Below are 213,164 nucleotides of genomic sequence, written 5' to 3' on the forward strand. Positions count from 1 at the left end.
AGTGGATTTAGTATTAATGTAAATGGCGTGCTGTTTATATTTCTATGTTTTATAATTATGACATTGTTGTTTTTGTTGTTGTTGTTGTTGTTGTTGTTGTTTTCAATTTGTTTCATTGGTCAAATCTAATTAATGGATTCACCGGCTTTTTGGAGTGATGTATTTAGACTCAAATAGTTAAATTTTTTGGAGCCTAATTTCTTAGTGAGAAAAAGTTGATTATACTGTGTCCCCAGATAACGCATACATTTTCAAGAATTAATTGACTCATGAACTTTGGATATCGGCATTTAATATTATAAGTCATAATGAGGAAAGAAACTTTTGTTTTCTTGTTATTTTGAGAAACAGCTTTGTTCTCTCGAGATCACAGGAAGTATAACTCGTAATCAGGAGATACAAAAATAACCGCAAATAAGGCAGTTCTCGGCTTTTGTTCTTAAATTGCATTTGCAGTTTTTAATCTTAGTTTTTTTTTTGTCTTTTTGTTAATCAATGTGAACCTTGTATAAAAAGAAATTCCACACAAACACAATTTTCATCAATGGTATTAACAGAATCATGCACAGGGACTGTGTAATGTGTCATTTTTCTCTGTACGTGCAGTACAGAGAAAAATTACACCCTGTGCATGATTTAGCTCTATTTCCCACCTGGGTGATAAGCAGGCGGACAGACTCAGATCTGTACAGTTTGTACAATCTAAATCTGGGACTTAAACGTACTCGCCAAGCTGTCACCTTATGCAGCAGGGACATCGACACACACATAGACATATCTCAGTATATAATAAGGCTTATTTTTCACATCCTATAGATATACTGTAAGTTCCCATTCATTTATTCCTTTATATATCATTTGTATCACGTTTTCATTCTTTACTGCAATTCTTGGTACAACCATTAATGATATGTTTCTGATGAAAATCTAATAGAGTAGAGCCTGATGTGCCGATCTTACACAGATCTATTTCTCTGTTAGCTTCATGGAAAATTTTGAAAAAACTACAAGATCCTGTTGATTATATATAATCATATACAAATGATGTTCTTTTCAAATAAATGTAGGTTTTGCTGTCGTATAAGTCCATGTGGATCCTTATGCGCAGGACATAATAAATGTAATAACTAATAAGTCAACTACAGAAACTTTTAACTTCTCACTAATGTTTTTCATTATTTTATTGCCTCTTAACTCAAAATGCTGCTTTGCATAATTGAGCCTCAGTGAATTTGTTCACTTTCCATAAGTCCTCCAGAGCTAAAGTTTTGTTGCAGTAAGCTAAGTTCAGAAACCCATTTGCATTAATCTTATTTAGATTATTCTGTATTATCTCTTGTTACAAGAAAGTCGCTGCATCCAAAACATTAATTAAAGATTATGTCTATTTTATCTGCATGTCAGCTGTGAAAAATTTGATTTTAATGTGTATGTGGGTGGCAAATACAATCTGCCGACATCAATCATGTCAGTACATGGTGGTGATGCAAAGTGAATATTAATGACAGCTGTGAAAATTAGCCTTTATGTCACTAAAGTCCAATACATTTCATCACCGCAGAGTACTCTTGCTCTAAAATGTCGATTTTAAAGCAATAGTTTGACATTTTGGGAAATACACCTACTGGCTTTCTTGCAGAGAAAATTGGTACCACTCACATGTTTGTCCATAAATAGCCTGCAACTGGTTAGGTTAGCTTAGCTTAGCACATAGAATGTAAATGGGGGAGTCCAATTTATGCATTTGTTTCTTAATTATGGAGTATTGTACATATATTTATTGTGAATAAACTCAATTAAATAAATTAACTAAATGAATAAACCTTACACCAACATGAAACAAACAAACAAACAGACAGAAGAAATGTCTTGTTCCAAATTTTGTGGAACGATACCACACCTCAGCTTGCCTCACTGAGATATTTTCCTCTTAGTTACATAACATTGCATGTACTGCAAACCATTTTCATAAGTTATCATTTTCAGATAGCGTTATAATACAAGAAATAATGACAAAGTTATTATTTTTCAGCTTCAGAATCCAACCATTTGGCCCAAGAATCCGTATTGTGACCTGATGGCCACGCTGTAGGTATATTTTCATGTTTAAACAAAGCTATGCATAATGCAGCACCTGTTATTGACTGAAGATCTCGGCCTGTGTTAAAGCCAAGGTTGTCCCTGTGGACCGATGCTGGACAGTGTGGTGTGAATGACTGCAGCCCCTGCAGTGCTCACACTTCATGTGGGGATAAGCCACAGGCCCACGATACAGCAACACCATGACTCAAAAAAGGGACTCTGTTGCTATGACGCCCAAGCTTATAGCCTTGGGTTCAACAGCAGATGTTCTACTTTTTTGCACATATTTTTTTTGCTTTTGTTCTTCGTCTCCCCACCTTTTCCTAAAGGAGAAGTGATGCACTATTTGTACTCTGCTCAGTAACACTTGTCGGATCAGGATGTGCTGACATACACCCAGCTCAGCAGAGAGAGAGAGAGAGAGGCATCATTGCTCCCGCTGGATGTCCCTGTGATAATTAGCACAGGACATCTTGTTATTGGCCCCTCTTCTCTTTTCTTTGTTTGTTTCTGGGGTGTAATGCTGTTGCTGTTGGTAAAGTATTTCCCTTATGGAAAAAATGGTTATGTTCTCTTGCTTTGTCTGAGCACAACCTTGGATGTGTCATGTGACTAGTCGTTTCGATCCTCACTGGTTGTCATGCCAACAGTATATCTTATGTGCCAGTTCAGTGGAGAGATGGGATGTTTGCACTTCACAGATGGGCAGGTTGGTGGGTTAGAGTGAACCCTTTTGGTTTGTCTTTTTGGTTCCACAAAAACACAATGGGCCGGTTTCACAGACAAGGTTTAAGCCTAGTCCGAGACTAAAATGCCTGTTTGAGCTGGATTAATTCAAAGCTACTTGCACATACTCAGTTTAAAATAGTCCTAGATTAAAGATATTCTGGATTAAACAAAGCCAATTGCAAGACGGACGACTAGAGCTACTCTAGGTCTAAATTTGATCTTAAATTAATCCTCCAAAGAGGCAGGTTTAACTTCAGTTTAGTGGTGTTTCTGAGGGAGCATGGACAATTTGGAATATCCAAATGAAGACCAACTCCCACTGCAGAGGCCAGCCAGAAGAGTACTTGTGGATAGGTCTAATCCAAAACATTTATTTGATGCACTTACATTTCGAGACCGCTTTCAATATGGAAAACGCACTGAAAATAACAACTTTGCTTGAGTTTATTAGATGGATGCATTTAAATTGAAGATGTATTCAGCATAATAAAATGAGTGTCTAAAACAATTCTGTTTTCAAATGTGGTTGTTGTGATTTAAAATAATGACACACATGAATAACAAAATGACAAAACACAACATGAACACATTTTATTTCCTACTTATATCTTCACTGTGATTAGTAATCACAATTGTCTCAGTACTGTATCTTGTTTGAATCATAGCTCTCTCTTCCAACTTCATGTACAATTCCACCTGTAGAATTTTCATTTTCATGTCATACTTCCTTCAGATATTGCATTTTCTGTTCATGGAATTCTCGGGCTAACTTTCATGCGACGTCATCTTTTTTGTCCTTTGTTGAAAGGTTGTGGCAAGCTCTTCTTTAAAGCGAGATTCAGGTTTTTCTACAGTCTATCAGTGCAGATATAATTAAATATAATGTCAAAATTATAAATGAGAAAGATGTGAAATACCGATAATAATGAAGATAACCTGAAGTTGGTGTATTGTTCTCTTAGTAACATTTTCATTAGTATTGAATTTGTTGCAAATTGTGGCCCAACTGTTTATTTGCTCAGTCCCAGCAGTATGGCTTTTAGATTCAATAACTGGATGGTTTCAAACTATTTTTTTACAAGATTTTTTTCTAATTCATTAAAGTTTATTGATTGGATTTTTTTAGCCTCTGCCATTGTTTTTTCTCACAAGCAATGGTGTTTCTGCTCCACTCCGGGTTTTTATGATAACCGTTGGACCAGCAGCATGTGCTCATGGGCAGGTGTTCACAATCAGGCTTACTTACCTTACTCCAGGACTTCATAGGTTGCGTTCCGAATCGCATACTTTCTACTATATAGTATGTAGAAAAAAGATTTAGGATGTCCCGATTCTTGTGGCCAGATTTAGGATGGTTAGAAGTACCCGGATGTCCTACTTCATGCGGCCAAGATTGTTAGTGTTGAAAAGTGCATCCTATTTGGGCGATTCTGACCCACAATCCAGTGCGCACGTGAAGTGACGTAACATCGACGAAGCCTCCATATGAAAACAAACGGGGATGCGACGGATATAAAAGCAAGAGGCAAGATCAAGGCGCAATGTTATGATGAAATAAGAGAGTAAAGTATGTCCCAATTGTATGCTTACTGCATCCTAACTAGATTATTTTTATTGTCGGATGTAGTATGTAGAATAGAAAAAAGAAAGAGTATGCGATTCGGAACGCAACCATAGTCTCATACTAACTAAGCCAAACTTAAGCCATATCCATGAAAGTGACTTAAACGTCCCAGTTTAACTAGTCCACATTAAGGCCCACTCCTGGCTTAATCTAGGCCCTGTCTGTGAAACCGGCCCAATATGTTCCAGAGTAAATGTATAGACCCATTAATGACTGTATTTGATATGATACGGAAACATTTAGTTTCTTTTGAAACTGTCAAAGACACAGAGCTAAACATGAATACATCAACAACAACAAAATGGTCATGCACCAATTGGTACCAAAAGTTTATTGTTTTGATGAATCTTAAAAAAAGTTAAATTCGGTTTCATTTTGATAATTCAATCTTATTTGGTTGCCCCTTTGTGGTGATTTTGAACAGCTACAAACAATTCAAATGATCTACGTATGCTCGCTTCTGTCTGGTACACTCCTGCTGTAAAACGTCTCATAGAGGTGATATAACTTCATATTGCGGCCATCAATACAGTTTGCACTGTGTGAAAAGTGGACGAGCTGCAGATATTTGGCCATTATTTCTTGTAGATGCCTTTTTGTTTTGTCTGGTATTAAAAGTTTGTTGTGACCCAAGATGTATCTCAGAAGTAATTCATCATCGCCACAACTCAGTAAAACTGGTAAATGAACTGCTCTCTGTTGGATCAAGATATCATCAATTGCAGTAGGCTGTATTGTTTTTTTGACAGAGACAGAGAACCCGAGATGTCTCACAGTGTTTTGAAGAAAAATCACTGATGTATCACTGATTTCTAATTAAGTGTGTCCTGTTCCCATGGACTCAGTACTTAAATGTGATACTTAAAAAAATATAATAATATAATATAACAAAAAAAATCTAATTATAATAAACATGCATCTGCTTGTTTTGGATGGCCAACATGAAAAGCTTGTTTTGTAGTGAACCTGTCAAAATAAAAAAAAGCTTCTGTGTCCTGTAGCGTGCCCTTATTTTTCTTTTCAAATAATTTCTATGAGATTGCACAAGAAGCCATGAATTATAATGTGTATGTTTTTTTGCCGAACTATGACGTTGTACACTCAACAAAAATATAAACGCAACACTTTTGTTTTTGCTCCCATTTTTCATGAGATGGACTTAAAGATCTAAAATTCATTCCAGATACACAATTGTACCATTTCTCTCAAACATTGTTCACAAATCTGTCTAAATGTGTGATAGTGAGCACTTCTGCTTTGCTGAGATAATCCATCCCACCTCACAGGTGTGCCACATCAAGATGCTGATCTGACATCATGATTAGTGCACAGGTGTACCTTAGACTGTCCACAATAAAAGGACTCTGAAATGTGCATTTTTTGCTTTATTGGGGGTCTGGGGACTCAGAACCAGTCAGTATCTGGTGTGACCACCATTTGCCTCATGCAGTGCAACACATCTTCTTCGCATAGAGTTTATCAGATTGTCAATTGTGGCCTGTGGAATGTTGGTCCACTCCTCTTCAATGGCTGTGCGAAGTTGCTTGAGACGGCTTATGGTGGAGAAATGAACATTCAATGCACGAGCAACAGATCTGGTTGACATTCCTGCTGTCAGCATGCCAATTGCACGCTCCCTCAATGCTTGTGGCATCTGTGGCATTTTGCTGTGAGACAAAACTGCACATTTCAGGGTGGCATTTTATTGTGGACAGTCTAAGGCACACCTGTGCACTAATCATGATTTCAGATCAGCATCTTGATGTGGCACATCTGTGAGGTGGGATGGATTATCTCAGCAAAGTAGAAGTGCTCACTATCACACATTTAGACAGATTTGTGAACAATGTTTGAGAGAAATGGTACAATTGTGTATCTGGAATGAATTTTAGATCTTTAAGTCCATCTCATGGAAAATGGGAGCAAAAACAAAAGTGTTGCATTTATATTTTTGTTGAGTGTAGTTTGTTGGCAAAGCTATTGTGTGATTTAAATGTACAAGTAGGAATAAACACTTTGTTAATATATAAATAAATAAATGCAGCTTTTCTCGTAAATTGCTAGATTTAATGAGCTGGAGCCTCCGGCTTAACCAGTCCAGATGGGATATGTAGTCCTCCCTGGTCTGCCCCGAGGTCTCCTCCCGGTCACTTTTACCCGGGGTGCCTCCAGACATGAGGCAGCTAGCGGGCGTCCTCACCAGCTGTTCAGAGTGTCGGTCTGACACACAAAAAAAACACAGTGAGACTGACTGACTGACTGTGTTTTCTTTTACTTTCTAAAGTACACGAAAAGATAGCCGCCTCCTCCCTCCCCTGGATGGGACCCAAGCCTCTTTGTTCTGGGAGGATTGTGAGCGCCGACTCAGTGGTGGGGGTGGTGGTGGTGGTGGTCGTTCCTCATTTGAACTGTGTCGAGTGGAAATGCAAACTGCTTCAGGGCACTTTGATGATAACGGTCCAATGAAGCCTGGAGCATAAAATATCTGTAAACAGCAGACAGGCCATTTAAACCTTCATGTCTGCACTTAATGTCATATCATGTATGGGCTATCAGTGATGTCTCATATAACAAATAAATGATGGAAAGAAAGTTGTGCATAAAACACACCCACTAATGAATGAGATACTTAACAGAACTAGAATCGGAACAATAAGCTCTGCACTCGAATTTCCCAATGGTATTCAAGTTCTATTATTACTGTGGTCATTCGTGGTCATAATGCACACTTTCAGTGCACACACTTTATTGTGTTGATGGAAAAATTATATACTTAGTTTCAAAGTTCGGTCTGTTTCTAGGAAATAGCTCCAGGTCGAAAAAACAATCTCACCTTGGTATGATCTAAAATTGCAGGCCAGCTAATAAATGAATTTTGAAATGAGATTGCTTTCCAACTATTCACACATATACTTTAATAATAATAATAATAATAATAATAATAATAATTGATAGGTTTAGCGCTTTATTGCCTAGGCACTCAAAGACGCTTTACAGGGTTCCTGGTTCAATTCGTTCACACACAGTCATACCGGTGGTGGTAAACTACGAGAGTAGCCACAGCTGCCCTGGGGCAGACTGACGGAAGCGTGGCTGCCATTCAGCGCCAACGGCCCCTCCGACCACCACCTCAAACATACAGCAATCATACACACTCACACAAGGCAAGGTGGGTGAAGTGTCTTGCCCAAGGACACAACAACCATGACACAGGTGGCAGAGCGGGGATCGAACCGCCAACCCGCTTAACCACCTGAACCACAGTCGCCCCAACTTTATGTTGTCAAATAAAAACACTGAGCTTAGACAGTAAAAAATTCAAGTTTAAGGCAGAGACATTTTGGGAGCTGTGCTTATTCTAGAAGAGGACATCTGTATGGTAAATATGAAAGAACAGCCAGCAACTGGTTAGCTTAGCGTTTACAGATACTAGCACATCCTAGGCTCATTGATAAACAGAGAAACCGAGAAAAAAAACTGTAAACAGCAAGTTTCAGGAAGTCCCTTCTCCCAGTCATGACACACGATTTCATACACATCTAGTAAACTGTATTTATTTGCATACTGCACTTATTTCCACAGAGTAGTGTTGTCTCAAATCAAACTGCAGTTGGATTGATACCAGAAATCTAAAAAATTACAAACATGATCGTGAACATTTGACAAACTCACTTGAGTACAGGTGTTTATACTGTCCTTGACTTTCACTGTGTATATTCATTTATTATACTGTCCTTGACTTTCACTGTGTATATTCATTTATTGTGTTAAAATGAATGTACTTTCACAGCTTTCACACTACAATCTGCACTCACCAGGTGTAAAGACGTGAAGTGTTGCGTGCTTGTTTTAAACAAGTGGTAGCTGAGAATCACACATGTTCAGCTTAGTTTACTACGGCGCCATTTCAAATAAATTGGATGATGGTTCCACCTCTTCCAGGCAAGATTTCGACAGTTGAGGTCCATCATCATTCCATACTCAACTTTTGTGTTGAATGCGCCATCTACATTACTGTGTGTGTACTGCATTTTGCAATACTTTTCAGTGTGAACGCAATTTAGCAAGTAGAGGAATACACGATTTTAAAAAACAACAGTTTTTTTAAACAGTTTTAACTGTTGAAACCTTTGAAACTGAAAGTCAATTGACCATTAAGACTTAATTTCATTCTGACAAGTCATCTCACAAGATATAAATGGTTATTCTAAAACTTTCAATAAACGTTTCAGTCCAGTTGGATTTTTCATAATCTTCTTTCATTAGGATAACAGGAGGTACAAACAGTGGACGGAGGCCTGCATGTGATAAGGAGAAGTGGGTATGGGCCTTTCCTGTGTCTCTAGAGTTTCAAATTAGAGTGTCAGCGTGTTCACCAACATTAAGTCATTTTGAATTTTGATAAAATGTGTTTGAGGATGCATGCAAAAGGCAGTATCATCAGTCCACACACAGCAGCAGAGAGCTGCTCATCCATGTGAGACATCCCGACTTTAATGCATTTAATATAAGTTTAGCAGGAAGAGGGAGATAAACAAATGCTGATTTGCCCTTTTTCTCAGCTTACAGTTTCCTATTTGAGTACCAAAACACCTCTCTGCCATCAGCCACTATCACTTATAACTGTGTGACAAATTAAACCACATACAGTTTATTCATTAACATAGAATGTATACAGTTAGATGTAACATATAAATGCATGTACCCTCACTTGTATGTGTACGTACTGTATGTTGCTGTAAAAACAAAGACAACAGAGAGGATGACAGTGTGTTTGGCTGATATGTAATTTTTGTTCTTTTGTTTTTTGGGTGATGACCGAGTCTTATCAATGCATTTTAATTAGCTTTATTGTCAATATACTTTCATACAACAAAACATACGCTTACCATTCCAAGAAAGACAAAAACAAACTTAGAGAGAGAAGAAAAGGACATAATTGAAACAAGACAGAGCGGCTCTGTGAGGCTTGACCAATAGACACAGAGATGCTGAGCTGAATGCCAACATGAGCATGCTAACGTACCCACAGTTCACATGCTGATGTTTCAAAGGCTAAAGGGTTGATCATGTTTACCGTCTCAGTGTAGTTTGTTAGCATGCTGACATTTGCTAATAAGCGATAGGATATGGTCAGTTTTGCAGGTTTTTGTTAATAAACACAAGAATCGGACATATTAGGAATGGGGCCAAATGTATATATCAGGGCTTAATCCAAGTCATAAGGATAACATTTCTGGCAACCATGGATGTCTTTTAAACCTTTTCTGCCAAATAGTCTTGTATAATTTGTGATGTTTTGCAGCCAGGGGGAATCATTAACGGGAGTAGGACTCATTGTTTTGGGACCATGAATACTTGATCTGATCCCTCCTCTGTTGCTCTCACTAAGGTTTCTTCCATGTTCTCCCTGCTAAAGGGATTTTTGGGAGTTTTTCCGCAGCTAAGTCGAGGGTCTTAGGACAAAGGTTGTCGCAAAGCTATACGGATTGTGAATGAAGGAATTTTTGTAGGTATTTTTTTTCAGAATGAAGTCCTTTCCGGGCATTTTACGGAGTTCATATGGTTTGCATGTTCAACATTTTATCAAAAGTCTTTCATGCAGTGTGTGGAAATCGCACTGGTCTGGTCTTGGTCTTGATTCAGTCTCGATACACCCTGGGCTATAGGTGGTGGTGACTACAATAATGCAATGCTACAGAATAGAGACAGTCTATTACCAGATCTTTCTTTAAAGTGTGTTAATTTCTACGTATAGTCTTTTAAATCTTTATTTGAATCATTCGATTCTACTCTTTTTCCGCCATTGTCAACCTTTCTGTTACGTTCTCTCTGTCTGTTTTTTTTTAGTAAAGCAAGGCTGTTTTTATTTGTACTCAAAATATCAAATCAATCAGAGCATAAAGTGGCCTTCTAAAATTACAGAGGCTTTCAAGAAGCTAACAATGGCAAAGGCTTTTAATGGAAACATCCAGCCCACAATAATCCATCCAACAGTCACAATAGATACAGATGAGATGTGTTCCCCACTACTGCTTTGGAACTAATGAAATCTATTCATCATAATGGTTGGTAATAATTCAGTTTGTAATTAAGCAAAAGTTCATGTTCGTCGCGGAACTCTTGTAAAACAGTAATTTTTCATGAACCGATGGCGCAGCTGCAGCTCTGTGACATTAACACAAAGTCTTTAAAGCTGGATTGTGCGTCTATTTATGGAGGCACCAAACAGCAGCTCATGTGTCTCTATAGTTTTTTTCACACATAACAAGTGGCACATGTGAAAAATGAGCTCCGAGTTAGCTGAACCGCTGACTGGCAAAAACACTAAAACATCTGCTTATATTGCAGGTGGCCTATTTTCAGGAGAGAGTTGACTCAAGCATAGGCCATGTGATGTGATAACCTACATCGCTGCAACTGAACTCTCATGTTTCTCAAAGAGAGCAGCGATTTCAAGTTTCAGATCAGAGGAATTACCGGTGGGAAACAAGCCTCTGAAAAACGCATCCAAGACAGATTTAGTTTATTATTCAACTCTAATATTGATGAATTTGATGCTGGATGCATTAAGGGACATTTCTGGAAAATTCTGGCTCAGATTCTCTCACCCATCCTTTTATTATTGTGGAACAACCTACAGGGAGGGTGAGGCAGGAAACAAGTCAGGTGCAAAATGCATTACGATGCCATACTTAACTCCTGTCAACCTCTTGTCCAGCAGCATCACTGTAATATGAACCATGTTAGGAAAATAAGCACTTAGCATTGCATTGGTTTCACCTGTTGCACTCCTCGTCTGGGACCCACTAGCTATTTGTATATCTGCCACAAAGTTCATGCGTAAAGTTCTTCATAGTTAATTGCTAAGAATAATAGATGGAGTGATGGACTCTGTAAACAGCTAGTCACACAACTTAATGGACTACTTTGTAACTGTTGTGAAAAAATTACATAATACTACTGTATATGTTGCATATTGGTTAAAGCGTAGCAGTGTAAAGGAGATTTTCCCTGACTTTATCCATTGGCTTAAGACTTGTTGTAAACTTTTTTCTATGAAGTCAGATTTTTTCTGAGGGGTCTGAATTTCTCATCTGAAATCCAAAGGATATGCCATTCTGAGTAATTGAGTGTTCCACATATAAACAGGAGAAGAAGGGGCTCAACTGGCTGGCCACCACAACTAAAATAAACTAAATGGTGCAACAAAACCTACCCCATGCATCATAATAACCAATCAAAAACAATCCTTTCGTGTTAAAATGTGTTTGCCAGTGCTCAGTTATGCTGAGTAGTCACTGTAGCTCACTTTACTACCACTGGCGCCGCTAATGCAAAGGAATTTATGAACGTTACGTATTCAGCCTTTAATTGTCAATTGTTGTATTCACAGAAGAATCTGTTTGTCTGATTGTGTTGAAGTTTATGTTGCAACCTGTTTCAATGTAATGATACATTAACCTTATTAATAGAGAAAATGCCATAGCTAAGTTTTAACCAAGCCCCAACCTCAGCGATTTTTACCAGCATCCAATAAGGAAGTGACCACAACTGTAGTAACCTGAAGTGCCACTAGGGCGTGGTACCAAGACTGACCAATTTTTCTTTGACTCACTTGTTAGACAGGCCGTTTTCAAAGTCTTATTACACCTATTTACAGACTGGTCCACAAAACCATTTTAGTCTGTATGTTTAGGTCATATCTCCATGACAACACTGAGGGGGGTGAATTTTTTTGGACCACGCTAGTTTTTATTCTTTTGGAGGTTAAAATGTATTGCTGCGATCTTTTGAGTGACAGCTCTCCACCCGTTGTCCCTCACTTTGCCTCGGAGGTATACGTCAGCTATCTCCCTCCCCCCGACGTGAGGCGGAGTAAAAATCTCACAAAATGGCGACGCGCACAAACCAGGATTATTGGATGCCGTGTGAATAACTGAGGTCAGCCCGGATGCTACATCCATATTATTTACTATCTATGGTTTTAACATACGAATAGCTATAGTGTATTGGCTCCTGCACCTTAATAATGATATATTTTAACACAATGATATCTGTGTCGTGTTCAGAAATTAATTTTGTTTGATTATTATGGGAGTCATTTTCTATTCATGCATATTAATATGATCAAATGGCAATAAAGTGTAACAAAAAAAACAAGACTGGGGAGTCTGACATTTAGCACTGAATACCAATCAGTATGTCAAATTATAACTGGAATTTAAATCATGTCAGACATGCCTCCTCTGAGTGCAGTTTACTTCACCTCACTCTGAGCACCTTTCTGTGATCCATGGACACAAAGTGAGTCACTGGAGGACAAAATGTTGTGTACCGCCACAACTGAAACACAGATGGCCGTGAGCTTTCACTGGAGCCATCACTCATGGCTCACTCACACAGGTTAGCTTGCCAACCAAGTCAGAGAAAACTGTCACTGTACACCAGTCAGTTTGGCAAACCACCCTGCTGCCTAAAGTCTAACTGTTCCATGTGGTGGATATTAAAAAATGTCTCGGTTCCTGGTTCAAAAGAATGAGCTGATGAAATTCAACTTTTCTTTGCTGCAACATTTAGTGTTTGCTTTATTGGCTTTTTTATGTTCAGAGTAAGACTAAGGCTTGCAGCTGTTTTATGGTAGATGAAATGGTAGGTGCTGCAGATCTGAGAAGACATTAAAACAATGAAGCACTTCGCACATGTGTGGCAAGGAGGATTCATAGGGGTGTAGGCATAGTCCATGCTTCACAGATATCGGTATCTCAGACATATTTAGCTGCTGACATTTGTCAATCAAATGAATGTGAGTGCTTCTTTGTGCATTCTGTACAAATGACATTTAGGATACGAAAAGTACTGCATACATATAGCTGTTATAAGAACTGCTGCTGTTGGTGTTACTTACATATCTTGATGCAAGTAAGAGAGAGCAACATTGGTTCGTCCGCCCCATTTTATAGACTCATTACAAGCAATGTGAGATATTTCAACCCTTTATTTGTTTTCATTTTGATTATTATGGTTTACAGCTTATGAAAACTCCGAATTCAAAATCTCTGAAAATGTTTAATATTACATGAAATGTCAGCCCTCTATAAAGTATAATCATCCATATGTACTCAGTACTTGGTTTGGGCCCCTTTTGCATGACTTCTTGCCTCAATTCCAATTAATTTAACATGATATTCTAATAATATGAGTATCACCTGTACTGTACTGTGCACACCAGGTGGTCAAAATGTTCTCCTATCTAGTGAAATATCCCAACATCTACTGGTGAATCGGCACCATTTTTTTTTCTCTAACATCTATAATCAGATCAACATTTAAATTTGTCTAGAACTTTTTCAATTTAGGTAAACACTAATGACATTCCCATCCGCCTCCGCTGTATTCTGTGTGGTGCTAATTAGTAAATATGATTGTGAAGGTGATAAAAATGATACCTGCTAAATATTGACATGTTAGCATTGTCACTGTGACCAAGTTAGCATGTCTATGTTAGAATTTAGATCAAGGCAAGTCTTGTTTGTTCATTACACCCAATAGCCCAACATCACATATAGGAATTACTCCCTTAGTCATCAATGATAAAACTTCAGGGGTGATAACAACTCATTTTGGTGTATTTTTCACCGAGAAATCCATCCTAGAGGTGACAGCAATGTGGATTTCTTCACATTAAAAAATCCTGGTTTTAGCACATGGCAGCACACCATTTTAATATTGACTACTATCACACCTGTAACGCAAATTACATGGAACAAATTCATGACCTTTCCATGCACTCCCAGAGATGAAGAAAAACAAAAAACGCAGAAGTTGATGCATGATCAAAACATCATTCCTATGAGCTGAAACATCACACACGGATGCACTCCAACAGAGAAGGTGTATCTCAGGGTGAGGTATTCCTCGTGGTGTTAAACTGGATACTGGAGGATCATTACTTCAAGCCTCTGTACAAACCCCGCAAGCAGAGGAAGTGAACCACAGTTTCTCTCCTTTTTGGTCTTTTGATGTTTCCAGAGAACAAGGCATTTATCTGCCAGTTACTCAGGCGGAGCTAATCAGTTATCAGCTATTTTGGGCTCACTCTCTCTCTTTCTCTTAGGTTTGGTTCAGTGTGTGAGGGGCTCAGCTTTTATCGGTTTCTTGTGCAGCCTAGCATAGCCATAACAAATGTGTTTCTCTCTCAGTTTGCGAAAAGATGGAGGAGAATCCGCTTGGAGAAGATTTGCAAGTAGTTGCAGAAAAAAAGAGAGAAATAAATGCACAAAAGATAAGCCCATAAAGGTCATCAAGTGAATAGGTTATTAATGAATTATTGTCATTTTCTGACAATGAACATGTTGTAAAGGGGAGAACATTTAGTTGAGTTCAGATATGACACTGCAGCCATGGATGAGCGATTTTGAATAATTACAGCGGTGATGATCATAGAGCCATAGCTTCATTTCAGTTCCGAAGTGGCAAATGGATTTCATATTCTGTCTGCAGAGGCTATTTGTGTCTGCACCACTGTCACAATAATGCATCTACTCCAATTTTTACCTGCGACGTCGACTAAAGACACTCCACTCTCAAGCCACTGATTCTGCCATTGTGAGAAGAAATCAGTAGATCAGACCGAATGAATTCTTTGAAATAAGATTGTTCATAATCAGTAAATCTGTTTTTTATTGAGGCCAAACAAAAGGTTCTGATTATTCACAGGCATGATCTGATGAATCCTTCATTTGTTGCTGTGTGTGTGTGTGTGTGTGTGTGTAATCTGATTGGATGTGCTCAGAGCTGCAACGATTAATCAAATAATCGATTATATTATTATTAATCGTTTATGAAATTAATCACCAACCATTTTGATTATCAATTAATAGTTGAGTAATTTTTTAATAAAGAATGTCCAAATTCTCTGTCTTCAGCTTCTGTGCATGTGAATATTTTCTGGTTTCTTTAATCCTCTAATGACAGTTAACTAAAATATCTTTGTGTTTTGGACATACCAATACATTTGAGGACGTCAACATGGGCTTTGGAAAACTGATCAACATTTTTCACCATTTTCTGACATTTTAGGTCTAAACCAGAGAAAATAATCGACAGATTAATCGATTATCAAAATAATTAGCCCTACGTGCTGGTTAATCCAGAGGAGAATTGGTGACAGTGAATTTAAAAAAGCCAAATAACATCTTAAGATTCTTTATTTGTCAAGTTACATCTACATTCATTCTTTGCATGTCCCCTCTCAAGTTACCACACTTCGGAGGAGATCAGATTGCAGGGTCAGCCATTTTGGCGCCCCTGGAGCATTTTAGGTGCCTTGCTCAAGGACAAAATTGCACTGAACCAAAGACCTCATGGTTGGCCCTCTCTTTCCTCTAGGCCATCCTACCACCCCTCCAGTCATGTGGATGAACAATCTTGTATTTTCACACAGCATATATATATGTTTTTTAAGTATAAATAAATAGTTTGATGGATGAGAAAATATCATGGAAACAAACAACTTGATAAACTGTAGCTACACACACAAGCTGTCATTAAAAGGGAAGAAAAGACATGTTGGCAGGTTCCTAATTTTGGTTAAATCTTTACACAATACACATGCATGCACTATCTACCAATGGAGTCTGCAACCTCTATATACCCTTGAATACTACAAATGTGCCTTCGTGTGGACATTTTATCGCAGACATGCAGCTTTTTCTTGCTTCAAAATTTAGAAATCGTATTCACAATAACCTTTTAAATTAGGAAGATAAGATCGTTTTTTTCTTGACTTCCTTTCATCTTTTTTTGGGGGTATTCTATTCTTTTGTCCAAGCGCATAGTCTGCTCATAGGAGCTTAGGGAATTCAAATCAGACCCTTTTTTATAAGCCCCCACCACCACAGCCACTGTCGTCTAGCCCTTGTTCCTATGCACTTGACTAGCAGTCTTCATGGGTTGGGCAGATGAACCTATATGGTAACACGTGACAGGGCTTGTAGGGAGCGACGCTTCATAAGTGTGAAGACACAGAGAAAAAGACCGGAGAGACGCGGGAGCCAGCAGCAGCAGCAGTCAGCATCCAAAAACAAGGAGCGCACTCCAAGAGACTTCTCCAGACCTTTTAAAAAACTTATGTTACGCATAGAATTTGAAGTAAGAAACTAAAACTTATGATTGAAACGGAGGTTTCAACCTAACACGTGTGCGCTGGTTGCCTCTCCTTTTATATACTATTTGTTTTGGTTGGATGAGGCGCTTCTGACTTGGATTAACGCGCGGAGATAAAAGGGCAATTCTGCGCCCTTGGAGAAATATGTAAGGTAAAACAAAATTATATTATATTGATATTGTGTTCCCCGCTTACAGAAGTAGGCTATACTTCAAATTAATTGTGTTGAACGTATTACTGTTTTATATCCTTAATGTTTTTTTTTATTGTGCGGATTTCTGAATGTTTCCCTGCACCGGAATACCGATTAATCAACGCTCCTGAACAGGTTATTTAGACTTTCTTAATATACTAATATCAAAATACCTTATTTTTTCCCCAAATTATGTATTTGAAATAATATTATACTTTATTATTATTATATTACTATTGTAGGACATTACACCCAAATATGTTTATGCACTGCATAGTGTTTTACATAGCCTAGAGGTAAATTGCTTGTTTATCTGTTCTGCAATTGTGTCCCACCCAATCTACATAGGTACAAAGGAATTGCAGGAATTATATATATATATATATATATATATATATATATATATATATATATATATATATATTATATCATATTTGCTTCTGGCGTTTCTATTCTCAGCCTCTTGTGTTTCTTGTTTATATAAGTAGGTTTTATACTTCAAAAGTAAGCACTTGGGCATTAATTACTGCATACTATTTCAAGGAGTACAGGGTGAATGATGCAGTATTATTTATATGAACACTAGCTGTCAATGACCAAATGCAGTTTATCTCCTGGAACTCTATAAAAATGTTTTGGGGCAGTCAAGCATTGCACTGCTGCAAATCTGTCATAATATGTACGTTTTTTGGTTGTTTTTTAATTAATTTTTTTGAAAAACGTGTCTGAAATGTCTTTCATCAATTTGGTAGGTTGTCCAGGCGTCTTAGACTGCAGTGTTTCCCTCAGACACAGCCATGAAGTCTGTGCTGGACGGTGTGGCGGATACCACCTTCCGGACTATTACCTCTGGCTTACAGTATCTGGGCTCCAACGACGCTAACTACGACGACCCAATCAATGATGTAGACTTCAAGGCGGGTTTGTCTCTGCAGAAGCCCTTGTCTGCTTTCCGCAGTGATGCCTTCCCAAACAAAGTACCCTCCGACGAGGAGCTCATCCTCAAGGGCATCCCCTTCTTCCCGACCAATGCCACGGACTTGTTTGGCAACCGGAGCAGAGATGAGACTAACACCATACAATGTGGAGAGAACTTCATGGACATGGAGTGTTTCATGATCCTGACTCCCAGCCAGCAGCTTGCTGTGGCAGTGATGTCACTGACTCTGGGAACCTTCACGGTGCTGGAAAACCTGGTGGTGCTCTGCGTCATCCTCCGCTCCCGCACCCTGCGCTGCCGTCCGTCCTACCACTTCATTGGCAGCCTGGCTGTGGCTGACCTCCTTGGAAGTGTCATATTCGTCTACAGCTTTCTGGACTTCCACGTATTCCACAAGAAGGACACCCCCAACGTTTTCCTCTTCAAGCTGGGCGGAGTCATCGCGTCGTTCACCGCGTCCGTGGGGAGCCTTTTCCTCACTGCCATCGACCGCTACATCTCCATACACCGGCCTCTCTCCTACAGGCGCATCGTAACGCGCACCAAAGCGGTCATAGCCTTCTGTGTGATGTGGACCATCTCCATCGTCATTGCTGTGCTGCCTCTGCTGGGCTGGAACTGTAAACGCCTCAACTCTGTTTGCTCGGACATATTCCCTCTGATCGACGAGAACTACCTGCTGTTCTGGATCGGTGTCACTAGTTTGCTGGTGCTTTTCATCATCTACGCCTACATTTACATACTGTGGAAGGCGCACCACCACGCAGTGCGAATGATGAGCCGCTGCTCCCAGAAGAGCCTGGTGGTTTACTCAGCAGATGGGACTAAGGTTCAGACCACGCGGCCCGAGCAGACGCGCATGGACATCCGTCTGGCCAAGACCCTGGTGCTAATTCTAGTGGTGCTGGTCCTCTGCTGGGGTCCACTGCTGGGAATCATGGTTTATGATCTTTTCTGGAAGATGGGTGATGACATCAAGACTGTGTTTGCGTTCTGCAGCATGCTCTGTCTGCTCAACTCCACCGTCAACCCCATCATCTACGCCCTGAGGAGCAAGGATCTCAGGCACGCCTTCCTCAGCTCCTGCCACGCCTGCAGGGGCAGTGGCCTGCAGTTGGATAATAGCCTTGAGTCGGACTGCCAGAACAGACACGCCCACATTACTGCCAACAGGGCCGCAGAGAGCTGTGTGAAGACCACTGTGAAAATCGCCAAAGTAACGATGTCCGTGTCAACTGAAACGTCTGCAGAGGCTGTCTAATTAGCCAGCGGAAACTGTGTAAATGTCATCCTCCCCCAAAACAATGCCATTCCACACGATATGGCAGAAGCTAGGTATTCCAGAGAAAGATAAATCCTCTCTTGATTGTTGACTCACACCCTCGCATAGACGCTTCAGTGGTCGCATTATTTTATGTCAGTGTGTATGTGAGTACATTGTGTGCCAAAGTGCCAAATGGTATCACAGGTTCATAGAAAGGACTCACACTTTTTAAAGGAGTATCAAAGACTATCATAAGTCTGCTGTTTTACCATAGACTTCATGATATCCAGTTAGTGAAGGCATATTATATTTTTGTACTGTGAATTCAGGTTTGAAAACAAGATATCTTCATTTATGGGATAAGGGGCTACTGACATTTTTTGGAATGGAGATGTTTTACTGTGTCATTTAGACAATATCATGCATCTTGCAACATAAATATTACAAACATTTCTACAGGCTTCGTGTACATGTTGCAAATGTGCATTTCTATGAGAAAAAAAATAAGATGAAATGACTCTGATTGTTTTATTTCCAAAAAAAAAAAACAGAACGTGTCTGTTTTGTACTTCTTCTGACAACACTCAGTGAGTGGCAAATGTGTGAAATGAGAAATGAGAGGTGAGTCATGCTCGAGATATAAAAAATAATCTCTAAACGATACAATTGAGTTAAATGGATTCCCAGTTTTTGAGTTTGTTCAATCTGGAAATGGCATAATCTGTGACAGTGATGATCGTCCCCCTGTCGTCCATTTCTTTACTCGCTAGCTGTTAGACCTTTAGTGCAAGGTGTCTTTGTTCAAATGTATACCTGACAACTGTAAAGTGTTTTTGTGTGCAAAATAAAGTGTTCAAATCCACTCGTTCAGCTAAACAGCCAATAACTACGAAAAGCTTTTGGATGAAGCTTGAAAACATACAAACTGAGATTGGACGCAGTGTGCTGGTCACTACTGTAACAAACTGAAGTGGTTTCTGACTATGGCTGCTTTAATCAAATGTGCTATTTTACTGGATTCAGCCTTATATGTGTGTGATCCCTTGTGACTTTGTGATATATTTCCAATCCCGAACCTTTTGACCATTGCAGTGAGTTGTTTTCGTGCTACTGTTGCAGCGGGGCCATCGCATTTGGAAAAATAAAAGCAACCCATGCACAGGCCTAGTGAAGTACTTTTGGCGTAACTCTTAATAATAATGATAATAATAAAATATGTCTGCTGTTACTTTTACTTATCTAAACAAAGAAACAAGGGTGTTTTCCTCAGCTGGTAGCTTGAATGGAAGTGTGTGTGTGTGTGTGTGTGTGTGTGTGTGTGTGGGGGGGGGGGGGTGTATGTGTGTGTGTGTGTGTGTGTGTGTGTGTGTGTGTGTGTGTGTGTGTGTGTGTGTGTGTGTGTGTGAGTGAAAATAGACAGCTGACCTTACAAAAGAATCTGAGACGATGTGATTTTTCTAATAGGTGATGTAGTACTTTTAATCTAGAAAATTCTCACAGCACAATTGTTCAGTAGACATTTATCTTGGTGTGAACTTATCCAGCTGTTTATCCGTATGCTTTGCTGCCTCTTGTATTATTGAGTATTGAAGATCAAAATGTCAACTGTCAAGTGGCTTCTGTACGGTGGTGGCATAATGAAGAAATCTATGACTTTAAACATTCACAATCAGTCAAGTGTTTTTAGTATTGCTGTTTTCAAACTATTGAATAAAGTTGCAGCTGGTTGTCACTCTCGTCTGCACTTATTTGATTGGCCGTTTGACGATGGGAAACATAAACACACACAGCACAATTTGTTTCCAACAATGTACTGATTCACATGCTGAGAGAAGAAGCCAAACTTTGAGCAGATAGCAGTGCCCCCTGGTGTACGATCTGATATTCACAGTCAGTAGTCGCAGCATATTTCTTTGAAAACAGTACATTTCGATACATTGATTTTTCTTCTAGTATTACTGTGGCTACTTCTTGTAGAGTTGGTTGATGGCAAATGGAATTAAATGTCTACAACAGCATCATTTGACAGCAAACATCTGCTTTTTTCATCTCGTCTCTTGGCTTAGCGTCAGAGGAGAATTTCATCATCTGCTCAGTGCTCCCACAGATGTCAACAGGATTTAGTGAATATATACCAAATACTCCATTCTACGAAAAAGTCACGTGTTTAATCTATAGCCTACCATTTGGGAAAGGGCTGCCTTCAGGGGTTGAATACAACACTTGGCTGAATACATTAACATGCGTTGGGACAAGAGAAAATACGGTCAGTCAATCAATGAGTAAAATAAATGAGACAACACATTTTTGGAATTGTTAAATTTATTTCTGAAGAAACGTTACCTAGTGTAGTTTCTCAATAGTCTCATCATATGGTAAACTGAAAGTAATTTTGTTTTGTACTGTTGGTCAATCTAAACAAGTGGTTCTCAAAGTGCGGCCCGCGGCCCGTGGTTCTTTTTTTATTTATTGAAACGCACAGAGGGGATGCGTCTCCGTAACAGTTAAAACAGTACATGGGTCGAAACACTTAAATATCCCTCCTAATTGTATTCATTTCCCAATTATTAATAAAACACCCCTACAGCTGACCGTATCATCTTAAACTTGCTGACGTTCGGCTGTCCTCTGCCTCTCGTTGCAGCCTCCCGCAGTGCTGCAGGCAGTGCAGTGGTCCCCCAATGTAAGTTGTTAGATAGTGAGCTTGTCAAGCCCAATACGATGCACTTTAATTAGATTAGGTCAAGTGTTTAATTAGATTAGGTCAAGTGTCTAAGGATGGATGCTAACATTATCTGGTTTCTAACTCTTTTGCCTAAAGTTTGGCTAACAAGCTAACGTTAGCTAGCTGCTGATAGCCATGGAACTATCTGCCTAGTTGACTGCTGATAGCCCACCCTGTTTATTTCCAATGTATAGTGTCATAATAGTTAACACTGCTGCTGCATCATGAGTAGTGAATCCTACAAAAAAAAAACACTCCAACAGGTGGTACGTTTTCAATGTGCAGAAAGTTTTGAACAATAAAGTAGACAATACAGAATGCCTCAGTGCCTTATTGATTTATATTCCATTAGATTTGCGTCAATGGGAGCTAGTTGTCTTTTCCTTAACATGTCCACCATAAATAAATAGCCTACAGAAGACACAATTTACTGCATAAAAATTAACCAGAATGAACAAAATGAAGTGTTTGAACCTCAAATTTTTCTGGGGTACAACCCCCAGACCCCTGCTTTCAATGTGTCCCCCCCAATGTTGAAATGAAACATAGCCCTTCATTAATTAATTTAAACGTGTTAATTACACATTACTGGATGCAGACAAATACATGTAAACTGTAAAGACGCAACCTGGCCATTGAAATTATTTCAGTTTTTTTCCTTCGGCGGCCCTCGGTCCAATGTTGGGTTTCTAAATTGGCCCTCAGCTATCAAAAGTTTGAGAACCCCTGATCTAAACAAACAATTGTGATACTTGATACAACATTTTCTCAATTTTCAGACATTTTTGAAGAAATGATTTACAAATCAATTAGCAGAATACAGAACATTTGTAAAAACAATATTTAACAACCCTGTGGGGGTTCCTCCAGCGAAGTGCAAACTTGAGACTTTTTAATACTTTTTTATTGTCACTTATTAAGAAATTTAAGACCGATAATTCTGAGATTTTAGATTTCAAAGTTATACAATTTTTTTATAATATCCTAACCTTTTTTTCCTCTGACTATATCAATTTAAAGACTTTGACAAATTGATGTAAGGCATTTTAACAGGCTTCCACTTTAAGGCCTTAGATTAAGATGAATGAATGCAATGCAATGAAGACTTTTTAAGGTTCAGCAAGAACCCTGTGTTCGGGACCGAGTTTCAAGAGTTTTGTTTGTATCTCAAATAACACCATTTCCTTATGGCTTAATCGTCCAATATATAGGCTATGGTAAAGTTTTTGGAGGATAATAACACAACACATGTAACCTATTTTATCAGAAGGAAATTAACTTAGCCTATTGGAAATCACTTTAAATAAAGGTCACAAAATGGTCTATGTAATACGATTTATTGACATAAAATCTCACACTCTCCTCAATTTGTTTTAGGTATCATATAGCCTACAAAACACGCTGAGTTCACATGTATTTAATCAGGTAGGCAAAACATAGCTATATCACTTTATTATTTGCAGTTGCAGGCGCATGGCTAATTATAGGCATAATGCAATTTTGCGGACTCAACTGCAAAGTTTGTTAAATCTCAAATCCTAACGAGTAAATCGTTAGTAGCCTATGCCTAACCTACCAATACATTTAAAAGCGCTTTTTTTTCTTCTTCTTTTTTTACTGTAGCCTATCTTCGTAAAAGTTTTAAGTGAAACTGAAACTTCGCCAGGGCTTGCTTGGGCATGGGTTTGGGGGATGTGTTCAGCAAACAAAACAAATTTGAAAAAATAACAGTTTCAAGGTTTTCGGGAATTGTAGTCTTGAAGCTAATACCAATAATGGACACCATAGGGATTTAAAACTACAACTGCCGGCATAAAACACTTTCCTGCGCATGCTCATAGCCGATTAACTAGAACAGAGTATACAATAAGCTAGTGTGAGCGAGCCGTTGTGGTAGTACTCGGAGATAGTGCCACAAAATCTGTGATCATCTGATTTTGTCCTGAGGCTACACTCAGTTTATTCATCCAGAATATTTGAGGATATAGTCAGTAACTCAAACTATATGAGATTTATCAGCAGAAGGCAACGAGAGGCGAGAAAAGTGCGTATTTGTCCGCACCCGGAATTACCTCTGCTACTGTCGTCTTACCTAGCTACCGTGAGCTAGCATTAGAAGCGCAGACCGGGGCCCAGGCTAGAGACTAACCCCGCAAACCAGCGACATTTAGGTGTTTTGTTTAAGGTTCCTGAAGACACATTTAAGCGTGATGGCTTGTGGGGCTACTCTGAAACGGACTATGGACTTCGATCCACTTATGAGCCAGGCTTCCCCTAAAAGGAGGAGATGCGCACCAATCATGACTCCGGTGTCTTCGCCGCAGAAATACCTGCGCATGGAGCCGTCGCCTTTCGGGGAAGTGTCGTCCAGGCTGACCACGGGTAAATATCACATCCACGTTTTATTGCGATAAAACTGTCAAAACTATGATCATGTTAAATGGTACACGTTAGCATTTTCTCTACTGTGTACCGGTGTTTTGTCAACTGTAATGCGTATTGTTATTGTGAATGCTGCACATGTGTAGCCCACATCCATAATGTAGACGATACAATGTAAAGTCTGTAAATTCATATTGATTGACTAGTTTTACAGTATAACAATTCATAATCTGAAATTCTGAATACCAGGCCTAAAAACGTATTCAATACGACTTTGATAGGTCTTGAATTTTTTTTCTCATAAAGTTACTGTTCTAAAGTTGCTTCCGATTAATCGTGGCTTGTAAGTATGTTTTGGGTAATGTAAATTGATCACACCATAGTAAAACTCCAAACTAACACACAACCGTAGAATACATGTTGAATACATAGATTTATTTTGCAGAATAAATCATGAACTCCTCCTTACACATTTGTTTACCCAGTAAGGACAGGAAACAGGCCTTGCATTATTTGCATTTTTAATAGTCCTATACAAGTTTTAAAAAGTCTTGAATTGATGATGCAGACGTGGAGACGCCCACCATGTAGCAGTATATTATGAAGATATAAAGGTTATTTTTTTATATTAGTTCATAGGGAAGTGACCTGCAAGACTTTTTTTTTCAAGATATTTTTTTGGCATTTTTATGCTTTATTGATGGTGTAGAGACAGAGTTGAAATGGGGAGAGAGGGGGGAGTGACATGCAGAGTACGACCGCGGGCTGGAATCGAACCCAGGTCCGCTGCTGGCCGAGGCCCATGGGGGGGACGCCCTACCAACTGAGCTAAGGGCGCCCCTGTGACCTGCAAGACTAACACGAAACATTTCTTTAATGTTTCTGTTGCTGCTGTGAAGTTAATGGATGGCTGTTGGGTTGCTTGCAGTATTCAATGCTCCATAGATTGGAGAATGATTTATGCTGTCTGTTTAAATGGTGTTCCTATGGATTCCTAAAAAGTCTGAAGTCTGTTATGATGGAGTACACACCAGCAAGGCCAATACTTTTCCCACATTTGTGAATTCTAAGGCTTTGTCTCCATTCAAATTAAACGTCTCAGTTTGAAGAGGCCACTTTTTATATTTATTGAAGACTATTTTTATTTATTTATTTTTTTCAGAGCAAATTCTAACCAACATCAAACAAGAGTACAAGCGGCTGCAGAAACGGCGGCACCTGGACAGTGCCTTCCAGCAGGCCGAGGGCTGCTTTCCCCTGGACCATCAGAACCTTCCCAGTGGATCGGCCGTACCAGGTAGCTAGCTGAGGCAAGACCTCATGTGGATATTAACTTGTTTCACAAATCCATCGTCCTCCAAATTATCTTCAGCATTTAAAGGCCAATATATTAACTGCATTCTACCATTATTTATAACAAACAGTCTGCTGCCAAGAGAGTCAATAACGTAGTTTATATTTACCAGTCGTTTTACCGATCCGATAGCATGTTTATTGTGACTGTTAGACTTAGATGGCTGGTGTGATATCAGACTGAAGGGCCATTTTGTCACCACTTTAAAGTTCAGTCTGACATTTCCTTCTTGTTAACCATTTTTTTTCAGAGTGTGATTTGATTTGGCACACTCCGTGACTAGTGACTCACATAACCATCCACCTTGATATTAACAGCTTAGGATGTTGTTTCTTTTTTCAATTGCCAACACATTCCATGGTGTTAGTCAACTCCCGGAGAGGAAAGACAGTTATTCTAGAAAGCCTCCCTTATCCTTTTATTTTCTTTTTTTATCAACCCCACTCTGTGGAAAAAGTAAAAGCTTCTATGGGGTGTGTACTTTAGTTTTTGGAGATATATGATGGAAATATAATGTCACTAATGCCTCGTTTCCACTGAGCAGTTCAGGTTGACACGTCACGGTACAAGTCCGCTTGGTTACGCTAGACCTGGCTTGTGTTTCCACTGCCGACTGCACCCCAACTTGGTAGGCGTGTTTAATGCTGGACGGCGAAGGCCGCAGATGGTGATACTATACAGTCTCGGTAGCCCTGGTGGCGGCAGCTACATAACTATTGTGACATCGTAGGATGGTGGGACACAGTGTAGCCCGCTGATAAATTAATTGAGAAGGAAAAACGCCACACAATAAACAAAGAGCTGCGCGCCACCATTTTTCTCAAAACACAGGACTCTTCCTCTTGCCGAGGTGACTTCACAGGGCAGTTTAATGCGGAAATGATTCTGAGGACCTATAAACGGACTGCAGTGTGTAGCTCCACCCTTTTGGTACCCTTTGAGATGGCTTGGTATCCCAACAAAAGGGCCCAAAAAGTAGGTGCAGCTCGGCTTGCTTATTTTGGGACCCTTCCCAACTTTTGACAGTGGAATAAAAGCATGTTGAGCCGCAGCGAATGTCACCTCTCAGTGGAAACAAGGCTTAATGCACTCCCTTATACATTTGTTGTCCATAAATAATCTGTTATACATGTGTATGTTAAAACTGGACACTTTCAATCTTTAATGCTATCGACTGGCATATGAGACCGAGCTGCAGTGCTGTTGCATTATTTAACGTAATCGTTTTGTAATAAATGTGTGGTATCATCTCCCACTCACAGGTACGTCCGCAGGTCCCTTGTCCCCCGCCAGGAAGGAGCAGCCTTTATTTTCCCTCCGACAGGTTGGGATGATTTGTGAGAGACTACTGAAGGAGAGAGAGGACAAAATCCGCGAGGAGTACGACGAGATTCTCACGACAAAGCTTGCAGGTATGATTTTTTTTTGGGGAGAAATGGTAGAGAAAACGATTTTCTAGTGAGTAATCGGCGGCAAGTCCCAATAATCCTCAATTCATTTTTCCAACAGAGCAATATGATGCATTTGTCAAGTTCACGCATGATCAACTGATGCGAAGGTTTGGAGAACAACCTGCCAGCTGTGAGTATATTTATTGTTGCCAAACACTTATAGCTCACTAAGGAAAACAAGTTGAGTTTCCAATCTGATTCCAAAAGTGTAAAAACTTTATGTTTTTGTTCATTGACAAAATGTGGTCCTGCGGTTCCCGGTCAATGCACATTTAGCATCTACATTTTCACATTGCACTGTCAAAGGTGAAGCCAGTTTCACTGATGACGGCAATGGTTCAAAGAGACTTGACTGTCTAACATGACAGTAATTCCTCCATCTTAAGAACGTAGTGTGTTCTATATCCCCAGTCATTGTCGTAATTCCCCACAATCAGCTTATGCTAGCATATCCAACTCAAGTTAAGCCTCTGAGTCAGTGTAACCGTAATGAAAATCTTTGTGGATTGTGAAAGTCTTGGTTGTAAGTAGAATTAAACCTTCATCTAGTCTAGGGATGAGGGCAATATTGTTGCAATCTACTTATAAGATATTGGACTCCAGCGATTCACGTCCTGATCCAAATTAATTTTCTTTAATATTTTAATATCTTAAATTCTGTAATTATTTTAACAATGCAAGAAAATTCAATGGCTTCTAAGTTCTGCTCTACTTCTATATTGAAACCGTTCAAATCAGGTCGAATAAATGGGTTCGGGGGGGGGGGGCATTTTCAAGCTTTATTTGATAGTACAGAGTTGAAATGGGTAGACGGCGAGAGAGGGGCGATGACATGCAGCCTTTACTGCATGTCATCCACGGGTCGGATTTGAACCCACGATCACTGCAATGGGGCCTGAGCCAATATGGTACGCGCTCTATTCACTACACCACCGGAGCGCCCTGTTCAGATACTTTTAAACTTTTTTTGTATTTTTTAAATTTTAATCCAGACCCATATCTAGAACAATAGAGGGTCTGGCCACGATCAATAGTAATTCCCAACTCAAGGGGCGGCTCCTACTCGTGCATTTCAAATGCCACTGCACGCAATTGGATAGCACTACAACCAATCAGAGCAATGAACAATGTGACGTATTAAGCCCGGTTCGTTTAGCGAACAGCGGGAATAACTGTACAATAAAAATGTTGCCGTGGTCGGTCGGCAAAACAGAACATTCCTCGTACTTGCTAATGAAAGATTTGAGTGCTGTTTACTATCACGGCTTCGACGCCGCATGCACGTCACTGTCGTCATCTGTTTGCGTCCGCCCCAGAGCACCATACGTAGGGCTCTGGCCCGCCCATATCAGATAAAACCAATTGAAACGTAGCTCAGGATTTCTTGACATCATTAATGAGCTTCAATGGAGAGTGTCCTGACCAACAGACGCAGCAAATTCAATTTGCCAGCGCCTAGCGGCAGGTCTGGATTTCCAGGCTAACTAAACCCTAAATTGCTCCCGATAGTTGGCCTGCTATCGCTGTATGAATGTGTGTGTCAATGGTAATGTGGAAATGTGAAAGGTCTCCCTTGAAAAAGAGTCTCCAGTCTCAATGGGATTTACATGTATAAATAAAGGTTAAAAAAAAGTCAATTGCTGACCCAAAATTGTACAATCTGACAAAGAAACCATGTGATCCAATTTGACTTGTTGCTTTGTGGAAATGTTAACTTCTCCTAATGTTGATGCTCTTGTCCTCCACAGATGTTTCCTGAGTGAACACTCCTGACCTAGACGACTACCATTTGCTGCAAGTAACTCCAGGGACTCCGTGGGTCTGGTTGGACTTTTCTCTCCTAGCTGTGCCATATCGCCTCTATGTGGACTCACTGCCTCGGGCCTCAGTTTGCTGTGTCTGCCAGAGTTAGAAGGGCTTCCTGCTCCCCACCTGTTGGCGCTCTCTACCAGTGGCCTCTTAGATGCTGTCAATATTTATTTGGCTTTGTTCTGATGCCTTTGTAAAAAGCTGACTGCCACCACACACTATGCCTTTTGATTTGATTTTTTTGTCCAACTTAGTTATTTCACAGAGAGGTTAGTTGTGCAGCTCCTCTACATGTACATTAAAAAAAAAAAAAAAGGGATTGAACTTTTGACGAATGGACAAACCAAGGTCGCCTTCTGGACTCCAGGAACGGGCAACTTGGCTTTTTTTCAGCATTGTTTCAAACTGTTCTGGCGAGTACTGTTATTAAATTTGTATACACTGTATTTTAATTTTATTTTTTTGGTCATTGTATCAAAATGTCATGATTTTATTTGCTGTAGGTATAAGAGGAGATTTGATTCAAGAAAATAAAACAAATAAAGTGTTAACACAAGTGTTTGTTTTGCCGTGGTTTCTCTAATTGCGACTGATGTTTTGAGTCAACTCAGTTTACGGCATCTTTTACCCCTGATCTGTAATATGACATGTTGCCAGGCCAGTGCTATGAAGGTGTGTTGAATTGAGTTTGCCATGAATATACCCCAGTGTTTGAGGTAGTTTATATAGTTTAGATTGGCAATGAAGTTACTTGGTGAACATTTTTAGAAAAATAATGAAACGTGAAAAAATTATTATTTTGGATGCATCCAAGAACTTCCAGTCAACAATTAACACTGGGACTTTAAGTTATAAAACAATGTGTCAATATTAAATTAGAACAGGTGAGCTTTAACTGCCTCCCAGTTGTGTGTTTTGAATGACCTTAAATATAACTTAAAAGAATCAAACTTTTCAGTGCACAACAAAACAAATCCTGTGTTCGAATCGTATAGTAAATAATAGGTTCGAATAAGCAAATGTGTCCCTAAACCTGGTAAATTTGTTTTTAAAACACAAGTTATGGTGAAACAAGTCTCAAATCTAACTAGCCTTAGGCTGTAGGAACCCATTTGTCCAACTATTCTGACAGCAGGCTACAAAGTTATAGTAGCGTGCACATTAACACACCATTGATATACTGTCGTATTTACAGCGCTATCGGGAGCAGTTGTGGATAGAATCGAACAAACCTTTTCTAGTTGCTGACGTTCGCGAGCTAAGCCTGTGATTGGACGAGCAGAGAGGAAGTGGTGTGTCTGAGGAGGAAGTACAGTGTCAATGTGAACAAATCATGCTGCATTTGACTCAAGCTAATTTTACAATAAGTATATCATTATTTATGTGTCAGGTCGTGTAAAGAAAACATGGCTTGTTTCTTCAGGAGGAGTATAGCTGCGCAGGTAATGTAGCTGACTATTGAAAGATGACATTGGATGCTAATGCTGCTAACTCTGCTGCATGTCTTGACCCTGGAGCTTCAGCTTTTGTGTTAATTGAAATGTTCTCCCTCTTCTTATATTTGTTGTGTAGCTTGGGAGGACGCTGCAGCAGTCCGAGGACGCCTTCATACCGGCTCTGTCAGCAGTTGCTGTTTTTAAGAAACAGTTAAGTCTGGTACATTAATACAAACTGTTAGTTCTCTGTTTGAATCTGTTTTTTTAAGCTCCCTGTATCTTGTATCATCAGGCAGAATGCTGACTTCAAACTGTCAATCAGCGCGTTACGAACCAATGGGATTTTACCTTCAAATGGTGATATTCAGATGCAGACAGAAGACCTGGCTGCTCAGGTAAGAATCATTATTATTGTCATTTGGGATGAAACTGTGCCATTGCAGTGCATGAGGTAGGGGAGAACGGGGTAATATGTCACACGGGTTGGTTGTCACAATCATTATATCTCGGAAACCAAAAGGCTCTGTCTGTGAAATTTTGGTAGGTAAATATCCAGAATTGGGATCAGAGGTCCCCTACATATAGTCTTCCTTGGAGTTAGACTGCTGAATTTGAGGTGAGAGGACCGTTTGTGTTTTTCATGTCAAATTGAAAATATTTAGCTCCTCAGTATTTTTCTTCTAAGCTTTTACACAATGGGTTTATAACAAAACATTTGTTACCCATAAAAAGTGTGAACGGTAAACTATAGTTTAGATTGTGGTTAGAAAGCTAATTAGTTGTCAGATGGTTGTTGGCCTTGATGCTAGCAAGAAATTCAAGTTGGGGTTGGTCGTCACATTTTTTGGGGGGTTGGTTGTCACATGCTATCCAAAGGCTGCACCCAGAAAAGGAACCCAATAACGAAAGAAATTGTCAAGCTGTATCCTCACTGACACCCCAGAGAAGGAAAGAATAGAGCAGGAAAAGGCAGCTAGCATGCAAAAGAAAAAAGGGCAACAAAATCAAAACAACCCAATGCATCCCAAACTAGACCAGCTGCCAAGGCTACAGTAAGTAATGTAGGCCTATTTGTCAACTTGACAATGCATTTAAACTTTTTTCAAATGTAGTTCTACTTTCTTGCCTTCTTTTTCAGATTATTCCCATTAAGATAACATTGTGACAAACAACCCCATAGTGTGTGACAACCGACCCCTTGATGGGGTTGGTTGTCACAATGTGTAAGGGTGTCTTTGATGATTAATTTCTTCTTTATTACAATAAGATAGAAAAAGTGAGGGGTACACATGTCAAGCCAACACCTTATGCTTCAATTTAATGTAGGAATGACTATTGAAAGATGTTTATGTGATGAGCAATTCTTACTAGTGTAAAAAGTGTGCCTACTTACCCCGTTCTCCCCTATACTTTTCTACTTTTAAGTAAGGACCAAATGAACTTTCTTTTGTGTGCCAAGTCAAAGAAACAACATATTTAGGCTCATCTTTCAGTACATTAATAGGGATTGTCTAGAATTAAAAAAAACTCATACTTCTAAAGCAGACTTGTACACGTGTGTGTAACCTATAAAGTAAACGTCTGTAAAAACTCATTCTGATGTTTTTCAGTGAAGTATAGGGTGATTGCAGCTCAGTCCGGGAAGGCATTAAGGAAAGAAGGCATATAACTGTACAACCTTGCTCAAATCACTGCACTACACATACTCCTTAAAGTTTGCCAGTTAATTTCACTTGAAACCAAAACCACACACAGGCATACTTTATGTAGATGCTCTCTGAAATATGCTTAATATAAACATAGAGGGCTTTGTGTTTTTCAGCTGAAGCAGGACAGTGTGGTGGAAGACATCTCTGCCGGAAGCGCAGTGGTCAACTTTAAAGTTAATCGCAAACTGCTCGTGCAGGTTAACATTTTTTCTTTTTCCTCTCATTGTGGTTAAATAGTCTACACTGTTTCTGCTTTGATCCTCATCTGTTTTTACATCTGCTTTAGAAAATGCTGGAGCCATTTGGAAAGGACGAAGATGAAAAATATGGGTTGAACAGTGAACTTTTCCATACTCTAAAGAGAGGAACAACGTTAGTCGAGTATAGGTATGTTTGATTAGAGTTGTTATATATTTTATTAAGGTTACATGCAACAGAAATAATGTTTTTTTTTTTTTCACATGTTGCAGCTCTCCAAATATTGCCAAAAAATTCCATGCTGGACACTTGCGATCTACAATTATTGGTACGTTTTTGCTTTTGGATATCACCATCTGTGTATATATGTAAGCTGATGAATGACAAGAAGTGTACGTGAAATGCCAAATACAGTATATGTTATAAAACAGTGTCACTTTTCATAGTTTGTCCAAAACAGAGTAGTATCCTTTTTCAATTGTTATGTTGTTATTGTATGTTATGGGCTGTGTAAAGAAACTCAATGTATGCCAATCTGATCTTTATAGTATTTTTAAAACTTATATATATATATATAATATCAACATTGGTATTGGCCTCAGAAATACTGTATTGGCCAGGTTGTACTATAGACTTTTTAACATTTTGGATTGAGACTGAGAGTAAAGTCTTGATTAAAAAGAATAATCTCCTTCTCCAGGTAACTTTATTGCCAACCTAAAGCAGTCCCTTGGATACAATGTAATTCGAATGAACTACCTCGGAGACTGGGGTATGCAGTTTGGTGAGTGAATAATGTGTTTTGTTGGTCTCATTAAGTCCCAGAAGCCTAACTTTTACCCTGTGTCATTGACAATAACCAGTGTTCCCTCTTGGGTGTCAGGTTTGCTAGGTGCTGGATTCGGCCTATTTGGAAGTCAGGAGAAGCTGAAACAGAATCCCCTACAGCATTTGTTTGAGGTGAGTTGAGTAAAGACGGATAGCCACAAAGGTTATAAGATTTTATTGTAATGCTCAGCTTGTTCATACTAGCATCCCTCACAACATATTGTAATTAAGATTTAGATTTTTAGTTTTTCACTGAATAAAGGCATTTTTGCAATATTCTGTGTTTTTTGTCTCTTAGGTTTATGTCCAAGTGAACAAGGAGGCCGAGAACAATGAGGATATGAAGCAGGCCGCCCAAGACTTCTTTAGACGGCTGGAGCAGCGTGAGAGCCAGGCTGTGTCGTTATGGCAACAGTTCAGAGAGATAACAGTGGACGAGTATCAACACATTTATAAGGTACAACCAACAAGCATGACACTGTGGTCAAAACCTGAATGCGGAATTTCAACATGTGATGGGAGGAGGAAGGATAAATATAATCAGCTTTTATAATCAAAGATGTCATTTCTTTCCAAATCTTCTTAGCGGTTAGGAGTCCACTTTGACATTTACTCGGGGGAGTCCTTTCACCAGGATCAAGCCCAGGAGGTGGTGCAGCAGCTGCAGAGCCGAGGCCTGTTGAAAACCTCAGAGTATGTAACTGTAACAGGCATGACTCACACACCAAGTGAACAGATACCAGCTTTAAGAATAACCAAGTGTCCAGACAGTTTTAAATACTTCATTAATATTATTTTCATCAATTCAGAGGTAGAATGGAGACAACTTTCAGTACTTTTTTATGATCTGGTTGCAGTGTTTTGTGTGCTTAATATTAATGTATGCAATTTTACAGGAAAGGAACTGGTGTAGTTGATCTCTCCCCCTCTGCAGACATGAGCAGTGTCTGTACGGTGTTGCGCAGCGATGGCACGACTCTCTACATCACCAGGTCAGCACCAGTATAAAATGGGGGAATAAAAATCCAAAAATAAATGTTTAAATTGTGAATTTTATAACTGAGCTGTCCTGACAAATGAGGAAAATACTGATGCTGTCAAGAGTTTTGGAGTTTACCTAATGCCCTTTCTGAAGAGAAAAATTACTCAAACTTACAAATCCAACAAATATGTTGAAAAGGAATATTTAAATCTAAAAATGTATGAATTTCACTTGTTTATTCAAATGGCTGACCAGCCTGTGATTGTCTAAAGTAGGTGCAGATGCAAAATTAGGAATTTTGTAAACAACAGATCAAAGCAAAGCTGATGTATCACATCAGTAATGCATGTCACAACTTTTGAAAGTGGCAGTAATGGCTTGTTTTCCATTGTCTGCCTTTCAGAGATCTTGCTGCAGCTATTGATCGACAAGAAAAGTACAACTTTGATGAAATGATTTATGTGGTAAGGACACTGGTGCATTCAAACTCTCTACATTTACCTGTTAAATTGTTACATTTCTGTCCTTTGAAGACTTGATGGGGTAACTTTATGCTGAGAAATACATTTTTCTACAGCATGATGGGAATAAGCACTGCAGTCACTAAGTGATGAGAACATACTAGCATTTCAACAATGGAGCTTCATTCATCTTCAACATTGTAGATTTTTTACTTTATATAGCGGAAAGAACTTGTTGCTTAGTCAGTCGATGGAAGATGTATCAACTGTTTCGGTAAGTCATCAGTAAAAACAAACAAATAATTTCCTCATCTGAATCTGCATTTGTGCTTCTTTTTTTAAAGACGGATAAGAGTCAAGCAGGTCACTTCCAGCAGTTGTTCCAGATCCTGCTCTCTATGGGACAATCATGGGCCGACAGGTGACAAGCTGTTTTTTAGATAATAGTTCTCGTGTACTGTAGATCGAAATGTGTATTGGGAAATTACAAGAAGTTTGTAAGAAAATCAAGTTGGATTTCATTAGAAAAACATGTCTTGGAAGAACTTTCTTGTCCCATGTGAAGTGTTTTGAATTGTAACCAAGTACATTAGTCATTTACTTACATGCAATTTTGAGTATTTTATATAAAATCTACTGTATGTATGTTCTGGAGAAATATTTTGCCACTGCCAAAACATTTCAGATGAGAAATATCAGACTTTTATTTCCCTACTTTATTCTGACGGCTATAGTTACTAGTTACTGTACAGATAAACATTTGCTTTCTAAACGTATAATACATTTGCAAAATATGATAAATTAGTATACTTCAAAACTACAGTCTATAGAGTGCAAATCGTCTCCACCTCCTATTAATATTTTATATCAGTCTGCATAAATAAGTTTGAGAGGGAACGTAAGTTTTTGCTGATAATGGTATTCTATTTTACTTGGGTCACACAGGACCCTAACTAACCTTAATTATATAGCCCAGTATAACAAATAGCAATTGTCCTCAGGGGGCTTTACAATCTGTACAGTATAGGACACCTTCTGTCCTTACACCCTTCTCTATGATAAGGAACAAAAACAACAACAAACTTGAACCATTTATTTTTCAGTAAAAAACTAATTCACAACCCATCTATGCCTGTCACAGCTGTTATTTCTCGGTAAACAGGCTATTCACTCATTCCTGCAGGTGTGAGCATGTGCCCTTCGGCCTGGTGCGGGGCATGAAGACCCGGAGCGGTGAGGTGGTGTTTCTGGAGGACGTTTTGGACGAGGCGCGGGCCCGGATGCTTCACAACATGAGCCAGACAAAGAGTAAAGCCTAACACACATCACACTGTTATTTGGTTGCAGGGAAAGCAACACAAGTTTATTTGCATATTTGTGCACCTGGTGTATGTAAATAGTGTGGTATTGAAATTGATCTATATACTACAAAGGGGCTGCATGGTATTTCATACCATTTAGTAAGTTCATTAGTTAGCTAGATAGGTACTTTCTACTATTCATCTCAAATGGGAAACTGTATCATTGCAGCAGTATAAGTAAAATTACAATCAAATGTGTTCTGTATGCTTCATTAGATCAGGATATATTAAGTAATGGCACACTATAAATGATTTCAGCCAGGATTTAGATCGACAAAGACAAAACTATGGTGGTTGGGAAAACCGAGGTTAATAGTCCTAAGAAAACTATCCATATCCATAATGGAAATAATGAACCTGTTGTTTATGAGCAGAAGTGACCACCGCTCTCCCTCTTTCTACAGCAACAAAGGAGATGGACGACCCGGAGGACACAGCAGAGAAAGTGGGAATCAGTGCACTGATAGTCCAGGTGAAGTGGTTATAAACCTTTACCTCCAGGCTCTACTATTCAGTCAAATGTTTTACTGCCACCCGTCTGCATAACGTCATGAGACAGATTGTAAATGTAATTTCTTGTTTTCCATTGACTTAAAAAAAAAAAGGATTTTAAAGGTCCGCTGCAGTCGGACTATACGTTTGACTGGGACAGGATGCTGCAGACTCAGGGAGACACGGGCGTCTTCCTCCAGTACACACATGCTCGACTCTGCAGGTCTGTGCTCATATGTTTATAGAAACAATAGTTTTGCCAATGATTATTTACAGACACTTGGATTAAAGGTTGAGCAAGCAATTCTGTAGTTGTTTGTTTTCAAAATCACTTTCTCTCAAAATCAGCAAATACTATTTCCTCATAACAACCTGTTTGTGTGTGTGCTGGAAAAAAAATAAACATTGGCTGCTCGTTGATACTTTTACTGCAGTTTAGTACGGAGGAATGAAGGTGTGGAGGCAGCTACGTTTGATCCATCCCTTCTACTTGAGCAGACGAGTATCACCATCCTGCAGCACCTACTGCGGTTAGTGAACTGCTTTTTTTTTTTTTGTAACATTCCATCTTCATAATTCTCTTAATCTTGTAAAATAAGCGACCATGTTAGAAGCTCTCGTAATCTGCAATATTTGCTTCACATGAAATAAAAATTCACCTTTCTCTGTTCCGTTTGCAGCTATGATGAAGTGTTGTACCTGTCGGCTCAGGATTTGCAACCAAAGCATCTGGTGAACTTTTTATTGAAGCTGTGGTAAGGAACAGGATGCTAAAGTCCTGGAAGTCAATGTGTTGGCAACTGTTCAGTATTTACATTGTTCATACACACGTGGTGATTCAACTGTCTGCTCAGGTGTGGTTTTATGTTTCTTATCTGATCTCTTGCAGCCACCTGATCGCCTCGGCTCACAGGGAACTGCCGGTGAAAGGAAGCTCTCAGGATGTTGCACAGGTAAAGGGTCACTTCAAGTACTTATCTGTTATTTTCTTTCTCTTTAAATGCAACGTCATTAATAAATACACTCTGAGAATTGGGTTTCTATGACAGAGTATTATGGCCAAGTCGAGGGGGGAAAATAATTAATAAAATTTACGAGAATAAAAGTCGTTATTCAGGAAAACATATCACCGGTAACCTACAAAATGATGGCCAGAGCGGTCGAAGGGCAGCATCCTTGTCATGCACACAATCAGTCAAAAGCAATTTAACTTGGTTCTAATTTGCCAAAAGATAAAGCATTTCCTTATTTGAGAAAGTAGTCTATAACTTCAAAAGATGCTCCTCGTTCCTCTTTTTAAGACAATGGAAGAGTAGATATTTCTTCTCTAAAATAACACACAGCCAAATAAGACTTTATTCTTGCAATATAACAGCTTTTCTTCACGTAATATTAGGAATTTTATTTGTTTCATCAATGTGGTGGATTTTATTACTGTCATAGTTTTCCATTGCTGTTAATTCAACTTTCTAGGTTCTAAAAAGGAATATGTATTTAAACAACTAAACGTTATCCTATTTGCTTAATGTCCGACAGGCAAGGTTACGACTGTTCAGCGGCGCCTGCTCAGTCTTGGCCAACGGAATGCGGATCCTGGGCATCACACCGGTTAATAAAATGTGAAACTCGACAATTTGTTTTAACTTTCTCAGTGTTAGTTTGTACTGTAAATAAAAAGCCTTATATTTTCTAAATAAAATTACACTTCCTTAATTTAACTCACACAGAATGAGTTTCTTTTTACCTGATACTGTCTGCGGTTTTTCTACTTATATTGTACAACAGCTGTACAGCGCAGGTGTTACGCAAACCATCCACTGAAAGTAAATTGGTGGGATTGGGTGTGTTTTGAACAAAAACAGCAACTTTAGCTTTACCCATGATTCCATTCTTTTTATTAAAATATGACGAAGGCGACACAAATGTGAAAACAAGACACTGGAGATATGATATGAACATATAATCACACATGCAATTCTGCCAACATCTTTCTTTCAAGTACTTTTTCCTGTAAGTTGGGCACATTCAGAATCAGCACTATGTGATATGGACATAAGAAGACACTCGCATTGCACATTTTATGTTGAAAAAAAACTGCACTCCATGACAAGGAGTTTTGATAGTGATGCGTTCACTGTAAGAGATATATGGAAGCACCGAAATGAAAGTAAGAGCTTCCTCTACCTACTTAGATCTCCAGCATGGCTCAAGATGATTTACAAGATTTACAACAGATTGTTTCAGATTATTCACAAACTTTGAAAACTGCTGGCTTTAAAGGTCAGTTTAGAAAAAGTCTAAATTCCTTTTTTTAAAGAAAGATTGATCAAATCTGGCGTTAAAAAAACAAAGATTCTTTTTTTATTTCATATTATGTGGCAATTCATAGTACTATCACCAGTCCCGTGTGGATGGAAGTGGGCTGGATTGAGGCATCAGTAATATTTTAAAGTGTATGAGATGAAGTGAACACTGAGCCAAGTGTTCATTTGGGATGTAACAGTAGAGAGCTCTTCTAGGTTCCTAGAAAAAAGTTGTAACCCCGACACAGACCTGGTCCAATAGCCAGAGAGTCTCACACAGTGATGAGTTTCTGTTTGGATTCCTGGTCCGTGTGCTGCCGGCTAAGCTTGGATGTGTCTTGTTTTGGAAGTCCGTAAAGGTAGATTGAAACGCAGACCAGGAGGGCCCCAGAGGCAAACGACAAAGCTGCATGACAGGGGAAAGAAAATCAAGATTTGACATGAGAATAACTGAACATAAGTAGAATGCTAAAACAAATTATTTTACAGGTCTTGAAATGTCCTGATAATTGCCCCTCCATATCTACCTACCTACCTACCTACCTACCTATCTATCTATCTATCTATCCCTCCATCCTTGTTGAATTGTATGCATATGTGAGTGTTGGATCAGCAATTAATAGGAATCAATTTACTGAAAGTGAATAAATTGAATGCTGTTTATACTTTCCAACTTGTCCTTTATAAAAACATTAGTAACATTTTAAAGTTAGATTTAAGTTAGTTTCGAGAAGGTTTTAAGAAACCCGTAACATAAAATGTTACCGAAGGTTGCATGTGTCTTAGCTAGCTAGTTTCCAACCGGAAAAAGCAAAAATGTGATCAATACTGAAATTCTTTTATTTCTTCTGTGCTTTTTATTATTATTATTATTATTATTATTATTATTATTATTATTATTATTATTATTACATTTCTGCATGACACTAACCCTGGATTGGCTATACACAGTAACAGTAAATACGACTTGAGGTCCTTACTCAGTCATTAATATTGATGTGGTTATGACAAACTATGACTTACTTATCTGTAGTCCAAACAAGAGGACAGACGCTACAGTTGAGAGTACAATGGCGGCTGCAGCAGAGAAGCCCTTCATGATGTTGTCAGTGTACTTCACCACCACTGACGTGTACAGGCCACCTACGCTGGCCAAGACTGGAGAAAAGGCAATGTCAGCTGAAAAACTGTACAGAAAAGTGAAAGTTAAATAGAAAAACATCCAAAAGGTTTAGTGGTACTTACACACTACGAAGCACACCCAGGGCGTGTAACCGAAGAAGAAGCCTTTCTCCAGGACATTCTCTCCGTCGTTCATGAAGACACCGATCAGTGTGACCAGAATGCCGGACATGTACATCTGGATGTTTCTCACCCACAGAGACGTGTCTGAGCTCTTCAGCACCTTCTCAAAGTACACACCTTAAATCAGAGAGTAGACACACAACCATGTGAGGGGCGAGTTAATATTCACAAATATATTAGGATGAGTATCTCAAATAATTGTACATTAAAAAAAACAAGGTGACAGATTGAACTTCTCCACGAATGAAATAAGAAATGTAAGCAAATGCAAGGAGTAGAGCCATCAGTCAGTATCAGTTTAATGTTTGAGTGCACGTTGTATAGTAAATGAACATATGTTTCTAGTTAAATTAATAATGGACAAAAAGGTGAAATGAGACCACTAGCAGTATTTTTCCACAGAATCCTGAGACATTTTTTTTTACCTGCAAAACCAGAGCAAACCACGGCAACAGCGATGGCCATGAACCCAAGGACAGGGTTTTGTTCAATCTGGGGAAAGATGAAAGAAAAAATTATGATACAATACCACCTGCATTTTGAGGAGAATTTGGGTAATAAAAAGTCAAAACCCTTGATAGTCTGAATTACAGGAGGACGCATAGATTTTAATTTAGTGTGTTACCATTTAAAAATGTAACTTGTTCCACCCCCTTACCTGAACTTTAGTGGCCTCAGCAGGCTTCCATTGGACCAGTGATACGCCCCCGCACAGCATGAAGACAGAGAACCACTGCAGCCGGCTGAGAGAGCGGTTCAACATGAGGACTGTACACAAGGCCGTGCACGGGATCTTCAGCTGATAGGTCACCTACACACACAAACACTAGTCAGGTCTAATATCTATTGATTTAAAAAAAAAAATCATTGGTAGAGGGAAGGTGGACTGGGCATTCCCTTTCTGCTTTACACTGATACAGCTACACATACACGTTGCGAGAGTGTGAAATGGAGCTTCCCTAAATGTGTTCTGTACTGTTAGCATACTACCAGAGGGCCAACATCCAAATTGGGCTGAAAGTTTGTGTTGAGTGATGCTGAAAAAAGATGAGTTGAATGTCATTTTGATTACTGATCAATTGTTCATGAGTCATTTATCCAAGCAAATGTGATGCACACAAGAGTCACATGCATTCCAACTATACCTGTTTGCCCGGTCCCATTCCTGGGACCTGCAACACAAACAAGCCAAACCTTCACTAGCTTTTCAAATGGATTTGGTATGGATTTTTATGTTTTAATTCTGTTTTCCACAATTGTTTTTGGCATTTGTTGCACTAAATTAGTAAGTTATTGATATAAAATGAAAGAATCCACAGATAAGTCAATAATGATAATGTTAGTTGCCACCTAGAGCACAATTTGCATCGATGACTGACACTGTACCAGAGCGGTGGGTGTAACGCGGACCAAACAGGTCCTTAAATGATCCACACCCAGCCATTGTGTTTTTGGCAATTGACTTCATCTTCATAATGATCAGCAGCAGAACACAGGATTCATACCTGATAAACTGCTGCATCCAGGTTACTCAAGGCAAGAAAGGCCATGTTGTTCTGAACGGCATAAACCAGCGAGGGCACGCTCAGCTTCAGGAGTTCTCTGGGGCTGCACAGAACATGTTCCACTAGGACGTTCTTTAGTCTAGTGGGACTTCCTGTTTCTCTGGCAGACGAGACATAAACACAGAATGATGAGGAAGACGGTGACATACTGAAGATTATTCACTTAAATAGAAATTTGCATCAACAAAAAAATCTGTCTGTTTAAGCACAGAAGAAATGCAGGCAGCACACATCCTTAGACTCAAATGTTTGATGTTGTTCTGAAGTGGAAAAAAACAGTCAAACAATTTAGGTCAAACGATTAATAGATTAACGAAGAACACAACTGCCAAACTGATTGAAATTGAAAATATTAAAGTTGCTGCCCTCACACAACATCCCTCCAATGGTAGGCTGGGATGTTTTCGAGAGTGACATTGTTTAATGGGCACTTTATGACGGCACATATAATATTGTGATGAACATTGTAAAAGAGTGTAAAAGAGCCTGTAGCTGTAACAAACACGTACTTTGTCAGCATCCCCATGCTCAGTATTAACTTTATGACCTCAGTGATGCATACTGCAGTAGTGGAGAAGTACAGGTCTCCCGATGAAATGGTCCTGGTGTATCGCAGTGCCACTGTGTATGCAGCTGCAATCATGGTCATCACTGTCAGGCAGTACAGCTTGAAGAGCACACTCGCATTTTCTGTGGAGAGACAGAGGAGGAAATGGTATCAGGGTTCCTACAGCTTAAGGCAATCTATATTTAGAGCCTTACATATAGATTGCCTTAAGGTGTAGGTTAAGTTTGGATTCTTTAATAATGCCAGTCGGATTGGAATAAGGTAAAAAAAATAAAACTTGAAAATAACCAAAAGTGTAGAGAAAAACCACCTCCAATTGCTATTACGAACATTTTTTCATAAAAGAAGACTTCTTTGGTCCATTCAATAACAGGTCATTGTAAATACATTGCAAATTCTGCAGGTTTCAACAAGTTACATTTCCGACTTTTGAATATGGCCCTGAATAAGTCCCCGGAATGGGCCAAAATGGATATATCCATATTCAACATTAATTAATGGTTCTGTTTTGGTTTTGTCACAGCGTAATAGGCCTAAACACATTTTTAAGACTTTTGATTGATTGATTGATTTATTGAATAACTTAAATTATATGCCTTTTAGACTTTTTATGAATCTGTAGAAACCAAGTATGAGTTTGTAATCTTTCTTTATGTTGTTGTGTTTACTGTTTTACTTAATGTGACTCAATACAGCTTACATGTCACATGTCTGGCGTTAGGTACACTCTAACTAAACAACTTAAATACAGAGTATACCACTACAAGTCACTGTTGACTATCTGATACATAACTAGAGGCTGGCTACTTTAATTTTGATTTAGCTTTATTTTGTTTAAAACGTTAATTCTCTAACGGCTAACAGTAGCTTTTAATGCTAGCAGATAGTCACTGGTTCAACTCACCGGCTGCCATCGTTACTCTGTTTTGTGTCCGTCCGAGAGGCAAAGAGATAAACTACCTTGCTCACGTTACATGCCATTAATACTAAAAGACGTGTCCCATGCAGATATAAAGAGCGCAGCACAAACACATCAAATGATGAGTTGTAAAAGCATCGTAGTGCAGGGTGTGTTCGTTTTGATGTCTGCAAGCTCCGTCGGGCGATTGTCAAACGTCGTGACATCACCGCTCTGTGCTTCAACGTCATTACGTAAATCCTTTCACAGAACAGCGTCCCAGGTAACAGCGTTGATTTATAATTATAACGGCATAATTATTTTTTTTAATTAACATTTGATTTATTATTTAATGGACATTTGATTTGAGTAGCTATCTATATTTCTTCTGACTGGTGTGTAAGAGAGGTGTTTATAATAATAATAAATCATGTGCACTGAAAAATCAACAAGTTAGGCTTAATGCATACAAATAATGTTTTGTGATAATTCAGATAGAACACACACAATACTAAAATCTTAATGTTGACAGACGTGTATGAAAAACAAAGAGTCAATGAATAAACGTCTATTTATTTTAGACAAAAACAACAACAAATAAACATGTTCTACGTGTCATTCCAGTCATTTGCCAATGCCCAGCAGCCAATTAAAATATTTTAGTCATTGAGAAGAAAGCATTTCAATAAAATGGCTAAAAAAAGAAGAGCACGTGGAGTTAAGATCAGGAATATGAAATATTAAAGTTAAAAAAAACTGTAAACTTTATCATCATTACAAAATAAAGTGCAAAACTGATATCTGGCTTCAGTGATGACATCCTCGATATGATCAAGATGATAAACATAAAAGGTTTTTCTTGCATTTAATTTAAAAGTAATTCTTCATACTTTGAGATTGTTCCTTTACTCTAGCAATACTTTGATACAGCTGATATTAATAATACTTATTTGAAATAAAGAACTTCTGGTATACTGTCACAGGAAAATAATGGATCTGCACACTTGCTTTGTGACTAAATGTATTTGCAAACAGATTTCACAGCACAAAATACAAATCGACAGCCTTAAACCAATAGTCTAGTTAAGAGTCAATTCACCAGTGGCGTCAATGGCTATTCAAACCACCACATAACAATCTGTCTGTCTGTCTATCTGAGCTTCTTGTAGGGTCGCACAAGCGGGTCCTCTGCCTTTGACAGTAGCCAAATTCCCCACCACACCAACAATATTTCAACATCACAGCTTGAACTGGGGCACACTTTGAAACTGCAGGCGATTTGAAATGGGTAGAGAAGCAATGGCATTATTACCCATCACCGGAGAAATTCTTAGATGTTTGAATTTTTACGGGAAAAATTTCCACCACTACTTCTTCCCCACAAATACCCAGCCTGTGATATAACGTTGGTATAGCTCTACTACTCACAAATGGCACACTGTCCCATGCACACCATGCATAGGCTGCTGATGGAAAAGCTATAGCACGCATGGGGTGAGCATCGTAGAAGCGCCAACATTTGAACTCAGGAGGTGTCGGAGGGAACGTGCTCAAAGCCCTCGCTCTCCCTCACCAGCGCCCTCTCCAGGATGACGCGGCCCTCCTTGTAGCGCTGGCTCTCCTCCGTGGCAAACTCGTACATCCAGCCCACCTTGCTGTTGCAGTTCTTGCAGCTGACGTCGCGCACCATGTGTCTACCCGTCAGCATGACGCGGTCCTGGACCTCGCTGGGCTGGAGGTTCACCACCTAGAGATAAAGTGACATGTCTGTTACTTTAACAGTAAGCTCCTTTTAAATGATCAGTCAGCAAATCAGCAGTGGAAAAATCCTAAATTTGATCGTACAATTGAATGGATATTTCCTTTTTTAGGTAGTCATTTACATACAGTATTTGGCAAAAAAAAAAATAATAATTCAGCTGGATCCCTATACAAGAGTGCAGGTCTGACTTCCGCTACAGCAACATATCCCTCAAACTCCTTAAAATGACTGTGCTGACCGCCATCTTCATAAGGTAACATACTAACTATGCATAAGTTCCTCATACAACATACTTCAGAAATACTGAAATATCCCTTTAACACAAAGAACTACGGTGCAAATGAGTCTTGGTGATTCATAATTTCTTTCACCCAGAAACTGTGCTGCTATCCATGACCGCCGGTGTCCAGGTAAAGACACTGATGGGCAGGCCAGGTACCTTGTTGAAGAGGAATGCTCGGCCGGTGGCTCCAGTGAAGCGTGTGGAGATGAGTTCAGCTCGGTTGGTCAGAATTGTGTCACAGTTGGCACAGGAGAACAGACGAGTCCCCCCAATGTGATCGAGGAAGATACGCCCCATTTCGTCTACAACATCAATAAAAAAAAAAAAAAGATTATGTAACACACATTTTTGTAACTGAAGGTACTGTATGACACAACCAAGTAAATATGACAAGAGAACATTGTATTGCCTTTATATGGGTGAAAATTAAGTGCAATATGATTATTTCTGATGTTTATACTGTGTAAGTAAAGTTAACGTCAGAATCCAAACAATTTGAAGACCTGTCAAAGTCATATTTAAGAGATTTTTAGAAATTTGAAGGCCTAAAATTCAGATTACATGTTGGATTTATAAAGGACCTAAAAAAACCCTGTCAAAAAAACAGATGTTGGTAAGGCGTCCCCCCCATGGGCCTCGGCCAGCAGCGGACCCGGGTTCGATTCCAGCCCGCGGTCGTTCTCTGCATGTCACTCCCCTCTCGGCCCCATTTCAACTCTGTCTCTACACTATCAATAAAGACAGATAAAATAAATAAAGATAAAAAAAACAGATGTTACCAGTAACTACCTTTTTTAAGTTTATAAATTGCATTGGAAATGTGTGCAAAAAATGTCGAAAATTATAAAATCCTAATTTCTTTCCATTAGAGTCTTTCCATTTTAAGAATCGAACGACGTCAATGCCTTCTTCATGTAAGGACACTGAACCATACCGCTTGATTTCTTACTAATAACATGAACATGACTTTTCTTACCCACTGTAAATAAAACAGCACTATCTACGACTTTAACTCTCAAATCACAGGATTTATAGGTGGCATTTGAATGCATCATCATCATTAGGCAAAGACTACCAAGATGAACATGGTTAGGGGCAAAAGACAAGAAAAATAAGCCGCTGTTAATGATTAATTACCAAAAGCAGTATGTTTAATGATATATTTAAATACAAAATATATAGTTTACCAAGGAAAAAATGTCAATAGCATCGAAATGCTAACGTCAATAGGCCAAACAACAGTTAAGACAAATGTCTCACCTTGTAACGTAAGCTAGACGAAAAGCAGTGGAAGAGAACGGACCTTTTTTCTTACTCGAAGACGTTTTAATCTCAAGTCACTATGTTTTGATTCTCTGCTGATTAAACTGTTTCTAGTTTCCTCTGGTATTGTTGTCAAACACTACCCAGAGCAGAGAGCAGTTGATGGCGTTTGTATGAAACAAAGCAAGCGATTAGCAGAGCAACGTCTTCCGGTCAGAGCCTTCAAAATAAACCCCCCGCTTACATAATTTATTAAGGCAATGCCTTTTTGAAATATAAAAACGTATCAATAATGATCATAATCACATTATTCATAATTTTAAACTTGGATATCGACATCCCTAGTCGTGTAACTAGCTTGTCTGTATTATAAAGTATATGCGTTTTATTTTGAAATCTAATACTCCCAAGTGTTTTCCGTGTTTCCGTGCATGGGATCTTATGCAGCTCGGAGTAATGACCACAAGGGAGCAGCAGAGAACCCACGTACACTGAATGCTGCAATAAATCTTTTTTGCTACTTTTTATAGAACATTGGTGTAGCCGGCCTACTAACAATAAATGGTGGGTTGTTAATTCCAAGAATTGCTACACATATCCATCTGTATTGTTGCATTCACAACATCCTCAATATCCTCATTGTGTTATATTAGGACATATTTTATTCCTTTGAAAAATTGATTATTTTCATAATTTTTTTACATGATCACAATGGCATATCCCTTTTTTTATGGAAAACTGCACGTATTTGTCTTTGTATAATATTTTATACTTTTTGACATGTAATGACTTATGTTCTCTGTATTTACGTTCATTTTTATTGTATGTTTATTGTGTGGACCGTCAAAGGTCCCTGTATGAACATTCATGGAAATAAACCTGATTCCGATTCCTTTCAACATAAATGCTCACAAGACTCTTTTAAAAACATATTATTGTTTGCTGATATTGATTAAAATTAGTAAAATTTGTCAATTTGTAATTTAAATAAATTCAACTTACTTGTTGACATTTGGGGGGGGGGGGGGTCCGAAAGCAATCAAGGAAGTACTAATACTTTGTTGGTTTTGTTCTTTTTTATGGATCACCAGGATTAAGCTACCATCCATGGATGACCTCTACACAGCAGTGAATGAAGCAAGCCAACACGATCACCAGAGAGCCCAATCGCCCCGGCTACAAACTGTTGTGCCTGCTGCCATCTGGCAGATGGTACTGCACCACCAGACTCAGGGTGAGCCTCATCCCACAAGTATAACCCCCCTGTCCTCCTGCGCAGTGCACAGCAGAGAGCCAGCCTTCCATACCACTTTGTTCAGTTTCTTAGAGTCACTGGCTCTAATGCTGCTGCCTCAACAGATGGCTGTGAAGAAAATTGCACTTTCCACAACAGACAGAATATATATATATATATATATATATATATATATATATATATATATATATATATATATATATATATATATATATATATGCAACACATTGTTGCACACATTGAAGGATCTAAGCTGCCCCGCAAAGTAGATTCTGCTCTCTCTCGTCCTTAAGACAGCCTCCATGTTATATTTCCAGTCCAGTCTTGTTTTCCAGGAACAAATTTAAACTTGAGTTTGTCAATAGGACAACATCAGCTTTGTACTTTAAGTTGAAAATGTATTTGATTCATTTGCTGCGAAAAGTGAAATGTTTTAAAGCCATGGCGATTTCTCCATAATACAGCCTGATGGGAGGAAGGAAGTTGATAGCCATATTATTTATCGTTATCAAAGATTGTGGCCCAGTTGATCAAGATAACATTGATCAACTGGGCCACACCTGCCTCCCAGACTTCAATATACAGCCAAGTGATTATTATCAAGTAGTATAAAACATGATACAATCAAGCAACAGATTAACTGTACATTTTAGATTAAGAAAACCAACACTCTCTGATTAACCTTGGATATGGCACAATCAAAAAAACAAAAACAGGTAATATAAGGATTATAACAGGCTTGACTGCAACACCTTTTGATATAAACTCACACACTGTCCTGCTCCACCTCTTGGAGCTCACTAAAAGTGTTGTGCTTGTACACCGTTTGCCTCATGCACTGAACCCTCCTGTGACATTCCATACCAAATTGTTCAGAAAGCTCAAATTCTACCACCTTAGATTCTGTGACAGTGAGCCAAAAGGCATTAGCAAATGACCCAAATTACCACACTGTCTCCTCACAACTGCATCAGCTGCCAAATCTTCTTCGTGTGCTCTGAGCGGCCAGAGAGGCAGCGATCAGTTACATCCATCTGCTGATCTAATGCTCCAGTAGGTGGGATATGAAGGCAAACCCTGTCTCCCTACCTACACCATTCCCTCCTTTGAAACTTTCCTCTAATTAACAGGGACTCTAAAGACTGGGGACTGAATCTCTGTAAATCCTTGAACAACATCATCATCATCATCTTTAACCGCTTATCCGTAATCGGGTCGTGGGGGCAGCAGCTTGAGCAGGGAACCCCAAACTTCTCTTTCCCGGGCCACATCAACCAGCTCTGACTGGGGTATCCCGAGGCGTTCCCAGTCCAGTGTGGAGATATAATCTCTCCACCTAGTCCTGGGTCTTCCCTGAGGCCTCCTTCCAGCTGGACGCTCCTGAAACACCTCCCTAGGGACGCGCCCTGGGGGCATCCTTACCAGTTACCCGAACCACCTCAACTGGCTCCTTTCGATGGAAAGGAGAAGCGGCTCTGCCCCGAGTTCCTCACAAATGACCTAGCTTCTCACCCTATCCCTAAGGAAGACGCCAGCCACCCTCCTGAGAAAGCCCATTTCGGCTGCTTGTACCCGCGATCTCGTTCTTTCGGTCATTACCCAGCCTTCATGACCATAGGTGAGGGTAGGAACGAAGATCGACCGGTAGATCGAAAGCTTTGCCTTCCGACTCAGCTCTCTTTTCGTCACAACAGTGCGGTAAAAAGCGAGTGCAACACCGCCCCTGCTGCTCCGATTCTCCGGCCAATCTCACGCTCCATTGTTCCCTCACTCGCAAACAAGACCCTGAGGGACTTGAACTCCTTCACTTGGGGTAAGGACTCATTCCCTATCTATAGTAGACAATCCATCGGTTTCCTGCTGAGCACCATGGCCTCAGATTTAGAGGTGCTGATCCTCATCCCAACCGCTTCACACTCGGCTGGGAACCGATCCGATGAGAGCTGAAGGTCACAGACCGATGATGCCATCAGAACCACATCTTCCGCAAACAGCAGAGATGAGATCCTCAACCCACTGAACTGCAACCCCTCCCCATCACGACTACGCCTTGATATCCTGTCCATGAATATCACAAACAGGATTGGTGATAAACCGCAGCCTTGTCGGAGGCCAACCCTCACCGAAAACGAGTCCGACTTACTACTGAGAACGCGGACACAGCTCTCGCTTTGAGCGTACAGAGATTGGATGGCCCAGAGAAGGGACCCCCTCACCCCATACTCCCGCAGCACCCCCCACAGTATCTCACGGGGAACCCGGTCATACGCCTTCTCCAGATCCACAAAAAACATGTAGACTGGATGAGCATACTCCCAAGCTCCCTCTAGGATCCTTGCGAGAGTGAAAAGCTGGTCCGTTGTTCCACGGCCAGGACGGAATCCGCATTTCCAGAAGTACGGTTCCAGAGCCAAGACTGTGCGTGGAGGTTAGCCCCACCAGATCTAATTCGTAGCGCTCCACCTCCCGCACCAGTTCCGGCTCCTTCCCCCACAGCGAGGTGACGTTCCACGTCCCCAAAGCCTGCAGCCACTGCCGCCCGGGTCTGGTCCGTCGTGGTCCGTCGTGGTCCTCGCCCTTCACTGCCACCCATAAGGCAGCGCACTCGACCCCAACGGTTCCTCTGTAGAGGGGGTTGCCATGTAGCTTCTTCGGGCTGTGCCCGGCCGGGCCCCGTGGCAGACCCGGCCACCAGACGCTCGCAGGCGGGCCCCTTTTCTGGGCCTGGCTCCAGACAGGAGCCCGGGGCTTCCTCTGGGCAGGGTCACTCTTCCTCTTTCATCTTTTCACTTTTCTCATGCATCCTCAGTTCACATGCACCCCAGCTTCAATAGCTCACCTGAAATATCCTTTCATCTGCCTCAGAATCTTTTAAATTAGTGCCAGTGTTGTTTGTGGTCAGATGTTTTCAGATCATTAGCAAATTCCTGTCTGTTGCACCTTTTCCTGAGACAAAGCAGGAAGTTGATGCTTTATTTCCAGGTCAAGTCAAAGGTGGAATCACAAATTCTGGAGAATTCTTGTTGTCAAAATGAGTTCTTGTCAAAATCAGTGAGTATCTCCTTATGATACTCTACCTGTCCGTTCTGTGTGTGTGTGTGTGTGTGTGTGTGTGTGTGTGTGTGTGTGTGTGTGTGTGTGTACACTGGATTTCTTTTTTAACAAACACAAAGTACATATAGGTAATGAATAATGATTTTTACAAAAACCAAAACAATCACTTACTCCACCTTTAAACCAGCCATTTTTTTTTAGCATTTGTACAGTCTGAGGTGTGAGGATGACTGAGTGTAACTAAAGGACAAACTGTTCAGACTGTTCCAAGAAATCAATAGATCTGGGAGATAAAAGCCATGCCTGCAGACTTAAAATATTCTCTCTTAATGGCTCAAGGGCAAAGGATGTATATGGGATGGACACAGTATTTATTAAAACTCATAAGGAGACACTCATCCCTTCCATCTCAAATATTGTAAATTAATCCATAAATGAAGGAGTATTTCCCAGCTCCTGGAAGACTAAATTGGATAAGGGTGGAGTAGTGGGGGCTGTTTTTCTTGATTTAAAGAAAGCGTTTGATTTGGTTAATCATGAGGTCTTAATTACAAAGCTATCAAAGTTTAATGTTTCACCTGATGTCATCAAATGGATAAAATCATACCTTACAGAGAGGAAACAATGTGTTCGAGTGGATCATAACATTTCACAAATAGCTGAAGTTTGTGTGGGTGTACCCCAAGGTTCCATTTTGGGTCCCTTGTTATTCAGTCTATTTATTAATGACCTACCTGAAGTCTGCCCACCTACTGTCACCTGTCAGATGTACGCTGATGATACCGTCATATATTTACATGCTAAAAACAAGAAGCAAGCTGCAGAAAAACTATCAGCTGCAATGGTCAATATTTCAAATTGGTTAGCAAACTCCTGTCTGCATCTAAATGTTGAAAAAACTGTATGTATGTTCCTTTCAAAATCTGCAAACAGCGATCCAGATCCAGACGTGACAGTAGAAGGGAGAAGACTCTCAGTGGTCCAAGAAATCAAGTACCTGGGAATAATGATAGATTCTAAGCTCACTTTAAAAACACAAGTTAAAAAAGTCCTAAACAGAATCAAATTCAACTTATCAAATTTCAGACACATCAGGAATAATTCAACTACAGAGGCCTCAAGGTTGTACCTTCATGCTATGATTTTCTCACATATCAATTACTGTCTTACCAGCTGGTCACAGGCAGGATGGACCACATTACGCTCATTTGAAACACGTTTCAAACAGGCCTTGAAAACGCTAGATAAAAAATCTAATTCATATCACCATTGTACAATTTTGATAAAATATGATTTGTTAAACTGGGAAACCATGATTAAGTTTGCAGACATTCTACCTGTATATACAATCTTTCATGGTATGGCTCCCCCTCCGTTCAAGGAATTTTTAAAACAAAATATAAACTCTTCCACAAGAGCATCCACAAGAGGGAATTGTAAAATACCAGAAAAAGTTATTTTGGGCAGTTAGCCTTTTCCTAACAAGTAGCACATACTTGGAATACCATACCCACAGAACTAAGGAACATTACATCACTCAAATCCCTCTCAAAATCTATAAAAAACTGGTTACTGACTAATCAAATATGCGTCCATAATAATCTGGGATAGTGTGTTTGTCTTTGTGTTTACTAAATGTGTTTGTGTCTGAGTTTATGCTCCTTGTCTCTATGCCCTTGTCTGTGCTTATGTGTTTTTGTCTGCATTCATGCCACTTGTATGCTCCTTGTCTGTGCTTTTTGTCTTTCTTTAAATGCTTATGTGTTTTAATCGTGCTATATGTTCATGCACTTTTATCTGTGTCTGTATGCTACTTGCTTCATGTTTTTCACACATCACCAACCTGTTATGGGCTGGAAAAATGATTGTGTCATTTTACTTGTCTGTGCTTGTGTCATTTTGTTTTTGTGCTTATGTGTTGTATTTTTGTAGTTTTCTTTTTTTAATGTTTCTTTTAAGCTATCTACCTGCCAGGGACGACAGGTGAAAATGAGCCTTCATGGCTAAATCTGGCACATTTACATGTTGAACTTTGGTGCTCATGTTTATCAATGTGCCTTCTAAATAAATAAGTAAAAAAAAATAAAAAAATGTCCTTGAGGGAAGATAGCATAATCTGAAGGCAATGTGACTTCTTATCTGGATTATTGTAATCATGATTGGAGTGATGGCGTTTATAGTTCTGCTGCATTCAAGATCTGCTAATGGAGTGATTGCGACTGTACGTTTGTTGGGACAGACTGCCCCTTTAATGCCCCTGAAAATCTGTTCTAAAATACTAAAAATCAATATTAAAGTTGGGTGATTCAATTTGTTTGTTTACATACCAGTTTACAGAGTATATGCTGTGTTTTAACCTGCATATCTTCTCCAGAATTGCTGAATCCACCTTTAAATGATAATACCTTTCATTTGGATTGACGAAAATGCCTAACTCTTTTCAGAAGCTTTCTATTTGGCAACTACTTCCCCAAATTACATGGTTAAAAGTATTTTGTGGATTTAGGTTTACAGGGGTTTACCGTGTGTATTTCTATGGGTGTGTGTTTAATAGAGTATGGCTTTATATAGGACTAGAGGCAGTATTCATGGCTGCAGTTCATTACATGAGGACAGTAGTAGCAAAGAAAAAAAATCTGGTTAGTTGTTTTCTTAACTTCTTTGCCCTTTCTCCTGGCAATCCATCACACCTGTAATCAGAGGAGAGATAAGAGATAGCTTTACAGCCCCACAGCTTCACTATTATGTACATTTTTTTGTCAGGATGGTGATGTTAAGTAAACACATTGTGCACAGTAAAGACAAAAGAGAAGGAATTACTTTTAGCATGGTTTTCAGCTCGTCTCAATGGTTTCCAAACGATTTTGTGCCTGTTAATACAAATGTTTCAATGAATTATGGGACCAAAAGCTCCCATATAGGCTTCGGTAGGGAGTTGAAATGGTGGACATCCATGTCCTGTTATAGTAGGCCTATGCCTATATGTTATATTCTGAAAATGTTTGTCCTCATAACTACTTGTATAAAAACTCCAACTTTTTTTTTTCCAAATCCTGTAACTAGCCCATTTCTTCCAAACAAAGCTAATACAGTAACAAGATAATATTTTTCCTCTTTGAACCCTGTGTACAGCTTTGACTTGTTTTGCCAGTCATTCAGTAAGGTGGCGTGATGCCTGACCTCATATCCTTGTAGTGGAGAGGTGAAGTCATCATGTCAAGGACTTATAGATTGGGTATTCAAGGAAGAGCATGCCATTTTGGGAGATGCACTCAGGATTCATGCAGATGGAAGAAGTCCACTGCATAACCCCATGTGAAGAGACTTGTTTTTACGCTGCAGTTTTTGATCAGATGATATCCAAATATTTTTTTTGTTTTTATGCTAAGACAAGCAAATCGATGCTGAAATTTGCATTCCTTTTTAATAATTTTTAAGACTGTTTTGAGTCTAATGTAAAACCAATAATATATATCTTCATTAGCAATCTTTTAAGCCTAAACTAATATTAATTTATTTACTCAAGGTGGTGAGCTGTTGATCGTTCAAATAAAAAAATCAGTGCATCGATAGAATAAACTAGAAGCAAAACATATTGAGGAAAAGAAAACTTGGAAGACAACTAACTTTTGTCATGCCATGTGCCGATTTTTATCATAACTATCAGATTAATAGTGTTACTGTGTTTTATGCAGGTTGCTAAACCAATAAAGAACTGATTGTCTTCGCTTATCTAACTGCAGAACTGATAATAAATTGATCTGTTAACTTCCTTTTGCGGCTGTCTTCATCGGGGCTATCGTTCTTTTAGCTCCCAAAAAACAGGACTTTGATTATGTGAAAAAGTCATGAGAACATGTGAACAATGACCAATTAAGAAAATATTGCTTTTAAAATTGTTCCAGAAAAAGAATCTGGACGTAACAATAACGTTCACTTTCACTGATTATTACACTGAAAGTTTCCTCATCAGAGTCATTGTTTTTCTTTATGAAACCTTTATGGCCATGTCCTTTGGACAATCGGCCAGTCCCACCCCTCAGCTCATATTTATGATATGTAGAGTTTATCTGTGTGCCAGGTGAGACACAGAGGGAGCAGAGAGGAAGGAAGGCTGCAGGAACAAATCCACAAGGACAAAATACCTGAGAGAATGAGAGAGATGATGCTTCCACAGCTGGTTGTGTTCACGGTCCTGGGGCTTACATCATGGACAACAGGTTAACATAACACTGTTTGCTTGACTTAATGTTCATGTCACTCTTGTTAATGCTGCAGGTTTTAAAAAATCTGACAAAGGAGAGGCTGATTTTGTTTGGTGGAGGATAAAAAATTGTATTGTGTAGACGTGAAAATGGACTTGATGGTACAGCAGAGGTAAGATGAGTATATTAAAATACATACTGTAGAGAAAAGTACGTTTTCAGCTTGGAACCACATTATTATTTGGTACTTAAAGTCATCATATACATAAAAAATACATTAATTTAGTTATGATGATTCAAATTTGTCAGGAACAAGTATTGAATGTAAATATCTTTTTTCTGCTGTGTTCCTTTGCTGTTGAACAAAATCAATATATAATGAAATGATGAGGGAAAAGATGTAAATTAAACCCCTTCACACGTTTTGCCTGTCAAACATGTCAGGCAAAAAGTCAGGTTTTACGAAGAACAAGAAAAACATGTGTATGGAATAGAAGCATGTGCACATACTAATAGTGTGATCTTTATTGTCTATCCCTGTTTTTAGTGACTGGACTTCCTTGCGCACAGATGTTTCCCTCTCGGTCGCCCCCTTCAAATGGTATGACCAAGTTTATTGAAGCCTGATTTCCCTTTAGTTAACTGTGGATGGATTGTCTAAACACGATGTTTATATTTGATTTACTAAAACGTCATTGGTTTAACATGCAGCATATCAAGTAGGAAATATTATATTTACAGTATAATAAATAATTCTGCAAAACGCTGTTCTGCAAAATGAATACGTGAAGTACGATGCTGATGAAGCTTTTGTACTTTTACTTGAAATTTTATTTTTTATAGAGCTGCAATGCAATGAGTAACCACTTTTTACTAATGTAAATGAAGGATGTGAATACTACTCCTGTATCTCAGTGCCGAGATTAAAATGAAATATTATTTCTTTCTCTGAAGTTAACAGTGTTAGGCCGTCAGATGTGGCCGTGCTATCCTCCATAGGACTTCACATGCACAGGTGAGCACAGGTCACCAGTTTGTTTCAACCATGAAGTGATACACCACTATGGCTCAATTTCAAAAGTGAAGAGACATAATATTGCTGTGGTCTTTTCTTTTTCCTGCAGCACTGAGCTGTCAATGGCACTATCAAAACTCAGAGGTAATAATCAAAGTTTTATCATAAAGATCAAAGCCAAATCTTTCTTAAATAATTAACTCCATGGGATGTCCATGCACACCCTCAGTGTCCTCTTCAGTATCTCTGCTGGTGCTGAATCAAAAACTTTCCCTATATGGCCTGCATTCTAAAGACACGTGTGTAATTCATCTAGTGGTTATGAGCTTATATCACCCTACTGTGTGCTATCTTTACTACACTGATAACTTTACAAACCATTCTTATTTGAAGCAGTGAACCCCAATTCACACGCAAGAAACATGGGCTGTTATCTTTTTGTCAATGTCGCTAGTTGCTGTGATAGAGATAAACAACGCTGACTAGAGAAAACCGGCAATGGCATTTTTACTTTAGAAATGCTTACAATATTCAATGATTAATTTTATGATAAATAGTTGCAGATTTAAGATTTTGTCATTTTGATTCACCTAATTACATTATACTATGATTGAAAGATGCTCTGGTTATAAACTTGTGTTGATCTCTTTCCAATCAGAGCTGATGACCCTGTTCAGTCCAGCTCTGGTCAGCCCTCTCTCAGATGAAACCAACCTGTACTCCCAGGAGATCAGTCCACACAGGTACAGACAGCTACTCCTGACCACGCACAGTCTATGCTCAATCGGACACACGATAAACAAGCCACACATCTACACTGCCTGCTTCCAATGGACTGACGTTGATTTCTAATTGTTTTTCTATTTTGGTTTGTAGCAACCTAGTCGAGCAGGCAAAGGAATTGTCGCTCTACCTCCAAAACAATCAGGTTGGTGGATGTCTATCATTCGACTTTTAAGTAGGAATCTGTTTTACATCTTACCTCAATTGCAGAAGTTCTCAGATCCTTGATATGACAGTGGAAGTGACAGCACAACAACAAAACAAACGTACTGCATTTCCAATCCTACTTGACTATTAGAAACTCCTGCACACTGTCTAGTTTCTTGCTGATTATTATTTCAGTGACGTCATCATCAGACCTTCATCTTGCCTGTCTGTTGACCCAAACGTTGCCTTTTCTTTGTGCTGGAGTTTTTTCTATAGTTTTACTGCACCTGTCGTCCACTCAGGTGTGCAGAGATCTTTTTGAACATTTAAAAAATCCTTCTTAACTAAAAGTACATACTGTAAGTATGAATGATGGGTACTTGTTCTGAAGAAGCAGTCCCCTGTGACTATACTGATTGATTGTCTTCTTTTCTCCTGCAGGTCATGGATGTGGACAGAGATTGGAAGCTGGTCCTACTCTTTGTTCAGATGGATCAGCTCTGTGGATGTGAGCCACAGCAGCACCAGGTAAATACAGTAAAACATCTGATCAGAAAGATGATTATTATCAAGGAAAAAATGTACTTTGTCTGTCCATAGAGTTCAAGCCATGAGGCAGAATAACTTGTTCCTATGCGTTTCTTTAGACTTTGTCGCCTCTAATACTGAAGTTACAGAGTCCAATTTCCATTATTCTTATCAGACTGATACACTCTGAGGAAGTGTGTCAGTCTCTGGATATCTTTTATATATGGACTTTAATGGACAAATAGCTTCTGAAAAGGACAACGAAAGCCAACACAACAGAAGCAGGGAAACAAAAAAAATGTATGAGTTCAAGAGATTGTTTGTATTTGTGTGCAGGTTCAGTCCATCATCAAATCAGTGGTTAAAGAGGTGGATGATGCTCTGCAGCTGCTGCACTCTCAGGTATATTTCATGGTGTCAAATGTAAAAAAAAAAAAAAAAAAAAGTATTCATCCACTGTGACTGAATTGCTGATATTACCACATAATTTTTAAAATTTCCTTTAAACCTCACTGTTGCAGCTGAAGCGAACCATCGTCAGTGTTGCATTGTGGGATGGAGAGCATGAAGGTTTAAACCAGAGGTGAGTTCATATATAAAATAATACTTTTTTCCATAAATCTCTGCCTTGATTTATATGTATCAGTTATAAGCATTGTGAGATTGTGCAAAATAATGAGTGAGTGTTTTACCTGGTACAGTCTGTAAAATGGTTGTAGTTTACTAACTGTAGATGCTGATGTAAGCTCTTTTAGTGAGTCCTGTGTATTGCAGTGGTGGAAGAAGTACTCACAGGAGCATAGCATCAATTTATACTTAAATCACCAAAAGTAAGACAGAGTGACCCATCAAACTCCTTTACTGCATATCATACCTTAATAGTTTCATATTTTGTATTAGAAATCAAAATCTGCAGAGCAACTAGTAACTTATATTGTCAAAAAAAAATGTGTTGGAGTAAGGCATAAAATGGTAATGCTCAGGTGTACAGTATACCTCAAAATTGTACCTAAGTAAAGAACTTGCATACTGTAGTTGCAAAATGTACATTTGGTGCTTGCTTCCGAAGCTTTTATAGCTGAGCCTCATCAATATCATAGGATTAAACATTTTTTTTTGTTAATGGAGTAAATCTGTTTTGCTGATAGGATGTGTCCGTGCATGGAGACGTACAGCGAAGGAGAAGTCAGAATTCTGAGGGCCACGTTGAGTCACACTGTGCAGGTTTGCCAATCAGTCATATCAATGTATCTGTGAGCTATACGTTCATTCCTTTTGGTTAAACCTTTTGACCATATGTTTGATTGTGTCAAGGTTAACTTTTGTCTTCAACTTCTTCCTTCTTACTAGGAATCCTTGGATGAGCTCCTGGTAAAGAGGCGTTGGTATGGTGAGAGAGATGACTTCACTGTCATTTTGCAGGCTGTACCTTTCCTCACGGACCCTTCCTCTGTGAGTCACAGGCTGACACAACCCTCAAACCCCTGAATCTTATACTCTCCATCACTTGCACCATCATTTTTCTTCTGATATTCATCCTTACTTCAAACAAAACACAAAGGAGGCAGCCACTCCTTTACCTGCAGTAGTGTTTGCTGGCACCCAGTTCTAACCCCGGATTTCCACTGGCTGCGGGTGCGGTGTCCAACGGTTTTGCTCCGTGCGCTCACGTCCGGCAATACCCACCGGCTCCGTTTTCAAACCAGCACGGCCAGCTCCGCTGAACTGCTGGGGTCGCGAGACCGAGGAGTTCCCGCGGTAATAAAAGTGACGGGCGATCGCTCTCGATAATATGATTCTCCTATATGGTATTTACACAACAACGAACGCACGGAAGGTTATTGTTCCCATCCGAACGAGTAAAAGAACAGTGGACATGCTTGTATGTGTCTCTGTTTTGAGAATGTCACCTGCAGTGAACACCGAGTGTCTTATTTTGAAAATTAACCGGAGGTTTTATTGTTTTGTCGACGCTTGTGTTCCTGTCTATCTCGATGTGTTCTGTGCTAAATTGATGCGGTGAGCTCAGGCATCCGGCAGAAATAGAAGCAGTGCGTATTTCACCGGAGAGCTGGAGCAGCAGCGGAGCAGAGAGACGGCGCAGCGGCCGTGGTGGAAACTCACCCACTGACTGCTCTTAATTGTATTTTTGTTTCTGCCGTGCTGGAGCGGAGAAGGACCGGAGACGCAGCCGGTGGAAATCGGCCTTTAGTGTGTAAAATGAAACAAAAACAAAGAATCCTGATTAGTCCCAGAGCCAAGAACAAGCATCTGTGTCGGCAAAATGTTCTAGATATGTTATGCAGAATCAACACTTTTACTTATTCATACAAACACAATCACACAACCAAATCTTCTCCTCATGATACAACGTTAGAAAGTATTGACCCTTTTCTTTCAAATCAAGAAATGCAATTATGATCAAATAAATAAATAGAGTATAATTGAAATGCCCAACAATGAGAGAGATAATGTCACAAAATGATCCATGTCTGTTTAGTTTTTTCCTACTGCAGATGTCTCCTCCCGTCCCCACTAAATGCTAGTTGTCCTCTCTCTTCACAAAACAGAGTGGGAAGCGTCTCTCTGAGTCACAAGCAGCAAAACAAACTGATGAAGTGATGGTGCAGCTGTGGACCAACCTGGTGAGGCCTGAAGCCATCTCTCCCTCCCTCGCTCCCTCACACAGACACACAGACACACAGACACACACACACACACACACACACACACACACACACACACACACACACACACACACACACACACACACACACACACACACACACACACACACACACACACACACACACACACACACACACACACAGACACACACACTTTGTTCTCCAACACGGAGACAATGACTTTTCTGTCTTTTTTTCTTTCAGCTGCAGCCCACAAGTGGCCAACATAACACAGATGATGGTGGGCAGATCATCGCGTTGCCATGTCCAACTGAGGTGAATAACTGTGCTCAAAACTCTGCTTGAAAAAAGTGCTTCTAAATCAACATGCCCTTCTCTTCAAATCCACCTCTTATTTTCTTATTCCTCCTCCTCCTGAAGGACTTGCCCTTCCTGAGGACGGAGGGGAACTCTCCTTCGTATCACCATAGCGACGCCTCTCCACTCCTACACCCAGTGAGTATTGTCTGGAACTGAGCCCATAGTGGCAGGGATGTGTTAGTACGAAATCTCCTGTTTAAGTCTTGACTGTGTGTGTCCGCTCAGGTGACAGGAACAGAGATGCCCTGTAAGGACTTCAGCCCCTCACCCGCCACACCCACCTCAGGTATACAGATGGTTTCACACTGACAATTAAGGAAATCTAGGCACCAGGCAGACCTACTGTACAGTATGAAAACGTTAAAATGCTGCATCTTTTTGAGTTTATTATTTATATTCATGCGTAATTTTTTAACGCAAAGGCTTCTTATGTTGCGAGATCGGCATATTAAAGTTGTGGATTAAATATTTCCATTCTTTTTGACACATAAAAACACAAAACTAATCAAATTGACATACGAAACAATTTATCCAACAAATGACCGACTCCAGCTCATTAACTAACATACTCTTTTTAGTGTGTTGATACTAAACTGTATATATAGTTTTCATCATATGTTATTGTAAAGTCTGATTGATTGTAGTCAGAAAAGAAAAAAAAATCTAAGTACTTTCAAAATGTACCTTAGGCCTATAGTACTGTTTTACAGTATTTCTCACTTGTTTTTTTTCTATTCTATTATTAATGACATGTATTATGAGTATTTCATGACTGTACATTCTTTCTGACAGTTGTCTAATAAATCTAGTGTTGTGGCTTCTGTATCTTTCCTAGTCCATGAACTCAGGCCTGGAGATATCAAAGTGGTGGCTGCTGTGGGCGACTCTCTGACAGTGAGTCATTTTGTCGTCCTTTTAAGAACAAAATACAGGCTGTATAATGTAAAATCCCACGTAGAATTAGATATGATGGATACAAAATATGAAAATATGGTCCATGATCTTTAACTCTAATAATGCACTGTGCAGTGATGGTGGCCAATAAAATAGTGCCCAATGGCTTGAATTTGTGGATAATGATATATTTTGTACAGAGTATGTATGTAATGATCTGAATAACCTGATTTTTATTCAGCAGGTGATATTTGAATTTCTGTTCGATAAAATGTATATGATTATATCAAGAAAGACTTGTAATTGATTAATTAAAAACATAAACAGCAGATGAATCAATAATTAAAGTAGTCAGACTTAATTATGTAACTGTTGTGTTAAGTCTGTGAAAAGTCCTAAGATCTTAAGGACGACCATGTTGAACTATTGACTTTTGTTAAAAAATTAATTGTATTCATAGAGTTCATAGGTGAAACAGTATCTGAATAAACAGTAAATGAAAAGGGTTAATATATACTGGTGTATATTCATACAGGCAGGGAACGGTATCCCAACAGGCCCAAGCCCAACCCTTCTCCTGGACGTTCTGACTCAGTACAGAGGTTTGTCTTGGTGGTAAGTCAAAGAGTTTACAGCACCACTGTCACCTAACATTAGCAGCACAATGTTCAGGTTGTATCACTGGCAATAAAGTGGTTCTATGACTATTTATGTCTTCAGTTGGAAATTAATTATGATTGATTGATTGATTGATGTATTCTTTTAAAGACAACACAGCCAGGCTGGTGGAATTTGTTATCAGTACATATTGGTACAGGTTCCAGAATTACATTAAACATTAAACATAAATATACATACAGACAGACACATTACACAAATTATACATAAGTGCCATGCTTTATCCTCAGCATTCAGAGTTCAGAATTGTCCTGTAACGCCTCCCAGAGGTGATCACTTTAACATGGTACTATGTGTTTTTCCTTGCAGTATTGGTGGAGATAGAAACCTCACCAGTGTCACCACTCTACCCAGTGAGTCCTTCATAATGTCTGTTTTGCTCTGCGGTGTGTTTGCCAATGTTCACACCAAAATCTTTTATATCTCCTAATTTTGTTTCCTTTGTTATAACAGACATCTTAAAATACTTTAACCAAAACCTGACGGGCTACTCACTCGGCAAGGGCAGGGAGCCGACTCCCCAAGCTTTCCTCAACCAGGCCGTGGCAGGAGCAAAGGCCTAGTGAGTCCAATCCGATAGCCTTTTTTCGTCAGCCTCGTAGCAGATTTTTAATCACAAAATACCCGCAAGAGTTCAGCTGGTTTAGGCTCAGAAACTTGGACGTATTCATCAAAGCTGTTATTAAAGTTTGTATAAAGGTGCCTTGCATGAAAAACATATCTTCATTGTTCAATTGAATGCAGCTAAAAACTTTGCAAACTAATAGAAATGTAGTATTAACTGAATGAATATATCTTTAAATAATACTGATTTTGACAGTCTGAGTAAAAATGATGGCATTTTAATGTGGTATTTTATTTTGTTTGTATTTTCAGTGACATACCAAAGCAGGTGCGAGCCCTGGTGGCCAGGATGAAAAATGACTCTGTAAGTTTAAAATCTAGTACTCGCTTTTGACAACATTTAAGTAAAAAATACAGATCAGCTTTTTAAAACTCCCGTGTCAACAATTTGATACTTCCAACAAGTACTGTAGGCCTACAGTGTAATTGCATTACTCGCCCATGTTTTATCCAACACACCACTACATTACTACTCACTCTTCCCTTGATCTTCCTTGTACAGAGAATCGATTTTAAATCCGATTGGAAAGTGATCACCCTTTTTATCGGTGGGAATGACGTCTGCGACCACTGCCGCAACTCTGTGAGTACTAATATGGAAAAGAATATAATTCACAAGTCATTTCTCAGAGGCAAGACACAATCTGGAAACTTTTTTTTTTCTTAACAGCTGCTCCACTCTGTTGAGAATTATGCTCGTCACATCCGCGACAGCCTGGATTATCTACACAAACAGGTAAAAAAGAATCTACAGTTTAAGACATGCTGCTGCCTTCTACATCTTCAGATATACCATGGTCTGGATGATTGTAAGCATATTCAATGAGCTTGTGTCTGTCAGGTGCCCCGGGCTCTGGTGAACTTAGTAGAGCCTCTCCATATTCTCCCACTGAGAGAAGTGCACATGGACAAGTCTTCTAAATGCCCAACTTGGCTGGTAAAGTGAGTACGCAATCACCTTTTGTTCCTGTCATTTACAATTCTCTAGTCTACGCCATGTGATGTGATAGGGATTCGATTCCCGCTCATCATGACTCAATTATCAACATCTCATAAAGTTTAACAGTGGCACAGTGTACAACCTTGTTATCTCTCCTCCTGCCAGTATTCTGTGTCCTTGCGTTATCTTGCCGAAGGCCAACTCTAAAGCTCTTCAAATGGTAGAGGACATCAATAGAGGCTATCAGGTAGGCTATGCCAATAAAGTTCTGCTACTACTACTACTACTACTACTACTACTATGCCAAAGAAACTTGCACAATCATCCTAACAGTGACAGAGCAGGTCATCTCAGACAATGACTCTTCCTTTCTGTCAAAGCGTTCACTGCAGGACATGGTGGAGTCAGGCCGTTACGACACACGCTCAGACTTCACCGTGGTCATCCAGCCTTTCTTCAGAGATCTGGTCTTCCCCAGGCTGGAGGTCAGAACCAAAGCTGTGTCTCTCACATGTGGACCACACAGACCTTCTGGGATGTTTAGTCCATTAGTAATAGCCTATATAAATATACTATAGGCTATAACCACAGGTTTAGAACACTGTGTTGCAGTCCAAATAGTTGCCAGAGCCATGTTTTCCGTTTCCAGTATTCGTACTAAGTTTAAGTTCTAGCTGCTTTTGATAGCTTAATATTTACATTCAGACGTAAGAGCGGTAGCGGCTCTCAAATCTACAGTTACTGTTATATGTGATTTTTTTTTTTTTTTTGCATTTCCCAAGATGTTGAACTATTCCTTTTTTTGCTTAACTTCAGAAAAGGCTTTGGGATCATCTGCATAGAAGCTATTATAAAGAATATCAGGCACAAGCCGAACACATGGTTTAGTGTTTGTTTGCCCATGTGGCCATCCAGGATCAATTAAAGTGTTTTTCTCTTCTCTCTTTAATTTATTTTTATATATAGTATAGGTTAGTTACTTATACTGTATTGTGAACCGTAATGAGTTGACAAAACTCCTATGGTTTATATTCTTAGACTATAATATACTGCTCTGGTTGCTTGAAAAACAGTCAGTAGTAATTAAGGTTCATACAAGTACCATACCTTTTCCACAGGATGGCCGTCCTGATCGCTCCTTCTTCAGTGCTGACTGCTTCCATCTCGGCCAGAAGGCCCAGTCGCAGATGGCTCGCAACCTCTGGAACAACATGGTGAGTTTCTGACAGACAAGAAGACGTTTTTAAAGTATTTAGTGAATTAATATTAACATGATACTGCCTTTTCTTATGATATGATCACCATGTTTACACTAAAATATTTCATATTAAAAGTAGTGAACAATACTCAGCTGTCTCTATGACTCTTGTTTTCCAAGCTGGAACCTCTGGGCAGCAAGAATACCATACAGAATTTTACTAGACAAGTTAGTCTGAAGTGTCCAACAAAGGTAAGAAATCGTGTTAAAAATGCTAGTAAATGTGTTCTGCATGTCACGTTTTTCCATTTTGAGGATGCAATGGCATATGTAAATAATTTAACGTAAGATCTTTCCTTTGTTTACAGACGTCACCGTACATCCGTACATATAACAACAGCGATTACATATATGCTGGTCCTTCTCCAACACCTGGACCCATCACAGTAAGCATCTCATCTCTGTCTGAGAGGCTGAAAGGTGTCTGTTACTAAAACTAAAATATAATATTCAGTTTATGCCTTTTAAGGCATGGATAAGGAACAATGCCAAACATACCTTGGTTTCCCCTTTGCTGTTTGTCTTATATGATTACGACTAAAAATCTTTGGGTTTCGTGTTCTTGGTTGCTCAAAATAAGACTTATAAAGGCGTCAGTGTGGCTATGGGAACATTTAATGGCCAATTTTATCTCTATCATGTGACATTTTATAGTCTAAAAAATTAATCGATTAGAAATTAAAATAATCAGTAGATTAACTGAAACATATGTAACAACCTTATTTACAGTATTTGGCCACAACACTAAACACAGTATTTTTACAAACAGAATTACAGTGCAAAAACACCACAGCAGTGTGCACTAAATAAGGAAACTAAATAAACAGATGGAATAAATGTTCCTTTTGTCTAAAAAAATTCTGTAAACTATTACTGCTTATATTTTGTGGTTAGAGCCTGTCTCAGCATACCTTGCTTGACACATAACAAATGCATGACTGTTTTGTGAATGGACAGAAATGCATTGTAAACTTAATCAAGCAATATTTTATAGGATGAAGTCATTTTACACATTGACAATTATCATCTGATGTTTCTTTGCAAATAGAACTGGGGAAGTGACCTCTCCTGCGAGGACTTTGCCCCATCTGACACTGTACCAACTTCAGGTGAGCCGGACAGGAAAGACATCTCTCAGCGGACGTTTGATATGAGATTAGATCCTCTTTTATCTACACTTAATTGAAGCTGAAACACATTCCAATGCAACTACGCTGTGCATGCCAACGTGACACGATTGAAAAGGGTTGATATCAACTGCATCTATTGTCACCAGGCCTTGACAAAAACTTTACCCCTTCAAGATAATATAACAGAAGCTTTAATCACATACAAATAACACAACTTGTGGCTTTAAAAAAAAGAGGAAAAATGGCAGATGGAAGGAAAGACATAAGAAAAAAAAAATATGGAAATGCCGAAAGAGGAGCTGGGTCTGTTCTTAATGTGACAATGTATAAGAATGATGTTTGTGTATTTATCTTGATGTCAGTAACTTGAATGTCTTTTATGACTTGTATCTGTAGTTCACTCGCTGAAACCAGCAGACATCAAGGTAGTTGCAGCACTGGGAGACTCTGTGACGGTAAGTGTGTCCAATGTGAGATTCAGTATTCTACATGATGTGCAAAACACCTGGACACGTATTAGAAAATCACACATCAATACACAATAATTACCTTAAAGGGATTCTTTTAGAAAAAAATGTATGTGCGTGTTAAAGCGAAACATTAAGTTGCCATTTGTCCCCAACTGTTACCTTGTTGGTGTCAGCTACTTGGTAACATTGAACTATGAACTTTTTAATCAGTTTGTTATCAGCCAGATAACTTGCACCGTGGATGATCTTCTCCTTTACGTTCTGGTATTTTTTTCTTTGATGATGTAATAACTAGGGCTGTCAAGCGATTAAAAAAATTAATCTAATTAATTACAGGCTCTGTGATTAATTAATCTAAATTAATCGCACACTTAAATGACACTTTTATGCCTGTTTATAAACAACTGTAGGCCTATAGGCTACCGTTCGTCTCTCTCTCTCCGTCTCTCGTAACTTCTGTCTCCTCCCCTCAGCCAGTCTTCTACATTAAATATATTTAGGAACTACTAGCGCCGAAAGAAAAAAAACACAAAAAAACAAGCAGGCTAAATGACGCACACACACACACACACACACACACACAAAGGAGGAAAAAAGACAGGCATATGCTAGGAAGAGTGAGAGGGGGCGGGTGTCCGTTGAGACGATCGCAACTAGCAAACAAAAGTGAGACACGAGGAAGATTGAGAGATGGGCCTACTGTTTTGAACCTACATTGTTAATTAGGCACCCACTAAATCAATAATGCACAGACACTGCGAGAATAACATAAGACGTATTCCTACCTTCATGTTTATTTGCCCGGAGCAGCCCATAACATAGAGCCCTCGGCCCCTTTCCCCTGCTTCTTTCTTTACTCTTTAATCCCGTGCGGGCCGTGTCCGCAAGATATAGGTGCAGCTCTGCTATCATCTCACCTCTTTTGCACCGGGTCAAAGGGCAATATAGAAGTGCGATTAATCTGCGTTAATTTTTTTAATCGCGTTAATTTTTCTGTGATTAATTCATCGAAATTAACGCGTTAATTTGACAGCCCTAGTAATAACTTATCACTCTCATTTATTTTCGTGGCTTATTTGTTTTCTGTCCACAGACAGGAACTGGTGCCAAAGCAAAGAACATGCTAGACCTCAATAAAGACTATAAAGGAGTATCATGGAGGTATGACACACCTGCAGGGTTAATAAGGTTTACATTTACTGTCACCTTTAATGAACTGAACTAATGATTGTTGGCTTTATCTTTTTATTGTAGCATTGGAGGCGATAACACTCTGGAGACTGTCACAACACTACCAAGTGAGTCTATGCCACATGTCCCACATTTTCTACCTTAATATATGGAAGTAAATGAGTGTCATCGGATTTTGAAAATAAAAAGCCATTGAATTTTAAGCACTGAATATTTATGCATTGAAATAATGTATCTGATTTTTTTGCCGCATTGAAATAATGTATCTGAATTTTTTGCCTCTGAATTTAACTCATAACATTTTAAACAACAAATTTTCACCTTTATTTTACAATGTTCTCAAATTCAAAATCAAATATTCAACGTTAAAAAATTCAACGTGCCAAATTCAACTGCAAAATCCCATGTATGAAATTCAGAGTAAAACTTTGGGGACCCAAGGAAGAGCAATCGATCATAGATGCTCGATCGCGTTCAAACAAAGAGTGCCAGTGGGAATATTAGCTTGTTGCCTTGGATACCCCTGACTGATGCAGGAAGGCAAATCAGGTTTTAGCCATGTCAAACGGCAACGCAAGTAACGATGGTGCTTGGGTGAGTACAAACATGATTCTATATAGGGAAGAATATAATAGCTAGCATATCTAGCGATCTAGCATCTATGATCGATTGCTCTTCCTTGGTTGCCCAAAGTTTTACTCTGAATTTCATACATGGGATTTTGCAGTTGAATTTGGCACGTTGAATTTTTTAACGTTGAATATTTGATTTTGAATTTTAAAGCATTGTAAAATAAAGGTGAAAATTAGTTGTTTAAAATTTAATGAGTTAAATTCAGAGGCAAAAAATTCAGATACATTATTTCAATGCGGCAAAAAATTCAGATACGTTATTTCAATGCATAAATATTCAGTGCTTAAAATTCAATGGCTTTTTATTTTCAAAATCCGATGACACTCATTTACTTCCATATTAATACACCAAACATTGGGTTTTGTGAAACAACCTCTTGCGCGAAACTATTTTTATTTTAGTGGTGTGTGGTTGGTCTCATTCACAAATTTGCAGGGCCGTCCTAAGGCATAAGCAAACTAAGCAGTTGCTAAACATTTTTATTTTTTTAAAGTTTGTGTGTTTGATATTAACATCATATTATGCAAATGCAACTGCAAATGGGCTTGGTGAATCCAACTGGGAGCACTAGTACAAGCAGAAGTTTATCATAAGAATAATTAAATGTTCTAGAGAGGCCCAATGTGTGTGCTGCTGCTGCTACATAATGACATACCAAACTTGAAGCTTCTATAACCACATTAGGAGACAAATCTTTAACATCTCGAGAGACAGAAACCAGCCGATAACTACTTTTCAGCTGTTCCCTTAAATCCGTTTTCCTCTGTATCTCCCCAGACATCTTGAGGAAGTTCAACCCCACCTTAAAAGGCTTCTCCAAAGGCCAGGGCTCGTGGCAGAAAAGCTTCAACATGGCCGTACCTGAGGCTAAGACCTCGTATGTGCATATTATTTTAGATCCACTCTAAGGAAAGTTTTTATACAGCCCATCTTCATCTTTCTAACACCTACTGTCTGTATGTGGTCTGTTGCAGAGAGATCCCAGCACAAGTCCAAGCACTCATCAAAGCCATGCAAGCAAATAAGGTTGGACTTTCCCATTAGTCATTTATAAAATGGCTATAATACTGTCTACCTTTATAATGCTCATGTTCTATACACTTGCTACACAGGAGGTGGATTTCGAAAAGGACTGGAAACTTGTGACAATATTTGTTGGAGGAAATGATCTTTGCAATTACTGCATAGAGCAGGTAAGTGCTCCTTAAAGTCCATGCATTGTACAGAAATGAACCACACATTTTTGTATGCTATAAAACTGCAGTAAAAAAACAATCATTCTTTGCATATCTCTACAGAATAATCTGTCACCCAAGAACTATAGCAACAATCTTATGCTCAGTTTGGACATGCTTTACAAAGAGGTAAGATATTAAAAGCTTGGGGTTATTTTCTTCTGCTGAGAACATGTGAGTCATGGTCCTTCTCTCTCTCCCTGTATCATCAGGTGCCAAGGCTGTTTGTAAACGTCGTGGAGCTCATGGAGATTGATATATTAAGGACAGTTAAGAAGAACACACTTGGCTGTGGCCTCTTGCAGCGGTTTGTTTTGTTGTTTCTAGTCTATTTTTCTGTTATATCATCGTCCTATGTTTCATACAGAGCATTAGAAGCCACACGATTCTTAAATGATCAGCAGATTACTGCTTGACTGTTTGGTTAACTCTCTCAGCTCTCATTGGTATAACTATAGTATTTTTTAGTGAACAAGCAAAAACCCACTTCTCAGTATCAAACAGCAGACAAGCTACTAGCTGGTGAACATAGTGCAGCATTTAGACTAGTTTCCACTCAAATATTCTAATCTGTAAAAGCCTAAGGTTAATGTATAAAGCATGTACTCTTTATCTCATGCAGATGTAAGCGTTTAAAGAAATAAGCTTTTCCAAATTGGAATAAAGCGCTAAAAATGAAATTATTCAGCAATATATTGTTGATATCTTAATACAGCATCTTCACATCTCTCACTCAGAAATTGTTTTTTGGTTGTTGCAATTAACACTTGTTTGTTTCATTTCCACTCAACACTCACACAACAGCTGGACATAAAGTAGATATTTCTGGGAACAAAAACCCCTGGTAAAGTTTTTTTAGGCAGAGACTATTACAGTATTCACTTCTGTAAACCTCTAACACCAACTGTTTTCACTTTAAGTCAAGGATTTAATTTGTAATTTAATGATTTTCATCATTGTAATGTATTTGCAATGATTCTTTGAATTGAGAATAGCTCCTTTATCTTAACAAAAGGAGAATCAAATCAGTTTTATTTGTATAGCCCAAAATCACAAATACATTTGTCTCAGTGGGCTTTACATTTCATACAATATGATATGTGATACAATATGATACAATATGACACCCTGCCCTTACACCCTTAGCTCGGCTGAGAAAAAACTCCCAGTAAAAACCCTTTACCGGGAATAAAAAAAAAAAATTGAAGAAATCTCAGGGAGAGTCGACAGAGTAAGGGATCCCTCTCCCGGGACGGACATACTGCAATAGATGTCATAAGTAGAGAAAATCACGAAGGAATTTGATCATTGACCAGGTGATTAATACTAAGTAAAGTGCGAATAGTGTGGATGCAGGAAGACTTCAGATGCTGCCAGAGGATCCACACCGTCTCGTCTCCACCAGGGAAAACTAAGGTTTCCATCGCAGGAATAACCGGGATCTGTTTTTTTTTTCATAGGCTCGGCTGTCCCTGTGTTATCAATCCAGCTGAAACCTCCCCAGAGCTTGAAGAGATCAAGAGAATCAATCACGAGTATCAGGCTGAAAGCCAGCATCTGGTTTCTGGAAATCGCTATGAAGGAAGGGAAGATTTTGCTGTTGTCCTTCAACCCTTTTTACAAAATTCCTTCATCCCTCAAATTGGGGTAAGTTACTAAGGCATTCAATTGTTTCCAGACAAGCATCAACATGCCCTAATAATGAAATGTCTGCTGATTTTTAAAATATTTTCACCAGGACGGTGAGGCTGACACAAGTTTCTTCTCTCTGGACTGTTTCAAAATCAGTGAGCGAGCCCACGCTGAGATGGCCATTGCACTTTGGAATAACATGGTGAGCATGGGGCGGTAATGGGCCAAACTGCAACACAATGATCAAGGTGTTTAACAAGAGGTTTTTTGGATTTGTGTGACTTTCTCTTTCCGTCTTAACAGTTGGAGCCCGTTGGCAGAAAACAGGCCTACAACAACTTCACGTATGACCGCTCCAAGATTCACTGTCCCGCTGTGGTATGCGTGTTATTATTGTATCATCAAATGGTTATCTGTCAGAGACCAAAAGTGTTAATTTAAAATAAATAAATTAGAAATTATGAAATTAATAATCACATGACAAAAGAATGGGATTTTTTTTAAACTCCGTGCAAATCGCATACAGTATAATAATTACATATATATTTTCTATGTGCTATTTATAGTTTGTTTTATTTTTATTGTTTTGAATTGCTGCATGTTAGTGTTTCCGATGGATTAAAGCTATATGCTTTTTAATGTTAGTGAATATAGAAAAGTTTGTCAAGTTTGTCTTGTTTTATAACAGAGTAGAAGCAAATCCAACCAAGACATTTTGTTTACTTTAATCGTGCTTCTTTCACAATGAAAACTTTGTGACTTTTTTTTGTGAAAAAAGGTGATTTTTTTTATTTTATTGCAGTTTTGACGATAAAAATGTGGACATATAAAGTAGGGAAAGAAACTTACTCTTAAACATAGTTTGGAAAAACGGCCTTTTTAATTAATCAATGTTTCCTTCAGGACAATCCCTTCATCTTCACTAAGATCAACAGCCTACCAAGTCGGCCTGTTCCTCCCACCACGACTGTTTCTCCTGACCCTGCTTCCACAGTCACACACAGCACCACCAGCTTAAGTCCTGCTCCTCTGCCCAAGTGTCCAACCGATATCCCTGTGTGGCTGCCAGTGACGGTGGGAGTCGTCAGTTTACTCGCTGGCATAACTGCTGCCTGGCTAGTTCTCTCCTTCTGTCAGCGGCGAAAAAACAAAATGGAAAAACCCGTGGAGATGAAAGGAACTGGTTTTTAACGCAATTGCTTTCTTATCAAGCTGTATTTATTGGCAGCAGTAGACATATTCAAGCCTTAAAGCTGCATCAAGCAATGTTTGGCCTGTAGGGGGCAGACAATAGACTCAGACGCAAGAAACATTACAACCCTCTTTTCTTGCCACTAGTCCAATATTCAGTTAATTTTTAAGGTTTATTACACCAATTCCTGAGAGAATGATCTGGGTCTCCTTATTTTGAGAGATGTGTTGACTTCCTTCACAGCTGCTTGTTTACTTGAGCGCTCCGCCATGTCAAGCGTGGCATCTGGTGAAGAGTCAGCTTGTCTGATGTTGTGCTGTGGGAGCAGCCTTTCACAGTTTTGTCTGGGAGGTGGCGGTGTGAGATTTTGAATCTCAATTCTTGACAAAATCATCTTGGGTAAGGTTTTTTTTTACTTACAAAACCAAAACAAAGAGCTGAAAGCTGCACAGAGCTTCAGACTGGGGTGTAGATTCTGAGTTGGAGGGAAGAACTTGCAGCCTGTTAATGTTATGGAGATGTGATTAGTAAGTATCAAATCAAATGTAATACCACATTTTTGTACTGCACGAACAATTGTGAAATATTCTAAACATAGATATTTAATTTCTGAACTTTTTGATCCAGTTTTCTACATTTATCTTTACTCTTTTTATTTATTGCTACAATAAAATTGCTACAATATTCGAGTCATGATTGATGTACTTCCCCCTGACATAAGAAGTATTCCTTTGCTAGATGTTTCCTGAACTGTGATGTCTCCCCCTCCCCCATCGTCATACTAACAAGGACTAACCAGCACTTTATGGGATATTCAGCTGTAGGCGTAGTAGTTTTTTAAGCAATGTTCCAAAATGAAACAGCTGAAACTATTGTAAAGTAATCTTGAGTCAGAATATTAAACACAGTCAATGAGTCATCAGCAAATTAGCAGGAGCCAATCTGCCAGCGACATTTGTCATTTTCTTTGGCAAAATTAACCGCTGTCCAACTAGAATGCAGAAGCCTGCTTGTGTCTACATCTGTCCCAAATAAAAGGCTACACATTGTCTCAAAACATTTCTGTGAACTTCAAGTGTTTGTAGCCTGCTTGTAGTGTGCTATAAATACAGCTCATATTATTGTTGTTATCTTTTCTAGCCTGTGTCAAATCTTAATAAGCAATTTGTCAAAAATCAAATCAAAGGGCCACTGAAGCAAAATGGGAATGTGGTTTACACAGGCAGGTTAGTTAGAGCCGAGTTTCGTCTTTTTATATAATTTATTAAAACCAAATCTCGCTCTGGTGAAAAAAACATGGGGACACGCAGGTGCATGCTGGTCATAGCCTACCTGCCTATATCTAGGCTACATATAACCTCAGGTTTACAGCTAAGTCTTACCCTTTACCCAATAAACAACTAAATCAAACAATTCAAATATATATTCAATAGGCCTACAAAATATGCTAAATATAAACAAACAACTGTAATAATGAACTAAAAAAACAATTAACAAAATAAATACCATAAAAAACTAATCTAGATAAAGAAAACATCTGAAATCAATAATCAAGAGTTATCCTACTTCAATTTACAACTGTAAGGCTACATTGCATAAACTGTAGGCCTATAGGCAACATGTGGCTGTAGCCTAAACAATCTTGTATTTTGAACAATTACATTTTGCAAACAAACAAAGTAACTAACTATATATATAAAAAAAAGTTTAAAGTAAAATGACTTTACTATATATTTCGGTACTGCTGATAACTGTTCCACAATAACACCGTCTAATCTACATGCCTGGAAAGGCTCGTCCTCCTCTCAGCCTACAAGTCATTACTCAGGGCCAATTTCGCCCAGTAGCCTGCCTGTGTGAGTATCACAAACATGGCGGAAAGCGAATTGAACGTTGATAGCATCATCTCTCGACTACTGGAAGGTAGCGTTGTGATATATTTTGTCTTCCTATGTCCTTTATCGAGGAAATTATTTGGTTGTAGGTTTTTATTTGTAACTAGCGACTTCTAGATATGTTTCCAAATAATTTTAGCACAAGGCTATCCGTGTTGTTCATCAGCAGCCCGTAAGCTAACCGATGCGTTCGAAGAAGCAGAAGGGAGCAATGTAACCGTTATTGGATGTTACTATGATGTCACCGTTGTGAGTAGCCAACTATTCGCAAATGTTGGATTGTTAGTTAACGTTAGTCTGCGTAGAAAGGGATAGTACCCCGTAAAAAATATATATTAGCTACTGCCAGATAGAGCTAACTATGTGAACTATTACTATAACTCAACGTTACAACAGCTGAACTGGCAGAGTAGCATTGTGCGGCCAGGTTTAGTGTTTTCTCACATGAAATGGAATGGAACGTAAAATAACCGTGGAATGCTGTGGTTTCTAAGTAACGTTAACCTATTCTGGTTGTCGAGGAAGGTAGCTTAGCGAGTCCGCTACCTCCCCGGACACACCCCCTTCGCGCAGGAAATCTCCCAAAACTGCATAACTTAGCTGTTACAGATTCATTTTAAATATGTACTCTTATTTATTTGCCTACGATTCAGTTTTTGCACTACAGTTTGTTCCTGACGGTGTTTTTACAACCTCGCAACGTGTCCTTATTATTGGGGTCACATATGTGTTGTTGCAGTCAGTTGTAAAGAAATCAACCGAAACAAAGTATTGATTCAAATTGTAAGATTACAAAGGTACACATAGTCAATTTCTCCTGAATGTAGGAGTCTCCTCTTGGCACAGAGTCTTTGTAGATGATTACTACCTTTTGCAGGAATTAACTCCTGTACTGATCCTTATTACAGCAAAGCTGAAGGAGCCTTCCATTGGAAACACCCTGGTTTTAATACGCCTATTTATTATTGTAGTTAGGATATGTATGTATGTTTTTTAGCTCTTTGAATGTTCATGCTTATGTTTTGTTTTGATTTTTTGCTACCCAGATACATGCCAAAGGTGTGCCATGGGAAAACTGCATTGCTGTGTGTATTAAAACAAAAAAAACAACTGAAAATACTTCAGCCTCTAACATGTAGTTAAAGCCAACGCCAAGATTACTAAACACGCACATTGTTGATTCTGTATACACAGAGTTGCCCTCTAGACTTTTTGTCTTGTTTTGGACCACATTGCCCTCATTCACTCGCACACTTCCAACTGAGCCGACAAGCTGCTCATTCCTGCACTTGCCAGTTCATAACAACCCGTGTTGACTGGAGTAAATGGCATGTCTGGCCAGTAGCAAAGCAAATGCAATGGTCAGCTCTCTTTTAATGGCACACCGTGATGCAAATGTAAACAAAAGGGTGGCACAACCCCGCTGCCGTAGAAGAACACCTGATATAAACGTGCTATTGCTCTCGGGGAAATTTGTAGGCGTGTTAATATACAAGGGCTAAAAGTACACAACAACTTAAATCTAAGTCATTACTTAATCTAATCTTTAGTCTTCATGAATCATGATCAAAATGCACAGTCTTTAATTATGTATTTGATGAACTGACACTTTTCTATGATTTGAATAGGACTGAATATCTGATATATAAAGTATATAAGGTGAAATTGGACTACCTGGCGCATTGTCTTTTATGTTTAATTTGAGGCACAAATCGATATGTTTCTGGTGGCATGTTACTTGATGCTTCATTTTCCTAATGTCTTGTGTCTAATACTCATGGCTGTTTCTGGATCAGCCTAACGTTCTTGTTTACCTCTCTCTCTCTTGCAGTGCGAGGATGTCGTCCAGGGAAGGTGGTCCAGATGACGGAGGCTGAGGTGCGGGGGCTCTGCATCAAGTCCAGAGAGATTTTCCTAAGCCAGCCCATCCTCCTAGAACTGGAGGCTCCGCTCAAAATCTGCGGTGAGAACAGCACCTACAGACACCCCCGGCCACTTTACACATATAGTACTGTGCAAAAGTTTTAGGCAGATGTGAAACGATTTCTTTTAACTAAGAATGCTTCCAAACATGGAAGTTCTAATAGTTTAATTTCATATATGAACTAAATGCAGTAAATGAACAGAAGATCAATCTAAATCCAGGAATGCCGTCAGCTCAGAATTGGCTGAAACCAGTGGGACCCAGGTACACCCATCTACTGTTCTCAGCATTGAGGACTCCATTAATCCTGACCAAATATTCAACTCCATTTGCAGAAACTTGTAAGGAACCTCCACCGTCAGAACCGGCCCGAGGCATAAGCGAACTAAGCGGTCGCTTAGGGCCCCCGACCGCCAGGGGGGCCCCCTCCAAAAAAAAAAGTAGTTTGTGTGTTTGATATTAACATCATATTATGCAAATGTGAGTTATCATACAAAAAAAGGAATAAAATGTTTTGGTCTAGATAATTAATAGCCTAAAAATAATATTTTATTTTATATTAATATTTTTATGGAAAATCCATGTGTCCTTCTTCAATAGCTTCTAATTCATCTGACCCAGTGTCTCCAAATTATTTGTTCACACAAAATTTCTCAGATTTAGCCTCTTAATTTTTCCTCTCAAAGTGCACCAGATTCATAGCCTGGAAATCCAGACCCTGATATCTTGAACGATAGAGGGTCTGGCGACGATCAATAGTAATTTCCAACTCAAGGGGCGGCTCCTACTCGTGCATTTCAAATGCCACTGCACGCAGTTGGATAGCACTACAACCAATCAGAGCGATGCACAAGGTGACGTAAGCCCCTTTCGTTTAGCGAACAGCTGTTAAACTGTTAAATAAAACGTTTGCCGTTGTCGGTCGGCAAAATAGAACATTCCACTTACTTGCTAATGAAAGATTTGAGTGCCGTCTTCCAAATCGTTAAGGGTCGAGGCCAAAGCAGTCTCAAACTCACACAACATATCCGCAGCCATCTCTGATGTTTACTATCACGGCTTCGACGTCGCATGCACGTCACTGTCGTCATCCGGTTACGTCCTCCCCAGAGTACCATATAAGGGGCTCTGGCGCGCCCATATTAGATAGAACCAATTGAAACGTGAGACCCAGATTTCTGGTCTTCTTGATAAGCTTCAACGGAGCGTGTCCAGACCAACATGCGCAGCAAATTTAATTTGCCAGCGCCTAGTGGCAGGTCTGGGAATGCCAGGCTACCAGATTCATGCATTTCACTTTAAAAAGGTTAAGAAAATCTCCCGGGGGGGGGCATATCCCCGGACCCTCCTAGGAGGGTGTGAATCTCGGCTGTCTAATATTTTCGCACAGCTGCACAGTGGAGGCACTAGCGGAAAACACTGGGTGTGTGAATGATATTTAACAAAGATCTATCATTTCAGCAGCGCTAATATTGGAGAGGGGCCCCCTAATCATATTTCGCTTGGGGCCCCATGAAGGCTTGGGCCGGCTCTGTCCACCATGCTTCACTGTTGCCTGAAGACACCCATTATTGTACAGCTATTCAGCCCTTCATCATACAACCTGACTTCTGCTACAGCCAAATATTTTAGCACATCTTGAAACCGCAGTCTGCTTTGAAATCTTTGTTTTGGAGAGACCTTGCTTATCCAGTATAACTACCCTGTTCGCTCACTTAGCACTTTTTAAAATGTATAGAAATAAACAATTATTATTTATATTTTTGAAAGCACTCTTAGTTTACAGCATTTTTCATACCTGCCTAAAAATTTTGCACCGTACTGTATATATAACTATTGCTACTCATAGTGGAAGGTGTTGAGAAATACACAATGTAAATCGATAGAAGCAGCCTTGAGGTATCAAGTATACATGCTTTATGTGACTCTTTATTGGGGTTCATCATACTCTACATAAAAAAAAACACACACACAATCACTTGACTGTTAGTTGCTTATATGTTTCCACCAAATAGATAAAGCTATAGAGTGTTTAAGCCTTTCGGCTCCACAAAACTCTCTCTGTATTTCTCAGTATGTACAGAATTTACAAACTGGTGTGGCCCCCAAGACACTGCTGCAGAAGCTCAGAAAAATCCAAAGTAGCACTCACGGAATGTTTCAGTTGTTGATTCTACTGCTACGGGGAAAAAAACGGACGTGGGGGGGGGCGCTCATGCAGTAGTAGTTAGTGTTCCCCCATAGAGGCTAAGTCCTTGCAGCAGACCCTGTTCAAATCCGAACCGTGGTCAGTTCTCTGCATGTCATTCCCATCCCTGCCTCTCTGCTCTATAAATAAAGCCTTGAAAATGCCAAAAAAGCATCTTTAAAAAAAAAACGTACGTATGGCAGAATCTATAAATTCGAGGCGCGAGCAGTACCGAAGGCTTACCTCATGTAGATGCGCCAGCAATGCTGTTGTTATTATTTGACCAAAGTAACACACTATAGCTTTAAAGTCATGCATGCTTGTGCGAAATGGGATGAGCCTATTGTATCATTCCAGGTGATATCCATGGACAGTACACAGATTTGCTGAGGCTATTCGAGTATGGCGGCTTTCCCCCAGAGGCCAACTATCTGTTCCTTGGTGATTACGTGGACAGAGGGAAGCAGTCTCTGGAGACCATCTGCCTGCTGCTCGCCTACAAGATCAAATACCCAGAAAACTTTTTCCTGCTCAGAGGCAACCACGAGTGTGCCTCCATCAATCGCATCTACGGCTTCTACGATGAGTGTAAGTTGGAAAACACTTCTGTTTGTTTAATTTCTCCTGTCCTGATGTCAATGGGGAGCTCGTTCCACCATTTGGAAGCCAGGACAACAAGAAATTGTGAAATGTTCTACAGAGAATTTTCAAGTCTGAATGTAGAAATCTATTATTATTTAGTTAAAAAAGCCTAATTTGCTTTTGCTCTCGGTTTGCCACATTTCTTTTTTTTACTCAGGCAAGCGCAGGTTCAACATTAAGCTCTGGAAGACCTTCACAGACTGTTTTAATTGTCTGCCCATTGCCGCGATTATTGATGAGAAGATTTTCTGCTGCCATGGAGGTTTGTGAAGCATCTCTGTAATGAAGCAGCCAGAAATGTACCTACCTCTGAGTTTTGTCTCTGTGTAATTATTACATGGGTTTGAATAGCTGATTATGTTACATTACAGTGACTCATTTATCACTATAAGTATTTAACAAGGGGTGTAATACTCTATGTATTAACAATATTGGTAAATATTTTAATGGAATAACTTTTATCGTTTTTCCGTATGATATCACATTACCAAATAAGTTCAAATGTACATGTAAACTGTAGGTGTAAATTGCCATGCAAAGTCATCTTTTACAATTAGTTGGTTTTGAAAGTGTTCTTTTCATTCTAGTCAGGATCTTTTTTTTATCACATCTGTCTGTTGTAAGACAAGCAATTTTGCTTTAGGATGAATAGAAGTCAACTTTATTGTTTCGTATATACACAGTGATTTACATATGATTTGCTTTAGTGTGTTTCACTTTCAATACGATGATCTGTTCATCACAGGGCTCTCACCTGATCTACAGTCCATGGAACAAATTCGGCGCATTATGAGACCCACTGATGTCCCGGACACAGGTATGTCGTCCCGCACTTTGTCACTGAATTCTGTTCCGTTAGCTGGTTATAATTACAACTGATGGTAAAAAATGTAATGCGCTTATAATGGGATAACAATATAGGTTATGTGTTTCTGATTGCTTAATGCTTTTTTGTGTGTGTGCCAGGCTTACTGTGTGACCTGCTGTGGTCCGACCCAGACAAAGATGTCCAGGGCTGGGGGGAGAACGATCGGGGAGTTTCCTTCACTTTTGGGGCCGACGTGGTCAGCAAGTTTCTCAACCGTCACGACCTGGACCTCATCTGCCGAGCACACCAGGTATCACTCCTGCTGCTTTTGTGATTTACACTCAATATTGGTGCGGAGAATTATGTTTGACTTTAAGGCAAATACATTGGAACTACTTTGAGTTATTATTAAATAAAGACTCACTTACTTTAGAAACAACAGTCCAAAACTCCTAAGAATTTACTATAATAGATTAAAGGTGAAGTAAGCGATTTATTTATGTTAATATAAGTGTTAAATCGCTCTTTATTCATACAGTGATCACTTACATAATATGCGCGTTTCATAAAGCCGATCTCTCAGTCAGCTGCTCTGCATGTAATCGGCAAATAAACTTTTTGTCGGATCCCGAAATTAATATCCAATCACAAGAGAGAACGCTACAAACCGACACCCGTCTCACTCATGGTCTCACTTCCGGTGCACGCCAGAGCGACACATGGGTGAATGTTTATGCGCCTACGATGGCGGAGCAGGTAAAAATCCTTCCCAATGTCTGTTTTGGTGGTTTTTATCATGTTTTATCACACTTATGGATCTGAGATTATGCTAGATAACTCGCTGCTTGAAGACATTAATGTAGTGACGTAGGGACGAGCGAGGGGACTGCTAACTGCAGTAATTGACAGGAAGTTAGCTAAAAGAACCATTCCGCTTACAGCACCTTTTTAAGGCAAATACATTGGAACTACTTTGAGTCATTATTAAATAAAGACTCACTTATTTTAGAAACAACAGTCCAAAACTCCTAAGAATTTACTATAATAGATTAAGAAAATGCTTCCATTTTGCTTCCCTTATTAATCAATTATTAAAGTTGGAGCCAAAAAAATTCTGTCGATAAACCGATTGTCTGAGCTCTCATACTGTAACCTTACAGGTTGTTGAAGACGGCTACGAGTTCTTTGCCAAACGACAGCTGGTGACGCTGTTCTCTGCCCCCAACTACTGCGGGGAGTTTGACAACGCGGGCGGCATGATGAGTGTGGACGAGTCCCTTATGTGCTCCTTTCAGGTACACAATTCAAAGCCTTTGTTGTAAAATAACAGGAATCCTGATTGATGTGCCTTTCTAAGGTGGAGTCATCAATTCTGGAGAACGCTTGTTTTCAAAATCAGTGAATATCTCCAATCATGATCAGCTATCTGTCAGTAATGTGTGTGCGTGGACCGACCCACCGCAGCTACCAACATGCCCGTTTACAGAGCCTAGGCTGTGTATTAACACTGGACTTTTTCAGTGTACACACAGTACGGACAGTTAGCGGATTGCATGGAGATATTCACTGATTTTGACTGCACCTTTTATGTGTTCATCACTAACTACCATCATCCTTTCCCTCAGATCTTGAAGCCGTCTGAAAAGAAAGCAAAGTACCAGTACGGAGGGGTGAATGCCGGACGCCCTGTCACCCCGCCTCGCACCGCTCAGGCCCCCAAGAAGAGGTGAGCGGCTGGCTCCGCCTCCCCTGCTCCTCCCCCCTCGCTGGTCTCTGGCCCGCGTCCCTGCAGTTCTGCTTCAAACACTCCAGCCCTGTCTGTCAGCTTGTTCATGTGTAAACAGAAAACTCCAGGAGTGTTTTTTGCTTGTTCTGTGGGTATTTCTATGAACATGTGAGTGGTATTTTTCTTTTTCTTTCTTTTAATGCCATGGTATGTATTAACTCAGCCTTCACTTCTCAATCCATTCAGCAATATTAAAACCAAACTCTTGTGGAATGGGCAATGTGCTTCTCTGCCTTCAGATTAACAACCTTCCATAGTGATTTTGTGAATGCATGCACGCTTATGAGATTGCCGCGGGTTCTTTGCCCTAGCCAATGTTAAAACCATTCATTCTCACTGACAATAGAGCCAATTGTTTTCTTGTCTCGCCTTGATTTATTCATGTTATTGACCTAATTACTGCCATTGCCACATTCCATTTTAGCTCACTGCTAATAGGAATAGTACATTTTGAGAAATATGCTTATTTGCAAAGTGTCAGTAGAAGATGGATAGCACTCATATAAGCACCACATATCTGATAAATATGAAACTTCTAACTGCAGCTGGCTGACTTAGCAGGGCAAAAAGACTGATAGTGAGGTAAACAGCTAGTCTGGCTCTGTCCAATTGGAACAAAATCCATCTAACAGCTTTTGTTTGACGCTTTTCTTTTTTTGTTTAATCCTTGAAAATCTATGTTTGATGTTTTTGGGAAGAATGTGTTGCCCAGTGGAGACAAGAAATAGTCAGGCACATATCATTCTTAAAAAGTCAAATTTTGGTACTTTTGCAGAGAGCACAGTGACTTGTTTCCTCTCTTTATGCTAAGCTAAGTTAGCTGCCTGTAGCTTCATATTTAACGAACAGACATGACGATCATTTCATCCAATTCCAAATATCGACATTTGGGTTCGATATTTTTCTTTCTCTTGCTGACTTTACCTTTAAGGATCCCCCGTGAGACATTGATGATTTTCCCTTCGACTCAAGAATGTTTTTTCCCCCATGGAGATATCATTAACATCGTTTTGATGATCTAGGTGCAATAAATATTGCAAAACATCTTGCCATACACAAGCATAAACATAAAGGCTATTAAAGCTTATTTGACAAAGGAGGACACAGCAAACCACTGCTGTAACCAATCAGTAGAGAAGATGCTCCACATCAGATTGGTATTTCCAGCCTCGGAACCTTTTTCTTTTATTTGCATCACTGAAGGAGCATGTATGGTGGTTAAAGAGCAGACTTTCCATCGAGCAATGCAATAGCGTTAAGGTTTCATTTTCAGTTTCGATGTAAATTCAGTGTATGTGGAAAAACGTGGGAACCAAACATCAGTGAGCACTCTGAGTTTGTCCCTTAGTCTGGTGAGTACAGTAGCTGTAGAAAAGTAGAGATGGATATGCCAGTGTGAGAAGAGGTTTTTAAAAGGATACATGGCAGAGACGAACAGCACAGGAAAAAAAAAAAAAAAAAAAGGTTAGCAGTACGGTATATTAATTTCTTTAAAGTTATCACAGCAGTAGATGTCGACCTCTCGCACACTGAACATTGTTGCACCTCCAGTCATGGCATGACATTGTAAAGAGGTCAAACTCATCACGTCAAGACGATGGAATTTATTTTATTGTTGGCATTATGCTAGTTAATATAACATTGTTCCCACTTGGCGGTTATTAAATAAAGTAATTTTCAAGTCACTTATCACTAATGAACATTTAACAGATGTGTTTTGATTTATTAATATCTTACCTTTTGCCTTGTAAACCAATCGGTCTCTAAGTTGGAAACAGTATGTTAAGACGTTTTGGGATTTGTAAGAGCTTGTTTTAAAAGAGTGAAATAAATGGAAGTGCTGTTGAGCCTGCTCTTTTTGAATTATTCTCATTCAGATTTTATTAATGTTGAATGACACAAACCATGGTAGTTCACTATTTTCAATGAGTTAAAAAAATAATAATAATCGGTTTAAACAATGTATTCCTTGGTTATTGTAATCATATATGTGGCATGTAACAGATGTAAAAAAGGCACATTTACAAAAAGGTACAAAAAAGATTTTATGAAATTTTCCCACAGAATTTAAAAAATGTAAGCCTGATTTCTGAAATAGATGGACGGACATCATTCTGACTTGAGGGCTTGCAGCACTGACTGTGGGACTCTGCTGACATAGTAGTCGTGGTTACGTAGTGTAGCGAGTACGCCGGCAGAATTCATGTGCTTCACATCCGCATTGTAGCGGTATGGCTTGCCATGCATGTCGGTCAATTTACCTGCAAAAGAAGGGGAATAGCTGAGTACGGATGCATGGGTATAAAATACTGCTATTTTGCTTTAGGAATGTTTCGAAGGCACTTAGATATCTCTTCTATCAGCTGTGACAGAAGAGATGGTTTGTACCTCCAACAGCATGCAGAATGGCTTCAGGAGCACAGGTGTCCCACTTCTTGGTCCCTAGACTGGCGAAGACATAAGCAGAAGCCCTTCCTTCGACGAGCTGGATTATCTGCAGAGATACAATGATTCGATAAAGAAACATTACGCATCACTTGTCTCTTTAACTGATTTACTCATGGAGTTATAGCTCAAAACATCTTAATTTCTTTTCATCCACTCCAGGTTTACAGCCCAGTAAAGTTTTCAAACATGACCCTTTATGTAGGTATAACTTAAAATTGAAAAGCTTATTATTGTTATCACTGGGAAAATAAATCTTAAAAAAAAAATTAATGCATGACTTCAATATGTAATGCATTCGAATTAAATTACACATTAAATGGCAAGATATAACTAGTATGCATAGCCTTTAAGAAGTTCAATCTCAGTGTGTCTAACTCTAAATCAATCTCACCTTGTTCCCGGCGCCACCCACTTTTACAACTTCATGAGGCTCCATGGCGGCCACACAGTCCGTTACCAGCTTGTTGCTATGGGAACGTGTGGTGGTGATGATACGCCTGTCACCCGGAACTTCCTTCAGCTGAAATCCAAAGGCGCCCAATCCGGGCATTCCCCACATGGTCCTTCCTAAATCTGCTCCTGCTCCGAGCTGAAGAAAAATGTTGGATTTAACCATACTGATAAGCGTATAGGACACAGCTACAACATGGTTTAGTTCCATCAGTACCTGGTAGTTGTAGAAGGGCTGGTTGATGACACCTGCAATAGCTTTGCCTCCGTATGCAATACCAATGAGCACCGTCACATTATCCAAGAGCCCTTCAAATCAGTTATACAACAACACGTTAGCTCGATGCCACTTAAAGCTGTCAGTTTACCTGCACTTTTAACTCATTGGCAATGAAGTAAGGAAAGTCAGAATTTTTAACTGCTAGGGTTTATCTTTTTTTTTTAAGTTTCCTGCTATTGCCTTTCCATACTGAGAGCTGTGCTGTGAGGCCATGAGGTGTTCAACCCTTTGTGTGGTTTCTGGGCCTCAGTTTGGTGACGAAGACCCCTCGACGCTGGGGTCAGCACAGAGAAAGAGAGAAGCAGAAATGGAAAAAGAAAGGAAAGACAAAAGTCTTAGTGAAGCTCTGAGAGCCGAGACCCAGAAAGCAACCCAGAAAGTTGGCGAATTAATGCATTTTACAAGCAAATAAGAGCAAAGAACTGAACAAAATCAACGCTAAGATTTGAACTATCACGCCGGGGTTATGTTCACTGCCAGGTTAAATTACATAACACATCACATTAATGGCCAGAGAAAATACATGTTACTGATGCGGCAATGAGTCAATGTAACTGATAGGAGAAATAAAGGATAAGAGAATATCGAGATTCAGAGATTGTAGCATGAATCAGGATAAATTACTCTCACAATATGTTGATCGTGGTAAATTTCCGTTAAGATGTAAAATTGTGAATATTTTTACTGTGGGTGACTTGCAAAAAGGCGTCTAGCTTGCTGTTGATTCTCATTAGGTATCTTAACTTATGATTACCAAAAACAGCCAATAACAAAATAGCTTGAAACTTCAGTACACTAATTATTACAAAGTAAATTATAAAAATGTAAACACTTTCACGGTCATGGTTACTAACTTGAAAGAAATATAAGATGTGATACCGTGGCTTTATTTTGTAGTTTCACTGCTGTTGACTTAAAAGATTAATAATGCATTTATATGGAGGCCAAAGGTGCAGTGTTGCGACATACTACAAAGGATAAATGCCTTCAATAGAAGCGGGTGGAGTCACTTGAGTGATAAATATATTTGTTCTTTAGTTTCTTTGACCAGGAACTGGGCAGCTCACAATAATGCCTCAGTCAGCATTGCAGAAAACCAAATCATTTGTAGTGAAAAAACATTTCACAAACACACAAATGTGGAGGTAGATTTTTTTTACAGCAGATTTGTAGAGCCTACCTTCTGTATATTCCTTTGTGCCGTCCAGGGGATCAACCCACACAACCAGCTGAGATTCAGAGAGAAACAGTCAGAAGAAGTATGTGCACAGTGAGAGTAAAGACTTAACAGTGTCTGATTACTCCATACCACAGTACATGTATGCATTGATATGACTGCAACTCTTATGTTGTATAGAAAATACAATTTCATTCTACTGATGAACTTATAGTTTACCTCCTCCTCCTTAAGCCCGCTGTACTCTGCTGGACATGGCTTCTGGAGAATTTCTTCTGAGTGGCCGTTTACTATGAGATCTTCCTTTATCTCCTCATCTGGAAGATCCTGAAAAACGAGTGATCCACATGATCAATCTTTTTATAAAGCCTAATACCACTGTAATCTCACACAGGGATGGGTTTCTATGGGTAGGCTACGCACTTGACAAACAAACTAAACAAAGTCTCTCAATGTACTCGCCTCCTCTCCAATGATGGTGATTTTGGGGAAATGTCTGGAGAGTGACGCGCAAATACTCTGCTGTGCCAGCCTGTCTGCCAGGGTCTGCAGATCATTAGCACCTGTCTGTGCAAGGGTTACAGGTAGGAATGAGAAAGTGTTCAAGCAATTCAATCTCGGTTCTAGTCCCTGTATCTAACCTGCCTTTAGTTAGTTAGGTATAAGGTGCACTATGTTACTTTGGGTGTGTCAGAGAAGTAAACATTTTCTATATATTCTCATAACTGAATAAACAAATTTTCAAGTCTTACGTTTGGTTCCAGGTGCCTCAATATAATGCAGAGAAAATATGATTTGTAAACTAACTGCAGGTTCTGCAAATGTAAACAAATCCCCCTTCCCCGAAATCACATAGTGCACCTTTAATATATGGGACAAGATATACACATCATGTGTATCATCATGCTCTACGATGTAAACACCAAACGTGTAAGATGGTCCCACCTTTTCCACAATGCCAAGTTCTCCACTGTGAAGAACCTTCCTCACTATGGCCCCGGCCTTTTCAGCCACAGTGTAGGCTGAGGCCACCAGCCGCATCAACTCAGCAGGACTCCCAGACATTGCTGATAAACAGAGCAGACAGCACAGATTTGTTAGTGGTCGACACATTTAAAATCATAGCTAAAGCTACACAAAATTAGCCATGTTATTTGCTACCTATTCCTGCTTTCCTTAGAATACGTGTATAGTTTAAGAGCAATAAGGTTAGCTAGGTAATTCAAAGGAGCTTGTCAGAATAAGCATAGCTACACCTCTGCAATAACATGCTGCTGTAAATAACAGGCCAAATCGAATAAAGTAAAGTAAACATTCAGTAACAAAAAAGCATCGGGGGTGATGTGGAGTGAATACTCACTGATGCACACAAGGAGAGGTATACAACAAGCGCTTTTCACGAGTTGACTTCAAATTTGGAGACACAAGGAAGTGCATAACACCTTTGACCCAAAGAGACGAAATTAATCGGCAAGGTATTTACCTGTCGCAGGTCTCTAACACCACCTTAAATGTTGCAGTATGATCAACGCGCAGGCGTGTCGGTCAGTTTATGACTAGTCTCGGACAGCCAGACCCAACTACGGCTCGTAGTTTAGTAGCTCAACACAGAAATAATAAAAATCTGCCATTACCCGCTTGTAGGCAAAAGCGGAAGTGCATGGCAGGGACGTCTCTCGAAGTGGCGGAATTACGGGGCATGGGACCTCTCGGCTGAAAAAAAATGAATGGGAGTCTATGGAAAGTAATCTACTATTTTCTGGTCCCAGTCATTAAATGCCTTGGATTACATATATGTTTTGTATGGGTCTAAATGATAATTTTTCATGTGAAGAGTTTGACGGTATGTTGTATGATTATTCGTCTAACGGCTTTTGAAAAAATGTTACGAGAACAACTACAAGTCTTGTCGCCTCTTGACACATTCCCTCCACTTCTCGACTGACAGTGCTAATGCTAATGCTAATGGCTGGCGTGGACAACGCCAACAATCTCCCCACTCGAGAAATTGAAACTCTCCACATGTCCACTTGTGTAGTGGTTTTCGCCACGCTGAAGACTTTTGTCTTGTCATTGAAAGAAGGCGGTAAAGTCAAAGTGCAAAATGTGACACAAAGACACAGCCATGTTTCTGAGCTAAGCGGGCGCGAGTGGTGGTGACGTATATCATAAGTGTCAAGAGCAGCGAAGAGCTGTAGTCCACAAAAGCGCTCTGCACAAAACCTGACCGTATCCAGCTCAACACAACCAGAACAACATGAAATGCCTTCGATTACACATATGTTTTGTATGGATTTAGATGGTATTTTTTCGTGCAAAGAATGGAACAATTTAGCGAGTAGAAACTGGATACGGTTTAATTTTTCCCACAATTAAGGGAAAAAGAAAAACATAAACGTTTAAGCTTTTACTCTTAGGCTCATCCTTATTACTTTCAATAAGAAATCTCTATTGCAAGTATGCAAAATTCCGGGAATTTTCAAAGTTGGAAACTTTCCATGGGAATTTATGGGAATTAATGGGAATTTTGGGAATTAACGGGAATAAACGGGAATTTACTAAATTTGAAGCAACCCAAATGCACCTAATCCTTCTACTATTGTATGTAATTGCAGTCCTAGCAAACGTTCTAGACAGTAAAAAGCAGTGTTTTCAAATACGTTTTATAGTATTTATGAACATTTAATTTCAAATCAGATTTTTCTTAAAGCTTATTGAGACACCCAACTTGATATCATGTATTGATTTTTACTAGACCAGGTTTACAGAGGCTTAAACATTGATTATAAATATAGCTGGGGAAAATATATTTGAGCATAATCTTGACTAAAAAAAACAGAATTCATGCAAGTACACTTGGCAAATTGCATATAGTATACATCTTACTGCAAGTGTACTGAGGCCACGCCCCCAACATGCACTGTGCATTCCTCCATCACATGGGGGCAATTTACTTAATTTATTGAATGGGTGGGGTCAGAAAGATGTGTTATATTTAACACAACATTCATATTTTTGTTGTTCAGTGAAATTATTGATTGTTCATAAAATAATCAAAACTTGATAAAATTACAAATAAATCTGTTCAAATGTAATCTTTTTTTTTATTGTGTTATTTTGCATGGATGTCTTCCTATGACCAAAACATAGTGTTTATATTAGAGGTGGGCATAGATTAATTTTTTTAATCTAGATTAATCTAGATTAATTTTGAAATTAATCTAGATTAATCTAGATTAAAATGGCTCATTTGAATTCATTCATAATATGCGTGTGCTCCCTAAATAATGACTCAAAGTAAGTCTTTGAGAACGTGTTTCTCAAGCCAGGTGGCGCATCAGACCAGGGGCTCATCTCCTGTTTCCAACATGCATCACAAACTGCTTGAGGAAGCTGTTCTACTATGATAATTGGTGATGAAAATAAATAATGTTCAACAAGATGTACTTGTGTTTACAAACTGTTTATTCAGTTAAACATGAACTTTGAACTGTAGGCCATAAGAGGTAACGATGAATTGTTTAGGGCTGCAACTAACGATTATTTCAATAATCGATTAATCGGTCGATTATTTTTTCGATTTATCGATGAATCGGATAAAAAAAATAAACATTTGTAAATGCTGCATCTTTATTCAAAAACTGAACATTACTTCAAATTCACAGTGCACACTGAAGTGTCAAAACACCAGGTTATTGCTCCAACGTCCCGGAACTATTAAAAGTAATATTAAATGATAAAAAATTAATAATAAACTTAACTGGGATAACACAAAAAAAAACATACAATGTATGATATACATTTATACAGTATAAGGGATGTCCATGGTAAACCAGTCAACCGATAATATTTTTAACCGGTAAATACTAACGGTTAAAAAAATTAAATCATCTTAATTTCTCTCAGATGACAGGAGAGTTAATTTGTATTGATATTGATACCATTTTCAAGACTCCTTAACGATCCAAGTCTTTATTGATATCAAAATTGATAATTTTCTATTATTTTGTTGAAATAGAACTTGTATTATTGCTTTAATTGCTGATATGATCATAGCTCTAGATAGGACATTAAACAGGTCATAATTCCATTCCATCTTTACTATCTATTTTATCTTGCTGGGAAAACAAGTTTCGCCAAAATCTCAAATTTCTTTTTTTTTGTGTTGCATTTGAACACATCAATCATATTACTGAGCCGGCCTGAACACATCACAGTTGACATGTTTGCTACTTTTTTTAAGCTAACTAGCTTTATATCCTTCCGATTTTAACATGGATTTAAAATCTGGATCACTATTTTTAACTGACGGGACTTTCTACACCGTTCGGTTGTATGATTACTGCCGCTGCATTGAATGACTGTTGATGCGCCGATGCCGATTCTCCGAGCACGTCTGCACACCGTCTGCAGCAGCAGCTGACAGAGTTTTTTTGGACTAGACGGATACTGAGTTGATGGAGTTTTTTTTAACCCAAAGAAAGCAAAGGTACAACACTTTTATATAGGCCTGCAGTCCAGTGTTAGATATGACCAAAATACAAGCTGTGGCCGCTCACACTATAGCTTTCCCGCACGTGAAGCGAGCCTTCACGTGCGGAAGGGGGTTCACCCCGACGGCGAACAGCATCTCCCCTGAGCCGAACAGGAGGTGGAATTAAGAGATTAACGGCGATATTTTTTTTATCGCCCGATAAGAGTTTGGCGTTAACGCAGCCGTTAACGCCGTTATCGGCCCACCACTAGTTTATATGTTTAGATTTATGTTTGGATATGAAATTTTAAATGACCGCCATTTAGTTAATTCCTATAATTCCCTATTTTGAATATTCCCAAAATTCCCGAGCGAAAGTTCCCGTGGAAAGTTTCCGGAAATTTACGGGAAACTTTCCACACCTTTGCAACCCTAATTGCATTTGTATTTCTTCAATCTCAAATCAAAACTAATTTATTTTTATGACATTTTGTAAAACAATGATATAAAGTGCAAATGTGTAATTTTTTTATGATAATAAAGCCAATAGGCACGATGCAATACTGCTTTACAAATCAGTTTATTAATTTCAGGCAAACAACATTTTCACATATAAATTAAAAGCCACTTTCCATTATGTTTCTCCACATTTCACTCCTCAGTACCATTCCCACATTTAAATACCAAACCCACATTTATTAGTAGGGGGAAAAAAGTTAAAAGTCCAAAATAAAAGACTATATCAAGGAAAAGTGACCCATTATGTTTTGCAAGTGAGTTATCCCTCTTCCACAACTCTAAGTGGCACTAATAAACTGCTTCAAAGAAGACACAGAAACACAAATAAAAGTGTAAAGACCAATCTCAATGTAATGTGTTATACAGATGTAACACACTGACATTTTATATTATAAGTCCCTGCTGCATATTCCTGAATAGAAAGATCTGATTATTTGATATAAATGTGCAAATCACAGGCGTTTAATCAGTGAGCCAGCGAGAGGTAGCCCATCTCTCCCTCCAGCTGTTCCGCGGTGAGAGAGCCCAGGATAGGCTGACAGTCCGGATTGAAGACAGAGTAAGCGCTCATTTCTCCGGGCTCACGGGCGGCCGGGCTACGCAGTCCTTGGTAGAGCCAGTAGAAGAGGGAGAGGACGAAGAAAGGCAGGCCGAACTCCACCTCAACAAACAGGCCAAGCAACACCAGCCACAACAGCACTTTAAGCAGAGTGAGGTTTGTAAGGACCAATTGTCTCGAGGCCAGCCACCTTCCCAGAGCGCTGTCCAGCATCCAGTCACTGCCGTTCTGCTGAGAAGACACAGCCGCAGGTTTAATTACTTTTAACATCACAAGAATACAGCTCACACTCTCGGTGAGCATATGGTAAGGAAATGTAGGCGTTTGCAGTTAAGATAACGTGTTACTGTACTTTGACAGATTTGTAATTACAGTCATAGATACAACAGTATATTCAGCAGAAACACTGCATCAGACACTAACTGGGCTATAAAAGATGGAGCCAGAGCCCTAATGATAATCAAGAATGCAAATGTAAGAGTGGAGGAACTTCTCACTGTCTGTAGATATCATGAACAGACTTCACAAGATTGTTAATATGTATTGCAAGAATGTAATAATGTTGTTTGTTGTTGAAGTATTTGTCTGGTGGTTTCCAAAGACACAACGGGAATTTCCAAAGGGATAATAAATAAAGTAAATCTAGCAAACTTCTGACCTGATTTAGAGTTATTTTAACTCTGCACTTACATTTGAGTCAATTTCTTACCTTCAGTGGAGAGCTGGGGGTTGTTGGGGTTGGCGTTTTAGCCATTTCTTTGATCTCCTCAATTGGTTCACTGTCAGCTGTTGTCAGAAGAGCTTCTGTCTGCTCGCTGCACTCCACATCAGCTCTGTCGTACTTCTTAGCAGCATGTTCAGCCTGTCGTCTGGCTCTGAACTCCGCCAACTTTTGCTCCATCGATCAACTCAAACCTGCACCTTCACACTAACTTTATTATAAGGCCTACGTGGCGAAACGAAAGGAGACTCAGCCTAATACAACTCATTCACAACGTCCTGATAGCAGCTTTGATCCAATACAGCTTTATACGAAGTCCAATGCAATACAATTTCGTTGACTTTGAATACATTTAACTACATTTTGAGATGATTTTTTCATCAATGCTACTAGCTTATCGAGGCGTTTGTTTACCTTTCATCATTCGCGTCTATCTGAAAGACGGAAGTCATGTCGCAAAGACGTTCTCTACTGTCGCAAACGTGGTCGTTTTCTGGCAGCTCCTTACAGGTTCTGCTACGAGCTAGGTTGTTTTCATCAGTGGTGAGTTTTTAAACCTTTCTTTGGTTTATCTTTTATTGTGAATATGTGTATTTTCGCTGTTGGTATCTGCTTACATTAGCTTGTTAGAGAGAAAAGTCAACGGTCGGTGATTCAGACGTGAAATCAACGTTCAGCCCGAGCTTTTTATGTTGGCGTGTCATCTTTAACAAAATATAATTAGGTGTCCCCTAAAATGAGGATAACTTAACGTTAGGTTTCACGACTTATAGCTTTAAGTTTACTAGATAAACTATATTTAGAGTTAAAGATAGAGTGAGCGATTCTGGAGAATGCTTGTTGTCAAAATCACTTTTTGTCAAAATCATTGAATATCTCCTCACCGGATATCGGTCTAGTTACACTGTGTACGATGAGAAAAATAATAATCACCTGTTAGTACACAGTCTCTGTAAATGGACATACTGCTAGTCACAGCAACATACCATCGACATAACACCGGATTTTTCTTTCAGCTCACACACAACTGATACTGATTTTGACTAAATTTGATTTTGACAACAAGCATATACTCAAGAATCACTGACTCCATAAACGATCAGAGAGCGTAATCTTATATCATCTGCATGTAGTATTACTTGCATTAAAATGTAATATTTTTATCGTGTGGATGGATAAAGGGAATACTTTATTATGTCTTTCAAATGGATCAGACTTATCCCCCTTTTGCAGCAGTAATAATTAAAGTAAATGACAAAATAAACACGCATAACACAGAACATTAGGCAGGTAAGATATTAAATAAAAATGTATTAAAAACTTCTGTATTAGATATATCAAACTCAAATAAAGTGTACTGTAAAACCGTCCTCTTTGAAGCCCTTTTGTTTCTCTCTGTTCACTGTAAATAGCCTATCTGAGTACAGTATTTTATCAAATTTCTCTGCAGACATGGCCTCAGCTCCAGCACAGCAGCCCACCCTCACTGTGGAGCAGACCAGAGGTGAGAAGAACTGGATACATTCTATAAAGTTTACTTTTTCTAGCTCATCTTCTGTTCTTTTATTGTAAGTGATCCACATTTTACATACTGAATAAATAATGGTAATACTTCCAAACATGTGAAACTGCCTGATGACCCGAGGTCTGACAACTGTAATCTATTTTCTCAGGTTTATTATTATTACCATAATTATCATTATATTATTCAAAAGCACTGATTGAGTTGACTTGTATTTCGAAGATGCTGTCTTCATGTGCTGCTTGAAACATCTATTTGCTTTGCAGTGTTGACACACAGTAGAAGCAATATACCTTCTGATGTTTTGTTTGTTGGTTCACAGTGGTACTGAGCGAGGTGATCCAGGCCTTCTCTGTACCAGATAACGCTGCAAGGATGGATGAGGCTCGAGAAAGTGCCTGCAACGACATGGGCAAGATGCTGCAGCTGGTGCTCCCTGTGGCCACGCTGATTCAACAGGAGGTTATCAAAGCATATGGCTTCAACAATGAAGGAGAGGGTAAGTGTTGGGCAGCATGCTCCTAAAGTGCTTTGGCTGGATAACAATATGTCATACAGAAAGGACATTTTTAACACAAATACATTGTGCATGTATAGGTGTCGACAGATACCTGGATTTTACAGATGCACTGTAAAAAAGGGTGAATTGTATCAGCAGGGATTAAAGCAAAATCTTTTGACAGAAATATACCCTTGTAATATAAGGCTGGCCCTGCAAACATGTTCTTTTTAATGAAAATAACCTTAAGGAAAATGATTACCCTAATCCTAACCAACCCACACATAACCATAGCAGCCAAGCCCGTAGGTTCCGTTTCAACAATTTTCTTAAACTATGTCTAGTTGGTATTACCTGCAAAGCTCACAATGACAAAGTCACCAGCAGACAGATCTTTGTCACCATCATCATCATCATTCTGGCCATCTGAACTCTCATCAGTTATGTCAGTGTCTTCTGAGCTACCATAGACAATCACTTTCTTTTTGGTGACCATATACAGCCTTGCCACTGGCACAACTCACCCCAGGCCCTTTGGCACCATTTACCCCAACCCTAGCATTTTGGAAAAACTAGCATGATGCAGCAGTTTAGGGCTAACATTGTGCTAACTGTATAGACTCACAGTGTAGGATACTAAAGCATTAAAACATTAGTCAAAATGTTTTCAAACTTGTCTATAATTGTTCAGTCACAATAATCAAAAACCTTGATCATAGAAATTTTACTGGGAAAGGCAAAACACTGTTTTTTAAGCCTAAATGAGTTTACATCTCATACCATGTGTCTCCCTTCTTTGCAGGATGAGTCAAATGGATGGCTCTTCAAAAATATGTAGTCACTTGACCAATTTCTTCAATGGTTTTCTAGAAACAAGGGGTGGCACTTCACCCCCGGCACAACTCACCCACTCTCCCCTACATATTTTAAAATTAAATTTTTGGCAAATTAGAAATCCATTTAAAATCACAGGAGATAGGAATAGCAATTTTTACATGAATCGTTTTTTTTTTACCACCACTTCTCAGCATGCTTCATAACATTGATCAAGGCTTTGCTTCACTTTCAGGTGTCCTAAAATTCGCCAGATTGGTGAAGATGTATGAAACCCAGGACCCTGAAATTGCAGCCATGTCGGCTAAACTGAAGTCTCTCCTCCTGCCACCACTGTCAACACCACCTATAGGAGGCGCCATTCCAGCTTCATAGGCGTTATCTCCCATTTTTACGGGTCGACTACAAGGTTACTTTCATCTGCTTTGGATCATTATGAACATACTTGTTATTCCAACATCTTTTTTTAAGTGCTCTTCTTGAGAAATGGATAATATAGATTCCAACTCGTAACACTAATACGTTCCTTATCTACATTATGGTTTCATTTAAAGCACCCTTGCGCACATGTTAAATTATTGCTTATGTATTTCTGTATTTATTTGTTACACTATTGCCATTTTATTTTAATGCCATGTTTTTTTTAGATACAATTTTAATATACCATTTTTATACTGTCAAGTGTATCGAATGTCTTTTGTTATATATATTAAAATAAAAAGGATTTCTGTGAATCTTGTGTTTATGGTGAAATAAGGTAGGAAAAACAACTTCCATATACATAACTTTATTATTGCATTGAGGCTTTGGCAACAACATTCATATGTTAACCATATTCATAAAAATATGGAAGCACTTACATACATTTACATATATACATTTCCTCAATTATCTTTATAGACTCTAGTTTAAAACATTGCTACTGCAAGATAAAATCTGGGTTCATCGCTGATCCCTTGTCTTTGTTTTGTGTGGTTTGAGTGTGTGCCGACATGATAACAACCTCCATGATAGAACAGATCCATGTATTGCATTAAGTATTAATCAAGATAAATAAAACTAAAAGTGCCCCAGATTCTGAAATCACCCACTAATCAAAATATAGCTTTCATCATAAAGTGCTCATTGTTTTTTGTATTTATTTTTTAAAGGCAAACCAGTGCACCCAGTAACAAATGGGAAATTAACTTTGAACAGTGTTTGTATTTTATACCAATTGTAAAACTGAAAAATCTTATTTGTGTCTTGTGCATTATCACCCTGCAGCTATTTGGATCTGAAGAGAAAGTGTGTAGAACAATTAAAATACACTCAATGTTCAGTTTCATCCATCTGTTAAGATTACTGTACTCCTACATTAAAAATGTCATAAAATCTAATATTTTGCGTCACATTTTTAAACCCCGACTGGTTGGTTTATTGTGAGTAGAGCTCCCTCTTGTGGTGAATCTATTCTTTCCTTTAGCAATTATGGAAAACAACTTCACATCTCAAAGTGACGGAAAATGCTTTCGACGTAACCCAGGACCTTCTGCCAGTCCGGCCCGTCCACCTTCAGCATCTCTTCCACGGTCTGCCACACGCAAAGATAATGTTATAATGCAAGTTTTAAATAACTCCATTCAAAGTCCTGAAAACAAACAAATGTCTCACCATGGTGGCTGTGATTCCCACACTCTCTCCTGTCGTAAAAGCAAGGCCAAGGTTTTCTCTCTGTAAAAACGTTTGAGTCAGAAACATCTCTTATATCATCAGCTAAACATTTTTACAGACGAACTGTTCAGTTATGCATTCAACATTTTTGAAAGGATAGCTGTTATATTTATCTTTTCTGAATACGACAACCTTTGAGACTTTCAAATCAGTTTTACCTTGTCTGCTGGGTTGAGTGTGTCGTACGGGATGTTAGTTGGTAAATACGTGTGATAAACGGCACAGAATGCCAAGCCGTCCTCCCAGCTGCTGCTGAAGTTTGTGATCTCAATATTCTGCCACACAACGAACACAATGAAGACAAGAGATAACTGGTATAACAATTTAAAAGAGGTATTTTGTTGCACACCCAGAATTCGTCCTCTCTAACCTTGTAACCTTGGGTACGACTCTGGCTCCAGCGCAGCAGGGAGTTCCTTCTGGAGCCGCCATGACGTCTCAGCAGAGCACTGAACCCATCCTGAGGTCTGAAATATTTGTTTTAAAGCTCCCATATTATACACTTTTCGGTTCTATTATACACCATATTATATGGTCTTAGTGGTCTCTAATACGTTTTTCTTCAATTGTTTGCTGAAAAAAAACTTTCAGATAATTTATTGTACTATGCTGATGTTCAGCTAATCTCACAATGGCCTATTTTTTAAAAAGAGCTGCAGCTCCCCTCGTAAATATACAATCTTTGAGCTCCCCCCGCCCCCTGTCTGGAAGCGAAGCCAGATACGCCTCGCCCTCTGTCTGTTTGTAAACAATGATGACGTATAGCCTGTTAGCACAGTTAGGTTTAGCCTACCCATGAGAAGAACCAAGTCTAGTGCTAGTAACGCACTTTGAACAGTTTGACATGACCTATCCTTGTCTACATGAAAGACTATGTTCATACAGATGCACTGACAGCCACACGCCAATGGAAACGGCATGTTCACAATAAAAATGCTGCAAAAGATGGTGGCTACTGCGAAGCTAGCTCGGGAGCTAGCTGCTAACAATACCACTAAAATCAGTGAAAAAATTATCTTCAAAGTCAGACTTCTTCAGTATACCTTCCAATCCTTTGTCCTGTTAAAAACGAGGCATTTCCAGACTGGTGTGGGGAATAGAAATATGTTTTTATGAGCAAAAGATGAATGCTTGTCCCAAAGCTAATAGCTATACACCAGTCAGGCAAAAATACCAATAAAAACATTTATGCAACATTCATCATGTTTTGCCGTACTACAGGCATCTTGTCGCTTAGCAACAAACAAACAACATGGGGGTGAAGGAATATTTTTCGAGAGGATCTCGGGGCCGTGGACCAATAAGAAATAGGGGGGTGGACTGCACAGTGGAAGCTTCTGGCTTTCCAGTTTTTGACGTCAGAAACGGGGAGAATTCTGACTGGAGTATATTGGGTGGAGAGGTGGAGGGTTTCAGAAAGGGGGAGAGTGAGAAAAGGAGAGAGCTTTCTTTTTTTTGATACTTTGGCAGTCTGTAGGCACACCGTAGACCCATAATTATGTTCAAAAACATCGGAAAAGTGCATTTGCACAATATGGGAGCTTTAACATAGTTCTAAAGTGCTTAAACAAAACACATTAAAAGACAGTAATAAAAGTAAAACCACATGTACACGAAAAAGGGTTTAATAGTTTCTTACTTGATGTAATCTGAGCTTCGGTCATCATCCTGTTTTCCTGCAAGACAAATATTCATCCACAGTCTAATAACTGTAAACTTAATAAGATGTGTCAAAAAGCATAAAGTGGTTTACTACGGTAGGTTTCGGCTCACCTGTATAAAAGCTGGACCAGCTGTCCTGCCGCTGTAAAACACGGTCCAACCTTCTCCGTTTTGGCGGCTCTTCTTTCTGGAAAAGTTTAGAGATTACACAACGGACTGATTCTAAAAATGCCTACCACTTCCCGGAAAATTCCGACAATGATCCATGAAGAAACACAAACCTTTTAATATCAATGACTATACCTTGCATAGCGGCAACGTTGTGCTTGTGTGGGGTATCCCATTCTCACTGGAGGAGACCGATGGGAGTGGGAGACGAGAGAGACTCCTGAAATACATTATTTTGCATGTTTAAAGAAAGTTTTCTATTGATAACAGGTGGCTGTATTGTAAACATTCCTCTCGACTCACCAAGATCGTTCAGACAGCATCACAATCCTTCTTGGATCTTTTTGCCCACACCCTTCTTTCTTTTTATCCAAGGCGGCCAAACTGCGTAGGTATCCCTCCGCCACCCCTTTCCGTATCAGCAGCAGGCTCGCTGATCCGTTCGCCTCCTCAGGATCATGACCCACAACTCTATCATACACCTCTTCATTTGTTTCATTCTCTTCCTTTTGCTTTTCAACATTTTTCGCTTCGACTTCTTTGGGTTTTTCCTCCACAGCGTCATTTGTTTCCTCAGAGTCTCGTCTCTCTGCCTGTTTGACCCAATCCGCTGCATGTGTCACCCTGCAGGTGTTCCTCAGGGCCTGGAGCTCGGCCCGCTCCTGTAGCCGCTGCTGGGCCAGTTCAGTCAGTTTGCTGCAGACGTCTGTGTGCTGGACTCTCAGATGCTCCAGCTCTCGGTCCTTCTCCTGCTGACAACTGAGGGCCTGAACCAGCTGCTCCTCCACAGCCCTGTGGCTCTCCTGGACCAGAGTCAGGGCCTGCTCCGACTCCACCCGCAGCCGATCGGCCACCGACACCGCAACCTGCAGGTCGCACTGGAACTGATGCCACTCCAACCGCTCTGTCTGCCAGGGAGGTAAACAGACAAAGGACAAAATGGTAAAGAGACAATATCATCTTCTACTTGATACTGTGTATTACCGGTGCATCTGATCTCTTGCTGTTTAAATATTTGTTTTAAAAAGGGTGCAATGTGTGATAACGTGTATTTTGGCGTGAGAATGCAATGCTCCGACTCTACCCCTCCTGTTTGGAAACAGGGCTATGGTGGCATTCAAGGCCAAGAAGGTGCATTTCCATAGGACCCAAGGCCCAACTCACACTGAGTGTCTCTCTCAGTGTGTCCACTTCTTCAACCAGTTCATCTTTCTCGGTTATCAGGCGCCTGATCAGCTCTGTCAACAATTCGAAAATGAAGCAAAAAAAGCACACAAGGTTGAGTGAAAAATATATATTTAAAGTTTGACATCTGCAATCAGGATAATTATTTATTTACTTTGAAACAACATGCACTATCTCCTATTAGTTTTAATCAGAACAGGAAAATGTCGACGGTGGCCCTGTTCCATTTAACCATCCCAGTGATATAAATCGGGGAACTGGCAGTAGTAAACCTAAATGGACCATTATAATGTCATCGGGGGAATCTTAGTTAGGGCTATTGTACCACTAATCACTACTTACTTTTTTTAAAACAGAATTCCTGGATTACTAAATGAGACAAGGAGGTGGAAAGATGTAGGCATGTACCAGGCAGGGGAATGGTGTTCCAAAAGATGCAGCTAAGTTGCATTAGAAATGTAGGATCCTGTGTTTTTGAAGCTCATCTCACTGGTGACTTAAAGTCAAGATATCTGGGCCAGTGTTGTTTCAGTTTTGACCATGTTTCCTTACATTGTGTCAGGTAAGCAAATAAGAAAGGCCATTTACTTAGTCCATTTTCTGCTATATTCAGTAAAGCACAACTATCCAGAAAAATGATTCATGACGCATTACTAAATCAGACAAATTAAGGAAAGACAAGGAATAATTGACAGTTTAAGTTTTGAGGAAGTTAGCAATAATCTGTAAGTAGAGTTGCAGTGTCTTCTGATATTCACAAGAGGTCAATGACAGTTGAACCAAAGCCTCTTTAAGGATGAAAAGAGTGAAGATAGTGGACCTACCCACTGCTCCTGTGGTAACATCAGTGCTGGAGCTCAGACCTGAAGCCCGGTAGTGCTCCATCAGACTGAGTAAAACCAGGGTCATCTCCTCTCCGGCTCTCTCTGCTGCAACCTGGGGCTCTACTCCACTGTCGCGCTCCAGCCAGGTGTGTTCTGAAGGCGGCCGACTGACCGGGCTGACCGGTCTGCTTTCCGCATCCCCGTGCCTCGCCGCTGCATCGCTCACGTTGGTTTCCGTGCTGTTGACGCTGTCTACGCTGATGACGGCCCATTCTAAGGGAGCAGAGACTTTCTGTGTCCAGTCAGCGCTTGGAGAGGTAGTGAGGGAGGGGCTGGGGCTGCCGGCCGGCGTCTGTGCCTTGGAAGAGGAAGCTGCAGGGGACAAGGCCATGGCAGTCAGCGTTGCCTCTGAGGGCGTGGTAGGAGGCGTGTGGAAGAAATCTAAAGGAGAAACTTAAGAGGGGGGGGGGGGGGGGGAATCAACTGTAAAACAGACAGGGAGGTAAAAGAGAAAAAAATGGGACTTTCCTGAGCCTTAAACTCATCTAATAGAAGTTGAAAAAGCGTGTTGAAATCAAAGCCCTCTTCATCTTCTTTTCCTCGATGCACCCAGTGTCCGCTCCCTTAGTTACTGTCCTGGGCTGACTGATGCAGCAGAAAAGCCTCTCAGGCCAGAGTCTTGGCTCACATACTGATCCCCCATGTGGCAAGATGCAAGGTGATTTTACCCTGATCCACTGTCTAACAGATGCTCTCAGTACTGCCACAGGGCAATCACATCCATCATCAACGCTGCCAGCATTCTGCATAAAACATGCACCTCTAAAAAGAATGATTTGACGTCGTTTTTTTAGCCTGATTTCTGTACCGTGAATCATCATCCAAATTGTCAAGCCGTTAGTACAAAAGCTCTGTGGTTTCTATATGATGCTGATATTATGTTCTTGGTGTGATTTAGTTATAAACTCATGCAAAACTAAGTTCATGCTCCTTCATCCTCCTTGTCCTTGTTCTGTGCTGCAGGATTCTGCACACTCATCATTTCCCTAGTAGCAGCAGCAGCATCCTGCGTCCGCACAGATACACTGCAAGGAAGCTATTCTCATCCTCCAGCTAGAGCCCACTCCCTGCATACTGACATCCAACAAGGAGCAACATTTGGAACAGCTGAGTGTCTTCAGTTAGGAAACGAGACGTGTACGGCTGCGCAGGGCAATTTCCCAGTCACACATTAGCTGAGAAAAAAACAACACGGCTGGCTTTGAAGTGAGGGATGCTAAAGGCATGAGAGAGCCTTAAAAAAAGATGTTGCTGAATCAAACTTTCATCTTAATCCTCTGGGATGTGGTTTGTATTTCACTGCAAGGTTTTCACAGCAGTTCTGGTTCAGACAAACAGGGTAGCTACATTAGGGTACTGGCAATATGCAGCCTCACTTTGTGATTCATCCTCACACAGGTAACCCCTTGTGTAGTGGCCTACTGCAAAACATGCAGTGCTGTGTTGCAAAAATCTATATGCCCACTAGTCAAAATAAACTGTCTCACACAATATGTGTCTAAAGTTCTCATTTTCAGTATTCATTCTGCACGTATGGACAATGCATTTGTATAATTCTTCAAAATTTAACAGACACGAACATTTCCGCCAAATTGTCTGTGTCATTGTTCCATAAATAAACTCATTGTTTATCTTTGTCCCTTTCAGGTACCTGTAGTGCTCTGGTAGTCTTTGCCTGTGTGGTTACCCATGATCCAGCAGGGGTGGGTAGCTGTGTCCTTCACTGCGTCCTCCGTTTTGTGAGGCCCACTGCTGTCTAGATGGGAGGGAATAAACATGAATCTTGTAATCGAGGATGACTCACCGCTGATCTCTTGATCAGCAGAACAAAATGAGTGCAACATGTCAAGAGAAAGGTCAGGAAATGTTTAGTGCAGAATCGAATAAACATGTTCCCCAACATGACAATGGCCCATGGGGTTATTTGAGATTAGTGTTTGTTACAGAGCATCCTACTGCCAATAACTTTGGGACAGGACAGGACAAGCAATCTGGCTATTTAAGCTTACCTTAGTTTTAAGAAATGACACAAACATTGAACATCATAATTAACCCTCAACAAAACATATAGGCTTGTATTCCCAGGGGAATTCGGCATATGATTTTCTATGAAACACTAATAATGTAATCTTTTACAACAGAGACACTGCTGACAAGCCTCCACAGACCACTTTATTAGGCTAGACAATAACTCACCCTCAACCCAAGAACTGATATTAAATGAAGGCATTGAATAGTGACTTGTATGCCGTTTTAACGTGTCTTTCTATCAATTTGTAAAATGTCTGAGATATACGCTGTGCTACGTATTAAAGGTTTCAAAGAGCCACGCAACATTAAAACGTCCGGTTGGTAAATTAAGTTTGGAGTCACGTTTTCTTCCAACAATAACAATGCATACTGGGATGGATGGTTTTATTGTGGGCAACTATTTTGGCTATGACACGTAGCACCCAACCATGTAAGCTAAACTGCACACACCGTTACCCTGCAGCTACATTCATTCATCCTACCTGTTCAGACTGCCAGCTGGACGCCTTCCAGCCTAGTCTCCGGCCGTCCGGCGGGTTTCTTCGACTTGTCTGTCGGGTTTTTTTTTTTCCTGCGTCCCGTCTCCACGAAATTCACCACACTTCACCGGCCGATAATCATGTTTGCCCGATGTCCCATGTTCAGCAAGCAGCTATAGGCTTAAAAAGAAATGCACCATATATATACATTGGTCCTTTTCCTAATAAAATCCAACTCTGCTTCGCCTTTAAATCCAATGCGACAAAAAGCAGAGGAGGAGGCAGAAATAAACTGGTTGCGCAGCAGCTTCACGTTGAAGCAACGACATGAATGGTTTTAATGACATAACTAAAAACAATGTTTTGAAAATGTTTTCACACAATGTTACGATAGGAATAGATCATGTGAAGTCAATCGAACGGAATGCTGTGCTGCTGGTGGTGAAGCAGCGCGAGGAAGCCGTTAAACCGGTTGGTGACTAATTATCTTGAAATTGCAGGTGTGGTGGTGGCGGCACGCGGGTAACAGGTTACAGCTTCAGACGGCCTGGATTACGTCACATAGCATTCACTCAATCATGGAAAATCCAAGTACGCAGGTTGAACAGTTAAAAGTTAGTACTGTGATTTGTGTCATTGAAGAGGTTTCAGTGGTTCCACCCGTCTCGTGAGGTCCTACCGTCCATACAGGAGCTCTAACTGTACCTAAACAAAGTAGGCCTATAATCAATAGAATTGAAGTTAGGTAGCTTAATTTAACTTAATTTAACGCTCTTTGTCCTTTGAGGGATTTATATTTCCCAGAAGTATGTAGGCTAAATAATAAAATGTCCTGACAGCACGATAAATGAAACTTATGTAGGCTATCCACCTTTCAGATGAGACTGGGAATGGACCTTTGAGAATCTCAAGATTTAAGATATTTTATTGTTAAACCTTAATTATACAATCATAATGGTAAAAAGTTCTAAGCTTGTCATTTCAGTAATGATATATTATTAGCCTAATAATAAAAACTAGCAAGAAAAAAGGCATATGAATTGTGTAATACAGTAAAATAAAGTGCAATTATAACGATAATAGTAAGACATATGTGCATTTTTGTATTCAAATGTCGTAGTTGTATGTTTGTTTGTGATTTTGAACAACTACTTCCGAATGTACGTTAGGCTACTTGTAATTGTTTCAGCACCATGGACAGAGCACAGTGAAGAGGATTGTCTCTGACGCCATCTAGTGCCCAAATTCAACACTGACTGAGTAATGAAAGTGATACTAGTATTTGTATTTCTTTAAAATACAAGAAACATAAATGAAGTTATTGACCGAGAACAAGATTAAAAAGATCAAACATTTTTGTTGGTAATAAAATTAATTTAAACAATCATAAGAATACAAGGTTCTAAGTTCCTTGTCATTTCAGCAATGATATTAATGTTAATAATACTCAGAAACTATCAAGAGAAAAGGCATTAGAGTTGTAATACAATGAAATAAAGTGCAATAATGATGATGATAATACATATGTGCATTTTTGTATACATTTGTCACCATTGTATGTTTGTTTTTGATTTTGCACAGCTTCGAAATTTTGTGATTTTGCACAGCTACGAAATGTGCTAAGATGTGGAGTAGGCTACTTGTAATTGTTTCAGCACAATGGACAGAGCATAGTGAAGACGATTGTCTATGGCGCCATCTAGCGCCCAAATTCAACACTGACAAGAGTAATGTTTTTATTTTTATTTCTGTAAAATACAAGAAACATAAATGAAGTATTTGACCGAGAACAAGATAAAAAAAGGTCAACATCTTGTTGATAATAAAATTAATAGGTTTTAAAATATATATATTTCATAATTCTTTTGATTTAATTCATTATTGTAATTTACACCATGACTAGTGAAGCTGTCATCAGCTAATAAATTCGTAGCTCCGCTCCCTCAAACAAATTTAAACAGATATGTAAAAAAAAAAAAAAAGTATGTACAATCTAATAGAAAGACATAAAATAGTATGACTAAAACTGGACAACACCGTATAATACAAAACTGTTAAACAGGTGAACATTCATAGTAAATAAAACTGGAATGTAAACAGTAATGTAGTAAATGTATATGTGTGATGTGATGAGAACAGGTTGAATATGTACATTAACATATATGATTAGTGCAGATACAAACAGGAGATGTAAACAGGTGAAACAGTAAGTAAGTAAGTGGAAGCAGTGCAGTAGAATAGTTGAAGTGTTGGCAGTATTATTCCATAGTCATTGGTATCAAACAGCTGGTTTAATGCAGAACAGTTAGTGACGTTGTTAGTTTGAAGTTTGAATGAAACAAAGCTTAATCATACATTATGTGGCTTCCAAAAGGTGTGGGAATTTTTACTTGACATTTTCCTTACTTTATTGACAATATTCTGGCTCTATGGGTTGACATTTGGATTTGTATTCAATCATTATTTGGTAAATCTTGTACCCACATGATTTTTCTGTGAGTTTCAGCTTCTTCAGCAACTTGTCATATCTCCCCAAACTAATCCCACTCACTTGTATTTCCATAAACATTGTCTGTAGAGCTATAGCGCACTTTAAAACAGAGCTATATTTGCTTACCCTGCAAATATGTCCTAAATGTCTGGAAGAAACTTTTACAAAATGTTATTTGTTTATCATTAAGAGGGCAAAGGTAAGTGGAAGAACATATCAAGACTTTAGCTGTGAGTTCTGGGCTGCAGGTAAAAGACAAAAATAAAAGGTACAGTGGATTAAGGTTAAGGTGCAGCTTGGTAAGGTAACTTGCCTCCTGATGTCAATTACGAGGAAATATAATGCTGAGCTTGTGCTTTGCCAGTACACTGCTGATCCCAAACCCCACAGGAGCTGCCCAGGGACACAGCCGTCAAACCATCACTGGCCTGTCGAGAAGCTCTGCTGGAGTAAAGTAAGTCACCCAAGGTCACTTCAACAGCAGCTGCTGAAGGTCTGCACAGTGTTTTCCCCCCTGTAAATACAATGAGTTGCTTCAGTAAGGTTTTCACAGGCAAACTTTCTGTTATTTTAAACATCAGGCTGCTCAATCAAAGTCAGTATCCACCTTTAAAAACCTTCTTTAAGCTAATTCTTAATGTTGCAGCTTGTGCTCATTATTTGATTTAATCATTGTATCTAAATATTAATGTCTTATCTTTAATTATGTGGATTGTATTTACTTGGAGACCGTTTCATACACATTTGAAAGTTCCTCGTTTGGAGGATTAAGAGTAGGCTTTTGTTTTATTAAATGTCTTGTTTTTCTTCATTTACAAGCTTATTAGGCTATTCATTACCTATGCCTACAGTTATTGAACCAACATGTAAAAGTCCTTTATTTGTGTATTTACACTTTGAAAAAAGTATGCCATTATAGCCTTAGAATAAAAGCGATGATTTTACTTATTTATTACTTTTTTCTGTTAAAGTTTGTATTTTCAGGTTTGGAGAAATAACATTATTTTTTGTTTGATTTGGTAAATACAAGTAGCCTGCAAGCTGCTGCAGGTGCAGACTTTGCAAAAATGGCGTCTGATATTGGCTGCCTTTACGAGAGGAGCTGCGCAATCAGGAACCACAACATCATCAATGCTTTATAATTCATCTCTGAAGAATGAAGCCTGTCGCCGCATCTGGACTCGCGCTGGCGGAGAAAACACAGTGCCGCCGTCAACATGGGAAACTACGACCGCTTCTCTGCAGATGTTTCTAACGAACGAGGCAATGAACGTCTTCACGGATGCCAGGGGACATGATCGCCTCTCCTTCGTTTACCGCCCGTTTACTATTGAAGAAGAAGAAGAAGTGACCTTCTCAGAGGAGGAAGATGTCAGCGCTGAAAAAGGTAGGAAGAGAGGCAAAAACGGGTGCACTTGAGCCGAGCCTTCACCCTTATTGTTGTTGTTTACTGTTTAATTTAAAGAGGTGCCCCCACTTGAGGGCTGATGATGGAGGCTCAAGGGGGTGAAGCCGGTGTGTCGCACCTGGGAGAAGTTTTACACACAATGAATGAGTCACTCGCTCACACAATGATTGCTTCTGGATCAATGAATGAATTAACTGAATGATGCATGGTATGTGTGGGTGTGAAGTGTTTATGTGTGGGTGTGTGTTTCTCCCTTGGGTACAAGAAGCAGCCATTGTGAATGGAGGGCACCCACTGCCTCTCCCTCAAGTTTCTCTTGTCTGCTAACACCCACATGTTCCCATTGTTGTTGCTCCGTTCAGTCAATGTGTGTGTGTGTGTGTGTGTGTGTGTGTGTGTATGTGTGTGCTTGTGTGTGCACCAGTGTGACTCAGCTGTATTGTACTATATCTGTCATCCATCTTTTCATCTGTCACAGGTGTTACCATGGCTACTACAGACTCACTGCTGTCTTTGCTTTGAGAAGGACTCAGGTAAGAGGTGGGAAGGGGTGGTTAAGTTAAACACAATGAGGAGATGTCATTCGCTCAAATTTATTCAGGTTTTCTTTTCTTTTTTCTAATGGCTTTATATAAGCAGAAATCTAATGACATGACGATGTTAGTGGTGGCGACTGTGTTTCCATGGGATTAGACCATTTGTGTGGCTGGCAGTGCCTAATATATTGTATGTAGCTATGTGCCATGAACTTTTACAAGTGAGAACTTATCAATAGGTTCACATGTTCCTTCCTCACCATTAACACATGCTCTGTAGTATAGTGGACTTAAAAGTGGGCCTATTTAGACTTGTGTAATTAAATGTAGCTGTTTTAGGAATTAAATTAGTGCTCCAGGCAGGGAAAATGCGGAATGAATGAGTAATTATTTTAAGTTTAAGATCACAGCGTCGGAGCAAGTGAATACATCCGAAGAGTAAGTTACATCCTAGACCAGCCCTTCAGCAACTTTTCTAATTTGTATTTAACCGTATTACAATTAGTCAATATATCTTAGTTACGAATTGCAGACTTTTCAAATTGTAACAAGCAGCATGTTTTTCCTACACTTATGAACACATACCAGCTTACATAACATTGCACCTTGAACTTTACTTATTTTCTGGCATGCTTAATGAAGTATGGGTATTGGAATGTACAGTTAATCTATAAGAAAAATATAGAATAATGCCATCCTTTTTCTTTAGATGTCTTTCAAACTACAGTACAACTTATTTGGTTGCTCTGTGGTAGCACGAAAAGCTGCAAAGACAACATCGACATATTACACTATAAAGTTGACATGGCAACCATATAAAGTTGACATGGCAAACATGTGAGCAGACAGTTTACATTTACACATCCAGCATAGACAGAGAAACATTAGCAAGCCTTCAGTCATTTTGGTGCCGCTTTTAATTTTTTCTATCATAAATTCCTTTGCTAAGATGTTTAGCTCACTTCTCCACTATGTTGACGAAGGTAGATGCTAACTTTGTTTCCCGTTGGTTGCTGTAAAGGAACGCTGATAAGAGCATTGAGTCTGAACCCAAAGTGTAAAGTTGCAAGCCGTAAACATCTAACTGTGAGATGATAAAATATTCTTCAGATTTGAGGGGGCAAATACTGACTTGTGCTTTCCTCACTGTGTGCTGTGAGTTCATGTTTCACATAAATACCAAAAAAAAGGGTAAAGCCAGCCAATCAAACTTGCATGATTTGGTGGTTTAGGTGTTAGCTACAGTGACGTGTGGAGCATTTGGGTGTGAAGCATAAAAGGAGACAGCAGTTCATTATCTAAACTCAGCAAGAGTCCTTTTCTCGGCAGAGGTTAGACCGCAGAGAACCATCCAAGGAAATAAACTCTGCAGGGGTCTGCTGCTTTTTTCTTGGCATATTGTGGGCATCATAGATGATCAAATGCTACTCGCCTCAGCACAAACCTCAAATACTATCACTGTGGTGCTTTGAAGGCAGAGGCCTAGACAAAATCATGAAAGAGTAACCCAAAATTTTAATATTGGGAATTTTATTTGATGTGGTTATACATATTATATTCTCACACCAAAGCACACATTCTGATGATTCTCATGACTTGTTGGTTTATAATTCACCAACAAACATACATTTTGAGGTCAGATTTGGCTATTTTGTATATTGAGGCTTGAGCCTTTTGTTTTGCTCAATAATATCTCAGATACATTTTGTAGATTTAGCCCAAACACTTATTGTAAGCTTTCATCTGCAGTGTTGTACTAAATCATTACACCACCCATTGATGAAGACTGTAAGATCTCAAGTTTGCTGTGCTCAAACAGTCATATACGTATGTGTTCACCGCATTGTGAAAATGTCCTTTTAGGCTTTTACAAATAGGCTGACAGTGGAGTTTCAGCGCAAGGACCCATCAGAGATTATCAGCGAGTTAATCGTGTGTAGGGGTCCCGCTGTGCTTTTACAGGCTTTGTCAGCACACAGGCACCAGATGAAGTGAATGTGGATACGGAAACATCTCCGCTTGTTTCATGTGTATAACCTAAAGAATTGCTAAAGTTTTTTTTCCCCCTCATTATCAGCCATCCGCAGAACTTAATCTTGATCGTACCTTACTCATCGTTTTCTCAAGGTTGAGGCAGAATGTTAATGGCTGTGAGGACTGGATCATTTTAAGGAATATAAAGCAGGCATTGATGCTGTTTATGACTTTTTGTGAGAGAGCTAGAGCCATGAAAAGGAGCAAGATGAGCATCTGACATTTCTGTTGTTTCTTTGATTTTGAATCTAGGTCAGCATTATAACAAAACATTCGGAAATATTTGATATCTGCTGAAGACATCAGCTCAGTGTTGCGCCACTAGGTGGGACTGTTTACTTGGCACCATGTCGAAATGCTGCTATGACATGTAAAACAGGCCATTTCATCCAGTCCACTACAGACTGTGTGCAGTGTGGCCTTAAAATAGAAGAAAATAAACGTACTTAGTTGGCTTTCTTATTCTGCTCGACATATTGAGTCAGCAGCAACTCAATTGTAAAAATATTAGTGCTAAATGCCAAGAATGTCTTGAGCACACCATTTGTATTGTGTCTCTCTGCTTTTGGAAATGTCTTTAATACACTTACAGGAATATTTTTGTGGTTCAGTACAAACTATCATATTCATTTCAGTACAGTAGCAGCTCTAGGGTTGGGCCTAAAGTCTGATTATTCATGACGGCTATTACGGGAAATAACTACCACAAAAGTATTAGTTCCACTATAGAATGAAACATCTTCCCATTTTAACTTTTTAGATTATGCTCTCAAAATGAAAGTTTAACAGATCAAAGAGAGTTTTCCTTCAGTTTTCTTATTGCATTTGGTATGAATTGCTGTTCACATTTTTGAAAGCTTTTACTTCTTTAGTGGCTCCCTAAGGGTGAAAGCTAAATGTGTGAGATCCCTTTTTATCTGAAGAGCTTTCCCTTTTTATATTTAAATCATTATTTTTTGTATCACTTTGTTGTAGCTACGGCATCCCTAGTCTCTAGATCTTTGTATCCCCAATTTTTTATAGGGGTTTATATGAATGTATTTTTTTTACACTTTGAAGACTGGGCAGTTTAGTGAATGGGAACAGAGGACTTGAAACAGATTGCAATGAAAACACTTTAAAATGAAGCTTTGTACCCACCCTTGGTATCTTTTGTAGCTAAGATAAGATATAGCCGATAGATATTTTTCATCTAGCAAAGTGAATATGTCTCACAATTTGCATATCTACTCCTTCAGAATGCCAATAGGTCCTCCTTACAATAGGCCTACAATCAATATGATCCTTCCCAAACCTGTATTTATTCTCCTCTCAGATTGTCTCTGTGCTGTAGGACAAGAAAGAGGTTGGTGGAGGAGGGAGGACGTGAGGGGAATGTGAGGGCGGTTGGACTTGAAATGTCAAAGTTTTAGTTTTTTATAAGAAGTAGCACCGGAACTTTAGAAGACAGGTCCAGTGTTGTAATATGCCTGGATCTAGTGCGGCATTTACCTGAAAGGGAACCATCGGTTTCAATGAGGTTTTGTTTTTGGTCATTTGGTCTAACCTTAAGAAGAAAAAGGGAATGATAATGAAACACCTGCACATGGCCTGAGAAACGTGTCGGTGGCGTAAGCAGGGTCCCGAAAAGACCAGGAAACGACTCTCTCTCTTTTTGGTCGGTAGGAGTGATGTCATCACAGGGAGAGTGTAAGGTTGGTTGAGGCTTGATTGGGCTTGACGTTTTATTACCAAGAGCACCAGTGGTATGACCACTTGCACCAGTCATTACGAGGACACAGAGCGAAGAAAAGTGAGTGCCAAATAACATGGGCAATCATTTGTGACTCCTATTAAACCCCCCTTGAGAGGGAAAAAGGAGTGTGAGGTAACGGTACACAGAGAGATAGAGACGCAGATAGAGACCCAGAGGGGCAGAATGAGTGTGCATGCTGATGGGGACAGGAGCGCGTGGAGCCACAGAGCTGCAGAATCCTGAATCCAGCAGATGGAGACTCCTTGTCCTTGTTTTGCGCTGATCTGTGGGAGCAACATGCAGCTCGCGCCGATGCCTCGCACTGCTGCAGTGGAGGAGTAAATGCGGAGCCCAACACTGCTCCAGGTGATCCACAGCAGCCCCGGCAGACTGCTCCCTCCTTAGCCTCCCCTCTCCTCCTTCTCTTCCTCCTTTTCCTCCTCCACCTCCTCCTCCTCCTCTTCTTCCTCCTCTGCCAATGCTCCATTCCTTTGAGGGCTTTGAAAAAAAATAAAAAGAAAGGAACAGAAAAAACAGGAGTATTCCTGCTTTTCCCCCTCCATTCCCAGATGTGAAACATCTCTGCATGACTGTGCGCCGCTTGCCTGCCATGGTGTGAAGACGCGCTTCATATGTGCTCCAATGTCTCCGGAACATACACTCGCTGCAAGGTAAGAAGACTTAAGAATCGTCCAGGAAAATGCTTTGGCTTTTTTTTTTTTTCTTGAGTCATTATCTGTTGAACGGTTACAGCTGTGTCTGTGTGTGTGTGTGTGTGTGTGTGAATTTAACAGGTAGATGATAAATTGTCATAGCAGATTAGGTAATCCTGGTTATGAATGGAGATCGAAAATGAAATAAAAAAGCTTGGAGAGGTGGGTCTTTTGTAAGATATGGCAAAATAAATCTGTCTTCAGTTGTGGAGGAAAAGCATCCTCTTCTTCTTACCCTCAATCACAGCGATCGGTGCAGGTGTGTGTGTGTGTGTGTGTGTGTGTGTGTGTGTGTGTGTGTTTGAGTTCATGTGTGTGTAACAGAATCCAGCAGGGTGGGAGGGATTGCTCCTTAACCTGGTTTCTCGATGGGCAACATGGGGATTTTTATCTTGACAACGTGGCCAAACAGCTTTCCATCGATCTTCTCATGGCTGCTAATGTCGGCAGAATCTCTGGCTTCAAAAAAACTGACAGACTGTCTCCATTAAAGGTACCAATTCGTAAATCCTTACGTAATCATTTAGCTCTCAATTATGGTTGTAGAGAGAAAAACCCTCATCCTCACAATCAATCGGTTTTGTTTTAATGCCTTGATTGTCACAGATGGAGGGAATTCAAAATGAAGAGAGGTAGCAAAAGGGGATACAGGGATAATGACAGCAAGTAGATGGGGACAGAGGCAGTTTGAGGGGGGGTTGTGGTATAGAATGACTTACTCCATCACTCTGTGATTTAAGAAAGAGGCTACCATCCCTCTGAAATCATTACATTTCTCAATCACATGTAGAGGTCTGCAGCCTCAACGCATGAACCTGTAAGTAACCTAATGAAGGTTCATCGCTTTCAACACACACACACACACGCATACACAGACACACACACACACGCATACACAGACACACACACACACACACACACACACAGACACACACACACACACACACTTCCTGATGCCATAATAAGAGAAGGAGACTAGCTGGTGCTGCAGTAATATCCAAATCCTGCATCCTGCTGTTTGACAGGGCTCCAGAGCTTTTCTATTTGTACCACTTGACACTATGCTCTGTTATGCCCCTGCATTCGTTTGCCCACAAAAGCGCAAATGTGTTGGTGATGACTTAATGTAAAAAAAAGAAAGAAAAAAGAAATCTGTTCAGCAGAAAACACATTTTTGGTACATTCATGCTCAATCATGTTTGCGTTCAGGTCAGATAGCATGCTTGGCTCTTAACGTCCTGTGATATACAGCAGAGGATCGACATAAAGTCTTTATCACTGGAAGCATTCATTCTCGTGCAGACACAGACACACAAGCTTCACATATAGCCTTTGCCCGGACTTACAGGCTACATCATCACTGAACATGCAGTGAGCTAAAGGTACACCTTTATGGCTAAATGCGGTCAGACAGCTGTATGGACTAAATCCGGCTGCTCTCATGTGCAGCAAAGTGTCTGGCTGAGGTGGTCGTTTGTCATGTGTGACATTACAATGCAGAGGAGCAGTCTCAGCTCCATGCGTGTCCCAGGCGGCTTTTTACTGCTCTTATACTCAGGAAAACACACCGGCAACCTTAAAACAAACTAATTTAGCTAAAAAAAAGCTTGCAGCTCCCGACAAGAATAAGAGTGAATAGCCTCACTAGCTAACCCCTAGAGGCTGCAATCTTTATTACACACAATACAAAACATTTTGGGTGAAATCATCAGTTCGATAAAAGACTAATTTCGCTCAACATTCGGGGAAATACGCCTTTTCATTTGTTTGCCAAGAGTTGGACATACATATCATGTTGGTGCAGTGTTCCTTGTACAGTAACTTCAATAAGTCTTTGCAGATTAAACAAATGAGATGTTACATGTTTATTAATGAGCTTTAGAGAAGCTGTAAGGCGGCTTATGTTACCTTTGGACAGAGGCCAGCTAGCTGTTTGCATTGTATGCTAAGCTAAATCGAAAACAATTATTTTAGATTTTTTTCAAGAAAATTTAAATCATGTCATCAACTTTAGAAGGATGTATTCTATTGGGGAAAGGAAAGTGTTAATGAAATGTCATGGTACTCTGCATGTTATATCATCGAGTTATCCAAAATTGGTAATTTTTCTTGAGGATAGCTCAAAAGGTGCAAAACATTGAGATTCATTCTCTGCAGTCCACCGATCTTAAGCAAATTCTTCAATTACATTCATCAGATACTTGGCAGTGTGTTGTAACCTTTGGAAAGCTTAGTCAAAGGGAAATTCTGACCTGACAGTGGTGCTAAACCGTCGGTAACAGGTCACAAAAACCATTTGGAGTCTTCCATTGAGGATCATGACCAAACCAAAGTTGTCAATATCATCAGTGGTTGTTGAGATCTAGACCAAACAGCTGGACTGGCAGACAGTATAAAGGTTTAACCAACAAGGTTTGTAGGATAAAAGCTGCAGCACATCTGGCTGCCTTTGGCATCTCTTCTCTTTCAGGGGTTTGGAGGTCAGGATGGAATAATTAAACAGCCATTAACTTTGTACATACCAGTAAGTTTGTAGCCATAATCCACAGAATCATTATCAATATAGGATGTTTATTAATGGTGTAAAACAGTGATGTGAGTGCTGTGGTGCATGATCAAGACATCACCTGAAAGACAAACTGGCACTGCTGAAATTACTCACTTGATATTTGGTTTATTCTCGCAGATTACTTATTTTATATCTCAAACTGATACAACTTCACATCTTTGCTCTGTCTTGTCACCATCTTGTATCTCACTAGTGAGACACCTCAGAATTGTCTCCTGTTTCACGTCCACGTCTGCAAAAAGGTAAAAAAAAGACATGACATATGTACATTCGGTTCATGATCGGAAAATAAAATACTCAGTAGTTTAGGTTTATGTATTCAATCTTAATGTATATGATGAAAATGCACATTTGTCCCACACACTTGACTGTAAATATGCCTTAAGCGTAAAGAATGCACACATGCACAAAATTACACCCATTATTCACACACATTGACCTTAAAGTAGAAAGCTAAATAAGGCTGCAGCTGATTACTGATAATTATTTATGTTAGCTTTCAAATTGTTTTCTCGATTCATGACAAATAATATGGTCTGTAAAATGTCAGTAGCCTATGGTTTGTTTCGTCTTATCAATGGCCCAAAACCCCATGAATATCATAAAATGCCTTTTGGATTCTGGGTTTAGCCCTCCACTAAGGATCTACATGGTTAAAGCGCAACTTCCTTTTTTACAACCCAACATATCCTATTTGCAATGATATAAAAAGCAGCAAATCCTCACATTTGGGAAGCTGGATCCACTGAATATTACCTATTTTTGCTTGACACAATCAGATATCATTATCTTCACTGCAGTATACTCTTGTACTTTTGCTGATGCAGTGACCAACGACCCCCCTCCTCCTCCACTCTCAGCTCATCTTGTGTTTCCCGGGCCTCTGAGGTTCAGTCGTGTAGCAACTAGAGGAGAAAAGCGAAAGACAGAAATTGGATGGAAATAACCAGAATCCTAGTTTTCTAATCCCTTCTGGTGCTGCTTGGTACAATACCATGTTAGGTAGCGAGAGAAGCTGTGTGGGTGTATAAGTGAGTGGAAGAGTGAATATGAGTTTGAATATAGAGAACATTCAGAGGAGTGAGCTGTATGTTGGCAGCAGAAAGCACAATAAATATAATTTTTTGTTTTGTACTAAGGACGTGTGGAAACATGTACTCTCACATTTGACCCAAGTGGATAATTTCAGCGGGAGGTAGTTGAAGGATAGAATACTCCGAAATGTTTTGTGTGCAAAATCTGCACGTTTATTGATCAGATCAGTTGACAGGATGCTGGTATGACAGAAAATCAGCGATTGCATTGCTTGGTGCCACATTCTGTATGGAAGTAAGTGCTGCCGAATGTCAACCCTAAATTTCTGCAAATGGCAGCTTGTCTTATTGTCGCTAAATATCAGTTTATCCTACCTAATTGAAAGGTTTTGCCAAACCACAATACGTCTTATTGCACATTGCCTACAGCGACAGCAACTTTAGATATATTTTAAGCGTTTAGCTCGTTGAGACTATAGCACCACCAACGGAAATTCTTAGAAATCTTAGTATTATATTAAAGTATAATCTCCTGCTTTGGACTACTTTCATCAGGGGGCCTGGGCCATCAGTATTTTTGAGCGATTTCCTGTTTTCATGTAAGCTGTCAGCTACTATACTAAATCCAGGAGGTAAAACGTGAAGCATGAATAGTTGGAAGGAAAGTTATTAACAAAGACTGCATTAGCATGCAGGAGAAAAAGATCATACTATCTGCACTAAGAAGATAATCTCCTGTCGAGATCCAATAAACCAGCTGAAATGTATTGACTATCCAGGTGTGTGTGTTTTTTTGTTTTTTATTAGTTAAAAATCTGTTGCAATTAATAATGGAATCAACCGCCTGGTGTGTCGTGTGGTTTGGCTTCCATAATGAGGACTGGATTCATCTTCGATCTCTGACAGTACGCCGAGTGGAATATGCTGCTCTTCAGCCTGTTTCCATGGAGATACTCCAGAGCTGTAGCAGGTTTTTTTCCTTTTCCTTCAACCAAACACTGCTGCTTCATAAGAGGGATCTGGGCCACGGTGTGCATGTGTGTGTGTAATATAAGGTTGTGTTAACCGGCACACAAATACATTATTGTGCCACTGACGGGTGTGCTTATGCTATTGTGGTATTGAGCTCTACGGCAGTGATTGTGCAAGTGTGTGTTGCTGCCCAGTTACTCCAGTATATGTGATTGCACAGTGCATTAGTGCGTGTTTGTGGGTTGTACATTCCCTCCTGGTGTGTCATGCTAGTAGTAGCTGCTAATCCCGAAGCTCTGCTGTAACGAATGTCATAGTGTTCGTTCGTGTATGTCAATGTGTCCTGCGATGGCTGAATTATCAGGCGTTTGCGAGATACTCTGAGTGGTCATTGACCACATTGAGTATGTTTGTGTCAATGTCTGTGTGTGCATGTTGTATAAGTGAGATAGTGAGTCAGTGTGACAGATAGAGGGAAACGGGGTGGGGGGGATAGAAAAGGAGAGACAGAGAAACAGAAGGTGAAAATACATGATGATCTAATGAATGCAGTAAAGGATGCTTGACTGCAAACCGTTAACATTTATATCCTATTGAAAAAAACTCTTTGCGAGCTACATGTGTGCTGTTTTATGTGTGCAGTTACCGTATATGTTTCCCCCTAGGGCTGTAAAGCCAGAAACTCAGGCTTCTGTAGTTCTTGCTTACAAGGTGACAAAGGTGACAAGTGATTCTCGGCCAGACAAAGAGTCCACTACGGGGGCGAAGTGTGTCGAAAATAGCTGCGAAAAAAGGATTTTCTTTTCTCTCTTGGCAGATTGATGCAGTGCAGATCTGAACAGAAAGACTCTGCCTTCTGAAGGCCAGGGCAGTCCCTGTAGCAACAGGATATCTTATCCTGAAGCCTTGCTATGTCAATATGCAGCATGCAAATGTTTGAAGGGTAAACCGATTATCTATCGGTAGTTTTTTGGGTGTTACAGCCCCTGGTTTTGTCAGAAGGGCATGGTAATTAAGCGATGCCCTGTTTAAACTTTTAATTGCTTACTTACTTAAATGCTTGTCCAAGCAGCTGCTTAAACCCCAAGATATTCAGTTTACTAAGTCACAGAGGAATAAGAAAACACACAGTTTTTCTTGAATATATTCATTAATTAACTGTTTCCGCAGTACATGTGAGCAGTGTGAAAAGTTTTACCAATTTATATTGGAGTGACTTTATATGGAGCTATTTTTCTGGTCACCTGAAAAAGCCTAATACGTGTAACTCCTTTTGTTTGTTTAGCTCTTCATCAACACATGAAAAAACTTATATTTAATGGCTAAATGTTCCAATGTGTTCATCAATCTGAGTTTTGTTGTTGGGTAGGTAATGTGTCCGATCCAATTCATCACTATGAAAGACCCTTTTGACATTATTTGATACGTTGTTATACAAATACAGATTATAGCAGCTTTAGATTAATTAAACAAAATGACCTGACCTCAGCAATGATAAAATAAGGGATACAGGATCCTGCCTACAACACAAACTTCCCCAATTACATACATTATAAATGATATAAGGTACAACAGAAAAAGGTTTCCTAAAGCAAATGTGTTTCTGATTTTGGTCTCTGTTGTTACATTTGAAATTCACACCTCAGGAAAAGAGAAAGATCAGCTTTATCGACCTATATAGTTTTAATCGGTACGCCATCATGCGTGAAATTGATTTGTGTGTGTGTGTGTGTTCTCGCTGGCAGCACAGTCAACATCTCCATAGCTGATAATAGGATATACTGTGTGCAGGGTTACGCCTGTCGAGAAACTGAGTGGTAAGGTAGCAGTCGTATCAGTCAATACCACTCTGGGGAGCGCTTATAGGATCAGTACCAGAGAGAAACTCTGTGTGTGTGTGTTTGTTGACTCTTAGGGTGACGTTACCACATGGGTGAGTGCCATGATACCTGCCGTGTGTTAATGGCCCGGGGTGTTCTGACTCACGCAGAGCGGGGACGTCTGCCAGGTGGTACATGTCCACACTGGGGAATTCAAGAGTGCTAATATTAATGTGCAAAAACAGCGTCCAGCCAGGCCAAGGAGCAAGGGGAGCCTATGCGCTACAGACAGGATAAAACACTGGTTATGGCAGGGTGACACCAATTAGCTGGTTCACTCAGCTGGAAGCTCACAGATCTATTTCAAGCTCTGTTTCTGTATCATAAACGTGAGCAAATGTGCACAGCGATAGACAAAATGTTGTCTGCAGAAAGAGCACCTTTTGCAGGTGTTCAGTCAAAAACACCTGTGAAATTGCAGGTGTTTGTAAACAAGATTCAACAACTGGTTTCTCATTCCGCTTTCATCCACATATCTGTATTTCTTGTCCAGACTTTATAACTTAGGCCCTGCATAAACAGTGTTATTCATCTCCTTTAGTAGTTACTTTCATACAAAAAACACCTTTCCACTCTTCCACCACTCTTTGAACTTTCAAATCACTTTGGCAAATGTTTAACCGGCCTCTGATCAGAAGGCTCTCCCCGCTTGGAAAGAGTCTGTGTAAGAGGTTTTTACTTTGACTGTGGCAAGCATCTGTCATACAGCAGCCTCAGACTTGCCGGAATGGCAAACCACTTGGCTCATCAGCACAACTTGAGCATGGAAGTGAAATATTAATAATGTTGGATATTCCCCTCAATTGGGATCCATCAATGCTCTTGAGGATGGTCTTGAGGTCACTTTTGAGTCAAATCTGTAGTTTGAGTAATTTTAGAATTGTGATTATCGAGAAATGTGAATAAATACAGGACTGAGATTACTTTTCCTGGCTCACTTTTGCTGCCCTGACCATAAAATTGACTTTCCACCAATGTGACAATTTAAATGCTACATTTATCTATATTTTTTAAAGTGCTCAAACTAAAATCCAGAGTGCATAGCTTTCTCAAATTTGTGCTGGCACAAGAATGCATTCCAACTGGTTAGTGTGAGACGTTTTTGATCCTGTGTTCAGATGTGTCACACGGAGGTGAAAACAGTATGGCACCCCGTCTGTGGTGATAGTTTAATTTGAAACTAATTACAGAACATTCCGGAGCTTGTTTTGGTTTTTCTCAGACGCCTCTGCATGAGGTGAAAAGTTTTGACATTTAGTGATTAGGATCGTACTGTTGAACAATTTTCATTCATATCGTCACCATCCAGATTTGAAGAATGCAAACTAGAGAACATTTTTCAGCCAGATATGTAACTGTATGCTGTTCTTTTACCTCGGTGTAGCTGACCAGAACCAGTAAGCTCAAACCAGAGTAGCATGACTGCTTTAAAACGGCCAGAATATCTTTTTGCAAAATAAAACAAACTCAAAACCTCTCTAAGATAAGAAAGCTACCACCAGACTCTACCACTCTCCTTGTCAAATCTTTCAGATATTCTCACATAAACCTGAGGAAACAGCATAGATATTATTATTATATAGTCAAAGAGGGGGTATTTGTAGATAGACCACTTTAGAGACTGGGGAATGTAGTGCTGTGTGTCATGCTGAGAAGAGGAAGAGACGAATAAAAGAAAAAACCTCTCGAAGACATTACTCCGGCAGCCCATTTAAAAAAAAATCAAAGCTCTCTGCTCTTTTGAATCAACACATTTCTGGTGTTTTGGTGCAGATCCTCAATATCCCATTCAGGAGTCTCAAGTGTAACGTGTGGAGTCTCGAAAGTGTCACACAGCTAACAGCTTTGAAAGCCTCCAGTTCATTTCCTCCTAGAAGTATTTTTTAATGTCTGTTAGTCAGAAGGAAAATCTTTCAAATTGCTTATTATGATTGAAAGTTATGTCATGAAAAAGGAACAGTATACTATTATTGGCACTGGTAATCTTTTTTATTTTCTAGACTTTGTTGCCACAGCAATCCCTGGCCTTATGTTACCTTACAAAACATATGTTATTTTATTTTTATTTATTTTGTATTATTCTTTCGGACAATTCCACACAATACACAATTTTCTCTTGCAAATATTCATACATCATACTTTGTGTTGTCCGAAGGGGGACGGAAGAAGCCAAAGGCTTATCAGGTCCTGCCCCCATTCAACTGATATAATAAATATAATAATATAATGACTTTTTAATGTTTCTTACACAGACAGTACTGATTTTAACTTTTTCAGATTTTCTTAATTGTTAACCCAAATTGAATGGTAAACATATTTAAAGGAATATTTCAACATTTTGAATTATTTGCTCTCTCCAGCTCAAGAAAAGGCTACAGAAACCGTTCCTGTAACCATGCATACATTTTTGATGGAGAAACGGGCAGAGGGTCGCTCATCCAGGTTAGCCTACCTCATACACTGGTAGTCAATGGGAAGCAGGTCAAAATATTAACTTTACGATATCACTAAATGTTATTGTGTGCCTGTTGAGACTTGTTTATTTAACACGTTATGTTGCTCTCTATATGACGTGTATGTAAAGAAATACCAGGAAGTGCCCGTGACGGTCATGTATGTATTTGATTCTAAAATGACACAATGTATACAAATATAGTGAGCAACATAAAGTGATTAATAAACAAGTCCCAACAAGCACACAAGAGTGTTTAGGGATGTTGTAAAGTTTATCTTTTGACCTGCTCCCCTTGACTACCAGTGTATGAGCTGAGCTAACCTGATGCACGCACAGTTACAGGAACGATTTCTGTCGCCCTTTCTTGAGCTGGAGAGGGAGGCAAAAAGCAAAAAGTTGAACCTTTAAAGTTCAGCATTTGTCAACACACAGTATCAGTGTCATATACTGTCATTTTTTATTACTTTTTGTTTTGTACATTTCAAGCTCAGCCTCTTTGGTAGTATTTATTTGTAGAGAGGAAATGAAAATGCTAATATAATCTTATCTGGATCTGTCATATGAGCAGAACCAGTTGATTTTTTTTAAATATGAAAAAAAAACTGCCCTGTGGAATAACCTTGCATGCTCTTACTGGAAAATCACAACACCCAACAGTTTATTTCTTGTTCTAGTAAATCATGAATATGAATCAATTATTTCATTGCCGATGAAAACTAGCTTTTGGGCTAATTTGGGTGCATTACATGTGTTTTTTTTAATGTATGTACACTGTCCTGGTTTAAATAAAAAAAAAATAACTAAAGGGGTCTGATTTTATTTTATTATTTGGCCTTTGGAACCGCTATCCATTCAGGCCTTTATCCCCACACAAAAAGCTTTACAAGTGCGACCATACCACCCAAGGCGCTCTGAAAGCAGGACAAAAGCTTGCCATTATGACTGCAGATGGGCATAATAAGAAATATTGCTTTGTGAAATACCCAGTTTGTGCTTGTGTAATCTCCCTCAGCAGCTTCTTTATTAAAATGTTCTGTCACTGCAGCATGCTCTCTGTGTCTTCAGAGGAGACAGTTTGTTTTGAATGTCTGACTGCATTGACAAATCACACTTGAGTGCGATAGCCACAAGGCTGAGATTGCACTGAAATACACAGCAGATGGAAACACCTCAGCAGGACTTCAAAATGAGCGCAATCGAAGAACAGAGTGAAATAAAATAAATCAGACGTCAAGATCAAGTGATCAACCTGTTATACCCTATATCATGTGAGTGGAGACTTGAAAAATGATGTCCAAAAGGATATAAACATTAAAGGCAAACAATTAGTACGAAAAACAAGAAACATAGAAAAGATCAAATCAATGGAATTTTATTGTTTTATCACATGTTTACAGAAAGAGCAAGCGCCTTCTTGCAAGAAATTCCGTTAATATTCTACTGATTTGAAAGATGGGGTTTTGATTGAATATCGTAAAAGTCAAACGTGACTTGAAGAACAATTGTATTTTCAGGCCAGGACGTACAACCCAGTCACTATCATGGTTTTATCCAAGTAGATGTATTAATTTGAGGAAGGTTGCAAACTCCTCAACACCCCACACTGTCTGATCTTTTGTGGACTTCACCTGCTTCATGATGTATTCCCTAAGTCAGTTTCCATCTCTTCCGAATTTGCAAAAACATGACCCAAACATGCACGTTTGCGCGTACACATGTACCCTGTTTCCATCTCTCTTTCTCTACATGTGAAGCACCCTTTGCTCTCCTTCTCACTGCTTACAGAGCTCAGCTAAGTGTTGCTTTGAGATTATTACACGGGAGGCCCTATCTGCCAGATGATGTAATAACCGTGGTGGTTTGCTGTTGCCTAGATACAGGGAGACAGCAGAGGAAACACTTGCTTTCTCTGACACCAAGACCCTCGGGACCGTTCGAGTCAGTCAGAACTAAAGTTTTAAGGGCTAGCTGTTGTTCACTTTTTGAGCCTTTTAGTCCCAAAAAAAGGAAATGAAAAAGAAATAAACTTAACGTTAACCTCTTAACCTAATATCTGTAAGTGTCTACCTCACAAAATTTACATTTAAAAGCTCTAAATCTTTATGACTGAATTAGATTTTCTCATTATATCATTTTCTTGAACATACCCTGGAGTGTAGTTGGCTCAACTTGTTATGCCTCGTTTTTGTACATAACGTAATTGCTTTGAGGATGAAAAATATGTTGAAAAAAAAATACTACCGCCTCCTCTACTGTATGACTCTCGCAGAGCCTTCCCACTGCTAGAGCAAGAACTTGAATAACCCACAGAGATGCAGGTCACTATGTTTGTCTCAGTGTGTGTGAGAGAGTGTGTGCATGTGTCTGCATCATGGAGGGCTGTGGTGACTAAGCCTCTGTGACAGTGTTGCATTGAGTGCATATCCATTTTCTGTTTTTAGCCCAATTAAATCCACTGGTTGCTATAGTAATAAAGTCTTCAACATGGAAGCTTTTTTTGCCTTTAAGGTATATGAAAGCCTTGTTTATTTTTACGAAGATGGAGTCCTGAAATCTGATATGAATGACAACAGAACAGGGGCCTTATGCTGTTTCACCTTTTTCACTAATGCACTATGCCAGTTCACACTTGGTTCAACTCACAAACCTTTATACTGGTTTGCTTTTCAATTGGATAAAGACCTACATCACTGTACCAGCTGTATATGTAGCTAATGAAAGTGCCAACTGCAAGCACTACGGAGGGTGATTACATTTTGATCATGTTTTGAAGCGCTGTTTGAAAAAAAGAATAGCGACCATTAAGTTTTAGTTGGTTTGGTTGGTCCTAATAATCCTGCCCTTAGCTCAACACCAGCAAAGAGTTGGCGCTGTTATAGAGCCTGGCCTAGAGCTGGTTATTTTGCTGTTGAAACGCAAATAATTGGTACGTGATTGGGCACCGGTTCTGAACCGGACCTAAAACGGCCATGGTGGAAAAAGGTTACGAGGGAAACTCTCATTCTGTGTCTGTATTTTTGGACTTGTAAAATGTGATCCGTCAACAACCCTACTGTTCAGATATAGGTTGGCTGACCAGAAACATTCAAATCTCTAAGGCTGATATAGACAGATACTGCGGATACGTCAAAACACATTAAGTATTGAGAACATTATGGAGACATCCGTCGCATCGTTCGTCATCTTCAATGTACCGATAACACTGAAGTTTCCACAGCTCACCTTTTGCTTCATGCCTCCCACCCTCCGCAACACCCCTCGCGCAAACTAACCAGAATATTTCCAAACATATGTGAACACTTTGCACATGGACAATCCGCTGATCCGAGCATCACATCACTCGAAAACTGTCACTGTTAATATTTAAAATGGTTCGTCATTGTTCCAGAATAAACAAAGTTTGCATTTTAATACTTTTTCTGCTCAAAGTTAGAACCAACACACTTTTCTATTTTCCCTCTTTGCGAAGCATTTCAGTGTTAGGCCGATCCCGGGACTCACTGCCTTTGCACTCTGCAGCACGCAACAGATGTGTATACGTATGTGCTTTGACATTTGAGACACGTGAGACATTTGCACGTTACTACGAGAGAAGAAAGGCCTAATTAACGTTCAAACGGTTGGCGGTTTAAACAATTAGAAGTTAACCTGCACCCTAGTCTTAACCCCACAAAGTATTTTTTCAGTCTCATCCCCCTCAAGGTCTTGGTCATGATTTAGTCTCGGTTTAAAGTTGTCTTGACTACACAACTGCACAGGATAATTTCCACTATTCTCTGATGTTCAAAGACCAATCATTTGATTTAATCATCATAAACATAATTGGCAGGTTTATCTATAATATAAAGAATAGTAAAATGCACCCCTTCATTTTAACTTTCCAAGGTTTGACTCCTAAGGACACAACCTTAAAGCAGTACACTCCTTGAGTTTTGACATCTTAACCAGATGTGAATCCTCACAATAACTTATTCCAGCAAATAGAAGAATCCCCACAAGCTTTATTTGACAAAAGGCAGCCATCTTTTCTGTTGGGTGAGTGATGATAGGCCATCATTTTGCCACCATCTGCTGCTCTGGTGCCATTGCACTGCAAGAGACTGGCTGTGACCTTGGGGGGGAGGCCGGGCTGGTCGGGCCTGCCTGAATGACACAGACTCTTGCTGCCAGCTGTCCATCAGTTTTGGAGAAATACTGTGTGATGAGTCAAGGATCCCTTCCATGTTGAATCTACTTTAGATTAGGCTGATGAGATTGGCAATCATCATGCATGTTGTTTATATTTTATGTTTCTGACCCCAGGAATATTAGCTCTCACTCTGTGTGTGTTGCTAATGGGGATCCTAATAAATCAAATCAAATCTCCATTGCTAAAAAAGTTTTTTTTTTGCCTCATTAGGCAGTGTGCGGAACAGAGAACAAGAGCCGGAAAAGATTAGCCATGATGTTGAAAGGCATGGTTGATGGATCAGTGTGTCCAAGTCTGAAATGTGCTTTTTAAAATGTAGCCATTTTCAATGTGATGTCCTAAAAGTGTAACATTTTTGACAAAGGAGATGTGCTGGTTTCCAAACTAAAAGAAGAGCCTGTCATACATCCTTTTTTCATTTTACTCACAAACTAAAGCCAAAAAAAAAACTTTATTGGAAACTGCCACCATGGTGAAAGAAGTCAGGGTGGAAATGGGTGGCACTAGACGTCTAATTTTTTAATTTTAAAACCATGAAGCCACCAGTGTGGTTAAAAAAACATAGTGAACTGATTGATTGAGTTGCATCACATTATGTTAACACAGGTTTAGCTGATAAGTCACACGAGGACTTCATTCTGCCTCAATTCTCGGGAGATGCATTCAAGTCTGTTATTCAAAGATAGACAGTTTAGAGGGACATTAACTGATGTAGCTACCTCAATAGAGCTGATAAGCGGAAGTGGCGGAATTACGGGGCATGGGACCTCTCGGCTGAAAAAAAATGAATGGGAGTCGATGGAAAGTAATCTATTATTTTCTGGTCCCAGTCATTAAATGCCTTGGATTACATATATGTTTTGTATGGGTCTAAATGATAATTTTTCATGTGAAGAGTTTGACGGTATGTTGTATGATTATTCGTCTAACGGCTTTTGAAAACATTTAACAAGAACAACTACAAGTCTTGTCGCCTCTGTGACATCACCTCAATACACACTAGGCTCGTTCGACCCCAGTTTCGGCTCGTCTGGAAAGTAGACGAGAGTAGCCGAGTGCAGTCGGGGGAGTGGCGAAAAAGCCTGACAGAAGCCGGACAGCTCCGAGCTGGCTCGACTTACATGTGCCGTAGGAAGTAGCTTTGTTGCGGATGCAGTTCGTTTTCTAGTTTTATTTTGAAGGCCTACTAGAAACATATTTGTAGAAGAGCTACACATGCTACAACCGATTAGAAGCAGAACACAACACAAAGACGAGTAAACTCTTTAAAAGCGAGGGGCATTTTCAAAACAAGAAACGAGATATTTCCCCATTCCCCACACATCTTTATCTTTCTTGTTATCTTACTAGAAAACCGACTTTTAAGTGATAAATAATTTACAAATCCAAATAAAGGAGGTTTAGTATTTCTCCCTTCACATAACGAATATGATCGGCCTAAATAAAGTTAAAGAAGGTCTAATAAAAGATCCCTTATTATTATTGTAGAGATGGCTATGATGAACTTTATTATGATGTGTAACATCATACTACTTGTTGTAGTTTTGGTCTGGCTTTGCGAAACTACATGTAAAATACAATTCCCAGACCATTTAGATCACTGGAAATAAGCCTATGATTTAATCTTAATGGCATAAAGATATCACTTCACCAAGATCTTGTGACTCAAGTTTGTGTTCACTTTTAAATAAATCTATACAGGAGAGTTAAACATGCATCCAAATTATTTCTCTGTCAAGGGTTCAGACCAGTGAAGGTTTAACTCTGATTATATATAGTATATTTCTGCTTAAATGCATATACTGTGGCGGCCTAATGATTGAACATAAATTAAAATAAAAAAGAATGGATCGTATTTTAATTTTGAGCGGTGATGTCAGACTTTTGCGTAACCAATTGGGGAAACGCATCAAAGGCACAGGGTTTAAACTCCCAATTAGCGCCCAGCTCTGCCTGTCAGCAAGACGTTTCCCATCAAACATTTAGCTCCCACAGCCCGTGGGGAGCAACTGCAGCGACTTGCTCCAGTGTCTGTGTCCGTCTTGATCCCGCGGGACTTCAAAGTCTCAAGCAGCCGAGCCGCAGCCAGCCACAGGTGCAAGTCGGACAAAAAGTCTAACCATAATGCAGTGCGCACAGCAAGACGAGCGTCATAATTGCGCAGGTCTGAGCCAGACGGCTCCTAGTCGAACGAGCCTAATCCCTCCACTTCTCGACTAGTCTCGCAAAGCCAGACCAAACTACAGCAGTGCTAATGCTAATGGCTGGCGTGGACAACGCCGACAATCTCCCTACTCGAGAAATTGAAACTCTCCACATGTCCACTTTTGCAGTGGTTTTCGCCACGCTGAAGACTTTTGTCTTGTCCTTGAAAGAAGGCGGTAAAGTGCATTAAAGACACAGCCATGTTTCTGAGCTAAGCGGGTGCGAGTGGTGGTGACGTATATCATAAGTGTCAAGAGCAGCGAAGAGCTGTAGTCCACAAAAGCGCTCTGCACAAAACCTGACCGTATCCAACTTCTACTCGCTAAATTGTTCCATTCTTTGCACGAAAAACATACTGTATGTGTAATCGAAGGCATTTAATGACTGGGACCAGAAAATAATAAATTTCTTTCCATTGACTACCGTTTTTCGAGCCGAGAGGTCCGATGTCCCGGAAGTAATCAATTCCGCTTATCAGCTCTATAAGACCATTGGGAATTCTGACAGCGCTGGCGTGCCATTACTCCTCCTGGACTATAGTCTGCAAAAATGTATCCCTCAAACTCAACTCTCTCCAGCTACAGTGTGCTCCCGTGCTTGACTAAACAGTAAAGTCAAGTCACATTTGCACAATAGAGGTGAGGTAACTAATTACAGCAGAGATCCAACAGAAAGGACCTGTGAAAAGGTATATATCATCATGCTAAATGCAGGAATAATTAAACTGCTTTGACAGCCGCTTCTGCTTTAATTATTAGCCCTTGTAACTGTGTTGGTCACTTAGTCACGGTTGAGCAGGTAAAAAGCCAGAACAGACAGGGGAATTAGGGGTAAAGGGCGGTAATTATGTCATGAGACAGCTGAATATCACCTCGAAAGATGACATTTGCTTCTCTTCTGATCAGTGTGAGATATGTTTCTCAGCAAACTGCTATACGTGTATTGCTTAGAACAGTGGTTTTCAAACTGTGTGTGGGGGGGGGGGGGGGGGGCGCGGAGTTATGGCAGCGGGGGCGCGGATGAATATGTGAGAAAAAAAATAAGACAATTTTATTTTTTTGAGTTTGTGTTTTTGATATTAACATCATATTAAGCAAATGTAAGTTATCATACAAAAAAAGGTATACAATGTTTTGGTCTAGATAGTTAATAGCCTAATAATTGAATTAGATCATCTGCCCAACCCAGAGGACCCTGCATAATATTTTATTTTAAATTAATATTTTTATGGAAAATAGCTTTCAATAGCTTCTAATTCATCCGACCCAGTGTCTCCAAATTATTTGTTCACACAAAATTCCTCATATTTAGCCTCTTAATTTTCCTCTCAAAGTGCACCAGATTCATGCATTTCACTTTAAAAAGGTAAAAAATACCCCCGGACCCTCCTAGGACAGTCGGGACCTCGGATGGCTACTATTTGCACCCAGCTGGACATTGGACACACTAGCGAAAAAACACTGGGTGTGTGAAGGACATTTAACAATAATCAAATATTTGGGCAAGTCTGTCTGCCTATCTTTCTCACTCCGCTGCACACTCAGTCACTACTATCCATGCTTAAAGGAAGTAGGATTAAACCACTGGATTAAGATGTTCAAATGTATTTAAGAAAAACAAAACGAAAACATACTTAGATAAAGATGTTAAAATATTTTAAAAAAATTGTTTAAAAACGCACAAAGATGTTTAAAATGTGTAAAATAATTAAAAGATCATTCAAAACACACAGGGATTAAGAATATTTTTTTTTTGGGGGGGGGGGGCTCAGCTGAAATTTGTTCTCTGAGGGGGGGCTCACTCTCTCACACTTTGAAAACCCCTGGCTTAGAAGCAAGTTTACAGTCTGAATATACAGTATGTGTGTGTTTTGATTAATTTACTGTGGTAAAAGTCTCACATTACACAGTACATAAAGGCATATTTTATACTGTAAAGGCAGAGACTTAAGTTTTTTTTTATAGGGGCAGTCACTCACATTTCTGTATTACTCCCGCCGCACACTTCCATTCCTTTTCCATTTCTCCTCTCCCTTTTTTTTCTTTCTGTACTGTCTAATAAAACAAACACCTTAAAGAACAATTGGTGTCACCTTAGCAAACAGCTTCACCCCATCTATGTTGTTTTGATAGAGCTGTGAGTAAATACCAGTGTCCATCGCTTTTGTCCGGGAGCTTCTGCAGTGTCGATTTTTCCCTTCTTGTGGGGAGCGAGGGGCTGCTCAGCTGACAGCCGAGGTCATCACACTTGTTTTTGTTCTAGGCTGGTGCTGCCACAGGCTTGTACTTTCAAAATCCTGAAGACCGTAACTTGCAGTCGCAGCAAAAAGAGACACACACTTTGCATGGTTGTCCTTTGATTTACCGACAATTAAATTAACTTTAAATCCAAAGCAGATGCTGTTTGATGTTTGAGGGAAAAATATGTAATGTTTAGTTCTTCTCACAAATCCTAATACCAGGACAGAGAGCATGCATGCAATTTGGATGTCAAAAGTTAAACGTCTTAGAAGGAATTTAGAAATTATGTGAGGTGTGTTTGATCATAAAAGGCTGTGTCACCCTTTAAGGCGCATTTAGCATGTTCTTATGGCTCATTAATGTGCCAGACGGCTCGGTGAACACCGCAGCAGCATGCGGTTTAATTACCAGGAGGAGCAGGATAATCTGTCAAGATGACTGATGTGGACATGTGCTCTTCAAGCTAGATATATTCGGTTTTTGCAAGCTGTAAAATGTACTGTATAGTTAATTTATTGCTCTAATTTGCTTTGAGTTGCATTTAATTCCCCCCCCTCTCTCCTCCCCCGAAAAATGTATGGGAGCTTCTCTCTCCTATTAGGATAAGAGAAAAGTCGTAAGTGATCCCAACCTTGCAAACCACATCCCACTGATATAACTGGTGTTGCCTGGCAACCACTTAGCATTTTTGTTAAGGATACCGTTTTAGGCACAGTTCATTTCCTCAAACTCCTACTCGATTTTATACATTGTGTTTCTCACCAAACACCAGGAGTAGCACTGCAGCCCTGTTCTCGAGCCAGCATTTTTGCCCTGAATAGGAGTTCCCAAAAAGGCTGAAACTTCTTATTTTTTTAAAGTTGGCTGCAGATAAAGATGTGGAGTTCAGTGAGAGATTAAACACAGTTAGAGATACGGTTAAACTTCCTGTGTGAGATCAATAGGCTGCAATGCCTTGAGCGTGGTTTCGAAAATAGTGTGTGTAGTTAAATGGAATCAAATGGAAGCTGTGCAACCGAGAGGTCATTTTACTGTCTTGGCTTAGCGTTGTTTCTGAAAGAGCGGATGGAATAGTTTCATGTTTTATGTATACAATATGAAGATAGCACACAGCACAACTGCTGTTCTCTCTATGCACTGTAATTATTACATCCAGTCACTGTAAATTAGGTGTGAGAACAAAGTACGTATATAGGTTTCCTGTGTTACTTTATGATATTGCTGTGCATTGATGCCTACTTCTTGTCAATAAAACAAACTCCCTAAACTAACAAATTGCATTTTAAATTACATGACATCATTTAAAAAACGTGATATCTGGCTTTTTAGGGCTTATAATGATATTGATATTTCATCCCTTTAATGTTTTAAAGAAGGGTGACATTTCACAGTTGGAAAATAACTTTCTGGATCAGAAAATATTCTGAATCAATAAAAAATATATTTTTTATGGGGCAATTTTTTATTTATCTGCTGACACATATATACGCAGAAGTTTGTGAGATAAGTTAATATCAGCTTATATATTAAGAGTTTCTTATCACATTGCATGCATTGCAACATAATAGCAGTACATTATAACATGTTCAATTTAAACAAAGACGCACACTTTGTCCCATTTATTTATTTCATTTTTAATTTAACGGGAAAAGTGTTAGGGTATAACGTTTTTATTGTATTCAGCTGAACACTGTTTGTACTGGGGCACTACCAGGGAACACCTACAGTATCCTCAAAGTGAACAACATATGGCAGCCATATTGATAAATTCATTATTTGTCATGAGGAAAATTTGCAAGAAGTCACCATCGCAGCCAAATTACATGGTAATGGATTCCGAACAGCATCTGATCTGCTTGTAACTGCAATTATCTCCACATCCTGCTTTTAATTTCATAAGCTGCCTGCCTGTGTGCTTACTGTGAGACAGCCAAACGAGAACAAATTAATATGACTTTGGAACTGTCCCAACTCTCTTGGAGAGAAATGTCCGCCTTATTGTGGAAAAGCACAACATCGAATGATTTTGCAGTGGGAAAAAAAGTAAAATAGTAAAAAGCTTGGATGTGGGAATCCTTTAATGTAACGATTTTGGTAGAATCTCTTGTGTGTTGCTATGATGCTTGTTGATTTTTTTGTCTTGGCCTAGTGCTATGAAAATAACATTATGAATTATAATCTTGATTGTGAAACCATTGAAACATGTGTGCAACATCCCACTCAGCTAGCAGCTTGACTGAAAGGGGTATCAAGGTAAACAAAATTGGACAACATTTTTTTTTTCAATTTGCAATGTGTGAGATATTTATTTTTTCAGCAGCTTATTAATTGTCATAGTTTGTAAAAGTCACCCTGTGCAGCAGGGACATTATCTTAAAACGTAAATCATGGAAGACAAGTTCATATTATTTTGGAATCAAACCAAGTGAACTTGGTGTGTCATTTCAAAAAACTGATTTGTCTTAATTACAAAACCATGAAAGGTTTTATATTTTGTTAAAAGAAAATGAACCTATAAATTGTTTATTAGTTTTTGTCTGCCTGTCTGTTTTGCTTTTGATGCTATTTAGTCCTTTAGTTTTATGCCAACTGCAGGTTCTGTATGGCATCAGTCTCAGCAATTTTTCAGCCATCTTGTTCCTCTGTACATGCCGTTTTATTTTCAGAGGTCTTTATCACAAACTGGTTGACAGAAAATGCACATATTGAGTAGAAGCAGAATATGTGTGTGTGTGTGTGTGTGTTTGTTTGTGTGTGTTTAAGAAAGAGTGAAGATAAATCTCTGAGTGATACTCGTTTTTAAATGAGTGAGTGTTTATGCAGTGTGAAAGGCAGAGAGAGGAATTCTACCGAGGTAAATGAGGGCAGCACTGCCTTATTATTTATGCACATGGTGTCCAGCATCCTTGAGTAAGTCTGATAAATCACTTACCCTGCGGTAAAATCAATGTGTGAAACACACACACACACACACACACACACTCCCAAAACAAACCCTTAAATGCCCCAGATATGGAAGCTATGTTTTCCGTCTCAGAGCCCCATATGCTCAGTATTAATAATGCATAAGAGGTTACAGGTTGTGTTTTTCTGTAATTAAGTAAGTCTTAACCTCAAACTATGGCGTCAATAAATCATTAAAAAGAACATAAGCTTCTGGCTGACGGAGGTCAGCAAGTTTGACACTAAGGCACAAGGAAACATCAGGGGATTTATAACGTAATTGAACAAGAACAAGAACAAGAAAATGCCATGGCACTTGAGAAACTATTCAAAGCTGCAATTCAGCACAATCTTACAAGATTTTAATGTCAAAAGAAAAACAAAACAGCTCCACAGTACGATCGAGGACCACCGTCTTTGACCAAGTTTCCTTTATAATAATAACTGTGAGCTTTTGTCTGGGACAACCTAAACTCAAATAGTGTACAAATGCATTAAAGGAGCAGTAAGTGATATGGTCCTTTTAGCTAACTTCCTGTCAGTGACAGTTGTTAGCAGTCCCCTCCCTCGTCCCTATGTCACCACCACATGCACACGCAGCCGTCTTATTCAGATAGTGCTGCGATGGAGAGCAACGAGTCATTGTTCACGGGCACAGAGACCCGTCTCTTTATAGCGCTCTGTCTCCTGATAGGATAAAACGAGCGGGATACTCAACATTTTTACTGGCTATCACTGCAAAGCTGAATGACTGGAAGACAATGTGTTATGAGAGATTTTACCCTATATATTAACAAAAATTATCACTTATTTCCCCTTTAAAGCCACTACGAGTAACATGGCACGTTAGCGTTCCCTTTGGACAAAAGCGGTAGTATTTTTACGACGCCAGCTGTCGTGAAGCTGTTTTCTAGCTCGTGCCGGGCGTGCGAGATTCAAATGATCAGGAAGCAATATAGTGCATGTCCGTGTGTTGAAAGTGTGAGGGCACCGGACTCTTTTTGGCTCCGTGAGAGTGGTTAGTGACACAGCATCAACTAATGCCAGTCAGTGCTACACACACCTGATTGCAATGAGTTGATGCAGTGTCACCTCTCACGGAGCTGAAAGATTACGTGTCCTCATAGAAAGCGAATGAACGAGAGACGGCAGTTAGTAGCCTATGGATCACGATGAGGTAATGTGTTTATGTTGTTGTAAATAATGACTATTTCAGATGAATAATGGTCATCTGATGATGCTGGTGAGGCAAAGTAAACTTTGTTTTAGTAGGCTATCACTCATTCATTTAGTAGTCTAGTTCGCTCCCGTGAAATTGTGTATACCCCACAATTGTATATCCCGCCCGCCTATCTCTCCCTTTTAGCTTTTCTTCATTGCATTTTATTTTTTTTCTTTGATGGTTCAGCCCCGTTATCAGTCATTATGACGACAAACAACTGTCTCAAACAAGGCTCCCGCTCCCCTTCCCTCACCTGGAGGGATAGGCTTCTCAAATCGCTTTGTTGCGCCACACTGAAATCTGCGACCAATACGGATATGTGACCATAGAGCATGCACGCGTGAACCGAAAATCGGACTGGGTGTGCGACCAGACCAAATGCAGTAATAAAAACTATATAAAAATGTCTTTCTTTGCACTGATGGTCTCGTTTGCTGTTAAAGGTAATTTATGATTATGTGAGGAAACATGACGCTGTTTAAAAGATATTTAAATGTTACTCGGAGCTGCTTTAAGGAAAAGCCTCTTTACTCTCATCTCCATTACACACTTGTCAGCACAATGTGGTAGAGAAAAATAAATTCAGATATTTAAGATAAGAGCGCTTTTCACCATGCACCTTGATTAATGAGTTATGCTTAATGTTGCAAATATACATGTTCATTAAAGAAATAGCTTACTGTAACTCACAATATAACTGTCCATGTGTTATGTGACAATAGCCAGGTTCCCATCTAAATGTGCATCAAATCTTTTGATAGTTGGTAAAAAAAAGCAATATTTACTGCTATCTGGAGACGAAGACTTATGCAGAGATTATGATGCATGCAGCGGCAGCAAAGTCAAAATAAATGTTGCAACAGCTGATCAGTCACATGTGTTCAATGATTTGCTACCTCAGAATTATTCAACACTTGTTTCTTTCTCCCATTTAGTGCATTAACTCTTTTTCGCAAACATTTAGAGGAATATAAGAATACTGTATAAGAAGATAAGAATTAGAGGAATTGTTTTTCAAATTATTTTATGCATTACTTCAAATTGCAAAAAAAAAAAAAGCAAGGGGATGGAAACCCAGTTAGTGAGTATGATCACAGAAATACTTTAATGTATCAGTAACCACATTTGCATTAAAAATAGTGATGAAGCGCCTTCTGTTATTGGACAGCACAGTGGAGAATATCAGGAAAAACACGAGCGAGGCAAGCATTAAAACTTCATGCCATACACATTGTTCCTCCTCTAGATTTTGCTCTTGTTGACTCTGCTGCACCACAGTGATGAAACTATTATGAAGGGAATTCCCCGACATCTCAGCATCACACTGTGCAGCATTGACACATTGTCAACACCTATAAAGCAACGTGAGGAGATGTTTAAATCCCCCGCCCCTTCAAAACTCACATCACACCCCTCCCATTCACTTACAAAGGAATGTGTTTTCCACTCTTGAGTCACAGCTTAGAGACGGAATACTCGGCAGGGAGAAAAAAGAAAACGGATCAAATGCGCAACCCCTCGAAGAGATTTTCATATTTGTCGCATCGGTCGTAATATTGTTGCTTTTATTTCAGACACAACTGGGAATATTTCATGACAAATGGACAATGCTCATAAATAATCTACATTTTTTTCTGTGTTAACTCACTGGAAAGAGATGGCAAAGAAAAAACTGAATAAATATTTTTCTTTTGTAACATTTAAGATGTATTTCATACAAAATAGTTACGGGGGAAAAAAATTAAATCTGTAAAAACTTTATCATAAGAATATGTGACTCAGCAGACAGACTATTATTTTCCCTTCTGATTCATTCAAGAGGCAACTGAACCTAATCAGCAGAGTAGCTCAAGGCTTCAGTCCTGGTTGCAGGGTGCATTGGAAATTGAGTAAAATCTGAAACCATACAAGGAGAAAAAGCTAATTATTGCAGCTATCAGCATTGTCCTGCTTTGGTTTAGTAACCTCATGCAGTGATAGCCTTTTGAAATAAATCTTATTTTAATTTATGCCTATTTGCAAGTGAACAATGCAAACCCAAGACCAGGGGAATTTGTGAACATATAGTTTGCTGGCAGGTTCAATCAATAGTTAATCTAATAAATAAGTAAAAACATGATTCATATATCCTATATCAAACCGTATATTGAAAATTCTGGGAATTTTCAAAGTTGGAAACTTTCCATGGGAATTAACGGGAATTTATGGGAATTAACGGAAATTTGGGGAATAAACGGGAATTTACTCAATTTAAAGCAAACCAATGCACTAAATTATCCTAACTATGTTATTTCAGTCCAGACAAACGTTCTAGACAGTAAAAAGCAGTTTTTTCAACTAAGTTTTAATACATTTATGAACATTTCATTTCAAATCAGAATTTCTTTAAAGCTTATTGAGACACCCAACTTAATACCATATATTGATTTTTACTAGACCAGGTTTACAGATAGAGGCTTAAACTGTGATTTTAAATATAGTTGGGGAAAATATATTTTAGCATAATCTTGACTAAAACAACCAGATTTCATGCAAGTACACTTGGCAAATTGTACATAGCACACATCCTACTGCAGGGGTACTGAGGCCACGCCCCCTACATGCACTGTGCATTCGTCCATCACATTTGACTTCCTTTATTGAATGGGTTGGGTCAGACACATGAGTTATATTTTACTCAACATTCATCTTTTTGTTCAGTGAAATTATTGATTGTTCATAAAATAATCAAAACTTGATAAAGTTCTTCTTACAAATAAATATGTTCAAATGTAATGTTTTTTTAATTGTATTATTTTGCATGGATGTCTGCCTATGACTAAACATATTGTTTAAATGTTTAGATTTATGTTTGGATATGAACAAAAAATCATTTAAATTACCGCCATTTAGTTAATTCCTATAATTTCCAATTTTGAATATTCCCAAAATTCCTGAACGAAAGTTCCTGTGGAAACTTTCCATCCCTTTACAACCATAATGCCATGTAATGTAATATCTATCTTCCACCTCCGTAACATTGCACGCCTTCGACCCACTTTCTCCTCCTCCACTGCAGAAACCCTCATTCATGCCTTCATAACCTCCAGACTGGATTACTGCAACCTCATTCTCTACGGCCTCCCCTCCACCGACCTCCATAAACTCCGATATGTTCAGAACTGTGCAGCCAGATTACCCACCCATACCTGCTCCAGAGAACACATAACTCCCATCCTCAAACATGTGCAACTCAAACTCAATAAGCTCATTCAAAAGTCAACCCAAAACTCTTCAAGAAAGCATATGACACCTGACTCAGCCTTCACCACACCTGGGGCCTATTTCACACATGTGAACAGTAACGACTGCGTGCAGCCGCAGCGATACATTTCAACCTGAACAATTCTATTCAGTGGCAGAGATAATAGAAAACTCCTGTTAATAAAAAAGAATGACATACAATACAAATAGGTTTATTAATCTGAACGTAGAGCATTTTCATGGCATGTAAGGTTGCCACCTGAACGACACGAGGGCTGATCTAGGCTACTGATCAGATGAATGATCGATCAAGCGTAAAATCATCAGGAAATGAAAAAAACATCATGATGGAGATTTCTATGGAGTAATTTTGCTTCAAACTGTACAGGGACGCATTTTGAAAGTGACACTCTTTCTTCAGTCGGAGCTGCAGCGTAAAGTGACACAAACTCAGAGTAGGTCAAACCACCTAGCGAGCAGGTTAGACTCAAGGCGAATGTTGCCGCAGTAACGGACTCGGAGTTGTGCTGAACCTGCTTGCTGAAACGGAAAACCCAGTTTCCACTAACTCAGAGCTAACATACTTTGAGTTGCATCAAAACCCACTGCCTGAAATAGGCCCCTGACTCCACTCCAAACCTGATTTTAGTTTCTGTATTTATTAACTTTTTTTATATGTATAATTGTATATATGTATGATGTAAAGTGTCTTTGAGTGACCTCCAAAAAAGTGCTATATAAAGTATATTATTATTATTATTATTATTATTATTATTATTATTATTATTATTATTATTGATATTAATCTATGTTGTTTATTTTTTATTATGTTAATGCCCCATCTTTTCTTACTAAAATGTAACAAAGAAATGTTTTAATTAATATAATTATTTAACAGTCCACAATCCAAAGATACTTTCTTAAATCATTCAACACTAAAATAGCAACATAGTCACACACTTGAGATGCTGGAACAAGATATGCCTTTTGTTGCTTACATTTTTTTAAATTAAACAACAAATCAATTTTTAAAATAGTTGCAGATAATTTCTGTCTAATTCATCTATCTTATTATATGTGCTCTAAAGCATTTGCTGTCGAGCGAACCATGAATACTATTTCAAAGGCAATCATTTAGGATATTTTCTCACTGTGATTTATTTTTTATTTATACCTATTTGATAAGAAGTTAATAGTTAAAGTATAACTCATTTACCACTGTCTTTTAGATGCGGGTGGTTGAAGTTACCGTGTACCGTGTAATTGTCTAATGCAGTAAACCTCACAAGGGACCTCTCAGAGTCGTTAACAGCTGTCTGTTCCTTCATGTGGAATGGACAATGCTGAGGATTTAAAAGGCATCAAGCTGACATTCACGCAGGTGTTTGCTGTAGTTAAAGGAAGAAAGTCCACAGGGTATTTCCAGTATTCTTTTTTCTCTCTAAGCACTGGCACATTGAGAATTAAGCTCTAAAAAATTAAGTAAATAACATCACTTATATAACAAGAGAGATGGGCACTGGGATTTGCAACTCATTGTGATAATTACAGTTCTTCTAAACCCTCCTTAACCCTCATTAATTGCTTGATGGGATGTAATTAAGCTGCAGTGAAATTTTCAAGGAATATTGTCAAGTTTAAGGATACTTGAGGCTAAACTCTGTGACCCATGAACATCTTTGGACAGCAGGTGTGGGATTTTCTTTTCTTTTCCTTTTCTGTAGTTTCTGACTTTTATGAAAGTTAGAAAGACAATGCATATTTATACCCCCAGCCTGTCAGATGACACCATCAATCAATTCATGTTATTCTCTACTGGCAAGTTCTGCTTGAGGACGCTAAGGGGCAACAGAAAACTGACATTTGGATTGCTGGGCTTAGAATAAAAAATACACAGAAAAAAGAATAACTATTTGGCTGTTCAACTATTCCACTAACTCAGAGCGAACATACTCTGAGTTGGCTCAAAACCCGCTTCCTGATACAGGCCTCTGGAGTTTTCATTGTTTACCTGTTATAGGAAGACTTAAGTGCAGCCAGTTGTTTAGGTTGTGATGAACCAATGATTAAAGAAAAACATGGTTGTAAATGTCAGCATGTATTCCGAATACTGAATTGAGCTCTTTTTGTGAAGTCATTTAAACATAAATTTTGTTTATTGTATTTTTATGCTTTTCATTTAGTTTTGTATTGTTTTTGATATGTCTGAAATAAAATAAAAAATTCTAAATTCAAAAATTCAAAGCTCCGAATACTAATTTAACAAACAAATACTCGGATATTTGAATAATTCGGGCCAGCCCTATTTACATGCAGAGTAGTTTTTGCTCTATAATAGTTAAGTAGGTTTTATTTTATAAAAAATACAGGCAAATAAGATAAGATAAGATATACTTTATTCATCCCAGCAGGGACATTTAGGTGTTCAAGCAGCCAGCATACATATACACACAACACAACACATATAGATACATATCCCACCCATACAAAAAACATGAGCCTACAATACATAGCCTAGATTAAAAAAGTGGTATGGATGGTCCATGTGCATAAGTAGCTGTTACTCGTAGATAACAGTACAGACATACTAGCTCTGCCTGTGCATGGTATGATAGGAAAATAAAAATTATAATAAAAAAGCAATCAAGTGTGCAAATATACAGGTGCAATACTACAATTGATATGCAGCTTAAAAGTTTAAATGTCATCTGTCCTTACTTAAAGGGGAGTCATTATAAAGTGCAATTGCAGTAGGTAAAAAAGTGTTTTTGAATCTGTCCTTCTTGCAGCTTAGCTGCCGTAGCCTCCCACTAAAAACACTCTTCTGTTTACACACAAGAATGTGTAAGGGATGCATGTTATTGTCCATAATGTTCAACAGTTTCTCAAATTTACTTGACTTAGACTTTCACAGGTATAGGCTACCTCCCTTGGTGCTGCCCATAATAAATGTGCTGCCATGGTTGTGTGACGTTGGACCAAAAACTCTCCGTGAAGTCGGAATTATATTCCGACCCCCGCTCGTTCGCCTGTGTAGCCTTCCTCTCATAAAGTCCATGCTGTGTACGGCGGCCGCTATCGCCGTCATGCGCGCCCCCCTCCCCGTTTGTTCGCCTGTCATAAGAGGCCGTCTCGTCTTTTTCTTCTCCCCCTCTCATTGTTTTCACATAGCGGTAAAGGTAAAGACACATACAGCGCGCACCACAGACTACAGGAGGGGGGAGTGAGTATGTTGCCAGTGACTTTCCTCTAACTAACCAGGCGGCTCGCTTTGTGTAGTTTGGCTGCACATGCGAACACTTGACAGGAAGTAAACAAAACTGCATTAAAGAGCACCTAGCACCAATCACAACGGAGTGGGGTTGGCAGGAGGGTGGCGAGGGGGCGGAGAAGGACGAAGCTGAGTGTTGACAGAGAATGCTGAATGCGCCAAGATGAGAGGAAGAGTTTCCCGAAAATCGACATAGTTTTTTGTGCTGTGATTCGTGTCAGGTTGCTCTATAGGAGTCATTAATGAGAAATTAAGAACAGAAAAGTAGTAGCCTATAATGGGAGATCTTTAACGGCGTTAATTCTTTTCAAACGTGTTACATAATTTGAATTATTCTCCAAAATTAACGCATTTATTTTGACAGCCCTAATTTTTAGATATAATTTCGAAGTCTTGCAGTGATAAGGACTCCATAAAAGGGCTACAAGCTGGTGTTGAATATGTATATTTTTTGTAGCAGCAGATGGTGCACCCGCTGTGTGCTGCTGTCTGGGTTCGAGGTGAGCTTTGGCCTATATGTTTGTCCTAATATTGGCTTTCTCACCTCTTGTCAGGTTAACACCGACCAAACAAATGTGATGTGTTTGTTGGAAGTGGTTGTGTGTTCATGCATGACATCGGTAATGACTCCTGGGACCTGGTGGACGCAGGTTCACGTTGGCTGAAGTGATGTCAGGTTTCTTTGAGCATCAAAAGATATAGAGAGCTGAGGCTAGCTTTGGTTCTGGGATTGTTTTTTAAAATTTGATTTCTAATTCAGATTCAGATTGTTTAGCGATGTATTTGCATATGCAATCTTCATTCCCATTATAGGATATTATAAGAGTAAGAATACAAACTGAAATATAAAACTAAGAATACAAAATCTGCAGTCCCATACCCTGCTGCAAGGGAATCATCTTCATGTTAAAAATAACTTGTCTTGCATGAAATTGTTTTGGCACTGCTCTTTTTTTAAAAACCTAACCACACTTTTTATCCAGTCTGCCATATTGCAAACATTATAAACAAGCACTCAGAATCAAAGAACAAATGTGTTTCTCTTTCAACAAACATGTCAACTCACATTTACTGTGAGGGACATGAATGTAAATCATAAATACACAACCTCTTCCATTTTTTCCTTTATAAATGTATTCCTTTTTTCTCTTGCATGCTTAGCGAAACAAATATCCAAAGATGCCCATACCAACTCTAACCAATAATGCAATTAAACGACCATGTGAAGTGTATTACTCCTGCGACTGCGAGCTGTGTCAAAGAGAAAGATGGCATGACAGTTTAACAACAATACAAAAACAAACAGGGGTATAAAGTGATCCAGAGATGTACTACATAATTTTTTGCATCTGAAAGTAAGCTTGGCAACTTGATAGCTTATATCCGACAAACAAAAACAAACAAACACTTTAAGTGCAATCTTAAATTGTCACATAAGCATGTTGAAATTCTTCCTTTATTTTGTCATCTTTTTTGCTTCACAAAGCAGCCCTTAATATCCTTTGTCAAATGATAAATGGTTGCCACAGCAACTTGTCTTTACCCCACTTTCTCTTGAGTGTTAGACAAATGGTACGACCTGGCCTGGACGTCTCAACAACACCCTGATGCAACCTCAATGACCTGACTGTAATTCTTAATTCTGAATAATTTGCACTACTAAAAAAAGGTGTTTAAGCTAAATGACCCTAATAGCTGATGTGATAGTATACACTGTTGTCTTTCTTTACAGTACCCTTGAAGTGCTATAAACTTCAAAGGTTAACACTAATAGAACAGAGTGTTTTCTCCCAACAAACCATCGCCTCTGTATGTGCTAGTTATGGTAATAAAGTAACTGTAGATGCAAATTTCTCTCTCCTGTGATTCTGTTAAAAGGCTAGCCTCGTTTTCTATTGTTTGCCTAAACAAGCATTGCTGGGTTGGGCTATCCTGCTGCTTAGGTTTATAAATAGTTTATTGTAGGCCTCACGGCAGTTCCTCCAGCAATGTACAGGATCGTTAAATCAGTCTTCAGCACATCCCTCAGGTCCGTTCTTTATTTTTTATGTGTTTCGCATTTGGTCAGCTATCGTTAAAGCTCTACTTTTCACACTGCCAATTCGGTGCAGGCTGTACAGGTAGTGGTGAAGTATAAGCTGTTCTCCACCCCACCTCTCTGCATCCATACCCTAAATCCTTTCTATGTCTCTCTCTCTTCCTCTCTCTCTCTGCTGCAGTAGGCTCATGACAGATGGAGCGGTACATGACAAAACAACCTAATTAAGAGAGTGGTGCACCTCGAAATTCCCACAAGTGGAAACCCTCTCCAGTACCTTGACTGATGATTGAAAGAAGAAAAACATGTTTGAATTTGCATCATCTATCTTCGTCCTCAAATTGCTAGGGTTGGGGTTTTATTACTACCTGGAAGCCCTTACAAAAGAGTGTGTTTAAAATTGTCTATTAAAATACATGGTTTCTATTAAGCATCACAGACAAACGCAGAATGACAACACGAAAAACTATGAAATATAATGAGTTGCACGGCTGAATACATTTTGACATAGATCAAAAAAATGTCACATTATTAGACCTGCACATGCCTAAGATATATTGCTTGTTCAGAAGCAGCTTGAAAAAAAATTGCAGTGCCCTGGTGTTTTAGTTAATGAATTAAACAGCTGCTTACTTTGACTTCACTAGATTTAATATACACCTTCGTCTTTACCACTGAATATGAGTGAACCCGTTATGCTTCCACAAATGTTACGTCTTGCTGCTTTTCATGAACTTGCATTACATTAAGTTGGATATGTCTGTACGGAATGGACTTTTGGTCAGACAAACAATCATGTCTCTTTGGCTCTGTAATATATATATATATATATATATATATATATATATATATATATATATTTATATATATATATTTATATATATATATATATATATATATATATATATATATATATATATTTATATATATATATTTATATATTTATATATATATATATATATATATATATTAATAAGTTGCAGTCCTACATGAGTGTGCAAACATTTTTAAGTTTTATTCAGAATACTTGGTATGCCATATTCTTACAAGTGATTGGTGTGAAACATCCCATCTGGAGCTGCTCTGCTGTGCAGCTATAATATAAATATATCACTATAATAGGCATTTTACAGAATTTTAATGGCGATGCCAATAGTCATCAGCCCATAAGCTTTAAATAGGTCTGGGTTTTCCTCACGGCAATATTCAGACACATATAAAACCGTCTGGAAGACACTTTACACCCAAACACCTATTTTCACAGTTTATATTTATTGGGCTGGCTGTCTTTTCTTTAAAGGGAAAAACAACTGTAGTGTAGGGGAGAACGGGGTAATTTGTCACATGGGTTGGATGTCACATTCGTTATATCTCGCCACCAGAGCGCGCTAGCTCTGAAATGTTGATATAAAAAAGGTCCAGAATTGGGATCAGAGGTCACATACATAGACTTCCTTGGAGTTAGACTGCTGCATTTCAGGTGAGAGGATGTTTTGTGTTTTTCATGTCAAATTCAAAATATTTTGCTTCTCAGTATTTTTCCTCTAGGCTTTTACACAATGGGTTTATAACAAAACACTTGTTACCCTCAGAAAGTGTGAAGGGTAAACTATAGTTTAGATTGTGGTTAGCAAGCTAATTAGTTGTCAGATGGTTGTTGGCCTTGATGCTAGCAAGAAATTCAAGTTGGGGTTGGTCGTCAAATTTTTTGGGGGGTTGGTTGTCACATGTTATCTCAAGGCTGCAGCCAGAAAAGGAACCCAATAACGAAAGAAATTGTCAAGCTGTATCCTCACTGACACCCCAGAGAAGGAAAGAATAGAGCAGGAAAAGGCAGCTAGCAAGCAAAAGAAAAAAGGGCAACAAAATCAAAACAACCCAGTGCATCCCAAACTAGACCAGCTGCCAAGGCTACAGAACGTTATGTAGGCCTATTTGTCAACTTGACAATGCAATTAAACATTCAAATTTGGTTCTGCCTCCTTGCCTTCTTTTTAAGATTTTTCCCATTAAGATAACATTGTGACAAACAACCCCATAGTGTGTGACAACCGACCCCTTGATGGGGTTGGTTGTCACAATGTGTCAGAGTGTCTTTGATGGTAAATTACTTCTTCATTACAATAAGTTGGAAAAAAAGAGAGACACACATTTCTAGCCAACACCTTAAGCTTCAATTTAATGTAGGAATGGCTATTGACAGATGTTTTGGTGATGAGCAATTCTCACTAGAGTAAAAAGTGTGCCTACTTACCCCGTTCTCCCCTACACACAGTGTATTTTACTCTCACCACAGTAATATCTAAAATATTATAAGGACATTTCCATGAAATGCAGCGATAATCTTATATTTAAATATGTATTATGTCCTTAACTTTAAAGAGGACATATGATACTTTTTGACTTTTATGACCTATAAACCTTGTTATAATGATTTATAGTCATGTTTAACCATACTAGCTTATCAAATAATGACGTACATGCATTTAAACGTATTCCCTGCTGACTGTCTGGGGTGGCTGTGCAGAGCACTAAACACTAGGGCAGCCGGTCGAGCAATCACGTGTTCAAATCGGTTCAGAATTTCCGGATATTCTTGTCGTCACGAAAGCGGATGTTTCCATGTATAGTAATGCTGCTCAGGCAAGCTCCGGCCATGCCCCCACCTTCCTGCTCTCAAATCTCTCCGCGCGCTGCTGAAAGTGTTCCGGAAGGAAGGTAACCAATCACAACGGAGTGGGGTTTGCAGGAGGGGGGGGGGAGGGGTCGGAGAAGCACAAAGCCGAGTGTGGAGCAGACTGCTGTGCTCGCTCAGATGAGAGGAAGAGTTTCCCGAAAACCTACATGGTTTTTTGTGATGCGATTCGTGTCAGTTTGCTCTATAGCAGTTTTTAACAAGAAATTAAGACCAGAAAAGTAGTATAATAGGAGATCTTTAAGCAATGGTCGAAAATGCCAGTGTCAAATAAAACTACTTTCTTATAGTGAAGAAAAAACAATATAAACTATAGAAGATTAAAATGTACTTCTCTAGAATTAACCACTAAGCAATTGTTGTTGAGCCATTTAGAAAAGGTATACGGGAACCACTACAAAAACACAACTTTGCCAATTATTGTCAAGCTGATACAATGTTGTCAAATTATTTTACAATATAATAAAACAATCAGAAAAACCTATGAATATTATAGAAATCCCTTTATTAGGGTGTTAAAGTATGATAATGACAGCAATAATTGTTTCAGTGTCATTTTATGTCTACAATGTGGGAAGACTGAGGGATTTTGCTGACGCACGCTAAAAGCTGTCAGTCATCGTCAGTGATAATGTTGCTGCTAGAATTAATGTGAAAGGGTTTCAGGGATTTCTTCAATGAAGTACTTGTGCTGCTATAAAGGCCAATGTGTGACAGAGTTGATATTGTGTTTTTATGCGGTTGTGCATGATAGGACAAACTGCAAGATATACGTCACCCACCACACATCTTATGTCAAGGTGTATATTGTAAGAGAGTTATTTTTTTATTTATGTGGTTGCATCTATAAGGATATTTTTAGAAAGAAACATGTTTTACATTTCATGTTGTTTCCTCACACTAAACAAATCATCAAGTACCACAATGCCTGACTGTGCAGAAATATTTTACACCACCTTTAATGGAATAATTAGAGATCAATTGCATAATGTATTGCATGAGGGAAACAATACAGTTGAAGTAAATAGTATTAATTACAGACTAAATAGCACTTTTTTACACATTAAAAAATACCCTGTATTACATGTATACAGGTTATTAAAGTACATTATCTGTTTGTATCTTACTGCATTTTTGATGCAAAAGTAATTCTGTTTCCCAAATTACATTTTTAATGTGTCTTGTCTGGTGGTGTTTTTCTGAAAGTGTTGTTGTTGCCACAGTAAAACTTATCCCTGAATTTGATGGTAACATCTTAGCTATTTAGCCATTCTAACCATAATAAATGTTTTTTTCTATAACATCCTGAAAGCCATAACGTTTTTTTTTTCTTTTTTCCCCAAACTAGGAATGTTCGACACGGACCAATACGAGTAAAATCGGGAAAATGTACTTAATGGAATAAATTTCACCATGCTGACAAGGGCCCAAAGTAACACCGCTATGCTTGTTTTGCCCAACCAATAATCCAAACTTCAAATTTATTTAAAAATGAATTACTAAAAATAAATCTTCACACTTGAGAAGCTTGAATCATTACATTTTGTAAACCATTTTCAAAATAGTTCAAAATGTTCAAGCAACTAATTGATTTATCAACTAATCATTTCAGCTGTACTTGTATATACTATTGGGTTGTATAATATACAAAACAAGATAATATTTCACAAGATTTACATGCAAAAACCTCAGTATTTAAAGTGACAAGTAACTAAAGACAAATGGTAACGGAAGTATACAGTGGTGTGAAAAGAAAATACTGTTTTAAAATACTTGAGTAAATGTACATAGGTACATATGCAGTATTGTCCGTATGATCATAAATGTCAGAACAATATGTTGAGGTGTATGCTTTGTTGGCAAAGGCTAGGACATCCCACTCAACTCAAGAAGGCGTTACGGATGTCTCAATATTCAAACTCAAAGTGAGACATCTGCTGCAGCTTCATACTGTACATATGAGCAGTTTCCATGGAGATGTGTCAACATTTGCTGAGGACATAAAGGAGGACAGGCAAACCTAAGCCTCCTACACCTAGGATTGAGTTTTTCAGCAGTGATATATTTTGGTACATTGTCAGTAAGGCCGGAAAGGTTTGGATTAGTACTTGGTGACATGAGGCAGACTGAATTTCGAGGGGATTATACCATTTATGGTCATTTCACATGGCTGACTTGATGTAAGTGTACCTTATCAGTCCATCATGAGATCATTGGTGGGTTAATTTCAGACCCAAGTTTATCATTTTTCTCCTGCTTAGAATGTTCTACTATGCAACTAAAAGTACAATACTCATACAGATCCTTAAGGCCCAGACACAACGGCCCGATAATCGGCATCATAGAGTCTGGAGGGGGCGGGGACACAAATCTGTTTGGTGTGTGCCGTGAAATCGGTCGTCGTAGATGTCGTCAGGCTTCTTTTGAGCCCAGCGGGCAGTCTTTCAGTTGGAGCAGTTTGATTTGTGGAGGGCTAGCGAATCAGTGAAGCCCGGAAGTGAGGCGGGTAGCACAAATAGCTAACAACAGTTAGCCATTGTTTTAATGTGTTTGTTTGTTTCGTTCAGCGAGTACTCACATGCATCAACCCTTGTTGACTGCTCGACACCATGCTCGACACTCTCTGCTAAAAATGGTGCTCTTTATGGTCCATAAATATAAATACGTATTTCTATCTATGTTTATGGTCTAAAGAGCCGTTCCATCATTTCTGGCTTCCGTATTTTTTCGGGCCACAATACAGATTAGCGCCGCCTGCTGTTATGGAGACATTACGTCCCGCGCAAGCGCAGAGCGTACGGAAAGTCAGCAGTCGGTTTGGTGTGTTCTTTGCACTTTTTTGGCCACGACGGGAAGACTGGAGCTGCCTGAATCGGCAAACTCCATTTTCGGGTAGTCGGACTGGTGTGTCCTGGCCTTTACATGTATTCAGAGATGCACATAAACACTAAGGGGATCTTATGTTACAGCTAGCTAGCACTTTATCTTTGGTGTTAAATCAATGCAGTGTGGGAGGTTTTACAGGCTGCTGCACAGTGAGCAGTGATGGATTATGAGCTCCCTATTTGGAGTTTCCTTCCACTGAAGGGCAAAGAGAAGAGACTAAGGCTGTGTCCGGGGTATGTGGCATCACTACAGCATCAGCTAGTGTCTGCCTGCAGAGAGCAGCAGCAGTGGGAGGAAGTGGGTGGATTTATCAAAAGGTGATATGCAGCCTCTGCCGCAAAGCTACATCCAATTGAACATGATTTTGTCTAGGGTCTAACACTCTTTCCATTTATATAATTTTCACTGCTGTCCCTGTGTGTATGAGCAAACACACGTTGCCATTAAAAAAAGTCTCCTTCCTGCTGTATCTGCAGTACTGCAAGAGTGATTATCCTTTTATTAACAGTAAGATGTTTTGGTTATTCGATTTCAGTAAATATTAATTTAGCTACTTACTTTTACCATTTGCTATATCACAATATGAATCAAATGATTGCCAGGATTTACCAACCTTTGCATTGCTCATCTAGCACTGTAGATAATGCAACCTTCTCTGGTTGTTTGGAATAAACAGCTGGGCAGTTCAGGTTACACGAAACACTAGTTTTTACCACATATTGTCCACATATTTTCCAACATTTGAGTGTTCACAGCTGAACTGTATTATACAATAGTTATTCAAATGATTTAAATTGGGGCACACTTTCTGACAGTCTGTCTAAAAAAGCATTTTGGCTGTTTTGCTTGAAAAGTGATAAAAGTATTTGTGCAAAGATATCAAAAAAGCTTGGCCAGTCGAGGTGTGTTCATGCAGTATCCAAGTTTCTAGCAGAGTTCTCCAGCCAGGATACAGGTTTTCCCCAAAACAGGATATGGTTTTATCATAGATAAGATATCTGATCCGATCACAACCAGGATACTGTGCATGTAAACACTTGCTACATGTCATTACTGTTGGGATTTCTTTTTTAAGGGTATTTGTTTGGCATTTTTATGCTTTATTGATAGTGTAGAGACAGAGTTGAAGTGGGGCAGAGAGGGGAGTGACATGCAGAGAACGACCGCGGGCTGGAATCGAACCCGGGTCCGCTGCTGGCCGAGGCCCATGGGGGGGACGCCCTACCAACTGAGCTAAGGGCGCCCCCACTGTTGTGATTTTTAGTTCCTATTCAAATCTAGAAACCAAGTCAAAGGCAACTTCATTTTCTATTTAAGTTTAAAAGATAGTATATAACTACTTGTCTAAGACACTCATTAGTTTGTCTTGAGTTTTCTCACACTTTCCATAGACTTTAAATTGACTGTAGGTTTAAATGTCAGTGACTGACTGTATCAATGCACAGGCAACCTGTCCAAACGTGTCTGCCTGCCTCCCATAAAGTGCATGCTGAGATAGGAACCTGTGACTCTGAATAGCAACTAGTGGACAAAGAAAATTAATGAATACTACTACTTTGTCAAAAGAACTAAAGTGGGTCTAAATGTTTTCAGGATATATTTTTGGTAGGTTTCTTTAGCCGTGGGCAGGCCATCTCCGGCATATCTATTTATGGCAAAAGGTAGACCAAATAATAGGCTGTGAAAAGTACCCATTTAACACTTGAGTAAGACCTTAAATGGCTTTTGGCAAACCGCAGTTACTCTGGGCTTGTAAAGGTAGTTTATGTTAAACTGTATGGTTCCCTTTTCCATTGTTGTAAATTATTTTACTCTGTTGAGGTGGTTGGCAGGTGAACCTAAAGCTCCTTTCATATTTTAATTTCAGTTTGGTTTATAACCAGTTGTAGTTGTCTCTAAATAAGCCATCAGTGGTAACACTTGCAGTTCAGACATCAGTGATTCTTGAAAAGTGACAGAGTTGACAAGTATATCTCATGGATTTGACATATCTGAGGGTGGTGACAAAAACCCAGATGTAGCCATTTTAACCATGAAATACATAGAATAATCAATTACAGTGATTTTATAACAGCATATTATTGGTTGAGCGTTAATTCAAGATTTACATTACAGTTTTTGAATCAGACTTGCTCTAACAGACTCACACCAAATCGCCTCATTGTGTATAGCATCCTGTACGTTTTTAAGAATACTCCATGACAAAAGAAGATTGCGAGAGTTTCCATAAATACAGTATTAGAAAAACTAAACCCTATTTCTATATTTAATATAATAATAATAACTTGAAAACCACCCAAATATGATGCCTTCACATTGAATGTCAACTCTGTCATTAAGGTGCGAACACACTGCACTCCGCGCGAATGAGCGGCCGGCGCAGGAGTTGAGAATATTGAAGTTTTCACGCCGCGATAGCCAATCAGCGTTGAGCTCCTCCCGACGTCACTCACTTCGGGAAGACGGACAGAGGAAATTAAGATGGATGAAAACATAATAGTCACAGTTTGCTCCCTTAAGTTCTGTGAATAGCCTATGTGTCTGTTGCCTGCTGTGTACAGCTATCAGTTTTGCTATATGAACCAAGTTAGCACCGGTTAGCTTGGGTAAAGCACCATCAGCACAGCAGACTGGTCCCCTCAGCACCGGTTAGCACCAGCATATCCCCAGAGTAGAGAAGGCTACTCTGGTTGGGCGGCGGGTGGCGGACACAATATGACCCAATATGATCACACGGCGCGGAACCTGCAATTCGCGCGGCCAACTGCAGTGTGTTCACACCTTTAGCCTGTCACCACCGTCGGACAGAAAATCTGCTGGAGTGTTGACATATTTAACGTTTCTTAAACAAAACAAATGGAGTTTATCTAATAGCCATTTGGTTTTCTGTTGATGTTAGGTGCTAGTATGAACTACTTCAGGAAAATAAAATCGAAACATTTCAAATAACTTCTTCAGAAATTGTAAGTCTGTGTTAACATGTCATGGTTGTGATGCAGGACATTCAAGATTTGGAATGTAAAATATTCTAAAACTACAACACTTCTCAGAGCCTGTCTGACTCTAATGCACTCTGCAGAAATAGAATGTGAAAAGAAGTCCTTCATAGTGATAGCTGCCCCTCATTTTGCCTGATTTTATTAGATTTTAATGAATTGTCTGACGGTGTTGACAAAAGGCGTCCCACCACCCAACCTTATAAAACATGAATGTGTTGTAGAAAAACAATTGTTATTGATATGAGAGATTATTTAGTGTTGCTTTTGATGAAAAAAGCTATTTTTAATCATTAAAGTACATTTTTAATAGGTTTTATTGAATATGAATGATTGAACCCTTCTCTGTGGACACTGTTTTGGACGTCGTGAGAAGATAACAAGTGTCATAAATTTGATCCCTTTAATCCCTAATAACATCTAGAATTTAAAATATTTTTATTTTCAATCATAAATTCAGTTACTATTGAAGACGGCCTTTTGTCCCGGTTCTCAAGAATCACTGATATACTAAAACCTTGGCCAGTGCTTCATCTGGGAAAAGTTTGGTTTATACCCAATACATAATCAACACGAAATTACATCGCATTATTCGGTATTACCAAGACTTTTAGAAATTGAGGTTGATAAAATCCGGCAGTCTTTTTTTGGCATGGATTTGGAATGGTATTCATATCAGCTCCAAGCTTGTTTTTCATTATAAATGTAAACCTTTATCTAACAAATCTGTAACTCACCTGAGTTGATGATGGTTTGTTTTTCTAATTTGACACCTGAGGTCACTAGAAGACAGCTCCAGTGAGTAATAGCTATTGATTGAATAATGGCAGTTTTGCGCTACGGTGATCGATACATTATCTCAAGGAAGTTATCTTTCAACAGTGTGATTCATGCTCTACAGTTTGGCTGCCTGTTGCTCATGTTCTTCAATGTGGCATCTTCAGTGTGGAGGAGGAAGGCCTAATTTATTCCAAGTTATGCAACCATCTTGGGAAATGCCGGCCAGGCGCTGTCTCCAGCATAGCGGCAGGATTTCAACTTAGCAGGCAGCAGCACACTGGTTTCCCAAAGAGCAAAGCAGGCAGAGAGGCTTTCCCTTCGGTCTCTCTTTTTCTCCTCTGCGCTAGCCTTAATCTCTCTCCCTCGGTGTGTGGCATCCTTGTCAGAAAACAAAAAGTTTTACATGCTGCATCAGGTGCTGACAGAAGCACATTTAAGGCAGAGAGGAAAAATCCTGTTGATCATGCACCACAATAGCTGTTGCATAAGATATGACACAGGAAAGCTCTCATTAATGTTTTATGGAGTTGCCTTGAAGCGCCACAAGGGGGTATTTGCATTTTTAGAACCTCTTGTCCTTAAATATTGAATACAATTAAAAACCAATCAGAACTAAAAACATTTCTATTAAGTAAGCCAGCCAAAGAACATACACACATATATATATATATCAAATCAAATTCTAAAGCACTTACATCAACTAAACTTTACATAATCATTCTTAGCACTATTCTGAAGGTTATTACAGAAGGATTTATTCATATGTTGTTCATTGTCTGATTTATGAGACATTTTCCTCTTCAAAACATGCCGAAAAATGCATTTTTAAGACCTGTACATTGTATATTTTGATTTATAAAATGAAAAAAAGGCTGTATCCCAAATCTGTTCTGTTTGGACATTAATATGTTGTTATACTGCCAGCAGTGTATCCAGAATCAGCCCTATGTCACAGCAATTGTTTTAACCTGTTTGTTGAGCCTGCTGGAATCCCCTGCCTTAATGTCACCTACCCCTCACCTCTTCAACACATCCCTACAACAATCTGTGGTCCCGACATGCTTCAAGAGAACCACCATTGTTCCTGTGGCCAAGAAATCAAAAGCCCTCTGCTTAAATGACTACCGCTCCGTAGCTCTTACATCGGTTATCATGAAGTGCTTCGAGCGGATAGTCAAAACCCACATCACCTTTTCTCTGCCTGACACCCTGGACCCTCTACAGTTCGCCTACAGGCCAAACAGGTCTACTGACGACGCCATCGCCCTCACCCTCCACACTGCCCTCTCCCACCTGGACCAGGGGAGCACTTATGTGAGAATGCTTTTTATTGACTATAGCTCAGCATTCAATACTATAGTGCCCTCTAACCTCATCACCAAGCTCATGGACCTGGGACTGAACACAGCCCTATGCAGCTGGATTCTGGATTTCCTGACGGGCAGACCCCAGGCTGTGAGGATAGGCAAAAACACCTCCTCCACTCTGACTCTCAGTGCTGGAGCACCGCAGGGCTGAGTGCTCAGTCCTCTCCTCTACTCACTGTTTACGCACGACTGTGTGGCCACACACAGCTCAAATAAAATAATTAAGTTCGCTGACGACACCACAGTCATCGGCTTAATCTCCAACAATGACGAGACAGCCTACAGGGAGGAGGTGAGGGCCTTGTCAACATGGTGCCATGACAACAACCTCCACCTCAACGTCACCAAAACAAAGGAACTCATAGTGGACTATAGGAAGCTGCAGGGAGGAGAGCATGCCCCCATCCACATAGATGGGGCTGCAGTAGAGAGAGTCAGCAGCTTCAGGTTCCTTGGAGTACACATCACTGAGGACCTGTCCTGGGGCCTCATTTATAAAGCTTGCGGCGAACAAAAACCTTGCGTAGACGGGAAGAAATTTGCGGGAAAATGTGCGGTGGCAAACGTTGGTATTTATAAAGACATTATTTGCGGGGAAGTGTGCGTATTCCTACGCCAACCTTCGACCATGCGTAGAGCTACCGCAAGGTTTTCCTGACTCGGGGAATCAGCGACACTCAATGGCAACACCACGAAATAAAGCTCAGTCATCAGAAAAACACAGACAAATTATGCTTGGCACCCAATATATTTAGTCAATAAAATATATAAGCTTACCTATAGTTGTGAATATATGGCTACTGTAGTCTATGGCATGCAGTTGTGATGTAGGTTGAATTACTTATCAAGTAGCCTAGGTCTACATGCTTTGGTTATATTTTATAAGTTGAATCTTATAGCGCTACTTTATAATAATATCCTATACGTCGGGAGGTGTTTCCGTGAGTGGCCAGCGGGAGAGCAAATTTTAAGGTGTGTAAAAAGTAGTTTTGTACAAAGTTAAGCCCAACAGATATTAATTAAAACTGTAATTTCGTTAGATAAAATCATGTTATGAATTTAGCAAATCATTACACACATCTCTTTCCCATAACAATTCACCCTGGAAGATATAACTATAATCTGACGAATTGACTATAGGCATTATTTCACTTGTCACACCATATTTTATATAGGCCTACATATAGGACTACAGGTAGGCCTACGCTAATACGTGATATTTCATACAGTACAAAGTTGGGCGAAACTGCTTTACAAAGACTAGGCTACAACGACTGTGCCAATCATGATATGTGATAAGCGCGCGGGTGTGTATGTGTGTGTGCCAGTTTCTTCAGCACATGCACAACGTCACAGGCTTTCTTCCTTCACAGTCGCTTTCTTTGCGGCCGCGTTGCCTCCCTTTTTTCCTCATGTCAGTCAAAATTCCGTGCTTATTAAGTGCGTCATCATATTCAGGAGCTATTTAGCATTCGCCATGTATGGTAGATTGTGGGATGAAACTGGGAGGTGAAGTGGGAGGACACGGGGTGGAGATCGTCTGCGCACAATTCACCGCAGGTGGGTATTTATAAAGGGAAGATTGCGTGCAACTGTGCGCCGCACAGTTTTATAAATCTGAATTTTTTTTTGCGCAGCACATTTTTGGCTTTCTGCGGACGCAATGTTTTAGGATGGTTTCTACGCACACCGTTATAAATGAGGCCCCTGGTCACACCACACTGACAGTGTTTTCAAGGCAGCAAGACAGCGGCTCTTCTTCCTCCGCAGACTGAGAAGGTTCGGTATGGGCTCCAGAATACTCTGCAACTTTTACCGATGCACCATCGAGAGCATCCTGACCGGCTGTATCACCAGCTGGTATGGAAACTGCAACGACCGCAACCGCAAAGCTCTGCAGAGGGTCGGGAAAACCGCACAGCACATCACCAGGTCTGATCTGCCATCCATACAGGACCTCTACACCCGAAGATGTTGGAGAAAAGCACAGAGCATTCTCAAGGACCACAGCCACCCTAGCCAGGAACTGTTCACTCTGCTATCGTCAGGCAGACGGTATCGGAGCATCAAAACCAGAACCACCAGGTTCAAGAACAGCTTTTTTTCGAGCAGCACAAGAATGTTGAACAAGAATGTTGAACTCCACAAGCCCCTTAACTACTGTCTGTCTGTATACACATATACACACTGTACATATATTTTAGGTTTATTTGAACTAAACTTTGGTTCTTATTGCACTGTACGTTGTTACTCTTTTTACTCTTATCTTCTATACTATTTTTAAAAATTGTATTGTTGCATTATTGAGGAGAGCTTGGAACACAAAAATTTCATTGCCAGCTATGACTGCTTGCCTGTTATGTTGTGCATTTGATGAATAAACTAACTTGAACTTGAACTTGAACCCCACATACAGACAACAGTGCAATGGCCACCATGTATTAGTAGGAGTTACAGAGTGATCTCTTGTGAATATTGTATGACACAAGCCTCCTCGGGCAGACAGTCAGTGCTTGTTTGTGTTGTAATACCAGACCAAGTTGTTATACAATATGAACTTCCATGACGTGACTGTACCACCTTCAAATCCTCAGACTACTGGAGTTGTCATTGGCGTCCTGCTCTATTTGGAAACCCTTAACTGGCTACTTCATTTCACTGTACATTTAATGTTCAATAGTTTAAAATGGCTTGATATGAATGTTGAGTTCAAACACTTTGTGTTGCGAATGTTGCACATTTTCTAAAAAGCAAAGAACTACAGGGAAATAGTTTCCTTAACTTGGGGATAAATCAGCTCCCAGAGGATAAAATAGTTAAGGATATTGGCAGTCAGAACGTTCTTAGGTAAAAGCATCAATCAATATGCCAATTTACAACCTTAAGATGATCTCAAAATGCTGCAGTTAAAAATAGTATAGGTATCCTTTGTATGCATTTTGCCTTTAGTTTTGAGTTTTTGGACAACACAGCTGTTAAGATATTTTGGATTTGCTCACCTTCTGCTATATTAAGTCACATTAAGTTCACTGTGTTCTTTGCATTCACCATGTGAACAAAAAGGCAAACTTGACATACAATTTAAATGCACAAATACAACCAAACTAGTGATCGTTTTCTCAAATGTTGGTATAATTAAGCTCAATATTGAATTTGTTAATCTGTTTTTTTAAAGTATAACAATCATTGCTCTGGTTCAATCAATACCATATAGTGTATGTTATATAAAGATGAAGTTCCATTTTAGCAACAGCACCCCTGAGTAGCTGGATGTATTTGTAAGGAGGGACAATGGACAAAGTAATATAGTAAATAATTACACTGCAGACATACTCTGTATATGTGTAATGATTGACTCATATAGTGAAATGTTCAAGGACCTTGTTGGTAGTTTATTTTCTTCCTTCTGTCTCCGTTTGGAAAATGATCCTTGTCAAATTGTATCTACTTGAAATTAACAAGTTGATAGCTAAATAGACCAATCTAGATTGAAAGATTAGACTCTTAACAGCTGATTATTGTGTATTGTGTGGAATTGTCCGAAAGAATAATAATAAATAATAAATAAATAAATTATGGAGTAATCAAACCACCTAAAGAAGGTATATGTTATCAGAATGCTGTGGTTATTGTAGGGAGAAAATGCTACTCTGTGGGAGCAAACATGTCATGTATCTGAACTGTTTTTCGGGTTCCGTAATATTCATGTTGCCATATAGCGACACATGATTGCTGAATTTGATAACAACTGGTGTAGGCATGTAAAGTGAGCAACAATATACTTTACATGTTGCGTCGCGCTGCCAGTAAAGTTGGGTTGGGCCTTCCCCTTCCTTTTACCCGGACAGTTCGCAATGAAACGGGCCATGGAGTCACGGGCCAACAAATTGTTCTTTTCACAAACTGATATTCACTACAAAGGGAGGTCATGTGAGTCTGGGTATCCCTCTGAGGAAAATTTAAATTCGGAAAGCCATATTATTGACACATATTTAAATTCATCATCCATTTGAACTGTACGCAACAAAACATCGTGAATGATTTACCAAACCCAGTGGCCCACATGGCGAATATTTCTGCAGTGGCTGTACTATGCTACATTCTGTATGTTCCTTCCTTTTTTTATTTATTATTTTTTTTACGCTGGGATCCTCCCCAAACAACCTTGAAAATCCTATTACAGTGCCTGGGTTTTTCAGCAGCAGTTGCCATGACAACTGTGCATCTTATTTCGGGCTCCTTTGAAAATGGTGTGTGTGATCAGTCATCCCAAATGTTATGTAAGACGATGTGCACTGTTCCAGACTGGGGTTTCCTGCTGCAGAGAACTTAAAGTAATTAATTACAGGGGAATGGCAGACTCTCAAGGCGCTTTAACAGTATCTACCGGTTTGACAAATTTAAGATGAAAAAGGGTTGTGCAATAATGGCTCAGTTTAATAGATTTACAGGACAAAATGGAATGTATATAAGGGAACAGCCTCAATGTGTGTGTGCATTTCTAGCACATATTATTTTTTTAAATGTTATGTTGATGATTAAAAATGTTGTATATGCATGTATTGTTTCAACAAAATATAGAAAATCTAATGGGTGCCAGAGAAGGTTTCACCATTAAGGGCAAAATAATTTGAGATCATTCCAAAATTGTTTAAAAAGCTACTTAATTCTCCCAGAAGAAAAATGTTATACCTTTAAGTTAAATGCATCAATCTGGTGCACATTGACAGCAACATTTAAGAGAATACATTTGATGTAAACAACTGTGTCCTAGGTGTCCTGCATAGTATTTTCTGGAATAATTTCATGTGACACTGGGTCATGTGAACTGGAAGCTATTGAAGAAAAAACACATGGCCATCACTGATTAGCGTCTATTGAAAATCCAAAGTAATACTTACCTTACAGTGGAATTTAACGTTATTTATACTTAGATTGAGATAACAATTGACTCACCATTCTGTTCTATTATGATCATTACTATTTCAGTCAACTCTTTCCTGTCTCTCTTGTCAAGAATCTCTTAACTGGCAATCAATGTGCCACGATTAATACTATTCATCATTCATGTTCACAACAGTCTCACTGATAATATGGCTACAGTATTGTCTTCATGTAATCTACTGTTATTTCCTTCCCCAAATAACATAGAAATGAAAATCATCTGTAGACATCTGAAAACAAAATTGTGTGCAAAAGATATTCAATCCAATAATCAAGTCATCAGCAGGAAGGAGATAATTAGTACTTTGTCATTTATAATTATAATTTATACACCAGAAGTAAATACCCTTTCATTGAGCTTAAAAAACCTCCAATATGTTGTGTCAACAAATGTTTATTGTTGGATGAATGCAAAGAATATCCCCTGGGAGTATTTATATTCTCGCTTGTAATTGTAAGGAAAACCAAAATAGCAATTTTAACTTTTGTGCATTTGGAATGGACTCAAGATTGTTCAGACCTATCACTCTGTAACTAGCTTGTGTCTTATTTCATTATTTTCAACTTTCTTTCTTTATTTCTTTCCCTCTTTTTTCTGAAACAGACCAGAAGTTTTCTCCTTGGTCCCCGTCTCGAAAGTTCAATGAAGGCAGACGCCTCCCTCCTGCCAGGAACATGAAGGGCTTATCGGGCAGCCGCTCCCAGCACCAGATCCCTTTATCCTATGGCATGGACTATGACCCCCGCGTCCATGACCTCCATGCGCACCATGGCTCTGACCCACGGCACTCTTCCTACCTGCTCAGTCCCACAGAGAGCTGCCCCATGGACTTCCACCACCGCTACTCCCCACGTAGCTCCATCCACTCGGACTGTATGATGATGCCCCCTGTCATGATGACCCAAGCCGCTCCGTCTGACCACATCTCCAGCAGCACCTTCCCCAGAATGCACTATAGCTCTCAGTATTATGACTCAGCCACACGGGATGACTGCGCTGCCATAACAGCCTCTGCCACCTCACCGGCTGTCGCTGCTGCTGCAGCCGCGGCAGCCGCCTCCTCCCATCTCGCTGGCACCAAAAGCAACCGCCTTCCTGCTAACCTACTAGACCAGTTTGAGAAACAACTGCCACTACACCGCGATGGCTTCCACACGTTACAGTACCAGCGCACTTCCACCACCACTGAGCAACGCAGCGAGAGTCCTGGCCGCATCAGACACCTTGTTCATTCTGTCCAAAAGCTCTTCACCAAGTCCCACTCCCTTGAGGGATCATCCAAAATGAATGGTACAAAAGGTGATATGGTAGGAGGTGGCGGAGCAGGAGGTTATCACCATCATGGCCAACACTCTGTCAAACATGGTAGCAAGAGGAGCAAGAGCAAAGAACGAAAGCACCGCTCTGGCGGCTGGTGGAGTTCTGATGACAACCTGGATAGTGACAGCACCTACCGCACACCCAGCATCATGTCCCGGCACCACGGGGAACATGTCAGCCACTGCTACCCAGACTCCATGCACAGTCACCACTTTGGAGACCTGTCACTCAAGACCTCTAAGAGTAACAATGATGTCAAATGCTCGGCCTGTGAGAGCATGGCCATGGCACCCGAGGGCAAATTCATGAAGAGGAGCTCCTGGTCAACACTGACTGTCAGCCAAGCCAAGGAGGCATACAGGAAATCATCGCTTAATCTAGAGAAACCCATGATGCACATGGACCTCAAGCCTTCATCGCGGACATGTCACTACCTGCAGGTGAGTCGTACTATACTTCATTTATTTTTTCAAAGCGATAGAAATTGAACAAAATAGAAAAGAATAAATTGGGAATATTAAAGTTGCACTCTTTAACATTACCATCTATTTTATTGTCTGTTAAGTTCCTATCAATCAAATAGTGAGTTTAAACAACGGTGATTGAGCATATGACCCACTGATGAAAGCCCTTATATTTGTTTCTTTGCCCAGTTATAATGTACTATCGGAGGGGCGACCTCATATTTGCTGGGCTGCAGCGGTGCGTTCTTTTACTCAGGACATGGGAGCTTCAGACTCATTAGTACAGTAGTTCAGACCTGTGTGCATTCCAGTAAATCCGTTAGTTATTTTATTTTGTTTTTAAGTGTTATATACAGTCAATGGTTTGTATAAGACATGGTCCTAGGTCCCACATTTTCAAAACTGATAAAAAGGTCATTCTGCACACTGTGTGTGCTGCCATTTCAGAAGTTCCCGATTTTCCTCATACAATCTAACGCAGCAGGCATGCCTGGGTGAATGTCACTGTGCCGACAGCGTAGCGAAACAGAATCTCTCTATCTGTACTTCTCATAACTTCTGGATCACAATGTTGGATAAGAACACACAGAGAAACCGTTCTCCAGGTAAGAACTGACAATATTTTGACTTCAAACAGTCAATAATGTTCGGATTTTAAATAAACTCTGGTCGCTAAGCGCCTGCAAAGACATTTACGGCCACTAGAAACAACATCTTAAAGGCCTACTTCACCGGTTTGAATATGAAGGTGTATTGAATTCTGAGATCCTATGTAGTATAAATGTGCGAAAAAAATTGAAATCGGTTCATCCTAGCCTGAGAAAAGGCAGAAAGAGTGTTTTTTTTAACCCTATATTTCTCTTTCTCGTGACATCACAGAAAGAGAAATATAGGGTTAAAAAAAAAACTTACTTTGTAAATATTACTGTGATGTCTTTTACTGTGACATCACAGTAATATTTACAAAGTATGTTTTTTTTTAACCGGCAGATTACAGCTTTAGGAATTAAAACATTTATTAAAGAGTTTTATCTTAAATTGTGTGTAAAATTAGTGTTTGAAGTAACTTATATTTGATGTTTACTTGTGCTAGTGTTACTGCCATTATAAGTCTCCATTAATAAACACTTAAATATTTCAAATTACATTGAGATTTTTGACAATGCAACCGTAACATGTAGAAATGGTGCTGTTCTGTTCAACATTTTAAATAGAGCACACAGAGGCTTTGATTCTTGTAATGGGGGAATATCCATAATCTTAAAAGGGTCTAAAAATAAACTAAATTAAAAACTGTATTTTGAGGCAAATTTTAGCGGTAGGTTGTCAATATCCACTCATCCCATATGCAGGTCCTTCTTAGTAAAATGCAGTAATCAATCCTAGGAGGAAGGCCTTTGGATTTCACCTCTCTTTCTCTCCTGAGGGCAATTACATTCCAGTGTAAGGGGCCAATATACGTATCTAACCAGGAAACTGCTTTGTGTAGTCACCTCAGAGAGCTATTGTCTATTAAGATGCAGAGATCAATTGAGTAATTCAACTTAAATGTGGAAGACACATGGAATAAAGCGCTGTTTAAGCTTGACTGCATCATAGAAACCACATAAGTTTGGTGTCTTAATGAAAAATATATGGTTCAGCCAGGGCGGATGTAGGAGGTTGCATTATAAGCACAGTATTACATGTTAAGCAACTTTTTAGGCCTCTGTCTTTGCTATCGAACTGACACATTAAGATACTGTACTACTTTAACCACAGGTAATGGCTTCAAAAGCACAATAAAAAGCCAAGTGTTTGAAGTTTGCGGCTATTTTCGATTAAATGTCTTTCATTTTGAATATTCAGCACACCAAAGGTGAATTTAAATAAAAAGGGCCATCAGGCCTTCACAACATCCTTAGGGGCTAGCTTTAGTTTGTGGTTTGGAACTGTGCCTCACAAGAACACTTTTCTCGAAGGAGAAAAATTTACCTGGATTCCCATACCAGACCATTATGAAATGGCCCACTGCTTGTAATGTGGATGTGAAGAGCTGAAGTGACTGGCCATTATTAAAGCTCTCCCCTAAAGATGATATATGGCCTCTACAAATATTGCATTCATCCTTCTCTAGCCCTTTTTCCAAATTGTGCCTTGTTATGGATGTGCTTGTACCTCAAAACTAAATTCATAGATGCATTTTATTTATTTTTTAATGTTTAACCTTTATATACACACAAACAGGTAAATCTCATTGAGACCGGAGACTCTTTTTCAAGGGAGACCATGTTCCCATTTACACGTTACCATTCACACACACATACACCGATAGCAGGCTAATATCGACATTCACACATTTGCACCCAATTCCAGGAAGATTGCATTAACGAGTATGCATAACAGAGTAACACGCAACCACCGCATAAAATCTGCCCAAAACAAAAGACAAAAACTGCAGTTGTTTGTGCAAGGGGACAGAAAGACTCTCACTGGCATTTGACAAGCTTACATATATGTTCATATGCAGAGACCATAACAGCTGCCATATGGGCAAATTCTGCACTGAGCCTGTCCACAAAGAACCTTATTCAGTGGAATAAGTGAGGGGAGATTTGTTCAAATGCATAGTGGTCAGCACACTGTGTGCCTATTGGATTTTATCTGTTTGATGTTCCTGGGTCCTTTTGGTGTGTGTTTACTTGTGATGAGGAGGGCAGGTCTGCATTGGGCAAATTGTTGACTTAATCTTGTTTCAGCAGGTGTCAAGGCTAGCCTCCTAAACTCAAAATAACTGTTGTAGGGTAAAACAAATGCCTCATTTCCACAGAGCAGTACAGTTTGGTACAGCAGGACACAGTTTAGCCCGCATATAAATTCCATGAAGAGGAAGAATGCGAAACAGTAAACCAGTAAAATTCACTCCTGCTGAGGTGATTACACAGCGTTTATCTTTAGCATGGAAATGTTGATTCTGTCAACCAACCAACAGACTACAGTGTGCAGCTCCATCCTTTTAGGACCCTTTGGGCCCGCTTGGTACCCCCAAAAGAGGGTGAATAAAAGCATAAAAATGCCAAAAAAATATCTTAAAAAAAAAAAAAAAGAAACGGAAAAAAGGAAATGCTTATGATTGATTACTGACTTGTTAACCAGAGCCCGGGCCGATCAATGACCGTGCATTAGGAAGAAAAACATTATTTTACTTTATTGGTGTCTTTAAGCCTGATTAATTTAGTTTCAGACAATTGCTGGATTTTACTCCATTCATTTGGGAAAGGATAAATGTATTCATGGCAGAGCAGTCCCTGACCATTTTACTGAATGGTCTTTAAAGAAAGACAGGAGCATGCCAGTTAACTTTCATGTTACCTTCCAAAGTGAAGCATGGTTAGAAAGCAGTCCCTTCTTTTTTAAGCAAAAGCCCACAAAGATGTGTCCTAATGTCACAATACTAAGCAATCTGAAAGACTATCAATTATTTTCTTATTCGGCTGTTGCATGGTGTTCAGTGCTGAGGCAGTGAGCCATGCTCTTGAAAATAAGTTTATTTGTTTTGATTTCAAAAGGAGAGTTCTGGTAGCATATGGTCTAAATGCTTCAGAACCCGTTTCATCTTGACAACAAAACCATTTGGTGAATACATCTGAGTAAAATATATACCGAAGGTGGAAAGCAATGGGTGTTATTATTAGCATCCTTAAATCATTCTATGTTTTGCCACGTTCCATAAACACATTGTATCTATCTGTAGACCATTGCACAAGGGTATCAGACACTACTTTCTGTCAGTGCAGTTCAGTGATTGTGGCAGAAAAATAGCTATGATTGGGAAAAGTAAATAACTAAATAACAGGCAGATCATTAGGGACAGCCCTGCGCCTGGGGTTGTCATTTTAAGATCTAAGGCTGTCCTGACCACATGGACAGCTGTAACAGACACTGACACAGTGCCTGTGTAGGACTTATTACATAATCGAATAGTGTCTGTGAGAGGCATTGATTTAGATTTTGTGAATAATTTGTAAATCCAATATTAATATCAGTTTAATATTGGTAAAATCATGTGCATTTAAACATTATATTCAATACAAAAATCAACAATATTAGGCCCAGTTTCAATTTCTGTTATCCGCCATTTCTAGTGGCCGTAAGTGTTATTGCAGGCACTTCTGTTTCCTTCAAAACCGAAAATTTACTGTATGATGTCAGTCAGTATACAGTATGCAGTTCTTACATGCGGAATGCTTTCTCTGTGTGTTCTGATCCAACATTGTGACCCAGAAGTTATGAGAAGTGCAGACAGAGAGCGTTTGTATCGCTACTGCTGTTGGCACTCGACTGCAAAACACTCGCCCAGACATGCCTGCTGTGTACAATTGCACGTAGAAAATCGGGAACTTCAGACACGGCTGCACAGCGTACAGAGACCTTTTCATACATTTTGAAAATGTGGGACCGATGACCATGTCTTATATAAACCATAGACTGTATAAAAGAAGAAAAAATAAATTAAAAAAACTAACAGATGTACTGGAAAGCACACAGGTCTGAACTTTAGTACTACTGAGTCTGAAGCTCCCATGTCCTGAGTAAAGAACGCACTACTGCAGCGCGGTTATAGTGCAACCCCTCCGATAGTAAAACAGGGCAAAGCAGCAAATAAAAGAGCTTTCATCAGTGGGTCATATGCTCAATCACCATTGTTTTACACTCACTATTTGATAGAAAGGAACTTAACAGACAGTTAACTAGATACAAATCTTACGGAGTACAACATTAAGAGTCAGACTGTATGCACTCAACCATGGTATCACATTAAAATGTTATTAAAACCTACTGGTTGTCAGTACATGTCATGAGCCTTGATACATAGACGTTTGTAGCAGAACACCACACAGTGTACAGTAGTTAGCACACAGTCACCTAATCACTTTGTCAATCCAGATGCTCTACTGTTTACTGTTAACAGTTATTAGACTAAAACAAGAAATGCTAAACTATAGATGTTCATCATTTATTGTATGATGTATGTCACACATGTCTGATATGAATCCTTTGGCTGTCAGTCAATGCTGATGTAATAGCGCATGTGTTTTTTGTATTAATAGTGATGCTACGCCTTTATTGACAATCTGCTGTTATAAAGTCAAAGCTTGAGGCCTCAGGGGGAGGATTGGTAGCATTTGATATGCAAGCATAAAAATGCACACGCTGCATCACCATCAGGAGTGAGGGGCAAATTATATTCATATATATATATATATATATATATAATATTACAATTTTATTTTTTTACTTATTTTAGTGGTTTTATGTTTTTTTTTACATATGGACAAAAAAAAACAGAATAAGTAAACACATACAATACATACACAACACCCAACCCCCTCTCCCCTCCCTCACATAAACAGACAAGTAATACAGAAAAAAAGTGAAATAAATAACTAAGACAAAATGATTAAGAAAATAAGCTAAGTACACAATAAACAAAACAAAGCTAAAACAAAAACAAAACTGGGGAAAACTTCACACCTTTTGGTTCCCTAAGTGCCGCAGCACTGGGCCCCATATAGCGGGGAATTTATGGGGGTGACCTGACAGCTCATGTCGTAGCCTTTCCACATGTAGAATGCCCACCATTTCCCTCAGCCAGGTTTCAAATTGGGGGGCCAAGTCGGACTTCCACAGCCTCAGGATACATCTTTTGGCAATAACCATGCCATAAAGCATGATTATGCATGCATTGTGGTCCAATTTTTCCAGGGCTGTGGAATGTCCGAACAGGGCGGTTTCCGGATCAGGAGCTAAAGACACATTTAAAACATTAGAATACCATTGAAATACAAGACACCAAAAGTTGTAATGATTTGGACATTCCCAAAAGTGGTGAGCAAGTGTACCCTCGGCAATCTTACATATGTTACATAAAGGCGAAAGATCTGGGAAAATGTTATGCAGTTTAACCTTAGAATAGTGCAATCTAAGTGTGACCTTAAATTGAATTAACTGAAGCCTCGAGTTTATAGAGCAGGATGTTGTGCTTTTTAGTGCTCCCTCCCAGACATCGTCAGCTATTCCAATGTTTAAGTCTTTTTCTCAGGCTTGCTTTATTTTTAAAGTAGATTTGTCCTGCCTGCCAGTCTAAAAATATTCCCACAAAAGATGAAATCAGGTTTTTAGCTTCTGGTGAGCCCAGTAAAATTTTGGACAATGAATCATCTGCGGGCAGGGATTCAAAGGATGGTATATTCTGTCTGACATAATTCCTCAACTGTAGATACCTGAAGAATTGAGCTTTCGACAGTGAAAACTTTGATACTAGCTGATCAAATGAAGCAAAGTGACCATTTATATAAAGGTCCTCAACTGTTACTATTCCCTTCCGACTCCAATCTCTGAATGCTGAATCTGTGAACGATGGGGGGAAGGCATGGTTATGCCAGATTGGGGCATGTATGGTCGTGCTCGATAGTTCACAGGCCTTCCTAATTTGGTTCCAAATTCTCTGACCGTTGGACAAGGTAAATTGGTCTCCTCTAAAAGAGCCAGGCGGTCTGGGAGAAGAGAAAAGGAGGGCAGTGAGAGAAGTTTTTGGGACCAAGCTTTTTTCAATTGCCAACCAGGGGGGCAAATCAGGTCTAATGCCTTTTTCATATGTACATTGCCAATACACCATCACTCTAGTATTGGCAGCCCAGTAATAATGTAAAAAAACATGGTAACCCCAGTCCGCCATGCACCCTGGGTTTCTGAAGATGGGCTTTTGAGATCCTATGTGCTTTATATCCCCAAATGAAAGGCATTATAATAGAATCAATTGACTTAAAGTAAGATTTAGGAATATAAATTGGCACATTCTGAAATAGATACAGAAATCTCGGCAGGGAGACCATCTTTACTGCGTTCACACGGCTAATAAGGGAGATCGGTAATGTTCTCCATTTCTCTATGTTCTCCTTTAGTTTGTTCAATCTTTCCGTAAAATTTAATTTAAAAAGTGTCTTTGGACGACTTCCGGCTTAGCATGTGAGGAAGAAGAACGTGTTGCGCCGGGGCTCCTATGCGTTCATTTCTTTTTTATATATCATAACACCACACACTATCCGAAAGCCGTTTTTTTTTGCTTGGATATTGATATTGTTATTGTTTGGTGATGATGGGCCGCAGCAAGCAGAAGGAAAAAGGGCATAATTCGCCGGAGAAAGAGGCAGCCACGATGTCGGACTGTCATGGCGGAGTCGTCTCCCTGCCGCCTGATCTAGACAAGCTACGCGCGGTGCTGCTATCCGACCTAACAACAACCCTTACTACATCCATGAAAATGGTAGTGAGTGAAGCCTTGAAGCCCATCTCTGCTGCCTTAGATGCCGTCAAGTGGACCACTGACTCACTCAACCTGAAGTTGACGCCATGGAGACAGCACTGTCTGACCACAGCGACCGGATCACCGCCCTGGAGCACACATGTGCACGTCTGCAGTCTGAAAACACACAGCTGATGGCTAAGACCGAAGATTTGGAATCACAGTCACATCACAATAATCGACGCGTGGTTGGAATCCCGGAGAAGACCGAGGGAGCAGACCCAGTAAAGTTTATGGCTGCCTTTTTCAACGAGGTCCTCGGAGCCAGCTTTTGCTTCTCCCCTCTGGTGTTGGATAGAGCTCATCGCATCGGCCCAGCGCGCTCGGCGGAGTAAGGCAGTGGGTCCAGACCTAGAGTGTTTATTGTCCGATTCCACTACTTCAGCGATAAGGAGCGTGTTCTGAGAAGAGAGAGGGATGCACAGCAGCTCAAGTTCCATGGACAGAATGTTTACTTTTTCCCCGACATGACCGCCAACATCGCTAAGAAGAGGGCGTCCTTTGCCGGTGTGAAACGCTCCCTATACGAGAAGCAAGTCAGATTTTCCCTCCTGTTTCCTGCTCGGCTGCGCGTAGAACACCGGGGAGAGAAGAGGTTTTTTGAGTGCCCCAAAGAAGCCCAGGCTTTTTACGACTTGCATTTTTCTGCTCGCTGAGGATTGTCAGACTACTGAACTCTCTCATCCTGTAAGGTAAAAATAGACTTTACCCTAGATATTGGCCACTTAAAGAATGTTTTCCCAGCTGTAATGTGTGGGGTGTTGTTGTTTTTTAAATATTTATCTATGCTACTCCATCCCCACACAGGCCTTAAGATACTGTTAGCCTATAAACCACGCTGTTTTGGTGTTGAACGTTGATGGGGTTCCCCAGCTGAGTTGCGTGTGGTTTTTTATTTTTTATTTATTTTTCTTGTTTATTACAAATCATTTTGTCGATCACTGTTATCCGGCCCCATCCAGCCGCCCAGAGTTTTATTTTGTTTAAACCAGTTTATTTTATTATATAGGCCTAATTATTTTAAAACTAATATGCATCCAGATCAAGGTGTCCTTTGCGGGCTACTGAGGATTTTGCTCATCCGAGCACTGATCCTCTGTGCGTTACATGCCCCTTTTTATTTTATTTATTTTTTCCTCTTTTTCTCGTCGGGCTCGCTTATTGGCTGGATATGATAGGCAAACAGTGCCTAAATATGTGACTTTTCTCAATTGTGGTGTTCATTTGTGTTTTATATGCACCCACGGTGCTCTGTTTGAACGCTCGGAGCCTCTCTGCATGAAGAGAGGATAGTGTTTTCTTTTTCTGTCAAGATGCAACGGAAGTTTAAATCTACATACAACCTGCCGTCTTCGTCGTTTGGGAATGAAGACATTGGATTTGGGGGGTGGGTTATTCCTAATTTGAAACAGGTCTCTGCTTCGACAATTACCATGATGATCATCAGGGCAAAACTCATGCAAACAGCAAAAACATAATTATATTACATAAGATTTGCTATTAATGCTGGGCTTACACTACACGACCTTTCACGCAATTTGACAGTCGCAGACAATTTTCCAATGTCGGACTGAAATCACGGGAGTTTTGCTGGAGTTGTGGCATGCGCCCGTAATCTCAGTCATTCCGACGCGATTTCAGTCAGTCTTCTTCCCATCTTCGCGTTAAAGCTCCCATATTATACACTTTTCGGTTCTATTATACACCATATTATATGGTCTTAGTGGTCCCTAATACGTTTTTCTTCAATTGTTTGATGAAAAAAACTTTCAGATAATTTATTGTACTATGCTGATGTTCAGCTAATCTCACAATGGCCTATTTTTTAAAAAGAGCTGCAGCTCCCCTCGTAAATATACAATCTTTGAGCTCCCCCCGCCCCCTGTCCGGAAGCGAAGCCAGATACGCCTCGCCCTCTGTCTGTTTGTAAACAATGATGACATATAGCCTGTTAGCACAGTTAGGTTTAGCCTACCCATGAGAAGAACCAAGTCTAGTTCTAGTAACGCACTTTGAACAGTTTGACATGACCTATCCTTGTCTACATGAAAGACTATGTTCATACAGATGCACTGACAGCCACACGCTAATGGAAACGGCATGTTCACAATAAAAATGCTGCAAAAGATGGTGGCTACTGCGAAGCTAGCTCGGGAGCTAGCTGATAACAATACCACTAAAATCAGTGAAAAAATTATCTTCAAAGTCAGACTTCTTCAGTATACCTTCCAATCCTTTGTCCCATTAAAAACGAGGCATTTCCAGACTGGTGTGGGGAATAGAAATATGTTTTTATGAGCAAAAGCTGAATGCTTGTCCTGAAGCTAGCTCGGGAGCTAGCTGCTAACAATACCACTAAAATCAGTGAAAAAATTATCTTCAAAGTCAGACTTCTTCAGTATACCTTCCAATCCTTTGTCCTGTTAAAAACGAGGCATTTCCAGACTGGTGTGGAGAATAGAAATATGTTTTTATGAGCAAAAGCTGAATGCTTGTCCCAAAGCTAATAGCTATACACCAGTCAGGCAAAAATACCAATACAAACATTTATTTCAGTTTCACTGTTTGAAAAAAAGCACAAGTAGCTTCCTATCCATTGTGTTATTAAAAACGAGGCTGCTGTGGTTAAGATAAGTTAGTGGATTTTGCAACATTCATCATGTTTTGCCGTACTACAGGCATCTTGTCGCTTAGCAACAAGCAAACAACATGGGGGTGAAGGAATATTTTTCGAGAGGATCTCGGGGCCGTGGACCAATAAGAAATAGGGGGGTGGACTGCACAGTGGAAGCTTCTGGCTTTCCAGTTTTTGACGTCAGAAACGGGGAGAATTCTGACTGGAGTATATTGGGTGGAGAGGTGGAGGGTTTCAGAAAAGGGGAGAGTGAGAAAAGGAGAGAGCTTTCTTTTTTTTTGATACTTTGGCAGTCTGTAGGCACACCGTAGACCCATAATTATGTTCAAAAACATCGGAAAAGTGCATTTGCACAATATGGGAGATTTAAGACATTATCAAACAGGTTTAATATTATTGTTAGTCTTGAGGGGTTGGCTCAAGCGAAATGACATGAACACTTTCAACTACAAACGGGTGCACTCTCTCCAGCACCAAACACGACACAAGAGGAGCGGCATTAATCGCGACCTGTGTCCGCCTGTGAGGCACTTTTTCCTAGCAGCCTCGGCTGGAGAACCAGGCTGACAGCTGCGCAACCTTACCACTTTACTGTCACATTTAGGGTTAGGAGTTAGAGGTAATGGGGGAAGAGATCAGCAAATAAAGTTGGTCAAATAACTAAAGGAAGTACCCCGCTCAGAATATTGAATTAACTTTTTAATAATCACAATCACGTTTGCGGTTTTTAACGTGATCATGCATGACATTTAGCTTACGTGATAAGGGCATATAGTTGTTTATATTTACTTAACACACAGTCCATTTTAACTGCTAAAAATGCTTTTTATAAGACTAAAAAGCTTATTTTTTGTTCTTATTTTTACATTTGCAGTGGCCTAATGAATGTATACCTACGCAAATTATTTACGTATTTACAAACTTAGAAGTCAGCTCTTGCTCAGAGCACTGACGGTGCGGTCTGTAGGCTGGCTGTGGGCTAATACTAGTGAGACTGGTCGTGTTACTACTGGCCGTGCAACTACTGTCCGTGTCGGTCCCTACACTGCAGTGCAAGGCAGAAGAAAAGCAGTAACTTTTGTTCATTCCCCACATAAGTAAGACATTAGCTAGGTTTGTCACTGGTCGCCTTTGACTAATTGAGTCACTAAGAGGGTCTGAAAAGTAGCCAAATTAGTCACACTGCTGTTACGTTGAAAATGCTAACCGCTAGCTCGAAACGAAACATAACACACCTTATAAACCCGTTGGCATTGAAATTTTGGAATTGGTTCTAATTCGGAACCGATTCTTGATGCCCAAACCTATGTAGTACTCAATACAGATGTGCCATCTCTCACAGGTGCCCCAAGATGAGTGGAGTGGATATCCAGGTGAGCAAGATGAGGAGATCCCATGTCGACGGATGCGCAGCAGTAGCTATGTAAAAGCTATGGGGGAGGTGAATGATGAAAGTGGTGACTCTGACACCAGCCCTAAAACATCCCCACAGAAGGCCATTCGGCCTGATGCTCTCGTCTTAAAATCAGCCATGCAGAGACCCCATTTAGACTCCCACAGGTAAGCCTGACTGCGTCACTGAATATTTACATATGCCAAAGTTATGTGTTGATTCAATCATGTTCATTATCCCAATACATTATTTTCAGTATACCCTGAGGGTATACTGAAGATAATGAATAATGATTCAGAAGGATGCAATGCATTTAAAGGTGGAGTCAGCAATTCTGGAAATGTTTTGTTGTCAGATCCCTTCTTGTCTAAATCAGTGAAAACCTCCTTACGATCCTCTACTACCTGTCCTGAAAAGAAATCCAGTTTTAATACACAGCTTAGGCTCTGTTAACGGGAATGTTGCTAACTTCTGTGGCCTTCCTATGTTTAGATACCCTTTGAATGCATACCAGTTTATAGAGCCTAGCCTGTGTGTATTAACATCAGATTTGTTTTCCATGCACACAAATTACAGACAGGTAGCAGATCCTGAGGAGATATTAACTGATTTTGATAAGTGACAAAACGTTTCTCCAGAATCACTGACTCCACCTTTAAGAAAAGTGCCTACTTACCTTTAAGCTTGCATTCTTGAAATTATGTTATTATTAATTATTAATAGGAAAAGTTTAGTTAAAGTATAGTTGAATTTATTTCACATACAAACAACATAAAAACACGTAGTGCTATAACAATGTGGGTGCGGCAGAAACCTGTACAGGCTTATATGGAAACCATACCCAAAAAACAATAATTAGTAAACAAAACACATACACACATGTTATGGTCACTTTCTGTATAAAGACAATGTGACAGAAGAATCAAGTGAATGTGTGTTCTCATTCCATAAGAAGACTCAAAACTGGCTGTGGGAAGATGTATACAGAGGGAGATGAAGATTTTCAGCTTGTCTATTACTGTGATTATGGAATTTCAGTTTTGAAGCTCAGGAATTTGTGGTTGATTTGGGGTTGTGGTAGTGGTATATGGTACATAGACTATTTGAGATCAGTACCAATGGTTAGGGTTGTCACATGCATGTTGCACAAATACACAAAATGATAATGGTGATCAGAATGCACATTTGAGAGAAGTTAATGAGAATTTCATGCACAACTAACTTGCACTTCAACTGCTAACATGTGGCTAGATGTATCTGAACATTTCCTTAAACATAGTCTGTGTTCAAGAAAGATAGTCAAGGGAGAACATTCAATTTGATTTTAATACATTTTAAACCTTGCCCTAAATCATGTTTTAAATCACAGCCTCAGCAATTTTTTTCCATATATCTAAACCCTCTAGCACTGACTCACTGCTTTGTCTACAATACATGCTGTCCAAATAAAACTGCTGTTTGCTGATGCTGCTTTTTGATCAGCTGTCCCTGGGAGATTTGAAGAGGTTTTTACATTATTTGTTGTTTCCACGTGAAGTTGCTTCGAAACAAAATGAGTTCATACATATGTTTATGCATGACTTGAAAACTGTTTTAAGCTGCTAGTTAGAGCTGGGTCTTACTTGTTGGCTTGTTTTATACACACAGTATTAACTTTCTTTTAAACATTGTTCGATAAGTATCCGTTTTGCGACAGTTTCATGAGATCAGCTAAAGCAGTGCATTGCTGAACGTTAAAGTACAAAATGGGTGTTGTGATCTTTTTCATCAGCCAGTTCCAATATTTGCCCAACATCTTACACAGGCAATGTGACTCATCTTATCACAGCAGTGTTGACAAATCTGTAACAAAACCAGTCAAATATATACAATGTCTGACTCAAAGGAGCAAGCTTAAATTACTGGATGGGGGAGTCGTTGACACTTGAAAGAGCAAGTCAAAAATACTGATTATTGAGTTAAGGTATACAGTAATATAGCAAAGTTGTGTTTGCAAAAGTTTTCACTGATTAAGTAAAGGGTGAAAAAATTAGATGAATTATTCCGGAAAAAAACAGTTGGTGGCCACCACATTGTAGATCAGATCTGATCCTGTTTTTCATGTGTACTACCTTAACACCAGGCTAGGAGGCAGTGTTTTGTTTGCCTTTCCGGCTGAAGTCTTCAAGTATGTTTCTCTCCTGATGACAATCAGCATCACTTATGGATGTGTTGTGTGCTTTGTTAGCAAGGTGAACGGTTAAGCCAATAGATAAATATAGATAGATAAATCAATAAAGACAAGACTTTTCTAGGTTATTATGATAATATTTGATAATTTCCTAAACATCTCTCTATGATTACAAGTAGGGATGCACCGAACATTCGGCCACCGAAAAAGTTCGGCCGAAAATGGCAAAATAAGTCATTTTCGGTTTCGGCCCGAAACAGTTAAAAGGCCGAACAAAATTACCGAATATTGACAAACTAAATGACAATAAGGAAATATTTTTTTAAAAGAGCTGCCCGCTTGCAAACCAGGAAATGGAAGTAAAGAGAGACGTAACCGTGTATGCGAGTCCACGTCTGGTCGGGAGCGCGCAGCAGGAGCAGTCTGTAGGCTGCGTGCATGGAAATGTCAGAGTCCAGTGTGGGAGCATTTTTTCAAACTGGATGAAACACGGCGCATTGCAATGCTTTAAGCAGCATTAAGTTAAAACGCTCGTCCAAGACTGATGTTTTATCACATTAGAAACACAAAAGCCTTGCGCGAGCGAAGCAGCGATTCACCCAGTGAAACTAACGGTTGGTAACGGTGTCATTCACAGTGACACCTCGCCGGTGAGAGCCGCAGCGCAAAAAAAACTGGTTTGACGACGAAAATGATAATCATATTGTCCGTTAGCGCTGTGGGAGAGGAGGTGGGGGCACTGCGATCTGATTGCATTGCTCGAGCCTGAATACATTTCTTTATATGTCCATGGAATACAGAGCCATCTCGGCAAACTGACAGCGTAACTAAATATATGTCCAGTGAGCCGCCTCCCCCCGTTAGTGTCAGTCTACAGCCGAAAAAGTTACTATCACCTCCTAAGCATGGACATCGTTTAAAGCCTCTCATTGTTATGATCATTAGGCTTTGATGCACATTCTGAAGTCTGATCATTACGGTGGGAGCTGTGGTGCAGTTTTTTAGAGCAACTCAACCTGCACTGCATTGCAAAAAAAGAAAAGAAAAAAATGGCAATAAGTCGATCTTTTTGTAGATTCTTCCTCATATAAGTCAAGGTACACATCAATGAGTGGTTCACAATGGGGGCGGGACCTGATAAGCCTTTGGCTTCTTCCGTCACCCTTCGGACAACACAGTTAAATGTATGAATATATGAAAGAGAAAATTGTGTATTGTGTGGAATTGTCCGAAAGAATAATAAATAAATAAATAAACAATCACATTCCTAGTAAAATGTTCATTTTACTCTTAGATTTGAAGGTTTTACTGTTTCTTTATTTATTTAGGGTTGATTTTTAGTTGTAGGCTATGTTTGAAGAGAACATTTGGGAGTTCATGTATGCAATGTTGAAAGAAGTGGCAAAATAAATAAACAAAACTGCAAAAACCTCTTTCGGTATTCGGTTTCGGCCATTCGGCCAACTGTTTCATTTTATTCGGTTTTGGTTTCGGCCAAGAATTTTCATTTCGGTGCATCCCTAATTACAAGTATATATTGCCTTGTAAACCGGTATGAACTAACTCATTATCCAGTACGTGTATTGGTGACCCAGAGGATGCTATTGCTTCACCTTCATATTTCTACTAAGCATATTGGTACTCGGTTGTTTTTATACAGCTTATTGTTCTCTGTGACTGTGTGTTTTCATGCAGTGTGGCTTTCAGATTTAGCCAAATTCTTTGAACCTTGGGAGGCATCATGCATCTGTTATCCCTACTACAATTCAGTGCTCTGCACTATTTTTGTAACCATCATCTCAGCGGGGTTCTCGTCACTTCAGCTATGGTCAACAAACAAATCACCCTTCTGTTTTTTAAGCTTTGATGGAGAAAGTTATAACCTCTTATTATTTCAGTTCCTAGCTCTCATTGTTTTTCTAATAGGAACCATAGTCAGGCTGTACTCAGGCTATCTATACATTTGGGATGGAAGACTTTCTCACAGGAAATGTAGAGCTAGACTAGAAGCTGGTGACTCATGTCATTAAAATAGTTTTCTGTTTATTGAAGTGAGGAGATGAGTCATTCAAGTCGCAGATATTCATTTTGGATAGCTATATTATATCATGTATTTTACCAAACAGACTCCATACAATGCCAATAGATGCTAGCCAGAATATCATCCAGTGATGTTCCATGTGTGACTTTTGAACCATTGAAATTGTATATATCCCCATCCCCTGTTCTTGTTCAGCCAGGGCTACCATTTGCAAACCACCAGAGATATGAGGCCCCACCCTAGTGTCACGCTGGACCCTGCTGCTTTTCATCCCCCGCCCTACCGGTCACGCAATCAGAGCTACATGCGTGCCGTCAGCACCCTCAGTCAGGCTAGCTGCGTCAGCCAGGTGAGTTTCAAACACATGCATTTCACAGAGGCATCAACTGTAGACCTAATAAAGAGGCTATGTTAATGTTGTTTTTTATGTATTAGATTTGTGACAAGGGCATTACTGAGACATGAAACATCCACAGGTGTCCATATTAGAGGTCCACAGCTGATTGTTTAGTTGTCATAGCCTTGGCTGTCAATAAGTCAATAAGCATAACTTATTTGTGCTCTTTAAGACTAGGACTTGGTGTTTTACCTGATATGCCTACATCTCAACCAGCTCTAGACTTAGTCTACTGTTGTTATAATTTGGTATGTAAGTGTTTCATGCTTAGGGTTGGGTATTTTCCAAGAACCGTTGATTTGAAAAGACGAGTGAATTTTGATTTTACTTATCCTTTCTTAACTTTTGTATATTTCAATTATTGTACTTATGTGTCAGGTCCTGCTATTAAGACCTAGAATCACGTTATTTGTTACACAGTATGTCAACAAAGCATATGGGCTATGGCTGTCTGTAGGATTTACCTCCAATTTGACAAAACATTTTCTTCAACACTGCATGAATCTTAAGGTATGCATTGTGTATAATGTTTGGCGGTCTCCCAGCCACAATAACGCCTCAGATAGGGTTAATATTAACGATAGAACCATATCACGGTCAGGTAAAAAAATATATTCACAGATGAGCTAGGCAGGCTTAGTTTGGCGCTTATCCTGGGTATCCTCGCTCGCATCAGTCGGACAGCCTGCTCCTGTGTTCGTTCTGGCTCGGTGATTGTCCCAACAGTATGGGGTTCAGTTTTACAAACACACATGCCCCAACCAAAAAAGCTTTGTACCGGCACACCTGCAATTATCTCGGAAGTGAAATCCTTACTTGATCTAGTCCATGATTAAACACACGTAGGTTACAGGTAACTAACTTGAAATGCTCACTTGAAAAGAAACCTTCCTGTCACATATAACAATGTACTGATTGCCCAAAAGTGCAAATAATAGAAGGTTGGCAAAAGTTTTATTCTTGAAATATTCCAATTTTTTTCTTCAAAATATATTGTAATGGAATCAAGATTCCAATTAAGAATTGGATTTGATAAGCTGCATCCAAAAAAGATTGAATCAAATTGAAAAGATACCTAACCCTATTCATGCTATGGAAACATTGTACATATTTGAGCAAATAAGATCTTCGTTAATCCTCAGTCTAGTTTCTAATTTGGTCCAAAAACATCTTTAATAGACCACTTCAAAAACAATTCAACTCTAGCTATTGATGCGAACAGCATCAGTTTGTACACTAGGGCTAAAGACACAGCAACGTGTTGTGTGACCTAACATGCCACACCAACCTTTTCAGTTTTCTCTTTGTCATACCCTACTATGAATCTATACAGTTGGAACAATTGTGTCCGTTTTGTACCTCCATGGTGGCACAAGAAGTGGTTGCTACGAAGATCTGCACTATATGGATATGGTGAAGGAGTAACAAAACAAAAGAAGGGTTGTACAATTGTCTTACTTCCGCTGGTGCTAACAAAGTAAAAAAAAAAATATGATAATAGTTATAGTTATAATAATAATAGAAAAGGGTATTGAATACAAGTGAGACCCAATTCTATACTGTACTACAATTGTATTGTTGACAATGAAGTAATACGCAAAATAGAGATTATATGAGATCTGGACAGAGGAAAATCACAGGATAGATGAGAATTGGTTATTTACATGATTTATTCCATACTTTTGACATGAACATTTATTGTATCAGCCAGAATAATTTAGAATGTTTTAAGACACTTGCTAGAGCTACAAGATACAGTACATAATTGATACTGCAGTGTGTTTATAATATTGTCTTGTAGTAACATACGTCATTATGTCTTTGTTCTGGGGGTAGGCGTTTGAGCTGAATTGAATGTTTAATAACACAAACTGAATATTTTTCTGATTGTTGTTTGTTGTCCTCTGCCCTTTTTCATTTGATCTTGACATTTATTCAGTTTAAGGTCGGAATTGACAGTGGCATTTCCTTATGCTAACACTCCTTCATATTTGCTGTGCAAAGGGGAAGAATCAAAGTGAGAAAGAGAAAGGAAGAGGAAAAATTAAGGACTGCTATTCCTGTTTTTGTCTCTCAGGTGAGTGAGACTGAGATCAATGGCCAGTTTGAGTCAGTTTGCGAGTCCGTTTTTAGTGAAGTAGAATCCCAGGCCATGGAAGCCTTGGACCTGCCTGGTTCGTTCCGCACTCGAAGCCACAGTTACCTCCGTGCTATTCAGGCTGGTTATTCCCAAGATGACGACTGCTTGCCTTCAATGACATCCTCCACTGTCACTTCAACTCTCAGATCCACAACAGGTAAAACAATCCCCCCCAAAAGAGAGAGGGCTTAGATAACATATCCTCATACATCCTATACATGCGAACAATCTTAACATACCTACATATGTACAGTGGGGAACCCTTAAGCTTCAGAGATGCCAGGCTGAATGATTCCAGTCATTTTCTTTGGAAGCTATGGTGTGCGTGTTTTGTTTTTGGCTCTGCATACTTCCAATTGTTAAGATGGATTTGCTTGTGTGTTACTTTGCACGATTCATGCATCATTAGCCAAGCTTCTGGTTGGTCACTTGTGGCGTTGCCAAACTGATGACTATGATAAGGGTGGGAGGTTCACATAAACACTCAGATGGCAGCACACGCTCATGGTACACACTATCACAACACAGCCACATTACATGGCATGCCCAAGAGGAACAGACCCACCCCTAAGCATGTGAAACTGTGGTGTTATATATGTGTTGTGCAAAGCGTGTAATTTACTTATGGAGGGGTTCAGACCAACAAGGGCAGGGGAGCGCAAGGTTGTTGACATATTCTTCTCAAGGATACACTTCCGCCTGTCCTCCCTTTGCTCTGTTGCACCTACATTAGCATATGCTTTTTAAGTGACTTATAATGGACATTATAAAATAAAATTTCAAAAAACAAAATCTTGTTACCAATTTAAGGTAAGTCAACAACCTCTAAAGATTAGAAAACGTGCAGACACACGTGCTGGTTGCACAAAGGAACTGTTAATTTGGTTTGATAGGTACAACCATCGATTATTTGATGTATTGTTGTATTGTGTTCCATGAAACCCAAGCTTTTGGGCATTAATGATGGTATGTCTTTAACTGCAAGTTTCCAATTTAGGATATCAACTTCTATTGGTCATATTTCATCGTTAGCTACAACAGCTGAATGACAGTGTACCCAAATCTGATATGCTGTTAACAGTGCTATTTGCTTATGGCATCTTCCATACTGATTTGCACTTCAAGCTGCTTTTTGAATTCAACATTCAAGGATATCAATGTTTTGTGCGACACAGTGCAAGCAATTTATCCCTAAAATTATAACTTCAGGTCCCTTGTGCAAGCAGTCTTTACAGTCAGTAAGTGCATTTGATGTTTACATGCAAGAGTAAAGCTATGAACCCTATTGAAACATTTTTCTTCAATTATGTGCATTTTACATTTTTTATGAACTGGATTTAAATGTTTTTTTGTACAATTTTCTGTCAATATTGGAGACATTCAATCATTTTGTCGGCTTGTTTTTCTTGTGCAATCTGGACTTTTGTTTTCGAATCCTTTCATCTTCAATTGGGTTTCCATCTACGATTTCTTCGATGTGACAGAAGTACTGAGGATAAAGGAGTGTTCTCCAATCCCACTGTCTTATTTGCTGAACTCTATTCATCAAGCTCTCTGCTCCAAATCTGTCAGCTCTATACTCTAAAACAAGCAGTACGATTCTGTGAAATTGTATTAAGATTGGCATTATAAATCAATTAAATGTCAGATAAGGTTATAGCAACCCCAGAGGAAGGGTTCCCCGAATGGTGATCAGTTATACACAGTACTGTCACATCCCTGTCTAGCTAAACCGTAAATAGTTCTCCTTTGATATACCCTTTGAAAAGTTAAAAAAGGGGCTCTTAAAATTAATTAAAAAAGGAACGTATCCAGTCTATCTTGGTTAGAAAACAAATTGATACCTGAAATAAAACAATTATGTTAGTAATCACTATTAATTTATAATCAAAAATTGTAAGCGGCTTATGAACCAAACCCTGTGAGAGGCTAGTGGGCCCTTGAGTGGGGAAGGGATCCCATGATACTCCGTAGGGCAGACAAGCAGCAAACCCCTCTCCATTTGACCATCCATCTCTTGAAGGATAACCAGGGGGAAAGAACAACTGGAGGCATCAGTGATGATTGTTGCAGGTATTTTAATGTTGACACGCATACATATATCTATGTATATGTGTGTTTTTGCACTGCCTTCTCAGTACAAATTATAGAAATAGAGTTAATAATATAGTTGGTAGAAATTTATCATATGGTATCCTAAGCAGCACACACAGTTCTGATCAACTCACAAAACCTCAGACACTTTGATTTATTCTTGAAACCTTGATACCCATCAATTACAGTGAATATTGTGATGCTGGTTTTGTGAGTTGTTTACAATGTCTCTATTTTAAGTGTGCTTAGACCACATTATAAGTATAAATGTATGAGATGTACTTCCCAAAGGTTAAGTAATGTTTTCATATCGTAACCATAAAATAGAACTGAATGTTATCACAATGCCACTGTCTCCAATAATTTGTGAGAGCAGCAACTGTCTGCTACACGTGTTTAGTTCTTCTTACCATGCAAATCTGACTTCTTTAAAAAAGAAAAGGCCCCGTTTGGCCCTTGTCTTACCCTTGGCAAAGAAGCCTGTCAGCTGTCTATGACTGTGGGATTGCAGCCTCTTCCTGGTGCAGCCCTGAAGGGGGGAGTGACCCCTCCCCTCAACAGGTTACTTACTCTACATGGTCTAATCAGCCATTTTGGACCTGATATGTTCAATAGGGTTCATATCTGCTTTTTGGCCCAGTAGGTTGTGAATCTTCTACTCCCTTTACATCTTTTCTTTTGCACAACATGGCACAAATTTCAAGTCACTTAGAAACATTTTGATTGGTTTTGAGAAAAGGGTTCTCAGAAAAGGAATTCATGATTTGATAATGATTGATGTATTTCATGCTTAGTTCTACTCTTTGCTGTGTTGTGCAGTGAAAAGATGGAAAGAAGCCTTGAGATGACTGAGAAGGCAGTGTAAAAACATTGTGAAAAGCCTACAGTATGCGAGTTGAATTACTATCCTTATTTTCCTAGTTAAGTTAAGCCACTCACTCAAGAATGTATTTCAAAGAGGATCTGTTTTTTCTATACTGGTTCTGGAAGGAAGTAGCTAAATTAAATGGAGCTGACCCTCTACACCATTTAAGATTTTTCAAAAAGGACAGAAAGTTAATTATGAAAACCTTTACTGATTTTTATTTTTATTTTTTTCACGATACTACTCTGTTACCTCTTGGATTTCTGGTGCAGACATAGTGCATTTAAATCCATTTTGGGTACTCCTTATTTTACCCCCCAGATGGGAAATCATTGGGTCTTATCTTGTAGGTCTTTGGAATTACTGGCCACTTACATACTGTATGTTTTCCATAGATATGTGTATATTTCTTTGTTCAGAAACCAAATCAAATCACACTCCAGCTGTCCATTTCACTCTGAATTTCCTTCTTTTTGCATATTCAAATTTTTCTTCCAGAGGGATATGATGTTTTGGATGGGATCTCTTTACTAAATGAAGACATGATAGAGGATGATGACGGTGCTAGCTCCTCTGCCTATGCAGAGCTGGAGAGGCTAGAGAGAGAAACTATTGCTGCTCGCAGCCAGCACAGTACTAGCTCCACCGTAACAGCCATCTCTGTCCCACCAGCATCTCCGCCTTCATACAGGGTCCCTTCTGCCTCACCCATAGCCACCTCAGATCCGCCAATCCCTCAGGCCATTCAGGCCTTTAAGGAGTCTGCTAATATGGTAGCTGCCTTCAACTTGCAATGGAAAGATGAAATCTCAGCAATGCGCTATGAGCTGGCGGAGCTACGTAGAGATGTCTGTGGGGAACTGAAGACTTTCAACAGCAACTTCTTCAACTTTACTCAGTGCTACAACATGTGGACTTTGTGCCGTGAGCCTTGCAACGACAGCACTACACAAACAGATGACAGAGTGTCAATAGGAATTCAAGCTGGCTCAAGTTGGTCCGTGAGACAGAATACAGAGGACAAGTCTGTGATGTGCCAACCAGAGCCAGCACCATTCAGCATTATTGATTTGATGGACCCACCCCGAATTGAGATTATAGAGGGAACTCCAGAGAGCACACCAGAGGGGTCAGGCAGCCCTGCCAGCCCACTTCCAATAGAGGACTTTCCGTGGGAAATCAACAAAAAGCAAAAGCCCCATAAGCAGCCAGACACAGGTGGCCACACAGGTGGTCACAGAAGCGCCAGTCTAGAACTGTGGAGCAGGAAGTACACTAGTGGACCCATGTCATATCTGTCTATGTCATTCTAATCATTCACATTTTTCGCATACTGTAAAATGAAATGGGAGAGCTGGGTAAAAACTTCACATTTACCAAGATAGTCAGAACAGTGCTGTTGTGAGATGTCCCTTTACACTATGCAGACACAGAGTCTGACAGTTCTTGAACGGGTTAGTTTTATGTTCAATCAATCTTTTAACAAGTGTCTTGCTTAGCCATGGAGTAAAAGAGAACGATTTTGTTTTACACCTGAATGAGATGACAAGAATGTTTGAGAGAATGTGGCTGACATACAGATCCTCAAGTGCCAAAAAGTGCAGCATCATACTCCCTCCACTGTCTTTAGCGCCCGACCTTAGAGAAAAAGTCAATGAAAGTAAACATGATCAAAAATCTTGGGGTTATCTAATAAACTCAATCAGCCATTTTGAGTTGAGGTATAAGTTAGTCCGTTTCTGCAAATTACATCAATTTGAATAGCTCATGTTCATTCCAGTTTCTCCTCATGTAGAAACATTCTCTTACGCACCTGAGTATACTGAAACAATACTGTGAATATCTTTATAAACCCTAGTTTTATAATGAATGCATAAAATATACATTTATTAATATAATTATACATAATTAAATTTTTAGTTACTCTAATCTAAGCATTCCTTTGCCATAGCCTTCATCCATTTTGTAGCGAGCTCCAGTTGAAATGGGTATTTTGAAAATGTCCAACTAAATAATTTTGTCAGTGGTGAACTGTTGAACCACACAGCATAAAAAGACAACTTATCATATCCCTTGTACATTAAGGAAAAAGCCTATTTCTCTGGAATACTGTATGGATGACACTGTCTTAAGGCTTTTTGGACATAGTCCCTGGCAAAATATTTTTTTATTAATAATATGTTACTGAATTCTTGTCAAACAGCAAGTGGATAGGAAAAAAGGAAAGGAAATTACAGTGATGAAGTATGAATGTATTGGCTTCAGTTCGTACCTGCACAAACTGCATTCATGTTCAAATCCTGTACATGTATATTAATGTACTGTTTTGTATATAGAGAAACCTTTATTCAATACTTGTATTTGCAGTTATAAAAATACTGATTTCCGACAGCACTGGGAGGGGATGTAGTGGTAAATTTGGTTCTAAACCAAACAGCACTTTTTCCAGTCTTCAAGGTCGGTCTGCATTTTTTCCCCATTAAGCTCGTCACCCAGCTGTTTCTTTGAGTCATAATGAAGTTGGTAATTTATGCCATTATCTTGCTTTTGTTTCTTGTGCAGCGGTGGCTGGAAATTCTTTAAATGTCTCATGCCTGGTTTCCACAGAGTGGTGCGGCTCGGTTCGGTGGGCTCAGCCCGCTTTTATTTGCGTTTCCACTGTCAAAAGTTAGGAAGCGAACTGAGCCGCTCCTATTTTAGGGACTCCTACGTTGAGGTACCAAGCCCTCTGAAAGGGTGCCGAAAGGGTGGAGCAACACAGTGTAGTCCGTTGATTGGTTGAAAGTCAAGTCACTGTCAGTTCCGCGTTAAACCACCTTGTGTAGTCACCTCAGCAAGAGTGAAGAGTCATGGTTTGGCGAAAAATGCCGCGCACAGCTCTGTTTATTTTGTGGCCTTTCTACTCTTTATTGAGTAAATCAGCAGGCTACATTGTGTCCCACTGCTACGATGTCACCATAGTTATGTAGCTGCTGAGGCCAGTGCTGTTCGCATAATGTGCCTGTTGGCTCGCCCCGAGCCGTCTCTGTGCATTTACAGTGAACACGCTCGCTATACGGGGGGGACTTTAAATATAGGAGAGGCTGGTTGGATCAAGCTGAAACGAAAGACAGCTGACTTGACCACAGTCGTTCCAGGGAACTCTGACCCATATTCTGGTGCTGGCTATCGCTGTCTGGCATATTTACCTATAGGGTAGTGTCGGTGGTGAAGATGCAAGCCCGATCTATCTCTAAACGAGTTGACATGAGCCACACTGTTTCGATCCTCACCGCTTAGTGGAAACGAGGCATTTCATATCCATTATTTATTTATTTTAGAGGAAAATGTCTGACTTATACTGAATTGGATTTATTGTTAAGATAAACTTTGTTTAGATATTTGGACACAATTCTACCATATTCATCTTTTTAAAATGCAAAATTTCTTTAGTTGTAGAATTGTTCATGCTGGGGTGGTTCATCCCTGCTGAAAGATAACATTGGTCCCTAAAAATAGACAATCAGAGCCACTGAGGGCTTCTACCTCTTCAACATGTCGCCAGAGGTGCAGTATAGTACCACTGAATGCACACACCGCCTCACTAGTGATGGCTTAGCTGGGCTCCTGTCAAACGTTAATGAGTGGGAGCCCTCAATCATATGCTATATTTAGCTAATTGCTAATTTTGTCTGTTACTCATAAAATAATAGTTGCTCATTAGCCACTGGCATTACCCTCCACTCATGTGCTCCATTGTACCAACATGGCATACCAAAGTTAATACTGAGGCCCATGGAACTGAGGCCAACAACACAAAACTCTACAATTGACAGCACTTACAGTATCTGTGGACGATCACTGCAGCACAGGACTATGGGAAGCCTGTGTGTTTATGACTCCTGACTGAATGTGAACCTTTTAATAAAGGAACTTTTAATAAAGGAGAGGCATCATCTCTTACTTTAAAAAGAGAGTGGATATTCCTCCCCTTTTGCACGACCAAAAGACAATACTTGACAAAAGAGGCAGACATTTTCTTAATACTGCAGTTGCTTCACCCAACACCTGTTAGAATGACTCATTAAACCTTAGCTTAAATTCTTAATCATTAATTTCTCATTTCTAATCTAATATAAGTGTTACAGGGGAACACTTTGTTAAGGCATGTTATGCTGGTAATTCTTAGTAGCAATTCACTTCAGGTTGTTTTACAAAGAATGAGTAAGGAATAAGCTCGAATGTATTGTTTCCATTCTCCACTATTTGCAATACAATTACAACTTATTTTTTAAAGTTTATTTCTTATGTATTGTAGTTATTAATCAAAACAAGATTTTTTTCTCCCATTACAGGTTGGCCAAAGGCCGGGTTAGCATAAATCTTAAATTATTTCAGTGAAAGGCATATGACTGTGACAACATTAAGCTAGTAACCATTTTAATACATTATATAGATATACTGTATATACACACACACACAGTATATGAAAAAAAAAATCTTTAGAAAGGCTTGTTTTCATATTTTTGTCTAGCTGATTAAGAATGGATTGCAGTAGCATTCCTTACTTAAATCTTTTCCCATTGTTTGGGAAATGCAAACTAATTTTAAAGGTGCTGAAGACTGGCCAATCACGATGTCTCCAATTTACATCCATACATTCTATGCAAGTCCTTTGTTGTATTTTTTATTCCATCTCACTATTTGCAGTTATTAGACTTTAGGTGTTTATGTTAAACCTTCATACAACACATCAATGCCAGGAATCAAATTATGTATTAATGTTGAGCCACAGCCTACATTAAGGTTGTTTCAGTGTTTCCGGAAAAAAGTTGTTTCATTCACATGTTGTCCATTTTGGCTTATGTGTATTTTAGAATCAAAGAGTTTGTTGGTACTATTGTTGAGATTCCTGCTTGGTAGTAGCATCTGTGTGCTGTGTGACATTATATACAAATGAAACGATCATAAGTGCATCACACATTAACAATTTATTTACTGACAGCTAAATTTGAAAACAAAGCCTGTGATAATATAATTGGAAATGCTGTACAAATGCTTAAAAACATATCAATTTCAATTTGATTGATCTGCACACTGGCTACTGTTGAATGACAGGGAATTCACCCATGCTACAGTATAAGTAGGTTTATTCCAGTGTTTCATTATAATTAACGTTTCCTCATTTAGCCCAAAGAAATGACCCTTTCTGTAGAACAAGTTGAAATGTAGCAAAAAACTAAAAATAAACAAATATTGATAAAAGTATTATATAAAAAATATTTACATGAAAGATGTACATTTAAGAGACTGAAGAAGAGATAGACACGGTATTTACAATTATTTTCTAACCATACAACCATATTTTCTGTATTGAAATAAATAATTTATCTGGAAGTAATACTGAATTGTCTAATATGTTACAGTATGTAGTAAATTACCCCAAGTGTTTTTGTTTACATTTTGTTTTTATCGAGAGATCTGATGCTACAACTGTGCCAACTCTGTGACGCCAAGCTATTAGGACAAAGGTTTTTGGATGGAATCTTATCTCATCTTAACCTGTAACACTGCTTGAATATAAATCCTTTTTTACCCCTGTGTTCTCTTCCTGAAGTTATTCAACGTTTCTAGAGGAAAACATGCTACAATCATGTTGCAATTTTCAGGGAACCCAGTCTGCATTGTTAAGTGAATCCAAATATGTCAAAGTTATAAAGCATCATTTTGAAAAATAGTTAAGCTTGCATATGTTAACTTATAATTATTTTGTTAAACGAATGGAACCAGTATGTGATATTTTTGTCTTGTTTTTTTGTGCTTATTCTGGTGTTTCTTGTGAATTTTCATTACAACTTTTATTGGCCTTATGTATTTTTCATAAATTGATATAAAACAAAGGATTAAAATGTTTGATGTTCATGTTTATGGTAATTTAAGTGGAAAAATGGGGGTCATAGCTTTACAATGGCATTCAAAGGTGAAACTGACTTATAGCATTTGTAGTATTTTTGTGTTCATACTTACTATTTTACACACTTTTTATACACCACAAATACTTTACACAGCATGGGCCAGGCAGTGTCTTTCTTTGACCCTCTCAATGTGCATTGCTTTTCTATTAAGCTATCATCTTTTTGTTTGTTTTATTCCCCCCTCCCCCTATTTATAGGCGCCCGTAGCTTAGCTGGGGGGCGTAGAGAGTACGGTAGGTCTGGTAGGGAACGGTTTTATTATATATATTATTTTATATGTTGTTTATACAGTTTCATACATTCTGTCTGACTCATTTTTCACTAAAAATAAGATAGATCATAAGTTGAAAATCACTCATACTCACTCAGTATGCATAATACATTTAAATGTTTCCATCTGTTTCCACATTGAAACCAGTGGAATTTTCAAGATGTATTATTTCTTGATAATGAGTTCAACTTACCAAAAATATAAAACTCTTGGCTACCTTCTCATATGTTGGCCTAATGTAAGCACGCTGGCATTTATGTACAAAATATACTGTATTTGAACACAGTGATACACAAGGATCTCTGTTCCTTTTCAAATCTTCTGACAGGCACAACTGGAACCTATTTTAACTAAGATGTGCATGAAGCCTATCACACAATCCATAGAAAATATTAGTTTTGTTTGTTTTTATTTGTGTTTAAATATTATAATTTTGTTCAAATTCATTGGTATTAATAGTGATTCACCCTCTTGCTTTTACCATTGTATACATTTTCTTTAAGCGAACAGAGGGGGACTAAATTAGTGTGTTTTTACTTTACTGTAAATATCCTGGCATGCAGCAAGGCAGGTTATGACCAACATAACATCTTTGTTCTACAAACCACCACAAATCAATGCTGCTTTTAGATTATCTGGTTTTCATAGTCAAATTGTGGATAAGCCATAGTTATTAATGTACAAAAAGACCACAGATAATGTAGGCAAGTCAGATGCTTTGAATACAATGATGGCATTATTCCTAACAATTCATGATTCAGCTTATAAACATTAGTTGTCAGGGAAGGATGTGTATTACCAATACTCTAGTCTGGCTCACCGGATGTAGAAAGTTGAGATAGGGCTGCCGAAAGAATTTGACGGAACACTCCTCCCCTTCCTCTTCAATGCTCTGAACGAGAAACAGAAAGTGCGCGTGTGTGGGTGCAGCTGGAACGCCAATAGTATCTAGCTCATATACTGTATATAAAATTAAGTGGCGGTGTTGGTCGGCACATTTTCTTTAAAAACTGTTGTGTGTGTGTACCGGTAAATTTGCACTATTTTGAAATGACATGTTGCTGCTTCCTTGGCTTAGCACCGCCCAAGACGGTTGCGATTGGTTTAAAGACATGCAAACAGGCCAGCCCACTTTTCCCCCTATCTCAGAAATGATATAGGGTGATTTGACATGGACATCACAAAAAACCAGATGCATTGTTTGAGTGTTAGAGCAAACATGCTAGTTTTCAACACCCTTCCACAGGAAGCTTTTAAAAGAAAACTAACAAAGATTTTGTCCAAAGAACCCTTGTCATATTTATACCAACCCAGAGCCGGCCCAAGCCTTCAGGGGGCCCTAAGCGAAATATGATTAGGGGGCCCCTCTCCAATGTTAGCGCTGCTGAAAACTATAGATCTTTGTTAAATATCATTCACACACCCAGTGTTTTCCGCTAGTGCCTCCACTGTGCGGCTGTGCGAAAATATTATACAGCCGAGATTCAGACCCTCCTAGGGAGGTCCGGGGGTATGCCCCCCCGGGAGATTTTTTTAACCTTTTTAAAGTGAAATGCATGAATCTGGTGCACTTTGAGGAAAATTAAGAGGCTAAATCTGAGGAATTTTGTGTGAACAAATTATTTGGAGACACTGGGTCAGATGAATTAGAAGCTATTGAAGAAGGACACATGGATTTTCCATAAAAATATTAATATAAAATAAAATATTATGGAGGGTCCTCTGGGTTGGGCTTGGAGCTCTTTTTCTTTTACGGGACATATTTCTCTGTAATATAATGAATGCATTTAAATGCAGTGTGAGGAACTAAGCAGAAGAACTCTGTTGTCCAGCTACTGTATCTTTTTTGCACAGACAAGGCTGAAATAGGCTATAGACTATACAGTGCATGGGCAACTGAGGGCAGCCCCATTTCCAATTGTTTTTAAATAAACTCAATACACACTGTGCATGGATGTGAACGTGACATGATCAGATAATTTCGGATTTCCTCCCAGATGAACTGATTAAATTTTTAGGCTATTAATTATCTAGACCAAAACATTTTATTCCTTTTTTTGTATAACTCACATTTGCATAATATGATGTTAATATCAAACACACAAACTAAAAAAAAAAAAAAAAAAAGGCATTCGGGGGCCCTAAGCGGCCGCTTAGTTCGCTTATGCCTCGGGCCGGCTCTGTACCAACCGCAGCAATATTTGATTCTCAGAGTCAGAGCGAGTGCTCCAACCATCCATGCCGTCTGCGTCGGGGGCCTTAGCCGCCTACGATCCCAGAAGAGCTGGTTTTGGCTCGCCCTAAGGCACTGCGTTAAGATAGTTACATAGTTACAGAACCTTGGCTGTGTATGAACACCCAACTTTTTTAAAGTGCGCAGGTACTAGACAGGTAGCGGATGGTGAGTAGATATGGGCTGATTTTGACAAAAAAGTGTTGTGGATTGCAATGACTGAGTTTGCATTTAACAATAGCAAAATGGTCAATATATTTTTTTGTTTTGTCAAATAGTTGTGATTCTAGGATAAATTGAACTTTACAGCTTCTAGGGACTGTTAGCGGCGCTTTTTCAAATAACTTTAATTTGTTTTTTTTGTGGAGGCTGGAAGTGATTCACTCTTGTGCATGTTTATTTGGGACGCTAACCACTACATCATAACAAGGGCAAAAGCAATGACAAGAGATTTTGTTGAAATGATACTTTCAGGCCATTGATTTGTATTGGTTTGTTGCAATGTATCATACATAAAAGGTTAATCCACCTTGCATCCATGGGGGCATCACCACTGTATGTATATATGTATGTGGCTATGAACAACATGCTTGTTTTATTGTAGGCTACACCTTTTGAAAAAAAGAACCTACCTTTTAAATTTGATCAATTCAGCAGAATCAGCTGCAATTACTTAGCAATACACACCCTTAAGTCCTGCTAGTTGTCCAATGTCAAATCATCCATCCATTCATTCAACCATTAAATCAGATCCATCCACTCATCCACATTTGCGAAGCGCCTAGTGCCTTACGCAAGCTCAATCCTAGGCCTTCACGATGGTTATGTCAGGTATAGTAGCATTGACATGAAAAAAATAATAATAATTATTCCCATTAGTCAATGCTCATTTTAAGAAATCAGTGTTTTCGATTTTGAGATGGAGTTCTTAAAACAAACAATGTTCAAAAGAAAAGGTTATGTACTAGTTCAGTACACAGGATTTACTTTGCACTTAATCATGGAGTCCATCATTGAATCTACATTTTTATTGAATACACAAAATATTAGTTTTTTTCCGTGTTATTTTTACATTAAGGATGCACTGATGTGCCTAGCAACCTGCATCAGCTTCATGAAAGAAAAGCTAGAGAAAGCTAAATTAATGCATTATGTAAAATATAAGCAATGCTTTAACTTATTTTTCCATATACACATGCACTTACTGCTCTTTGCTCCGACAGCCAGGGAAGCGAAGTCTTAGATTTTGTCTACAATGATTTAGCAATATAATTGATCAGATAAAAGAAATACAAAAACATTTCGTTCTCACCCTTGCATAAAAGGAGTGGCGCTAGAAAGGAACTTTTCTTTCATGTTTGATAAACTTTGGAGTCAAAAACAACATGGTAATAGAGACTTCACATTAACTTTGTTGCATCTTCAGCCCCCATGATCATAAATGCTGCTCGTCAGTCATTGCACGTCATTAAGCAACAATCTACCCTGACCTGAGTAAGAACAGCATCTCCCCAGCCTCTTTGCCAGTCTGAGTCCAATACTATGGCAAGAACAGCCTCTGGCACAAATGGAGGGCGTCGGACGGAGAAGACACGCTGTCCGAACTTTTCTGAAATTTAAGTGTTGATCACAATGGAGAAAAAGGTTTGGGGGGCCTTGTTGAAAAAGCACGGGAGCGAAGGTCTGTTTCATATTATCTGCACCAAAACTATTGTGAAATGATATGCGGTCACACTTTACATTAGTCTGTGTCAGTACAATACTTCTTTATAGTACCTGGATAACAAATCTGGAATTTCAGCTTCATATAGCAAAGTTTTAACATGAGAAGTGATAATTGAATATTTTCAGTAATTACCCATATTATCATTATATTTCAGGTGCAGTTGTGTACCTACGCTTCATGTAAAGTGTGACTTAAACTTGTGCAATAAAATGCAAAAGTGATTTAAATGCAGTAAATCGGTTATACAGATATTATTCATTATATGATTTGAAAAATCCGAACATGAAAAGTGAGAATTACAGCATGGAAGACTTTTCAATATACTAGTTTGTTGTATAGCTAGAGGGGGTACAGAAAAAAACAAGTAAAAAATACTTTAAGTTTCAATTTAAAATAACATGTTTTTTGTCTGAGTCTCTCAGAACATTTTGTATTTTTCCCCTCCTGTCCAAACGTCATTTGTGTTAGCTCTACCTAATTGCCACTTTCCAATTCTAGCTCATGTTCTTAGCATTTCCCAACAGAGTGGCTAGTTCAGTTGTTGATTATAACGATTGTCATAGTCTCCCCTTCTTAGTCTTTGTCTGTACATGACATTTGTTGGCCTTACAGTCCAACACTTGCAATGTTTTTGCCTCTTTTGGGAGACACATTGCACCATAAATAAAATAAAAATGTTCTTAAAACAAAACCAAAAATCTGAAGAAAAAACGTATTTCATAATTTACAACTGTTAACTGAAATATATATATTTTTTTAATTAAATCCTGAATTTAAAAATTTGAATTGATTTTCATATCTATGTTGGAATGTGTTTATTTTGTCATATGTTTATATAATATGATATGTTGTAGCTGTCTGTTTTCATATTCAATTTATGCATGTAATCTCATGTTGTATGTTTTAGTGCATAATTGACCTACCAGTTAAGCCAAGCCTGACAAGTATAGACTGTTCTTTAGGTCATAAGAAATGGTCAACATATTGGAGCAATGCAGATGGGCAACACACTTGGCAAAGATTGATTCTTCAAAGACTTGAGTTTTAAACACCATAGCTGCTTTTTCTATTTTTAGCCAGTTTGTTTGATGGTTTCATAATTCAATACAACAATATAGGACAATAGTGCTGCAACAGATGCAAAAGGGAACAAGTATTAAGGCTAGATGAAATACAAATTCAAATGTCCCTGGCAATGAGAACCTTGTTATCAGACATTCTTGAGGCACTTCCTGAAGAATAGATGCCTATGAGAATTGCCTATCTGCATTTTGAGATAGAAACACGATGATTGCTGGATTGTAACCTGGGAATCAGAATTTCCCAAAAAATTAATCGTAACGTGCTGAAGCAGTTTTTGAGTTTGTAATAGTGGGACTGCAAATGTTCCTCACTCATATATATTCAAGCAGTAAAGGCCGAATTCAAGTGATTCAGCACTGCATATTCAGCATTTTATGCAACCCATTTCTTACGCTGTAAATTGAGTATATCTGTGTTCCTCTCTCTCTTTCTCTGTGTCTGTGACCAACTTAATAACTGGATAAGCAAAGGGAAAATACCTTGCAAATATTTTTAACTAGCTTTAGACATGTTAGTTGCAGTAGTTATGGATATAAGATTCACTGTAGATGTGCATTAGTGTGTTTGATACCTGCAGAGGTATCTTTCTAACTGCTGTTGCTTGCTCCTTGCAGGGATTCAGTTTCGTCTCCCTACTTCCTGCAGTGTGGACCGCGCTCAGCCACCTCCAGGTACCAGTCTGTCTGCATCTCTTCTACTTTCCTCCATGCACACTTATCTTTGCAAACTACGTTTCAGTTGCAGTCATACATCCATGGGATGGGTAGAGTAGTAAAGGGGATCTGGCTGGATCATTTTGCTAAAAATAATATAATAAAGAAAAAAGGAATACAAGATCAACTCTTTCTGTTTAGTTGTTGGGAAACATGCATTTTACTAAGTCAACAGTAATGATAGGTTTTGTAACTGAACATTTCGCTTTTCTTTTCACATTGCCCATTTAAAAATATTAGCTGAATATGACCCATTCAGAAAACCTATGTTGTGAAAATGAAATACTCACCCTGTTTGAAAGGCGGCTTTGAAAAGCTCAAAAAGATCTGCCTGCAAAAGAAGTCTGCTTTCCTTCTTATACATACCGAATGACACTGCTGAATCGATTCCTCGCCTCTGCTCCTCGATCTTTCCCTGCTCCTTTCTGCCAATGGCCCCTTCCGTTTCTTGAGATTGAGCACAGCTATACTTTCAGACATGATGAATTTACCAAATCTCGTCCGTAACATGGATTATTATTCTCATTATTCTTCGTAGAGGGTGAACAACGTCCCATAACTGTGATATAATAAGCATATATAGTATAGCCTGTTGTGAGTTATTGCTTAATTAACTGCCTAGAATGATTGCATGTCTGCGCTGTCTGTTCCACCTTTCTTCATCACTGTCCTCCTCGCAAACTCGCTTTTAACGTAACTTATTTCACAAGTCATACCTGCAAAAACTAAAAACTATAACACTGATCGGATATAATGTTAATTTAGGCAAACCCTTTAAGAAATGCAAAAAAAAAATCAATATTCACCTGTTCAAGTATCAGTGCAGCACCTGACACCTACGCTGTTTTGACTAGAGGAAAAGTCTTCGAGAAAATTGAAGTTGAAATGTTCTTCCTCTGCTTCCATTCCTGTATGCGGAAATAGGCAAGGACTGTGTAGACAGTGCCGATGGACTACTACGCTCAATGCAAGTTTTAACAAAATGATGAAGTTGTGGAATCTGCTAAATACAATGTTAGTTTTTGCCATCATCAACCATTTTGAGTGGTGGTGGCCAGAAAATCAGCAGTGGCGGCTGCCTCCAAAAATAATGCATAAAGTGATAACTCTGCTTGCCAGTTGCGAGATGCCGTTTCGCTGGTTTCCCTTTCACGCATGTAGTTTCATGTGGACAAGATTTGAGATTAAATAATCGCCAACAATGTCATAATATTCAATAGCACAACATCCCAATATTATATAATGCAACATGTAGGCTACAACGAAAATTTTTATAACACAACTAGCCTACTCACTCAATGAACCCTTAAAGAATAAGAGGAGCAACTTTTAAAACTACTTCCTAAAGCAAAGCCAGAGAACATGTGCAAATATTTGCATGTTTACAGGTTAATAGTTCACAAAACTCTCTAAAAGCCTCTTTGCAGCAGAGTAGCATGACTTTATGGGTGATAAAATACAACTCAATAGCGCAATAGGTGCAGAAACGTATTTGCCTTAGTAAAAAGGATCCCTATGATAATTAATAGTAAGTAAAAGTATCAAGCTCTGCATAATTCAAAGACAAGTACTTAATTTAAATATTTTCTGACTACAAGTTCAGTTCAAATGTAGGCTATGTTACAGCTTTGTTCTTATTTTACAGGTTTTACAGTTGTAGCCTAGCTATGCTGTATGTTGATAGGCCTAGGCCTATCACAACTCATTCAAATATTATAAAAGCACCCCAACAGTCCATTTCCGCTTTGTAAGCCCCAAACACATTCTAGTGCTGTGTCTTGATTCAGGGGTTGCGGTCTTGGAACCGGCCTCGTAGGCTGCATTTGAAGACCGATTGCGTCATAGCGGCGCGCAAAGGCTGTCCCATTTGCAAGGCTCCTTGCAAGGCTCCTCATATGCGGTCGTGAAATGCAGCCTTCGTTTCACGGTTTTGAAGCAGTTTTGAAGGCTGCATCAGATGTATCCTTCGTGGCCCAACATATCCCAAGATTCATTGCGTTTTTTTCAGAGATTGCATAAAATAAAATAAAAAATAACAAAACAGCAACGTGTTGCTCCATCTTCTTAACTTTTATCTTCCTTTCTTTTTTTCTTGTACTTTTTTTTCTTTTCGTCTGGTAGACAACTTATTTTTCTTTTTTCCTCCGCTGACAGGGCTGTCTCCGTTGGCAGCAATCAGGGTTGCTAGGCAGCACAGGAGCGGCGAGTCGTCACGCAAGGTAACGGCTTGTTACGTAAACCGGAAATGCTCGTAAACGGAGACCTGCGGAGACCGTCTCGTTTAACAAGGCTCGTTGGCCTTAAAACCAGCCTTAAAATCGGCCTTCATAGGCTATAGCCTTCATAGACCGCGAGACTGCGTCCTACCAAGTGCGTGGTCTCTGAATCAAGACACAGCCTAGGTCTACACTGCAGCTTATTTTGGTCCATAGGTATTGAGTTGTGCTACAATGGATGTAATCACTAGCTAGGCCTTAAAGTTTTCGTGTTGGCTTGAAGCTGTTGGTCGCGAACGCCACCATCTGAAGCCGTGTAGGCCCGTTTTTAGCCCGCCTTAATGTCGGTGAAAATACGGGCTTTTAATATAAAAACAGTGTTGCATCAATCACTTAATTTCTTGCAGTTGTAGGCTTCCTTACCTGACTGGAACGACATTCTCTGAGTCTTATCACCGCGAAGTAGCCCATTCCACAGTCTCTCCTCAGGTTAAACTTCTCCGCTCGCGCACTCTCACATAACTAGTCCACTCACTCAGCCTCTTCGTCTTCAAATTCTAAAGGTTTTAAGCTTAAACTAAACAGAAAGGTAGAAGCTGCACCGCTTAACATTTAGCAGACTATTCTAAATGGACCCAGCATCCACCTGTTGTTTACGCTGCATCGCGGGTGTGTTTGATTTGGTTCACAAAGCGTGCTCGCCGGGTGGCGCATTGAATTAGTGAGGGACATACCTAGCCTTTATTACAGTAGCCTATAATATTGTTATAGTGTCACCGCTTGGAGCTCTGCCCTCCTGCGGCCACAGCTTCTTTGAACTCACCTTTCTTTTGTTCCATTCTCACGCGGTTTATGTAGCCTAGAATATAGCCTAGGCCTATACAATGATAATTAAGAAAAAATAATGAAACTGTGTAATGTAGTCAAAGTAGGTCTAATAGGCTTACAAGTAAAACATATCTGATTTTTGTAGACAAAACGAATGTAATCTTGGGGGGGGGGGGGGGTCTGCTGATGATGACACAACACATAAACGGTCTTCTTTGAAATCCTACTACAAATAGCCTACATATTTCTGCAGAGCTGCAACACAATTTTAAAGCATGACATTCAGGTCCATTTAGATTTGGATGCACCTTCATGCCCAGTGCAGCACTGCTAAACCAAACAATACATTCAAACACAGCCAGGCACCATTGACAACACACAGGCCAGGATGCTTTCCAGGACTTTCAAATAAGGCAGCGGTATTTTTAAAGAAAATCCTGCTGTATCGAAGCTCTGCAAATTTTCTTTGTCGATGTTAACGTATTTCCTCAACTTCCCTTTTCTACATTCAGTCAGCAATTTATTTTGTTCAAGCAGCTCCTACTACATGCTGAACATTATTTAGCATTTGCTTAACTTTTGCATTTTACATGTAGATGGAGGGATTGGAAACAGTCTCCAACAGTGTATTATATTTTTCCTACCTGGCTGTTAAGGATTCACACCAAATTCAGGACAATAATTATTATGGACATAATGCAACACAAGTTTAACATATTTCATGCCTGAACCCAGACATTTACACCCCCCACAATATCTGTTCGTAAAGTTGTGATAGAGTGAAGCGTTATGGTGCAAACACAAAATATGTACTACTACAAAGCACTTCAGTTAGATATTGCTTCACCACATGCTTAGATTGTTGATTCCTAACTTTGTTTTTATTTAATTAAATTAAATTGCATCTGGTGGAGGATCTCGTATTCAGCTCAGTCACATCTGTGTACACATTCAGTAGTAGTAGTACACAGTGACTGGCATCTTTAGTTAGATTAGTTCCAGTATATTTACCGTAGTCTTCTGTCACACCACTATTTGAATATATTTTCTACAAGGGACTGTTTGCTCTAGAACACTTTTTATTTACGGTCACATATTGATAAAATAATTGATAAGTTCAAATAAAACGGATTATGTACCAAAGTACAGTGAAAATTAATTTGCAAGGTTGAACCCATTGACCCAACCAGAATTGCCCCGATATAGTCCACAGGAGGACATCTGGTGTCCATTCAATAGTATTGCAAGTATTCTTTTTTCCCGGTTGTATTTTTTTCTCAGAAGCCTTTTATGTGGTGGTGTGACTGCCCAGGAAAAGTCAGCAAATTAAATCTCTTCACTAAACATAATTTACCTAAGGACATAATTGTGTTATTTTCCCCCAGCACATAAATGGAGGTGTAAAAGGCAACAAATGAGTTTCCAAATGTCAATCCATTTATGCAGGCATAAAATATATGAATGAATTGCAAAATGGCGGTGCTGGTTGAATGCTGGGCTGATACAACTAACAATGCGAGGATAGGCTAATTTAGAGTTTTTGTATAAACCCTTTGACCTTTGCTAAATAATATAATATAATTTAATTTAATTTACTACTACAAAACTATTATAGTTTAATGAACCGATGTTTCTGCTGGTAAAAAAGATAATGCAAATGTGTTGATGTAACTGAAAAACCCAATAAGTGAGCATGTTTTAAAAAGGACATAAACATTTATTTATTTATTTATTTTCTGATCTTGATTGTGCAAAGATCTAATTAATGAACCGACTTTGAAAGGGCCAAGTAATGCAAGCTCACATCAAATACAAATGTATATCAGTATGTTATAATGTCACTAAATATTTGGCTGGTACCAAGAAATAAATCTGTAAAATGTTTGTCTTCTAAGTAAGTCAAAGTGAATGTTAAAAATAGCAGGTGTAGAGTGAGTCACCGTCTTTTCATTCCAGTATCCACCCACAGTGTCTTGCAGAACTGCGGCCCCTTCAAGTTGGAAGGAAGTCAAGACTGTGACTAGATTTAGCTTAACAGAGTTCCCGGTGGTTTTTATTTTATTTCTAATTGCACATAATTACCTGCAATCCAAAGTGCTTTGTGTGGGCTTATATACACAGTATATGTGTGTGTGTGTGTGTGTGTGTGTGTGTGTGTGCGTGCGTGCGTGCGTGCGTGTGTGCGTGCGTGGTGGTGGGGGGTCTGCCTACACCTGTTTATGCTAGTAAACAGCATTTGCTTGAGTAGGCGATGCCTAACAAATACTAATTGAGGAAATTAACAGGATACATCCCATGTGAATGACTAAGAGCATTACAGTTCTAACTGTGTATTGACTTTGGGTTGAACATGCAAAGTAATTTTAAACATAATTTTTATCAGTGTTTATCATATGTATGTATGTATGTATGTATGTATGTATGTATGTATGTATGTATGTATGTATGTATGTATGTATGTATGTATGTATGTATGTATGTATGTATGTATGTATGTATGTATGTATGTATGTACAGTATGTACCGTACGTATGCATGCATGTATGTATGCTGAGCGACTACAGGTTGTGTCATAGTGTTGAAAAAATATAACCAGCGAGAGAAGTTGGCACATTTCCAATTGTGCTAAGGGGTCCATCTGAATGGACTACCATCAGATTGTCATTTGCACTTGAAAGACCAAATTTTTCCTTTAATCCTTCATTGCACTTCCCAAATAAACTCAGACATGAATTATTACAAAGCTGCTGCTACTTGCTTTTCACCTTACTGACATCCACTGCTTCAAGTTCCAAGTGCCTTATCTCCCATCATGCTCTGACTCTCTTCTAACACACCCTGTGTGATACAGGTCAACTGCAGCACATGGCCATTGTCAGCTTTTGGCCACATCTTTTCATTCTCATGTTTTATTTTATTTTTTTATCTTCTACCCATGTCTTGTCTTGCCTTGTCCTTGTCCTCGTCCTCTCATTCTGCTTGTGCTATCCAGTGGTATCATATCCTCCCAGTTACAAGAAGACTCCTCCTCCTGTGCCCCCGCGCACCACCACCAAGCCTCTTATCTCTGTGACAGCCCAGAGCAGCACAGAATCCACCCAAGATGCCTACCACGACGGCAGGCATCCACGGGGCGCTCTGTGGACCACGGATAGCCTGGGCCGTCCCATCTACACCTCAATGGACAGCCTGGACAGCACCAAGGCGGTCACCATGGCCATGGAGTCGGCATCGGGCAAGAGGCACGCGTCTCTAGGCAGCCACACCTCCGTCCAGACCTGCGACAAAGCAGTGCTGGTGTCCAAGGCTGAGGAGTACCTCAAAACCCCACGCTCCTCTATTGGGATACAGGTAACTCGACACTGAGACCCTCCATTTGGTTCTCTCGAGTAAGTCACCACACACCAATCTCATCTGTCTTCTTCTGTCTAGTTCTCATTTAGATATTCAGATTCTACAAGACTTTCCTGTGAAACCATCTCTCAGGCTTTTTGTATTACCAAAGATCATTTATTTATCTCCAGGCAGACTTTAAGATGTTGAAATGGCAAAAAAAATTAGGTAATCTTGTCCTCTTTTTTTGGTATATTTTGGTACAGTATCTTCCCAAAAGTACCAATCAGTGGGAAGTACGTCACAAGGTTTTGGATTATTGTTGACCTTTACATGTTTCAGACCTTATTCAAAGGCAGCAGTAAAGAAAACCACGAGTAGGATCTCTCTTTGGCTCTTCAGGCGCATATATGGTTAAGTCCTTCTTGAGCTAGCTGATCAGATTGGTCTGATCATGTCCCAGGGATGTGATTCTTCTGGAACTGACAGGGGCAGAATATATGCCTACGTGCCTAAGTGTTGTAGTCTGCCGTTATATTCCAATTTCTAAATATCAAGCTGTCCTTAGGCATGTGCATCTGTATACTTCAGTTGTGATTAAGGATTGTGATCCTGTGAATGTGATCCTGTGAATGTGTATGACTGCTGTATGTTTGAGGTGGTGGTCGGAGGGGCCGATGGCGCGGAATGGCAGCCTCGCTTCTGTCAGTCTGCCCCAGGGCAGCTGTGGCTACTATCGTAGTTTACCACCACCGGTATGACTGTGTGTGAACGAATTGAACCTGGAACCCTGTAAAGCGCTTTGAGTACCTTGAAAAGCGCTATATAAATCCAATCAATTATAATTATTATTTTGACAGTGACCTGTTGTCTACTTGTCAGGTGGAAACTGTGACAGACTCTGAGACTGAAGGTAAAGGCCTTCCCCAGTTCCATTCTATAGGGATCCAAGTGGAGGATAAAAAACGGTATGTGACTACAACCGAAGCAACACACAGCCAAAGTTTAGTAAAAATAAAATAAAATTTGTTAAGCTCTGTCCCTGTAACTCACCCCCTTTTTTTAGGCAAGGAAGGTTCAAGCGGTCCAACAGTGTGACCACTGCGGTACAAGCAGACATGGAGTTGGAGGGCTTCCCCTCTATGGAGGACAAGGGCTTGCAGTTTGGCGGTGGCTTCGGTCGCCACTCGGAGCCCAGCACGCCCACGCAGTACGGGGCCATCCGCACTGTGCGCACACAGGGCCTGTTCAGTTACAGGGAGGACTACCGGCCTTCCAGCGGGCCCACCAGCCCACAGCCTGAATCCTGGCTGGCTGAACCCAGCCTGGAGAGCACCGAAACTGGCCGTGTGTCCCCCCTACGCAGGGACGGCAGCTGGTTCATGCAGCTCCTTCACAACGAAACCAAGCGGCTGGAGGGATGGTGCAAAGAGATGGAGAGAGAAGCAGAAGAGCATGACTTGTCAGAGGAGAGTGAGTGTCCTGAGGGAAACCACATTCTTGTCAAAGCAGGTGCTGTCTTTGTTGTCAGAGGTCAATGTTTTTATTATGATTTGTGCTGTGCTTTAGAGTAATGTCTATTTTTCTTGCAGGTTGTATAACCAAAGTGAACATTCACGCAGTATTAGCTGTCATGTTGAATTTGAAGACAGAAATCGTGATTGGCGTTTTGTGAGCAGATCCTTGTGAAATGACTGAAATATGTCATTGCTCTGCATATTGGCCTTTGCCAAGCTGTCGGGGGCAAAACTAGAATCTCTCTCTCTCTCTTTCTCTTTTTGTGTGTGTGTGTGTGTCCACCAGTCCTAGGAAAGATACGGAGTGCAGTGGGAAGTGCACAGCTACTAATGTCTCAAAAGTTTCAGCAGTTTTACTGGCTATGTCAGCAGAATCTGGTGAGTAGAATGTGATTGTGAAAACTGCATCGACCTACATTGCTGTTAACATGTTACATAAGACAATCACAAAAAGATCACGGAGAAACTTGTTTAATCTGTGTCAGGGCTTTGAGGAGGTGCTTTGCCTGACGTTGCACTTGTACACCTTCCAGAAATAGACCGGGGAGATCAATAGTGAAGCAGTCCCTCTGCTGCTCTTGACCTCGCTGTAAACGAAAGGGGAATTTCATTAGGAAGCATCACCAGCTTTGGGGCTATCTGTTAATGCACAGAGGCCGTTTCAATGGGATCTCAGATTGTGAATAATGGACTGTCACTCTCTCTCACTGTTTAGCCCTCAAGTCACATCGGAAACTCATACCTTTTAAATACTAACTATATCCAAAGAGTCATAAGTGGCTGGGGATGTTTCTGCAGATACAGTAGAGAGAGACCGTGAAAGAGACAGGCAGGCACTTAATCACTCCTTGCGAAAGCGTACCAATCCTTTTTAAATTAAATGCAAAACCTTGTTGAGGTAGCGCTGTCTGTTATCTTCCTGTCTTTTTTTTTTTTTTACTTTTTTTTTTTTGTGCATGGCTTGACTCTGTGTGCTGCTCTGATTTGGCCTGCACTCTCTCCCTCTCTCCCCATAGATAATGAGATGATGAATTATGTCTTACATTGGCGGTGACAAGCCTGTCCTGAGCTTTCAGACGTGTCTAAATTAGAGAATGACTCTTGTTTTCCTGCTGGACAAAGGAGGAACTGCACAACTAAAAATAACTAAATAAAAAGCTCTGAACTTGCTTTGAAGTTTGATTTAATAGACCTCTACTTGGTCTGAGAATACCATATGTTTGTGTCAGTGAGTAGGCAACATGAACAGCAATGCACCACAGATATGCAGCAACAATGAGCACCAGATAGATATGTGCAATTTATATTAGAGTAACATTTTTGTATGTATCTATAAACACCTGTAGTGACGGTAAATTGTCCATGTGTTGAAACATAATGTATTGCATTTTGTCCCTACTGCACATGCACCATAAAAATTATAAATTAAATTATAATTGTTTTTGCGAAAATGCAGTCAGACCAACTATGATGTTAAGGTTAAGAGAAACAGTAATTGGCAGTTGAGGCTATGTTGAGGCCATGTTGAGACGATGAACCAATGTCGGTGCTGTGCTGCCACACTGTGGTGGGAATGGTGAGGTGGCATTGAGTAGAAATACTATAAACTGAAAGTAGGTTGTAGTTCCAAACATAGTTTTGATAGCCTAGTGAAATATTTTATTCACCTAAATTATTTGGATAAATTGTATATCATTTTTTGTTTTGTTTTTTAAAAATATGTTTAGTGCTGATGGTATAATGCTGGTTCAGAACAGACTGTAAAGTTTCTTCACATTAATAATTACCATGCAGTAGATTGGAAATAATTTGATTTCAATACAAAAACAGCCACTACATTTGTACTGCACTGTCTTCTTCAGGACCCCAGTGCCATGCCCAGACCCACATCTCAGGACCTGGCTGGATTCTGGGACCTCTTGCAGCTTTCCATCGATGACGTCACTGCCAAGTTTGATGAGCTGCAGCAGATCAAGAGCAACCAGTGGCAGCCGCTGGAGACCCCAGAGAAGATGGTACAGACCCAACTACTATTACTGTTTAATTTATTTATTATTTTAATTTAATTCCTTATGAAAAACCACTCACACTGGTCCTTCATCTGCTGCGTAATATTGCTTTTTTTCATAACCCCCAATTATACATTATTGTTCAAAGCTGAATAAATGGTCTAATTTTACCATAATGATATTATACATAATGATCAATCTAAAAAAATATACTGTATATATATTTACTATCACTACTTTGAAAAATATTACTGCCAGGTTCATTATTTCTCCATAAAGAGAGTGAGATCTGGTTTTCTGCAGAAAATCAACTTCATGGGAAAGCAGTTATCAACCTTTTCATAATATTTTCCATTTAACATTACTTTTTTTTTCTAAAAGGCATATAATTCTGAACATTTACACCAGCTGCAAACCCTTTATTTCCCTGTGAATCAACAAACTGTTGGATACATTGCTATAATAATAATAACCCTTACAATTTTTATAATATATATTGTCATATATTATTATTATTGTCATGGCTGACAATATTGTCATATTGACAGCCATGACTGATTCATTTGGTAGTCTATTCATAATTAATTACATTTAACAATTTTTTTTTTCTAAATAAAACGCCTACAATCTTAACAATTATGTAAGCTTCAAACACCTATATTTCCCTGTTGATAAACAAACTGTCGGATACAAAGCTATTATAATAAGCCTTACAATATGTTTGCTTTGCCTTGTTGAATCCTTTCCATTCCTTATCCTCAGGAGCGCAAGTGGCCTCCACCTCCTCTGGCCAAGCGGCCATCCAAGGGGCGTGGCAGTGTGATGCGGGATCGCTCTCTGGACCTACAGGACCGCCAGCGACAGGAAGCGCGCAGACGCCTCATGGCTGCCAAACGAGCCGCCTCTTTCAGACAGAACTCGGCCACAGAGAGAGCAGACAGCATCGAGATCTACATCCCTGAAGCCCAGACGCGGCTTTGAGGTCCCACAGATTCCCCCCTCGCCTCCCCTAGTCCACTCTCCACCCAACACCAGCTCGTGGCATCACATCAAGTCTCCTCTTGGTGTCCTTATCCGTCAACCATTTCAACCATCTGTCGCCATTCTCTGGGTTGTCCCTGCCGAGGCTACACTAGGCAAAGGTTTCAGTTGAAATTGGATCTCCTTTTTTTTATCGTCATAAAAGGTGCAGTGTGTAATATCGGAATACTCAGTGACATCAAGTGGGGAAAGTTTTTGATCGAAACTCTCCCTTGGTGACCCCTCCCTTTCGAATAATTAAAGAAGCTTCAGAGGCCTTCAAGGACAAGAAGCTACTTACTAAAGATGGCATTATCCACCACTGCCTCAAGTCTTTCCACAATATTAAGGGATATATTAAGTTATGTATTCTATAGTACTTCTTCTTCGATTTCCAACAGGTGCATTTCTGTGCCCCAGGACATACAACATGGCGGCCTCCATGTATGGTGACCAACAGCTCCTATGTAGATATAAAAGGCTCATTCTTAGGAAATAAAAGAAAAAAAATTACTTTTATTTTCATGTGATTACGCACTAATTTAGACATAGTTAAGAATATTCTATTTCATTTTTACAGAGTCTGTTAACAAATAAAATTCTACACACTGCACCTTTAAGTTACAATATGGCACTGCCATAAGAAAGTGAGAAGTCAAGTGAGTCAGCCGTGAACGGTAGGTTTCAGAAAGTAATAAATCAAACATTTTAAATTAAAACAGATACATCTGGACACACCAGTATTAGACCTATTGGCTCTTGTGGTTTAGGCATAGGCCTACTGTAAACACGATAAAGTTAGCCTCTAACACTTGAAGTTGCCTAGTATAGCTTTAAATCCCCCCAAAAAGGGTTCTCCTTGCAACAAATTCAGCAGCATGAGAATGAGCTGCTATACTGCAGAACAAAACATTTCACCTGGTATTTATTTAAGCGACATTCACTCAAGCTTGTGGTTTATTGGGTCCTTGCCATCATTGTTAAAACTCCAGTCTTCTTCATTGTTGCCATTGACCCGCTGTGAGTAAGGTTAATGCTATACTTGCCACATTCAAAGGGAAACACAAAGTGCAACTTTTCTAGAGTTTCTCGCCAGCAACAACGGTCTCAGGCTAAAGCGCCCTGCATTGAGATTCCCCACTGAATCGGCAAGGTGAAAATGTATTGATTACTGTCTAACTGCTGAGACGAATACAAACACGCCTTTTTCTGTAAAGGTGGGTACAAACCCAGCACCTTGGTTGTTCCATTTCTCTATACTTTTTCTGACAATTTATGGTGGAAAAAGTCAAAACATGGAACAGTATTCAAAATTGTTGGACAGCGTGTCTGTGGTGCTGCACAACTGTACTCCATGCTGCTATCTATCATCTCTCCATCTTTAACCAGGCATGCTGCAGCTGTGGACCAGTGTTGCTGAATGAGATCTTAATAAAAAAAAATACGACAAAAAATCCTAGACCATCATTAGAGAGCATTTATTCATTTTCATTCACGTAACACCATCCCCTCTTAGGACTAGATATTTTTAATGATATGTACGTTATTTGCTGCTGGATACACTTCCATTGCAGAACGAATATGAATTATAAACAAGAGACAGTTTATGCGCCGCCTGGAAGGGGTGGACTGTATCAAACAATGCATTTTGCACCTTATAATATTCATGTTTGTATTTCCAAGGGAAATGTAGTTTATGAAGCTCATGTGATAGTGTTGCAGTTGAATTGCAAGGACAGATATGGAACATTTACTACAGAACTACATGTTGCTCTATTAGGTCACATAAACTGCACCTTGTGTTTATTTTTTATTTTATTTCTGAAGGCGTACAGGCCTCTCGTAATTACAATATTGTGATTCTGACACTTTTTAATTCTACTTACAGTATCTATCATATGACCAACAACCTACAATATACATTAAGTATTTATAGTTTAAATAGTTGTGGGTTGATTTGACAGTACATTTAGTATCTTATTAAGGGGTGTTTCTCAGCTAATGGAAACCATATCTCATCACACACTGCATCCCACCCTTTTGTTCCAAGCGGGGCATAATGAAAACACTCCTGTTGTTATTTTGAATTGCTCACGTAGTCTAGGAAAAACAGGTGCAAATGACACTTTAACAATATTCAGTTACTAAGGTAAATGGTGCTGCTTTTTACTCTAAAACTGTTGTCCTTTACCCAGTCCTATGTGCACGCACACACACACTCAAGGACTTTTTAAACAGAGATTTATTAATATGGTGCCCGTTGTCTCTCCGATGACTTGTGCTAGATTGTGACTTTAGGAAAGATCATCTTTGCAATGCTTTTGCCTTGAGTGATGTAAATGAGGAGAAGGCTTTATGGTTTAGCTTCCTTTTCTATCTAAGAGGTTGAGGGTATTTATTTATAAATACACTGGGAGAGATTCCAGCCCTTTGACATTCCACCAACCTTAACGTTAAATCTAAAATGCCCATCCTGAGCCAAGGGCATAATGATATAGCTTGCTGGACATATTTTATACCACACCAACAATGATTCCCTAACATTTGCAATACATGCTAGCTTATCCACATTTGCAGATCTAACCGCATATGATTAAAACACATGTTGTTATATGGCCACAAGAATCTTGCCACAGTGTTTAGTGTTGCCCTTGATATAGTATTTAGAGCGACAGTCTCCGCTTGTTGAGGGCAGTAAGAACCTACTGTAAATACTTGTCAAGAAGAGGTTATGACGGGGTTTTTCGAGAGCGTGCCGTGCATTGATCTGACTTCTAGCTGGAGTATTTAACCTTGTTATATGTACTTAATCTGAAAACCCTTACTTTACCAGACGGCCTTAACCAACACACTCATGAATGTAGAGCCCCTAACAATGCAAAAAAAAAAAAAAAAGTCTTAGAAGATGAGCAGATGCTGAAAATCCAACTTAATTTGAACTGGAGATTATTAGTCACTCACAAACTATGTTTCATTTTATTTTAATTTGACTGAATGAATCTTTTTTTTATATATCTCTTTTTGATTGGTTTAAGACAATGTTCAAGGGCAATTCATTATTTCACACTGATAACACGTTTGATGGCTCTTTAACAATATCTCTGGCCTATTTCCACAAGTAGTATAGAAATGACATACAAACATATCCCTTAGAAGATTTTGGTTATAACTGTGCCACTATGGGGGGACAAGGACTCAAGACTGTTTTTGTCTTTTGCTATTTCCCATCTCTATCATCTGTAAGTCTAAACAATATCAGCATCTTTACTCATCTTTTGGCTTGCTGGAGAATACCGTTAGTCCTTATTTATTTTAAGGTTCCTCCCTAAATTGTTCCCTCAGATGGACCAACAACAGCTAACGGGCTACTGCTCTTCCACTGACTGCAAATTAAGTCTACTTCCCACATACTGCATACTGTAATTCAATCATCTGTCCTACTTGATGATCTAGTACTCATGGGGCTATCATCAGTCGAGGCTTTCCTTTAAAATAAATATATTTTAGAACAGAGCTTTCTTTGTCCTTTTCCTCGTTTCTAGGAATTTCCTTGTGAGTTGTCTAAACCGATTTTACTTTTAAAACCATTAGGCATGAACAAATTGTACAAAGTCAAAGTGTTAGTTAGGAACTGATTTGGTTAGTTTAGCACATAAAAAAAACCTATAAATTAACTTTTCCTTCTTGCCCCAACTAGAGAAAAAAACTCTTAGGTAGGACAGAATAGGATAGGACATGAAAAGATGATGTCACTTGAGCTTTCTTCATTTTGTTTTGTTGCACCAATGACCACTAAGACTGATATCAGAAATAGACTGTAGATACTGAAAAAATGTGTTGCCTTGGTAACATGCGAGGCTATTTTATAATCACAATACCATTTCCCTGTTGCTGTATACTTTATAAGATGGCTGGTCCTCAGCGTTGCATCTCTCATCAAACACAAAATATTTTTCTTTCGATTCTGTGTCACGTATTTTCTACCCAACCGTGCTACGAGGTGGTTTAGGAGTTTTGGGAATTATGTACATTGACAAGTCCTCAGGTGCCTTATAGTTTGATTCTCATAGGACTCTGGGAGTGAGTGTTTTGGGTCAATATACGTGGAAAGGGACTGCAACACCTCTCAAAGTGTAGGTTTGTCCGTAATAACATTACAAAGGGCTGGAAACTAGGTTGGGTCGGACTGCAGAATTCAAAAGCTTCGTACATTCTTATTGGACTAATCCAAAATGTCCTACTGTAATAACACTTCAGCACAATAGGCCTACAGTCTAGAGGATATCAAAGGAGGATTTGCAAACGTTTGCTTTTTCCTTTTTTGAATATTTGGTTCAAACCACATGGGTTCTGTCCTATGATTCATGATGTAAACTATGCTGCTCCATAAAAGGTGAATTGTAAAAACATAAATAAAAATCTGTGGATTTCTGAGAGTGGACATAACAGTAAAGGCAACATCTCAGAGTGCATGGCACGTCCATTTCAGCAAATCATGAAATATAATTTCTCAAAAGGTCTCTATTTTTCCTCCTAGCTGTGATATTGTAATCCTATGATGTTTATTATATCTGCATCTACAGAATCTGGAGACTGACAAAACTTGACCAGCCAAAAAGTGCAATAGTTTTTTCATACAATGTAAAAAGCCAGGCTCACCTACAGCCATTTACCTCATGGTTAGGTGCGTTAGCAATCATGGTATATAAGGAGTAGTTGTAATCTCCACAGGTACACTTTTTGTCATACCTGTGTACTATGCAGCAGAACTTCTGTGGGGGACGGCAGAGCTTACATGGTGCTGTTCACCTTTCATTTACGGAGCACATAACTACACACTAGTAAAAAAAACATTGACATCTAGCACACAATCACATATAGTTTAACCACAGTCACAAAAGATTTACTGTAAACTGCTTTAAAAAATAAAATGCATAGTGTAGAGAAAAAGTCAGCAATGACTCAGCAAGGACTCATAGGTAATAAGTCAGCGTTCCTTTGCCAGGGTAACTTTTTCCCTGTTTAGTCACCACTCAACACATCTGCTAATGCTTTGTTCAACACTTTTGTGGCACCATATCTTAAAGTGACATCGTATCATAGTTGTCCCGAAGATAAACCTCAGAGAAGTCCGAATAGGTGCTCAATCAACCGACTTCTCTCTTTGAAGCTTTCCTAAATTTGCTTTATCCCCCACTTTTTGTTTTGTTTATTCTGACAATCAGCACACAACAAAAGCATCAAATGTACACACATATTGTCATATTATATCCCCACAATAGTGTCATCCTAACATTTATTTTCAAGTGAGACTCCACACAGTTTTCATTGAAAGCTTTTCTCCTTGTTTCTGATACAGTTGCACTGCAAAGATGTCTTTCTATTGCTTGCTCTCTCTTCTCATAAATCATGTGACTTCCGATGACGTAGAACAGAGTTAGCCAAACGGCAGTCAAGTGAGTATGGACCATGTCTGATGTCGTGCTTGCATTAATACTGGGCTGTATAAGAACATAACTGCTCCTCAAGCAATAAGCCTAATTTAGATATTCAATTTAGCTTTTCATTCTAATCATTAGATTTATGATAACCAAAATCTAAGGGATTATATTCTAATATTTAATTGGTGTTTAGCCACTTAAAGGACTAGTTTGGGATGTATTGAAGTATGCATATGTCCATCCTTGGTGAGAGTTCGATGAATTGTTTGATACCAATCTCATATTTTTCGGTTAAGTATGAAGCTACAGTCAGCGGCAACTAACTTACCCTAGCATGAAGACTGAAAACTGGAAATGAAGGTAGCTTGGCTTTTTCAAAAAATTAACAAAATCCTCCAAAAAGCAACTCTAGATTTCAACAATTAACTTTTTATGTCCTTAACAGAAGTTAGGGAATTAAATGCTGCAGTTTCAAAGCGGGTCGGGTCTGTTTCAATTTAGCTAGCTAGCTGGTTCCTGTTACCAGTCTTTAAGATACTATCTACTAGCCTGGAAATCCAGACCTGCCGCTAGGCACTAGCAAATTAAATTTGCTGCGACTGTTGGTCTGGACAGCTGTCCATTGAAGCTCATTAAATATGTCAAGAAATTCTGAGCTACCAATCAAATCGTTCTTTCTGATATGGGCGGGCCAGAGCCCTATGTATGGTGCTCTGGGGCGGACGTAACTGGATGACGACAAATAGTAAACAGAGAGGGCTGTGGATATGTTGTTTGAGTTTGATACGGCTTTCGCCTCGACAGCACTCAAATCTTTCATTAGCAAGTAAGAGGAATGTTCTGTTTTGGTGACCGACCACGCCGAAAGTGTAATTTAACAGTTAACCAGCTGTTCGCCAAACAAACAGGGCTTAATATGTCAGCTTGTTCATTGCTCTGATTGGTCGTAGTGCTATCCAATTGCGTGCAGTGGCATTTCAAATGCACACGTAGGTGCCGCCCCTTGAGTTGGGAAGGTCTATTGATCGTGGCTAGACCCTCTATCGTTCCAGATATGGGCCTGGATTTCCAGGCTAACCGGTATTTAGAGTGTCACTGACAGCAAACTCTGTCCAAATGCAACAAATTAGCTTGGCGTCTTCGCCACTAAACAGGAAGTAGCTGTAACTCCACTATACTCAGTCTGGTCATCTCAAAATGTTATATGGTTAATGAGACACACGGCCTGAGGAAGCCCAAAAACTAATATTCAGAGAAAGTTAGCGCGCCAACTGCTGGGTCAAGTAAATATTGCATGCTTGTTATTTACCTACAAGTCCTACACACTTGATCAAATCAACCTCAAAGCTGCTCAGGGAGGTCTAGAGACAATGATAACACGGGAAGCTTGTTCGATCGGCTCCATGGCCTTCGTAGTTTCTCGGCGTCATCGCCACGATACAGGAAGTCGCTGTAACTTCACTCTGCACGGTCCCACTTGCTCCAAACTTCTCCCAGCACGGTAAGAGCCCAGGCCCGAGGACGTCTTCGCATCCATATCAAGCACAGTCATGGCGCCTCCCGCCGGGGACGGAAATTACTGCGCAAAGCGCTCGGAAGAGGAGACCGCGGCGCGCTCTCTCACATGGCTTCAAGCGGTCGGCCGGAGGACGGTGTCCAGCGCGGTAGTGCGAGGGCCCGGTCGTCACTGCTCGCAGTTTTAATTATTATTATTATTATTGATCTCAGTGCATATGCTCAGTGTTATTGACCTGAGTCAATGGTAATCAGTCCACTTTACCTCTGTAGGATAGTTGTAGGCCTACTGTTTTACACCACTATTCGCACCAATTCTTGAACATAAGATCACAATTCAATCAGAATATTTAGGGGCCTACATTGTCTACATTTGCATAATTTCTTTAATTGTGTGCTACGATACATCTGGGGATGATACGGTTTCTATACTGTACTGTTCTTTGTGTTTAAATGTTTTATGAGGGGAGAGAGCAGTCACAATTTGGTTTGCCTTCGGTGGAGAAATTTCTCGTTTTGTGGGTAGAAATAACAGAGGGCCTCTTATGAATTTATGAATGTGACACGAGAAGGATTTGATAGAATAAAGGGTTGTGATTAGCTTAAAACTATTTTGAATTGTTAGATATATCAATAATGAGGATTAATATAATGCCAAATATTCAGTATTTGTACAGAAATATACATATATAAATATATAATATATGCCTAATTTAAATGGAACTATTTTCCGCTCTTGACCATGTTTTTGTTGTTTAACGTTTCTTTGTCAACATTATTTTATAAGATCTTCAGATAGCATGCAGGATAGTGAAAAATGAATGTATTATTTAGTGTTTCATTGCTGCTCAGTATTACAGCATTCTACAGATCAGTTTGTGTTTGTAAGATTAATTTAAGCTGAATATTTCATTCCTTGATTTGTTTTATCTATTAACGAATTGTAAACTTTATTTTCTAAATGCAAGAATTTTTAAATGGTTTTAACAATTTACATCATGGTATTATTTTCCTGGCTTTATCAATGTGGCTCAGTATATTTTGCATCTTCTAAGTACTGCTATCAACCATCTGTTGTAAATAATTATGCAAATTAAAGTTTTTGAAGAAAACAGCATTGTTGTGAGAGTGCACTCTTAATTTTCTCTCCATACGTACCGAGAGTTTGGAGAGCCTAGGGATCAGTGATGCAGCTGTACCGCAAAGGAAAAAAGTCATGGAGGATTTTAGCTCAAAGGCAGAGTTATATATTTGGAGTAACAACAACACACTGTGTATCTCCATTTATGACAAAATGGAGATATTGAATTGTTTTAAAGAGCATTTTAATTTGTCTGGCTCTCTGTTTGATTCCACTTGCTGTACAACTGTGAAGCCCTGTACTGATGTTCCAGTTTCTAAAGGCCTTTGACGCAATTCACTATACAGGAAGTCATAAAGCCCTAAAAGCTTTAAATCCTGGAAAACCTGCAGGACCTGATCTTATTGAGCCATACTTTTTGAAAATTGCAGCTTATTTCATAGCAGGCCCTCTTACTTATCTTTTTAACCTCACTTTGCAAAATAATGACATACCTGGCATTTGGAAATCTGCATTTGTTCTCCCTGCATTAAAAGGACCCATTTAAGTTATATAACTAGAGGCCATTATCTAATAGGTCAGTACAGGCCACAATTCTAGAATCTCTGGTGAGTGATCAACTCAAAGACTTTGTTCACACAAATGGCATTTTATCTGCATTTCAATCAGGTTTTAGAAAAAAAACATAGCTGGTGGTGGTTAATTACATTTCTGTTGCACGTGATAAGAAACAACACTGTGCATCACTGTTTATTGATTTCGACACAGTAGATCATGATGTTTTATAAAATTCAGGACCTTCAGAGCAAGCAGTCTCTTGGTTACAAAACTAGGCTACCTCAGTGATAGGACCCAGTGCATTAAACATGACAGTCTCTGCTAAAACAACTTACCAATCACCAAAGGTGTACCACCGGGTTTCGTATTAGGCCCACTTTTATTCACCATTTACATCAATACTCTTGATCAAAATGTGTCACGTGCTAATTTCCATTTTTATCCTGATGACACGGTTATTTATTGCTTTGCATCAAACAGGCTATTGTAATTGCAGAATGCTTTTATTGTTGTCCAAAATACCCTTCATCTGCTGAAACTTGTTCTTAATACAGAGAGACCAAACTCATGTTGTTTACTAGCTCTATAAGTATACCACAGAATGTCCCCTCTGTGGTCACTTAAGGGTAGTGAAATACAGGTGGTTACGTTCTATAAATACCTGGGTATTGCAATTGATGACTCCTCCAGCCTCATGTGTAGCCTGGCACCGCCTGCCTACCTACTTCCGCTCAATTTTCATTTCTCTTCAGTAGCCAGTCTGGGTGTGCGGTATATTAGTGGGTTTTCTCCATAGATAGTAAATAATATGGATGGAGCATCCGGGTTGACCTCAGTTATTCACACGGCATCCAATAATCCTGGTTTGTGCGCGTTGCCATTTTGTGAGGGGGGAGGGAGATAGCTAACGTATACCTCCGAGGCAAAGTGAGGGACAACGGGCGGAGAGCTGTCACTCAAGAGATTGCGCCAATACATTTTAACCTCCGATAAAAAGAAAACTAGCGTGGTCCGAAAAAATTCATGAAGATATGACCTAAACATACAGACTAAAATGGTTTTGTGGACCAGGCTGTAAATAGGTTTAATAAGACTTTGA

At 39.3% G+C, this 213,164-nt stretch overlaps 11 protein-coding genes across 13 annotated transcripts; 7 read left to right on the plus strand and 4 right to left on the minus strand.

The window, feature by feature from the left end:
* Positions 1 to 16,679: 16,679 nt before the first annotated feature.
* cnr1 (cannabinoid receptor 1) lies at positions 16,680 to 18,998 on the plus strand (the record flags this gene model as incomplete). Its single annotated transcript, XM_080047938.1, has 2 exons — positions 16,680 to 16,755; positions 17,550 to 18,998. Exon 2 carries the CDS (start codon positions 17,595 to 17,597, stop codon positions 18,996 to 18,998), a length of 1,404 nt encoding a protein of 467 aa, XP_079904064.1. The 5' UTR covers positions 16,680 to 16,755; positions 17,550 to 17,594.
* A 4,583-nt stretch (positions 18,999 to 23,581) lies between these two features.
* Positions 23,582 to 29,278, plus strand: akirin2 (akirin 2). The gene is made up of 5 exons (XM_080047435.1): positions 23,582 to 24,108; positions 25,271 to 25,405; positions 26,725 to 26,874; positions 26,972 to 27,043; positions 28,662 to 29,278. The coding sequence occupies exons 1-5, from the start codon at positions 23,937 to 23,939 to the stop codon at positions 28,670 to 28,672; spliced, it is 540 nt and encodes a 179-aa protein (XP_079903561.1). The 5' UTR covers positions 23,582 to 23,936; the 3' UTR covers positions 28,673 to 29,278.
* A 748-nt stretch (positions 29,279 to 30,026) lies between these two features.
* Positions 30,027 to 37,899, plus strand: rars2 (arginyl-tRNA synthetase 2, mitochondrial). Its single transcript, XM_080047382.1, has 20 exons — positions 30,027 to 30,164; positions 30,295 to 30,368; positions 30,451 to 30,553; positions 31,981 to 32,064; positions 32,154 to 32,254; positions 32,338 to 32,393; positions 32,766 to 32,849; positions 32,949 to 33,025; positions 33,192 to 33,350; positions 33,480 to 33,586; positions 33,790 to 33,885; positions 34,279 to 34,339; positions 34,681 to 34,757; positions 35,520 to 35,644; positions 36,102 to 36,169; positions 36,303 to 36,412; positions 36,624 to 36,719; positions 36,870 to 36,944; positions 37,079 to 37,142; positions 37,726 to 37,899. Exons 1-20 carry the CDS (start codon positions 30,129 to 30,131, stop codon positions 37,810 to 37,812), a joined length of 1,740 nt encoding a protein of 579 aa, XP_079903508.1. The 5' UTR covers positions 30,027 to 30,128; the 3' UTR covers positions 37,813 to 37,899.
* Positions 37,900 to 38,067: 168 nt separating this feature from the next.
* slc35a1 (solute carrier family 35 member A1) lies at positions 38,068 to 43,019 on the minus strand. Its single transcript, XM_080048449.1, has 8 exons — positions 42,835 to 43,019; positions 41,872 to 42,052; positions 41,303 to 41,462; positions 40,456 to 40,608; positions 40,223 to 40,289; positions 39,738 to 39,914; positions 39,516 to 39,650; positions 38,068 to 38,898 (listed from the first exon to the last, which is right to left on the minus strand). The coding sequence occupies exons 1-8, from the start codon at positions 42,842 to 42,844 to the stop codon at positions 38,765 to 38,767; spliced, it is 1,017 nt and encodes a 338-aa protein (XP_079904575.1). The 5' UTR covers positions 42,845 to 43,019; the 3' UTR covers positions 38,068 to 38,764.
* Positions 43,020 to 43,445: 426 nt separating this feature from the next.
* LOC307265794 (protein yippee-like 5) lies at positions 43,446 to 46,304 on the minus strand. Its single transcript, XM_080047598.1, has 3 exons — positions 46,134 to 46,304; positions 45,030 to 45,175; positions 43,446 to 44,575 (listed from the first exon to the last, which is right to left on the minus strand). Exons 2-3 carry the CDS (start codon positions 45,168 to 45,170, stop codon positions 44,354 to 44,356), a joined length of 363 nt encoding a protein of 120 aa, XP_079903724.1. The 5' UTR covers positions 45,171 to 45,175; positions 46,134 to 46,304; the 3' UTR covers positions 43,446 to 44,353.
* Positions 46,305 to 47,243: 939 nt separating this feature from the next.
* Positions 47,244 to 72,007, plus strand: LOC307266272 (phospholipase B1, membrane-associated-like; the record flags this gene model as incomplete). Its single annotated transcript, XM_080048248.1, has 41 exons — positions 47,244 to 47,370; positions 55,198 to 55,251; positions 55,605 to 55,665; positions 55,775 to 55,809; positions 56,324 to 56,408; positions 56,542 to 56,593; positions 57,037 to 57,123; positions 57,466 to 57,525; positions 57,645 to 57,706; positions 58,272 to 58,347; positions 58,474 to 58,575; positions 59,694 to 59,768; positions 60,015 to 60,086; positions 60,192 to 60,266; positions 60,357 to 60,417; positions 60,967 to 61,025; positions 61,561 to 61,640; positions 62,013 to 62,056; positions 62,157 to 62,265; positions 62,580 to 62,631; positions 62,830 to 62,910; positions 62,998 to 63,063; positions 63,169 to 63,269; positions 63,433 to 63,514; positions 63,648 to 63,752; positions 64,386 to 64,481; positions 64,646 to 64,717; positions 64,834 to 64,911; positions 65,574 to 65,634; positions 66,052 to 66,110; positions 67,219 to 67,286; positions 67,380 to 67,423; positions 68,727 to 68,826; positions 68,924 to 68,975; positions 69,062 to 69,142; positions 69,248 to 69,313; positions 69,397 to 69,491; positions 70,645 to 70,831; positions 70,923 to 71,018; positions 71,120 to 71,194; positions 71,720 to 72,007. 41 exons carry the CDS (start codon positions 47,244 to 47,246, stop codon positions 72,005 to 72,007), a joined length of 3,381 nt encoding a protein of 1,126 aa, XP_079904374.1.
* A 1,854-nt stretch (positions 72,008 to 73,861) lies between these two features.
* On the plus strand, positions 73,862 to 82,831 carry LOC307266321 (serine/threonine-protein phosphatase PP1-beta catalytic subunit-like). The gene is made up of 8 exons (XM_080048306.1): positions 73,862 to 73,931; positions 75,735 to 75,866; positions 78,373 to 78,603; positions 78,815 to 78,919; positions 79,403 to 79,474; positions 79,624 to 79,775; positions 80,626 to 80,760; positions 81,091 to 82,831. The coding sequence occupies exons 1-8, from the start codon at positions 73,880 to 73,882 to the stop codon at positions 81,193 to 81,195; spliced, it is 984 nt and encodes a 327-aa protein (XP_079904432.1). The 5' UTR covers positions 73,862 to 73,879; the 3' UTR covers positions 81,196 to 82,831.
* Positions 82,832 to 82,972: 141 nt separating this feature from the next.
* On the minus strand, positions 82,973 to 87,241 carry bpnt1 (bisphosphate nucleotidase 1). 2 transcript variants are annotated; one of them, XM_080048304.1, is made up of 9 exons: positions 87,090 to 87,241; positions 86,552 to 86,673; positions 86,069 to 86,173; positions 85,826 to 85,933; positions 85,610 to 85,658; positions 84,367 to 84,458; positions 84,091 to 84,288; positions 83,640 to 83,745; positions 82,973 to 83,512 (listed from the first exon to the last, which is right to left on the minus strand). In XM_080048304.1, exons 2-9 carry the CDS (start codon positions 86,669 to 86,671, stop codon positions 83,361 to 83,363), a joined length of 930 nt encoding a protein of 309 aa, XP_079904430.1. In that variant the 5' UTR covers positions 86,672 to 86,673; positions 87,090 to 87,241; the 3' UTR covers positions 82,973 to 83,360. The 2 variants fall into 2 exon arrangements, with proteins under 2 accessions (XP_079904430.1, XP_079904431.1); XM_080048305.1 differs by lacking the exon at positions 87,090 to 87,241 and adding an exon at positions 86,967 to 87,024.
* Positions 87,242 to 90,651: 3,410 nt separating this feature from the next.
* saysd1 (SAYSVFN motif domain containing 1) lies at positions 90,652 to 92,302 on the minus strand. Of its 2 annotated transcripts, none has more exons than XM_080047952.1 (2): positions 91,868 to 92,302; positions 90,652 to 91,386 (listed from the first exon to the last, which is right to left on the minus strand). In XM_080047952.1, exons 1-2 carry the CDS (start codon positions 92,057 to 92,059, stop codon positions 91,066 to 91,068), a joined length of 513 nt encoding a protein of 170 aa, XP_079904078.1. In that variant the 5' UTR covers positions 92,060 to 92,302; the 3' UTR covers positions 90,652 to 91,065. The 2 variants fall into 2 exon arrangements, with proteins under 2 accessions (XP_079904078.1, XP_079904077.1); XM_080047951.1 differs by having other exon boundaries at positions 90,652 to 91,389.
* Positions 92,303 to 92,375: 73 nt separating this feature from the next.
* Positions 92,376 to 95,460, plus strand: grcc10 (gene rich cluster, C10 gene). Its single transcript, XM_080047822.1, has 4 exons — positions 92,376 to 92,422; positions 93,330 to 93,383; positions 93,724 to 93,900; positions 94,970 to 95,460. The coding sequence occupies exons 2-4, from the start codon at positions 93,332 to 93,334 to the stop codon at positions 95,107 to 95,109; spliced, it is 369 nt and encodes a 122-aa protein (XP_079903948.1). The 5' UTR covers positions 92,376 to 92,422; positions 93,330 to 93,331; the 3' UTR covers positions 95,110 to 95,460.
* Positions 95,461 to 106,716: 11,256 nt separating this feature from the next.
* Positions 106,717 to 203,431, plus strand: LOC307266215 (disks large-associated protein 2-like; the record flags this gene model as incomplete). Its single annotated transcript, XM_080048190.1, has 14 exons — positions 106,717 to 106,734; positions 107,234 to 107,288; positions 158,307 to 159,463; positions 170,810 to 171,027; positions 175,267 to 175,420; positions 177,546 to 177,765; positions 186,719 to 186,763; positions 192,449 to 192,505; positions 198,584 to 198,942; positions 199,807 to 199,892; positions 199,991 to 200,397; positions 200,728 to 200,819; positions 202,304 to 202,456; positions 203,213 to 203,431. 14 exons carry the CDS (start codon positions 106,717 to 106,719, stop codon positions 203,429 to 203,431), a joined length of 3,240 nt encoding a protein of 1,079 aa, XP_079904316.1.
* Between the last annotated feature and the right edge of the window lie 9,733 nt (positions 203,432 to 213,164).

Source organism: Ammodytes marinus (genome assembly GCF_949987685.1).
Source record: "Ammodytes marinus genome assembly, chromosome: 19".
In the NCBI taxonomy this organism is placed as follows: domain Eukaryota; kingdom Metazoa; phylum Chordata; class Actinopteri; order Uranoscopiformes; family Ammodytidae; genus Ammodytes; species Ammodytes marinus.

Excerpts from the sequence above, each read along its gene's own strand:
- akirin2 (XM_080047435.1), top strand. The coding sequence starts at position 23,937 with ATGGCTTGTGGGGCTACTCTGAAACGGACTATGGACTTCGATCCACTT. Across the intron at positions 24,109-25,270 it reads GTCGTCCAGGCTGACCACGG|AGCAAATTCTAACCAACATC; the intron begins GTAAATATCACA and ends TATTTTTTTCAG. Across the intron at positions 25,406-26,724 it reads CAGTGGATCGGCCGTACCAG|GTACGTCCGCAGGTCCCTTG; the intron begins GTAGCTAGCTGA and ends TCCCACTCACAG.
- rars2 (XM_080047382.1), top strand. The coding sequence starts at position 30,129 with ATGGCTTGTTTCTTCAGGAGGAGTATAGCTGCGCAG. Across the intron at positions 30,165-30,294 it reads GGAGGAGTATAGCTGCGCAG|CTTGGGAGGACGCTGCAGCA; the intron begins GTAATGTAGCTG and ends TTTGTTGTGTAG. Across the intron at positions 33,587-33,789 it reads GGCCTGTTGAAAACCTCAGA|GAAAGGAACTGGTGTAGTTG; the intron begins GTATGTAACTGT and ends GCAATTTTACAG.
- slc35a1 (XM_080048449.1), bottom strand. Across the intron at positions 39,651-39,737 it reads CTGGGTGTGCTTCGTAGTGT|TCTTGGCCAGCGTAGGTGGC; the intron begins GTAAGTACCACT and ends CCTTTTCTCCAG. Across the intron at positions 38,899-39,515 it reads CTTGTTTGGACTACAGATAA|CTTTGTCGTTTGCCTCTGGG; the intron begins GTAAGTCATAGT and ends CCTGTCATGCAG.
- LOC307265794 (XM_080047598.1), bottom strand. The coding sequence starts at position 45,170 with ATGGGGCGTATCTTCCTCGATCACATTGGGGGGACTCGTCTGTTCTCC. Across the intron at positions 44,576-45,029 it reads GAGCATTCCTCTTCAACAAG|GTGGTGAACCTCCAGCCCAG; the intron begins GTACCTGGCCTG and ends CTTTATCTCTAG.
- LOC307266321 (XM_080048306.1), top strand. The coding sequence starts at position 73,880 with ATGGCGGAAAGCGAATTGAACGTTGATAGCATCATCTCTCGACTACTG. Across the intron at positions 75,867-78,372 it reads GGCTCCGCTCAAAATCTGCG|GTGATATCCATGGACAGTAC; the intron begins GTGAGAACAGCA and ends GTATCATTCCAG. Across the intron at positions 79,475-79,623 it reads CACTGATGTCCCGGACACAG|GCTTACTGTGTGACCTGCTG; the intron begins GTATGTCGTCCC and ends TGTGTGTGCCAG.
- bpnt1 (XM_080048304.1), bottom strand. The coding sequence starts at position 86,671 with ATGTCTGGGAGTCCTGCTGAGTTGATGCGGCTGGTGGCCTCAGCCTAC. Across the intron at positions 85,934-86,068 it reads TCACCATCATTGGAGAGGAG|GATCTTCCAGATGAGGAGAT; the intron begins GCGAGTACATTG and ends CTCGTTTTTCAG. Across the intron at positions 84,459-85,609 it reads CACAAAGGAATATACAGAAG|GGCTCTTGGATAATGTGACG; the intron begins GTAGGCTCTACA and ends ACTGATTTGAAG.
- saysd1 (XM_080047951.1), bottom strand. The coding sequence starts at position 92,059 with ATGGAGCAAAAGTTGGCGGAGTTCAGAGCCAGACGACAGGCTGAACAT. Across the intron at positions 91,390-91,867 it reads CCCCCAGCTCTCCACTGAAG|CAGAACGGCAGTGACTGGAT; the intron begins GTAAGAAATTGA and ends GTGTCTTCTCAG.
- grcc10 (XM_080047822.1), top strand. The coding sequence starts at position 93,332 with ATGGCCTCAGCTCCAGCACAGCAGCCCACCCTCACTGTGGAGCAGACC. Across the intron at positions 93,384-93,723 it reads CACTGTGGAGCAGACCAGAG|TGGTACTGAGCGAGGTGATC; the intron begins GTGAGAAGAACT and ends GTTGGTTCACAG. Across the intron at positions 93,901-94,969 it reads CTTCAACAATGAAGGAGAGG|GTGTCCTAAAATTCGCCAGA; the intron begins GTAAGTGTTGGG and ends CTTCACTTTCAG.